General features: G+C 46.7%; 1 protein-coding gene across 1 annotated transcript; it reads right to left on the bottom strand.

The window, feature by feature from the left end:
* Positions 1-7,929: 7,929 nt before the first annotated feature.
* Positions 7,930-132,468, bottom strand: LOC122941832 (pancreatic lipase-related protein 2-like). The gene is made up of 14 exons (XM_044299291.1): positions 132,446-132,468; positions 131,866-131,923; positions 130,699-130,747; positions 109,555-109,706; positions 99,225-99,350; positions 81,676-81,810; positions 81,391-81,499; positions 60,927-61,025; positions 58,118-58,246; positions 57,256-57,374; positions 57,064-57,184; positions 27,495-27,606; positions 18,340-18,507; positions 7,930-8,051 (listed from the first exon to the last, which is right to left on the bottom strand). Exons 3-14 carry the CDS (start codon positions 130,745-130,747, stop codon positions 7,985-7,987), a joined length of 1,386 nt encoding a protein of 461 aa, XP_044155226.1. The 5' UTR covers positions 131,866-131,923; positions 132,446-132,468; the 3' UTR covers positions 7,930-7,984.
* Positions 132,469-243,793: the final 111,325 nt, after the last annotated feature.

Genomic DNA, 243,793 nt, shown 5'->3' with positions numbered 1-243,793 from the left:
TAAAACACTAAACAAGAATGGATTTCATGGGAGGATACCACAGAGGAAGCCACTGCTGACCAAAAAAAATACTGCTGCACGTTTACAGTTTGCACAAGAGCACCTGGATGTTCCACAGCAGTACTGGCAAAATATTCTGTGGACGGATGAAACCAAAGTGGAGTTGTTTGGAAGAAACACACAACACTATGTGTGGAGAAAAAGAGGCACAGCACACCAACCTCAAAACCTCATCCCAACTGTGAGGTATGGTGGTGGGGGCATCATGGTTTGGGGCTGCTTTGCTGCGTCAGGGCCTGGACGGATTGCTATCATCGAAGGAAAAATGAATTCCCAAGTTTATCAAGACATTTTGCAGGAGAACTTAAGGCCATCTGTCCACCAGCTGAAGCTCAACAGAAGATGGGTGCTGTAACAGGACAACGACCCAAAGCATAGAAGTAAATCAACAATAGAATGGCTTAAACAGAAGAAAATCCGCCTTCTGGAGTGGCCCAGTCAGAGTCCTGACCTCAACCCGATGGAGATGCTGTGGCAGGACCTCAAGAAAGCTATTGACACCAGACATCCCAAGAATATTGCTGAACTGAAACAGTTCTGTAAAGAGGAATGGTGAAGAATTACTCCTGACCGTTGTGCCCGTCTGATCTGCAACTACAGGGAACGTTTGGTTGAAGTTATTGCTGCCAAAGGAGGTTCAACCAGTTATTAAATCCAAGGGTTCACATACTTTTTCCACCTGCACTGTGAATGTTTACATGGTGTGTTCAATAAAAACATGGCAACATTTAACTCTTTGTGTGTCATTAGTTTAAGCCGACTGTGATTGTCTATTGCAAAATACTGTTAGAAAGGCTCCACCAGCAAACTACTGGAGCTCAGCCTTTCAGTTACCAACTGAAAGAAAACAGATAAATCGAATAATAGTATAGGCTGGCTCACAGTATTTTTGCATCAATTGCAGTATTTATTATTATAAAATACAACTACATATAGGTCAACATATCAGCACAAATACATACATGTGTATACTGTATAAATATATAAACAGTGCGGAGCTCACGCACTAACTTATACAAACTGGAGTACTCCTAAAATAAATGAGACCTTATGACTATACTGGACCTGCAAACTTTCAATTGGGACCACAGAAAATGTCCTTTGACTAAATACCCATGTGCCAAGTTGTTGGAACCAAATAGGTTCAAAAGTTATCCTTATGTTGGTAATCTCTATGTTTCGGTAGCTTTTGACGGTGATGGTAATACTGCCTTACGAATTGCAGCGTTCGCTCTTTCTCCACTCTGTGAGCGGGCTTCCGACACGTTCTCTCAGCGTCCCACGTGACCAGCTGGATGGCAAGTCGCTGGTTAGTGACGTAGGTGCTTGGAGCCGAAGGGTTGGCGGAAGTTAATGCAGCTAAGATGTAACTTGCTTGAGCCCGTCAGGTTACCGGAACTTGATGTAGCAGAGTTTACTCAATAGTTTGACTCTGTTCTATGGCATTGATATACAAGCGGACAGATAGATGATGGCATAAAATTTCTTTCAATGGTGGAAAAAGTCCTTTTGTTTAGCAGGATAAAAAACCGCACCAGTAGCCTTGGTCTAATACACACTAGACGCGTTTTGGAACGTTGTTCCTTCCTCAGTAGTTGGATGTAGAATGCTGAATGTGGACCTACTAATCATGAGTTTAAATACCCTTTCGGGTTTAACATAAAATATGGGTTGGATCCTGGATTGTGTAGCTTAATGAGCCACAGAATCCTGATCTTCACCCTGGCTGTTAGTACCACATAAACAATCAATATTATACCCCAGTTAATCTTGCACTGGAGTCTGTGATATCACACCATATAAATATACATTAAAAAACATTTTTTTAAAAATGACATTTATAAAAAATAACAAATTAAGATATGAAAATAAAAATACTAATACTAAAATAAATCACTAGCCCAAGAACTGTCGGGAGGATGTAGCACTAGGGGGGGATGGGAAGGAATGCAGGGGAAGTCAGTGCGCTATTAACTAGCCTAGCATCGACTTCCCATGTGAACCAACCCATCCTCCCTATAGGAAACCAAAAATTTCAATCTCCGAGTTGAGACCCGCAGGCATCAAAGATCCAAACTCGAAGATTTTCCTGGATTCCTGTCTGGACATTTTGGCCACAAAATCTCCTCCTCTCCAGTCTTCTTTTACCGATTGTATGGCCGAAAATTTCATTTGGCTAGGATCACCTGCATGATATAATTTAAAATGTTTAGATAACGGATGCGTTTCAGACTGTTTTTTGATATTATTAATATGCTCCGCAATTCTAGTCTTGAATACCCTTTTAGTGCGTCCAATGTACTGCTTTGGGCATGGGCATTGAATGATGTAGATGACAGCTTTACTATTACATGACAAAACGTCATTAATTTCCCATTTAAAATTATTAGATATTGATGTTACCATTTTTGTATTTCTGTCAAACTGTGTTTGTCTACAGTTTTGACAGCAGCCACATCTGAAAAATCCTTTCAGATTGGACCATGGGGTTGTCAATAATTTTGTTTGCTTTTTCCTTATTGTAGGGGCCACTTGGAGTCCCAAATTGGGAGCCCGAGTGTATACTATTGGAGGATGTATAGGGCGTATGGGACCCAACATCTTATCGTCCTTTAATAAATGCCAATGTTTTCGGACGATACTATTCACCATCTTATAATCTTTATTATATGGTAAGATTATTTTAGCTGTTATATCTCGTTCTTGGGTGATATTATATGTTTCCTTTGGTTTACTCAATACAAAGAGTGAGAGAATTGGACAGAACCTCCTTCTTTAAACCAAAGGAAACATATAATATCACCCAAGAACGAGATATAACAGCTAAAATAATCTTACCATATAATAAAGATTATAAGATGGTGAATAGTATCGTCCGAAAACATTGGCATTTATTAAAGGACGATAAGATGTTGGGTCCCATACTCCCTATACATCCTCCAATAGTATACACTCGGGCTCCCAATTTGGGACTCCAAGTGGCCCCTACAATAAGGAAAAAGCAAACAAAATTATTGACAACCCCATGGTCCAATCTGAAAGGATTTTTCAGATGTGGCTGCTGTCAAAACTGTAGACAAACACAGTTTGACAGAAATACAAAAATGGTAACATCAATATCTAATAATTTTAAATGGGAAATTAATGACATTTTGTCATGTAATAGTAAAGCTGTCATCTACATCATTCAATGCCCATGCCCAAAGCAGTACATTGGACGCACTAAAAGGGTATTCAAGACTAGAATTGCAGAGCATATTAATAATATCAAAAAACAGTCTGAAACGCATCCGTTATCTAAACATTTTAAATTATATCATGCAGGTGATCCTAGCCAAATGAAATTTTCGGCCATACAATCGGTAAAAGAAGACTGGAGAGGAGGAGATTTTGTGGCCAAAATGTCCAGACAGGAATCCAGGAAAATCTTCGAGTTTGGATCTTTGATGCCTGCGGGTCTCAACTCGGAGATTGAAATTTTTGGTTTCCTATAGGGAGGATGGGTTGGTTCACATGAGAAGTCGATGCTAGGCTAGTTAATAGCGCACTGACTTCCCCTGCGTTCCTTCCCATCCCCCCCTAGTGCTACATCCTCCTGACAGTTTCTGAGCTAGTGATTTATTTAGTATTGTATTCATTTTATTTATTTATTTATTTTTATATCTTAATTTGTTATTTTTTATAAAATGTCATTTTTAAGAAAATGCTTTTTAATGTATATTTATATGGTGTGATATCACAGACTCCAGTGCAAGATATACTGGGGTATAATATTGATTGTTTATGTGATACTAATAGCCAGGGTGAAGATCAAGATTCTGTGGCTCATTAAGCTACACAATCCAGGATCCAACCCATATTTTATGTCAAACCCGAAAGGGTATTTAAACTCATGACTAGTAGGTCCACATTCAGCATTCTACATCTAACTACTGAGGAAGGAACAACGTTCCGAAACGCGTCTAGTGTGTATTAGACCAAGGCTACTGGTGCGGTTTTGTATCCTGCTAAACAAAAGGACTTTCTCCATCATTGAAAGAAATTTCATGCCATCCGCTTGTATATCAATGCCATAGAACAGAGTTAAACTATTGAGTAAACTCTGCTACATCAAGTTCCGGTAACCTGACGGGCTCAAGCAAGTTACATCTTAGCTGCACTGACTTCCGCCAACCCTCCGGCTCCAAGCACCTACGTCACTAACCAGCGACTTGCCATCCAGCTGGTCACGTGGGACGCTGAGAGAACGTGTCGGAAGCCCGCTCACAGAGTGGAGAAAGAGCGAACGCTGCAATTCTCAAGGCAGCATTATCATCACCGTCAAAAGGTACCGAAACATAGAGATTACCAACATAACTTTTGAACCTATTTGGTTCTAACAACTTGGCATTGGGCATTCAGTCAAAGGACATTTTCTGTGGTCCCAATTGAAAGTTCGCAGGTCCAGTATAGTCTTAAGGTCTCATTTATTTTAGGAGTACTCCAGTTTGTATAAGTTAGTGCGTGAGCTCCGCACTGTTTATATATTTATACAGTATACACATGTATGTATTTGTGCTGATATGTTGACCTATATGTAGTTGTATTTTATAATAATAAATATTGCAATTGATGCAAAAATACTGTGAGCCAGCCTATACTATTATTCGATTTATGTGATTGTCTATTGTTGTGACTTAGATGAAGATCAGATCACATTCTATGACCAATTTGTGCAGAAATACATATCATTCCTAAGGGTTCACATACTTTTTCTTGCAACTGTATACTGAGTTGGTCTTCAATAAAGTCGGTTCCTGTTTTACCTTCAACATAGAGCCTCATCTCATGTGTGTGGGGGGGGGGACAGCTTTATTTACTCTGGGGATTGCTATCGGTATTATACTCCCCTGGGATTACAACACGGTTCTACCCACTGGAAGCTGGAGCATGGTCTTGGGCCCAGGGTGGGTGGAAGACGGAGAGATCCCAACCAAGCTGCGGCAGTTCGTGGGTCAGCAGTGCTTACGGTGTCAAGTGGAGTGCTTGGACTCCTCGGGAAGCTAGGAGCATCGATTAACGGAGGTACCCAGTCGGGTGCCAGATTTCCGTTACTACGTTTATGACTGTATTCCATTTTGAACATCTGGCTAGTCTTTCAAGTATGTCATCTTGACACTTGGCAGCAGTGCTCAATGTTTGTACAACTTTTACTTCTGGATCACCCATAGACAATTCTGTGTAACCTTTACTGGGCGTGATTTCCTTTTCCCAAAGGAACTCTGGACCTGTGAACCAGTTAGAATTTTTGAATTCTGTTACATTCAGGCCTCTTGAAGTATGATCTGCTGGGTTATACTTTGTGTCAATGTGATGCCAACATTCTGGATTTGTTATTTCCTGAATTTTCTGAACTCTATTGGCGACAAAGATATAAAATCTTCGGGCTTTGTTGTTTATGTATCCTAGGACAACTTGTGAGTGTGTTCAAAAATATTCTTAATCTATTATTAACTCCAATTCTTCTCTCAGAAACTTGCTTACTGATGCTGAAACAACAGCTGCTGTCAGTTCAAGTCTTGGTATTGTCTGAATACTGGTAAGAGCAACTCTGGCCTTCCCTATAACCAGGGCACAGTGTATCTTTTCTTCTCCTATCACTCTGATGTAGGAGCACTGATTAGTACGTCTCCTGAAAATACAGTAGGTTCCGGAACGGGAAGTCTAGCTAGGATTGTTCACTGTGGTCTTGCTGGGACAATGGTTGTAACACTCTCCTGAGCATTCTTGTGGCATCTAGGAATAGAATTATCCTGTTCTATTTTCTTACTTAGTTCTGAATCAGCTTCCATTTTAGCTATCCGTTGGTGCTGCGCCTCGATGGCAGCTTCCATCTCAATTTCTGCTCTCTTGACAGCAAGTTGTTCAGCTAATTCCTTTCTTTTTGCTGAAGTACTTGAGGACTCTGATGTGTGAGTGGCACTTCTGCTAGCAAAGGAAGTCACACTTGAGATTGTGGTTCCACCTAAAGACCTAGCATAGTCTCTTATATAAAGCTCATTTATTCTACTTCTTGCTTTAACTTCATCATAGTTTTATGCAGATGATAGTTCTCTCATGAGCTTTACCAAATCTTTAGTCACCGCAGTACATGTGTCCATGTTCCTTACAATGTCCTGGGAAGGTGCTGTAAATGACTGCAGGTTGACATATGCTGCCATAAGCTCTGATTCAGATTCTTTTACCGTCTCTACCATATCACTTAAGTTCCTTTTTATACTTTCTTGTTTTAGCTTTCCACGAATGCCTCTAATGTATAATTTCCACTTATCATACATACAGGCGAACTTTTTCTCCTTTAATGCTGCTTCTTGCTCCAGATTTTCCAGCATCTTTGTGGTCAGTTTTCTGGCACATGATGAACGTCTTAGTTCATTTGTTTGGGCTACATTTGCTTGAGGCAAGACTAATGCTGCTTTAGACTCTTCCAACTCAGACAGGCTCCCTTGCTCTTCCCCCTCTACCCTATCTATCTTTGTATCCTCTAACAGTGGCATGGTAATACTAGGCTCAGACATTCTACTTTAAATGCTATAACAATCAATAAGAATATTAAAGGACCTTTCACTTTAAAAGCAATACTGACAGATGCAGAAAAACACACACATGATTGTTCCTGTTCTTCAGGGTAATGACAGGTATGGAGAGGCAGAGTTAGCTCTGCTTGCAGTGGGTAAATTGCTCAAGTGTTTTCCGGCTACCATCGGAGGATGCCGTGCTGTGCGACACAGGGATTTTTGATAACCTGTTACAGTAAAACATTTGTTTTACAAAAGCTGGTGTCAGAGTTGCTTTTCTCATTTGTGACTTCGCTGTATCCTGGGGAGCCCATCCTGGTACACGGCTTACACAACCACCAGGATCCATGACATCGGCTTCAAGCTGCCGCAGAGCCTGGACCTGTTCTTGGAGAAATTTTATTCTACCAAACATCATGAAATCTGGAGAAATCTGCAGGTTCTCCAGTTGTCCAAACCTTTGACCACAGAGAATTCTCCTCCAGTCCAAGGTGGTGGAACTAGCAGATGTATTGTACTGGCGGAGAAGACAATGTTTGGTCCTCGATTCACCTTATAAGATTTATGATGAAGAAGGAATCTGGAATGGAGGCTACAAAGTAAGAGTCCAGTGGATGCAGAACCATGGAGTCACCAGACACCTGGCTCTGATGCAGCCTTGGTGGAGCCACAGCCAAAAAGTGTAAGTGACCACGCAGAAATAATCAGCAAGTGACACCTGTCAGCGTGGAGACATCTGGAGCAGCTGGTGAGGTCTCCTCTGAGCAGGAAGGTTCTAGTACTAATATAGAAACTGTAGAAACCATCATTATGGAGACATCCAGTGAGGTCCTGGAGAGAACCCTTCGAAACATCAAGGTTCCAGTCCCACCACAGAAACCATGGAGTCGGCCACTGAGGAGGGATTTCAAGTGGTGAAAAGAAGAAAGCTTAGTGACTTGTGAACAGTCTGAAAACCAAGGTGAGACGTAGGGCAATTTATTAGTGATTGCCCGAGGAGAACTGTGATGTTTACATGTCACAGGAGACCAGACTGCAGAACATGGAGGTCTCCTCACCAGAGACTGGGCACAGGGGGCATCATTCTGGTCTTTTAGGCTGGATACGAGGGGGTGGGGGGTTCTATTTAAGAAACACAGGGATTGTATGAGGCGTTATTAACGTATCGCACTGTAATCATCTCCGGAAATACTTTTTCAATAAAAGATTGACAACCTCTCTGACACAATACACAGGCTGGTTGTCAGCAGCAGTAGATAGTTTTGGTATATACAGTATACAAGTTTCTACCAATGATGACATGAGACGGATGGCTTCTTATTCTGCACCTTTATTGGTGATGTTCACTTCTGTGACATGTGGGTAACTTATGGACACGGGGTCAGGGTCTGGGCAACGCCATCTTCTGTTGTCCCTCCACCACAGAACTGGTACCTGAAAGGACACATACATGAGATCAGTGTCACACATTATACACAGAAAAATCATTATTAATTTGAAAGCGCCATGAATTCTATGTACATCAAGAGGGGGTTCCACATACATACCTACAGTAAACAAGAAACTATTAACAGATGGGTACATAGGGGTAGAGGACCCTGCCCGCAAGAGCTTACAATCTATAAGGGAAGGGGAGACCACAGTAGGTGAGGGTATAGGCTGCTCAAGTGGCAGTTTGGTGGCAGCATGCTCATTGCAGATGGTAGGCTTTCCTAAAGAGGTGGGTTTTCAGGTTACTCTTGAAGGTTTGGATGTTGGGGGGCGTCTAATGTCTTGGGGTAGCCAGTTCCAGAGTAGGGGAGAGGCACGTGAGAAATCTTGTAGTCGATTGTGGGAAGAACAGATGAGAGGAGAACAGAGGTGGAGATCCTGTGAGGATCGGGGATTACGGGTGAGGATGTATCGGGGGAGCAGGTCAGAGATATGAGGATGGGACAGGTTGTGGACGGCCTTATATGTAGTTATCAATATTTTAAACTGAATTCGCTGGGCGATGGGGAGCCAGTAAAGGGACCGGCAGAGGGGTAGGCAGAGGAGTAACGAGAGCTGAAGTGGATTAACCAGGCAGTGGAGTTGAGGATAGATTGGAGGTGAGTGAGAGTGCTGGATGGGAGGCCACACAGGAGGATGTTGCAGTAGTCCAGGCGGGAGATGACGAGGGCATGCACTAGCGTTTTAGTTTTAGGTGAATAAGGCGCAAATATGAGAGATATGACAATAGCATTATACAATATCACGGCACTGACCCTGCATGGCGCCTTACTGTGGTCCTTTTCACTTATCACCTTCCACATTAAAGGGGTAGCCAGGGGCATGGCTGCATGGCAGCGGTACTGCCGTCAGGGGGTGACTGGCTGGGGGCTATGCTTATGTCTGCACTCACTAGTAATGGGACCCAGCATCGTACTTCATGCCGGGCCCCTGTCAAAGAGCTCATCACAGCAGCGTCACATTCGCTCGGCCCGGCATCTTCTTACCTATCAGGCCTCAGCACCGCCCTCTAATCACTAATTAAGCAGGTGGGCGGAGTCTTACTAACATTGGACAGGCTCCGCCCACTCACTTCATTAGTAAATACTCCTAGTAGGGCAGTGCTGGGGTCTTATAGATACTGGACCGACCGGATGTGATGAGCGCTCTGACGGGGCCAGGCATGAATCTCACTGACAGTTGCCGTGAGCGCAGACGGGGTGACATTACTGTGGGCAGTGGGTGACATTACTGTGGGCACTAGGAGACATTACTGTGGCCAATATAGAGACATTACTGTGGGCACTATAGAGACATTACTGTGGGCACTATAGAGACATTACTGTGGGCACTATAGGGACATTACTATGGAACTATAGAGACATTACTGTGGGCACTAGGAGACATTACTGTGGCCACTATAAGGACATTACTTTGGGCACTAGAGGGACATTACTGTGGGCACTATAGAGACATTACTGTGGGCACTATAGAGACATTACTGTGGGCACTATAGGGACATTACTATGGAACTATAGAGACATTACTGTGGGCACTAGGAGACATTACTGTGGCCACTATAAGGACATTACTTTGGGCACTAGAGGGACATTACTGTGGGCACTATAGAGACATTACTGTGGGCACTATAGAGACATTACTGTGGGCACTATAGGGACATTACTGTGGGCAGTGGGGATTACTACTGGGGGCACTATAGGGACATTACTGTGGGCACTATAGGGACATTACTGCGGGCACTATAGCGACATTAATGTGGGCAGTGGGGATATTACTGTGGGCAGTGGTAGGACAATACTGGGGGCAGTGGGGATTATTACTGGGGGCACTATAGGGATATTACTGTGGGCACTATAGGGACATTACTGCGGCCAGTGGTAGGACAATACTGGGGGCAGTGGGGATTATTACTGGGGGCACTATAGGGATATTACTGGGGGCAGTGGTAGGACATTGTGGGGACATTATTATTACCAGAGACACAATAGGGGGCATTATTATTACTGGGGGCAGAATAGGAGGTATGATTACTGGGGACAATGTGGGGCATCATTATTATTGGAGGTCCAATATTACCCAGGCACCATAGGGGTTATTTTTCTCACCAGGGTTACTAAGGGTGCATTTTTAATACTGGGGTACTATGGGGTCATTATTATTACCGGGGGCATTATAGGGGCCTTATTATTACTAGGGGAATTATGGGGGGCATTACTAGAGGCACTGTCAGGGGCATTATTAATACTGGTAGGACAGCTGTGACATTGTTGCTGCTGGGGTAGGAGGAAACAAATCGAGCTTCCAATCCAAGTTTCGAAGTCGATTTGCTCCAAATCTTCGCTTTACTGCTGTGCTTAGACCGGTCTCCGCGCAGCATTAAAATGTAGGTGCTTCAGTACGAGAAAGTCGTTAAGCTCAAAGTCGCGCGAGACTTCAGTAAATAACATCAGGCTTTGATTTTACAACTTTAAAAACATTTTAAAACAGGAATCCACAGAGTAAAGCAATGAACAGGCGGCACTCACCACTGTAGATCCTTTAAAGCAGGCATGCTCAACCTGCGGCCCTCCAGCTGTTGTAAAACTACAACTCCCACCATGCACTGCTGTAGGCTGTTCAGGCATGCTGGGAGTTGTAGTTTTGCAACAGCTGGAGGATCGCAGGTTGAGCATGCCTGCTTTAAAAGTACTCCTTCATTTGTGTTTTAAAACAGGAATCCGAAGTCGGCCTCAGTACTGGCCGCTACCTCGGCACCAAAGTCGACTTCTGATTCCTGTTTTGAAATGTTTTTTAAAGTTGCAGAAGTTTTTGGAACAAATCGAGTTTGGATTTTGGATCCGAAGCTCGAGTCGCTCACCCCTAGCTAGGGGCACTATAGAGGACACTATAAAGGGGTTAACCGAGACAAAAAAATGCCCCCATATTCCCGAGCCCCTCACACTGATTCTAATTACCTGGCTCCCCGCTCCCTGCACCGCTGCTGCTGCTTCTCCCCGTGAAAACATCCAGTGTCAGGGAGGAGCAGCCAATGGCAGGAGGTGATGGGGACAAGCCTCCCTAGCATCATGGGTGACACTAGGGAGGCTCGTCCCTGTCACTGCCTGCCATTGGCATGTTTTCATCCGCGCACGGGCAGCAGCAGCGTCGGTGCAGGGACCGGGAGTGGCGCAGGGAGCGGGAGCCGGGTAAGTAGATTCAGTGTGAGGGGCCCTCAGATAACCACTAAGTACTAGGACACTAAAGAGGGCATTATAAGGGGCCTTCTCACTACATGGGCACTATAGGCGGCATTATTAATACAGTGATGTCTTATTACTGCTGGGGGATTTGGGAGGCGGGTGGATACTTTACGAATATGGTACATCTGCATTGAGGCTTGGGCCACAGATCTTTTGATGCCCTAACAATGCCCCTTGGGGTTGTCTAACTTCTGCAAATGTCATTTATCATGTAGAGAAAGTTAATGCCCGGCACTTCCTAATGTAATGTGATTCTCCATGTCGCCTCCTTTGCTGCCTGGATACATTTTTCCATCACATTAGACACTTATACATTTCCATGGTTATGACCACCCTGTAATCCAGGTGTCTGATACTGAGGGTGCACCCATTGGCCGGTGCCTTTCCCTATAGTGTGCAAGCACGACCACCACTGCTGGATTGTAGGGTGGTCGTAACCATGAAAACAAGCCGTGTATAATGTGATGGAACAATGAATCCAGCCAGCAAAGGAAGCAATATGGAGAAACATAGATTGCAAAATTCATATAGTTCAAAGATTATTCTGAGTTCATATAGAAAAAAAGGCAGTAAGTTCAAAAGGTTGTCTCTGAGTTCATATAAATCGATTCTTGTAAATAGTAAAAAACAGTTCCTATCAGTAGTGGATCGATCCCCAAAGGTTGTTCTTATATTGATCACTGCTATTAAAGCAATCAGAATGATATTGCAGCTAGATCTCTCATATATCTGCTCCTCAATAGAGCGCTGGGTCTTCACCTGGGAAGGAAATAGCACAGGGGTGCATTACCGCTCTGCCGTGTTTCTCCGGCTGTCCAGGTAGTAGGCGGCGTTCTCTCTTTGTCCAGGTAGTAGGCGGCGTTCTCTCTTTGTCCAGGTAGTAGGCGGCGTTCTCTCTTTGTCCAGGTAGTAGGCAGCGTCCTCTCTTTGTCCAGGTAGTAGGCGGCGTTCTCTCTTTGTCCAGGTAGTAGGCGGAGTTCTCTCTTTGTCCAGGTAGTAGGCGGCGTTCTCTCTTTGTCCAGGTAGTAGGCGGCGTTCTCTCTTTGTCCAGGTAGTTGGCGGCGTTCTCTCTTTGTCCAGGTAGTAGGCGGCGTTCTCTCTTTGTCCAGGTAGTAGGCGGCGTTCTCTCTTTGTCCAGGTAGTAGGCGGCGTTCTCTCTTTGTCCAGGTAGTAGGCGGCGTTCTCTCTTTGTCCAGGTAGTAGGCGGCATTCTCTCTTTGTCCAGGTAGTTGGCAGCGTTCTCTCTTTGTCCAGGTATTTGGTGGCGTTCTCTCTTTGTCCAGGTAGTAGGCGGCGTCCTCTCTTTGTCCAGGTAGTAGGCGGCGTTCTCTCTTGTCCAGGTAGTAGGCGGCGTTCTCTCTTTGTCCAGGTAGTTGGCGGCGTTCTCTCTTTGTCCAGGTAGTTGGCGGCGTTCTCTCTTTGTCCAGGTAGTAGGCGGCGTTCTCTCTTTGTCCAGGTAGTTGGCGGCGTTCTCTCTTTGTCCAGGTAGTTGGCGGCGTTCTCTCTTTGTCCAGGTAGTAGGCGGCGTTCTCTCTTTGTCCAGGTAGTAGGCAGTGTTCTCTCTGTGCAGGTAGTAGGCGGCGTCCTCTCTTTGTCCAGGTAGTTGGCGACGTCCTTGCTCTGCACATGGGTTTGTGGCGGTCTTGCTGTCGTGCGCTTTTCTCCTCCGGTGACGTCACTTCCGGGTAGTGAGAAATATTTTGGCGGTCGGCGTCCCACATGTTCCAATGAGCGGGATTATTCGAGATGAGCGGGATTATTTGAAATGGCGGGTCTTCTTAGTGTTCACCGCAAAATGTTCCATATACTGGCCAGTATAAATATGGGACTTATGGCTGCTCTCTCCCCATACGCGTTTTAGAGCTTTCAGCTTCTTCTTCAGTGGGTATCGCGCTCATCTCGCGCTCATCTCAAATAATCCCGCTCAGTGGAACGTGTGGGACGCTGACCGCCGAAGTATTTCTCACTACCCGGAAGTGACGTCACCGAAGGAGAAAAGTGCACGACGGCAAGACCGCCACAAATCCACGTGCAGACCGAGGACGCCGCCAACTACCTGGACAAAGAGAGAACGTCGACTACTACTTGGACAAAGAGAGAACGCCGCCAACTACCTGGACAAAGAGAGGACGCCGCCTACTACCTGGACAAAGAGAGAACGCCGCCTACTACCTGGACAAAGAGAGAACGCCGCCTACTACCTGGACAAAGAGAGAACGTCGACTACTACTTGGACAAAGAGAGAACGCCGCCAACTACCTGGACAAAGAGAGGACGCCGCCTACTACCTGGACAAAGAGAGAACGCCGCCTACTACCTGGACAAAGAGAGGACGCCGCCTACTACCTGGACAAACAGAGAACGCCGCCTACTACCTGGACAAACAGAGAACGCCGCCTACTACCTGGACAGCCGGAGAAACACGGCAGAGCGGTAATGTACCCCTGTGCTATTTCCTTCCCAGGTGAAGACCCAGCGCTCTATTGAGGAGCAGATATATGAAAGATCTAGCTGCAATATCATTCTGATTGCTTTAATAGCAGTGATCAATATAAAAACATCCTTTGGGGATCGATCCACTACTGATAGGAACTGTTTTTTACTATTTACAAGAATCAATTTATATGAACTCAGAGACAACCTTTTGAACTTACTGCCTTTTTTTCTATATGAACTCAGAATAATCTTTGAACTATATGAATTTTGCGATCTATGATCTTTAGGCAATTTTTATGAATATATTTTTTATGAATATTTTTTATGAACATTTTCTAGGAACAATTTTTGGGATTTTTATGGACTTTATCTGGATTTTATATGAATTATAAGAATCCCTAATCACATATGGACACTGAGAATAAAGAGAAAAAAGAGAAAATTATGGACTGGCACTCTGTATGTGTGGATAAAAACAATCCTAAATGTAATATAAAGTGATCACGTACAATTTAATTAAAACAATAAACAATAAAATTCACAGTAAAATTCAATATATGCAAATGTCACCTAGGGGTATATAAATGAATGAATAGATAAATTGCAAGATATAACTAAGAGTCGGTGGTATGAAACAAAGCAAACAAATAATATAATGATTCTTTGAAGAGATATTGTAGTCTGTTCCCTACTCCACAGACCTCTGTGGGAAGAAAGGAGGAAAGTCCTGTCTGACTGCAGATAGATCAATGTCCAAATTGTAGGAGCAGTTTTATATTGTTTTGAACCCTGTGTAGGGTCTTACCTTCTCCTTGGTCGAGGCAAAATGTGTGAAAATACAGCCTTCCGGACCTGGAGGTTGAAGGAAAATGTTCTTTTAGAACAACCGCTGCTGCGTTGATTATCTCTGGCTTGTTCGTACGGACGCCAGCATGTCACGTAGTCACGTCTCAAGCCGTAGTATGTAATTCACCGCTGAAGGTATCGCGGGACTTGATGCCGAGATTTCGGATGGAGAAAACTATGACAGGGTTCGGAGCGCTCCAATCTTTCAGGAATAATGGCCGAAAAGATATGGTTCAAATTTTCTGCAGATGTTTGTAAAAAGGCCTCTTTGTTGTCCAAAAGGGAGTAGTACGCTGTTTCACGCCAGACGCGTTTCGGGGACCTCTTACCCCTTCCTCAGTGGCAGCTACTCTCCCATCTTGGACTGGCTATTTATAGACCGCCCAGGTCTGTCCAAATTAGTGGTATGGAGTCAGTAATCCAGGATTCGGCTGTGTTTCTGTAAGTGCAGTTTTTTATGCGTTTTTTTCCACTGCATCTGATCCTGCGTTTTTTTATTTTCTATATGCGTTTTTTTGGGATATTGTATCTTGCAGTAAATGGTCACCACCCAGAAGAGATGATTATTATATCATGGAAACAATAATGTTACACCGCGCGCTATGGTAGAAGTGGTGCCAAACAAGTTAAACAAAGCGCACTCCTCCTTATCACGTACTTTTACACTATAGGCAGTAAATCTGTGCGTTTGTCCTACCTTTACTCAGATGTATCTGCCGCGATGTGGTGTTCCGTGATGGTCCACGTGTCTGTTCTGTGTTTGAAGCAGGGCAGGAGACGTGGATCCAGGAAGGATGGCTGTGGCGTCGGCTTTTTGTTATTAAGGTATTGGGCAGTAATTCGCCCCGGCCGGTAGCAAAATATGCCCGTTACCTGTTTTGGATTAAAGCTCACGTCTGAGCTGGTGACGTCACCGTTGGTATGAAAAATTGTTTTGGGTTGAAGTAACTTCTGTAATTTTTTTAGGGGGTTTGGTTATCTTACAACCTTGGCATTTGCCACATCTAAAGGACTCAAAATTGCCCCTTCTATCAAATACAAATCCAATAAAATTTCCCCTCATATAAATAATTGGATTAACCTAAAAGGGTTCTTTAGATGTGGCAAATGCCAAGGTTGTAAGATAACCAAACCCCCTAAAAAAATTACAGAAGTTACTTCAACCCAAAACAATTTTTCAATGACTATAAGAAGCTTCCTCAATTGCAATACCTCAAGTGTGATCTATTTGATTCAATGTCCCTGCAATAAGCAGTATATTGGGAGAACAAAACGATCCCTTAAAGTTAGAATAGGTGAACATCTGCGAAACATCAAGAACGGCTATATGAAACATGCGTTATCAAAACATTTTAAAGAATTCCATGACAAAAACCCGAAAGGCATGTCCTTCATGGCACTACAAAAAATCGACCAACATTGGCGTGGAGGCAAACATATTGAAAAAATGTCTAGAGCTGAATCAAGACTGATCTTCGATTTCGGCAGCCTCATTCCAATGGGTTTGAATGCCGAACTAGAGATCTTTGGCTTTCTGTAGATCTTGAGCTGCATGTCTGACACCCGATGGAGAGTCTCATGTCAAGGCTGTCTATCAGCACTGAGACCCCCCCTCTGGGCCAGACATGTACCTCCTTACCATCATCATCACAGATCAAATCCCTGAATATTAAATCAAATTGATAACTATTCCTCTATTGACATATTTTTGTGCTCCATATTGATTTTATATTTCAGATTTTATTATCCACTGATGTCTAAGCATTTTATCATTATTTCTTAACATTTTAAATGTTCTTAGAGTTATTTATTCATTTTTACTTAAATGCAACATGATATAATAATCATCTCTTCTGGGTGGTGACCATTTACTGCAAGATACAATATCCCAAAAAAACGCATATAGAAAATAAAAAAACGCAGGATCAGATGCAGTGGAAAAAAACGCATAAAAAACTGCACTTACAGAAACACAGCCGAATCCTGGATTACTGACTCCATACCACTAATTTGGACAGACCTGGGCGGTCTATAAATAGCCAGTCCAAGATGGGAGAGTAGCTGCCACTGAGGAAGGGGTAAGAGGTCCCCGAAACGCGTCTGGCGTGAAACAGCGTACTACTCCCTTTTGGACAACAAAGAGGCCTTTTTACAAACATCTGCAGAAAATTTGAACCATATCTTTTCGGCCATTATTCCTGAAAGATTGGAGCGCTCCGAACCCTGTCATAGTTTTCTCCATCCGAAATCTCGGCATCAAGTCCCGCGATACCTTCAGCGGTGAATTACATACTACGGCTTGAGACGTGACTACGTGACATGCTGGCGTCCGTACGAACAAGCCAGAGATAATCAACGCAGCAGCGGTTGTTCTAAAAGAACATTTTCCTTCAACCTCCAGGTCCGGAAGGCTGTATTTTCACACATTTTGCCTCGACCAAGGAGAAGGTAAGACCCTACACAGGGTTCAAAACAATATAAAACTGCTCCTACAATTTGGACATTGATCTATCTGCAGTCAGACAGGACTTTCCTCCTTTCTTCCCACAGAGGTCTGTGGAGTAGGGAACAGACTACAATATCTCTTCAAAGAATCATTATATTATTTGTTTGCTTTGTTTCATACCACCGACTCTTAGTTATATCTTGCGATTTATCTATTCATTCATTTATATACCCCTAGGTGACATTTGCATATATTGAATTTTACTGTGAATTTTATTGTTTATTGTTTTAATTAAATTGTACGTGATCACTTTATATTACATTTAGGATTGTTTTTATCCACACATACAGAGTGCCAGTCCATAATTTTCTCTTTATTCTCAACCTTTATCTGTATGGGTGATACAGCTTCTTTGGACTAGAGCACCTGATCCGTATCACACAGAAGCGAGCTATTCCTATCACTTAACATATGGACACTGATTAATATATTTTGTCACATATTGATCACATGTTCTCTCTCTCTCTCTCTCTCTCTCTCTCTCTATATATATAGACATCAAATCCTGAATATCAGAAACATCTTTTTATATGAACTAGCACCTTGTCACCTATTAATTATCTACCTATTTATTATCCAGTCACCTATTATTACTTCTTGAAGAGTACATATACCACAAGTCCTATTAAAACCATATAGTTAATCCAGACTAATATATGTCAATTACCAACTGACAAACTACTAATTGACTTTTTTTGAGGAACATCCTATCCTTATTATCTAATAAACTTATCCACATATCCCATCTGTTGCGAGTGCCGTCCATTTATTTCATTTTTTATCCTACTAGCTTGAAGCTTTAGGGTTAGCTTCCTCGGAGTGAGCACAGCTATAATTCTGCTACAAGAAGTGAGCCACCTAAACTACATATATGGAGAAACACAATACATTAGTAAGTGCCTTGTATTCATTTCCTCTACATGATAAATGCCATTTGCTGAGGTCAGACAACCCCTTTAAGACTTGGTACTCATTTATTTGACCTTTGGGTTCATTCCCTGCACCTCTACAGAGAGGATCACATCACAGACCATAAAACTAAAACATGCAGCCATCCTAGGCCCTTCTCTCCAGGAGCCCCCAGCAGATGCATTGTCTGCCACCGAGGGGTCGGGATGTGGTAGAACGGCTGACGCATTACAGAGAGAAAAACATGGAAGATTCCTCAAATGAATAGCAGACCCTGAACCAGCAGAATACTTACTGAGATCCATTGTTCCCATAGATCACACTGACAAGATTGGCCCACAACGTTGGATTCAGGAATAAGGAGGGTAAAGACTTCTGCCAGGCGAATGTGACCCGGGAAATAGGCGGAGGAAACTTGATGTCAATAAATGCGGAGTACTCACTGCCACCTACTATAAGACCGCTGAGAATACAAACATATAGATACTGAGGACTACACCCGGTATACAGGACAGGAGAAGTGGTACTGTGCAGTGTATATATATACAGGACAGGAGAAGTGGTACTGTGCAGTGTATATATATACAGGACAGGAGAAGTGGTACTGTGCAGTGTATATATATACAGGACAGGAGAAGTGGTACTGTGCAGTGTATATATACAGAATAAGAGCAGATACTGAGGATTACACCCGGTATACAGGACAGGAGAAGTGGTACTGTGCAGTGTATATATATACAGAATAAGAGCAGATACTGAGGATTACACCCGGTATACAGGACAGGAGAAGTGGTACTGTGCAGGGTATATATATACAGAATAAGAGCAGATACTGAGGATTACACCCAGTACACAGGACAGGAGAAGTGGTACTGTGCAGTGTATATATACAGAATAAGAGCAGATACTGAGGATTACACCCGGTATACAGGAGAGGAGAAGTGGTACTGTGCAGTGTGTATATATACAGAATAAGAGCAGATACTGAGGATTACACCCGGTATACAGGACAGGAGAAGTGGTACTGTGCAGTGTATATATATACAGAGTAAGAGCAGATACTGAGGATTACACCCAGTATACAGGACAGGAGAAGTGGTACTGTGCAGTGTATATATACAGAATAAGAGCAGATACTGAGGATTACACCCAGTATACAGGACAGGAGAAGTGGTACTGTGCAGTGTGTATATATACAGAATAAGAGCAGATACTGAGGATTACACCCGGTATACAGGAGAGGAGAAGTGGTACTGTGCAGTGTATATATACAGAATAAGAGCAGATACTGAGGAACTCTTTTTAATTTTATACAAAAATACAAAAAATTTGCCATAAAATTTCCAAACAATATATAAAACAAGTATATACACTTACCCTCCTGGCCCAGCTCCATGCATACTATCTCATTCATACCTACTAAAAAGAGAAAATGAAACCTAGCCTAACGTAAACATCCGATCCGGCTGAACCCTGACTATATACAAATTTATACAAATTGTTTCTAACAGAAAAAAAGACAACTTGTCACAATAAATAATCATACTAAAAATATAAAAAAAAAAAAAAAAAAAAAAAATTTAAATATATATATATATATTTTTTTGTATATATATATATATTTTTTTTTCTTTGGGTATACACACACATATGAGAAAAACAAAAACAAACCTATACTAACCCTACCAATCTATCTATCCCATCACCTTCACCCAGGGCCAACCTCCGCCTCTTGTCCCTCCATGAGGCCAGCCCTTCCTCCACCACCCACACCCAGCCCCTCGCCTCATGTCCTCCTATGTCCGCATAGTCCAGGGTTGAATGCAGGCCTCCCCACACGAAAATAAATAAATAAATATGAACCCCCCCATCCCACCCAACCTAACTACACCCCACTTACCCTATCATACAATATATACATCTTATAACAACCATATCTATCTATACAAACCAATATTAAAATCCACCCGAAGGCCCAAGTTCAGTCATTTGCAAACCTTTCTTCAAAAACTCATCTTAAATACAAAACAAAAACCTAATGTGAAAGCCTCAGCCCAACACCAAGAAAAGTGCTACTGAGGCTAAGGCACATCAAAGGTGAAGCCTCTCCAGAGGTAAGAGACCCCATCCGTACCCACCTTCTCGCCATCAAGAGAGCGAACCTTCGCCAGGTCACCTAGAATGTTCCTACACACCTCTTCCACAGGGAGGACTTTCTGCTGGGTTGAAACTAAACACCGTGTGTTACATGTGAAGTACCTGACCACTATGCTAACTACAAAAGCTGTGCATGGGTCCCTTCTTCCCAAACCTTTGAATGCTCCATAAGCCCATTCCGCATAGGAGAGGTTGGCTAGCCTAGGCCAGACAATGGATGCGCCCACCCGTTTGTATACCTCTGTATTAAAGGGACACTGAAGCAGGAAGTGCTCCATACTTTCCAGTATGTCGCCACACTCCTCCCGGGGACAACCCCTTTCATCAGAGTTCCTATACCTCAAGTTGCCCCTTACATACAGCTTCCCGTGAAAGCAACGCCAAGCCAAGTCCCAAAACTTCAAGGGGATCCTTGCCGAATTTAACAACTGTAAACCCCTGTCTAGATCCCGGCTTGGGCAATCCTTAAGGACCAGGGGCTTTCGGAAGTGGGTCAACAAGACCCTCTCGTCAAGGGATCTCCTTGACTGGGTCTTGATTTCCCTCACTCCCAAACCCCACCGGCGGATCACCTTCAGAATCGGGGTGACATAAGCCGGAAGATATCCGTGAGGTGTACGCAAATCCTTCACTTGCCCTCCTGTCTCCCACTCCTGGAAGAAAGGCCGAAACCAACCCCTGCAAGAGACTACCCACGGAGGAGCCCTCTCTTTCCAGAGGTTTGCCAGGTTGATCTTAACAAAGGTGTTCACAAGGAACACCACTGGGTTGACCATACCCAACCCCCCTAATCTCCTCGTACGGTATGTCACCTCTCTCTTGACTAGGTTCAGCCTATTCCCCCATAACAGTTGAAAGAACAGACTGTAAACCCGAGTCCAGAGAGGTTCTGGCAAGACACATACACTGGCCAAATAGATAAGCAAAGGGAGAAGGTAAGTCTTGATCAGGTTCACCCTTTCCCTGAGGGTCAAAGACCAACCCTTCCACTGGTCAACCTTCTGAGCGGCGATCGTGCAGCCTGCTGTCCCAATTTTGGGTGGGATAATCCCCATGGCCGAATTGAACGCCTAGGACTTTGGCTGACGACTGGGGCTCTGGGAGGGTGTCCGGGAGACCGAAAGATGGATCACCCCCTCCCAGCCAGAGACTCTCACACTTATCCCGGTTAATCACGGACCCGGAAACTTCCGAGTAGCGTTCTACCTCCGACATCACGTATTCCGCCTCCCCTCCCGAGGACACGAAAACAGTGACATCATCGGCATACGCCACCACCCTTAGAGTGGCTTCTGGCTCCTCCAGACTCATCCTGACTCCCACTAACGGTCCTCGATCAATCCTCCTAATAAAAGGATCAATCGCAAACACATATAAGAGCGGGCTCAATGGACAACCCTGGCGGACTCCAGACCCGACCTCAAAAGGGCTGCCAGACCAACCGTTCACCAGAGGGAAACTCTCTGCCCCTTCATACAAGATCTTTAACCAATCGACAAACCCCCCGGCAGGCCATATTTCAGAAGGACTGCCCAGAGGTACTCGTGGTCAACCCGATCAAAAGCCTTTGCCTGATCTAAAGCCAGCATGTACCCCTTCCAGTTACCCGCCCTACTCTGCTCCACTGTCTCTCGGACACCGAGCACAGCACTAAACGTGCTTCGGCCTGGAACTGAGCAATGTTGGGTCTCCGAAAGGAGCCGGGGCGCAAACTGCACCAACCGTTTAAACAGTATCTTGGCCAGGATCTTTCTGTCCGTATTTAGAAGCGCTATGGGACGCCAATTCTCAATACGGCTCGGATCTTTACCCTTTGATATAAGGATCAGAGCTGACCTCCTCATTGACTTCGGCAGAGCACCCGAGGAAAGGCATACCTTAGTCAAGAGGGGAACCAAGGAGTCCTTAAAGGTCTTATAAAACTCGGATGTTAAGCCATCCGGGCCTGGCGACTTCTTTAGGGCAAGCCCTTCGATCGCCAGGCTGACTTCCTCTTCTCTGATTTCTTCTATCAAAACGCCAAGAGAGAGGTCTACTCTTGACAGCCAGGAAAGCCGAAATCCTGTCCCGATTCAGATCCTTCTTCCTCAAGAGGCACGAGTAGAAGGACTTGACGATTTCCAAGATCCATGATCTGGACCTATCCAGAGATCCCGTACCATCGACCAGTCCCGTCACCAACTTACTTTTCACTGACATCTTACAGTTTCTGTAAGGGTCGGGCGAGCGGTACTTCCCGAAATCCCTCTCAAAAACCAAAGATGTGTGCCTATCGTACTGGCACCTCTTAAGCAAAGATTTCACCCTGGAGATATCCTCTCGGCTACCTCCAGTCGAGACCAGTTGTTCGAGTTTCCTCCTCAGACCCTGATACAAGCGGTACCTGTCCAGGGACCTGAGGCTCGAGAGCTGGCGGAAGAATTTTGCCACCCGATCTTTGAATATCTCCCACCACTCAGACTTAGTGTCACAAAGATCCAGCAACTCTACCTGACTCTGAAGGAAGTCCTTAAAGGATTGTCTCACCTCTGCTTCCTCCAGGAGGGCCGAATTTAGCTTCCAATAGCCTCTTCCCATTTGGGGGGATTCTGCAACATTCAAAGAGAACATAATCATACAGTGATCAGAGAATTCCACCTCTACCACCTCTAAAGGTGAAAAAGTAGTCTCCTCCTTTAAATAAAACCTGTCTATTCTAGACCTAATCTGACTACCTCTATAATAAGTGAAACCACCGTGGCCTGGGGTGTGCCTAATGTGGACATCCACCAGGCGAGCCTCGCTAGCTATGCTATTCAGGGATACACTATCATAAGCCAGCCGGTTTCTGGCACCTCCCCGGTCTTGGGACCTTGTGACTGTATTAAAGTCCCCGCCAAAGACCACCTGCCGACTCGTAAAAAGGAAAGGTTTGATCCTCATAAAGAGACGCTTCCGATCCCACCTGGTTTGGGGACCATAGATGTTTATCAGGCGAAGCTCTTGACCCTTCATGAGGACATCTAAAATCAAACACCTCCCCATTTCTAACTCAATCACTCGTCGGCTTTCTACTGGTGCGGTAAAAAGAACCGCCACTCCGCTATACGGCTCAGCCGCAAGAGACCAATATGATGGACCACGCCTCCACTCCTTTTTTGCTTTATACACAGCCGCCAAATCTGGCAGCCTGGTCTCTTGCAAAAATAAAATGTCAGCTTCAACCCGGCTGAGAAAATCAAAGGCTGCAAACCTAGCCGCATCCGATTTAATACTGGCGACATTAATGGTCGCCAGCGTCAACGGAGTGAGTGCCGCCATATAGAGTGATTAAGTTAGACGGCCTTCTTCCTTCCCTTCCCCTTCTTGTTCTTTTTCTTACCCCTCTTGGGGCTGCCCCCTAAGGTGGCACGATCTCTTTTGAGAGAGACAGTGGTGTCCATCTCATTAGTCACCACCGCCTCCCCCTTCGCACCACCCTTGTCATTCCCATTACCAGCGTCTGGACCCGCCCCACCTCCCGAGGACCTTGCATCCTCACCGGAGGGAGGCGCGGGCCCTTTCAGAGGCTCCTTCTCTTGCCCCTCCGGCTCCCCACCTTCAACCTCCTCCCCGGAAGAAGAGATCTCATCCAAGGTGAGGTACCGGTTGGAAAGATCCAGGGGAAGAGAGTCAGGATTAGAGAGGTCCAGGGGGGAGCTGGCTTTGCCTTCCACAGGCACTCTAGCCGGGCTAGATCTTTTTTTGGTCAGACGTTTCCTTCTTGTTCTTTTAGACTCTGTCTCACTCTCCTCTGTTGCACTCTCGTAGCAAGAGGACAGAGTCACCTCGGAACGGTCTAGTCTCGTGAGTTCCTCATTCACCTCGATATCCCCCAGGGTCTCAGCTCTAGGAGAGGCATTCTCTTGGGAGGGCACAGGCATCACCCCAGGACGGGGTTCCACCTGCCCCCTCTCCATTTGACGCCTCTCCCTCCGTCTCTGCTGGGACGGGCTTTCTTTTCTCTTCATCGACCCCACTGCCCTGTCGCCTTCGCCAGCACTCGCCTCGGCAGTTGGGGCCTCCCGGCTCGCCTCTGCGCGTGCACGAGCCACGTTGGCGACAGAGCGAGGGCAACGACTGAACGGGTGCCCTAGCTCACCACACAGGTTGCATCTAATCTGCCCACAAGATGCAGCTAGATGGCCTTCACCCCCGCACAACGCGCACCTCTGCACTTGGCAGCTGGCGCTGAAGTGCGAAGGGCTGCCGCACTTGTAACACAGCTTAGGCTGCCCCCTGTAGAACACCATGATCCTATCCCGACCAAGGAAAGCAGATGACGGTATGTGGGAAACCGACCCCCCTGAATATTTCAACTTAATCTGAAACGTCCAGGCACCCGACCAGATGCCAAACTCATCCAGGTTCTTGCTAGGAAGACCCTGGACGTCCCCGTACCTGCTCAACCAGGTCAAGATGTCAACACAAGAAAGTGACTCATTACGGGTCAGAACGGTCACTTTCTTGACCTCATTCTGGCGGGTTATCGCTTGCACAAAAAAACCCTGCCAGTCCGGCTGGTCTTTTGCCAGTTCATACCCAGACCAGAAAAGTTCAAGACCCTCTGGCCGGGCAAAACTGACATCAAACTCCCGGGTGCCATACGGATGTATCAGGGCAAAGATGTCACATGCCCTGATGCCCATCTGAAAGAGAAGCTCCGCCACCCTCTTCCTGGTAGGGCAAGCTTCATTGCCTCTCCATTTCAGACAGACAACATTCCGTCTGGCTGACCCAGGGCCGGTTGTGGGTGAGGACCAGGTGGTCTCGCCCCTGCCTTGCTCTCGGAAGGCACGCAGGCCATGCCTGTCTATTCAGAAGGATAGATCCACCTGCTGCCCCCCTACTGTAATGGAATTCTCCCCTCTCCTAAGAGCCTCTAGAAGTTGCCGCTGCAAGTTACCGTCACCAGACATTGGTAATGGGGAGGACAATGGGGGCCGCCCCTCCCCCCCTGCGCCGGCGACCACACCAGCATAACTTCTGCCAGGCGTGTACAGTGGCCGGCCGACCTCCAACATTCACCCCTCCATCAGGGCCCGGGGCAACACCACTAACATAAACCGTATTCACACAAGTGACCACTTCTTCAGTGGCCACTACCGCACTCTCCCCTCCACCCACACACACTGCTGGGCCAGAGGGGACAGAGGTCAGTTTATTCGTTTTGTCCAGCATTTCCTTGCTGGACACATTTTTAAAAGTCTTTCCTGATTTTTCGGGCCGGCGGGCTGTAGAACCACTGGTCCCAGCCACGCCGGCCTTATCCACTTGACGGACAGTGCAGGAGGGAGGGGCGGTGCGCACCACACTCGCATCAGGACCGCCCCCTTCCTCTCTGCCTACAGACACACTGCTTTGAGCCCCTTTGTGGATTTCCAAAGCTCCACCCCTGACCACTCCCACTGCGCCCCCACTCCCCGCCGCCACGACAATACCAGCGGAAGGGACCGAAGCGGATCAGACCGGGACAGAGGAGACTGTAACCCCAGCAAGGACCTGGGCACACAACTTGGGAGGGGCGGAGGCAGCCACCTCGCACCCTCCCCCTGCAACTCCGGATCGGGACGCCGCTGCACTCGCGGCCGCACCCCCTCCACCCACAACCACCCCCACCACCCCTGCCCCCCCGTCCCCCGCCGCCATGCCAAAACCGGCAGGGGGGACTGCAGTGCGCACGGCAGCGGCGAAGCAGACCGGGGCAGAGGACGCAGACCCCAGGACAGGGATCCCGGCAACGACCTCTGCAAGGGGGGCAGTGGCAGCCACATCGCCCGACGCTCCTCCACCCGGCACTTGTCCAGTGCCCCAGCAGAGGTGGGCGGAGCCACCCGACCACCAACCATGCCCCCCTCGCCACTCGCCCCGGGAGCCTTCCTGTCTGGCCCCTGCTGCTTCTCCTCACCGCCCCTGTTACCGCAAACAGGGACGGCGTCCTGCGCCATCTTTGCCACGTCTGTCTCCCCACTCCTACGCACCGGTCCCACAGCAGAGATCGGGCCAGGGAGGATGGTGGGGTTCGTGCCCTGAGCTGGCTTTTCAGCTGGCCCAGGGCACGCAGGGTGGGTCACATAGACATACCTCACCTCTGGTTTTAATGTCTTTGCCTTTCTCTTCTTTCCTATTGGCTCATCTTCCGGTAATTCATTTCCAAAGCAAATGTCCTCACGAATTTTGGGGGACTCCAGGTGGCGTATCTCGGCCATAAGCTGCCCCCCAACTCCGCTGTTCTCACTGTACCCGCCTTCTTCATCAGAACTAGTGGGGGGCAGGCACACCTGCTCTGCGGTGATGCCAGTTTCCGCAGGTTGCCCCCCCATGTCCGACTCTTCCTCCTCACCAGAGGAGTCATCTTCTTGCTGTTTCTGGTTTCCAGCCAATTCATTGAACCTTTGATCGTTCATGAGCTTTTCCTTAAAGGGGCCACTGTTTTCCAGAATGGCCCCCATTCTTTCCTGCAGCTCTTTAACAATTTCTTTCAAGCTTTTTATTTTTCTTGATATTTCCGGCCAGTTTTTTCTGGCTGCTTTGTCCACCTTCCCCCTCTCAAGCCTTAGTTGCTCCCTCACCTTCTTGAGGGTCCTATTCGCCTCCTCGAACTCCCGGAGGTAGGCCGTGATCCGGGAGCTGTAAACGGCGATTAGTTCCCGGGGCTTCATGTTGCCCCAGTCAGCCTCAACCGGAACCAGCCCATCCCCAGGAACACTCCGCGTACCTCTTGGAGGGCTACTGTCCGCCCTCCTGGAACCGCCGGCGATGGACACGGCTTCACCTCCGGGGGCTGCAGGGGCCGCTGCACCACGACTCCTGCTGGATCTTCTGACCCCCGGGGTTGAAGATGGAACTGAGGCCGGTAGCTCACCTCCCCTACCTCCCGCCGGCCTACCCCGGGAAGCAGGATCCTGGGTCTTGAGTCGCTTTATAGCCCAGAACCCTACCACCTCCCTGGGGAGAGAGAGGCAGGGCCTGGGCTGGGATAGCTGGAAAAATCCCTGGAAGTCTGTCAGCAATCAGCAGGAGCTCCTCCAGACACAACCACACCCGACCACTGGCTCCTGCACACTGAGGATTACACCCGGTATACAGGACAGGAGAAGTAGTACTGTGCAGTGTGTATATATATATACAGAATAAGAGCAGATACTGAGGATTACACCCAGTATACAGGACAGGAGAAGTGGTACTGTGCAGTGTATATATATACAGAATAATAGCAGATCACCCAGTATACAGGACAGGAGAAGTGGTACTGTGCAGTAGCCATATAAATACCTGTGTATTTCCTGTGTATCTGAGCCGTCAGTTGAGTTATACAGAGTGATTTTTATCGATCCGTAGAAAGATTCATTGCCGATGGTTTTCGCGGTCACTTTGTATCTCCAGCCTGCAGACAAAGAGCAGAGATAAAATGTGATGATACTGATACTTTGGCAGTATAGATATACAGTACAGAGTACAGACCAAAAGTTTGGACACAGCTTCTCATTCAAAGAGTTTTCTTTATTTCTGTGACTATGAAAATTTTAGATTCACAATGAAGGCATCAAAACTATGAATTAACACATGTGGAATTTGCTTTGATTACTGCTTTGCACACTCTTGGCATTCTCTTGATGAGCTTCAAGAGGTAGTCACCTGAAATGGTCTTCCAACAGTCTTGAAGGAGTTCCCAGAGATGCTTAGCACTTGTTGGCTCTTTTGCCTTCACTCTGCGGTCCAGCTCACCCCAAACCATCTCGATTGGGTTCAGGTCCGGTGACTGTGGAGGCCAGGTCATCTGGCGCAGCACCCCATCACTCTCCTTCATGGTCAAATAGCCCTTACACAGCCTGGAGGTGTGTTTGGGGTCATTGTCCTGTTGAAAAATAAATGATGGTCCAACTAAAGCGCAAACCGGATGGAATAGCATGCCGCTGCAAGATGCTGTGGTAGCCATGCTGGTTCAGTATGCCTTCAATTTTGAATAAATCCCCAACAGTGTCACCAGCAAAGCACCCCCAGCACCATCACACCTCCTCCTCCATGCTTCACGGTGGGAACCAGGCATGTAGAGTCCATCCGTTCACCTTTTCTGCGTCGCACAAAGACACGGTGGTTGGAACCAAAGATCTCAAATTTGGACTCATCAGACCAAAGCACAGATTTCCACTGGTCTAATGTCCATTCCTTGTGTTCTTTAGCCCAAACAAGTCTCTTCTGCTTGTTGCCTGTCCTTAGCAGTGGTTTCCTAGCAGATCTTCTACCATGAAGGCCTGATTCACACAGTCTCCTCTTAGCAGTTGTTCTAGAGATGTGTCTGCTGCTAGAACTCTGGGTGGCATTGACCTGGTCTCTAATCTGAGCTGCTGTTAACCTGCGATTTCTGAGGCTGGTGACTCGGATGAACTTCTCCTCCACAGCAGAGGTGACTCTTGGTCTTCCTTTCCTGGGGCGGTATGCATGTCAGCCAGTTTCTTTGTAGCGCTTGATGGTTTTTGTGACTGCAGTTGGAGACACTTTCAAAGTTTTCCCAATTTTTCGGACTGACTGACCTTCATTTCTTAAAGTAATGATGGCCACTCATTTTTCTTTACTTAGCTGCTTTTTTCTTGCCATAATACAAATTCTAACAGTCTATTCAGTAGGACTATCAGCTGTGTATCCACCTGACTTCTCCACAACGCAACTGATGGTCCCAACCCCATTTATAAGGCAAGAAATCCCACTTATTACACCTGACAGGGCACACCTGTGAAGTGAAGACCATTTCAGGTGACTACCTCTTGAAGCTCATCAAGAGAATGCCAAGAGTGTGCAAAGCAGTAATCAAAGCAAAAGGTGGCTACTTTGAAGAACCTAGAATATGACATATTTTCAGTTGTTTCACACTTTTTTGTTATGTATATAATTCCACATGTGATAATTCATAGTTTTGATGCCTTCAGTGTGAATCTACAATTGTCATAGTCATGAAAATAAAGAAAACTCTTTGAATGAGATGGTGTGTCCAAACTTTTGGTCTGTACTGTATATATACACACACATGTAATAACTGCATTGGATGTGAAGGGTCTACAGCTGTGATCAGCCTAAGCTTTTGTTTTATAAGTACATTCCAGATTTACTGTGAATTCTGAGAAATGAGTAGTGTAGAAAGGAGAAGGAAATATATGAAGGAGAGCACATTTATGGGAGAATCAAGCTTAATGTAAACCTGGGGGGAAATATTTATGTAATGGCCACGTATTACGACTGTTACCTAGAATTATAAACCAGACCTTTAATCCAGGCCTAGAATGAGGAGCACAGAGTAATGTAGAAGGCAGAGAACAGATCTAAAGAGAGGAGTACAGATTGATTTGAAAGGTAGAGGATAGTTCTAGAGGGATGAGGACAGAGTAATGTAGAAGGCAGAGGACAGGTCTAGAGGGAAGAGGACAAAGTAATATAGAAGGCAGAGGACAGGTCTAAAGGGAGGAGGACAGAGAAATATAGAAGGCAGAGGACAGGTCTAAAGGGAGGAGGACAGAGTAATATAGAAGTGACTACTGTATTTAGCTTGAGCTTACAGAAGGAGTGAATGGAATATATAGAGGATATCATTTCTATAGGAAAAGCAAACTTCATGTAAAGCTAGGGGAACATATTTATGAGAGATGGCCACATATCACGATTGTTGCTTAGAATTGGAAGTGAGACCCTTAACACACGTCTAGAAGAAGGAAAACAAATTAATTTAGAAGGAAGAGGACAAATCTAGAAGGAGGAGGGCAGAGTAATGTAAAAGGAGGACAAGCCTAGAAGGAGGAGGACTAAGTAATGAAGAAGGTGGAGGACAGGTCGAGAAGGAAGAGGACAGCGTAACGTAGATGGCAGAGGAGAGGTCTAGAAGGAAGAGGACTCAGTAATGTACAGGGCATAGAAGAGGTCTAGAAGAAGGAGGACAGAGTAATGTAGAAGGCAGAGGACACATCTAGAGAGCACAGAGTAAATTAGATGGCAGATTAAAGGTTTAGGGGGAGGAGTACAGAGTAATGTGAAACACAGAGGTAGAGAACAGGTCTAGAAAAATGAGCCTGGAATAATGTAGGGGGCAGAAGTCAGGTCTAGAAGGTAGAGGATAAAAAATGTAGAAGGCAGAGTACAGGTCTAGAATGAGGAGCACAGAGAAATGTAGAAAGTCAAAGTACAGATATTAAAAGAGGTGCACAAAGTAATGTAGAAGAAGCAGTCTAGAAGTAGGACAGAGTAATGTAGAAGGCATGGGACAGGTCTAGAAGAAGCAGCATAGAGTAATGTAAAAGGCACAGAACAGGTTAAGAAGGAGGGGGAAAGAGTAATGTTGAAGGCAGAGGGCAGGACAAGAAGGAGGAGCAGGAGCACTGAGTAATAAAGAAAATAGGACAGGTCAAGAAGGAGGAGCACAGAGTAAGGTAGAAGGCAGAGGGCCAGTCTAGAAGGAAGAGGACAGAGTAATGTAGAAGACAGAAGACAGGACTAGAAGGAAGAGCACAGAACAATGTAGAAGGCAGAGGACAGGAGCAGAAGTAGGTGGTTAGAGTGAAATAGAAGCCAGAGGACAGGTCAAGAATGAGGGGAGCAGAGTAATGTAGAAGACAAAGGACAGGTGTAGAAGGAGGAGAATAGAATAATAGCAGAGGACTGGTCAAGAAGGAGTAGTAAAGAGTAATGTAGTAGGCAGAGGACAGGTTTATAAAGAGGAGGACAAAGTATTGTAGAAGGCAGAGAACAGGTGTAGAAGGAGGAGTACAGAGACATGTAGAAAGCAGAGAACAGGTGTATAAGTAGAAACACGGAATAATGTAGGAGGCAGAGATCATATCTAGAAGGTAGAGGACCGACTAACATAGACAGCTAAGGACAGGACTAGAAGGAGAAGAATAGAGTAACGGAGAAGGCAAGTCTAGAATAAGGAGCACAGAGTCATGTAGAAGGGCAGAACACACATATATAATGGGGAAGACAAAGTAATGTGGGAGGCAGAGTACAGATCCAGAAGGAGGGCCACAGAGAAATGAAGACGATAGAGGACAGATCAAGAAGGAGAGGCACAGAGTAATAAAGAAAATAGAGGACAGGTCAAGAATGAGAGGAACAGAGTAATGTAGAAGACAATGGACATTTGTAGAAGGAGGAGGATAGAATAATGTAGAAGGCAGATGCCTGGTCAATTAAAAAGAGGACAGAGTAAAGTACCAAGGCAGAGGGCAGCACAAGAAGGAGTAGTAGAGTAATGTAGAAGATAGAGGACAAGTCTAGAAGGAGGAGGGCAAAGTATTGTAGAAGGCAGAGGAGAGGTCAAGAAGGTGTTGTAAAGAGAAATGTAGAAGGTAGATGACAGGTCTAGAAGGTGGAAGTGTCACGACTATGCTTGGTCGTGACTCTTTGTGTCGCATGCAGTTGTCAGCGGTCTGCTCTTTGTTGTCTACCGCAGGTGAGGGCAGTTAGTTTGTTGCCTCACATGTGGTTGCCGCTGGCAACATGATGTTGTTGGCAGTATAGCAGCCTGAGCTGGTTGCTAGGCGGCTCGCTGTCAAGGCATGCGGTTGCATCTGCAACGTGTGTTTGTATGTGTTCACTTTCCATGTTTGGTTTGCACGGGATTTAGTTGTGTGTGCATTTCCCCTTTAAGTGACACATACCTTGTCTTGTGTTGGAAGGGTTAACTCCTTTCCTAGTATGTGTGTGTGGGTGCTTGGGCTATTTAGCTCCTGCTGGATGCCTGTAGCTGAGGGGTACTCCAGCCATGCTTTATGCTGGAGTCATCCTCTTGGTCTCATATGCCATCTATCCAGTGAGGGCCACCCTTGTGGTCATAAAAATATATGTTATGATGCTAAGAAGATGTTTTTATGCTCTCTATTTTTTTTGTTGCAGCTATGGTTGTCCTGGATACCCGTGTGATTTGTGTGTGTGCTGTGTCCTTAATGTTTGTGTGGACATCAGTACTTGTGCACGGGTTCCAGTCAGTGTGTCTGTGGCAGGTAGGTGGGGTACTGGTTTAACTCACCTGCCATATCCATATGCTGTATATGTTTCCCCTCTCCTTGCTCCTTGGCCAGTGAGACTCCTGTTCGTCCGTGTTTAGGAGGAACAGGTCGTCTTACCCTGCTCCTAGTCCAGGGATTTCCTGAGGGCTAGTAGGGACCCTAGGTTCCGGAGTATGAGACCTCCTACCATCTGGGTTGGCTCATACGGTTAGGAGTCAGGGTCAGAATTAGGGACGCGCTAGGAGGTGACCTGCTCCCTGATCCTGTCGTCCTGGCCTAGCAGCTACCCTTATCCTATTGACATCGCACGGTTGAGGGTTTCCCCCATTCTCGACCGTGACAGGAGCAGAGAGCAATATAAAAGGCAGAAGACAATTGTAGAAGATGCAGGACAGAGTAAAGTAAATGGCAGAAGACATTTATAGAAGGAGAAGTATAGAGTAATGTAGAAGGTAGAGGACCGGTCTAGAAGGAAGAGCATGGAATAATGTAGGAGGCAGAGGTCAGGTCTAGAAAGTAGAGGACAGAGGGTTAGGGAAGAGGACAGGACTAGAAGAATGATACAGTAATATCTGATAAGTTTTGGCTAAGAAACCACATACCAAAAAGAGGGGGACAACAAGAGAAAAAAAAAATACAGAAAGAGAGCCGGGAGGAGGATCTGGATTATCAGAACATGTTGGAGAGCTGACTTCCCCTAGACTCTGCACATCACTTGACCCCTGGGTAATGTATATTTTTGTTATATGTATTATTGATATAAATAATTGGCTTGATAGTTAGCCAACCCCCGCTTATAGCGGACGTATAGTGTTAGTACTACATTAATGTTGGCGGCATTCAGTGAAAATGCATATCACTGAATACAAGATCTGATATTAATAACAAGAGAGCTTCTCTGTTGGGAATCTTTATATTCCTTAGTTTGATATAAAGCCGATGATTTATACATTTTATTGCCATACTACTTATACAATCCGAGATTGGTCATCGTTTTGGGCAGAGCAAGGGCTTGAATCTGTCATTTTCTTGATTGAGTTTCTGTGCATAATCAATTGATTTTATATCTCTCGTAATTTTAAGCAGAATTGCATAATATTCTTGTGTTGGTTGAGTAGTGTTTTGTTGGCACTATCTAGTGTCGAATTCTGGGTACTGCATCTCATTGCATATTATTGAAATTTACATAGATTAATTTTTGATTGTATTCTAAATTATTGTATAATAAATCATTTCTATTTTTCCATAGACGCTTGTACCCTGTTCTTACTGATTGTACAAAATAATTAGGTTCTCGATCAAACTCTTTTTGAGGTGTTTATATATATCCACCTCGCGGATCAATATCATTTGAATAATTCTTCTTTTGATCCATTAGTTTTTTTCTTATATATAAAGCATTTTCTTTATATCCCCGACAGGATTGTACATGGTAGAAGAGAGGTCGAGAAGGAGGAGGACAGTGTAAAGTACAGTGCGGAGGACAGGTCTAGAAGGAGGAGGACAGATTAATGTAGAAGGCAGAATACTGGACTATAAGGAAGAGCACAGAATAATGTAGAAGGCAGAGGACAGGAGTAAAAGGAGGTGGTCAGAGTAATGTATGTAGAAGCCAGAAGACAGGTCAAGAATGAGGGCAACATAGTAATGTAGAAAACAAAGGACAGGTGTAGAAGGAGGAGGACAGAATAATGTAGAAGGCAGAGGACAGGTTTAGAAGAAAGAGCAGAGGGTAATATAGATGGCAGAGGAAAGGTCTAGAAGATAGAGCACAGTGTGATGTAGAAGGCAGAGGACAGGTCAAGCAAGAGTAGTACAGAGTAATGTAGAAGGCAGACGTTAGGTCTAGAAGGAGGAGGACAGAGTAATGTAGAAGACACAGGTCAGTTCTAGAAGAACACAGGTCAGTTCTAGAATGTGAAGGACAGGTCTAGGAGTATAGAGCAATGTAGCGAAACTGGAAAAGTCCATTCAGCTAACCCCTCCGGGTGTCCAGATCAAAGGGTCTTCCAAGATATCCAGCAAACACAAGGGGAGAATCCAGCACAAGAAAAGAATCCAAGCTTTATTCATTCAGTTTAAATGCAGTTCAGTACAACAGTCTTTATAATGCATATGCAGTTCCACAAGTCTCAGAATGCTAAGATCGCATTGGTTGATGCGCTTCTGGCCCGAGCTGGGCCCTTACTCATAACCTGGTTGCAGTACTTTGCATACATTATGGGTATTGTTGTACTGAACTGCTTTTCAACTGAATGAATAAAGCTTGGATTTTTATCTTATGGTGCTGGATTTTCCCCTCACGTTTGTTGGACACAGAATAATTTAGAAGACAAAGGACGGATCTAGAAGGCGCAGGACAGGTCTAGAAGGAGTAGCACAGAGTAATGTAGAAGGCATAAGACAGGTCTAGAAGAAGCAGAGAGTAATGTAGAAGGGTAAGGACAGGTCAGGAAGAAGGAGCACAGAGCAATGTTGAAGACAGAGGACAGATGCAAAATGAGGAGCACAGAAAAATGAAGAAAATAGAAGACAGATCAATAAGGAGGGGCACAGAATACTGTAGGAGGCAGAGGACAGGTCTAGATGGAGGAACACCAAGTAATGAAGAAGATAGAGGGCAGGCCTAGACGGAGGAGGAAACATTAATGTAGAAAAAAGGACAGCAGTAGAAGCCAGAGGACAGCTAAAGAAAGAGGGGAACAGAATAATGTTGAAGACAGAGGACAGGTCTAGAAGGAGGAGGACAAAGTAATTTACATGGCAGAAGAGAGGTCTAGAAGGAAGAGGGCAGGGTAAAGTAGAGTGCGGAGGACAGGTCAAGAAGAAGGAGCACACAGTAATGTAGAAGGCAGAGGACAGCTAAAGAATTAGGAGAACAGAATAATGTTGAAGACAGAGGACAGGTCTAGAAAGAGGAGGACAGTGTAATGTAGAAGGCAGAGGACAGGTCAAGAAGAAGGGGTACACAGTAATGTAGGAGGCAGAGGACAGGTCAAGAAGGAGGAGTACAGGTCCAGGAGGAGGAGGACAGAGTAATGTAGAAGGCAGAGGAAAGTATAAGAAGGAGGAGCACACAGTAATGTAGAAGGCAGAGGACAGGTCAAGAAGTAGGAGCACACAGTAATGTAGAAGGCAGAGGACAGGTCAAGAAGGAGGGGGACAGAGAAATGTAGAAGGCAGAGGACAGGTCAAGAAGGAGGAGGACAGAGTAATGTAGAAGGCAGAGGACAGGTCAAGAAGGAGGAGGACAGAGTAATGTAGAAGGCAGAGGATAGGACTACAGAAGCTAGATTGTCGCTGATCTAAAAGTTGAGAGGATAGTTCCAGATGTTGTTTCTAGGAGTAGCAAGATGTGAAGGTGGGTTAGGGCAGGGATGGTTATTAGGGATAAGCGAAACGATTTCGGATGAAACATCCGAAGTTGATTCACATAAAATTTAGTTAGAATATTGTACGGAGCGAGTGCTCCGTACAGTATTAGAATATATTGGCTCCAGTGAGCCGAAGTTATTAGTTCAGGTAATGACTTCGAAAATTAATTTCTATTGTAAAAATCCTTTTACAGAACACTTTTACAGTTCTAGAGATGAGCAAATTTTTGCTTATGAAATTCGTTCACACTTCATTTGGTGGTAAAAGGTGAATTGCGTTATGGATTCTGTTACCACAGACCATAATGCAATTCCATGACGGAATGCATAACGGAATGCCTTTAGATGCATTCCAATATCCATTCCATCATCATAGAAGTTCTATGGGCTGCAAAATGGATCCATCCTGTTTCCGTTATGCATTCCGTCATAGAATTGCGTTATTGTCCGTGGTAATGGAATCCATAATGCAATTCACCTTTTACCACCAAACGAAGTGTGAACGAATTTCAAAATATGAAATTCGCTCATCTCTATTCAGTTTCAAGGTACCACTTTGGTTCCAAGGTTTTTTACAGTAGAAATTAATTTTTGAAGTTATTACCTGAAGTCTCCAGACAAGGGAAGGAAGCCACTTAAAGGGGAAGTGCACACACAAGCATACCAAACCACATGTTACCACCGGCAAGAGCATGCGTGGCAACCATGTCCCGGCAATCACCCTGAAGGCCGAGACACTGCCACCGAATGCTCTCACAGCAACACGTTGCCGCGGGCAACCGCAAGTGTGACAACAGTGTCACAGCGCAAACCAAAGGCCGTGACAGTGTGAGTAGGACATGAACATCTGAGTATAAGGAAAGAGGTCAGCATAGGAGGCCAGGAGAGAGGATAGACTGGATGGAGAGATACCGAGTTCATTGCTGGGTGTGAGGGAGGAGGTCAGTGGGGGTGGCAAGGGGAGAGGATAGATGGGATGTAGAGATACAGAGCTCATTGTTGGGTGTGAGGGAGGAGGTCAGTGGGGGCGGCCAGGGTAGAGGATAGACGGGATGGAGAGATACAGAATTTGTTGGTGGGTGTGAGGGAGGAGGTCAGTGGGGGCGGCAAGGGGAGAGGATAGACGGGATGGAGAGATACAGAGCTCATTGTTGGGTGCGAGGGAGGAGGTCAGTGGGGGTGGCCAGGGGAGAGGATAGACGGGATGGAGAGATACAGAGCTCATTGCTGGGTGCGAGGGAGGAGGTCGGCAGAGGTGGTTAGGAGAGAGGATAGGCGGGATTGAGAGATACAGAGCTCATTGCTGGGTGTGAGGGAGGAGGTCAGCAGAGGTGTCCAGGGGAGAGAATAGTCGGGATAGAGACATACAGGGAGTGCAGAATTATTAGGCAAATGAGTATTTTGACCACATCATCCTCTTTATGCATGTTGTCTTACTCCAAGCTGTATAGGCTCGAAAGCCTACTACCAATTAAGCATATTAGGTGATGTGCATCTCTGTAATGAGAAGGGGTGTGGTCTAATGACATCAACACCCTATATCAGGTGTGCATAATTATTAGGCAACTTCCTTTCCTTTGGCAAAATGGGTCAAAAGAAGGACTTGACAGGCTCAGAAAAGTCAAAAATAGTGAGATATCTTGCAGAGGGATGCAGCACTCTTAAAATTGCAAAGCTTCTGAAGCGTGATCATCGAACAATCAAGCGTTTCATTCAAAATAGTCAACAGGGTCGCAAGAAGCGTGTGGAAAAACCAAGGCGCAAAATAACTGCCCATGAACTGAGAAAAGTCAAGCGTGCAGCTGCCAAGATGCCACTTGCCACCAGTTTGGCCATATTTCAGAGCTGCAACATCACTGGAGTGCACAAAAGCACAAGGTGTGCAATACTCAGAGACATGGCCAAGGTAAGAAAGGCTGAAAGACGACCACCACTGAACAAGACACACAAGCTGAAACGTCAAGACTGGGCCAAGAAATATCTCAAGACTGATTTTTCTAAGGTTTTATGGACTGATGAAATGAGAGTGAGTCTTGATGGGCCAGATGGATGGGCCCGTGGCTGGATTGGTAAAGGGCAGAGAGCTCCAGTCCGACTCAGACGCCAGCAAGGTGGAGGTGGAGTACTGGTTTGGGCTGGTATCATCAAAGATGAGCTTGTGGGGCCTTTTCGGGTTGAGGATGGAGTCAAGCTCAACTCCCAGTCCTACTGCCAGTTTCTGGAAGACACCTTCTTCAAGCAGTGGTACAGGAAGAAGTCTGCATCCTTCAAGAAAAACATGATTTTCATGCAGGACAATGCTCCATCACACGCGTCCAAGTACTCCACAACGTGGCTGGCAAGAAAGGGTATAAAAGAAGAAAATCTAATGACATGGCCTCCTTGTTCACCTGATCTGAACCCCATTGAGAACCTGTGGTCCATCATCAAATGTGAGATTTACAAGGAGGGAAAACAGTCCACCTCTCTGAACAGTGTCTGGGAGGCTGTGGTTGCTGCTGCACGCAATGTTGATGGTGAACAGATCAAAACACTGACAGAATCCATGGATGGCAGGCTTTTCAGTGTCCTTGCAAAGAAAGGTGGCTATATTAGTCACTGATTTGCTTTTGTTTTGTTTTTGAATGTCAGAAATGTATATTTGTGAATGTTGAGATGTTAAATTGGTTTCACTGGTAAAAATAAATAATTGAAATGGGTATATATTTGTTTTTTGTTAAGTTGCCTAATAATTATGCACAGTAATAGTCACCTGCACACACAGATATCCCCCTAAAATAGCTAAAACTAAAAACAAACTAAAAACTACTTCCAAAAATATTCAGCTTTGATATTAATGAGTTTTTTGGGTTCATTGAGAACATGGTTGTTGTTCAATAATAAAATTAATCCTCAAAAATACAACTTGCCTAATAATTCTGCACTCCCTGTATGGAGCTCATTGCTGGGTGTGAGGGAAGAGGACAGCAGATGCAGCCAGGAGAGAGGAAAGACAGGATGGAGAGATACGGAGCTTATTGCTGGATGGAGAGAGCTTAGGTGGCCAGGAGAGAGGATAGATGGGATTGAGAGATACAGAGCTCATTGTTGGGAGTGATGAAAGAGGTCAGTGGAGGCAGTCAGGAGAGAGGATAGAATGTATGGAGAGATACAGAGCTCATTGCTGGGTGTGAGGAAGGAGGTCAGCAAAGGCGGCCAGGGGAGAGGATAGACAGGATGGAGAGATACGGAGCTTATTGCTGGATGGAGAGAGGAAGTCAGCAGAGGCGACCAGGAGAGAGGATAGACAGGATGGAGAGATACAAAGCTCATTGTTGGGTGGAGGTGTCAGGCAGAATGTTGTGGGTAGAGATGAGTGAATCGAAGTTGATGAAATGGAATTCGATCCGAATTTCAGGAAAAATTCTATTAGCACTGAATCCGAATTTCCTCATGCTTCGTGGTAATGAATCACATTTTTTCCTAAAATGGCTGCTGTACGTGTGAGGACATGGAGCAAGGAACTCTGGGAAGGCGGGATCACCCATAATGCCATGCATGCAGCCGAACAGCAGCCAGCCCAGTGATGTCACAGCCCTATAAATATCCTCAGCCATCTTGGATTCTGCTATTCACCAGCGCACTTAGTGCAGGGAGAGACGTCAGCAGGCGCTAGGGACAGTGCGAGGAAAGACTTCATTGTGCTAAAAAAATGATTTACAAGTTCAGGGAAAGATTATTCAAGGTGTAGGGAAAGAATCATTCCACAGCATTCCTGTAGAACAGGGTTCAGTCGGGGAGATTACAGCCTGGGTAACAGGAACAATCCTATTACACCTTGCTGCACTGACTGCGCATCCAAACTGCCATTATACAGCTTTGTAATTCCAGCAAACCGCTCTTGTTATCTGGGTGCAAGTGCCGTGTGATACGGCCATTAACAGGGGTTATTACAAGGGAATATTTCTACGTCTTATTTGCCCTTGTGCGGTGCAGTTATATGTTCTAAAGCATTTTTGGGCGTGTATTAGTGGAAAAAAGGGGCTTATTAGCCATTGTGCGGTGAAGTGCAAAAATTACAGCCCTTTTTTGTTGTGTATTAGTGGCAAAAGTAAAATATATTTGCCGTTCAGCTATGCAGTTATATGTTCTAAAGCCTTTTGTGGTGTGCATATGTGGAAATAAATAAGGGCCTATTTGCCGTTCAGCGGTGCAGTTGTGGGTTTGTGTGTATTCGTGGCAACAATTTCCTTTTTATTTATTTATCTGATCTAACAGTATGTCAGACAGAGAAGTGCCCGGCCCTGCACAGGGGAGAGGCAGAGGCCTAAATGTTTCTGGTGCAGCCAGAAATCGTAGCAGAGTAACGGGCCGTGGCAGCAGGAGTCGCAGCGAGAGGCCTGAGCTCCTGGTGTCATCTAGCGGTCGTGTCTTGAACAGCAACCCAGCGGTTGACTCGGTCATCTGTGTTTTGGATCCACTCCTATTTTTCTTGGCATTAGCAATACTGATGGATAACTGACCAAATGCTGACCGAGAAGGCGGATGCTCCACAGACAGGATCTGGTTTTTGGAGGTTATTGTTCTGACGGATCAGAGGAAGGGCAAAATAATCAGTGACGTCACCACAACCTTACTGCTGACCCCCTCTCCGCTCCGTCGGGGGCTCTACTTGTATAAGTGTTTACTAGAACAGGTTCTGTAGACATCTATGTGGAATCAGCTGACGACGGTGTAAAAGGAGTGCGCTTCTTCTTGGCGCTAACATCGACCTGTGAGGCTGAGTTCACGCTTGAGTTATTTGGTCAGTTTTGGCCCCGTGACTGCCCTAATAAGTGAAGTGTGCAGTGATTCTAAGAGCGACGCCTGTCATCTGCATGTCATACTGACTCACAGTGTTATGTCACTACCACAGCAGACTCCCTATGTGTGTTACTGCAAGGTACAGTGTTCTACACCGCTATACAGGCACAGTGTTCTACACCGCTATACAGGCACAGTGTTCTACACCGCTATACAGGCACAGTGCTCTACACCGCTATACAGGCACAGTATTCTACACCGCTATACAGGCACAGTGTTCTACACCGCTATACAGGCACAGTGTTCTACACCGCTATACAGGCACAGTGTTCTACACCGCTATACAGGCACAGTGTTCTACACCGCTATACAGGCACAGTGCTCTACACCGCTATACAGGCACAGTGTTCTACACCGCTATAGAGGCACAGTGTTCTACACCCCTATACAGGCACAGTGTTCTACACCACTATACAGGCACAGTGTTCTACACCACTATACAGGCACAGTGTTCTACACCGCTATACAGGCACAGTGTTCTACACCACTATATAGGCACAGTATTCTACACCACTATACAGGCACAGTGTTCTACACCGCTATACAGGCACAGTGTTCTACACCGCTATACAGGCACAGTGTTCTACACCGCTATACAGGCACAGTGTTCTACACCGCTATACAGGCACAGTGTTCTACACCGCTATACAGGCACAGTTACCGCTATACAGGCACAGTGTTCTACACCCTATACAGGCACAGTGTTCTACACCGCTATACAGGCACAGTGTTCTACACCGCTATACAGGCACAGTGTTCTACACGCTATACAGGCACAGTGTTCTACACCGCTATACAGGCACAGTGTTCTACACCCTATACAGGCAACAGTGTTCTACCCGACTATACAGGCACAGTGTTCTACACCGCTATACAGGCACAGTGTTCTACACCCTATACAGGCACAGTGTTCTACACCGCTATACCAGGCACAGTGTTCTACACCGCTATACAGGCACAGTGTTCTACACCGCTATACAGGCACAGTGTTCTACACCGCTATACAGGCACAGTGTTCTACACCGCTATACAGGCACAGTGTTCTACACCGCTATACAGGCACAGTGTTCTACACCGCTATACAGGCACAGTGTTCTACACCGCTATACAGGCACAGTGTTCTACACCAGCTATACAGGCACAGTGTTCTAACACCGCTATACAGGCACAGTGTTCTACACCGCTATACAGGCACAGTGTTCTACACCGCTATACGGCACATGTCTACACCGCTATACAGGCACAGTGTTCTACACCGCTATACAGGCACAGTGTTCTACACCGCTATACAGGCACAGTGTTCTACACCGCTATACAGGCACCAGTGTCTACATACCGCTATACAGGCACAGGATGCTACACCGCTATACAGGCACAGTGTTTCTACACGAACGCCTATACAGGCACAGTGTTCTAAACCGCTATAACAGGCACATGTTCTACACCGCTATACAGGCACATGTTGTTCGACAACCCCCTATACAGGGCACAGGCCTCTACACCGCTATACAAGGGCACAGTGTTCTACCCCGCTATAGCAGGCACAGTGTATCTACACCGCTATCCAGGCACAGTGCTGTACACCGCTATACAGGCACAGTGCTCTACACACCCTATTACAGGCACACAGGGTTCTACCCGCTATACAGGCACAGTGCTCTACACCGCTATACAGGCACAGTGTGCTACACCGCTATACCAGGCACAGTGTTCTACACCGCTATAACAGGCACAGTATTCTACACCGCTATCCAGGGCACAGTGTTTCTACACCGCTATACCGTCACAGTGTTCTACCCCCGCTATACAGGCACAGTGGTTCTACACCGCTATACAGGCACAGTGTTCTACACCGCTATACAGGCACAGTGTTCTACACCGCTATACAGGCACAGTGTTCTACACCGCTATACAGGCACAGTGTTCTACACACGCTATACAGGCACAGTGTTCTACACCGCTATAACAGGCACAGTGTTTCTACACCGCTATACAGGCACAGTGTTCTACACCGCTATACAGCACCAGTGTTCTACAACCGCTTACAGGCCACAGTGTTCTACACCGCTATACAGGCACAGTGTTCTACACCGCTATACAGGCACAGTGTTCTACACCGCCTATACAGGCACAGTGTTCTACACCAGCTATACAGGCACAGTGCTCTACACCGCTATACAGGCACAGTGCTTCTACACCGCTATACAGGCACAGTGTTCTACACCGCTATACAGGCACAGTGTTCTACACCGCTATACAGGCACAGTGTTCTACACCGCTATACAGGCACAGTGTTCTACACCGCTATACAGGCACAGTGTCTACACCGCTATACAGGCACAGTGTTCTACACCGCTATACAGGCACAGTGTTCTACACCGCTATACAGGCACAGTTCTCACCGCATACCAGGCACAGTGTCTACACCGCTATACAGGCACAGTGTTCTACACCGCTATAAGGCACAGTGTTCTACACCGCTATACAGGCACAGTGTTCTACACCGCTATACAGGCCAGTGTTCTACACCGCTATACAGGCACAGTGTTCTACACCGCTATACAGGCACAGTGTTCTACACCGCTATACAGGCGACAGTGTTCTACACCGCTATACAGGCACAGTGTCTACACCGACTATACAGGAACAAGTTCTACACCAGCTATACAGGCACAGTGTTCTCACCACCTATACAGCACAGTGTTCTACACCACTATACAGGCACAGTGTCTACACCGACTATACAGGCACAGTGCTCTACACCGCCTATACAGGCACAGTGTCTACACCACTATACAGGCACAGTGATTCTACACCGCTATACAGGCACAGTGCTCTACACCGACTATACAGGCACAGTGTTCTACACCCTATACAGGCACAGTGTTCTACCCACGCTATACAGGACAGTGGTCTACACCGCTATACAAGGCACAGTGTTCTACACCGCTATACAGGCACAGTGTTCTACACCGCTATACAGGCACAGTGTTCTACACCACCTCTACAGGCACAGTGTTCTACACCACTATACAGGCACAGTGCTCTACACCGCTATACAGACACAGTTTTCTACACGCTATACAGGCACAGTGCTCTACACCGCTATACAGGCACAGTGTTCTACACCACTATACAGGCACAGTGCTCTACACCGCTATACAGGCACAGTGCTCTACACCGCTATACAGGCACAGTGCTCTACACCACTATACAGGCACAGTGCTCTACACCGCTATATAGGCACAGTGCTCTACACCGCTATACAGGCACAGTGTTCTACACCACTATACAGGCACAGTGTTCTACACCACTATACAGGCACAGTGCTCTACACCGCTATACAGACACAGTGTTCTACACCGCTATACAGGCACAGTGCTCTACACCGCTATACAGGCACAGTGCTCTACACCGCTATACAGGCACAGTGTTCTACACCGCTATACAGGCTCAGTGTTCTACACCGCTATACAGGCACAGTGTTCTACACCACTATACAGGCTCTCTGCAGCCAGGAAATAGGCATTTTTTAACGCGATTCGCCGTGAATAAATTCGGGTCGAACCAAATTTTTTACAAAAATTTGAGGACCCGGCCGAATTGAATTTTTGAAAAATTCGCTCATCTCTAGTTGTAGGTTTGGCTCTCACTTCTGGTATATTTCTGTTCCACATGCAGCGTCCCACTAGTGAACGTGGGCACTGCAAAAGCTCATTATGTCATGTGTTGTATCATGCTATATTTTACTCTTATGTGGAATCCCAGTTACCAGGCTGTCAGGTGCACTACATACATTCCACCACTAGATGGGGTAGCACCACAGTATAAATAGTGCAGTTCAGGCCTAGTTAGGAGTGTTCAGAGTGTGGGGGAAGAAGGAGATGGAGTGAGGAGCAAAGGGGAAGGAGAGGACCCCCTCCTCTCAGCTCTCTCTTGGCCTCCACGGCCCAGAGGAGCCAAATGTATTTTGAAGAACTGACAAAGCGCTTAATGGAACACCCCGCCGACAGTCATCCCCGGTTGGAGAGGTGAGTGGGAGTCGTATTAGCCTTTGACAAGGAGAGAGGCTTTGGGTTCCTGCAAGATCAAGGCACAGGCAGAGACTACTATGTGAACCGCCGGTCTGTAAAAAGGAGTTACCTACCTGGCCGGCTGCACAACCTGCATGTGGGAGAGTCAGTGGAGTTTACCCCCGCCGAGGGCCTGCGAGGCCCATACACCACTGCGGTGTCCAGACCATGACGAGAATCTGAAGACTGGGAAGATTCGGATGATGATGCCGAGATGGGCAGCGAACCAAATACCCTGCCATGGCCTGTCCGGTCCACGTACCAGCATCAGGCCTCTTTTATTGGGCCAAACATCTTGAAGTTTTTGAAAGAGGGGCTGGACCTTATCCGTCACCTGACCTTAGCAAAAGGGCTAAAGAAGTAGCCGCATCTGAAGAGCGGGAAAAGCTTTGGGCCTAACTAAAGAGTCAACGTCAGATGGCAGCACGGCAAGAGAAACTTGACCTCTGTGAGCAGGAGCCTGAAAATCAAGTTGATACCCCAGAGTCGGCCTGCCACCCACCTGCACATGTTCCAGAAATGCTGTGCTATGCTCCATCGAGGATCCGTACCCAGGAGGATATCTTAGCTGATGCAATGGAGCCTACGGGAGTTCGGATACAGATCTTGTCTCCTGACGGAAGAGTCCTTTGGCCCCTACCTGTGGATGATCCAGAGGAGGAGGAGGATACCTATCTGTGAGTAGGCCTGTAGGCCATTCTACAATGACTGTGCCACTAGGGGTCCTTCTTTGTTACCCAGCATGGACTGTTGTCAGTTTTCTAAGACACAGTGACAGTTTTTCCAAGTCATTGCTCAGCCTGCTGTCCCTTTAAGGAACTTTCTAGAATCTCTTCTGGCCTGTGTTTTTCTTCTGTTCCAGTTGCGCCTGGTTTGCACAAAATGTTTCCCTTCTTATTCCCTCTTCAGGTTGATGAGGGTTATGCAACAGGACTACAACAATGTTAAAGTCACGTACCCAGAAAGACATTCTTTTGTGCTTGTTTTTATGCAATTCCTATGTTTACAATTCAACAGACTTTTCGCACTTCCCTTATTATGCTGCACTAAAAAAAAAAATTATTCTAAAGACTTGGTTGAACTTTGCCATGGACTTTATATTATGTTTGTGAGGTCAACGCCCATTTGTGTCACCGGCAAGTTCAGAAGAAATGCCGCCCCACATCCCATTTTGCGTTGCGATTCACATAATTTATGATGTTTTCATATTGTGTATTTCTATAAGGTGTATTTTCATACTGTTTGTTATTTATATCTGTCTGCCCTGCCTGCATGCTTTCCTTTATATTTTTCAGGAGATTTCATCAGGTCCTAAATGTGTTGAGGCCGACACATATTAAACAAGGGTGTATGCAGCGACCCACTAGCGTGCGTGGGCACAGCAAAAGCTCGTTATGTCATATGTTATATCATGCTGTATTTTATGTAGAATCCCTGTTACCAGGCTGTCAGGTGCACTACATACATTCCAACACTAGATGGGGTAGCACCACAGTATAAATAGTGCAGTTCAGGCCTAGTTAGGAGTGTTCAGAGTGTGGGAGTTGAAGAAGGAGATGGAGTGAGGAGCAAGGGGGAAGGAGAGGACCCCCTCCTCTCAGCTCTCTCTTGGGCTCCATGGCCCAGAGAAGCCAATTTATATCTCAGTGTCGGGCCAGGAAAATTGGAAGAGGTGAAGTCTGTATTCTACCGTCTACTCTTCCAGAGTATCAAGTGGATTTTGCTAAGTTTATTGTGGAAAAGACAAAGGAAGGACAAAGCCATTATTCTGGGCTCTAGGCGCCTTTGTATCTAGGTGAAGGATTTATTAGCTTCCGGCAGCCTCACCATTATTTCAAGGACAGATAAGGATTCTGTTGTATCACTTGTGTGTAGAAAGAAAAGACTGGAACTACCTCAACTGAGACAGAACCAGGCAAAGAGCTGAACATCAGTGAGTACACAACCACCTATGATAGCCCGTGCATAAGAGACTGTTTTATTACTGGATGTAAACTGTTATCAAGACCCTTCTTACAGTAAACTTCTCTGTTGGATTCAAACCTGCCTTATTCTTCTATCTCCATACTACCACTGCTCACATCATTTTGTACCATCAAGGTGCTGGCGTCACGACATTACCTAAATCAGGGGCCCAGCCGCACAAGCACTCAGAAACCCAATCACCATCAAGGGCACCTCGATCACCACTTGGCCGGTGTCCCCTGTTATAGAGTGCGCCCCGGAGAATCCAGTGCTGCTCTCCCCTTCACATATATATTACATATATATATACCCTGCACATGTAGAGGCACTTATATTGTATTTACATTTAGTACAAGACTACTGATTGTCTACTCTTGACTAGAGTTGAGCGGACACCTGGATATTCGGGTTCGAGAAGTTCGGCCGAACTTCCCGGAAATGTTCGGGTTCGGGATCCGAACCCGATCCGAGGTTCGTCCCGAACCCGAACCCCATTAAAGTCAACGGGGACCCGAACTTTTCGGCACTAAAAAGGCTGTAAAATAGCCCAGGAAAGAGCTAGAAGGCTGCAACATGTAGGTAAATCCCCTGCAAACAAATGTGGATAGGGAAATGAATAAAAATAAAAATAAAATAAATAAAAATTAACCAATATCAATTGGAGAGAGGTCCCATAGCAGAGAATCAGGCCTCACGCCAGCCACCACTGCAACAGTCCATTGGCATATATTTAGGCCCAGGCACCCAGGCAGAGGAGAGAGGTCCCGTAACAGAGGATCTGGCTTCATGTCAGCAGAGAATCAGTCTGCATGTCATAGCAGAGAATGAGGCTTCACGTCAGCCACCACTGTAACAGTCCATTGTCAGATATTTAGGCCCCGGCACCCAGGCAGAGGAGAGAGGTCCCGTAACAGACAATCTGGCTTCATGTCAGCAGAGAATCAGTCTGCATGTCATAGCAGAGAATGAGGCTTCACGTCACCCAACATTGGAACAGTCCATTGGCATATATTTAGGCCCAGCACCCAGACAGAGGAGAGAGGTCCCGTTACAGAGGATCTGGCTTCATGTCAGCAGAGAATCAGTCTGCATGTCATAGCAGAGAATGAGGCTTCACGTCAGCCACCACTGTAACAGTCCATTGTCAGATATTTAGGCCCCGGCACCCAGGCAGAGGAGAGAGGTCCCGTAACAGACAATCTGGCTTCATGTCAGCAGAGAATCAGTCTGCATGTCATAGCAGAGAATGAGGCTTCACGTCACCCAACATTGGAACAGTCCATTGGCATATATTTAGGCCCAGCACCCAGACAGAGGAGAGAGGTCCCGTTACAGAGGATCTGGCTTCATGTCAGCAGAGAATCAGTCTGCATGTCATAGCAGAGAATGAGGCTTCACGTCAGCCACCACTGTAACAGTCCATTGGCATATATTTAGGCCCCGGCACCCAGGCAGAGGAGAGAGGTCCCGTTACAGAGGATCTGGCTTCATGTCAGCAGAGAATTAGTCTGCATGTCATAGCAGAGAATGAGGCTTCACGTCAGCCACCACTGCAACAGTCCATTGGCACATATTTAGGCCCAGCACACAGGCAGAGGAGAGAGGTCCCGTAACAGACAATCTGGCTTCATGTCAGCAGAGAATCAGTCTGCATGTCATAGCAGAGAATCAGGCTTCACGTCACCCAACATTGGAACAGTCCATTGGCATATATTTAGGCCCCGGCACCCAGGCAGAGGAGAGGTTCATTCAACTTTGGGTAGCCTCGCAATATAATGGTAAAATGAAAATAAAAATAGGATTGAATGAGGAAGTGCCCTGGAGTCCAATAATATATGGTTAAGGGGAGGTAGTTAATGTCTAATCTGGACAAGGGACGGACAGGTCCTGTGGGATCCATGCCTGGTTCATTTTTATGAACGTCAGCTTGTCCACATTGGCTGTAGACAGGCGGCTGCGTTTGTCTGTAATGACGCCCCCTGCCGTGCTGAATACACGTTCAGACAAAACGCTGGCCGCCGGGCAGGCCAGCACCTCCAAGGCATAAAAGGCTAGCTCTGGCCACGTGGACAATTTAGAGACCCAGAAGTTGAATGGGGCCGAACCATCAGTCAGTACGTGGAGGGGTGTGCACACGTACTGTTCCACCATGTTAGTGAAATGTTGCCTCCTGCTAACACGTTGCGTATCAGGTGGTGGTGCAGTTAGCTGTGGCGTGTTGACAACATTTTTCCACATCTCTGCCATGCTAACCCTGCCCTCAAAGGAGCTGGCCGTGACACAGCTGCCTTGGCGACCTCTTGCTCCTCCTCTGCCTTGGCCTTGGGCTTCCACTTGTTCCCCTGTGACATTTGGGAATGCTCTCAGTAGCGCATCTACCAACGTGCGCTTGTACTCGCGCATCTTCCTATCACGCTGCAGTGCAGGAAGTAAGGTGGGCACATTGTCTTTGTAGCGTGGATCCAGCAGGGTGGCAACCCAGTAGTCCACACACGTTAAAATGTGGGCAACTCTGCTGTCATTGCGCAGGCACTGCAGCATGTAGTCGCTCATGTGTGCCAGGCTGCCCAGGGGTAAGGACAAGCTGTCCTCTGTGGGAGGCGTATCGTCATCGTCCTGCCTTTCCCCCCAGCCACGCACCAGTGATGGGCCCGAGCTGCGTTGGGTGCCACCCCGCTGTGACCATGCTTCATCCTCATCCTCCTCCACCTCCTCCTCATCCTCATCCTCCTCGTCCTCCAGTAGTGGGCCCTGGCTGGCCACATTTGTACCTGGCCTCTGCTGTTGAAATAAACCTCCCTCTGAGTCACTTCGAAGAGACTGGCCTAAAAGTGCTAAAAATGACCCCTCTTCCTCCTCCTCCTCCTCCTCCTCCTGGGCCACCTCCTCTTCCATCATCGCCCTAAGTGTTTTCTCAAGGAGACATAGAAGTGGTATTGTAACGCTGATAACGGCGTCATCGCCACTGGCCATGTTGGTGGAGTACTCGAAACAGCGCAACAGGGCACACAGGTCCAGCATGGAGGCCCAGTCATTGGTGGTGAAGTGGTGCTGTTCCGTAGTGCGACTGACCCGTGCGTGCTGCAGCTGAAACTCCACTATGGCCTGCTGCTGCTCGCACAGTCTGTCCAGCTTGTGCAAGGTGGAGTTTCACCTGGTGGGCACGTCGCATATGAGGCGGTGAGCGGGAAGGCCGAAGTTACGCTGTAGCGCAGACAGGCGAGCAGCGGCAGGATGTGAACGCCGGAAGCGCGAACAGACGGCCCGCACTTTATGCAGCAGCTCTGACATGTCGGGGTAGTTGTGAATGAACTTCTGCACCACCAAATTCAGCACATGCGCCAAGCAAGGGATGTGCGTCAAACCGGCTAGTCCCAGAGCTGCAACGAGATTTCGCCCATTATCACACACCACCAGGCTGGGCTTGAGGCTCACCGGCAGCAACCACTCGTCAGTCTGTTGTTCTATACCACGCCACAACTCCTGTGCGGTGTGGGGCCTGTCCCCCAAACATATGAGTTTCAGAATGGCCTGCTGACGTTTACCCCGGGCTGTGCTGAAGTTGGTGGTGAAGGTGTGTGGCTGACTGGATGAGCAGGTGGAAGAAGAGGAGGAGGAAGCCGAGAAGGAGGAGGTGGCAACAGGAGGCAAAGAATGTTGCCCTGCGATCCTTGGCGGCGGAAGGACGTGCGCCAAACAGCTCTCCGCCTGGGGCCCAGCTGCCACTACATTTACCCAGTGTGCAGTTAGGGAGATATAGCGTCCCTGGCCGTGCTTACTGGTCCACGTATCTGTGGTTAGGTGGACCTTGCTACAGATGGCGTTGCGCAGTGCACACTTGATTTTATCGGATACTTGGTTGTGCAGGGAAGGCACGGCTCTCTTGGAGAAGTAGTGGCGGCTGGGAACAACATACTGTGGGACAGCAAGCGACATGAGCTGTTTGAAGCTGTCTGTGTCCACCAGCCTTAATGACAGCATTTCATAGGCCAGTAGTTTAGAAATGCTGGCATTCAGGGCCAGGGATCGAGGGTGGCTAGGTGGGAATTTACGCTTTCTATCAAATGTTTGTGAGATGGAGAGCTGAACGCTGGCGTGTGACATGGTTGAGACGCTTGGTGACGGAGGTGGTGGTGGTGTTGGTGGTACATGTCCGCGTGCCTTACTAGATGTTTTCCTCATTGTTACCGTTCACCACAACAACAAAAATATTATTTGGCCCAATGTATTGAATTCAAATTCAGGCCTTTTTTTACAGACACCTAACACTATCTGGCATCTATTTAGGTACCGTATTACACTAATACAGGCACAGCAGTAACCACAGATTTAGGCTACTTTCACACTTGCGTTAGGAGCGGATCCGTCTGGTGTCTGCACAGACGGATCCGCTCCTATAATGCAAACGCTTGCATCCGTTCAGAACGGATCCGTTTGCATAACTGTTTATTTCAGATCTGATTTTTCACTTCGGAAAACTCAGATCCGACAGTATATTCTAAACACAGAAGCGTTCCCATGGTGATGGGGACGCTTCATGTTAGAATATACTGAGAACTGTGTACACGACTGCCCCCTGCTGCCTGGCAGATGCTGCCAGGCAGCAGGGGGCAGACCCCCCCCCCCTCCTGTATTTAACTTATTGGTGGCCAGTGCGGCCCCCCCTCCCTCCCCAGTATTAAATATGACCAGTGCGGCCTCCCCCTCCCTCCCTCCCCAGTATTAAATATGACCAGTGCGGCCCCCTCCCTCTATATTTATTGGTGGCCGGGCCAGTGCGGATTCCAAGTATTGTGAGCAGTGCGGCCTCCCCTCTCCCCCCCTAATTAAAATCACCCCCCCCCATCATTGGTGGCAGCGGAGAGTACCGATCGGAGTCCCAGTTTAAATCGCTGGGGCTCCGATCGGTTACCATGGCAACCAAGACGCTATTGCAGTCTTGGCTGCCATGGTTACTTAGCAATAAATACAAGCATTATACTTACCTGAAGAGCTGCGATGTCTGTGACCGGCCGGGAGCTCCTCCTACTGGTAAGTGACAGGTCTGTGCGGCGCATTGCCTATAGCACAGACCTGTCACTTACCAGTAGGAGGAGCGCCCGGCCGGTCAGACATCGCAGCTCTTCAGGTAAGTATAATGCTTGTATTTATTGCTAAGTAACCATGGCAGCCAAGACTGCAATAGCGTCTTGGTTGCCATGGTAACCGATCGGAGCCCCAGCGATTTAAACTGGGACTCCGATCGGTACTCTCCGCTGCCACCAATGATTTTAATTAGGGGGGGAGAGGGGAGGCCGCACTGCTCACAATACAATACTTGGAATCCGCACTGGCCCGGCCACCAATAAATATAGAGGGAGGGGGCCGCACTGGTAATATTTAATACTGGGGAGGGAGGGAGGGGGAGGCCGCACTGGTCATATTTAATACTGGGGAGGGAGGGAGGGGGAGGCCGCCGCACTGGTAATATTTAATACTGGGGAGGGAGGGGGAGGCCGCACTGGTCATATTTAATACTGGGGAGGGAGGGAGGGGGAGGCCGCCGCACTGGTAATATTTAATACTGGGGAGGGAGGGGGGCCCGCACTGGCCACCAATAAGTTAATTACAGGAGGAGGGGGGGGTCTGTACACAGTTCTCAGTATATTCTAACATGAAGCGTCCCCATCACCATGGGAACGCCTCTTTGTTAGAATATACTGTCGGATCTGAGGTTTACGATGTAACTCAAATCCGATGGTATATTCTAACATAGAGGCGTTCCCATGGTGATGGGGACGCTTCAAGTTAAAATATACCATCGGATCGGAGAAAACTCCGATCTGATGGGGACTCCTGACTTTGCATTGAAAGTCAATGAGGGACGGATCCGTTTGAAATTGCACCATATTGTGTCAACGTCAAACGGATCCGTCCCCATTGACTTGCATTGTAAGTCTGGACGGATCCGTTTGGCTCCGCACGGCCAGGCGGACACGAAAACGCTGCAAGCAGCGTTCAGGTGTCCGCCTGCTGAGCGGAGCGGAGGCCAAACGGTGCCAAACTGATGCATTCTGAGCGGATCCGCATCCACTCAGAATGCATTAGGGCAGTACGGATCCGTTCGGGGCCGCTTGTGAGAGCCTTCAAACGGAACTCACAAGCGGAGCCCCGAACGCAAGTGTGAAAGTAGCCTAAGCTGGATATAAATTGTAGGCTTAGTATTTAGGCGCTGGGTGACAGGTATAGGTTTACGGACAGAATTAGACTTGGAAATGCACAGTAGCGTGTGTGTGAAGTTATTGTGGATGACACTATCCGCACCTTCAATCTAATATACACTTTTATGGATCGATTTAAACTTGGCCTGATATAGCAGAAACCACTAATTTAGGGAATTGCTAAGTTGGGAATTGTATTTCAATCCAGAACAAAAACTGTGCTTTGGCAGACACTAAATAACTTTCCCAGCCACAACAGTACAGCAGTAACAACAGATTTAGCTGACTATAAATTTGAGGCCTAGTATTTAGGCGCTGGGTGACCGGTATGGATTTACTGACAGAATTAGACTTGGAAATACACAGTAGCGGGTGTGTGTGAAGTTATTCTGAATGACCCAATGTGCACCTTGAATATTATATACCCTTTTAGGGATAGATTTAAAATAGCTCTGATACAGCAGAAACCACTAAATTAGGAAATTGCTAAATTGGGAATTGTATTTCAACCCAGAACAAAAACTGTGCTTTGACGGACGCTAAATAACTTGACCAGCCACAACAGTACAGCGGTAACGACAGATTTAGCTGGATATAGATTTGATGCCTAGTATTTAGGCGCTGGGTGACCGGTATACGTTTACTGACAGAATTAGACTGGGATATAGCCAAAAAACAACCACACCATTGAGGGTTAAATGCACTTGGTCGCAGCTTGTGCTGGCGCACCACAAGACACAAAATGGCCGCCGATCACCCCAGAAAAAAGTGACATAAAAACGCTCTGGGCAGCCTAAAAACAGTGAGCAGTTGAATAGCAGCAGCTCAATCATCCACAGCTGCAGATCGATCTCTGAATGAAGTCTTTTGGAGGAGTTAATCTGCCTAATCTCGCCCTACTGTCGCAGCCGCAACCTCTCCCTACGCTAATCAGAGCAGAGTGACGGGCGGCGCTATGTGACTCCAGCTTAAATAGAGGCGGGGTCACATGGTGCTCTGGCCAATCACAGCCATGCCAATAGTAGGCATGGCTGTGACGGCCTCTTGGGGCAAGTAGTATGACGCTTGTTGATTGGCTGCTATGCAGCCTTTCAAAAAGCGCCAAGAAAGCGACGAACACCGAACCCGGACTTTTAAGAAAATGTCCGGGTTCGGGTCCGTGTCACGGACACCCCAAAATTCGGTACGAACCCGAACTATACAGTTCGGGTTCGCTCATCCCTACTCTTGACATGTGCATGTTTTGTTTTTTTATGTTATTAAAATGTAACTTTTATTATTTGCTTTTTAATAAATAGTAAACATTTGATGATATCTAACCTACTACTTTAAAACTATCTACAGAGACCCTTTGTGTGCTGCTAAACTTGCTGCCTTGTACCTGTCTGCTTTCACACATACACTTAGTCTACTATGATTCTGGTGACGGAGCAATTGCTTTCAATGCTCCTAATAGCCACTCAGTGTCTGTCTACTTTGACACATTTCCGTAATTGTGTTTTTTCTATAGCTGTTATTTTAGTAGCGGTTCATTTGCTACACTTGCTGCCTTATAACTATCTGCTTTCGCACAGACACTGCTGTAATTCTGGTGGCGGCGCAATTGCTTACTATGCTACCTAATGGCTACTCAGTGTCTGCCTACTTTCGCACATTTAGTTGGTCTACTGTAGCCTAAAAACCTAAACGCTGCCCCCCGACATGTTTCGCCATCTACATGCTGCCGGTCCAGGGTGTCTGCTAAACTGTGAGTGCCCGATGAACTGTATGTACATACCGGCCCACCGTGACCCTCGCGTGTTCTCCCCTGCGGACCGGCACGTTGCACACACTATATTTACCTATTCACACAAGAATCACTAATGACTGTTACCAGGTGAGGAGAATGTGGGGTCAGGACAGAGCAGAGGGATGCACTGTATAAATATTGGGGGAGTTATCAGGGGGTAATATTTGCAGTCTGATTCGTGGGACTTTGCACCAAATTGCTCAAATGTCACACGAGGTTTGTTAAATCTGCTGCATCTTTACACCTGACACTTCTGTCCTGAAATGTTGCTCCACTTTTCCTCCTCCTCTTATGTACTGGAGTGAAATCAGTTACATATCTGAGCACGCCGACAACTGGAGTGAAGTAACAATGTCAAAAGTCACAGAATTATACACAAGGGACACAAAAAGACCATATTTTGCAACTCTTTAAGGCCATAATTCTGGAGAGCAGGGTCTGATACACCCCCCCCCCCCCCATTGCCTTCTATACACAGCAGGGCGACAAAGACGAACCAAAAAGATAGGAAGGTGTGAATGAGGATCAAATCAAAGTACATCTTCACACTGGTACTACTTCTCATCATCCTCATACTAGTACTACTTCTCATCCTCATACTAGTACTACTTCTCATCCTCTTACTAGTACTACGTCTCATCCTCTTACTAGTACTACTTCTCATCCTCTTACTAGTACTACTTCTCATCCTCTTACTAGTAATACTTCTCATCCTCTTACTAGTACTACTTCTCATCATCCTTATACTAGTACTACTTCTCATCCTCATACTAGTACTACTTCTCATCCTCTTACTAGTACTACGTCTCATCCTCTTACTAGTAATACTTCTCATCCCCATACTAGTACTACTTCTCATCATCCTCATACTAGTACTACTTCTCATCCTCATACTAGTACTACTTCTCATCCTCGTACTAGTACTACTTCTCATCCTCTTACTAGTACTACGTCTCATCCTCTTACTAGTACTACTTCTCATCCTCTTACTAGTACTACGTCTCATCCTCTTACTAGTACTACTTCTCATCCTCTTACTAGTACTACTTCTCATCCTCTTACTAGTAATATTTCTCATCCCCATACTAGTAATACTTCTCATCCTCATACTAGTAATACTTCTCATCCCCATACTAGTACTACTTCTCATCTTCTTACTAGTACTACTTCTCATCCTCGTACTAGTACTACTTCTCATCATCCTCATACTAGTAATACTTCTCATCCTATTACTAGTAATACTTCTCATCCCCATACTAGTAATACTTCTCATCCTCATACTAGTAATACTTCTCATTCCCATACTAGTACTAATTCTCATTCTCTTACTAGTACTACTTCTCATCCTCTTACTAGTAATACTTCTCATCCTCGTACTAGTACTACTTCTCATCATCCTCATACTAGTAGTACTTCTCATCCTTATACTAGTAATACTTCTCATCCCCATACTAGTACTACTTCTCATCCCCATACTAGTACTACTTCTCATCCCCATACTAGTACTACTTCTCATCCCCATACTAGTACTACTTCTCATCCCCATACTAGTAATACTTCTCATCCTCATACTAGTAATACTTCTCATCCCGATACCAGTACTACTTCTCATCCCCATACTAGTACTACTTCTTATCCCCATACTAGTAATACTTCTCATCCTCATACTAGTAATACTTCTCATCCTCGTACTAGTACTACTTCTCATCCTCTTACTAGTAATACTTCTCATCCCCATACTAGTACTACTTCTCATCATCCTCATACTAGTACTACTTCTCATCCTCATACTAGTACTACTTCTCATCCTCTTACTAGTACTACGTCTCATCCTCTTACTAGTACTACTTCTCATCCTCTTACTAGTACTATGTCTCATCCTCTTACTAGTACTACTTCTCATCCTCTTACTAGTACTACTTCTCATCCTCATACTAGTAATACTTCTCATCCCCATACTAGTAATACTTCTCATACTAGTACTACTTCTCATCCCCATACTAGTACTACTTCTCATCCTCTTACTAGTACTACTTCTCATCCTCGTACTAGTACTACTTCTCATCATCCTCATACTAGTACTACTTCTTATCCTATTACTAGCAATACTTCTCATCCCCATACTAGTAATACTTCTCATCCTCATACCAGTAATACTTCTCATTCCCATACTAGTACTACTTCTCATTCTCTTACTAGTACTACTTCTCATCCTCTTACTAGTAATACTTCTCATCCTCGTACTAGTACTAATTCTCATAATCCTCATACTAGTACTACTTCTCATCCTCATACTAGTAATACTTCTCATCCCCATACTAGTACTACTTCTCATCCCCATACTAGTAATACTTCTCATCCTCATACTAGTAATGCTTCTCATCCCCATACTAGTACTACTTCTTATCCTCTTACTAGTACTACTATTCATCCTCTTACTAGTACTACGTCTCATCCTCATACTAGTACTACTTCTCATCATCCTCATACTAGTACTACTCCATCATTTATATACAGTAGTATAACTTCAACTGCTATAAATATCATCCTTGTAATGTGACAAGTGACAATAACTCCCATCATCCCCGGGCTGCTGGTTCAGACATACGTTGGTAGTCGAATCGGGGTCCGGTGTTGAGGTAGTAGCCACGGCAGTTTGAGGCGTTTCCGGGGTCTGTGTTGTAGCCCATTATGGAGCAGCTGCCAGTGGAGCAGGGGAAGCCATCGCCCTGTGGGGAAGGGGCAGTTAGGTCTGCTGTATGATGGGGGGGGGACTGGTCAGGGGTAGGTTGGGACTTACCTCTAGGAATGCACTGTAGCTGGAGGCGCAGTAGCCCATGAAGCCGTCGGGAGCATGGAACGATGATATGAATTTGTAATAACTGCTAACGTGATTACATAAAGCGACGTCCCGGACAGCTGGCAGGATAAAGAAACTGGTTACAGCAAGACAGTGGGAGTAGTAGTAGCAGACAGGAGGAGTAGTCACCAGAACTTCTATTAAAAATGGAAGGTTCTACAACTTTCTAATTGGCTTGCTATGATTCCCAGCACCAGTTTTTGGTGCAAAAAAGTTGCATTGCCCAATTTTGAGACCTTTTCAGCTAAATATAGGAACATGCATTGTTTTTATGCCGCCCTCGACAATGGGGAGTGCTATGGGTGGGACGGGGGAGGGACCATCAGCCCCAGCAAATTCATAAACATTTCCGGCAGTTTCCTGGCGTATTTGACAACTGATATCTTCTCCAGTCAGGGGCCACAAAAGATTTAAATGTACAATGTATCCAGTCTAGACAATGCTCTGTGAGCTTAACGGCCTGTACTGATACATTGTAACGAACTGTCCACTGACAGCAAGACTATTAGATTGTATATAAAGAGTGGGGCTCTGTGAAGAGCAATCAGAGAGTATGGGACCCATCTACTGTTTCTCTACAAGGGCCCCTGTCTACCCCGACATCACCAATGGTATAACCTGAAGTTTCTGCAAAAAATATCTTACTCTGAGCCTCAGTTATCATAGAGGCCTAATCATATAAGGAGGACCTTTAGGACCTGTTAGACCCCAGGTCACAGAAGCAGCTGCATCCTCTGCCCTGTGGGTTGTGGATACCTGTGACCTCCATACACATCTAATCTCTGTCACATTGGGCAGTTACCTCCTTCAAGACTTGTAGCTTTATCCAGGTCCATGATCTGACTCCCGTCACATCCCGTTTGTCTTTCTCCTCCATTTGGGAAGAAATCTCGGTGACCAATCAATTTCTTCATCCCGAGCCCGAGCGGAGCTATAGTACCAAAGACATGGGACATTTACATAGTAGCAGCAACATAACTCTACCTGGACTAATGGACGGAGAAGGATTTGTTTCAGCAGGTCACAGGAGTGAGAATGATCTGGAGCTGCAGGAATATGACCTGGAAGATATGAACTAAAGGGAGTGAGCTGAAGAATATGATCTGGTGGATGTCACCTGAAGAATATGACCTGGTGGATGTCACCTGAAGAATATGACCTGGTGGATGTCACCTGAAGAATATGACCTGGTGGATGTCACCTGAAGAATATGGCCTGGAGGATGTCACCTGAAGAATAAGGCCTGGTGGATGTCACCTGAAGAATATGACCTGGTGGATGTCACCTGAAGAATATGGCCTGGTGGATGTCACCTGAAGAATATGGCCTGGAGGATGTCACCTGAAGAATATGACCTGGTGGATGTCACCTGAAGAATATGGCCTGGTGGATGTCACCTGAAGAATATGACCTGGTGGATGTCACCTGAAGAATATGGCCTGGTGGATGTCACCTGAAGAATATGGCCTGGAGGATGTCACCTGAAGAATATAACCTGGTGGATGTCACCTGAAGAATATGACCTGGTGGATATCACCTGAAGAATATGGCCTGCTGGATGTCACCTGAAGAATATGGCCGGGAGGATGTCACCTAAAGAATATGGCCTGGAGGATGTCACCTGAAGAATATGGCCTGGTGGATGTCACCTGAAGAATATGACCTGGTGGATGTCACCTGAAGAATATGGCCTGGAGGATGTCACCTGAAGAATATGGCCTGGAGGATGTCACATGAAGAATATGGCCTGGTGGATGTCACCTGAAGAATATGACCTGAGGGATGTCACCTGAAGAATATGGCCTGGAGGATGTCACCTGAAGAATATGACCTGGTGGATGTCACCTGAAGAATATGGCCTGGAGGATGTCACCTGAAGAATATGACCTGGTGGACGTCACCTGAAGAATATGACCTGGTGGATGTCACCTGAAGAATATGGCCTGGTGGATGTCACCTGAAGAATATGACCTGGTGGATGTCACCTGAAGAATATGACCTGGAGGATGTCACCTGAATAATATGACCTGGTGGATGTCACCTGAAGAATATGGCCTGGAGGATGTCACCTGAAGAATATGACCTGGTGGATGTCACCTGAAGAATATGGCCTGGAGGATGTCACCTGAAGAATATGACCTGGTGGATGTCACCTGAAGAATATGGCCTGGAGGATGTCACCTGAAGAATATGGCCTGGAGGATGTCACCTGAAGAATATGGCCTGGTGGATGTCACCTGAAGAATATGGCCTGGAGGATGTCACATGAAGAATATGGCCTGGTGGATGTCACCTGAAGAATATGGCCTGGTGGATATCACCTGAAGAATATGGCCTGGTGGATGTCACCTGAAGAATATGGCCTGGGGGATGTCACCTGAAGAATATGGCCTGGTGGATGTCACCTGAAGAATATGGCCTGGTGGATGTCACCTGAAGAATATGGCCTGGAGGATGTCACCTGAAGAATATGGCCTGGAGGATGTCACCTGAAGAATATGGCCTGGTGAATGTCACCTAAAGAATATGGCCTGGAGGATGTCACCTGAAGAATATGACCTGGTGGATGTCACCTGAAGAATATGGCCTGGTGGATGTCACCTGAAGAATATGGCCTGGAGGATGTCACCTGAAGAATATGGCCTGGTGGATGTCACCTGAAGAATATGGCCTGGTGAATGTCACCTAAAGAATATGGCCTGGAGGATGTCACCTGAAGAATATGGCCTGGTGGATGTCACCTGAAGAATATGGCCTGACAGCACACAATTAGGGGGCTCTCCGCCCATGATACCTGGCAGTGCACAATTAGGGGGCTCTCCGCCCCTGTCACCTGACAGCACATAAGTAGGGGGCTCTCCGCCCCTGTCACATGACAGCACATAAGTAGGGGGCTCTCCGCCCCTGTCACCTGACAGCACATAAGTAGGGGGCTCTCCGCCCCTGTCACATGACAGCACATAAGTAGGGGGCTCTCCGCCCATGTCACCTGGCAGCACATAAGTAGGGGGCTCTCCGCCCATGATACCTGGCAGTGCACAATTAGGGGGCTCTCCGCCCCTGTCACCTGACAGCACATAAGTAGGGGGCTCTCCGCCCCTGTCACATGACAGCACATAAGTAGGGGGCTCTCCGCCCATGTCACCTGGCAGCACATAAGTAGGGGTCTCTCAGCCCATGATACCTGGCAGTGCACAATTAGGGGGCTCTCCGCCCATGATACATGGCAGTGCACAATTAGGGGGCTCTCCGCCTCTGTCACCTGACAGCACATAAGCAGGGGGCTCTCCGCCCCTGTCACCTGACAGCACATAAGTAGGGGGCTCTCCGCCTGTGTCTCAGATGGAAAAAGCCTTAAATGCTGCAGGCACAGAGTAAGAACATGACTGAACGGCACATTGCAGTCTGACTGTATCACAGTAATAATCATTTTTATATCTATTATATTTAAAGGGAAGACATGGGAATTGGGAATTGCTGGGAATTGTAGTGCACGCTGCCTTTTTTCTGTTGGGCTGGCGCCCTCTTCAGAGCAGAGCATTAGGAAACCACTGGCCGGATTCGGGGTCCTGGGAGCAGCGCTGGCGTCGCGGATATTTACCGAGCCTCACCTGCGTCTGTGTGAATGGCTATAACAGTATCGGCATCAGTCCGATCAATAGAAACTTCAGCAGATTCATCCTCGAAGCCGGGTCGGGCCGCATCCAGAACTGGGCAGAAAACATCAATTTCATTATAAAATTCATTTATAAGGAAAAAATATAGAACTAGAAGGAAATACATGGGGTGAGATTTATCAAAACGGGTGTAAAGAACTGGCTCATTCACCCACAGCAACCAATCAGATTCTTCCTTTCATTTTCCAAAGTAGCTGTCTAAAATAAGAGGAGGAATCTGATTGGTTGCTATGGGAACCTAAGCCAGTTCTACTTTCCACCAGTTTGCTAAATGACCTTGAGAAATGCTGACACTGTGTGTGAGAGAAGCGCGTGCTGTGTCCGGGAGGCTGGGGCAGCATCCATGGCAGTTAAAATTTTGATGCACCGAACATTCCGCCATTCTTTTATATGGGGGATTTTTTTAAACACAATAAAAAAAAAAAAAGAGACAACTCTGATCAAGCTTGTGTGTATGTGTGAGGGTGTGTGAGGGTGCGTGTGTATGTGTGTGTGAGGGTGTGTGTGTATGTATGTGTGAGGGTGTATGTGGGTGCGTGAGTGTGTGTATGTGTGTGTATGTATGTGTGAGGGTGTGTGTGGGTGCGTGTGTCTGTATGTGTGAGGGTGTGTGAGGGTGTGTGTGGGTGTGTAAGTGTGCGTGTGTATGTATGTGTGAGGGTGATTGTGGGTGCGTGAGTGTGTGTGTATGTATGTGGGTGCGTGTGTCTGTATGTGTGAAGGTGTGTGTGGGTGTGTAAGTGTGCGTGTGTATGTATGTGTGAGGGTGCATGTGTATGTATGTGTGAGGGTGTGTGTGGGTTCGTGAGTGTGTATGTGTGTGTATGTGTGAGGGTATGTGTGTCTGTATGTGTGAGGGTGTGTGTGGGTGTGTAAGTGTGCATGTGTATGTATGTGCGAGGGTGTGTGTGTATGTATTTGTGAGGGTGTGTGTGTATGTATGTGTGAGGGTGTGTGTGGGTTCGTGAGTGTGTATGTGAGGCTGTGTGTGTGTATGTATGTGTGAGTGTGGGTAAGTGTGTGTGTGTATGTATGTGTATGTATGTGTGTGTGGGTTCGTGAGTGTGTATGTGTGTGTATGTATGTGTGAGGGTGTGTGTGGGTGCGTGTGTCTGTATGTGTGAGGGTGTGTGTGGGTGTGTAAGTGTGCATGTGTATGTATGTGTGAGGGTGTGTGTGTATGTATGTGTGAGGGTGTGTGTGTATGTATGTGTGAGGGTGTGTGTGGGTTCGTTAGTGTGTATGTGAGGCTGTGTGTGTGTATGTATGTGTGAGTGTGGGTAAGTGTGTGTGTATGTATGTGTGAGGGTGCATGTGTATGTATGTGTGAGGGTGTGTGTGGGTTCGTGAGTGTGTATGTGAGGCTGTGTGTGTGTATGTGTGAGGGTTTGTGCGTGTGTGTAAGTGTGCGTGTGTAAGTGTGAGGGTGTGTGTGGGTTTGTGAGTGTGTATGTGAGGCTGTGTGTGTGTATGTATGTGTGAGTGTGGGTAAGTGTGTGTGAGTGTGGGTAAGTGTGTGTGTGTATGTATGTGTGAGGGTGCATGTGTATGTATGTGTGAGGGTGTGTGTGGGTTCGTGAGTGTGTATGTGAGGCTGTGTGTGTATGTGTGAGGGTGTGTGCGTGTGTGTAAGTGTGCGTGTGTATGTGTGAGGGTGCATATGTGTGTGTGTGAGGGTGAGTGTGTGTCACGAGGGTGTCAAGAGCCACGTCTGACTCTGTTATACCCGGGGTCAGGAAGTCGCAGCGGGTGGCTGCGCGCTCTATGTCTAAAGATCACGGTGTTTCTTAGTGTTTGTTTTCTGTGTTTGCCTTGCAATCCTTTTTGTCTCACTCAGGGATCCGTAGCTCCTTCTCCTCAGCTGTTTCTTGTCTGCCACTCCCAACCTCCTTATATTCTCCTCTCACACTTCTCTAGTTGCCAGTTATAGAGCTTCCTGCCTGGACATCTATACTGACCCACTGGAGCTGTGAATCCTGGTTGTTGTTCCAGAGTGCTTCCCTCCGGATCCCTGTTGGGCTTTTTGTTGTCTCCTGTTGTTGCCCACCTGGGATTATATGTTGAGTCTGTATTGTCTGTCCTCCCCTTGGTGTTTTCCTTTAGTGCTAGTGGTGCGGACTAGTGTTCCCACCGCCCTGTTCACTATCTAGGGCTCATCTTAGGGAAAGCCAGGGTTTTAGGCACGTGATCGGCGTACGGGTGAGGAACCCGTCTAGGGACGACAGGGCAGCCAGGTGCCAGACGCAAGGTGAGTCAGGGGTCACCACCTTCCCTCTCACTTGGGCAGGGCCTCCCTCTTTTCCTCCCTCCGTGTCACGTATGTGACAGTTACGCCGATCGTGATATTATAACTGGCCCTTATTTTTCTTTGAGAAAAAAAATATATAAATAAATAAATATATATATATAATTTTTTTTTTCTCTACTTAGAATCCAATATGGATCCTATTGCTGCTTTGGCAAAACAGCTTCAAGGCCTGTCTTTGGAGGTGGCAGGATTGAAGGCGTCTGTCCTCCAACAGCAGCAGCAAATGCAGCAGACCGTAAGCCCAGCGGTTGCTATGGGTAACCAGGTTGTTACAGAACCCAAGGTTGTTCTTCCTGACAGATTCTCTGGGGGAAGGGACAAATTTGTGTTGTTCCGTGAGGCCTGCAAATTATATTTTAAGCTGCGCCCTTTCTCCTCAGGTAATGAAGAACAGCGGGTGGGGATTGTTATTTCCCTGCTTCAGGGGGACCCGCAATCCTGGGCGTTCTCGTTACCTCCTGGTTCCCAGGCTCTCCGGTCAGTGGAGGGATTTTTTGGGGCTTTGGGTCTTATATATGATGACCCTGACCGTGTCGCCCTGGCTGAGTCGAAGTTACGGAGACTCCTACAGGGAGATCGGCCAGCAGAGGAATATTGCTCAGAGTTCCGTAGGTGGGCTACGGATACTCAGTGGAACGACCCGGCTCTCAGGAGTCAGTTCTGCTCTGGGTTATCTGAAAGGGTTAAGGATGCGCTGGCGCTGTATGAGACCCCCCTTTCCCTTGATGCTGTTATGTCCCTCTCTATCAGGATAGATAGACGTCTTAGGGAGAGATCGAAAATTCCTGAGCAATCGGTAACCTCTCCCAAGCAGCAGTTAGTCTGTACTGACTTGGATGAGCCTATGCAGCTAGGAGGAACTTCTCGTCAGGTCCGTCCTCCTGAGGTTCGCCGTAGGTGGGGGGCTTGTTTTTTCTGTGGGGGGAAGGGTCATTTCATTAATGTCTGTCCCTCCTTTCCCAAAAACAAAAGACCGTCGGAAAACTACTAACCCCAGGCTGTGCGGAGGATGTCAGCCGGGGGGTATACGTTTCCTCCATACGAACATCTCAATTTGTGTTGCCAGCGGTTATTGTTCTTGGTGTTAAGACGGAGTCTATTTCTTTTTTTCTAGACAGTGGTGCCGGGGTAAATTTGATAGATGCCCATTTTGCCCGCACTATGGGTTTGTCTCTCTGTACGCTGCAGAGACCCATTCCCATATTCGCTATTGACTCTGCTCCTCTGTCTCAGAGAAACCTCACTCACGTTGTCCATAACTTACATCTTCAGGTAGGGGACCACCATAAGGAGCGTCTTTCATGTTACGTTCTGGAGGGCCTTCCCTCTCCTGTGGTATTGGGTCTTCCCTGGTTGGTAGCGCACAATCCAGTGGTGGATTGGCAGGCCAGGGAGATATTGGAGTGGAGTGAGCATTGCAGAGAGAATTGCTTAAATAACAATTGCTTAATCGCCTCCATAGCTTCCCTACCTACTTTTATTTCGGACTTTGAGGACGTTTTTTCTGAAAAGGGTTGTCAGAAGCTACCACCTCATCGTCCTTATGATTGCCCGGTTAACCTGATTCCCGGTGCAAAATTACCCAAGTCCAGGTTGTATAATCTTTCGGGTCCCGAGAGACAAGCCATGAAAGATTATATCTCCGAGAGTCTGGCTAAGGGACACATCAGACCCTCTTCTTCACCCGTGGCTGCAGGGTTTTTCTTTGTTAAAAAGAAAGATGGGGGCCTGCGTCCTTGCCTAGATTTCCGTGAGCTAAACCGGATAACCATCCGAGACCCATACCCTCTTCCTCTCATTCCTGACCTGTTTAATCAGATTGCGGGTGCTAGGTGGTTCTCCAAACTTGATCTTAGGGGGGCCTACAATCTGATTCGTATCAAGGAAGGGGATGAGTGGAAGACAGCTTTTAACACCCCTGAGGGGCATTACGAAAATTTAGTCATGCCTTTCGGTCTGACCAATGCCCCTGCTGTCTTCCAACATTTCGTTAATGATATTTTTAGTCATCTCATCGGCAGGTTTGTAGTCATATACCTAGATGATATCTTAATTTATTCGGCTGATCTGAAAACACATGAAGTACATGTCAAGGATTAAGGGTGTTGGAACCGCGCTGCTCGAGGCTATGTAGTCCGTTTTGCCAGTGGATATAGCAGGGCACCCGCGTCTCTCCTCTTCACCTACAGTGGATCCAATCCTTCACAGACCGCCTCCTCTACAGGGTCAAGAAGATTACGCAAGATAGTGAAGTACCCTCTATTCCGTTGGTTTAAAAGGTTTTATTGTACTCACAAGAGTTTGCAGAAAATAGGCATAAAACACAAAAGAACCATCACGTTCCTGCCCGACCCGGGTTTCGCTCGCTGGCTTCCTCAGGGGCGACAACTGCGCATGTCTGCAGTCAGGCCCTTTAAATAGTCTGGCCTCTCATATTACAAGTGCCGAAATCGGCCCAAATCACATTCACATTTTCATGTCTACTATTGCAAGTCAAACAAACTCAATAAATAATAAAAGCATCCTATATCTTCAAATTACAACATTTTTAAAAAACACTCTTTTCTTTTTCGGGTTGCCGTTTATACAAAGGGTCATTTGTCTTATTGCAAACCTACATCTTGCATATCACCTAAAGAAAGCTCTTTTTTCATTCCGGATTATATAGTCAAATATTCTAGTCTCCTAGGGTCACTCAAAATTCCCTTTAACTGTTACGTGCACATTTACCATTATATTTCCTCATTATACTTGCCACTACATGTAGTCCCAACCTCCTATGTCCACGTCATTCAGGTGTTCTCAACCCTCCTCCCTCACGTCACCTAGCCTCGTCATCCATCAGATGGCCACGCCTCCTGACGTACCTCAAAGGTCCTCAAGAAGGATGGAAGAGAACTCCCCAAATGACATCATAGGAAATGATCGTTCATATTATGCAGGGTTTTAAATCAAATTCAATATTCAGGCCCCCAGGCTGCAGGGTCCCCAGCTGGTAGATCCATTCTACTTCTTTCCTATTGATCTGTGCCAGCGAGTCCCCCCCTCGCCAGTGCGGCTTGACGACTTCCACTCCGGCAAACTTCAAGCCCCGCGGATCTTTCCCATGCATAAGTTTGAAGTGAGCCGACACACTGTGAGTCATCAATCCCTTCTTGATATTCCGTATATGTTCCTGAATCCTTATTTTTAATTTTCTTACTGTCCTGCCAACGTACTGGAGCTCACAAGGACACTCCAGCACGTATATGATCCCCTCATTTTCGCACGAACAGTTCCCTTTTATGCGGAACTCTTCACCATTTTTTCTGGATATCATACAGTTGATGTTTTTTAGACGTCCTTTGCTATCCCGGTTTCTGCATCCAGTGCAGAAGCCGCACCATGTGAATCTTCCTCCATCCTTCCTCGGTTTTACAATTACTGGGGGGATAGCGCTATGAACAAGCTTTGTTTTAATGTTCGCCGCTTTCCTAAAAATAAAGGAGGGATTGTCGGGAATGACCTTACCTAGCACTGGGTCGTTCTTTAGGACGCGCCAGTTCTTTTTCACCGCTTTTTTAATCTTATCGGCCATCGAACAGTACTTTGTCATAAAAGAGAATCTATAATCTTTTTCGTTCTTTTTCCTTTTTGTGTCCTCCCTATCTTGCTTGCATTCATTTTCTATCTTTTTTTCCTCCTCTACCGTTTTAATACATGTATCCAGAACGACTTCATCGTAACCCCTTTCTAGAAACCTATCTTTTAGCACCTTGCACTGTGTCCTATAGTCTTCTACTACTGTGCAATTACGGGCCATCCTTTTAAACTGCCCCTTCGGTATGTTTTTGAGCCATGGCCCGTAATGGCAGCTTTTCATATCGATGTATGAGTTCACATCAGTTTCTTTGAAGTACGAGCTAGTTTTGAATCGCCCCTCCTCTATCTGTATGCACAAATCCAGAAAGTTAACAGATGTATTGCTGACCTCCCCCACAAACCGCAGGTTCCAGTTGTTCATATTTAGTCCCTGGATAAAGATCTCAAATCCCTCTCTCTCTCCTTCCCACACCAGGAGACAGTCATCTATATACCTTCTCCAGAGGGTAAGCTTACCCCCTTGGATATCTGCTTCTAGTGTGGGAAGGATAGTCTTCTCCTCCCATGCCCCCATGAAAATATTGGCGAAACTGGGGGCGAATTTCGCCCCCATCGCCGTACCAATGCACTGAACATAGTGGGAGTCCCTAAACCAGAAGTAATTATAATCTAAACAGTACTCGAGACATTTCAAGATAAAATTCCCCTGCACATCTCCTATTTTAGGGTCATTCCTAATCCTACTTTCCACCGCTTCTATACCTAACCCCTTTGGGATAACGGTATACAGGGATGCCACATCAATTGTGGCCATCCATGTATTTGTAGTGGGGGGAGCTAGATTCTTGATGAGATGTATCACTGCCCCTGTGTCCTTTAAGTGCGATGGATTTTCCATCACATATCCCTGCAGGAAAAAATCGATATATTCTGTAATTCTACAGGTTAGGGAATTGAGACCAGAAATTATTGGCCTCCCTGGGGGGTCGATCATGCTCTTGTGCACTTTTGGTAGATGGTATATCACCGGCACTATTGGAAAGGGAACGGTAAGATACTCATATTCTTGTTTATTTAGTACTCCTTTCCTGAAACCCTCTTTTAGTATTCCATCAAGAATCTGCTTATATTCAGAGGTGGGGTTCTTCTTTAACTTCTTATATGTGGTTTCATCTGAAACCAACCTCGCCATTTCCAATTCGTAGTTCTCCTTATTCATTACAACCACCCCCCCCCCCTTTGTCAGCCGGCTTAATGATAATGTCCGGGTTCCGCTCCAGTTCTTTCAGGGCTTTCCTTTCATTATAATTAAGATTATGTGTCACCTTACTAGTGTCTATATTTTCCAACTCTTTCAATAGGCCTGTCTTGAATGCCTCCACGCACTCGTTATTCTGGTTTTTGGGAAAGAATTTGGATTTTTCTTTCAATTGTGTGTGAACAAAACCCTTTTCTTCCTCCACATATTTATTCTGCGGTGCTGGATTATTTATCCAATATTTGGCCATATTGATTTTCCTAATGTACTTATGAATATCCAGGAATGTCTCGAATTTATTAACTTTCTGGCTTGGTGCATATTTCAGACCTTTCCCAAGGACACTTATTTCCCCTTCTGTTAAAACGTGGCTGCTCAAATTAAAGATCCCTCTCATATTTCCTTGCTCTTTTTGGTTTTTGGGCTTATTCTTCCCTTTTCCCCTTCTTCCTCTACAAGACTTCTTTTTAATGGTGTTCTCACTCCCTGCTCCCTTATTTCCCCCTCCCTCTGCACTCCCTTTATACTCTGGTGGGGAAAATTCTGTTCACCTTGCTGTTTTGACCTTGCTCTATCTCCGTCTTGATTTTCTTTAGTCTGATTCTCTCCACGGCCATTCCCCTCATAATACGTCCCTCTTCCATATTGACTCGTACCGTAATCATCCTGTGGTCTCCAATTTTTCTTTCCCTTGTATCCTCCCCCTTGATAGGGTGGTCTATATGGTTGTCTGTATTGATATCCTTTATATCCGTTATTGTGACCATAATTTCTACTCTGTTGGCCCGTATGGTAGTGCTGGCAAGTATAATTTTGAGGATAGGTATGCTCATTTCCTCTACCACCATTTGGCTCATATCCATTTTCATTATCTCTATTAGGCTGATATGCATATTCATAATTCCTATTATAATACCCATGTTTGTATTGCGGTATATACCCATTCGTTTGGTAATTTGGAGTGTAATTATTCCTATTATTAAAAACCTTTTGTTTTCCACCCCCACTTTCTGTTCTCCTAAAACCTTCAGTGTGGTATCCCGATTTAGGATTACCACCACTGGGCTCATCCACCTGCTCCACATCCGACATAGTCTCCTCTATCTTTTTTTGTTTATTTTTCCATTTATACACTATATCATTTTTATAATCGTTATTAATTTTGGTATACTTTTTCTGCTTTTTGTTCCTTATTTCTTTTTCGGATAACAATTGCTTAATCGCCTCCATAGCTTCCCTACCTACTTTTATTTCGGACTTTGAGGACGTTTTTTCTGAAAAGGGTTGTCAGAAGCTACCACCTCATCGTCCTTATGATTGCCCGGTTAACCTGATTCCCGGTGCAAAATTACCCAAGTCCAGGTTGTATAATCTTTCGGGTCCCGAGAGACAAGCCATGAAAGATTATATCTCCGAGAGTCTGGCTAAGGGACACATCAGACCCTCTTCTTCACCCGTGGCTGCAGGGTTTTTCTTTGTTAAAAAGAAAGATGGGGGCCTGCGTCCTAGATTTCCGTGAGCTAAACCGGATAACCATCCGAGACCCATACCCTCTTCCTCTCATTCCTGACCTTTTTAATCAGATTGCGGGTGCTAGGTGGTTCTCCAAACTTGATCTTAGGGGGGCCTACAATCTGATTCGTATCAAGGAAGGGGATGAGTGGAAGACAGCTTTTAACACCCCTGAGGGGCATTACGAAAATTTAGTCATGCCTTTCGGTCTGACCAATGCCCCTGCTGTCTTCCAACATTTCGTTAATGATATTTTTAGTCATCTCATCGGCAGGTTTGTAGTCATATACCTAGATGATATCTTAATTTATTCGGCTGATCTGAAAACACATGAAGTACATGTCAGGCAAGTACTGCAGGTCCTACGGACGAATAAATTATATGCGAAAATTGAAAAATGTGTCTTCGCCGTTCAGGAAATACAATTCCTGGGATATCTATTATCTGCTTCAGGTTTCCGTATGGATCCTGGGAAGGTCCAGGCAATTTTAGATTGGGATCTTCCTGAGAACCTTAAAGCACTACAACGGTTCTTGGGCTTCGCGAATTTCTATAGGAAATTCATTAAAGATTATTCACTTATTGTAAAACCGCTTACTGATATGACTAGGAAGGGGACTGATTTTTCTAAATGGTCTGACGCTGCTAAAATTGCATTTTCCTCTCTAAAAGAGAGATTTACCTCGGCACCTGTACTAATTCAACCTGATGTCTCCCAGCCTTTTATTGTTGAAGTTGATGCGTCGGAGGTGGGAGTGGGGGCTGTATTGTCTCAGGGTCCGTCTCCTGGCAAATGGCGTCCTTGCGCTTTCTTTTCCAAAAAGTTATCTACAGCAGAAAAGAACTATGATATTGGAAATAGGGAACTGTTGGCGATTAAACTGGCGTTTGAAGAGTGGCGTCACTTCTTAGAGGGAGCAATCCACCCCGTCACGGTAATTACGGATCACAAAAACCTTCTGTACCTAGAATCGGCTAAGCGTCTCACCCCTAGACAAGCTAGGTGGTCGCTATTCTTTACCAGATTTAACTTTGTAATCACCTATCGTCCTGGGGCAAAAAATACCAAGGCAGACGCATTGTCTCGTAGTTTCCCTGGAGGGGGTAATGTTAGTGATCCGGTACCTATTCTACAAAGAGGAGTGGTTGTCTCTGCTGTACACTCTGTTCTGGAGGGGAAGGTGTTAGAGGCCCAGGGGGACGCCCCGGCCTCTTGCCCCTCAGAGAAATTGTTTGTACCGTTAAACTTGCGTCTTGAGTTATTGAAGGAACATCATAATTCGGCACTTGCTGGGCACCCGGGTAGTAAAGCAACCTTGGAGCTATTGTCTCGTCGTTTTTGGTGGCCAAGGTTGCGTCAGGATGTAATAGATTTCGTGTCTACTTGTTCTACTTGTGCACGCGCGAAAGTCTCTCATACACGTCCAGCAGGGTCTTTATTGCCACTTTTCATCCCCAATAGACCATGGACACATCTATCAATGGATTTCATCACTGACTTACCTTTGTCTGCGGGTAAAACAGTTATCTTGGTAGTAGTAGACAGGTTTAGCAAAATGGTACACTTTATTGCGCTACCCGCACTTCCTAATGCTAAGACTCTTGCTCAGGTGTTTATCAGTGAAATCGTGAAGCTTCACGGGGTCCCTTCCGATGTGGTTTCGGATCGTGGAACCCAGTTTATTTCTAAGTTTTAGAAAGCTTTTGTACCCGTTTAGGGGTACACTTATCCTTTTCCTCAGCTTTCCATCCTCAGTCGAATGGACAGACTGAGCGTACCAACCAAAACCTAGAAACATATTTAAGGTGTTTTGCGTCTGAAAACCAAGAGGTGTGGTCATCATATTTACCGTTAGCCGAGTTTGCCATAAATAATCGCCGTCAGGAATCCACTGGCAAGTCACCATTTCTTGGTGCATACGGTTTTCATCCCCAATTTTGTACTTTCAAAGAGGGGGGGTCTTCTGGGGTTCCCGAAGAGGATCGGTTTTCTTCATCTCTTTCATCGGTATGGCAGAAGGTGCAAGCTAACTTGAAAAATATGAGTGGTAAATACAAATGCATGGCCGATAAGAAACGGTCGCCAGGTCCGGACCTAGGAGTGAATGACTATGTGTGGTTGTCTACTAGGAATATTAAGTTGAAGGTTCCCTCTTGGAAACTGGGTCCTAGGTTCATTGGTCCTTATAAAATTGTAGCCGTCATTAACCCTGTGGCTTTTCGCCTGGAGCTACCTCAGACTTTTAAGATCCATAACGTCTTCCATAAGTCGTTGCTCAAGAAGTATGTTCCACCTCTAGAACCATCACCGCTGCCACCTCCTCCTGTTGTTGTGGATGGTAATCTGGAGTTTCAAATATCCAGAATTGTTGATTCTCGTCGGGTCCACCGCTCTCTTCAGTATCTGGTGCATTGGAGAGGTTACGGTCCCGAGGAAAGAATGTGGGTTCCAGCGTCAGAGGTAAACGCCAACAGGTTGATTCAGGCTTTCCATGTCTCTCATCCGGAGAGACCTGGTCCTGAGTGTCCGGAGGCCCCTCGTGAAAGGGGGGGTACTGTCACGAGGGTGTCAAGAGCCACGTCTGACTCCGTTATACCCGGGGTCAGGAAGTCGCAGCGGGTGGCTGCGCGCTCTATGTCTAAAGATCACGGTGTTTCTTAGTGTTTGTTTTCTGTGTTTGCGTTGCTATCCTTTTTGTCTCACTCAGGGATCCGTAGCTTCTCCTCCTCAGCTGTTTCTTGTCTGCCACTCCCAAACTCCTTATATTCTCCTCTCACACTTCTCTTGTTGCCAGTTATAGAGCTTCCTGCCTGGACATCTATGCTGACCCACTGGAGCTGAGAATCTGGTTGTTGTTCCAGAGTGCTACCCTCCGGATCCCTGTTGGGCTTTTGTTGTCTCCTGTTGTTGCCCACCTGGGATTATATGTTTAGTTTGTATTGTCTGTCCTCCCCTTGGTGTTTTCCTTTAGAGCTAGTGGTGCGGACTAGTGTTCCCACCGCCCTGTTCACTATCTAGGGCTCATCCTAGGGAAAGCCAGGGTTTTAGGCACGTGATCGGCGTACGGGTGAGGAACCCGTCTAGGGACGACAGGGCAGCCAGGCGCCAGCCGCAAGGTGAGTCAGGGGTCACCACCTTCCCTCTCACTAGGGCAGGGCCTCCCTCTTTTCCTCCCTCCGTGTCACGTATGTGACAGTTACGCCGATCGTGATAGTGTGTGTTCGTGAGTGTGAGTGTATGTATGAGGGTGCGTGAGTGTGCCTGTGTATGTATGTGTGAGGCTGTGTGTGTGTGTATGTATGTGTGAGTGTGGGTAAGTGTGTGTGTGTATGTGTGAGGGTGTGTGTGGGTTCGTGAGTGTGTATGTGAGGCTGTGTGTGTGTATGTGTGAGGGTGTGTGCGTGTGTGTAAGTGTGCGTATGTGTGAGGGTGCATGTGTATGTATGTGTATGTATGTGTGAGGGTGTGTGTGTGGGTTCGTGAGTGTGTATGTGAGGCTGTGTGTGTGTATGTAGGAGGGTTTGTGCGTGTGTGTAAGTGTGCGTGTGTATGTATGTGTGAGGGTGCATATGTGTGTGTGTGAGGGTGTGTGTGGGTTCGTGAGTGTGTATGTGTGTGTATGTATGTGTGAGGTTGTGTACGTGTGTGTAAGTGTGCGTGTGTGAGGGTGCATATGTGTGTGTCCTGGCTGCCACGGTAACCAATCGGAGCCCCGCGATTACACTGCTGGGGCTCAGATTGGAACTGCTACTGCCACCAATGAGCAGGAGGGGAGGGGACCCTGTGGCCACTGCGCTACCAATGATTATACTTTATAATGCTGGGGTTTGGGGGGGTGCGGTGCACTGCGCCACCAATGAATATACAGTTGCAAGAAAAAGTATGTGAACCCTTTGGAATGATGTGGATTTCTGCCCAAATTGGTCATAAAATGTGATCTGAACTTCATCTAAGTCACAACAATAGACAATCCCAGTCTGCTTAACCTAATAACACACAAAGAATAAAATGTTACCATGTTTTTATTGGACACACCATGTAAACATTCACAGTGCAGGTGGAAAAAGTATGTGAACCCCTAGACTAATGACATCTCCAAGAGCTAATTGGAGTGCGGTGTCGGCCAACTGGAGTCCAATCAATGAGATGAGATTGGAGGTGTTGGTTACAGCTCCCTGCCCTATAAAAACCACACACCAGTTCTGGGTTTGCTTTTCACAAGAAGCATTGCCTGATGTGAATGATGCCTCGCACAAAAGAGCTCTCAGAAGACCTACGATTAAGAATTGTTGACTTGGGTTATAAAAGTGTCTCCAAAAGCCTTGCTGTTCATCAGTCCACGGTAAGACAAATTGTCTATAAATGGAGAAGGTTCAGCACTGCTGCTACTCTCCCTAGGAGCGGCCGTCCTGTAAAGATGACTGCAAGAGCACAGCGCAGACTGCTCAATGAGGGGAAGAAGAATCCTAGAGTGTCAGCTAAAGACTTACAAAAGTTTCTGGCATATGCTAACATCCCTGTTAGCAAATCTACGATACGTAAAACACTAAACAAGAATGGATTTCATGGGAGGACACCACAGAGGAAGCCACTGCTGTCCAAAAAATACATTGCTGCACGTTTACAGTTTGCACAAGAGCACCTGGCTGTTCCACAGCAGTACTGTCACGGAAGGTGTACAGAAAACTAGAAGACACAAAATGAAGATCCGACTGACTGGATTCAAAACTAAGGAACCAAAGGGAAAGCCCTGCAACAGACCTGGCTCTCTACCTAACTGCTCAGCCTATGCAAAAATCTCAATAGTAGATGATCGCATATCCTCGTTCCTCGACTGTATAACATCTGAACACCCTATAATAGTGAGGGGACACGACCACCGGCTCCCTACACTTGATACGGAGGGAGTCAGGGTCACCTGGGATCCAGCAAACAGGAAAACACAAATGAATGAACAAAACTTATCTGTAGAAGACTCAGTAGTAGCATCCAGCATGCACACACTCCAGGAAGTTGTATAAACTGCAAAGTGATGCAGTATGGGAAGGGATTTAAAGGGATGCAATCAGTGCAACTACATGACAGCTGAGAGAGGCTAACGAGATGAGAAAACGAAAGCAAAACAAAAGGAACCTCAAGCAGGAGGTTCTGAATAACATCTGACAGAGCTTCTCAGATGTCTGGTGGTGACAAGTACTGGCAAAATATTCTGGGGACAGATGAAACCAAAGTTGAGTTGTTTGGAAGAAACACACAGCACTATGTGTGGAGAAAAAGAGGCACAGCACACCAACCTCAAAACCTCATTCCAACTGTGAAGTATGGTGGTGGGGGCATCATGGTTTGGGGCTGCTTTGCTGTCTCAGGGCCTGGACGGATTGCTATCATCGAAGGAAAAATGAATTCCCAAGTTTATCAAGACATTTTGCAGGAGAACTTAAGGCCATCTGTCCACCAGCTGAAGCTCAACAGAAGATGGGTGTTGCAAGAGGACAACGACCCAAAGCATAGAAGTAAATCAACAACAGAATGGCTTAAACAGAAGTGTCAAGTCCCCACAGTCGGTGATGGTCTGGGTTGCCATGTCAGCTGCTGGTGTTGGTCCACTGTGTTTTATCAAGGGCAGGGTCAATGCAGCCGCTATCAGGAGATTGTGGAGCACTTCATGCTTCTATCTGCTGAAAAGCTTTATGAAGATGAAGATTTCATTTTTCAGCACGACCTGGCACCTGCTCACAGCGCCAAAACCACTGGTAACTGGTTTACTGACCATGGTATTACTGGGCTCAATTGGCCTGCCAACTCTCCTGACTGGAACCCCATAGAGAATGTGCGGGATATTGGGAAGAGAAAGTTGAGAGACGCAAGACCCAACACTCTGGATGAGCTTAAGGTCGCTATCGAAGCATCCTCGGCCTCCATAACACCTCAGCAGTGCCACAGGCTGATTGCCTCCATGCCACGCCGCATTGCAGCCTCCTGGGCCTCCATAACACCTCAGCAGTGCCACAGGCTGATTGCCTCCATGCCACGCCACATTGAAGCCTCCTGGGCCTCCATAACACCTCAGCAGTGCCACAGGCTGATGGCCTCCATGCCACGCCGCATTGCAGCCTCCTGGGCCTCCATAACACCTCAGCAGTGCCACAGGCTGATTGCCTCCATGCCACGCCACATTGAAGCCTCCTGGGCCTCCATAACACCTCAGCAGTGCCACAGGCTGATTGCCTCCATGCCACGCTGCATTGAAGCATCCTGGGCCTCCATAACACCTCAGCAGTGCCACAGGCTGATTGCCTCCATGCCACGCCGCATTGAAGCATCCTGGGCCTCCATAACACCTCAGCAGTGCCACAGGCTGATTGCCTCCATGCCACGCCGCAGTGAAGCCTCCTGGGCCTCCATAACACCTCAGCAGTGCCACAGGCTGATTGCCTCCATGCCATGCCGCAGTGAAGCCTCCTGGGCCTCCATAACACCTCAGCAGTGCCACAGGCTGATGGCCTCCATGCCACGCCGCATTGCAGCCTCCTGGGCCTCCATAACACCTCAGCAGTGCCACAGGCTGATTGCCTCCATGCCACGCCACATTGAAGCCTCCTGGGCCTCCATAACACCTCAGCAGTGCCACAGGCTGATTGCCTCCATGCCACGCCGCATTGAAGCATCCTGGGCCTCCATAACACCTCAGCAGTGCCACAGGCTGATTGCCTCCATGCCACGCCACATTGAAGCCTCCTGAGCCTCCATAACACCTCAGCAGTGCCACAGGCTGATTGCCTCCATGCCACGCCGCATTGAAGCCTCCTGGGCCTCCATAACACCTCAGCAGTGCCACAGGCTGATTGCCTCCATGCCACGCCGCATTGAAGCCTCCTGGGCCTCCATAACACCTCAGCAGTGCCACAGGCTGATTGCCTCCATGCCACGCCGCATTGCAGCCTCCTGGGCCTCCATAACACCTCAGCAGTGCCACAGGCTGATTGCCTCCATGCCACGCTGCATTGAAGCATCCTGGGCCTCCATAACACCTCAGCAGTGCCACAGGCTGATTGCCTCCATGCCACGCCGCATTGAAGCATCCTGGGCCTCCATAACACCTCAGCAGTGCCACAGGCTGATTGCCTCCATGCCACGCCACATTGAAGCCTCCTGGGCCTCCATAACACCTCAGCAGTGCCACAGGCTGATTGCCTCCATGCCACGCCGCATTGAAGCCTCCTGGGCCTCCATAACACCTCAGCAGTGCCACAGGCTGATTGCCTCCATGCCACGCCACATTGAAGCCTCCTGGGCCTCCATAACACCTCAGCAGTGCCACAGGCTGATTACCTCCATGCCACGCCGCATTGAAGCAGTCATTTCTGCAAAAGGATTCCCGACCAAGTATTGAGTGCAGAACTGAACATAGTTATTTGAAGGTTGACTTTTTTTGTATTAAAAACACTTTTCTTTTATTGGTCGGATGAAATATGCTAATTTTTTTAGATAGGAAATTTGGGTTTTCATGAGCTGTAGCCAAAATCATCAATATTAAAACAATAAAAGGCTTGAACTACTTCAGTTGTGTGTAATGAATCTAAAATATATGAAAGTCTAATGTTTATCAGCACATTACAGAAAATAATGAACTTTATCACAATATGCTAATTTTTTTTAGAAGGACCTGTATATAGGAGGCAGTATTATAGTAGTTATATTCTTGTACATAGGAGCAGTATTATAGTAGTTATATTCTTGTACATAGGAGCAGTATTATAGTAGTTATATTCTTTGTCAATTATCTTTTTATTGAAAAGAAGCAGACAGCATGTATAAAAGTGACCCGCATTGAGGGCAAAAATTCACATGCACATCAAAGTATAGCAACAAGGGGGATAGGCACATCCCACAGATAGGCACATACGTTCTATACAATACCGACATTATACTAAGACATCTGTTCTTGCTTGTCCTATCCGACACGCGCCCATTGCATTAACATACATGTATATGAATGTCACTTAGTCTGCAGGGACATTTTATTTTTTAGGTGAACAGCAAGGCAACTGGCCTTACTAAACAAACCAATCATAAACTGGATCTCTAGGCACATCTTGAAAAAAATATGGTAATACTGTCTTGGTGGGCAAGACATAGCGACACACGGTATCAGGGTCAAAGACCTTTATTGAGCTGTCGCAGTAGATGTTAGACGGTAGCGCAACCAAGGATCCCACAATTTGGCATGTTGATCATGTGTTCTAGCCTCCCAACTAGCCAACTCTTCGAGACGTTGGATGTGGTCTACCTTATTTACCCATTGCATAAAAGTAGGCGGATCGGTACTAAGCCACTTCTGGGGGATTATTAGCCTCGCGGCCTGGATTAGCTGTGTGGCCAAGCTGCGTTTTGAGGGGGAAAGGTCTTTAGTGGGGAGCCACAGTAGGACCAACTCGGGAGACAAAGGCATCACCTTGTGTATAATCAAATTAATGGTTTTGGATACTGTATCCCAGAAAGGCTGAATCTTAGGACATGACCAGAAAATATGTGAGAGCGTACCCTCCCCAGTCTTACATCTCCAGCAGCGGTCACTAGGGCTAAGACCTCTAAGGAAAAGCTGCTTAGGAGTCATGTACCACTGGGTAAGCACCTTAAAGGAATGTTCTTGAATCTTGACACACCTGGAAAAGCCATGCGAATGTGCGTATAGGCGAAGAACGTCTGTCTCCGAGAAGGTCCTACCTAACTCTGTTTCCCAGGTTCTCAAGAATGAAGGGACATCAGTAGAATTGGGTACATTCAAACCTAAATAAAATAGAGAGATCACTCTTTTATGCGGAGAGCTGGAGGTCAAAATTTTTTCAAACCATGTCAGTTCTCGTTCATGAGCCATGGTCCCCAGCAGGGTCTTACCAACCGACTTAATGTCAGCCAGTCCCAAAAAATTGCAGGACCGCACAGCCAGACGCAGGGGGTGTTCAGCAGCCAATGTACCTAAGGCATCCTCCAAGAGCGTCTTAACAGTGAAACTCCTAAGGGCATTCCACGCTGATAGTAGTTATATTCTTGTACATAGGAGCAGTATTATAGTAGTTATAGTCTTGTACATAGGAGGCAGTATTATAGTAGTTATATTCTTGTACATAGGAGGCAGTATTATGGTAGTTATATTCTTGTACATAGGAGCAGTATTATAGCAGTTATATTCTTGTACATAGGAGGCAGTATTATAGTAGTTATATTCTTGTACATAGGAGGCAGTATTATAGTAGTTATATTCTTGTACATAGGAGCAGTATTATAGTAGAAATATTCTTGTACATAGGAGGCAGTATTATAGTAGTTATATTCTTGTACATAGGAGGCAGTATTATAGTAGTTATATTCTTGTACATAGGAGGCAGTATTATAGTAGTTATATTCTTGTACATAGGAGCAGTATTATAGTAGTTATATTCTTGTACATAGGAGCAGTATTATAGTAGTTATAGTCTTGTACATAGGAGGCAGTATTATAGTAGTTATATTCTTGTACATAGGAGCAGTATTATAGTAGTTATATTCTTGTACATAGGAGGCAGTATTATAGTAGTTATATTCTTGTACATAGGAGCAGTATTATAGTAGTTATAGTCTTGTACATAGGAGCAGTATTATAGTAGTTATATTCTTGTACATAGGAACAGTATTATAGTAGTTATATTCTTGTACATAGGAGCAGTATTATAGTAGTTATATTATTGTACATAGGAAGCAGTATTATGGTAGTTACATTCCTGTACATAGGAGCAGTATTATAGTAGTTATATTCTTGTACATAGGAGCAGTATTATAGTAATTATATTCTTGTACATAGGAGCAGTATTATAGTAGTTATATTCTTGTACATAGGAGCAGTATTATAGTAGTTATATTCTTGTACATAGGAGGCAGTATTATAGTAGTTATATTCTTGTACATAGGAGCAGTATTATAGTAGTTATAGTCTTGTACATAGGAGCAGTATTATAGTAGTTATATTCTTGTACATAGGAACAGTATTATAGTAGTTATATTCTTGTACATAGGAGCAGTATTATAGTAGTTATATTATTGTACATAGGAAGCAGTATTATGGTAGTTACATTCCTGTACATAGGAGCAGTATTATAGTAGTTATATTCTTGTACATAGGAGCAGTATTATAGTAATTATATTCTTGTACATAGGAGCAGTATTATAGTAGTTATATTCTTGTACATAGGAGCAGTATTATAGTAGTTATATTCTTGTACATAGGAGTAGTATTATAGTAGTTATATTCTTGTACATAGGGAGCAGTATTATAGTAGTTATATTCTTGTACATAGGAGCAGTATTATAGTAGTTATATTCTTGTACATAGGAGGCAGTATTATAGCAGTTATATTCCTGTACATAGGAGGCAGTATTATAGTAGTTATATTCTTGTACATAGGAGCAGTATTATAGTAGTTATATTCCTGTACATAGGAGCAGTATTATAGTAGTTATATTCCTGTACATAGGAGGCAGTATTATAGTAGTTATTTTCTTGTACACAGGAGCAGTATTATAGTAGTTATATTCTTGTACATAGGAACATTATTATAGTAGTTATATTCCTGTACATAGGAGCAGTATTATAGTAGTTATATTCTTGTACATAGGAGCAGTATTATAGTAGTTATATTCTTGTACATAGGAGCAGCATTATAGTAGTTATATTCTTGTACATAGGAGGCAGTATTATAGTAGTTATATTCCTGTACATAGGAGGCAGTAATATAGTAGTTATATTCTTGTACATAGGAGCAGTATTATAGTAGTTATATTCTTGTATATAGGAGGCAGTATTATAGTAGTTATATTCTTGTACATAGGAGGCAGTATTATAGTAGTTATACTCTTGTACATAGGAGCAGTATTATAGTAGTTATATTCTTGTACATAGGAGGCAGTATTATAGTAGTTATATTCTTGTATATAGGAGGCAGTATTATAGTAGTTATATTCTTGTACATAGGAGGCAGTAATATAGTAGTTATATTCTTGTACATAGGAGCAGTATTATAGTAGTTATATTCTTGTATATAGGAGCAATATTATAGTAGTTATATTCTTGTACATAGGAGCAGTATTATAGTAGTTATATTCTTGTACATAGAAGCAGTATTATAGTAGTTATATTCTTGTACATAGGAGCAGTATTATAGTAGTTATATTCTTGTATATAGGAGGCAGTATTATAGTAGTTATATTCTTGTACATAGGAGCAGTATTATAGCAGTTATATTCTTGTACATAGGAGGCAGTATTATAGTAGTTATATTCTTGTACATAGGAGGCAGTATTATAGTAGTTATATTCTTGTACATAGGAGGCGGTATTATAGCAGTTATATTCCTGTACATAGGAGCAGTATTATAGCAGTTATATTCTTGTACATAGGAGGCAGTAATATAGTACTTATATTCTTGTACATAGGAGCAGTATTATAGTAGTTATATTCCTGTACATATGAGCAGTATTATTGCAGTAATATATTTTTATAGGGTGTTTATACTGAGTGCAAGATGACTTCAATGTTCTTAGCATCTTTTACTAAGTAGGTCTCTCTAGTGGTCACTGAGCACCTTTCATATGCTACACATAACAATTAGAATCTCTCTTATGGATGCACACAGAGGCTCTAACAGCTTGAGTTTATTGCTCCATACTATATACCATATGTGGAATTGAGATCAGGAATTACCTATTATTAAAGGGATTCCTTGTAGCCTTTTTCCTGCTTCACCAACTGCATGGGCTCCTAGACTGTGGCCAATCAGACGTATCATGGAAAGTGAGGAATTGCAGATATTCTAAATACAAAATAATGTGATTGTGTTAATTTTAGGACATTGTGTCTCATACATGATCCCTAATAATAGAGGCGGGGGGGGGGGGGGCTGGATTTTGCTCAGCAGCAGGTGTCTGATATGGGCATGGATGTACAGGGTATCTCGTGTGACACCCTCTGACCTCAGAATTTACTCACCATAATTGTCCTGATAAAATATGTCATTTCTCCCCCAACAATCTGGACGTTGTTTATTGCCTGGAAATAGATGGCGCTGGATCCTCCACTCCAATCCACACAGAAGCAGTGGACATCTTCCGTTTCAAGAATTTTCTGAAAGTAAGTTTTAGTGGATTCACACATTGAAAGGAAACATTTGGCAAAATAACGTGCTCCATTCTCATACACCGTGCACCATATATATAACGTGCGCTATTTTCATAACACGTGCACCAATCTCATATAACGTGCAGTAAATTAAAAAATACGCCATCATATTGGTGTGGTTCAACATCAGCTCTCCTTCAATGGCCACTTTTCTTAGTCCTTGCATTGGATTAGACCAATATACCCCAACCTGTGGCTCTCCAGCTGCTGCAAAACTACCACTCTTATCAAGTCCTGACAACCTGTTTGTGATGAGGATTTTAGTTTTGTATCAGCTTGAGGATAACGGCGTTAGACACCTCTCTGTGCAGTATGGTTTGTTGATGACCCCATAAGGTGTGCTGCCAAGTGCACAAGTACCTACACCACATAGACCCACAGAACAGCAGCAGACCAGTATGCTTTCCGTCCTGGGATGCGGAGCAAGACGGATCCGTCATGACCCCCAATGCAAGTCAATGGGTTCTGATCCGTTAAACTCGGACACAATCTGACACAATAGAAAACGGATCCGTTCTCCATTGACTTTCAATAGAGTTAATGACAGATCCGTCTTGGCAATGGTAAAGATAATACAACCGGATCCGTTTATAACGGATGCAGATGGTTGTATTATCAGTAACGGAATCCAGCAAAAACGCTAGTGTGAAAGTAGCCTTACTGGAGGAATTCAGGTACAAAACAATACAGGGGAGGCACAGGGCCGGCTTCTCCAGTCTCCTCCCTGAGACGAGGCATAGGGCCGGCTTCTCCAGTCTCCTCCCTGAGACGAGGCATAGGGCCGGCTTCTCCAGTCTCCTCCCTGGCAGAAGAAGGGTTTGATGCCGAGGAAAGGCCTGAGCTAGCTGTCCCTTTGTCTTAAAAGGCTGGACCCTGGACAAATCCTAGCTCAGTAGTCCGGGTTGCTCCTTGGTCACAGGGCTGGCAACCAATGGTCTGTGGCTCAGTGTCCCCATCTCATAGTCTTCTTCTGGTCACTCATGCAGACAGGCATGAGTCTTCCCCTCCAAGCACTGGTCCCTAACTGCAGAACACTAGGTGCTCTGACTGCTCTCCTTATATACCATCTCTAGCTAGGCTGAAACCTTCTAGTGGGAGGGGTGGAGTGGAGAAGCTCAGCACAAACAGATACAATGTAACACTTTCCGTCTCTCATAGACTTACATTACAGCTTCAGTGATGCTCAATGGCAAAGACACAGCAGTTTTTCCAGACAAAAACAAGTTTCCAGATATAACAACAGAGCTAAAACCAGACAGTCACAAGGTCAGTCCGTCTGCTTTTGGTGGTAAACAAGTCTGGCTTTTCCCCTCCAAAACATGCTCTTCTTTAGACTCTATGGCAGCTGTGGAAAATTAACAGCTTCTCGTTCAAAGTCCTAACAGTCTCTCAGTATTCATTAACCCTTTCCACAGAGCCTTGCAAATATAGTGATAATGAACTGGACATATATCACAACATGTAAAATGCAGTTACGCAGTATTAAACTTTGTACGTTAACCCTTTCAAATTAAATAAAGTAAGAAGTTTTAATTTTGCATAGGGGAAACAGGGGAAAATGTCCACAAATGACCACACTTCACAGTACCCCTGCCCAAGGGCACTACAGATCCACTGCCAGACACTGCAGAAATAACATATTATGTAGTGCCTGGGTAGCAGAATGACACAATGCCACCATGTAATACACAGCCTTACATATAGTGACCAAACATACATTGAAAGCTGAAATTTACAGTATTGTCTTACTAGGGATGAGCGATCCCGGACCGCCTTGTTGGGGTTTGTATGAACATTACAGTGACTGGGCACCAAAACCCAAACACAGATATTGGCATGTAAGTCCATGTTCGTTGCTCAGAGTTTAAATAAAACTTGTTGAAAGGCTGCAGAGAAGCCAATCAACAAGCGTTTAAGCTGTGGGCACTTGGAAGCCATCACAGTCATGCCTAGTACTGGCATGGCTGTGATTGACCGGCGCATCATGTGGCCCTGCATGCATAAGTGCCGGATCACGTGGCGCTGCCAATCTGCTCTGACTAGTGTAGGGACAGAGGAGCTGTAGAGACGTGTACAGAAAAGTGCACCATGGGGTAGTACATTCCAGATTAATGTACTGGTGGATAGAACATAAAATGGAGGCTCACCTTAGGTAGTTGTGCTACGCATAGGCACAACACTATTGTAGACTTATTAGGGACAGTTGTCCAGTCGCCGGGTATGCAGCCATAGTGTCCAATTCTTCAGGAGGACAAGCCCAGTCTCTCCAAAGTCAGTGTAATAGCAATATGGTAGGACCGCACTTTAGGCGCAAGACCACCGGTCAGGACGGATGTAGATGTGATAAATATTTCTTCTTTAATGAAAATTGTTCATCAGATAAAACAAATAAAATAGCGCAATTCGGGGGGTACTTAGGTCCCCTTCTTCTTAGCCTGATGATACATCTGTCCTGGACGGTGATCTTGCGCCTAAAGTGCGGTCCTACCATATTGCTATTAGTGTAAGGACAGGACGCTGCAACTCTGTAGGTGACCTGTAGGCATTTATGTGGGTGCAATACAGCTGTTTTGCACAAGTGACACAGAAATACCTTACTTAATTGGGCTGTTAATTCTGTGGTTGACCTAAAGTCACTATTGGGGTTCAAAACTCAGAATTTTTATCCGTCTTACTGTTATGAGACAATTAGTCAGTCGCCATTTTTGGGGGTACAAAACACCTCATTTGCACCCATGACACAGAAATACAATTGTTTGTCAGACAATTTGGTGGGTGACCGTAAAAGATAGAGGGGAGCATCAAATTGGGGATGTGGTCGTGGTGCTGCTGGTGTTGGAGCTCTTGCTGCAGGCACTGGACGTTGTTGATCTGTGCCAGCTACGCGCCCAAAGGAAACACCTTTCTCTTGTGCACGCAGGCGGCAGGAGGTTCTGCATCATTTTGTAAGAACGAATGGAGAGGCCAAAACAAGTAGAGGTGGTAGCAGATTGGATAGATGACAGTGCCTCCAGTTACTTCACATTGTCTTCCACCCGATCCCCTGCTGAAAGTGCAGCAGAGTTGGCACCGGCGGCCCATGGCCATCTGTCTTCCACCTCAACCCTTGCTGAGCCCTAAGTCAAGCAGCAGTCACTTATGCTTTTTGATGATGCTGCTGACGGGTAGGGATGAGCGAACCCGAACTGTATAGTTCGGGTTCGTACCGAATTTTGGGGTGTCCGTGACACGAACCCGAACATTTTCGTAAAAGTCCGGGTTCGGGTTCGGTGTTCGTCGTTTTCTTGGTGCTTTTTGAAAGGCTGCAAAGCAGCCAATCAACAAGCGTCATACTACTTGCCCCAAGAGGCCGTCACAGCCATGCCTACTATTGGCATGGCTGTGATTGGCCAGAGCACCATGTGACCCAGCCTCCATTTAAGCTGGAGTCACGTAGCGCCGCCCGTCACTCTGCTGTGATCAGTGTAGGGAGAGGTTGCAGCTGCGACAGTAGGGCGAGATTAGGCAGATTAACTGCTCCAAAAGACTCCATCCAGTGATCGATCTGCAGCTGTGGATGATTGAACTGCTGCTATTCAACTGCTCACTGTTTTTAGGCTGCCCAGAGCGTTTTTCAGTCACTTATTTCTGGGGTGATCGGCGGCCATTTTGTGTCTTGTGGTGCGCCAGCACAAGCTGCCACCAAGTGCATTTAACCCTCAATGGTGTGGTTGTTTTTTGGCTAAATCCTACATCAGGGGCTTGGCTGTGCTTGCTATTTTATTGAGGGGTGAAATAAAATTGCCAAAATAGCAGTACCCTAAATCTGGTGTTTCAGCTGAGGCCAGCCAATTGTAATACTGTCTGCTGTCTGGCAAAGGATAGATTTTTGTTCTGGGTTGAAATACAATTCCCAAATTAGCAATTCCCTAAATCAGTGGTTTCTGCTGTATCAGGCCTACTTTAAATCTATCCATAAAAGGGTATATTAGATTGAAGGTGCTGATAGGGTCATCCTCAATAACGTATACCTGTCACCCAGCGCCTAAATACTAGGCCTACAATTTATATCTAGCTAAATCTGTGGTTACTGCTGTGCCAGTATTAGTGTAATACGGGACCTAAATAGATGCCAGATAGTGTTAGGTGTCTGTAAAAAAAGGCCTGAATTTGAATTCAATACATTGGGCCAAATAATATTTTTGTTGTTGTGGTGAACGATAACAATGAGGAAAACATCTAGTAAGGGACGCGGACATGGACATGGTCGTGGTGGTGTTAGTGGACCCTCTGGTGCTGGGAGAGGACGTGGCCGTTCTGCCACAGCCACACGTCCTAGTGTACCAACTACCTCAGGTCCCAGTAGCCGCCAGAATTTACTGAATTTACAGCGATATTGCACTGACGCACAACCACTTTTGTTTCCTGATGATGAGGACATGGGAATACCACCTCAGCATGTCTCTGATGATGACGAAACACAGGTGCCAACTGCTGCGTCTTTCTGCAGTGTGCAGACTGAACAGGTCAGGGATCAAGACTGGGTGGAAGACGATGCAGGGGACGATGAGGTCCTAGACCCCACATGGAATGAAGGTCGTGCCACTGACTTTCACAGTTCGGAGGAAGAGGCAGTGGTGAGACCGAGCCAACAGCGTAGCAAAAGAGGGAGCAGTGGGCAAAAGCAGAACACCCGCCGCCAAGAGACTCCGCCTGCTACTGCCCGCCGCCATCTGGGACCGAGCACCCCAAAGGCAGCTTCAAGGAGTTCCCTGGCATGGCACTTCTTCAAACAATGTGCTGACGACAAGACCCGAGTGGTTTGCACGCTGTGCCATCAGAGCCTGAAGCGAGGCATTAACGTTCTGAACCTTAGCACAACCTGGGACTAGCCGGTTTGACGCACATCCCTTGCTTGGCGCATGTGCTGAATTTGGTTGTGCAGAAGTTCATTCACAACTACCCCGACATGTCAGAGCTGCTGCATAAAGTGCATGATATTGGTTGCAGTCTGTAATACACTTACAGCCAATGCATCGCAATACAACAAAAATAAAGTAAATTTTTTTTAAGTTTCAAGTAAAAAAATGCATCTTTTTCCCAAAATAAAGTAAAACATTTTAGAAAAAATAGAGAAAAAAAGAAAAGTAGAAATATTAGGTATCGCCGCGTCCACATCAACCGGCTCTATAAAAATATCAGATGACCTAACCTCTCAGGCGAACACCGTCAAAAAAATAAAATAAAAACTGTGCTAAAAAAAAAAATTTTGTCACCTTACATCGCTAAAAAACACCAAACACCAAAATAGTACCAATATAACCGTCACATCATCCCACAAAAAATAAGCACCTACCTAAGGCAATTGCCCCCCAAAAATTAAAAATACTATAGCTCTCAGGCTATGGAGACACTAAAACATGATTTTTTTTTCCAAAAATGCTTTTATTGTGGTAAATATAAAACAACAAAAAAAAGTAGACATATTAGGCATTGCCGCGTTGGTAACAACCTGCTCTATAAAAATACTGCATTACCCCTCGGGTAAACACTGCAACAACAAAAAAACGGTGTCAAAAAAGCAATTTTTTGTCACCCTACATCACACAAAGTGTAATAGCAAAAGTCATATGCACCTGAAAATAGTGCCAATAAAACCGTCATCTCATCTTGCAAGAATTTGAAAAAAACTGAAAAAACTATGGCTCTCAGACACTTGAGACACTAAAACATCATTTTTTTTGTTTAAAAAAAGATATCATTGTGTAAAACTTACATAAATAAAAAAAGTATACATATTAGATATTGCCACGTCCGTAACGACCTGCTCTATGAAAATATCACATGACCTAACCCCTCAGGTGAACACCGTAAAAAAATAAAATAAAATAAAAACTGTGTCAAAAAGCCATTTTTTGATACATTACATCACAAAATGTGTAATACCAAACAATCAAAAAGTCAAACACATCCCAAAATAGTGCCAATCAAACCATCATCTCATCACGCAAAAATGATATCCTATCCTCTCCAAAACAAAGATAACGAAGTATTCTCCATCTTCGTTTTAGCTACCTATTCGTCAACTTCGCTAATTCTAGAAATCAAATAGGAAGGTTGACTATAGAGACAGCTGTGTTTAATTCGCTATGCGATTATATTACTTAGCTTTTTTTTTTATAAATAGAATCATTATAATAATCAAGTATTAAACTATAAATTTTTAAAAAAAAAAGCAAAGTAATATAATCGCATAGCGAATTAAACTTAGCTGTCTCTATAGTCAACTTTCCTATATGATTGCTAGAATTAGCGAAGTTGACGAATAGGTAGCTAAAACGAAGATGGAGAATACTTTGTTATCTTCGTTTTGAGGAATATGACGAATACATTCGTCATCTTCGTCATCTTTGCTAATTCTAGATATCAAACCAATAGGAAAGTAGCCTTAAGTTAAAATCGCAATATGAGATTATTTAAATCGCATATTAATCGCGATAACTAGAATATTGACGAATATTCGATTTCGACGAATATGAAACGAATATTCTATTGAATTTCGTCGAAATTGAATATGGCACCTGCCGCTCATCAAAAAAAAAATACCACATAACTTAACCCCTCGGGAAAACACCGTAAAAAAAAAAAAAAAAAAGTGTCAAAAAAGCTAGGTAGGATATCATTTTTGTCATCTCATCCTGCAAAAATGATATCCTACCTAAGACAATCGCCCAAAAACTGAAAAAACTATGGCTCTCAGACTATGGAGACACTAAAACATGCTTTTATTGAGGTAAATGAAAAAAAAATTGGACATATTAGGTACCGCCGCGTTGGTAACCACCTGCTCTATAAAAACACCACATAACCTAACCCCTCGGGTAAACTCTGTAAAAAAAATAATATAAAAACGGTGTCAAAAAAGCCATTTTTGGTCACTTTACATGATAAAAAGTGTAATAGCAAGCGATCAAAAATTCATATGGACCCTAAAATAGTGCCAATAAAACCATCATCTCATCCCGCAAAAATGATACCCTACCTAAGACAATCACCCAAAAACTGAAAAAAACTATGGCTCTCAGACTATTTAGACACTAAAAGATAATTTATTTGTTTCAAAAAAGATATCATTGTGTAAAACTTACATAAATAAAAAAAGTATACATATTAGGTATTGCCACGTCCATAACGACCTGCTCTATGAAAATATCACATGACCTAACCCCTCAGGTGAACAGCGTAAAAAAAAAACTGTGTCAAAAAGCCATTTTTTGTTACCTTACATCACAAAATGTGTAATACCAAACAATCATAAAGTCATACACACCCTAAAATTGTGCCAATCAAACCATCATCTCATCACGCAAAAATTATACCCTATCTAAGACAAACACCCAAGAAATAAATAGTGCTCTCAGAATATGGAGACACTGAAACATGATTTTCTTTTATTCAAAAATGCTTTTATTGTGGTAAATGTAAAAAAAAAAAGGAGACATATTAGGTATTGCCACGTCCGTAACAACCTGCTCTATAAAAATATCACATGACCTAACTCCTCAGGTGAACAACATTGAAAAAAAATATAAACGGTGTAAAAAAAAGCCATTTTTTGTCACCTTACATCACAAAAAGTGTAATAGCAAGCGATCAAAAAGTAATATGCTCCTCAAAATAGTGCCAATCAAACCGTCACCTACCTAAGATAATCGTCCAAAAATAAAAAAACTATGGCTCTCAGACTATGGAGACACTAAAAAAAGTATACATATTAGGTATTGACGCGTCCGTAGCAACCTGCTGTATAAAAATACCACATGATCTATGTAACCTGTCAGATGAACATTGTAAATAACAAAAAATAAATACGGTGCCAAAATAGCTATTTTTTGGTGTCTTGCCTCACAAAAAGTATAATATAGAGCAACCAAAAATCATATGTACCCTAAAACAGTACCAACAAAACTTCCACCTTATCCGGTAGATTCCAAAATTGGGTAATTATTTTGAAGTTTCTACTCTAGGGGCACATCAAGGGGTCTTCAAATGTGACATGGCAGCTTAAAATTATCCCAGTGAAATCTGCCTTCCAGAAACCATATGGCGTTCCTTTCCTTCTGCTCCCTGCCGTGTGCCCGTACAGCAGTTTACGACCACATATGGGGTGTTTCTGTAAACTACAGAATCAGGGCAATAAATATTACGTTTTGTTTTGCTTTTAAAAAATTGATTTCTATTATGTAAGCCTTACAAAGTGATTTCAGACTTGAACTGATCCTCAAAAAGTGGGTTTTGGAAATTTTCTAAAAAATTTCAAGATTTGCTTCTAAACTTCTAAGCCTTCTAACATTCCCAAAAAATAAAATGGCATTCACAAAATGATCCAAACATGAAGTAGACATATGGAGAATGTAAAGTAGTAACTATTTTTGGAGTTATCACTATCTATTATAAAAGTATTGAAATTGAAATTAGAAAATTTGCTAATTTTTCAAAATTTTTGGTAAATTTGGTAATTGTTTTATAAATAAAAATGAAATTTTTGACTTAATTTTACCACTGTCATGAAGTACAATATGTGACGAGAAAACAGTCTCAGAATGGCCTGGATAAGTAAAAGCGTTTTAAAGTTATTATCACATAAAGTGAAGCATGTCAGATTTACTAAAAATGGCCTGGGCAGAAAGGTGAAAATTAGCTTGGTCCTGAAAGGGTTAAATGCCTGGTTTTAGCTATGTTGCTATGTCTGGAAACTTGTTTTTGTCTTGAAAATCTGCTCTGTTATTGCAATTACGTATAATTGAAGCTGTAATGTAAGTCAATGAGAGACGGAAAGTGTTACATTGTATCTGTGTGTGCTGAGCTTCTCCACTTCACCCCTCCCACTAAAATGTTCCAGACTAGCTAGAAAATGTATATAAGGAGAGCAGTCAAAGCCCCTAGTGTGCTGCAGTTAGGGACCAGTGCTTAGAGGGGAGACTCATGCCAGCCTGCATGAGTGACCAGAAGAAGACGCTGAGATGGGGACACTGAGCCACAGACCATGGGTCACTAGCCCTGTGACCAAGGTGCCACCCAGACTACTGAGCTACAGACCGTGGAACCTTGACCAAGATGCCAGCCTCCTGAGAGAGAGAGAGGGACAGCTAGCTCAGGCCTTTCCTCAGCATCAAACCCTTCTTCTGCCAGGGAGAAGACTGGAGAAGCCAGCCCAATGTCCCACCTGTATTGTTTTGTACCTGAATTCCTCCAGTAAAGAAGCACCCTGGTTTAATGCAGATCCTGACTCTCTGGACTTATTTCCCATTGGGGTGCACCACGCCTTACGATCCCTTCTGGAGAGAAGCAACATGTGGTGACACCTCAATGGTGTCCAGGGTAACCAGTGTAGCGTTGGGGCCACCCTAAACCCGTTATCTCCCTAACTGCCCACTGGGTAAATGTAGTGGTAGCTGGGCCTGAGGCGGAAAGCATTTGGCATAAGTCCTACCGCCACCGAGGATTGCTGGACGTTTCTCGGTGTCTCCTGTTGCCTCCTACTCTGCTTCCTGTGTCCGTCTTGGGTGGTGTGGGGGAGTTGTTATTGGGCTTGCGGGACTTGGTTAAAGGGTTGGTGGGCGCAGGGTCAGTGACAGAGTCCTCCTCAGCCTCCTCCACCTACACTGCCACGTCTACAGCCTCCTCAACTTCCTACTCCACCAGGGCCTTCCATATAGGCAAGGGGGGCAATTGCCCCTGGGCCCCCGAGTCCTTAGGGGACCCCAAGCCCACCACCCGACACCGGTGCAGGCCCGGAACTAACGGCCGGTCACAGGGAGATGAACACTTCCATTATGGAAGCGCTCATCTCCATAGTCATCTGTATCGCTGTCCTCAGGACAGCGATACAATTGGCTGTGCTGTGGGGCAGGAAGAGGCGTTTCCTTTCCCTGTTCCTCTAATAGGCTGCCTGCACAAGGCCCGCAGCCTATCAGAGGCCGGTTCAGAGGAGACGTCACTGGATGGAAGAGGTATGGGGCGCTGTATTTCTGTAGTGAGGGGGGGGTGTTAAAGTCAGCAAGTGTCGTGTGGGGGGGGGGGGCCTTATTGTTTTTTACCCCAGGGCCCCATTTAACCTACAACCAGCCCTGTACTCCACGCGGACCTCCGCCTTCCTTGTTCAAGATTGTTATGTACAGGGACTCTTTCTAGCCACAGTAGTGATGGAAAAGTTGTTTCAAGGGGACTAACACTAGTGTTGAGCGTGAATATTCGAATTGCAAATTTTTTTCTCGAATATCGCGATTTCGAGATTTCACGAATATTTAGAATATAGTGCTATATATTTGCAAAATCGAATATTCTTATTTTTTTTAATGCTCCAGTCAGTGCCCGTTGCCGCTTCTGCCGACTTCCGTGCTCATGGAGCGTCCCCATCACCATGGGAACGTCTCCATATACTAGAATGTACTGTCGGATTTGAGAATTACGTTGAAATCGCAATTCGATTAATTCAAGTTATAATAATCGAATTGCGATTTCAACTTAAGCACTGCTATATTCCATATTCGTTAATTCTAGCCTAATATGGAATATAGCAGTGCTAAGTTGAAATCGCCATTTGATTATTTCGAGTTATATTAATCGCATTGCGATTTCAACTTGGACCTGGTTTACTATGGTTGGCTTCAATGGCTTGGTAGAATTTGCGAATATGACGAATGTATTCGTCATATTCCACAAAACGAAGATAACGAATGTATTCGTCTATTCCACAAAACGAAGATATTCTCCATCTTCGTTTTAGCTACCTATTCATCAACTTCGCTAATTCTAGCAATCATATAGGAAAGTTTACTATAGAGACAGGTAAGTTTAATTCGCTATGAGATTATATTACTTTGCTTTTTTTTTTTTATAAATAGAATAATTATAATACCTGATAATTATTATAATTATTCTATTTATAAAAAAAAGCAAAGTAATATAATCTCATAGCGAATTAAACTTACCTGTCTCTATAGTAAACTTTCCTATATGGTTGCTAGAATTCGCGAAGTTGATGAATAGGTAGCTAAAACGAAGATGGAGAATATCTTCGTTTTGTGGAATAGACGAATACATTCGTTATCTTCGTTTTGTGGAATATGACGAATACATTCGTCATATTCGCAAATTCTACCAAGCCATTGAAGCCAACCATAGTAAACCAGGTCCAAGTTGAAATCGCAATGCGATTAATATAACTCGAAATAATCAAATGGCGATTTCAACTTAGCACTGCTATATTCCATATTAGGCTAGAATTAACGAATATGGAATATAGCAGTGCTTAAGTTGAAATCGCAATTCGATTATTATAACTTGAATTAATCGAATTGCGATTTCAACTTGGACCTGGTTTAGTTGAGACCCAGCAGCAGCATCAAGTTGAAATCACAATGCGAGTAATATAACTCGAAGTAATCGCATAGCGATTTCAACTTAGTACTGCTATATTCCATATTCGCTAATTCTAGCCTAATATGGAATATAGCAGTGCTAAGTTGAAATCGCAATTCGATTATTATAACTTGAATTAATCAAATTGTGATTTCAACTTTTTACGTATATTCTTAATATTGCTTTAACTTCGTCTTTTAGAATATTCGTAATATTCTAAAAGACGAAGTTATAGCAATATCACGAATATTCTAAAAGACGAAGTTAGAGCAATATTACGAATAGTCTAAAAGACGAAGTTAGAGCAATATTACGAATAGTCTAAAAGACGAAGTTAGAGCAATATTACGAAATTTCGTAAAATACACATAGATTGTAATTTAGCTAATATACTGCTATAGTCATTTTTTTATAGTGTACATCTTTAACAAAACTTAAGTTCAGAAGAGGCAAAAAAAAAATTGAGAAAAAAATAAATTATTATAGCACTATATTAGCTAAATTACAATCTATATGTGTATTTTACGAAATTTCGTAATATTGCTCTAACTTCGTCTTTTAGAATATTCGTAATATTCTAAAAAAAGAAGTTAGAGCAATATTACGAAATTTCGTAAAATACACATATTAGCCTAGCCATAGTCAATTAGTCATAGGGACGTTGCCTTATACTATTAAAAGAAAAATCGCAATACGCGATTAATTAAATCGCACATTATTCGCGATAATTGGAAAAATTACGAATATTCGATTTCGACTAATATATCACGAATATTCAATCGAATATTCGCAAAATCGAATATGGCACCTCCCGCTCATCACTAACTAACACCTGGACTGTGGCATGCCGGAGGGGGATCCATGGCAAAACTCCCATGGAATATTACATAGTTGACGCAGAGTTGGATTTTAATTCATAAAGGGCATAAATCACCTAACAATCCAAAAAAATTTTGAACAACGTGGTTTAAAACATCCAGTGTGTGTATACGATCAGGTATGATGTTGTATCGATCAGGTAGTGTAAGGGTTACGCCCGCTTCACAGACATTGACAGACCAAACTCCCCTTTTAATGCACCGCAAACAACCGCAAACAGTCCATTTGCCCAACCGCAAACTTCCCATTTGCACAAGGTTGGATACCAAGCTAGCCATGTCCCGTTGATGGCATTGAAGGTTTCTTCCTCCACCCAGCCACGTACAACACCAAGGGTCCCCGAAAGGTGAATTGAATTGATTTTTCGAAAGGGGAGATGGTTAAAAAAACGCTGGCTCCCTACCCTTTGTTTGAATCCACGCCACGGTCACTGCGTCTGCGCCGTGCAATTTACTGTCACACCCGATATGAGTGGTATTTTTCTGTAGTACTATTCTCATCAGTTTAATCCCTGTGACGTCCCCTATCCGGGGACGTGTGTCGAATTGATTAATCATCGTCGAATTAACGACATCCCGAAATAATTTAGTTCTGAGCTCTGTACTTGCTTTGTATTGGAATTGATGGGGATTTTTTAAATTGTCTGCATTATTTCTAATAATAAAGTCTCCTAATAGTTTTTTTTATGTATTAAAAACCCATACAACTTAAAAAAAAAAAAGAAAAATAATGTTTTTTCTATGAAAAATTATCCAGCCGATCGCTTTTAGTCTGATCATAATGAAGCAACGGCCTTATCTGGGGTGTGGCAACATTGCCAACACACTCATAGAGGAGATGATCGCTTCATTGTGATACGCAAGCCCCTTCACCACAACAAGGTGCCGATCACGAAGGGGAATTGACACATGTATGTGCCTTTTTTTTGTTTTGTTTTTGCAGCCACAGTGCAGCACTAGAGGCCTGAAAAATTAGGTATTCTTGCAGCCGCTGCCAAGCGTCCTGTCCTTGCCGCCGAGGTCGTGGTAGGAGGAGGATTACTTTCCCCTCTTCCCCTGTTAGATTCCCGTTGTGCTGTGACATCCCCCTTATAAGCTGTGTAAAGCATATTTTTTAGTTTGGTTTTGAACTGCTGCATCCTTTCCGACTTCCGGTAATTCGGTAACATTTCCGCCACTTTCTGCTTATACCGGGGGTCTAGTAGCGTGGCCACCCAGTACAGGTCGTTCTCCTTCATCCTTTTTATACGAGGGTCCCTCAACAGACATGACAGCATGAAAGACCCCATTTTCACCAGGTTGGATGCCAAGCTACTCATTTCCCGTTCCTCCTCCTCACTGATGTCATTGACGGTCTGTTCTTCCCCCCAGCCACGTACAACACCACGGGTCCCAGATAGGTGACAACAATGAGCACCCTGGGATGCCTGCTGTGGTTGGTCTTCCTCCTCCTTAAAGCCACATTCCTCCTCTGACTCCTCTTCCTCATACTCCTCTTGCAGCGTTGCCGCAGGTCCGGCAAGCGAGGATGACAAGGCTGTTTCTGGTGGTGATGGTGACCACAACTCTTCCTCTTCATGCTCATCTACAGCCTGATCCAGCACTCTTCGCAGGGCACGCTCCAAGAAGAAAACAAATGGGATGAGGTCGCTGATAGTGCCTTTGGTGTGACTGACTAGGTTTGTCACCTCCTCAAAAGGACGCATGAACCTACAGGCATTGCGCATTAGCGTCCAGTAACGTGGCAAAAAAATTCCCAGCTCCGCAGAGGCTGTCCTAGCACCCCGGTCATACAAATACTCGTTGACGGCTTTTTCTTGATGGAGCAGGCGGTCGAACATTAGGAGTGTTGAATTCCAACGTGTCGGGCTGTCGCAAATCAAGCGCCTCACTGGCATGTTGTTTCGGTGCTGAATGTCTGAAAAGTGCGCCATGGCAGTGTAGGAACGCCTGAAATGGCCACACACCTTCTTGGCCTGCTTGAGGACGTCCTGTAAGCCTGGGTACTTAGACACAAAGCGTTGTACGATGAGATTCAACACATGTGCCATGCGCGGCACATGTGACAACTTGCCCAAATTCAATGCCGCCAACAAATTGCTTCCATTGTCACACACCACTTTGCCGATCTCCAGTTGGTGCGGGGTCAGACACTGATCCACCTGTGCGTTCAGGGCGGACAGGAGTGCTGGTCCGGTGTGGCTCTCTGCTTTCAGGCAAGTCAACCCCAAGACAGCGTGACACTGTCATATCCAGGATGTGGAATAGCCCCTGGGGAGCTGGGGGGATTCAGTTGATGTGCAGCCAGACGCCGCTGCAGAAGAGGACTCAGCCGAGGAGGTTATGGAAGAGGATGGAGTAGGAGGAGTAGAGGAGGTGGCAGTAGGCCTGCCTGCAAGTCGTGGCGGTGTCACCAACTTTGCTGCAGAGCCACGCATTCCATGCTTGGCAGCCGTCAGCAGGTTGACCCAATGCGCAGTGTAGGTGATATACCTGCCCTGACCGTGCTTTGCAGACCAGGTATCAGTGGTCAGATGTACCCTTGCCCCAACACAGTATGCCAGAGATGCCATGACTTCCTTTTCAATTACTGAGTAGAGGTTTGGGATTGCCTTATTTGAAAAAAAAATTTGTCCGGGTACCTTCTACTGTGGTGAAGGCCTCATACTCCACCAGCTGGTATGGTAAAAGCTGGCGGGCTAAGAGTTCCGTCAAGCCAGCTGTCAGACGCCGGGCAAGGTGGTGACTCTGTGACATTGGCTTCTTACGCTCAAACATTTCCTTTACAGACACCTGACTGTGGGCAGATGAGATGGAACTGCTGAAGGTGAGAGGCGGAGTGGCGGGTGATTGAGAGGGGGCAAGGAGGACAGCAGTGGTTGACGTGGCTGAAGATGCTGGACCAGGAGGAGGATGGTGGCTTTGAGTTTGTGTGCTGCTTCTACTCATGTGTTGATCCCATAGGCGTTTGTGATGTGAGATCATGTGCCTTCGCAAAGCAGTTGTACCGAGGGGGGTGTTGGATTTCCCACAACTCAGTTTCTTTTGGCGCAGGTTACAAATGGCATCGCTGTTGTCAGAGGCAGACACACAAAAATAATACCACACTGCTGAGCTTTGCAATGACGGCATTCTGGTGGTGGCACAGCATGCGTTGATTGGCGTGCTGTCTGGCTGACCCCGGGTGCCGATACATGCTGTCTGACTGTGCCACTAGCTCCTTGCGACGACCTCCCCCTGCTTCCAACTTGTCTCCTCTTTCTCTCTGTCTCCCCATCTGAACTTTCCCCCTGTTCTTCTTCTCTTCGAGCAGGCACCCACGTGGCATCCACGGACACATCGTCATCATCAACCGCTTCACTTGTATCTGACACCTCAGCAAAGGAAGCAGCAGCGGGTACAACATCATCATCATCACACTGTACGTCCATGTGTGTAATGCTGCCTGACTGAGACATATCCCTGTTATCCACATCCTCTGGCAATAATGGTTGCGCATCACTAATTTCATCCAACTGATGTGTAAATAACTCCTCTGAGGGATCAAGTGAAGCGGCTGTGGTGGCAGTGGTGGTGGTGGTGGCGGCGGGCGGGAGAGTGGTGACCAAAGCTGAGCTGGAGGAGGATGGTGCATCAAGGTTCTTAGCGGAAGCTGTTGAAGATTGGGTGTCCTGTGTAAGCCAGTCAACTATTTTCTCAGAATTTTTTGGGTTCAGGGTACGTGGCCTCTGAACACTGGGCATTATTCCAGGGCCAGTGGAAATCAGAGCACCACGGCCACGACGGCCCCTGCGGGGTGGCCTGCCTCTGCCTGACATTTTTTTTTTAGATAAGTGGTTTATGCGTGCAAGGTACTGTGCCACCCTATATAAGTTGTGGGCAGTGGGCACAGTACAGTCTGTGTGGGCCTGACGCACACGGCTTGCAATTTGCAAAAGTGAAAATATCACAGAAATTTTTTTAATAGAATTTTTTTTATCTGCAAGGTATTTGAGTGAGTGACACCCTGTAACGGTATGAGTGGAGGCCTAGCCACTAGCCAGTGGCCACAATACAGTCTGTGTGGGCCTGACACACACGGGCTTGCTGATGTGATTAGATCACAGAAAAATATTAAATAGATTTATTTTTTTTATCTGCAAGGTATTTTCTGTCACCCCCTGTATGGATGGTGCACACAGTGCTGTCTGTGACTGAGCCTGCAGCCTCTCACACACCGGCAGCCAGGCAACTGCAATATATATATATAAAAAAAAAAAAAGCAGACTGATGTACCAGCCCTGAGAAGGGCTTTTTGGGATGCTGTCAGGACGCTGTCCTTACAGCAGATGAGTCTGTGGACACAGAACACTGGCCTAGCTAACGCTTTCCCTATTAGATCAGCAGCAGCAGCCGCACTGTCCCTCCTCTCTCTGTGACTGCAGCTTCCGAATGAATCTAAAATAGCTGCTGTCCGGGAGGTGGGAGGGTCTGGGAGGGAGGGTCTGCTGCTGATTGGCTGGAATGTGTCTGCTGACTGTGAGGTACAGGGTCAAAGTTTACTCAATGATGATGTATAGGGGGCGGACCGAACATCGCATATGTTCGCCTGCAGCGGCGTACGTGAAAAAGCAATGTTCGCCGGGAACTATTCGCCGGCAAACTATTCGGAACATCACTAACCTTCAGTACTCCAGCTGTTGTGAAACTACAATTCCCAGCATGCTCCATTCATTTTTATGAGAGTTCTTAGAAGAGCAGAGCCAGTATGCATGCTGGGATTTGTAGTTTTACAACGGCTGCAGTGCTGGAGGTTGTCCACCCCTGTTCTAGTCAGTACACACCATGCAGAGAAGGAAGGTGATAATGTATTGATACATTTCCATAAGGAATAACAGAGGAAGGCCACAGTGCAATAACCCTTTCCGTCACTGCTTGTCTAATAATCGCCAGAATGTCTACAATAGTCTGTGACTGAGAGTGGGTCCGCGGGGATCACAGATGTTGGGGCTTCTCTGAACTGAAGATGTCTACCTCAGTCCTGGGACACTTTAGGTACTGATAGTCGACAGGTCAGGACCACATCTACTACATGTTTACCTGGCACAGGTCCACCAGCCAGGGGTCGCTTCCCTTCTCCGTGTATCCGTGGACAATGAACACAGACTTTCTTCTGCACTCAAAATTGGATTCATTAAACGTGGAGTGATTTCTGGCACTGACAACCTGGAAGAAAGGAGCAGAGACAACCACAAAGTCCTTAACAGTGACCAGTGTAGTACAGGAACTAATGACCCCTGTACTACAGGAACTAATGACCCCTGTACTATAGGAACTAATGACCCCTGTACTATAGGAACTAATGACCCCTGTACTATAGGGACTAATGACCCCTGTACTACAGGAACTAATGAGCCCTGTACTATAGGAACTAATGACCCCTGTACTACAGGAACTAATGACCCCTGTACTATAGGGACTAATGACCCCTGTACTACAGGAACTAATGAGCCCTGTACTATAGGAACTAATGACCCCTGTACTACAGGAACTAATGACCCCTGTACTACAGGAACTAATGACCCCTGTACTATAGGAACTAATGACCCCTGTACTACAGGAACTAATGACCCCTGTACTATAGGAACTAATGACCCCTGTACTACAGGAACTAATGACCCCTGTACTATAGGAACTAATGACCCCTGTACTACAGGAACTAATGACCCCTGTACTATAGGAACTAATGACCCCTGTACTACAGGAACTAATGACCCCTGTACTACAGGAACTAATGACCCCTGTACTATAGGAACTAATGACCCCTGTACTACAGGAACTAATGACCCCTGTACTATAGGAACTAATGACCCCTGTACTACAGGAACTAATGACCCCTGTACTATAGGAACTAATGACCCCTGTACTACAGGAACTAATGACCCCTGTACTATAGGAACTAATGACCCCTGTACTATAGGAACTAATGACCCCTGTACTATAGGGACTAATGACCCCTGTACTACAGGAACTAATGAGCCCTGTACTATAGGAACTAATGACCCCTGTACTACAGGAACTAATGACCCCTGTACTATAGGGACTAATGACCCCTGTACTACAGGAACTAATGAGCCCTGTACTATAGGAACTAATGAACCCCTGTACTACAGGAACTAATGACCCCTGTACTACAGGAACTAATGACCCCTGTACTATAGGAACTAATGACCCCTGTACTACAGGAACTAATGACCCCTGTACTATAGGAACTAATGACCCCTGTACTACAGGAACTAATGACCCCTGTACTATAGGAACTAATGACCCCTGTACTACAGGAACTAATGACCCCTGTACTACAGGAACTAATGACCCTTGTACTACAGGAACTAATGACCCCTGTACTACAGGAACTAATGACCCCTGTACTACAGGAACTAATGACCCCTGTACTACAGGAACTAATGACCCCTGTACTACAGGAACTAATGACCCCTGTACTACAGGAACTAATGACCCCTGTACTACAGGAACTAATGACCCCTGTACTACAGGAACTAATGACCCCTGTACTATAGGTTTAATGATCTCTGTACTATAGGAACTAATGACCCCTGTACTATAGGAACTAATGACCCCTGTACTATAGGAACTAATGACCCCTGTACTATAGGAACTAATGACCCCTGTACTACATGAAACTAATGACCCCTGCACTACAGGAACTAATGACCCCTGTACTACAGGAACTAATGACCCCTGTAATACAGGAACTAATGACCCCTGTACTACAGGAACTAATGACCCCCCTGTACTACAGGAACTAATGACCCCTGTACTATAGGAACTAATGACCCCTGTACTACAGGAACTAATGACCCCTGTACTACAGGAACTAATGACCCCTGTACTACAGGAACTAATGACCCCTGTACTACAGGAACTAATGACCCCTGTACTACAGGAACTAATGACCCCTGTACTACAGGAACTAATGACCCCTGTACTACAGGAACTAATGATCCCTGTACTATAGGTTTAATGACCCCTGTACTATAGGTTTAATGACCCCTGTACTATAGGAACTAATAACCCTTGTACTATAGGAAATAATGACCCCTGTACTACAGGAACTAATAACCCCTGTACTATAGGAACTAATAACCCTTGTACTACAGGAACTAATGACCCCTGTACTACAGGAACTAATGACCCCTGTACTACAGGAACTATTGACCCCTGTACTACAGGAACTAATGATCCCTGTACTATAGGTTTAATGACCCCTGTACTATAGGTTTAATGACCCCTGTACTATAGGAACTAATAACCCCTGTACTACAGGAACTAATGACCCCTGTACTACAGGAACTAATGACCCCTGTACTATAGGAATTAATGACCCCTGTACTATAGGAATTAATGACCCCTGTACTATAGGGACTAATGACCCCTGTACTACAGGAACTAATGACCCCTGTACTACAGGAACTAATGATCCCTGTACTATAGGAATTAATGACCCCTGTACTATAGGGACTAATGGCCACTGTACTATAGGAACTAATAACCCCTGTACTATAGGGACTAATGACCCCTGTACTACAGGAACTAATGACCCCTGTACTATAGGGACTAATGACCCCTGTACTATAGGAATTAATGACCCCTGTACTATAGGGACTAATGACCCCTGTACTACAGGAACTAATGACCCCTGTACTATAGGAATTAATGACCCCTGTACTATAGGGACTAATGGCCACTGTACTATAGGTTTAATGACCCCTGTACTATAGGAACTAATAACCCCTGTACTACAGGAACTAATGACCCCTGTTCTATAGGAATTAATGACCCCTGTACTATAGGGACTAATGATCCCTGTACTATAGGGACTAATGACCCCTGTACTACAGGAACTAATGACCCCTGTACTATAGGAATTAATGACCCCTGTACTATAGGGACTAATGATCCCTGTACTATAGGGACTAATGACCCCTGTACTACAGGAACTAATGACCCCTGTACTACAGGAATTAATGACCCCTGTACTATAGGGACTAATGACCCCTGTACTACAGGAACTAATGACCCCTGTACTATAGGAATTAATGACCCCTGTACTACAGGAACTAATGACCCCTGTACTATAGGAATTAATGACCCCTGTGCAATAGGGACTAATGACCCCTGTGCAATAGGGACTAATGACTTGTGGACTATAAGGACCAAAGACCTGAGTACTATAGCGACTAATGACCCATGTACTATAGGTGCAATGTGCTGCCCGCAGGGCCGATTGTGTCCCAGGTTTTTAAGACCGCCGAGTGGTGTGGTGCAGCCTTAACAGTCTCTGTGGGTGTCATGGTGCTCCTACCTGGATACTGTTGCTCCCCAGGGTTAGGCTCCAAAGCAATAAAGGAGAGAATAACGGTGAAGGTAGAGAACAAGTTGAGTCCAGACTTTATAACGTTCAACAGCTTTACTTGAATAATTTTGCATTCAGACAAAAGTCAGGCTTGTTATTGGTTCCAGCAGGTTTTGGCATAAAAGGCCAGGCAAACATGAGTATTCTGCTTTATCTCTCTCTGCTGTGCTAAACTCAGCTTTAGTCTGGCAGCTGGAGTTTAGGACTGTTCTAATACCTCTGGAGTGGGGTGACTTTGGTTGTTGACCCCCTCGCAATGCTCCATCCGTAAATCGATAAGGAGTCATGGTGCTCTATAAGCTGCTTCCCTCTGCAGGGACTACTGCTGCAGGAGGGGGGCTTCCCCTCACTGCTACATCTTGGCATAACTGCCTCAGACGCCACTGACTAAACACTTCTTCCTCCCTTGGTAGTAAATAGGACTAGCCCACTTCAGCCCAAAAGGGGGAGAATGGAATGGTAAGTTCCATTCTATCTAAAGATCTCTCTTATATATACTGGCACCTGCTGGTGGACCAGGCACACTACATGAACATAACAGTTACATAACAAAACTATGACTGCACAATGTAAGAGGACCTGGAATAATTACACAGGTGACATTAATGTTAGCCTATCAGAGACAGTAGCAGGGTGTAGAAATGGTAATACCACTCAGTGGCATTACATAGGGACTAATGACCCCTGGACTGTAGGGGGCTAATGAACTCTGTACTGTAAGGGCTAATGATCTCTATATAGCACCCGATGACACGTTTTTGGCTCAGTCTAAGGCTCCATTCACACGTCCGCAATTTAGTTCCGCATTTTGCGGAACGGAATTGCAGACCCATTCATTTCTATGGGGCAGCGCACTTCCGGGTCCACACTTCCGTTCCACAAAAAAATAGAACATGTCCTATTCTTGTCCGCAATTGCAGACAAGAACAGGCATATTCTATTAGTAAAACAAATGGTATTTAGTGTGAAAGACTAGACAAAAGCAGTGGTGCCCTTAATGGAGTAGGTTCAATCTCCTTAATGACAAAGTAAACAATAGATGCGGGAACCGCGCTATGTATTGGTGGTTTATGACAGTCGTTAGAACAAAATCCCGTAAAAGTGGGGAACTGAATTCACATCCAGCTTTCGGAAGTAACAGTCACAGGTACGTTATTCACATACAGAAAAGCTGCTATACACCTCCAGCCGGTCATCAGATCCCACCTTGAGCCACCGACCACTGATTCCAACACCGGGTCAAAATGCCTTCACAAAAAGGATAAAAAGATCCCGCAGCCCCTGAAGAAGCTAATTGCGAAACCCGGGTCGGGCATTCTTATGTGCATGTGAATAACTTTGAATTTGTGAGTACAATAAAACCTTTGTTACCTTTGAACATTGAGGGTACTGCACCATCTTTTTATCCTTTTTGTGAAGGCATTTTGACCTGATGTTGGAATCAGCGGTCGGTGGCTCAAGGCGGGATCTGATGACCGGCTGGAGGTGTATAGCAGCTTTCCTTTATGTGATATTCCAAGGAGCTATTTTCAGCGCCATTCCTTCATTTGGGCCTCACGACAAGCCCGCTTGAAGAGAGACATGAGATCTTGTGCCCTGATTCCCAAACTCTTGAGCATCCACAGTCACAAGAAGATGACGGTGGGGAACGGCAGTTAGTGTTTCACGAGGTGGCTAATGATGATGATGAGACACAGTTGCCAATAATTCAATGGCAATTAGTGTCTCAAGCGGTTAATGATGAGGATGCGACACAGTTGTCAATTACTGAGGTTGTTGTTCGGTCAACAAGTCAGAAGGATGAGCAGAGTGAGGAAGTGGAAGAGGATGTGGTGGACGATGAAGTCACTGACCCAACCTGGGAAGATGGCAAGCCGAGCGAGGTCAGCAGTACAGAGGGGGAGGGATCCGCAGCACCGCAACAGGCTGGAAGAGGCAGTGGGGTGGCGAAAGAGAGAAGGCGGGCCACACCAAACAGGCCCGCAACTGTTCCCCAGAGCACACTCTTGCAGAAATCTCCCTTGCCAAGGGTTAGGTGTTCCGCAGTCTAGCGCTTTTTTGAGAAAAGTGCGGAATTGTAATTTGCAACCTGTGCCATACAAAAATGAGCAGGGACATGAACACTAGCAACCTCACCACCACCAGCATGATCCGCCACATGGCATCAAAGCACCATAATAGGTGGGCCGAATGCCTGGGTCCACAATCAGCATCTGCGGGTCACACCACTGCCTCCTCTTCCCCTGTGTTATGTGCTGGCTAATCGCTGTCAAAGGCGCAGGCCCGGATGCCTCCAGCCCTGCACCTGGACCTTCGCAAGCACCATCAGCTAGCACATCCAGTTCTGTGTCCCAGAGCAGCACACAAATGTCCTTACCCCAGGCAATTGAACGCAAGCGCAAATACCCAGCCACCCACCCACAGGCCATGGCACTAAATGCACAACTTTCCAAATTACTGGCCCTGGAAATGTTGCCATTTAGGCTTGCGGACACTGAGGTTTTCTACAGCATGATGTCGGAGGCCGTCCCTCGTTACACAGTCCCCAGCCCCTACAATTTCTAACAGTGTGCCTGCCTTACACCAACATGTGTCCTGTAACATCACCCGTGCCCTGACCAACGCAGTTACTGGGAATGTCCACTTAACCACTGACACATGGACAAGTGCTTTTGCCCAAGGACGCTACATTTCCCTGACGGCACACTGCGTGAATGTTGTGGAGGCCGGAAGTGAGTCGTACCCTATGATTCCTGTTATATAGGGACTAATCATCCCTGTACTATAGGGACTAATGACACCTGTATTATAGGGACTAATGATCCCTGTACTATAGAGACAAATGATCCCTGTACTATAGGGACTAATGATCCCTGTACTATAGGGACTAATGATCCCTGTACTATAGAGACTAATGATCCCTGTACTATAGGGACTAATGATCCCTGTACTATAGGGACTAATGATCCCTGTACTATAGAGACTAATGATCCCTGTACTATAGGGACTAATGATCCCTGTACTATAGGGACTAATGACCCCTGTACTATAGGGACTAATGATCCCTGTACTATAGGGACTAATGATCCCTGTTCTATAGGGACTAATGACCCCTGTACTATGAGGACTAATGACCCCTGGACTATGGGACTAATGACCCCTGGAGTATAGGGATTAATGACTCCTGTACTATAGGGACTATGGGGACTAATGATCCCTGTACTATAGGGACTAATGATCCCTGTACTATAGGGACTAATGATCCCTGTACTATAGGGACTAATGATCCCTGTATTATAGGGACTAATGATCCCTGTACTATAGAGACTAATGATCCCTGTACTATAGGGACTAATGATCCCTGTACTATAGGGACTAATGATCCCTGTACTATAGAGACTAATGATCCCTGTACTATAGGGACTAATGATCCCTGTACTATAGGGACTAATGATCCCTGTACTATAGGGACTAATGATCCCTGTACTATAGGGACTAATGACCCCTGTACTATAGGGACTAATGATCCCTGTACTATAGGGACTAATGATTCCTGTTCTATAGGGACTAATGACCCCTGTACTATGAGGACTAATGACCCCTGGACTATGGGACTAATGACCCCTGGAGTATAGGGATTAATGACTCCTGTACTATAGGGACTATGGGGACTAATGATCCCTGTACTATAGGGACTAATGATCCCTGTACTATAGGGACTAATGATCCCTGTACTATAGGGACTAATGACCCCTGTACTATAGGGACTAATGATCCCTGTACTATAGGGACTAATGATCCCTGTTCTATAGGGACTAATGACCCCTGTACTATGAGGACTAATGACCCCTGGACTATGGGACTAATGACCCCTGGAGTATAGGGATTAATGACTCCTGTACTATAGGGACTAATGACTCGTGTACTATAGGGACTAATGACACCTGTACTATAGGGACTAATGATCCCTGTATTATAGGGACTAATGATCCCTGTACTGTAGGGACAAATTACCTCTATACTATAGGGACTAATGATCCCTGTACTATAGGGACTAATGATCCCTGTACTATAGGGACTAATGTTCCCTTTACTATAGGGTCTAATGACTCCTGTACTATAGGGACTAATAATCCCTGTACTATAGGGACTAATGACCCCTGTACTATAGGGACTAATGACCCCTGTACTATAGGGACTAATGATCCCTGTACTATATGAACTAATGACCCCTGTACTATAGGGACTAATGATCCCTGTACTATAGAGACTAATGATCCCTGTACTATAGGGACTAATGATCCCTGTACTATGGGGACTAATGATCCCTGTACTAAAGGGACTAATGATCCCTGTACTATAGGGACTGATGATCCCTGTACTATAGGGACTAATGATTCCTGTATTATAGGAACTAATGATCCCTGTACTATAGAGACTAATGATCCCTGTACTATAGGGACTAATGATCCCTGTACTATAGGGACTAATGATCCCTGTACTATAGGGACTAATGATCCCTGTACTATAGGGACTAATGATCCCTGTACTATGGGGACTAATGATCCCTGTACTATGGGGACTAATGATCCCTGTACTATAGGGACTAATGATCCCTGTACTATAGGGACTAATGACCCCTGTACTATAGGGACTAACGATCCCTGTACTATAGGGACTAATGACCCCTGTACTATAGGGACTAATGATCCCTGTTCTATAGGGACTAATGACCCCTGTATTATAGGGACTAATGATCCCTGTACTGTAGGGACAAATTACCTCTGTACTATAGGGACTAATGATCCCTGTACTATAGGGACTAATGATCCCTGTACTATAGGGACTAATGATCCCTGTACTATAGGGACTAATGATTCCTGTACTATAGGGACTAATGATCCCTGTACTATAGGGACTAATGTTCCCTGTACTATAGGGTCTAATGACTCCTGTACTATAGGGACTAATAATCCCTGTACTATAGGGACTAATGACCCCTGTACTATAGGGACTAATGACCCCTGTACTATAGGGACTAATGACCCCTGTACTATAGGGACTAATGATCCCTGTACTATAGAGACTAATGATCCCTGTACTATAGGGACTAATGATCCCTGTACTATAGGGACTAATGATCCCTGTACTATAGGGACTAATGATCCCTGTATTATAGGGACTAATGATCCCTGTACTATAGAGACTAATGATCCCTGTACTATAGGGACTAATGATCCCTGTACTATAGGGACTAATGATCCCTGTACTATAGAGACTAATGATCCCTGTACTATAGGGACTAATGATCCCTGTACTATGGGGACTAACGATCCCTGTACTATAGGGACTAATGATCCCTGTACTATAGGGACTAATGATCCCTGTACTATAGGGACTAATTACCCCTGTACTATAGGGACTAATGATCCCTGTACTATAGGGACTAATGACCCCTGTACTATAGGGACTAATGATCCCTGTTCTATAGGGACTAATGACCCCTGTACTATGAGGACTAATGACCCCTGGACTATGGGACTATGACCCCTGTACTATAGGGTCTAATTATCCCTGTACTATAGGGATTAATGACTCCTGTACTATAGGGACTAATGATCCCTGTACTATAGGGACTAATGACCCCTGGAGTATAAGGACTAATGACCCCTGTACTATAGGGACTAATGACCCCTGGAGTATAAGGACTAATGACCCCTGTACTATAGGGACTAATGACCCCTGTACTATAGGGACTAATGACCCCTGTACTATAGGGACTAATGATCCCTGTACTATAGGGACTAATGACCCCTGTACTATAGGGACTAATGATCCCTGTACTATAGGGACTAATGACCCCTGGAGTATAAGGACTAATGACCCCTGTACTATAGGGACTAATGACCCCTGGAGTATAAGGACTAATGACCCCTGTACTATAGGGACTAATGACCCCTGTACTATAGGGACTAATGATCCCTGTACTATAGGGACTAATGATCCCTGTACTATAGGGACTAATGATCCCTGTACTATAGGGACTAATGACCCCTGGAGTATAAGGACTAATGACCCCTGTACTATAGGGACTAATGACCCCTGTACTATAGGGACTAATGATCCCTGTACTATAGGGACTAATGACCCCTGTACTATAGGGACTAATGATCCCTGTACTATAGGGACTAATGATTCCTGTTCTATAGGGACTAATGACCCCTGTACTATGAGGACTAATGACCCCTGGACTATGGGACTAATGACCCCTGGAGTATAGGGATTAATGACTCCTGTACTATAGGGACTAATGACTCCTGTACTATAGGGACTAATGACCCCTGTACTATAGGGACTAATGATCCCTGTACTATAGGGACTAATGATTCCTGTTCTATAGGGACTAATGACCCCTGTACTATGAGGACTAATGACCCCTGGACTATGGGACTAATGACCCCTGGAGTATAGGGATTAATGACTCCTGTACTATAGGGACTATGGGGACTAATGATCCCTGTACTATAGGGACTAATGACCCCTGTACTATAGGGACTAATGATGCCTGTACTATAGGGACTAATGATCCCTGTACTATAGGGACTAATGACCCCTGTACTATAGGGACTAATGATACCTGTACTATATGGACTAATGACCCCTGGAGTATAAGAACTAATGACCCCTGTACTATAGGGACTAATGACCCCTGGAGTATAAGGACTAATGACCCCTGTACTATAGGAACTAATGACCCCTGGACTATATGGAGATGAGTTGAGTTTGTGTTGGATGAGGAGGAAGATGGAATGTGGATGGGTGAAGGATGATGAGGTGATGAGAAGGATGATGGGAGGATGAGTAGGAGGGTAAGGTCAGGATAATGAGAGAATGAACTAGAGAGGATGATGGGGGTAGGAATGCAACCTTCACAGCTAGACTTTCATGGTGTTCACTACGGCACAGAGTATTTCAGGAGTGGGTTGTGCTCACCTGATATTTCTGGGGGTTTTTCACTGTGAACATGAAGAACTGAGTGTTGATCTCTTCTGGAGTTTGTGGAAAGATGGAGATCGGCCTGGTCAGTGACCAGTACGGAGGATCGTTAGAGGCGCATCCAATGTCATCACGGCAAACCGTCTTCCCTTCACCGGAAAGAAAAGAGGCGCGTTATATATCCTGTGAGGTCACTGTTCACACAGCGCAGGAATCTAACCACTGCCGCTCATCCTCCAGTTACACCCAGCAGAGACCATTACCCTTAGGCTGGGTTCACACCTGAGCGTTTTACAGCGCGTACGATCGCGCTGTAAAACGCCCGACGCTCAAAAAAGGACATGAGCGACTTTGGGGCGTTTTGACTCGCGTTTGTGGCCATAGGACACTGTAGTCAATCACACAAACGCGCGTAAAACGCGTGTTTACTATTACCAAAAACGTGCATAAAAATGCGCGACAAAAACGCGCGTAAAACGAGCGTTTGCGCAACTCTCAGGTGTGAACCCAGCCTTAGGGCTCATGCACACGACTGTTGTTGTTTTGCAGTCAACAAAAAATGGATACAGGCCGTGTGCGCTTCGCCTATCCTTGTCCGTAATGTGAACAATAATAGGACATGTTCTATTTTTTGGGCGGAACAGCCATGCGGATATACGGACACGGAATGCACTCGGGTCATTACCGTTTATTTTTTTGCGGCCTTATTGAAGTGAATGGTTACGCTAATGGGCTGCAAAAGAAACGGAACGGACACAGAAAATAAATACGTTCATGTGCCTGAGCCCCTATGTGGTTTGCAGTCCAGCAGTACTTAAAGGGGCTCACCCAAGACTAATGTAAAAAATGAGAATCAGACGTCACACAGAACACGACAAGAGCCGGCCCCGTGCCCAGTGTTGGACTGGGCTGTCTAGGGCCACCAGTAAAATATGGACACATCCAAGTATTACCTGCTGACACAGCGGCTGACACTACAAGATGACTGACTGTGCGGTCCCTGGGAGAGGAGGACACTGGCGGTCCTGCCTCTGTACTACAAGTCATCGCAGCCACGTCAACCAGTCTATAGTCATAAACTGGGCAGTTTCTTAACCCCTTCAGGACATTTTTCACCTTCCAGGCAGAGCCTATTTTGTCAGATCTGACCTGTGTCCCTTTATGTGGACATAACTCGGGAACGCCTTTACTTATCCGAGCCGTTCTGAGATTGGTTTCTCTGGACACAATGTACTTTATGTTAAAGCTAAATTTTGTTGATATGTTTTACCTTTATTTATAAAAAAGAATCCAAGATTTATGGAGAATTAGCTATTTTCTAAATTTGAGCCTGTCTCATTTTAAGGCGGATAGAAACACCTCAGAAAATACTTATCAGTTTAGAAACTACTCTCCTCACGTTATTCAAAACCGATTTTACAAACGTGGAGGCCAAATTTCTAAATGTCACTTTCTTTGCAGCTTTTACATTTGAATCCATTTTTTCCTGTCAGGCAGAGAGGGTTAACAGCCAAACACACTTCAATATGTATGACCCTGATTCTACAGTTTTCAGAAACACCCCATGTGTGGTCAGTAGAGATGAGCGAATCAAAGCTGACAAAGTGGAATTCGATCCGAATTTCAGGAAAAATTTGATTCGCACCAAAGCCGAATTTCCTCACGCTTCGTGGTAACGAATCGCATTTTTTCTAAAATGGCTTCTGCATGTGTTAGGACATGGAACAAAGAACTCTGGGAAGGCGGGATCACCCATGATGCCATGCATGCAGCCAATCAGCAGCCAGCCAGCCCTGTGATGTCACAGCCCTATAAATAGCGGCAGCCTTCTTGGAGTCTTCCATTTTCCAGCGCACTTAGTGCAGGGAGAGACGTCAGCAGGCGCTAGGGACAGTGCGAGGAAAGACTTCATTGTGCTGAAAAAACAATTTACAAGTTCAGAGAAAGATTATTCAAGGTGCAGGGAAAGGACAGGGAGGAATCATCCACAGAATTTCTGTAGAACAGGGTTCAGTCGGGGAGGTTACAGCCTGGGGAATAGGACCAATCCTATTACACCTTGCTGCACTGACTGCGCATCCACATTGCCATTATACAGCTCTGTAATTCCAGCAAACCGTTCTTATTAGGGTGCAAGTTCTGTGTGATACCGGCATTAACAGGGTTATTACAGGAGATATTTCTAAGTCTTATTTGCCCTTGTGCGGTGCAGTTGTTCTAAAGTATTTTTTGGCGTGTATTAGATGGAAAAAAGGGCTTATTAGCCGTTGTGTGGTGAAGTTTGAAAATTACAGCCCTTTTGTGGCGTGTATTAGTGGCAAAAGTAAAGCATATTTGCTGTTCAGCGGTGCAGTTATCTGTTTTAAAGCCATTTTTGCCATGTATTAGTGGCAAAATCAAAATGTATTTGCCGTTCAGCGGTGCAGTTACTGTATATTATTTAAAGCCTTTTGTGGCGTGTATTACCGTAAAAAGAAAAAATATATTTGCCATTCAGCGGTAGTATTTTAAAGCCATTTTTGCAGTGTATTAGTGGCAATCCAAAAATATTTTTGCCGTTCTGTGGTGCAGCTAAATGTTTGAAAGCCCTTTTTTGCGTGTATTAGTGGCACCAAAAAAGTATTTGCCGTTGTGTTAATTTTTTTTTTTTATCTAACAGTATGTCAGACAGAGAAGTGCCAGGCCCTGCACAGGGGAGTGGCAGAGGCCTAAATGTTTCTGGCGCAGGCACAGGTCACAGCAGAGTAAGGGGCCGTGGCAGCAGGAGTCGCAGCGAGAGGCCTGAGCTCCTGGTGTCATCTAGCGGTCGTGTCTTGCCCAACAACCCAGCGGTTCTTGATTGGTTAACTCGGTCATCCACTTCATCCCAAGTGACATCAGACACCCCCTAGCCAAGAGTCGGTGGGTTCATCTGACACAACGATTAGTCGGCATGGCCCGGGAGCAGGCCCTTTGCCCCCACCTGTCTTGAACCTTCCCCTGTCATTCTCAGTTCCCTCACTGCGAGAAGTATTATACTGTATGCCGTAGGCTTGGCTCCACTTTTCAGCGAGGAGGAGCTACTAGAGGACAGTCGGCAGCTACTGGCCAGCCAAGATCTGGAGGAGACATCCGCCGCTTCCTCTGGTAGGCTGGAAAGTAGTGATGAGGAGAGTGGCGGGGGAGCTGGTGTTGTGAGCGGTCAGGCTACTGACCTAGAGACGGTTGAGGAGGAGATCAGTGACGTGCAGACAGTACTCGTGATGATGATGTAGCTGATCACACCTAGGAGCCGGGTGAATAAGGGGCTTTATCATCGAGATAAGAGGGGGGCAGCCCGTGAGGCATAGCTGGAGCCAGCAAGTCGCTAGCGTGGCCGGGAGTCAGCAGGGTGTCAGCAGTGGGAGGTCGGGAGCCAAATGTGCCTGACGTAGACTACCTGCTTCGCAGGAGCCTACCTGCCCGAAAAGTAGCTGTGCCTGGATTCACGGAAGCAGCGGAGATAGAAGTCAGTCAGTGCATAGTGTTGGGGGTAAAATAACCTACTCAGCGTTGTGGCAGTTTCTTGTTAAGCCTCTGTAGGAGGTAAACATGGCCATATGTAGAATCTGTGGGCAGAAGGTGATGCGTGGCCAGAGTGCCAATGTTGGCACCATGGCCCTGCGTCAACATATGCAGCGTCACCATAAAGTGGCCTGGGAGAACCGTGGCTCCGATGTGGTGGTCCAGCCTGCTGCAACACCCACTGGCATGCACCCGGTTTCAGGCAGTCAAGGCTCGACCACCTCAGCCGAAGGGAGCTGTCTGTCCTTCCCATCATCTAATGGTCCTGATGCTCCTGCACCTCCTCCTCCTCGTCAGTCATTCCATCAGCAATCGATCACTGAAGCGATTGCCAAGAGACAGCAATATGCGTGCACTCATCCAACGGCGCAGAAGCTGAACATGCTCCTGTCCAAATTGCTGGTGCTGCAGTCCCTCCCTTTCAAAGTGGTGGACTCTGCACCTTTCAGAGAACTGATGGCTTGTGCCGAGCCAAGGTGGAAAGTCCCAAGCCATCATTTCTTTGCCAAAAGGCAGTATCAGCCCTGCAGCACACACATGTAGAACATAAGGTTGGCCAGTCCTTGAGCTTGTCGGTGTCTGCCAAAGTGCACGGCAGCGCCGACGCGTGGAGCTGTAACTATGGTCAGGAACAATACATGTCCTTTACAGCCCACTGGGTGAATGTGGTTCCTGCACAGCCACACCAGCAACTTGGCCAGGTGATGCCATTTCCGCCTCCACATTCTCATGCCATTGGTCTTGCGACAATGTCTGCCTCTGCCTCCTCATCCTCCACCGTGACTTCAGACTCCACCGCAGGGACAATACACAGTGCCCCTCCAGCATACCAAATGTGCAGGGCATGGCGTTGTCACGCTGTTCTGCACCTCGTTTACCTGGGCGAACGGAGTCACACAGGGGAGGAACTGCTCCGCGTCCTTCATCAAGAAATCAAATCCTGTCTTCTTTCGCGACAACTCACAATCGGAACCATGGTGACCAACAATGGGAAGAACATGGTGTCGGCGCTGCATCAAGGCGGGCTGATCCATGCGCCCTGCATGGCACATGTGTTCAATCTGGTTGTCAAGCGGTTCCTGAAGTTTTCCACCCATCTGCAAGACATCCTAAAAATGTGTGACCATGAAACTTTGCATGCACTTCAGCCACTCGTACACCGCAAAGCACACCCTCCTTGAGCTGCAGCGGCAGAACGGCATCCCCCAACATAGGCTGATATGCGACGTTTCCACCTGTTGGAATTCCACCCTCTATATGTTGGACCGACTATACGAACAGACAAAGGCTATAAAGTATTTCTTGATGATCCAAGCGGACAGGAGTAATCCCCTGTGTAACTTCGATGTCAGCCAGTGGCAGCTCATGCGTGACACCAGCCGTTTGCTCAGGCCCTTGGAGGAGACCACATTATTTGTCAGTCGTTAGGACTACCGGATGTATGTCATTTTACTGCTTCATGTCCTGGAACAGATGCTGGTAACAATTGCTGGACAGGGGACTGGAGACGTGGCGCCTAGATCTCACGGCCACATGAGCCCTGTGGGGGCTGAACTGGAGGAGGAGGAGGACATTGGAGCACAAGCAATGTGTAGCGAAATAGGTGGTTTTTCAACACAGGTGACAGAAGAGGAGGAGCAGGAGCAGCCAGAGGAGCTACAGGGCGATGAGGAAGACGAGGCAGAGGACCCAGATCCACCGTGGCAGTATGCATTGGAGATGGAGGCAGGGAGTCCCTCCGAGTCACTTGCACACATGGCTCGATGCCTGCTCACTTGCTTGCGTAGTGACAGCTGAATTGTCACAAGTTGGCAGAGGGATGACTTCTGGCTCTCCAACTCGCTACCAGTCCAAAATGGCAGACTTTTTTACACCTGCTGAGAGGGAGGACAAACTGAACTACTACAGAGATATCCTATGAAGTCAGTTTGCCGCTGCCTATCTGCGCCATCGTCCATCCTCTCGCAGGTCTGACAGGGGGGGGGCTCTGCGCTCACGTTCCTCTGCCATGGCTGCTGTGGCAGAGTGGGGGGGGGGGGGTAGGAGCAGTACCAGCTCCATCAGCAGCAACTTGAGTCTAGAGTCACTGATAAGCAGCTTTCTTCACCCGCCTAGTGAAGAAACTACTCACCGGCAGCAGCTAGACCTGGAGCAGGACCTGAACCAGCAGGTGGTGACATACTTGGACAGCACCTTGCCACCCCACATTGAAGATCCGCTGGACTACTGGGCAGCCAAACTGGATTTGTGGCCGCAACTGGCAGAGTTTACCCTGGAAAAGCTGTCCTGCCCGGCCAGTAGTGTGGCATCAGAGCGGGTGTTTAGTGGAGAGGGGACCCAAGAAGAACTCGCCTGTCCACCCAAAATGTGGAGAGACTGACCTTTGTCAAGATAAATCAGGCGTGGATCAGCCAGGATTTCCACCCACCAATGCCCGATGCATCAGATTAGATCATCCATGGTGCCACACCAACATTTTGACAAATGAGCGGTTTCTTCTGGCTACCTGCCTCAGCTACTATTCTGATGCTGTCACCCTCCTGATGCTACACATCTGATACCAAGTGCTCTTTCTTTCACCAACCATCTTCAGTGGGTACTGGTATTACCAGCCACCTCCACAGTATGTCAACCTGCCACTCTGTGGCCTTCTGATGCTGCCGCCACCTCCAGACTCTGTCATAGTGCCACTCTGTGGTCTCCTCATGCTGCTGTCATCTCCACACTCTGTGATTGTGCCACTCTGCGGCCTACTGATGCTGCCGCCACCTCCAGACTCTGTCATTGTGCCACTCTGTGGTCTCCTCATGCTGCTGCCACCTCCACACTATGTCACCTTGCCACTCTGTGGCCTCCTGATGCTGCCACCACCTCCAGACTCTGTCATTGTGCCACTCTGTTGCCTCCTAATGCTGCCGCCACCTGCAGACTCTGTCATTGGGCCACTCTGTGACCTCCTGATGCAGCTGCCACCTCCAGACTCTGTCATTATGCTCCTCTGTGGTCTCCTCATGCTGCTGCCACCTCCACACTCCTTCATTGTGCTACTCTGCGGCCTCCTGATGCTGCCGCCACCTCCAGACTCTGTCATTGTGCCACTCTGTGGTCTCCTCATGCTGCTGCCACCTCCACACTATGTCACCTTGCCACTTTGTGGCCTCCTGATGCTGCCGCCACCTCCACATTCTGTCATTGTGCCAGTCTGTGGCCTCCTCATGCTGCTTCCACCTCACCACTATGTCATAGGGCCACTCTGTGGACTTATCATGCTGTTCCCACCCTCCCCACTTTATGACTGGCCCACTATTTTACCTTTCGGCCTGGCTGACATCATCATTTATTTGACAATTTTTCTGATCTGTCAGAAGGAAGGAAAAATGAGACACACAACGAATCCTGTCTGTGTAGCAGCTGTAAGGCCTGTATGGTCCTATCAGAATTGGGTTATGATTTGGTAGACAAAAGCAGGAGTGGGTACAAAACACAGAAGACATGCAAATATTCCATTCACATGTCATCTCTGTTTTGGATCCACTCCTGTTTTTTTGGGCATTAGCAACACTGATGGATTACTGACCAAATGCTGAACGAGTGAAGGCGGATGCTCCACAGACAGGATCCGGTTTTTGGGGTTATTGTTCTGGCGGATCAGAGGAAGGACAAAATAATCAGTGATGTCACCACAACCTTACTGCTGACCCCCTCTCCACTCTGTCGGGGGCTCTACTTGTATAAGCGTTTACTAGAACAGGTTCTGTAGACATCTATGTGGAATCAGCTGACGATGGTGTAAAAGGAGTGCGCTTCTCCTTGACGCTAACATCGACCTGTAAGGCTAAGTTCACACTTGAGTTATTTGGCCCCGTGACTGCCCAAATAAGTGAGGTGTGTAGTGATTCTAAGAGCGACGCTTGTCATCTGCATGTCATATGGACTCACAGTATTATTTCACTACCACAGCAGACTCCCTATGTGTGTTATTGCAAGGCACAGTGTTCTACACCGCTATAAAAGTACAGTACACCGCTATAGAGGCACAGTGTTCTACACCGCTATACAGGCACAGTGCTCTACACCGCTATACAGGCACAGTGCTCTACACCACTATACAGACACAGTGTACTACACCACTATACAGACACAGTGTACTACACCACTATACAGACACAGTGTTCTACACCGCTATACAGACACAGTGTACTACACCACTATACAGGCACAATGCTCTACACCGCTATACAGGCACAGTGTCCTACACCGCTATACAGGCACAGTGTTCTACACCGCTATACAGGCACAGTGTTCTACACCGCTATAAAAGTACAGTACACCGCTATAGAGGCACAGTGTTCTACACCGCTATACAGGCACAGTGCTCTACACCGCTATACAGGCACAGTGCTCTACACCACTATACAGACACAGTGTACTACACCACTATACAGACACAGTGTACTACACCACTATACAGACACAGTGTTCTACACCGCTATACAGACACAGTGTACTACACCACTATACAGGCACAGTGCTCTACACCGCTATACAGGCACAGTGTCCTACACCGCTATACAGACACAGTGCTCTACACCACTATACAGACACAGTGTTCTACACCACTATACAGGCACAGTGTTCTACATCACTATACAGGCACAGTGTTCTACACCACTATACAGGCACAGTGTTCTACACCACTATACAGGCACAGTGTTCTACACCACTATACAGGCACAGTGTTCTACACCACTATACAGGCACAGTGTTCTACACCGCTATACAGGCACAGTGTTCTACACCACTATACAGGCACAGTATTCTACACCACTATACAGGCACAGTGTTTTACACCACTATACAGGCACAGTGTTCTACACCGCTATACAGGCACAGTGTTCTACACCACTATACAGGCACAGTGTTCTACACCACTATACAGACACAGTGTTCTACACCCCTATACAGGCACAGTGTTCTACACCGCTATACAGACACAGTGTTCTACACCGCTATACAGGCACAGTGTTCTACACCGCTATACAGGCACGGTGTTCTACACCACTATACAGGCACAGTGTTCTACACCACTATACAGGCACAGTGTTCTACACCACTATACAGGCGCAGTGTTCTACACCGCTATACAGGCACAGTGTTCTACACCTCTATACAGGCACAGTGTTCTATTCTACACCACTATACAGGCACGGTGTTCTACACCACTATACAGGCACAGTGTTCTACACCACTATACAGGCACAGTGTTCTACACAACTATACAGGCATAGTGTTCTACACCGCTTTACAGGCACAGTGTTCTACACCGCTTTACAGGCACAGTGTTCTACACCGCTATACAGGCACAGTGTTCTACACCACTATACAGGCACAGTGTTCTACACCTCTATACAGGCACAGTGTTCTACACCCCTATACAGGCACAGTGTTCTACACCGCTATACAGGCACAGTGCTCTACACCGCTATACAGGCACAGTGTTCTACACCGCTCTGCAGGCACAGTGTTCTACACCGCTCTACAGGCACAGTGTTCTACACCGCTCTACAGGCACAGTGTTCTATACCGCTATACAGGCACAGTGTTCTACACCACTATACAGGCACAGTGTTCTACACCGCTATACAGGCACAGTGCTCTACACCGCTATACAGGCATAGTGTTCTACACCGCTATAGAGGCACAGTGTTCTACACCGCTATACAGGCACAGTGCTCTACACCGCTATACAGGCACAGTGCTCTACACCACTATACAGACACAGTGTACTACACCACTATACAGACACAGTGTACTACACCACTATACAGACACAGTGTTCTACACCGCTATACAGACACAGTGTACTACACCACTATACAGGCACAGTGCTCTACACCGCTATACAGGCACAGTGTCCTACACCGCTATACAGACACAGTGCTCTACACCACTATACAGACACAGTGTTCTACACCACTATACAGGCACAGTGTTCTACATCACTATACAGGCACAGTGTTCTACACCACTATACAGGCACAGTGTTCTACACCACTATACAGGCACAGTGTTCTATACCACTATACAGGCACAGTGTTCTACACCGCTATACAGGCACAGTGTTCTACACCACTATACAGGCACAGTATTCTACACCACTATACAGGCACAGTGTTCTACACCACTATACAGGCACAGTGTTCTACACCGCTATACAGGCACAGTGTTCTACACCACTATACAGGCACAGTGTTCTACACCACTATACAGACACAGTGTTCTACACCCCTATACAGGCACAGTGTTCTACACCGCTATACAGACACAGTGTTCTACACCGCTATACAGGCACAGTGTTCTACACCGCTATACAGGCACGGTGTTCTACAATACTATACAGGCACAGTGTTCTACACCACTATACAGGCACAGTGTTCTACACCACTATACAGGCGCAGTGTTCTACACCGCTATACAGGCACAGTGTTCTACACCTCTATACAGGCACAGTGTTCTATTCTACACCACTATACAGGCACGGTGTTCTACACCACTATACAGGCACAGTGTTCTACACCACTATACAGGCACAGTGTTCTACACAACTATACAGGCATAGTGTTCTACACCGCTTTACAGGCACAGTGTTCTACACCGCTTTACAGGCACAGTGTTCTACACCGCTATACAGGCACAGTGTTCTACACCACTATACAGGCACAGTGTTCTACACCACTATACAGGCACAGTGTTCTACACCCCTATACAGGCACAGTGTTCTACACCACTATACAGGCACAGTGTTCTACACCGCTATACAGGCACAGTGTTCTACACCGCTATACAGGCACAGTGTTCTACACCACTATACAGGCACAGTGTTCTACACCACTATACAGGCACAGTGTTCTACACCCCTATACAGGCACAGTGTTCTACACCACTATACAGGCACAGTGTTCTACACCACTGTACAGGCACAGTGTTCTACACCACTATACAGGCACAGTGTTCTACACCGCTGTACAGGCACAGTGTTCTACACCACTGTACAGGCACAGTGTTCTACACCACTATACAGGCACAGTGCTCTACACCGCTATACAGGCCTAGTGCTCTACACCGCTATACAGGCACAGTGCTCTACACCGCTATACAGGCACAGTGTTCTACACCGCTCTGCAGGCACAGTGTTCTACACCGCTCTACAGGCACAGTGTTCTATACCGCTATACAGGCACAGTGTTCTACACCACTATACAGGCACAGTGTTCTACACCGCTATACAGGCACAGTGCTCTACACCGCTATACAGGCACAGTGTTCTACACCGCTATACAGGCACAGTGTTCTACACCGCTATACAGGCACAGTGCTCTACACTGCTATACAGGCTCTCTGCAGCCAGGAAATAGCCATTTTTTTACGAATATATTCGGATGGAACCAAATTTTTTCAAAACAATTCGGACAACCGGCTAATTGAATTTTTGAAAAATTCGCTCATCTCTAGTGGTCAGAAATCGCTGTATGGGCACACGGCAGGGCACAGAAGGGAAGGAGAGCAATATGGTTTTTGTAGGGCAGATTTTGCTGGAATGGTTGTTGGGTGCCATCCTGCATTTGAAGGCATACTAAGGTACCCCAAGGCCGGATTAACATAGGGCTGAACATGCAGCTCAAGGCCCCTGAGTGAAAATAGGCCCAGCAGTGCTGCCAGCACATCAGGCAGCAGCCCGCAATTGCCCCCCTTCCCGGCAGAGCTGGCGGTGCGGCTGGCCCGGCTCTGGACCCTGTTGTCCCTCTTAAAAACTTGCGTGCGGTGCGGGTCTGATAGGCTGCAGGCACTAGGCCAGAAGCCTATCAGAGGCCGGCGCAGGCGGCGCGATGACTTCATCGCGCCGCCTGAGCCGTACAGCACGGGACACAGGCCGGAAGAGGCCTTCATCACATCGCTGAGGTAAGTATGCGTTTTTTGTTTTTTTTTAGCTGTATAAATACTTTTACTGGCACATGATTGAGGCTGTTAGAACTGTCTATTCTGCACAAGGTACAGACAAGTCCTGAGGGATCCAGGCCTGGTACATTTTAATAAATGTCAGCTTGTCCACGTTGGCTGTGGACAGGCGGCTGCGTCTGTCTGTAATGACGCCTCCTGCCGAGCTGAATACACATTCAGAGAGTACACTGGCTGCAGGGCAGGCCAGCACCTCCAAGGCATACAGGGCAAGCTCAGGCCATGTGGACAGTTTGGAGACCCAGAAGTTGAATGGGGCCGAACCATCAGTCAGTCCGTGTAGGCATGTGCACACATACTGCTCCACCATATTGGTGAAATGCTGCCTCCTGCTAACACGCTCCATATCAGCAGTTGGGGCCGGTTGTAGCGGCGAGGTGACAAAGCTTTTCCACATGTCGGCCATGCTAACCCTGCTGGCCGTGACACAGCTGCCTTGGCGACCTCTTCCTCCTTCCCTGCCTTCGCCTTGTGCTTCCACTTGTCCCCGGCGTCAGTCGGGAATGCTCTCAGGAGCGCGTTTACCAGCGTGCGCCTGTAGTCGCGCATTTTCCGTTCACGCTCCAGTGAGGGAATTAAAAACGGCACATTGTCTTTGTAGCATGGATCCAGCAGGGTGGCAACCCAGTAGTCCGCACACGTTAAAATGTGGGCAACTCTGCTGTCGTTGCGCAGGCACTGCAGCATGTAGTCGCTCATGTGTGCCAGGCTGCCCAGGGGTAAGGACAAGCTGTCCTCTGTGGGAGGCGCATCGTCTGCGTCCTCCGTATCCCCCAGCCACGCACCAGTGATGGGCCCGAGCTGCGTTGGATGCCTGTGAACATGCTTCATCCTCATCCTCCTCCTCCTCCTCCTCATCCTCCTCCTCCTCATCCTCCAGTAGTGGGCCCTGGCTGGGCACATTTGTACCTGGCCTCTGCTGTTGCAAAAATCCTCCCTCTGAGTCACTTCTAAAAGACTGACCTGAAAGTGTTAGAGATGACCCCTCTTCCTCCTCCTCCTCCTCCTCCTCCTCCTGGGCCACCTCCTCTTCCATCATCGCCCTAAGTGTTTTCTCAAGGAGACATAGAAGTGGTATTGTAACGCTGATAACGGCGTCATCGCCACTGGCCATGTTGGTGGAGTACTCGAAACAGCGCAACAGGGCACACAGGTCTCGCATGGAGGCCCAGTCATTGGTGGTGAAGTGGTGCTGTTCTGTAGTGCGACTGACCCGTGCGTGCTGCAGCTGAAACTCCACTATGGCCTGCTGCTGCTCGCACAGTCTGTCCAGCATGTGCAAGGTGGAGTTCCACCTGGTGGGCACGTCGCATATGAGGCGGTGAGCGGGAAGGCCGAAGTTACGCTGTAGCGCAGACAGGCGAGCAGCAGCAGGATGTGAACGCCGGAAGCGCAAACAGACGGCCCGCACTTTATGCAGCAGCTCTGACATGTCGGGGTAGTTGTGAATGAACTTCTGCACCACCAAATTCAGCACATGCGCCAGGCCAGGGATGTGCGTCAAACCGGCTAGTCCCAGAGCTGCAACGAGATTTCGCCCATTATCGCACACCACCAGGCCGGGCTTGAGGCTCACCGGCAGCAACCACTCGTCGGTCTGTTGCTGTATACCCCGCCACAACTCCTGTGCGGTGTGGGGCCTGTCCCCAAACGCATCCGTTTCAGAATGGCCTGCTGACGTTTACCACTGGCTGTGCTGAAGTTGGTGGTGAAGGTGTGTCGCTGACCGGATGAGGAGGTGGTAGAAGAGGAGGAGGAAGCCGAGTAGGAAGAGGTGGCAACAGGAGGCAAAGAATGTTGCCCTGCGATCCTTGGCGGCGGAAGGACGTGCGCCAAACAGCTCTCCGCCTGGGGCCCAGCCGCCACTACATTTACCCAGTGTGCAGTTAGGGAGATATAGCGTCCCTGGCCGTGCTTACTGGTCCACGTATCTGTGGTTAGGTGGACCTTGCCACAGATGGCGTTGCGCAGTGCACACTTGATTTTATCGGATACTTGGTTGTGCAGGGAAGGCACGGCTCTCTTGGAGAAGTAGTGGCGGCTGGGAACAACATACTGTGGGACAGCAAGCGACATGAGCTGTTTGAAGCTGTCTGTGTCCACCAGCCTAAATGACAGCATTTCATAGGCCAGTAGTTTAGAAATGCTGGCATTCAGGGCCAGGGATAAAGACAGACAGGATTCTGAGGAAAAGTGCAACCTGATCTGTAAGTGTTTAACCCTCTGAGTATCTTGAAAGAACATTGTACCTGCCATTTGTATAAGCGTGCTAGTGACTGCCGCTCACATATGGAACTTTACCAAAAGACTGTAAATAGTTATTTGTTTCCAGTAAAAGGAAGTGTTTTGGTTCACCACAACATCGTGTTCCTCAATTATTCCTACCATCAATCGGTGTGCCACCTTTACAGGCACTGGCGTCACGAATTTAAAGGGATCTTGCCACCGGCACATTAAAAACACCTGCAACATCCAGGGCACCTCATCTACCATCAGGCCTGGTCCCTATACACAGAGAGCGCCCCAGAGGCCCCCTGTGCCAGCCTCTCCATCACTGCTGTATGTCTGCCCAGGGTATACAAAAGACTGTGAGTACTACAACCACCCTCGGTTAGTAACTACCCCTGTGACCTTACTATTCGCCTCACCCTGAAGGGCGGCGTACTGCAATTGTGTGAAGAAGTGCCATGCCAGGGAACTCCTTGAAGCTGCCTTTGGGGTGCTCGGTCCCAGATGGCGGCGGTCAGTAGCAGGCGGAGTCTCTTGGCGGCGGGTGTTCTGCTTTTGCCCACTGCTCCCTCTTTTGCTACGCTGTTGGCTCGGTCTCACCACTGCCTCTTCCTCCGAACTGTGAAAGTCAGTGGCACGACCTTCATTCCATGTGGGGTCTAGGACCTCATCGTCCCCTGCATCGTCTTCCACCCAGTCTTGATCCCTGACCTCTTGTTCAGTCTGCACACTGCAGAAAGACGCAGCAGTTGGCACCTGTGTTTCGTCATCATCAGAGACATGCTGAGGTGGTATTCCCATGTCCTCATCATCAGGAAACATAAGTGGTTGTGCGTCAGTGCATTCTATGTCTTCCACCGCTGGGGAAGGGCTAGGTGGATGCCCTTGGGAAACCCTGCCAGCGGAGTCTTCAAACAGCATAAGAGACTGCTGCATAACTTGAGGCTGAGACAGTTTCCCTGGTATGCATGGGGGTGATGTGACAGACTGATGGGGTTGGTTTTCAGGCGCCATCTGTGCGCTTTCTGCAGAAGACTGGGTGGGAGATAATGTGAACGTGCTGGATCCACTGTCGGCCACCCAATTGACTAATGCCTGTACCTGCTCAGGCCTTACCATCCTTAGAACGGCATTGGGCCCCACCAAATATCGCTGTAAATTCTGGCGGCTACTGGGACCTGAGGTAGTTGGTACACTAGGACGTGTGGCTGTGGCAGAACGGCCACGTCCTCTTCCTGCACCAGAGGGTCCACCAACACCACCACCACGACCATGTCCCTTATTAGATGTTTGCCTCATAGTTTGCGTTCACCAAGCAAAGTAAAAAGTGGTTAAGGCTGTTAAAAATAATTAACTGCCAATAAAAACCCTGATGTAGGGGATTGCACTCAAATTTCTTTTTTTAAACTCTATATGACAGCGGTATTTGTGGCTTAAATTTCACAGTAACTTATGCACCTCTAATCCCAGATGTGCAGTATATCAGAGGGGTTTTTCACCCCAGTAACCAAAAAGCCGTATTTCTGGCCTAAATGTGACACTCACTTATGTACGTCTAATCCCAGATGTGCACTATATGAAGAAAAAGGTTTTTTTTAACCCCAGTAAGCAAAAAGCTGTATTTCTGGACTTGCAGACATGCAGATAGCCTGTGCTGGTGCACTATTGTTGCATACAATGGCTGCCGATTATGTATTGGCTGCCGATTTTCAGCAGTAGTTGGCTCAGGGCAGGCTTAAAAAAATTGATTTTCTGTAAATCGCTGAGTACATAAACCAGTTCTTGATAAGATTTCTCCCTGATCTCTCCCTCACAGCAGCAGCTGCAACCTCTCCCTACACTGATCAGAGCAGAGTGACGGGCGGCGCTACGTGACTCCAGCTTAAATAGAGGCGGGGTCACATGGTGCTCTGGCCAATCACAGCCATGCCAATAGTAGGCATGGCTGTGACGGCCTCTTGGGGCAAGTAGTATGACGCTTGTTGATTGGCTGCTGTGCAGCCTTTCAAAAAGCGCCAAGAAAGCGACAAACCCGAACTTTTACGTAAATGTTTGGGTTCGGGTCCGGGTGCCGAAAAACCTAAAGTTCGGGTTCGCTCAACTCTACTCCTGAACATGGCAATACCCCATATGTGGTCATAAATTTCTTTTAGGGCACACGGCATAGATCAGAATGGAAGGAGCGCATGTTGCCATTGATCAGCTTCTGGAGACCAGTGCAGCCATTTCCTGACAACCATATATTTTCTCTCAATGGAGCTTTATCATTGGTTCTATTTTAGGTTACATACAACTTTATGACCTCTTTTTATTTAGCTTTTTTTTTTTTTTGCATTTTGCCACTTTTACGCAAAGCATTTTTTAAAATTATCCTGTTTGAGTCTCCATTTTCTGAGAACCATATATTTAAAAAAAATTCTGCCGATTATCTTGTGTGGGGGCTTATTTTTTGCGGGGTGGGTTGACATTTTCATTGGTAACATTGTCGGTACTTTTTGACCACTTGCTATTGCACAAGGTGAAAAAAATGTTTTGGAGGTTATTAAGCCTTTTTTGAACACCTATTTAGATTTTTAAACAAATTCTGAAGTTTTCTCCCTATTTTCTGACCTACACTTATTTTACGCCTGTTTTAATCTCAAAAATTGCCTAATTTCTACTTCAGTCCAGGGTTGGTGGACTTGTCTTTGTCGGAGTTGCGCTATTTTTTTGCCTAAGACGTTGCCCTTCGTGGATACATGCGCCTATTTTCAGCTTGTGCCACATTTTCATGCACATACTAATTAGATCAACCTACCTGTCGTACTGATAAACTACCACCAGATGTCAGACTAAGAGCAATACGCCGAGTCTAATTCATCAGCGGCGCTGTGGTTTGGTACCATATTTTGTGGATGCGCAGTCTTAATGGAGACTCAGTAGTGACCGCAATTTTTGATGGGGCCCCACATCTTGTGTTTTAATCTAATTTTATTTTTTATTGAGACAAGATTGGATCAGGATCATAAGATTAACCCTTAGAGGACCTTTATGATTTTCGATTTTTGTGTTTTCATTTTTCACTCCTCGCCTTCGCAGTGACATAACTTTTTTATTTTTCCGTAGCCTTATGAGGACTTATTTTTTGCGGGACAAGTTGTACTTTCTAATGGCACTATTTAATATTGCATATGATGCAGTGGGGATCTGAAAAAAAATTAGAAAAAGGGTGGAATTGGAAAAAAAATAACTATTCTGCTACAGTTTAGTTTTTTTAGGGCATTCCCTATGCAAAGTAATCTGTACTTTTTAGGCCCCTTTCACACTTGCATTGTCCGGATCCGGCATAGAGTTCCGTCGTCGGGGCTCTATGCCGGAAGAATCCTGATCAGGATTATCCTAATGCATCCTGAATGGAGTGTAATCCGTTCAGGATGCATCAGGATGTCTTCAGTTCCGGACCGGAACGTTTTTTGGCCGGAGAAAATACTGCAGCATGCTGCGCTTTTTGCTCCGGCCAAAAATCCTGAACACTTGCCGCAAGGCCGGATCCGGAATGAATGCCCATTGAAAGGCATTGATCCAGATCCGGCCTTAAGCTAAACGTCGTTTCGGCGCATTGCCGGATCCGACGTTTAGCTTTTTCTGAATGGTTACCATGGCTGCCAGGACGCTAAAGTCCTGGCAGCCATGGTAAAGTGTAGCGGGGAGCGAGGGAGCAGCTTACTTACCGCCCGCGCGGCTCCCGGGGCGCTCCAGAGTGACGTCAGGGCGCCCCACGCGCATGGATCACGTGATCACATGGACCGTCATCCATGCGCATGGGGCGCTCTGACGTCATTCTGGAGCGCCCCGGGAGCCGCGCGGACTGTAAGTATACCGCTCCCCCGCTCCCCGCTCCTACTATGGCAACCAGGACTTTAATAGCGTCCTGGGTGTCATAGTAACACTGAACGCATTTTGAAGACGGATCCGTCTTCAAATGCTTTCCGTATACTTGCGTTTTTCCGGATCCAGCGTGTAATTCCGGCAAGTGGAGTACACGCCGGATCCGGACAACGCAAGTGTGAAAGGGCCCTTAGTGATACCATTTTGAAATGTGTGCATTATTTTGATCACTTTTTAATAATTTTTTGGGGGGAGGTGAAGTAACAATTTATTTTTTCATTGCATATCGTATGGGGTAAGTATTGTTAGATTTTAATTGTACGGCTGTTTTCACATGCAGCGATGTCCATCGTCTGTACTTTTTTAATGTACTTGTATTTTTATTTAGGGGAAAGGGGGTTGATTTCGACTTTTTGTTAAGGTTATAAAAATATAAAAAAAAGTTTAAAAGAATTATCTTTTTTTTTATCATATCATTAGATTGCCCATTGTTTATGTGATGGCTAAAAACCCATTATAGCCCACTCCATTTACAAACTACAAACCCAGTGCTGCCACCTGCTGGCCTGTATGGGTATATACCAGTAATATCTTCCGAAGCCTACGTGAGGCTTCCAACTATTACTGTACCATAACAGGTTCCCCGGTCTCAGCCGGGGAACACTGTTACAGGTGTCAGAGCTCGGGGCTCCCGCTTTCAGACGGCTCTGATGCCCTGCTTACATTTGACTTTGGCACCTGAGGGGTTAAATGTATGTGATCAGACATTGGGCAGATCGCATGCATCCACAGAAACAGCAGAAACCCAGTGGCTATGGGGCCCGCTGCTGGCAGGCGCCATCTTTGACCCCTTCCCGACCAGCGCCGTAATAGTACGGTGCAGCGGGACGTGACTTGCCACCCAGTGCCGTACTATTAAGGCGGGCTGATCGGGTGGGTGTAGGAGCTGCGCCCGCCCGATAAGCTGCAGGGGTCCGGCAGTCACTGATAGCCGGACCCCTGCTATATGCGCCGGCATCGGTGAAAACACTGATGCCGGCGCATTAACCCTTGATGTGCCGGGTCAGCGCTGACCGTGGCATGTGGGATGTGTGTATGAGGGAGAGGGCTTCCATTGGGTCCCCGCGCTGCTGTGACGGGGAGGCGATGGCAGGGAAGGCAGCCCGATGCCATCTGTGACAGCTTGTGAGATCCAGTCCCCTGTATTACACTGGTAATACACTTACAGCCAATGCATCACATTACAGAAGTAGAGTCATGCATTGTAAAGGGGATCAGACCCCCAAAAGTTGAAGTACCAGAATGGGACAAAAAAGAAAGTGTAAAAAAAAAAGTTAAAAAAATAAAGTTTTACAAAAAAATTTAAAGTTTCAAGAAAAAAAAAGAAAGCGTCCTTTTCCCAAAATAAAGTAATTAAAAATTTTTTTTAAAAGGGAAAAAAAGAAAACTATGCATATTAGGTATCACCGCATCAGTATCGACCGGCTCTATAAAAAAATAACATGTCCTAACCCCTCAGGTGAACACCACCAAAAAAAGTTAATAAAAACTGTGCTAAAAAAAATCTTTTTTTGGTCACATTACATCACTAAAAGTGCAACATCAAGCGATCAAAAAGCCCCTACTTAAGACAAAAAACATGATTTGTTTTGTTTCAAAACTGCTTTTATTGTGTTAAATGTAGAAAAATAAAAAAAGCAGACATATTAGGTATTGCTGCATCCGTAACAACCTGCTCTATAAAAATACCACATGATCTAACCCCTCAGGTGAACAAGGTAAAAAAAAATGTGTCAAAAATTCATTTTTTGTCACCTTACATAACAAAAAGTGTAGTAGCAAGCGATTAAAAAGTCATACGCACCCCAAAATCATACCAATAGGATATCAAATCGTAATTTCATCCCGCAAAATGTTAGACCCTACCTAAGACAATCTCCTGAAAATATGGAGACACTAAAAAATTATTTTTTTCAAAAATGTTTTATTATGTAAAACTGAAACAATCAAAAAAGGTAGTCATATTTGGTATTGTAGCGTCCGTAACAACCTGCTCTATAAAAATACCATGTGATTTAACAGATGAACACTGTAAATAACAAAAAATAAAAACAGAGCCAAAACAGCCATTTTCTGTTACTTTTCCTCACAAAAAGTGTAATATAGAGCAACCAAAAATCATATGTACCCTAAAATACTACTAACTAAACTGCCACCTTATCCCATAGTTTCCAAAATGGGATCATTTTTTGGAAGTTTCTACTCTAGGGGCGCATCAGGGGGTCTTCAAATGTGACATGGCAGCTTAAAATTATCCCAGTGAAATCTGCTTCCCAAAAACAGTGGCGTTCTTTTCCTTCTGCGCCCTGCCCTGTGCCCGTACAGCAGTTTACGAGCACATATGGGGTGTTTCTGTAAACTACAGAATCAGGGTAATAAATATTGAGTTTTGTTTGGCTGTTAACCCTTGCTTTGTTAGCGGAAAAAAATGAATTAAAATGGAAATTCTGCCAAAACTGTGAAATTTCATCTCAATTTTCCATTAATTCTTGTGGAACACCTAAAGGGTTAACGACATTTGTAAAATCAGTTTTGAATACCGTGAGAGTTGTAATTTCTAGAATGGGGTCATTTATGGGTGGTTTCTATTATGTAAGCCTCACAAAGTGACTTCAGACCTGAACTGGTCCTTAAAAAGTGTGTTTTGGAAATTTTGTGAAAAATTTCAAGATTTGCTTCTAAACTTCTAAGCCTTGTAACATCCCCAAAAAATACAATGGCATTCACAAAATGATCCAAACATAAAGTAGACATATGGGGAATGTAAAGTAATAACTATTTTTGGAGTTATTACTATCTATTACAAAAGTTGAGAAATTTAAATTTGGAAATTTGGAAATTTTTTACCACTGTCATGAAGTACAATAACATTCTCAGAATGGCCTGGATACGTAAAAGCGTTAAGTTATCAGCACATACAGTGACACGTGTCAGATTTGCTAAAAATGGCCTGGGCAGGAAGGTGAAAACTGGCCCGGGGTTGAAAGGGTTAATTGCCCAGCAGCTGCCCAATGGAACATACACTGCGGCTTATAACAAGCGCACACAGTATTCCATGGTGCCGATAATATTGGGACAGTTATTGAGTAGGGAAGTGCAGTACTGGATTAGTATTAATTTCAGGAGAGAAAGTTGTCTGAAAGGTTTAGCTCATCTGAGATTATCTACACTGACACGTTATAACAAACCCTCTGCTGTGTGAGCAGAACTACGTGAGGATGGATTTCAACCTTTGAGCGTAAACAAGGACATTTAATTTGCTGACAGCCAGCAGAGATCTTGTAAATGATGAGAAACAAAATGTATATTAGAAAGGAGCTGAACTTTTCACTACTCTTCAGTTTGTGGCTCTGAGGGAATGATGAGAGTTGTAGTTTTATAGCTGGAGGTTGAAGACTGCTGCCCTCAGGTCCCTAGATTTCTTACCTTGTACGAAGACGACCACGAAGAAGAGCCTCAGAAATGGCGGAAACATCTGGGGGGAAAAAAGCATCAATGGTCACACCCTGAGGATCTGTGGTGGTTCATGACGGTCTATTGTGAGGGTCTATTGGAGTTTCAGGATCCATGAGGTTTATGAGGGTCTCTGATGGTTTAGAATGTCCTCTGGGGATTTATGCTAGTCTATTGGGGGTTTTTGTGGGTCTATGGGGTTTATGAGAGTCTGTGTTGGGTCTGTGGGGGAATATGAGAGTCTACATGGTTCTAGGATGATTTATGGGGACCTATGATGATCTATGGGATTTATGAAGGTTTGCATGATTCTAGGAGGGTCCATGGGAATGTATGTGATCTATGGGGGTTTTGAGGGTATGTATGCATCTAGTAGGGAGCTTATGAATGCCTGTGGGAGTTTATAGGAGGTCTATGGGGATTCATGAGTCTTTGGGGGTCTTCTATAGGAGATTTCATGGTAATGAGATTTTTCATCTAACATTGTCAAAACACAGACCTCAGTTTATTACTGATTTAATTTATGTACTTATGTAGAGCTGACATTTTCTGTAGCGCTTTACAGACATTAGCATCAAGCTTTCCTCCATGTAGATGTTGTCCTTGGTTGGATTTAAACCTAGGACCCCAGCGCTACAAAGCACCAGTGCTAACCACTGAGCCACCGTGGTGCCCACATGTGCTGTAGCTTGTACAGCTTCCTCATCAACCAGAACCTTCAAAGAGCAGAACCCCATTATCTTTCAAGACCTTCATAGACCACAGCCCTCCATCTCTGAGGACCCCTGTAGATCACAGACTCCATGTTTCAGGACCCCCAAAAATGAGAGCCCGTATCTCCCAGAACCCTTCATTAGATCACAGGCTCCTTCATCCTGATGCTCCCCCCCCCCCCCACCCTTAGATCACAGCCCCTCATCTCCCAGGACTTCCATAAATCACTGCATCTATCTTCCTGACCCCCGCAGATCACAGCCCCTAATCTCCAAGACTCCCATAGATCACAACTCCTTTTCCCAGGACACCCATAGATCACTGCTCCCATCTCCCAGAACTTCCATATTTCACTTCTTCCATCTTCCAGATCCCCCCCCCCCCCAGATCACTGCTCCCATCGTGGAGTGACCTGCCCATATCTACCTTCCTCCAGATCCTTCCAGATATTTCACAGAGAAATGTGCGGCGGCGAAAAATCAACCTGGAGAAAGAGCGGAAAGAAAAAAGTAAAGAATCAAATCTATCTATCTCCTATCTATCTATTATCTATCTATCTATCTCCTATCTATCTATCTCTCTATCTATTATCTATCTATCTATCTCTCTATCGTATATCTTCTATCTATCTATCTATCTATCTATCTATCTCTCTATCGTATATCTTCTATCTATCTATCTATCTATCTCCTATCTATCTATCTATCTATCTCCTATCTATCTATCTATCTATCTCTTCCATCTATCTCTCTATCTATCTCTCTATCGTATATCTTCTATCTATCTATCTCCTATCTATCTATCTATCTATCTATCTATCTATCTATCTATCTATCTATCTATCTATCTATCTTTTCTATCTATCTATCTATCTATCTATCTATCTATCTATCTATCTATCTCATATCTCTGTATCTATCTATCTATCTATCTATCTATCTATAGTATGCAGTGTATATCACCTTGACTTGATGATGCTTCAGATACTGCAGAGAGCCGCACTCACCTGACTCGGTACCAGCTGCAGAGACTGAGCAGTCGGTGACTGTAGGAGATGAGTTTGCCCCAGGATATATACGAATTTCCCCACGTGTCATGCCACGTACTAATCCGCCTGGTAATTAAAGGGTGTATTTAATGTTCCACAGAGAACAGGGAAGCAGTGGCATCTCTATATGTACAGAACATCCAACAGACATCAAAGCACTAATCTAAAGCGCTGCCAACTTCCTTCTGGAATGTTCTTCCCTTTGGCAAAAATCACAGACAAATCTTAAAACTGAAGAATAAAACAACAAATAAGAAATGTTTCCCGGGTAAAGTCAGTTTATGATATGATGGAGATGATAAATGATAGAGATCTGTATTCAGAGTAAAAGAAACTTTAGACAAAAATAATAATTTATAGACGGTTCTGTGCGCAAAATACTAATATAATGTAGTCAAAAAGAGATGTGTGTCTATAGATCACATACTGATAGGATGAAGCTGATAAGTGATGTGTGTATTAGGGGTGGGTGATATGGCCTAAAATCTATATTGCGATATAATTTTAGGCATGTGCGATATGTGATATATTTTGAGGGGGGGGGGGTGTTTAAATTATTTTTATTTTTTTACTTTTTATTAGCCTCCTTAGGGGCTAGAACCCTTGTCCTATTCACCCTAATAGAGCTCTATCAGGGTGAATAGGACCTCACACTCTCCCTGTGCCCTGTGCACACAGCAGCAGGGAGCTTACCATGGCAGCCAGGGCTTCAGGAGCGTCCTGGCTGCCATGGTAACCGATCGGAGCCCCGCGATTACACTGCTGGGGCTCCGATCAGAAGCTGCCACCCTGGGGCCACTGCCACCAATGATTTAATCGTATGGGGGGGGAGGGGCCCAATTGATATATTATTCTTAGAAGAGGGGGAGTAGAAGGGAGGGGCTGTGGCCACTGCGCCACCAATGAATATAGTTAATATGCCAGAATACAAACACAGCCTGCATATGCCGCCCATATCCTATACCTGGCCTCTATTACTGCGCGCCATGATCCACCACAATTAACCCCTCAGGACCTTCTACTCCTCCTCTTTGAAGTATTATATTAATTGCGGCCCCCCACACACGATTAAATCATTGGTGGCCGTGGCCCCAGGGTGGCAGCTTCTGATCGGAGCCCCAGCAGTGTAATCGCGGGGCTCCGATCGGTTACCATGGCAGCCAGGACACTGCAGCCAGGACGTTTGTATTCAGTCCCTCCCCTCCTCCTCCTCTCTGTTCTCATTGGTGGCGCAGTGGCCACAGTCATTCCCCTCCTCCTCTTAGTCTGCTCTCATTGGTGGTCAGCGGCAGTCACACACAGTGGGGAGGGACTCCCTCCTTCTCCACTGTGCCGGCTCAGGAGAACATGGTGACTGCTGAGAGCATCGCATGCCATGTTCTACTGCGATCTGCGATATGGCGATATAAACGAAATCTCTATCATTGACCAGATTTATATAGTTTATATCGCATATCGTCTATATCGCCCACACCTAGTGTGTATACACTGAGCAAAAATATAAACGCAACACTTTCGGTTTTGCTCCCATTTTGCTTGAGCTGAACTCAAAGACCTGAAACATTTTCTACAGACACAGAAGACCCATTACTCTCAGATATTGTCCACAAATCTAGATCTGTGTCAGTGAGCGCTTCTCCTTTGCCGAGATAATCCATCCCACCTCACAGGTGTGTCATATAAAGGCGCTGATTAGACAGCATGAATATTGCACAGGTGTGCTTTAGACTGCCACAATAAAAGCCACTCAGAAATGTGCAGTTTGATCACACAGCACAATGCCACAGATGTCGCACCGTTTGAGGGAGCGTGCAATTGGCGTGCTGACTGCAGGAATGTCTACCAGAGCTGTTGGCCATGCAATGCATGTTTCAGATAATTTGGCAGTGCATCCAACCGGCCTCACAACCGCAGACCACGTGTAACCACACCAGCCTAGGACCTCCACATCCAGCATGTTCACCTCCATGATCGTCTGAGACCAGCCACCCGGACAGCGGCAGCAACAATCGGTTTGCATAACCAAAGAATTTCTGCACAAACTGTCAGAAACCGTCTCAGGGAAGCTCATCTGCTCGTCGTCCTCATCGGGGTCTGGACCGGACTGCAGTTCGTCATGATAACTGACTTGAGTGGTTCACGGATGAGTCCCGGTTTTCACTGTTCAGGGCAGATGGCAGACAGCCGATCCAGAGCACCCCAAACATGCTGAATGGGTGACATGTCCGGTGAGTATGCTGCAGGCAAGAACTGGGATGTTTTCAGCTTCCAGGAATTGTGTCCAGATCCTTGCAATATGGGGCCGTGCATTATCCTGCTGCACCATGAGGCGATGGTCGTGGATGAACGGCACAACAATGGGCCTCAGGAGCTCGTCACGGGATCTCTGTGCGTTCAGAATGCCATCAATAAAATGCACCTGTGTTCATTGTCTATAACATACGCCTGCCCATTCCGTAACCCCACCGCCACCATGGGCCACTCCATCCACAACGTTGACGTCAGCAAACCGCTCACCCACACAACGCCACACACGCCGTCTGCCATCTGCCCTGAACAGTGAAAACCGCGACTCATCCGTGAACAGAACGCCTCTTCAACCTGTCAGACGCCATCGGATGTGAGCATTTGCCCACTCAAGTCGGTTATGACGACGAACTGCAGTCAGGTCCAGACCCCGATGAGGACGACGAGCAGATGAGCTTCCCTGAGACGGTCTCTGACAGCTTGTGCAGAAATTCTTTGGTTATGCAAACCGATTGTTGCTGCCGCTGTCCAGGTGGCTGGTCTCAGACGATGATGGAGGTGGACATGCTGGATGTGGAGGTCCTGGGCTGGTGTGGCTACACATGGTCTGCGGTTGTGAGGCTGGTTGGATGTACTGCCAAATTCTCTGAAACGCCTTTGGAGACGGCTTATGGTAGAGAAATGAACATTCATTGCACGGGCAACAGCTCTGGTAGACATTCCTGCAGTCAGCACGCGAACTGCACGCTCCCTCAAACATTGCGACATCTGTGACATTGTGCTGTGTGATCAAACTGCACATTTCAGAGTGGCCTTTTATTGTGGGCAGTGTAAAGCACACCTGTGCAATATTCATGCTGTCTAATCAGCACCTTGATATGCCACACCTGTGAGGGGGGATGGATTATCTCAGCAAAGGAGAAGTGCTCACTGACACAGGTTTATGAACAATATTTGAGAATAATGGGCTTTTTGTGTCTGTAGAAAATGTTTCAGATCTTTGAGTTCAGCTCATGCAAAATGGGAGCAAAAACAAAAGTGTTGCGTTTATATTTTTGCTCAGTGTATGTCAGATACTGATAGGATGAAGCTGATAAGTGATGTGTCTATAGGTCAGATACTGATAGGATGAAGCTGATAAGTGATGTGTCTTTAGGTCAGATACTGATAGGATGAAGCTGATAAGTGATGTGTCTATAGGTCAGATACTGATAGGATGAAGCTGATGAGTGATGTGTCTATAGGTCAGACACTGATAGGATGAAGCTGATAAGTGATGTGTCTATAGGTCAGATACTGATAGGATGAAGCTGATAAGTGACGTGTCTATAGGTCAGATACTGATAGGATGAAGCTGATCAGTGATGTGTCTATAGGTCAGACACTGATAGGATGAAGCTGATGAGTGATGTGTCTATAGGTCAGGTAGTGATAGGATGAAGCTGATAAGTGATGTGTCTTTAGGTCAGATACTGATAGGATGAAGCTGATAAGTGATGTGTCTATAGGTCAGATACTGATAGGAAGAAGCTGATGAGTGATGTGTCTATAGGTCAGATACTGATAGGATGAAGCTGATAATTGATGTATCTATAGGTCAGATACTGATAGGATGAAGCTGATGAGTGATGTGTCTATAGGTCAGATACTGATAGGATGAAGCTGATAAGTGATGTGTCTATAGGTCAGATACTGATAGGATGAAGCTGATAAGTGATGTGTCTATAGGTCAGATACTGATAGGATGAAGCTGATGAGTGATGTGTCTATAGGTCAGATACTGATAGGATGAAGCTGATAAGTGATGTGTCTATAGGTCAGATACTGATAGGATGAAGCTGATAAGTGATGTGTCTATAGGTCAGATACTGATAGGATGAAGCTGATAATTGATGTATCTATAGGTCAGATACTGATAGGATGAAGCTGATGAGTGATGTGTCTATAGGTCAGATACTGATAGGATGAAGCTGATGAGTGATATGTCTATAGGTCAGATACTGATAGGATGAAGCTGATAAGTGATGTGTCTATAGGTCAGATACTGATAGGATGAAACTGATGAGTGATGTGTCTATAGGTCAGATACTGATAGGATGAAGCTGATAAGTGATGTGTCTATAGGTCAGGTACTGATAGGATGAAGCTGATAAGTGATGTGTCTATAGGTCAGATACTGATAGGATGAAGCTGATAAGTGATGTGTCTATAGGTCAGATACTGATAGGATGAAGCTGATAAGTGATGTGTCTATAGGTCAGATACTGATAGGATGAAGATGATAAGTGATGTGTCTATAGGTCAGGTACTGATAGGATGAAGCTGATAAGTGATGTGTCTATAGGTGAGATACTGATAGGATGAAGCTGATAAGTGATGTGTCTATAGGTCAGATACTGATAGGATGAAGCTGATGAGTGATGTGTCTATAGGTCAGATACTGATAGGATGAAGCTGATGAGTGATGTGTCTATAGGTGAGATACTGATAGGATGAAGCTGATGAGTGATGTGTCTATAGGTCAGATACTGATAGGATGAAGCTGATAAGTGATGTGTCTATAGGTGAGACACTGATAGGATGAAGCTGATGAGTGATGTGTCTATAGGTCAGATACTGATAGGATGAAGCTGATGAGTGACGTGTCTATAGGTCAGTCCCCCGCAGCTGCAAGTAAAAATCGTCATCAAACAGAAAATAATTTTAAGTCAAAATAAATTCCAATAAAGTTATCAGGAAGGAAATAATCTGGTTATTAAACCTCGCATTGCGCTTTAGTGGTTCACATACACATTCAAATCCCTCCTTTTGCGGTATATTAGTATATGTGCAGAGGTACCTAACATCGCTGCGGTTTATTCCATTAATTCTATCCCAAAAATTCATTTGTGTCTCTCAGAATCCAGATAGAGTGCTAGAGGCTGCGGCAGCGAGTCCGTACAGGACACTATTGGACGTCCAGGAGGAGAATCCAGATAGATCACTAGAGGCTGCGGCAGCGAGTCAGTACAGGACACTATTGGACGTCCAGGAGGAGAATCCAGATAGATCACTAGAGGCTGCGGCAGCGAGTCCGTACAGGACACTATTGGAAGTCCAGGAGGAGAATCCAGATAGATCACTAGAAGCTGCGGCAGCGGGTCCGTACAAGACATTATTGGACGTCCAGGAGGAGAATCCAGATAGATCACTAGAGGCTGCGGCATCGGGTCCGTGCAGGACACTATTGGCCATCCAGGAAGAGAATCCAGATAGATCACTAGAGGCTGCGGCAGCGAGTCCGTACAGTACGATATTGGACGTCCAGGAGGAGAATCCAGATACATCACTAGAGGCTGCGGCAGCGAGTCCGTGTAGGACACTATTGGCCATCCAGGAAGAGAATCTTAATAGACCACTGGAGGCTGCGGCAGCGAGTCCGTACAGGACACTATTGGACGTCCAGGAGGAGAATCCAGATAGATCACTAGAGACTGCAGCAGCGAGTCCGTACAGTATGATATTGGACGTCCAGGAGGAGAATCCAGATAGATCACTAGAGGCTGCGGCAGCGAGTCCGTACAGGACACTATTGGACGTCCAGGAGGAGAATCCAGATAGATTGCTAGAGGCTGCGGCAGCGAGTCCGTACAGTATGATATTGGACGTCCAGGAGGAGAATCCAGATAGATCACTAGAGGCTGCAGCAGCGAGTCCGTACAGGACACTATTGGACGTCCAGGAAGAGAATCTAAATAGATCACTAGAGGCTGCGGCAGCGAGTCAGTACAGTACACTATTGGAAGTCCAGGAGGAGAATCCAGATAGATCACTGGAGGCTGCGGCAGCGAGTCCGTACAGGACACTATTGGACGTCCAGGAGGAGAATCCAGATAGATTGCTAGAGGCTGCGGCAGCGAGTCCGTACAGTATGATATTGGACGTCCAGGAGGAGAATCCAGATAGATCACTAGAGGCTGCAGCAGCGAGTCCGTACAGGACACTATTGGACGTCCAGGAGGAGAATCCAGATAGATCACTAGAGGCTGCGGCAGCGGGTCCGTACAGTACGATATTGGACGTCCAGGAGGAGAATCCAGATAGATCACTAGAGGCTGCGGCAGCGAGTCCGTACAGGACACTATTGGACGTCCAGGAGGAGAATCCAGATAGATCACTAGAGGCTGCGGCAGCGAGTCCGTACAGGACACTATTGGACGTCCAGGAAGAGAATCCAGATAGATCACTAGAGGCTGCGGCAGCGAGTCCGTACAGGACACTATTGGACGTCCAGGAAGAGAATCCAGATAGATCACTAGAGGCTGCAGCAGCGAGTCCGTACAGGACACTATTGGACGTCCAGGAAGAGAATCCAGATAGATCACTAGAGGCTGCAGCAGCGAGTCCGTACAGGACACTATTGGACGTCCAGGAAGAGAATCCAGATAGATCACTAGAGGCTGCAGCAGCGAGTCCGTACAGGACACTATTGGACGTCCAGGAGGGGAATCCAGATAGATCACTAGAGGCTGCAGCAGCGAGTCCGTACAGGACACTATTGGACGTCCAGGAGGGGAATCCAGATAGATCACTAGAGGCTGCAGCAGCGAGTCCGTACAGGACACTATTGGACGTCCAGGAGGGGAATCCAGATAGATCACTAGAGGCTGCAGCAGCGAGTCCGTACAGGACACTATTGGACGTCCAGGAGGAGAGTCCAGATAGACCACTAGAGGCTGCGGCAGCGAGTCCGTACAGGACACTATTGGACATCCAGGAGGAGAATCCAGATAGATCACTAGAGGCTGCGGCAGCGAGTCAGTACAGGACATGCAGCAACCGGGCCGCAGGGGCAAATGTGAGCGTAGTGCTAATGTAGGGTGAGCCGATGGGGGTAGTAGTTGATTACTCACTGTTCTGTAGCTCCCTGGGCCGAATGCAGTGATGGAGAAGACAGCACTAAATCTTCGGGGGCACTCTCTATTGCAGGGAACACCAGCAAGATGAGTTAGTTGAGGGGCCCTTGATGGTATAGGTGTTTAGGGTGCTTTGGAGGCTCGGACCCCGTTTGTTTGTGACTCCAGCACCGTTAGGTGCAAAGGTTGGTGGTGGAAAAGATGAGTCGTCGTTTGTAGTAAAATAGTTGAACTTTTACTTAGGTCAGTTGTCTCCAGGTCGTCAGTACAGTTCATGTATATGGCATAACAGTAGGACTCAGATATTGGTTCAGCTGTAATCCTTGTAATAGACTTGGTAATTGCAATTTGAGGAGTTTTTCTTCTCTCTATATCTGTCTATACTGTGTCCATTCTCTAGCACTCAGATACTGGATATAATAACTCTTACTGGTCAGTAGCAATCCACAGGGCGGCTCCTAATGGCAGGCATCAGTCCTCTGCTCCATTGTTTGGAAAGGATGATCACGGAATAGCTACGGTGCACTATGTCCATAGAGGCATGTGGTAAAGGATAATTCTGCACATTAACCATCCGGCTGTGTCCAGGTACTTTTAGGGTCCTCCTGGTCACTGTTGCTTGTGAAGTCCATTGGCTAATTTAGCTCTAACCTCCACTAGACTTTCTCTATATCAGACATAGACTCGCTGGTCTGTGCTGTGCCGCTGTAATGTTGTTCTCATACTCAGTGCTCCCTTAGCTTGGCCAGAGCCAGAGGGGCTAAAATGGCAGCTATATTGTGGATCAAGCCTGTTCTGCTCCTCTCAACAACCCTCAACTCTGATCTTCTCAACTCCACTATTCACTTCCTTCCTATTAGCATACCCCAGACTATATATGTAAGTGATAGCAGCACCACCTAGGGGGGAATAGATGTAAAGACCTCTACCGGCCTGGTAATAGGAATTACAGCTTGATACCTTAATACATTAAATATGACAGTTCAAAAGTTTAAAGTGCCCAGATACAACACATAGTGGGACACTGCATCCCCCCTTGGTTTAAGGCAAGCCGTCCTCGGCGTGTATCTTGCTAGAAGCTGTGGATCTCTATGCCGTCACCTATAAGATATAAAACACGCGCCACAAACACAAATATACCAATTTTCACTGCTGCAAGGTACTATTATGGCACTTAGATAACCACATGTGAGCAAAGAGTTATTCATAACTAGTGATGAGCGGGAGGTGCCATATTCGATTTCAAAATTAGCGAATATTCGCTAGATTATTTGTCTCATGTTCGTCAAATTTCAAATATTCGTCATTATTCTAGTTATCGCGATTAATATGCGATTTAAATAATCGCGTATTGCGATTTGAACTTAAGGCAATTTTCCTATTGGTTTGATATCTAGACTTAGCGAAGATGACGAATATGACGAATGTATTCGTCATATTCCTCAAAACAAAGATAACAAAATATTCTTCATCTTCGTTTTAGCTCCATATTCGTCAACTTCGCTAATTCTAGCAATCAAATAGGAACGTTGACTATAGAGACAGCTGTGTTTAATTCGCTATGCGATTATATTACTTTGCTTTTTTTTAATAAATAGAATAATTATAATAATTATCAAGTATTATAATTATTCTGTCTCTATAGTCAACTTTCCTATTTGATTGCTAGATTTAGCGAAGTTGACGAATATGGTGCTAAAACGAAGATGGAGAATATTTCGTTATCTTCGTTTTGAGGAATATGACGAATACATTCGTCAAATTCGTCATCTTTGCTAATTCTACCAAGCCAACCATAGTAAACCAGGTCTAAGTTGAAATCGCAATGCGATTACTTAAAGTTATATTTATCACGTTGCGATTTCAACTTAATTCTCACATCCGACAGTACATTCTAGTATGGAATGGTGGTGGGGACGCTTCATTAGAATTATTAGGAACACCTGTTCTATGTCTCATTAATGCGATTATCTAGTCAACCAATCACATGGCAGTGGCTTCGATGCATGTCGGGTTGTGGTCCTGGTCAAGACAATCTCCTGGACTCCAAACTGAATGTCAGAATGGGAAAGAAAGGTGATTTAAGCAATTTTGAGCGTGGCATGGTTGTTGGTGCCAGACGGGCCGGTCTGAGTATTTCACACTCTGCTCAGTTACTGGGATTTTCACGCACAACCATTTCTAGGGTTTACAAAGAATGGTGTGAAAAGGGAAAAACCTCCAGTATGCGGCCGTCCTGTGGGCGAAAATGCCTTGTTGATGCCGGAGGTCAGAGGAGAATGGGCGACTGATTTAAGCTGATAGAAGAGCAACGTTGACTGAAATAACCACTCGTTACAACCGAGGTATGCAGCAAAGCATTTGTGAGGCCAAACACGCACAACCTTGAGGCGGATGGGCTACAACAGCAGAAGACCCCACCGGGTACCACTCATCTCCACTACAAATAGGAAAAAGAGGCTACAATTTGCACGAGCTCACCAAAATTGGACTGTTGAAGACTGGAAAAATGTTGCCTGGTCTGATGAGTCTCGATTTCTGTTGAGACATTCAAATGGTAGAGTCCGAATTTGGCGTAAACAGAATGAGAACATGTATCCATCATGCCTTGTTACCACTGTGGAGGCTGGCGGTGGTGGTGTAATGGTGTGGGGGGTGTTTTCTGGGCACACTTTAGGCCCGTAGTGCCAATTGGCCATCGTTTAAATGCCACGGGCTACCTGAGCATTGTTTCTGACCATGTCCATCCCTTCATGACCACCATGTACCCATCCTCTGATGGCTACTTCCAGCAGGATAATGCACCATCTCACAAAGCTCCAATCATTTCAAATTGGTTTCTTGAACATGACAATAAGTTCACTGGACTAAAATGGCCCCACAGTCACCAGATCTCCACCCAATAGAGCATCTTTGGGATGTGGTGGAACGGGGGCTTCGTGCCCTGGATGTGCATCCCTCAAATCTCCATCAACTGCAAGATGCTATCCTATCAATATGGGCCAACATTTTTAAAGATGCTATCAGCGCCTTGTGGAATCAATGCCACGTAGAATGAAGGCAGTTCTGAAGGCAAAAGGGGGTCCAACACCGTATTAGTATGGGGTTCCTAATAATTCTTTAGGCGAATGTGTATATATATATATATATATATATATATATATATACAGGGAGTGCAGAATTATTAGGCAAGTTGTATTTTTGAGGATTAATTTTATTATTGAACAACAACCATGTTCTCAATGAACCCAAAAAACTCATTAATATCAAAGCTGAATATTTTTGGAAGTAGTTTTTAGTTTGTTTTTAGTTTTAGCTATTTTAGGGGGATATCTGTGTGTGCAGGTGACTATTACTGTGCATAATTATTAGGCAACTTAACAAAAAACAAATATATACCCATTTCAATTATTTATTTTTACCAGTGAAACCAATATAACATCTCAACATTCACAAATATACACTTCTGATATTCAAAAACAAAACAAAAACAAATCAGTGACCAATATAGCCACCTTTCTTTGCAAGGACACTCAAAAGCCGCCATCCATGGATTCTGTCAGTGTTTTGATCTGTTCACCATCAACATTGCGTGCAGCAGCAACCACAGCCTCCCAGACACTGTTCAGAGAGGTGGACTGTTTTCCCTCCTTGTAAATCTCACATTTGATGATGGACCACAGGTTCTCAATGGGGTTCAGATCAGCTGAACAAGGAGGCCATGTCATTAGATTTTCTTCTTTTATACCCTTTCTTGCCAGCCACGCTGTGGAGTACTTGGACGCGTGTGATGGAGCATTGTCCTGCATGAAAATCATGTTTTTCTTACCTTGCAGACTTCTTCCTGTACCACTGCTTGAAGAAGGTGTCTTCCAGAAACTGGCAGTAGGACTGGGAGTTGAGCTTGACTCCATCCTCAACCCAAAAAGGCCCCACAAGCTCATCTTTGATGATACCAGCCCAAACCAGTACTCCACCTCCACCTTGCTGGCGTCTGAGTCGGACTGGAGCTCTCTGCCCTTTACCAATCCAGCCATCTGGCCCATCAAGACTCACTCTCATTTCATCAGTCCATAAAACCTTAGAAAAATCAGTCTTGAGATATTTCTTGGCCCAGTCTTGACGTTTCAGCTTGTGTGTCTTGTTCAGTGGTGGTCGTCTTTCAGCCTTTCTTACCTTGGCCATGTCTCTGAGTATTGCACACCTTGTGCTTTTGGGCACTCCAGTGATGTTGCAGCTCTGAAATATGGCCAAACTGGTGGCAAGTGGCATCTTGGCAGCTGCACGCTTGACTTTTCTCAGTTTATGGGCAGTTATTTTGCGCCTTGGTTTTTCCACACACTTCTTGCGACCCTGTTGACTATTTTGAATGAAACGCTTGATTGTTCGATGATCACGCTTCAGAAGCTTTGCAATTTTAAGAGTGTTGCATCCCTCTGCAAGATATCTCACTATTTTTGACTTTTCTGAGCCTGTCAAGTCCTTCTTTTGACCCATTTTGCCAAAGGAAAGGAAGTTGCCTAATAATTATGAACACCTGATATAGGGTGTTGATGTCATTAGACCACACCCCTTCTCATTACAGAGATGCACATCACCTAATATGCTTAATTGGTAGTAGGCTTTCGAGCCTATACAGCTTGGAGTAAGACAACATGCAGAAAGAGGATGATGTGGTCAAAATACTCATTTGCCTAATAATTCTGCACGTAGTGTATATTTATTTTATTTTTCCCACATGGCGCAAGGGTGACATTGAGTGTCGCATCTTATGTGCTTGCTGGTGACAAAAATGGCCGTTGATCTTAGAATAGGGGCAAAGTCCATGACAAAGTCCATCCCATATTTGGGGTATAAATATTTGTAATCCAAAGGGTTAAAGTGCAAAGTCCTTGGTTTGGAAAAAGGATGTGCGTTGATTAGGATAAGACACAGAAGAAAGTCCCTCTGGGCACATGAGTTTAAACGTTGCTGTAAACTTAAATAAAGGTGTGTTACATACAAAGTCTCTCCATTAAGCAAGTAGGGCTTATTCTCATAAGGCACAAAGGATTGGTATCCCATAAGCATCCTGTTCGTGACGCCAATTTATGCAGCGACTGGGCGCAGGGGCAAATGTGAGTGTAGTGCTAATGTAGAGTGAGCCGATGGGGGTGGTAGTTGATTACTCACTGTTCTGTAGCTCCCTGGGCCGGCATGCAGTGATGGGGAAGACAGCACTAAATCCTCCGGGGCTCTCTCTATTACAGGGAACACCAGCCAGATGGAAGTTGAAGTGCCCTTGATGGTATAGGTGTTTAGGGTGCTTTGAAGGCTCGGACCCCGGTTGATTGTGACGCCAGCCAGGTTGGTAGTGGAAAAGATGAGGAGTCGGTTGTAGTTGAACTTTTACTTAAATCACTTGTCTCCAGGTAGTCAGTACAGTTCATGTATATGGCATAAGAGTAGGACTCAGATATTGGTTCAGCTGTAATCCTTGTAACAGGCTTGGTAATTGCAATTTGTGGAGTTTTCCCTCCTTCTATATCTGGCTATACTATGTCCACACTCTAGCCCTCAGGTACTGGATATAATAACTTACTGGTCAGTAGCAATCCACAGGGTGGCTCCTAATGACAGGCATTAGTCCTCTGCTCCATTCTTTGGAAAGAATGCTCACTGAAGAATTACGGTGCACTATGTCCATAGAGACAAGTGGTAAAGGATAATTTTGCGCATTAATCACCCGGCTGTGTCCAGGTACTTCTAGGGTCCTCCCGGTCACTGGTGCTTGTTTAGCTCCAACCTTCACTAGACTTTATATCCAGACTCCCTGGTCTGTGCTGCTGGAATACTGTTCTCTATACTCCCCTAAACCTACAAAAAAACAGAGTCTATAAATGGCCAAGCGTACATAAAAATAACAATAATCTTTATTTAATAAATTACATTAAAAAGATAAAACCACAACCACTATAGTGTGGTACTACTGAGGGACACAATACCAATATATCAAGTATGTAAACTGTGAGGGGTCAATGTAAACACCATAGTATATTCAGATAACAGACACATCTGTATTTCATAAATATAAAGTGCATAGTGCAAATGCATTGTAGCAAAAACTGTGCAGGAATCTGATAAAGTCTCAATATACCTCCCACATTAGACAAGCATGATCAGAAAGCGTGCCCATATATATTACTGTCACCTCAGAAGGACCACACACCCCGACGTGTGTTTCGGCAGAACACCTTCTTCTGGGGGTGCGGCTCTTCCTGAGGGTGAGCAGTATTTATACTACAACCCACCAATCAGTGCAAAGTAATCAAGAAGTTCAAAATGTATACCGGTGTGTGTATTTCCAATAGCGCCAAAAATGTCATGGACAATCGTCTCCTGCAAGAGCGCGCATGGAAACGGAAATATACAGCAACCACGTGATGGCCAGTCACATGGGCGCACGCAACCTCCGGTCACTGGAGGACATACAGGAAGCTACAGACTAAGTCATGAGGCCGGAGGTGCGCGGCAGGCACATGATGGCAAGTCACGTGACCCCCGGCGCACCCCGGTGGTGCTCATGCTATATTGTATAAAATTATAAATTGATTCCATTATGAGGCTAAATAATAAGTGAAAGAATAAAAAATGAAGTGAAATAAGTGAAGCGCTGATTTAAATACCAGATCAGATATAAAGGTTGAAAAAAGAGGGAGGTAATACTGTGTAGTACAGTGATAGAAAAGAATAGCACGGTGAAGTACCGTATTTTTCGCCGTATAAGACGCACCGGCCTATAAGACGCACCTAGGTTTTTGAGGAGGAAAATAAGAAAAAAAATATTTTTAACCAAAAGGTGTGCTTTTGGTGGGTTTTGAACTAATTGTGGTCTGTGGATGGCACTGTTATGGAGGGTCTGTGGAGGACACTGTTATGGGGGATCTGTGGATGGCACTGTTATGGGGATCTGTGGATGACACTGTTATGGGGGATCTGTGGGTGACGCACTGTTATGGGGGATCTGTGGGTGACACTTATGGGGGATCTGTGGGTGACACTTATGGGGGATCTGTGGATGATGCACTGTTATGGAGGGTCTGTGGAGGACACTGTTATGGGGGATCTGTGGATGACACTGTTATGGGGGATCTGTGGGTGACGCACTGTTATGGGGGATCTGTGGGTGACACTTATGGGGGATCTGTGGGTGACACTTATGGGGGATCTGTGGGTGACACTTATGGGGGATCTGTGGGTGCCTCTTATTGGGGTCTCTGTGTATGACAGTTATGGGGGGATCTGTGGATGACACATATATAGCATCTTATGCTATGTGTCATCCACAGATCCCCTCCATAAGTGTCCCTGTAGTGAATGACCCTCAATACACGGGCTGGGGGCCGGCATCTGGCTTTATAATGACAGCGGGGCCCGTGCAGTGACTATTCTACTACACGGGCCCCGCTCACTGTATAATCGTATGTCTAATAGTAAATAGTTATGTGCATAATCGCATAATGAGCGGAGTACTTACAACTACAAGCGCTCGCCGAGAGGAGGGAGGAGGCAGGAGGCAGGCCGGGAGGACAGGCGCTGGCAGCGTGAGTCATACGTCATGCGCCCACGCCGCCTGCTTCATTCATAAAGTGGGTCGCGCAGGCGCGTGACGTATGACTCACACTGCCAGCGCCCATCCTCCCGGCCTGCCTCCTCCCTCCTCTCGGCGAGCGCTTGTAGTTGTAAGTACTCCGCTCATTATGCGATTATGCACATAACTATTTACTATTAGACATACGATTATACAGTGAGTGGGGCCCGTGTAGTAGAATAGTCACTGCACGGGCCCCGCTGTCATTATAAAAGCAGACGCCGGCCCCCAGCCCCTCCTCCCTCACAGCTGATACACCCGCCGCGCGGCATCGCGGCGGGTGTATCATTGAAAATCGCTAAATAATTTGCGCAAAAAAATTAGCGCGGAAATTCGCACGAAAATTCGCAAATCGCAAAATAAGCTGCATTCGCCGTATAAGACGCACTACTATTTTCCCCCCACTTTTGGGGGGAAAAAAGTGCGTCTTATACGGCGAAAAATATGGTAACTTAATGAATGAAAAGTGGTGTATGTGTAAATAAATACAAAATTTCCACAGCCAAGGGGCTAAAATGGCAGCTACATGGTGGACTAGGCCTGTTCTGCTCCTCTCAACAACCCTCAACTCCACTACTCACTTCCTTCCTATTAGCATACCCCAGACTATATATGTAAGTGATAGCAGCACCACCTAGGGGTGAATAGATGTAAAGACCTCTACCAGCCTGGTAATAGGCATTACAGCTTGATACCATAATACATTAAATATGACAGTTCGAAAGTTTAAAGTGCCCACATATAACACATAGTCGGACACTGCAGACACTATTGGACGTCCAGGAGAAGAATCCAGATAGATCACTAGAGGCTGCGGCAGCGAGTCCTTACAGGACACTATTGACGTCCAGGAGGGGAATCCAGATAGATCACTAGAGGCTGCGGCAGCGAGTCCGTACAGGACACTATTGACGTCCAGGAGGGGAATCCAGATAGATCACTAGAGGCTGCGGCAGCGAGTCCGTACAGGACACTATTGACGTCCAGGAGGAGAATCCAGATAGATCACTAGAGGCTGCAGCAGCGAGTCAGTACAGGACACTATTGACGTCCAGGAGGGGAATCCAGATAGATCACTAGAGGCTGCGGCAGCGAGTCCGTACAGGACACTATTGACGTCCAGGAGGAGAGTCCAGATAGATCACTAGAGGCTGCGGCAGCGAGTCCGTACAGGACACTATTGACGTCCAGGAGGGGAATCCAGATAGATCACTAGAGGCTGCGGCAGCGAGTCCGTACAGGACACTATTGACGTCCAGGAGGGGAATCCAGATAGATCGCTAGAGGCTGCGGCAGCGAGTCCGTACAGGACACTATTGACGTCCAGGAGGAGAGTCCAGATAGATCGCTAGAGGCTGCGGCAGCGAGTCCGTACAGGACACTATTGACGTCCAGGAGGGGAATCCAGATAGATCGCTAGAGGCTGCAGCAGCGGGTCCGTACAGGACACTATTGACGTCCAGGAGGAGAGTCCAGATAGATCACTAGAGGCTGCGGCAGCGAGTCCGTACAGGACGATATTGGACGTCCAGGAGGAGAGTCCAGATACATCACTAGAGGCTGCAGCAGCGAGTCAGTACAGGACACTATTGACGTCCAGGAGGAGAATCCAGATAGATCGCTAGAGGCTACGGCAGCGAGTCAGTACAGGACACTATTGACGTCCAGGAGGAGAATCCAGATAGATCGCTAGAGGCTGCAGCAGCGAGTCAGTACAGGACACTATTGACGTCCAGGAGGGGAATCCAGATAGATCACTAGAGGCTGCGGCAGCGAGTCCGTACAGGACACTATTGACGTCCAGGAGGAGAGTCCAGATAGATCACTAGAGGCTGCGGCAGCGAGTCCGTACAGGACACTATTGACGTCCAGGAGGGGAATCCAGATAGATCACTAGAGGCTGCGGCAGCGAGTCCGTACAGGACACTATTGACGTCCAGGAGGAGAGTCCAGATAGATCGCTAGAGGCTGCGGCAGCGAGTCCGTACAGGACACTATTGACGTCCAGGAGGGGAATCCAGATAGATCGCTAGAGGCTGCAGCAGCGAGTCCGTACAGGACACTATTGACGTCCAGGAGGAGAGTCCAGATAGATCACTAGAGGCTGCGGCAGCGAGTCCGTACAGGACGATATTGGACGTCCAGGAGGAGAGTCCAGATACATCACTAGAGGCTGCAGCAGCGAGTCAGTACAGGACACTATTGACGTCCAGGAGGAGAATCCAGATAGATCGCTAGAGGCTACGGCAGCGAGTCAGTACAGGACACTATTGACGTCCAGGAGGAGAATCCAGATAGATCGCTAGAGGCTACGGCAGCGGGTCAGTGCAGGACACTATTGACGTCCAGGAGGAGAGTCCAGATAGATTGCTAGAGGCTGCGGCAGCGGGTTAGTACAGGACACTATTGACGTCCAGGAGGAGAATCCAGATAGATCACTAGAGGCTGCGGCAGCGAGTCCGTACAGGACACTATTGACGTCCAGGAGGAGAATCCAGATAGATCACTAGAAGCTGCGGCAGCGGGTCCGTACAGGACACTATTGACATCTAGGAGGAGAGTCCAGACAGATCGCTATAGGCTGCGGCAGCGAGTCCGTACAGGACACTATTGACGTCCAGGAGGAGAATCCAGATAGATCGCTAGAGGCTGCGGCAGCGAGTCCGTACAGGACACTATTGACGTCCAGGAGGAGAATCCAGATAGATCACTAGAGGCTGCGGCAGCGAGTCCGTACAGGACACTATTGACGTCCAGGAGGAGAGTCCAGATAGATCGCTAGAGGCTACGGCAGCGGGTCAGTGCAGGACACTATTGACGTCCAGGAGGAGAGTCCAGATAGATCACTAGAGGCTGTGGCAGCGAGTCCGTACAGGACACTATTGACGTCCAGGAGGAGAATCCAGATAGATCACTAGAGGCTGCGGCAGCGAGTCCGTACAGTACGATATTGGACGTCCAGGAGGAGAATCCAGATAGATCACTAGAGGCTGCAGCAGCGAGTCCGTACAGGACACTATTGGACGTCCAGGAGGAGAGTCCAGATAGATCACTAGAGGCTGTGGCAGCGAGTCAGTACAGGACACTATTGACATCCAGGAGGAGAGTCCAGATACATCACTAGAGGCTGTGGCAGCGAGTCAGTACAGGACACTATTGACGTCCAGGAGGAGAGTCCAGATAGATCACTAGAGGCTGCGGCAGCGAGTCAGTACAGGACACTATTGACGTCCAGGAGGAGAGTCCAGATAGATCGCTAGAGGCTGTGGCAGCGAGTCAGTACAGGACACTATTGACATCCAGGAGGAGAGTCCAGATACATCACTAGAGGCTGTGGCAGCGAGTCAGTACAGGACACTATTGACATCCAGGAGGAGAGTCCAGATAGATCACTAGAGGCTGCGGCAGCGAGTCAGTACAGGACACTATTGACATCCAGGAGGAGAGTCCAGATACATCACTAGAGGCTGTGGCAGCGAGTCAGTACAGGACACTATTGACGTCCAGGAGGAGAGTCCAGATAGATCACTAGAGGCTGTGGCAGCGGGTCCGTACAGGACACTATTGACGTCCAGGAGGAGACTCCAGATAGATCGCTAGAGGCTGCGGCAGCGAGTCCGTACAGGACTCTATTGACGTCCAGGAGGAGAGTCCAGATAGATCGCTAGAGGCTGCGGCAGCGAGTCCGTACAGGACACTATTGACGTCCAGGAGGAGAGTCCAGATAGATCGCTAGAGGCTGCGGCAGCGAGTCAGTACAGGACACTATTGGAAGTCCAGGAGGAGAATCCAAATTCTTGTGAACCTTTGGCAGCAGATAAAGGATCCGAATCTTGGGGTACAAACTACTCAGGGCTTTTACAGTCTTGGGATTATTAATGCCGTTGTCCTTACTGTCTTCCAAAAAGACATCAATCTCCTTTTTAAATACATTGGTTGGATCCCACAGGAGTTTCCTATAGACATTGTTATCTGCCAACTGTCTAAAGGCTTCTGCAATGTACAGGATACGAGCCTTACGCCCTCCAGGGATACTGACACTTTAGAACAGTTTGGTCTGCACTTTTTCTACTCCTTCCAGGTTAGGCCCATACTACGCCCTTTTAATAGAGAAGGTATATCATAACATAGCCCTTTTGTCCCGCGATGATTCAAGGGGCCTCGTTTTTCTTAGGTGCAGACCTTTAGATTTATTCACCTTTTCTTTTTTTGTACATAATTTTTTCTCACCAGCTTAGGTGTCAGTGTTTTGCCTCTAGGTACACACCTGTGCAATGCCAGCGTAGGGACTCAAGCCTAGGGTGAGGTTTCGGATGTGGCCACTCCTTGCGGGGCAAGGACCTTGTGTTAGGAGGTCACTAGGGTCTATCAGGTCGAGTAGGCCATTACAGGGATAGTCCAGTTCCTTGAGGCTTCACTAACAATTACCACGTCCGACCTTGGACCCGTTCCTCTTTTTTGATAAATTAATCTGGCCTAACATCTGTAGCTGGGTGAACAGAACGGACCCTGCATCAAACCGGTAAGACCTTTCCATTTTTGACAAGGTACTTCACTTGACAGGGTATGGATACATGAAACACTGTCATCTGTTTCCCACTGTGCACTCTATGTCGTCATACAGGCGCATACACATGTGTTAGTCTGTGTCTCCGTTTCCATCTCATTGGTGTCCAGCTAGACCTAGCACCCACTCAAGGGGGCTTCGTTTTGGGCCCTCTAGGGTGTGCTCTAGCACATATATGTAGACCATGCGATCTAGCTGCCAGTATATGTTTGTAAGGGGCCTTTCTCTTAGTGAGATATTACACGATATTATTAAAGGTTATGTTTTAGCATGTTACTGCCCCTTTATATTTCTTTGAGTTTCCTATAGACGTTGGTATCTGCCAACTGTCTAAAGGCTTCTGCAATTTACATAGACTTATTCATCACAACAATAGCCGGGGGGCTTATCTGCTTTTTTATAAGATATTTTCATTTTTCTTAGGGTCTCTACTGCCAAACGTTCACATTTAGATTCTCCTTTCTAGGTGGTACCTTATCCCATAGACTTTTTACGTTATTCAATACAGACTCCTGAAATGTACCAGATGTGTGTTTTGTATTTTTTATCTGGGTCAAAGCGGCTTTTAATCCATAGAGAATCAGGAATAGCTCGATTAGTTCTTTCTGGGGTGTGTCCAAACCCTGCCTGTGCTGTACTGTTTGCTCCTGAACTTATGCCTTGTGTGTTCTGCCAAGTGTGTGTGGGCTCCAGAAGTCATCGCCAAGTCTCTATGTGCTTTTATCTGTTGTGTTCCAGTTCTTTCAGCCTCTGCAATGTGTGTACTCGCCCCTGACGTTATTACTGGCTTCCTATGGTTTGTCTGAGTTCCAGAAATCATCACAAAGTCTGCACGTGTTCCAGAGTCTGTCTCTGTATGTCTGGTTCCCCGAGGCTCTCTCTTGTCTACTTGTAAGTTTTTGGACCCTGTGTTCCACCCAGTAGGTCAGCTGCCTTCTATTCTAGAATCCTACTTTGTGGAGTTATTAGGCACAGTGATTCCACACTATCTGATCCATAATTCACACGTTGCAAACTCACAATGCAATTATTCTGCCCCCCCCCCCCACACCAACACTATAAAGATGCAAAGAAAGCAATTGAATCACTAAAACAGGAGGGTAACGAGGAAGCATTGAAAAACTACGAAGAAAATATTAGAAAAAAAAGAGAAATAAAAGCAGCCAAACTGGAGACCAAGAGATTCATTGCCAACAAGAGTAAAACTAACCCTTCAATTATATAAATGGTAAAAAGTATAAATCTGAAGTTGCAGCAATGAGGAGAAAGCAAAGATATTAAAGGTGTTGTCCTATGAAAAATATTCTGCATCTTTCAAACCAGCACCTGGATTTGAATACTTTTATAATTGCATGTAATGGAAAAATTTGCATAGCCACTGAGTTATTGAATAAAATTTCTTTGTATAGAGCCACCTGCTGTTCGCTTTTTCTTTATTTCTTTGACCTGCTCACTGAGAAGGCCGCACATGCTCAGTTTCATCCTTCAACTGGCTCCTGAGCTGTGATAGGGAGCGCTGAGACACGCCCCCTGAGCTGTGATAGGGAGCGCTGAGATACGCCCCCTGAGCTGTGATAGGGAGCGCTGAGACACACCCCCTGAGCTGTGATAGGGAGCGCTGAGACACACCCTCTTAGCTGTAGCTGACAAGACACGCCCCTTGAGATTTTAGCTTGATATGAATCTAGTGGAGCAATGAATGGGGAGATCTCTGAGGTCCAGGGCTGGTTCTAGCTTTGTTAGCAAGAGGTTGTCATGTACTATATGATTAACACGCTTAGTAGGCCCAATTTCAATAAGCACTTTGCACTTGAGGAACACTCAATATTAAATACTAATACTAAATAAATTAGTGCAATGGATTTCCTTAACCACCTCAGCCCCCCTAGCTGAAACACCCTTAATGACCAGACCACTTTTTACACTTCTGCACTACACTACTTTCACCGTTTATTGCTTGGTAATGCAACTTACCACCCAAATTAATTTTACCTCCTTTTCTTCTCACTAATAGAGCTTTCATTTGGTGGTATTTCATTGCTGCTGACATTTTTACTTTTTTTGTTATTAATCGAAATATAACGATTTTTTTGCAAAAAAATGACATTTTTCACTTTCAGTTGTAAAATTTTGCAAAAAAAAAAGACATCCATATATAAATTTTTTGCTAAATTTATTGTTCTACATGTCTTTGCTGAAAAAAAAATGTTTGGGCAAAAAAAAATGGTTTGGGTAAAAGTTATAGCGTTTACAAACTATGGTACAAAAATGTGAATTTCCGCTTTTTGAAGCAGCTCTGACTTTCTGAGCACCTGTCATGTTTCCTGAGGTTCTACAATGCCCAGACAGTAGAAAAACCCCACAAATGACACCACTTCGGAAAGTAGACACCCTAAGGTATTCGCTGATGGGCATAGTGAGTTCATAGAACTTTTTATTTTTTGTCACAAGTTAGCGGAAAATGATGATTTATTTTCTTTCTTTTTTTTTTTTCTTACAAAGTCTCATATTCCACTAACTTGTGACAAAAAATAAAAACTTCCATGAACTCACTATGCCCATCACAAAATACCTTGGGGTGTCTTCTTTCCAAAATGGGGTCACTTGTGGGGTAGTTATACTGCCCTGGCATTTTCGGGGCCCATATGAGTGAGAAGTAGTTTGCAATCAAAATCTGTAAAAAATGACCAGTGAAATCCGAAAGGTGCACTTTGGAATGTGGGTCCCTTTGCCCACCTAGGCTGCAAAAAAGTGTCACACATCTGGTATCGCCGTACTCAGGAGAAGTTGGGGAATGTGTTTTGGGGTGTCATTTTACATATACACATGCTGGGTGAGACAAATATCTTGGCAAAAGACAACTTTTCAATTTTTTTTATACAAAGTTGGCATTTGACCAAGATATTTGTCTCACCCAGCATGGGTATATGTAAAATGACACCCCAAAACACATTCCCCAACTTCTCCTGAGTACGGCGATACCACATGTGTGACACTTTTTTGCAGCCAAGGTGGGCAAAGGGGCACACATTCCAAAGAGCACCTTTCGGATTTCACAGGCCATTTTTTACACATTTTGATTGCAAACCACTTCTCACACATATGGGCCCCTAAAATGCCAGGGCAGTATAACTACCCCACAAGTGACCCCATTTTGGAAAGAAGACCCCCCAAGGTATTCCGTGAGGGGCATGGCGAGTTCCTAGAATTTTTTTTTTTGTCACAAGTTAGCAGAAAATGATTTTTTAAAAAAATTTTTTCCTTACAAAGTCTTATATTCCATTCCCTTACATCCTAACCAGTGGCACAGATGGGGTATTCTGCCCCTGTGGACTGGTTAGGACAGGTGGAAGTTTTAATGAAATTACAAAACTAAACCTATACACGCCCTCCCTGCCCCCAATAAAGAGGGGCGTAGCCCTCATGCTATTGTGTTTTTTTCTGTCCTGCGGACAGGACGGGACGGGTGGTGCACTCCTCCATCCTTGCGGTGGAGAGAGTAACTTTTCCTCTTTTTTGATATTTTGTTCCCCTTTGGGAACTGGACTGCTCCTCCTATGCGGTCGGGTGATGTACCTCTGGCCTTATCTGGTTTTCTCTCCTGTGTATAGAGCCCTGTCACTTTGGGCTTACCTCATTGCAGGGAGGCTGGAGCGGCTGGAGCAGCAGTAGCGGCGTCCGCATGTTCGGCTGGGCGCCGCCATCTTGCGGAAGTGACGTCAGGTGACGTCACTTCTGGGTTTCTCCGGCCGAGCGCAGTAGCTCGGCCGGGAGGTGTATTTTGTTTATCCAAGGCCGTGGGGGGCCTTTAGATATTGCTGGGTCCCTCTCTGGGATCCATAGTTAATGTTTTTTATAATCCACTACGTAGTTCTAAACTTTAGAGATTCACCCCGCCCCTTTTGTGGGCGGGGCTCTCTTTTTGGCGCCTTCCACCCTATTTAAACCTGGTGAAGCTCCAGGTTCAGTCTCCTCGAGCGCAGATAGCCTGTTAACCTTGAGTGTGGTTTGGTGCTATAGTGTTTTTTTGCGAACCTCTGTGTGCTGAAAATTTATTTTGCTAACGATAAGAGCTTGCTAGGATCTTCCGGGTAAAGATCCTGAAGCTTGCGGTTAAGCTCTGTTTTTTTTCTTGAATTTTGCTTAAATTCATGTCTCTTCTATTTTTTCAGCCATGTCTTCTACCGGGGACGGTGAGCGAGAGCCCAGCAGGAAGTCCGCGGGCAAGAGGCGTCACCTGCAGTGCCATGACTGCGAGATCGTGCTGGAGGACTCCTATGATTTCTCCCGGTGCCCACCCTGTAGGGCCAAGTTCCTCCCCAGCTGGAGCCATTGGTCCACGACGTAGTCGATTGGGTGAAGGGGTACATGGAGTCAAATATGAGCCAGGTGAACGCCTCCATACAGGAGCTGAAGAATACCCTGGTGTCCAAACGCCATTGTCCCTCCTCCCCCCACCGGGCGATGGAGGTCTCGGGGGGTCAGGAGACGAGAGAAGGTTCAGCCTCTTCCTCCTCGGATGAGGAGGACGGATTTTCATATCTTTTTCCGCTGAGAAGGCCCAGCGGCTACTAAAATCCGTCCGGTCGGGGGACCAGGACGTTGATCCGGGGGAAGCCTCATCCTCTGCCTCTAGGGGGCCTAGGGCCTTCAAAGCAGATGATTCTCTCCTGTCTATGATGAAAACAGAGTGGAGAAAGCCAGAGAAAGGTCCAGTGTTGACCAAGAGATTTAAAGCTGTGTTTCCGGTCAAAGAGGATCAGGTATCTTCCTGGGGGCCTGTCCCTAAGGTGGACAAGGCGATCGCTAAGTTATCTAGAAGGACCCTGATCCCTTCAGACGACGGGTCAAGCTTGCAGGACCCAATGGACCGGAAGGCGGACTGCGCCCTTAGGCGCGTTTATTCCTCAGCCTCCGCCTCAGTCGCGATTTCATCGTCCGAAGTGGCGAATTTTCTGAGAGCTAGATTTACCCAGATTCAGTCTGACCTGGACCATGGGGTCTCTAGGGACGACATTCTGGCCTCATGTAAGACGGCCAGCCTTGCCATTGACTTCTTGTGTGACGCAGCTCCACAACAATTGAAGCTGGCGCCCAAGTCTATGGCCCTTTCAACCGCGGGCAGGCGTCCGCTTTGGTTGAAACCTTAGAAGGCCGATACGACCTCAAAACTTAATCTTTGTGCCATGGCATATGAACCCGGCAAACTCTTTGGTGCAGAGCTTGACCAGATAATGGAGGGGCTGTCGGACAAGAAGGGCAAGTCCCTTCCCCAGCAGTCTTTTCGTGGTCGGGGCAAGGGGTATGGTTCCAGAGCGGAACCTCAACCCAGAGCCCAGAGGAATTGGGGTTCCCGTAGAGGAGGGAAATCCTCTCGGGGTTCTAGACCCCCCAAGAAGTCCTCGGCGCTCTGATTGCGGGCCTCCTTGAGGCTCTTGGTATTTAGCCGGTCTGACTGGATATCCCGGGCTCCCTTCTCCCCACATTCCCGTAGGCGGTCGCCTACAGCACTTTCTACCTTGTTGGCAGGATCACATCCAGGACAGTTGGGTCCTGCGTGTAATTTCTCAAGGCTACCTTGTAGACTACTCCCCAGTTTTCCTGGTACCCAAGAATACCGGAGGTTGGAGGATGATTATAGATTTGAGGTTCTTCAATCGTTTCATAAAACAAAAGAAGTTCCGTATGGAAACTATCCAGTCGGTGACCAATCTTCTTATGCCGGGAGATTTCTTGGCAACCCTAGACCTCAAGGATGCTTATCTTCATATTCCCATCCATCCTGGGTCCAGAAGATTCTTAAGGATTGCGGTAAACATCGGGGGGTCCTAAAACATTTTCAGTTTGTGGCCCTCCCGTTTGGGATTTCTTCAGCCCCACACACTTTCACCAAGGTGGTGGTCTCTGTGGTGGCCGTGCTAAGACTTCAGGGCCTAAGTATAGTTCCATACCTGGACGACTGGCTCCTCAGAGCTCCCTCCCAAGCGATCCTGTCCCAACACATCCAACAGGCTGTTACATTCCTACATCAGTTAGGATGGATAATCAATTGGGACAAATCCCAACTTCAACCACCCACCTCGGTAAGGTTCCTGGGGTTCATGGTGGATTCTGTCAGGATGACGATTCATCTCACTCCCGAAAGAAGGCAATCCGTTCAACAGACAGCCCGTTCTCTCTCTGTTCCAAAACAGGTGACGATTTGAACGTGGATGAGGATGTTGGGACTAATGTCCTCAACCGCAGAGGCGGTACCTTGGGCTTTATGGCATCTACGTCCGCTCCAGTCGGAAGTATTAGCCAAGTGGAATCACAGTCCAGTGGGACTCAATTCCGTGCTCTCCCTGCCGTCCTCTCTAAGGTGGTGGTCCCACCTCACGGACGGCAAGTCCCTGATCCAGCCCTCTTGGATGATACTTACTTCAGACGCATCCCTAGTAGACTGGGGTGCGCATCTTCAGGACAAGACAGTCCAGGGAACTTGGACACCTCAGGAGAGGTTATTGTCATTGAATCTTCTGGAGATCAGAGCAATCAGGCTAGCTCTTCTTCATTTTGCTCCCGTTATTCGAGGGAAGGCAGTGAAGGTACAGTCAGACAGCATGACTGCTGTGCTGTACATCAACAAGCAGGGAGGCACGAGGTCACAAAGTCTCCTGAGAGAGATAGGGGTGATTTTGGATTGGGCAGAATTGAACCTCACCCACTTATCAGCCGTTCACATTCGCGGAGTTCACAATGTGATTGCGGATCGCCTGAGCCGAGGTCTTCCAACCGGAGAATGGTCACTTCATCCAGAGGTCTTCAAGGAGATAACGCTCAGGTGGGGCATGCCAGAGATCGATCTCATGGCAACGAGGTTCAACACCAAGGTGGAGAGGTATTGCTCCCTTTACAGGGAGGACAACCCGGTGGCAATAGATGCACTGTCAATACCATGGAGGTTCAGGCTGGCCTACATCTTCCCTCCAATTTCCTTGATACCAAGGGTCTTGATGAAAATCAGGCAGGACCAAGCATCAGTTATCGCCATTATCCCATACTGGCCGAAAAGAGCTTGGTTTACCCAACTCTTACAGATGAGTCGGGGTCAATTTCTGAGGCTTCCCCCAGAGAGAGTACTGGTGTCGGGGGGCACCCAGGTCTCCTCAAATCTTCAAATGTTCAACCTGACGGCCTGGAGGTTGATCAGTCCCTTCCAAGGATAGAAGGGCTATCGGGGTCTGTCTTGAGAACCCTGGAGCACTCCAGATCAGAAGCTACCAATAAGGCCTACTCCAGAATCTGGAAGATTTTTTCATCCTGGTGTTCTAGGCATCAGCAAACATCCGCTGAAGCTTCCATCCCGATGATCCTACAATTTCTACAGGACGGTCTGGACAAGGGGCTATCACCCGCTACCCTTAAAGTGCAGATTTCAGCAATCTCTGCTTGTCTCAACAGAGCTGTTTCTCAAGACCCCCTTATCAAGAGATTCCTGAAGGGACCCTCAAGATTAAAGCCTACAGTAATCAGACCTATCCCTGTTTGGGATTTATCGGTCGTGCTCAGGGGGTTATCATCTCCCCCCTTTGAGTCCCTAGAGGAGGCGGGATTCAAGTTCCTGACCTGGAAGATCACCTTCTTGTTGGCTGTTACCTCTGCAAAGCGAGTTGGGGAACTCCAGGCTTTTTCTGCCTTTGAGCCTTATACGAAGTTCCTGCAGGATCGGGTACTTCTCAAATTTTTACCTACCTTCATCCCAAAGGTTCCTTCCTTTGACAATATTAACCAGGTGATCTCCCTACCAACATTGGCTCCATCCCCCTCCTCTAAAGAAAGAGGGCTCCATACCCTCGACATTGCGAGATGTCTTAGCATTTACCTGGAACGCTCCAAGGTATTTAGGAAGGATGAAAACCTCCTTATCCTTTTTTTCCGGTACCCATAAGGGGAGGAAAGCCTCTAAGCCCTCCATCAGTCGCTGGATTAAAGAGGCAATTCGGGAGTCTCATATGTCTCAGGGCTCGGAGACCCCTGAATTTGTAAGGGGCCACTCTATTCGAGCAGTGGCCACTTCTTTTGCAGAGAGAAGCTCGATCCCATTGGACGGGATCTGTAAGTCAGCTTCTTGGAGTTCTCACTCCACTTTTATCTCACACTATAGAGTGGATACTAGAATACATAGTTATTCCTCATTTGGCCGGACAGTGTTATCTTCCGACAGGCATGAGGACCCTCCCATGGGGGTTTCTACTTGCTAAATCCCCATCTGTGCCACTGGTTAGGACGTAAGGGAATCGTAATTTCTAACGATAATTTGTTTTCCCTTAGTCCTAACAGTGGCACACAAATTTCCCCCCCTTGTTTATTGTTTTTTTTTGTCTACTTGTTATTACACAATAGCATGAGGGCTACTCCCCTCTTTATTGGGGGCAGGGAGGGCGTGTATAGGTTTAGTTTTGTAATTTCATTAAAACTTCCACCTGTCCTAACCAGTCCACAGGGGCAGAATACCCCATCTGTGCCACTGTTAGGACTAAGGGAAAACAAATTATTGTTAGAAATTAACGACTAACTTGCGACAAAAAATAAAAAATTCTAGGAACTCGCCATGCCCCTCACGGAATACCTTGGGGTGTCTTCTTTCCAAAATAGGGTCACTTGTGGGGTAGTTATACTGCCCTGGCATTTTAGGGGCCCATATGCGTGAGAAGTAGTTTGCAATCAAAATCTGTAAAAAATGACCGGTGAAATCCGAAAGGTGCTCTTTGGAATGTGTGCCCCTTTGCCCACCTAGGCTGCAATAAAGTGTCACACATCTGGTATCGCCGTACTCAGGAGAAGTTGGGGAATGTGTTTTGGGGTGTCATTTTACATATACCCATGCTGGGTGAGAGAAATATCTTGGCTAAAGACAACTTTTTCCAATTTTTTATACAAAGTTGGCATTTGACCAAGATATTTATCTCACCCAGCATGGGTATATGTAAAATGACACCCCAAAACACATTCCCCAACTTCTCCTGAGTACGGCGATACCACATGTGTGACACTTTTTTGCAGCCTAGATGCGCAAAGGTGCCCAAATTCCTTTTAGGAGGGCATTTTTAGACATTTGGATCCCAGACTTCTTCTCACGCTTTAGGGCCCCTAAAAAGCCAGGGCAGTATAAATACCCCACATGTGACCCCACTTTGGAAAGAAGACACCCCAAAGTATTCAATGAGGGGCCTGGCGAGTTCATAGAAATATTTTTTTTTTGGCGGAAATATATTTTTTTTGTTTTTTTTCTCACAAAGTCTCACTTTCCGCTAACTTGGGACAAAAATTTCAATTTTTCATGGACTCAATATGCCCCTCAGCGAATACCTTGGGGTGTCTTCTTTCCAAAATGGGGTCATTTTTGGGGTGTTTGTACTGCCCTGGCATTTGAGGGTCTCCGCAATCATTACATGTATGGCCAGCATTAGGAGTTTCTGCTATTCTCCTTATATTGAGCATACAGGTAATGAGATTTTTTTTTTCCGTTCAGCCTCTGGGCTGAAAGAAAAAAATGAACGGCACAGATTTCTTCATTCGCATCGATCAATGTGGATGAAAAAATCTCTGCCAAAAAAAGGGGAAAGGCATCTGCCAGGACATAGGAGCTCCGCCCAACATCCATACCCACTTAGCTCGTATGCCCTGGCAAACCAGATTTCTCCATTCACATCAATCGATGTGGACGAATAAATCATTGCCGGGATTTTTTTATTTTTTTTATATACAAAGTGTTTGCCAAAGCATAGGAAACGCCGCCTCCTCCTCAGCTCATATGCCTCGACAAACGTATCTGTTACTGCAGAGGAGAAATCTCGTCTTGCAGCGCCGCATACACCGACCTGTGTGTAATCTGACAGCAGCGCAATGGTTCTGTCAGAATGCACATCAGTGCTGCAGCTAGTCGATCGGTTGGTCCACCTGGAAGGTAAAAAAAGAAAAAAAAACAGGCCGCAACGCAATAATTTTTATTAACTTTTGAACAGAACATATAAACTTTAACTTTTTGAACTGAACATTAACTTTTTTGCATACTGGTGATTTTTTTTTTACCTTTATAGGACAAACCTCTCCTTCCCCATGGGTCAATGTGCAAAGCGCAAATCGCCCAAAGATGTGGCGAAGTGCGTTATGCACTTTGTCCCAGGTGAAAGGAGAGGTTTGCAGCAGCTGTGTGTGAATGGGCCCTAATAGCCCTGTGTGCCTGTCCTGGTGAGATGATCCCTATGCTAGGTGTACCTGTGTGTGGTACTTCCGGAAACACTCCCCTAAGCATAGGGCAGGGTGGTCAGGACAGTCAGGACAGAAATAGCGGGTGTCACGCCTTATTCCACTCCTGCTACAGACACGACATCTTTTTCGGGGTGATGGTTGGGTTGAGGTACCGGCAACGACATTGGGGAAATGTCGCTCGTGTAGACGGCTAACTACACTGGTGGATGGGGCCACGGAACCTCCTGGGTACAGGAGGTTCTCGATGATCTCTTCCTGAAATTTGAGGAAGGATCGTGTTCTCCCAGCCTTACTGTAGAGAACAAAACTATTATACAGAGCCAATTGAATCAAATATACAGACACCTTCTTATACCAGCGTCTGGTTCTGCAGGACACTAAATACGGAGACAACATCTGGTCATTGAAGTCCACCCCTCCCATGTGAAGGTTATAGTCGTGGACTGAGAGGGGCTTTTCAATGACACGGGTTGCTCGCTCAATTTGGATTGTCGTGTCTGCGTGAATGGAGGAGAGCATGTAAACGTCACGCTTGTCTCTCCATTTCACCGCGAGAAGTTCTTGGTTACACAAGGCAGCCCTCTCCCCCCTTGCAAGACGGGTGGTAACGAGCCGTTGGGGGAAGCCCACAGCAGCCAATCTGTTCTAGAAACAAATGCCTGAAGAGGGCCACACTTGTGTAGAAATTGTCCACATAAAGATGGTACCCCTTGCCGAATAAGGGTGACACCAAGTCCCAAACTGTCTTCCCACTGCTCCCCAGGTAGTCAGGGCAACCGACCGGCTCCAGGGTCTGATCTTTTCCCTCATAGACCCGAAATTTGTGGGTATAGCCTGTGGCCCTTTCACAGAGCTTATACAATTTGACCCCATACCGGGCGCGCTTGCTTGGGATGTATTGTTTGAAGCCAAGGCGCCCGGTAAAATGTATCAGGGACTCGTCTATGCAGATGTTTTGCTCTGGGGTATACAAATCTGCAAATTTCTGGTTGAAATGGTCTATGAGGGGCCGAATTTTGTGGAGCCGGTCAAAAGCTGGGTGGCCTCTGGGACGGGAGGTGGTGTTGTCGCTAAAGTGCAGGAAACGCAGGATGGTCTCAAATCGTGCCCTGGACATGGCAGCAGAGAACATGGGCATGTGATGAATTGGGTTCGTGGACCAATATGACCGCAATTCATGATTTTTAGTTAGACCCATGTTGAGGAGAAGGCCCAGAAAAATTTTAATTTCGGAAACTTGGACTGGTTTCCACCGGCTGGGCATAATAGCCTCCCGGGTTGGCGGTTATAAATTGTGTGGCATACCGGTTTGTTTCTGCCACAACTAAGTCTAAGAGCTCCGCAGTCAAGACCAGCTCAAAAAATCCCAGGGCCGAACCGATCTGTGCTGTCTCAACCCGAACTCCAGACTGGGCGGTGAAAGGGGGAACTACAGGTGCGGCTGAAGTTGGGGACTGCCAATCAGGGTTTGCCAGCACCTCAGGGATTCTAGGGGGTCTACGGGCCTGTCTGTGCGGTGGCTGCGACGGGGTAACTACTGCACGTGCCACCGTACCAGCTTCAACTGCCCTTCTGGTGCTCGCCACTTCACCATGTTGTACGTCAGTGCTGGTACTAGGTCCAGGATGGGCTGCGCTGCTGGTGTATGCCTCACCACGTAATCCGACAGCGCCAGCCCCACTCTGCTTCTCTTGAAGCGGATCCTGCGCAACCTGTGGTCTAGCGACACGGGGCCGGGTACGCCTGGTGCTATCAGGGACCTCAGCCTCCTCGTCCGAACTTTGGGTCAAAGAGCCACTGCTTTCTACAGGTTCGTATTCTGACCCGCTGGATTCATCAGATGAGGGTTCCCATTCCTCATCCGACTGGGTCAGAAGCCTGTAGGCCTCTTCAGAAGAATACCCCTTGTTTGACATTTGGGCAACTAAATTTAGGGGTATTCCCTGAGACTACCCAAGAAAAAAAGCAAGCCTGTCTTACAAAGGGGAGGCTAGCGAAGTACCGGAGGCCGCTGCGGTTGATAAAAAATATCAAAACTGATTTTTTTATCGCCGCAGCGCGTGTAAAGTGATTGTGCAGTGATCAAAAAAAAAAATATATTTTGTCACTGCGGCGGGGCGGGCGTGGGCGAACGCACGTGTGGGCGACCGATCAGGCCTGATCGGGCAAACACTGCGTTTTGGGTGGAGGGCGAACTAAGGTGACACTAATACTATTATAGATCAGTTTTGATCACTGAAAGATACTATAAAAGTACAAATGCTGATTAGCGATACGCTAATCAGCGAATCAGTGACTGCGGTGCGGTGGGCTGGGCGCTAACCGATCCCTAAACTACCTAACCAAGGGGACTAAACTATCCTAAAACGGTCAATACCAGTGAAAGAAAAAAGTGACAGTTTGCACTGATCACTTTTTTCCTTTCACTAGTGATTGACAGGGGCGATCAAAGGGGTGATCAAAGGGTTAATTGGGGTGCAGGGGGGTGATCTGGGGCTAAAGTGTACTGTTGGTGCTACTCACTGTGATGTGTGCTCCTCTGCTGAGACCAACTGACGAAAAGGACCAGCAGAGGAGCAGGGAAGCCATATAACACATCATATTTACTAATATGATGTGTTATATGGCTTCTGATTCGACATTTTAAAAATTGCCAGCCTGCCAGCCACGATCATTGGTTGGCAGGCTGGTGACGAAATGGTGCTTGTAATTTTGCCGGCCCGCGATGTGCATGCGCGGGCCGGCTCAGTCCGAAATCTCGCGTCTCGCGAGATGACGCACGGATGCGTCAAGGAGGAATAAATCAACCGCCTCCCGGACGCATCCGTGAGTTACATGGTCGGGAGGCGGTTAAACCATAAAAATACTCTTTATTTGAACACGATTAATGTATTTTGATATTAGTAGGGAATACACTAAATATTTGTTCACCACTATGACACACTCCCCCCCACTATCACATACAATAAAGTGACTGGTGCCATATGCCAGAGTTAAACTGATAAAGTTGCCTATTCATAGAATGGTGACCTGTTAAGGATAGCAGAGACAAGAATACAAATTAATTAAGGGCGACCAACGCCTATGCTACTATGTTACTTCTCACCTATTCAGTGACTCTCAACCATGCAAACTTTACAGTACGTATTAAAATGTAGCGAAATCATACCTAAGTGTGATGGGTCTCGCGCTTCACGGTCTCGCTTCCTCAGGAGGAGTGGTTTAACTAAGGGTGAGGGATCGAATTAAAGGACGGAGTAGCCAATAGTTAGCTATATATTTCATCACAGTCATATTAGCAGTGCATGGCCTATCATCACCTGCCACGTCATATCTGCTTCCGCCCTTCCCCGAGTCCGACGCTGGAGAGGGCAATCACCACGGATAACATGGCCAGCGCCGGAACTCAATGGAGAAGGATGGAAGCTGACGGGCCGCAGAGGAGTATTACAGATAGTCCACTGATGACTGCCAGAAGATCCAGGAATTTGAAGGATCTGCTGGTGCACAGCCATTATGTACCGGATTTCAAGGAGGTGGACAGATTGGAAAAATAGGTTCCTTCCCATGTGGATCCTGCAAGGCGTGTTCAAATATGGAAAGATCAACAAATTTCAGAGACTCTGAAAAAAAGAAAACGTTCCAAATGAAGGAGTACATCTCTTCTTCTTCCACAGGGGTGATATATTAGGCATCTTGCTCCTGTGAAAAAATATACATCGGCCCCACCACCAGAGAATTGAGAAAAAGAGCCAGGGACCATGTGAGAGATATTGGAAAGGCGCGAGAAGAGGAGGATTTGAACAACTCAAAAACAATTCCCAAACACTTCAAGTTATTTCATAGAAGTAATTAAAATCTTCTGAGGTTTAAAGGCATCGACAGAATTCATTTGGGAACGAGAGGAGATAAAAAAGGGAAAAAGTTGGCCCAGTTAGAAAACAGGTGGATCTTCAGGTTAGGTACCTTGGCAACTAAAGGGTTAAAATAAAATTTGGGATTTAGTTCCTTCCTGTGATCAGTGGTATCTTTTAACAGGGTATACTGGGTGTTCTATTATTGTCAAATGTGGTCTTTTATTTGAAATAGTAACTAATATTGTCTTTTATTTCTCTATAGATATTAAGGTATATCGGAGAGAAGACTGTTGGAGAATATGAAAGCAATTATTTCCACTTTAAGCGAGGATTTCATTAAAGGGAAAACGAGAATGAAAGCAAGGAGGGGGGAAGGAAAGGAGTAGCAAAGAAAAACATTCAAGCTTATTACATATATAATATAATATATACCGTATATATATTTTTTTGGGGGGGGGGTTTGGCGCACTTTGGTGGTAAATTTAGGTTATTTTGTTCACTTACATCGGCTGCTCCATATAGTTTTTATCAGAACTTGACTGTGTTGGTTCATTACAGATTGAGGATATTAATATTTTTAATCATATTTATTGTATAGCACTATTAGCACTTCTTTCACTTTGCAACTTTTTTGTCCAATTCAGGGCCTTAATTGCACTGACATTGTTGTGGTATCAATTATTATTGTATTTTGTATTTTAATAATGTATATCGCATTTTAATATGTTGGCAATGATGGTATTAATTCACAGTACACAGGTAGATTAAATAGGTCTTAATTGTATAGCAATTTACAGTCATTATATAAGATAAGTCTCTCCCCTTATACTAAATGCACTTTATTCAGTTAACACGCAGTACTTTAATATCCACAGTCTGGAGCTCATGGCTGTCACACGGCCCATCACTAGAGAGAGCTCACTACATATAGATTATACAGCCACCACTAGAGGGAGCTCACTACCTACAGATTATACAGCCACCACTAGAGGGAGCTCACTACATACAGATTATACAGTCACCACTAGAGGGAGCTCACTACATACAGATTATACAGTCACCACTAGAGGGATCTCACTACATACAGATCATACAGTCACCACTAGAGGGAGCTCACTGCATACAGATTATACAGCCACCACTAGAGGGAGCTCACTACATACAGATTATACAGCCACCACTAGAGGGAGCGCACTACATACAGATTATACAGCCACCACTAGAGGGAGCTCACTACATACAGATTATACAGTCACCACTAGAGGGAGCTCACTACATACACATTATACAGTCACCACTAGAGGGAGCGCACTACATACAGATTATACAGCCACCACTAGAGGGAGCTCACTACATACAGATTATACAGTCACCACTAGAGGGAGCTCAATACATACACATTATACAGTCACCACTAGAGGGAGCTCACTACATACAGATTATACAACCACCACTAGAGGGAGTGCACTACATACAGATTATACAGCCACCACTAGAGGGAGCTCACTACATACAGATTATACAGTCACCACTAGAGGGAGCTCACTACATACACATTATACAGTCACCACTAGAGGGAGTGCACTACATACAGATTATACAGCCACCACTAGAGGGAGCTCACTACATACAGATTATACAGCCACCACTAGAGGGAGCTCACTACATACAGATTATACAGTCAACAATAGAGGGAGCTCACTACATACAGATTATACAGCCACCACTAGAGGGAGCTCACTACATACAGATCATACAGCCACCACTAGAGGGAGCTCACTACATACAGATTATACAGCCACCACTAGAGGGAGCTCACTACATACAGATTTTATTACAAGACCCGGAGGCTCGTATTGCTATTCTCCTTCTTTACTCTGACCAATAGCAGCAAAGAAAACATAAAAATATTGAAACATGTGATCAGCCCCTCCCCATAGTCCCCCTATAACAGGCCACGTCGCCTGCAAAACCTCCTCTTTCTTTGCTGCTGACCGCAGAGATAAGTACCTGTGATATATGTCTGATTGACTGTTCTATTTTATATTGTGCTTTTTCCCGATTGTTGGCAGTTTTTCTGTTGCCTTTTACAGAGGTTATTGGGTTAATCACCACCCCCTTTTCCTTATGCCTTTATTTCCTTAGGCACAGCTCTGGGGACCCCCCCTTTTTTCTGGGGAACCTCTATTCTAGGTGTGCTAATGCTATAGTTGATGGTATAGTGGTCTACCCTATAGGTAGACATCCCTGGTTCAAGTCCCAGGAGAGACATATTTCTCGTTTGTGTCTTTTCCTGCTTTTATTTTAGGGGTATTTTGCGGCTTGCTGGCTGTGCTTCAGTCCGCTCAACCCCCTCTCTTTTCCCCCTCCCTGGGGTTCGTTCCCGCCGCGGCTCACCTTTCATCTTGCCGCCGGCTGTCTCTCCTGCTGCCGCTTCGCGCCGCCCGAGATCTCGCGAGATCTCGGGCACTTCCGCTTCCGGTTTTCTCTCACTGCGGCGCTCCGGAGCGGCGGCCTCTGCCTGATAGGATCGTTTGCTTTGCAGGTTTCTTTGTCTCTCTGTGCATCGGTTCTTACTCCCTGGCTGGGGAAATCACCTCTTGCCAGTGGAGTCGATAGTGGATTAATAAGAGAGTAGTGGTTATTAACCCTTACCTTCCTACACTATTATTAGAGGCAGGCTGCAGCCAAACAGCATTATGCCCAATACCGAGTACAGTGGGCAGGGCCCAGTGGAGGATGACATTCCCCAAGTGGAATTAACCCCTTCTGGGGATGATTGCCAAACAGTGTTGGCTCCTACAGGTAGTTCCCTGGCTTTTCAATCAAACCTGTCTGATGCCATTGCAGCGGCTATGGGATCAATGACTTCGGTCATTTCCCAGACTATCGCTCAGGCCCTCGCTGCCCTTCCAGCTGCCTCTCCTACCCCGCAGCCCGCTATGGTTCCTAAACCAGCCGGGCCAGGGCCCGCCTCCAGAAAAATAAATAATAAGGGTGATGATGTTTCCACCAATGTTGGCGCGCCTGGTCCGCGCAAGAGAGCCTGTACGCGTCAGGCAGAACGTACGCGCAGTTGGAAAAGTGCTAGAGCACTACAGGATTGGGAATCCGACTCTGAGATTGGATCCGAGGAGGAGGCTTTAGATGACGCCTTTGAGGAGGCAGAGGAGGACCCATCAGGGGTCATGGATGATAACCCCCTACCCGGGTGTAGCTCCCTTCTATCTGCTGCAGAAGGTATGCCTGCACCTTTGACGGATCCCTCTGGGGAACCATTGTTCGACCCAGATTCGCTCCACCACCCCCGCTCGGCTGAGTGGTTACCGTTGGAGCACGTTTCCAAATATTTGGAGGCTAGAGTGCGATGTCCTCTTTCCAAAGAGGTTCCCAATAAGCTTAGGGCGGAATGCCCCAGACCTGTCATCCCTAACAGGGTATGCGAGACTCCGGCGGTCGATCCCAAAATGACGCAGTTCCTCTCCAAATCCGGTTGGAACCCGCGTAGGGGTCTGGAGTCGGCGCTACGGTCCTGCCAGGATAAACTCCTGGACATATTTGGCCCGCTAGCTAAACTATTTGACCTGGCGGAGGTCGCTAAAGCCGAGAACAAACAGGTTGATCTGCTAGAGTTGCGCGAATGGGTACAAAGGGCCATTTGCATAGCGGGGAACGTGAATACGTCCTTAGCTATAGAGAGGCGAAAGGCCACCCTCTTCAAAATTGAGCCAAAATTGGCTAACCTAGCTCTTACGAAGGCTGGAAAGGAGGCCCAGGGCCTTTTATTTGGAGAACCTTTCATTAAGGACCTAGGGAGGTTTGTGGGGGCTTTCACGGCCCTAGACAAGGCCCAAACCTCTATGAAGAGGGTTTTTCACGGTAGGGTCTCTACCAGGGCCGGCAGCTTCAGGGGCCGCCTGTCCGGCCGTGCCCAGTTTCAGTCCCGTGGTTCGGGCCGAGGCTCCTTCTCCCAGAGGTCTTCTTTCCAGGAGCACAGACGAGAACAGTCTTCGTTCTTCCCTTCACGAGGAAGCTCCTGGCGGCCAAGAGGATATCGAGGAAATCCGTCTTCTAGACGTCCCTACGGTGAGTCTACCAACTCATTTCAATTCTTTAAAGGCTTCTGTAGGGGGCAGACTACGTCTTTTTTCTCCAGCTTGGTCCCGCATCACCTCAGACCGATGGGTCCTGTCCACGGTCAGGGGTTTCCATATCGAGCTGATGTCCTCCCCACTATCCATCCCACCTCCGCACCCGGCAATACTCTCAGCGGAAAACCGCATACTCGTCGACTCAGAACTGTCGGACCTTGTCCGCAAAGGAGCCATAGAACCGGCTCCAATGTCCCCTGGCCTGATTATCAGCAATATTTTTCTAGTGGCAAAAAAGGGGGGCCAACTTCGGCCTGTTATCAATTTACGCGCCCTCAACGCGTTTGTCAGATACCGCCATTTCAAAATGGAGGGCATCCATCTCCTTCGGGACCTCCTACAGATGGGAGATTGGATGGTCAAGCTGGACTTGAAGGACGCTTATCTTACTGTCCCAGTAGAGGACGCGTCCAGGAACCTTCTATGTTTCTCTTGGCAGGACAGGATTTGGCAGTTCACGTGCCTCCCATTCGGCCTATCTTCGGCTCCCTGGTGTTTCACCAAGCTGATGCGTCCGGCTATGGCGTGGCTACGCAGTCATGGAGTTCGTCTCATCATATATCTGGACGATATTCTGGTCATGGCCCAGAATCGGTCAGTGTTGCTGGATCATCTTCACTGGACCATGGATCTTCTGTCGGATCTAGGTTTCCTCCTCAATCAGGAGAAATCTTGCCTCACCCCGTCTCACGAGATGGAGCTCTTGGGGTTTCTGGTGGATGCCACGGCAGGGACGCTCAGCCTACCCCCGGCCAAGGTTCGGTCCATACGGAAGGAGTTGAGCAAAGCCAGGTCGTCTTCCCAGATCCCTTTACGCCAACTAGCCAGGATCATAGGTCTGCTGGCCTCATCTATCCAGGCGGTTTTCCCAGCCCCGCTCCACTACCGGGCTCTGCAGCGCCTGAAGATCTCCCACCTATGGGCGGGAGCTTCCTATGCGGATTGGATCTCGCTGGACGAGGAGACCAAGGAGGAGCTATCCTGGTGGATCCACAATCTGCAAGCTTGGAACGGCAAGGCGATTTTCGGCCATCGTCCGGATTTGGTGGTGGATTCGGATGCCAGCCTGTCGGGCTGGGGAGCTCACTGCGAGGGGATCACGACTGGAGGTGGTTGGTCAGAGGCCGAGGCAGGATTCCATATCAACGCGCTGGAACTGTTGGCTGGATCTTTTGCGATCAAGAGCTTCACGAGAGACACGGCCAGATCCTGCATACAACTGCGCATGGACAATGTGTCAGCGGTGAGGTATATCAACGGCATGGGCGGAACCCACTCCACCATCTTGTCTCGTTTGGCGAAGGATTTCTGGGACTACTGTCTAGACAAGGAGTTGATTGTTTTGGCGGAATATCTCCCTGGCGTCCAGAACATTCATGCAGATTGGAGTTCTCGGTATCTTTCCGATTCCAGCGACTGGCAGTTAGATCCAACGGTGTTCCGTTCCTTAATGTCAGTTTGGGGTCCTTTCTGCATCGACCTGTTTGCTTCCCGTCTCAACTCGCAACTACAACGTTTTTACAGTTGGCGCCCGGACCCGGAAGCCGAAGCGGTGGACGCGTTTCTGCAGGATTGGTCCAGAGATCTGCTTTACGCGTTTCCTCCATTCCAGCTGATCCCCAGGACCCTGATTCATGTGAGGCGGTATTCGGCGGATCTGGTACTGCTGGTCCCATTTTGGAACTCCCAGTCTTGGTTTCCCCACCTTCTGGAGATGTTGATAGAGATCCCGTACCTGCTCCCGACATCTCAGACTCTCCTCCGAGGACCGAATCGCCAGCTACATCCTCTTCTCCTAGACGGGTCCCTGCGCCTGCTGGCATGTCGGATTTCAGGGGTCCCTGGGAGGTCCCAGGGGTTTCGGGAACAGCTAGAGTCCTTTTGGAAAATGCATGGGCCCCAGGCACCAGAAGATCTTACAGATCAGCCTGGGGATCTTGGGCTCGCTGGTGCGTGGCTAGGGACTTGGATCCCGTATCGGCACCTGTGACGGAGATCTTACATTTCCTATCTTCTTTGTTTGACCAGGGCAAGGCTTACCGCACAATCAGCCTGTTCAGATCGGCTATTTCTGCCTCTCACCAAGGGTTTGATGGTACCCCTGCGGGACAACATCATTTAGTAAGTCGTCTCCTGCGCGGTTCTCGGATGTCTCGTCCTCCTAGGCCTAGATTTTCTGCCACTTGGGATGTGTCTTGTGTCCTTTCCTTTTTATCTTCTTGGCCTCAGAATGCGGACCTTTCCCTTCGGCAACTGTCGGCGAAGCTCGTCACTCTCTTTTGTCTGATTTCCTGCAAGCGGGTTTGGACTTTGATGCACGCTCGTACACCCCGGAGGGGGTCTCTTTTGACATCTCGAGGAGGACTAAGACCCACATACGCTCGGTCGCTTATCCTGCTTTCCCGGCTTCACCTTCACTTTGTCCAGTGGCGTGCCTCAAGGAATATGAAGCTCGCACTTCTCTTCATCGGTCACGTGAGTTCCCGCAGCTTTTCCTTTCGACCATTCGTCCCTTTGCCCCAGTGACCACTCCCACGCTGGCTAGGTGGATGAAGTGGATCATGGAACTTGCGGGAGTAGACACTTCTGTATTTTCGGCGCATTCCGCTAGGGGGGCATCTGCTACCTCTTTGGCGGTTTCTGGCGCCAGACTGGAGGACATTTTGAAGCTGGCGGACTGGTCCAGAGTCTCCACGTTCAGGGAATTTTACTTCCGTCCAGGTCCTCACGTTTTCTCGTCAATTATTGAGAATTTATCTTAACTTTGAACTTGCAATACGAGCCTCCGGGTCTTGTAATAAAATCAGGTGATTTTCCTATTTCATGACGTAAAGTCATGATTTTATTAAAGACACGGAGGCGAGTATTGCCCACCCTATGTTTTCCCTCCCTATGTGAGTTTTAAAAAATTGGAATGATTTTGATTGTGTGTCATTGCATATTGCTTTAACTCTATGAGTTTTTTCCTGAGTAGGTTTGTCGCAACCATTTGTTTGTAAATACAATGCACCAATTAGCTTCTATCATGGCTCTGTTTTTCGCCTTCTTTCAGGTTGAGAGCGGCCTATTCAGTGGTATCCTTTGGTCTACGTCCTGGTTCGGAGGGTCGGCAGTTTGGTTCCAGCCGATCATGTGATGTGGACAGCTTCAGGAGATTCTTCAGCGTTGTTCCTGTTGTTCCAGTTCGCTTCCGGATGGATGGCGCCTGGTTCCCAGGCTGTTCCGGTTCCTGGTTGGCGGTTCAGTTGGATGTTTCGTGTTTGGATGAAAGAGGAGGTTTTGCAGGCGACGTGGCCTGTTATAGGGGGACTATGGGGAGGGGCTGATCACATGTTTCAATATTTTTATGTTTTCTTTGCTGCTATTGGGTAAAGTAAGGAGAATAGCAATACTCGCCTCCGTGTCTTTAATAAAATTGATTGATTTTCCTAAAATATGACGTAAAGTCATGATTTTATGAAAGACACGGAGGCGAGTATTGCTTTAACCCTTTCTTTACTACAAACAATAGCAGCAAAGAATTTAACAACAAAATCCACCAATGGGCAAACAGCCCTCCCCCTTAGTCACAGTATAAAGGGAGCACCCCTGAAGTACTTCCTCCTCTTTCTTTGTCTTCACAACTCCTTTAACGAAACAAGCTGGAACAACCGGAACCAGGAGAACTCTAACGGAAAGTCCAACACGACCGGAACCACCGACTCGAAGGAAAGGCGGCCAACAGAAACCGCAGAAGATCCTCTCCACAGTCCACCGAAGCCGATGAGATCAACCTTAAAAAGAAACAAACAGATAACTTCCAGCAACGCAAAAGCGGAAATCCTACGCCCGCCAGGCAACATCAGAGAAGGCAAGAAACAGCAATAAGTTAACCATATTCATCAATAGTCATAAATAGCAAAAGTACAAGATACATATACATAATACAATAACCCCACCACACAACCCCAGGGAGGGAAAAAATTGGGCGGGGCAATACTCGCCTCCGTGTCTTTCATAAAATCATGACTTTACGTCATATTTTAGGAAAATCAATCAATTTTATTTCAAGACACGGAGGCTCATATTGCTAGTTTAAAGTCGATTTACAATAGAGGAGAAAACATGTGGATCCGGCCGAAAGTAAAATTCCCTAAACGTGGAGACACGCGACCAGTCTGCCAACTTCATGACGTCCTCCAGGCACGCACGAGACAGAGTCAAGGAAGTCGCAGAAGCGCAGCGAACAGAATGCGCCGTGAAAATGGAAGTGTCGATACCAGCGAGAGACAACACCCACTTCACCCAACGCGACAGAGTCACAGCGGCAACCGGAGCAAAAGGCCTACGAAAGGAAATAAACAACTGCGAAGCAGAGGAGGATCTCAAGGACCGAGTCCTGGACTCGTACTCCCTCAGACATGCGACGGGACAGAGCGCCACTGAGGAAGGAAAAGAGGGATAAGATACTGACGTGATATTAGTTTTAGTATGCCGGGAAATATTGAAAGTTACACCCTCAGGAGTAAAGGACCGGGCGTCATGATCTAACGCCCGGACGTCAGAGACCCTCTTACAAGAGATCAGGCAAAAGAGGGTAACCAGTTTGGCCGATAACTGGCGAAGGGACAATTCTTCATTGGCATGCCAAGCTGACAGGAAAGACAAAACGGATGAAACGTCCCAAGAGCTAGAAAACCGCGGTCTGGGAGGTCGTGCAAAGCGAGAGCCTTTAAGCAACCGGCAAACCAGAGGATGACGTCCAGCAGAACCACCATCAAAACCCCTATGCCCGGAAGAAATGGCAGATCGAAAGACATTTATTGTACGGTAGGCTTTACCGTCTTCGTAAAGAGAACTGATAAACTTAACCACATTGCCTACAGCGGCAGTAGTGGGATCCAGGTTCCGAAGGCCGCACCAACCAGCCCAAGATCGCCAAGCCGACCTATAGGCTCTTCTAGTCCCCGGGGCCCACTCGCTCTCCAATAGGAAAATAGCCGTCTCCGAAAGTCCCTCGGTCTGCCAGGACAACCCGACACCCTGCAGGCCAGAAGGCGTAGGGACCCCTCCAGCACCAGCGGATGAGGATGGTTCAGTGGATCCAGAAGTAGCGATGTCCGGAGAGGAAGCAAACGGGGAATCTCCACCAGAAGTTCCAACAGTTGAGGAAACCACGACTGAGCGCTCCAAAAAGGAAGTATCAGCACCAGCTCCGAAACCTGCAGGCGTATCTTGGCCAAAACCCGAGGAATCATCGAGAACGGCGGGAAGGCATACATCACATCCTCCGACCAATGTTGGAGAAAGGCATCCACCGCCTCTGCGGCCGGGTCCGGCCTCCAACTGAAGCACCTGGGAAGGTGGGCGTTCCAGCGAGAAGTGAATAGGTCGATCGAGAACGGGCCCCAACGAGATTCGATGGAAGCAAATATCTCCACGTCCAACCTCCAGTCGCTGGCGTCCGAGATGTAGCGAGAGTTCCAATCGGCCAGCGTGTTGTGCAATCCAGGTAGGTATTCCGCCACCACCGATACGCCCTTGGCCAGGCAATAATCCCAGAAATCCTTGGCCAGGTGTGTCAACATCCTCGACCGGGTACCCCCCATGGAATTGATGTAACGGACGGCCGAGACATTGTCCATCCGAAGGCGAATACAAGCCTGGGCCCTCCCACTGGTGAAGCTGCGGATAGCAAAGGAACCCGCTAGAAGTTCCAGAGCATTGATGTGTAAGTGGGACTCTACCGAGGACCAAGGCCCCCCCGTGGAAACACCCTCGCAATGGGCGCCCCAACCGTGGAGGCTGGCGTCCGACTCTATCACTATATCTGGACGTGGGCCGAACAGAGCCCTGCCATTCCAGGCAGAGAGGTTGGCAATCCACCACTCCAACTCGTCTCTCGTCTCCGGATCCAGGGAGATAAGGTCCGCATAAGACGCACCGGCATGCAGGTGTGCAATTTTGAGACGCTGAAGGGCCCGATAATGCAGGGGAGCCGGAAAGATAGCCTGAATGGAAGATGACAAGAGGCCTATCACTCTGGCTAAATGACGCAGGGAAATCTGTGGCAGGGACAAAGTGCGACGCAACTCCTTGCGGAACGAACGCACCTTCATAGGAGGGAGACTGAGCGTCAAGGACAAGGAGTCCAACTGGAACCGAGAAACTCCATGGATTGAGAGGGGACCAGACAAGACTTCTCGCGGTTGATTATGAAGCCCAGAGCGGAAAGAAGATGAATGGACAACTGCAGGTGGGACAACAGAGAGGCACGGTTCTTTGCCAAAATCAGAATGTCGTCCAGATAGATTATGAGCCTCACCCCCGGATAGCGGAGCCAAGCCACCACCGGCCGCATCAGTTTGGTGAAGCACCAGGGGGCGGACGAGAGACCGAAGGGAAGGCACGAGAAGCGCCAAACCGTCCCCTGCCAATGGAAGCGCAGAAGATCCCTGGAAGGAGGTGCTATCGGGACCGTCAAGTATGCGTCCTTGAGGTCTAACTTGGCCAGCCAATCCCCGGGCAGTAGCATGTCCCTGAGGAGATGAATGCCCTCCATCTTGAAATGCCTGTATCTGACGAATGCATTGAGAGCCTTGAGATTGATGACGGGACGGAACTGGCCTCCCTTCTTCTCCACCAGGAAAATACTGCTGACCACCCCTTCTTGATCGAGAGGGGCAGGCTCTATAGCTCCCTTGAGAAACAAGGCTCGTAATTCCACATCTATGAGGTTCTGAGATTCCTGCGAACGGAACGTGGGCGGAAGCGGGGATGAAAACACCGGAGGGGCGACTAGTTCTATGTGAAAACCCCGAACCGTGGACAACACCCAGGGGTCGTTGGTAATGAATGCCCAAGCATGAATAAAATGTCGGAGTCTGCCCCCTACACAGCTTTCCGAAAAAGGGAGAAGAGGAGGTAGACTTACCAAATGGGCGTCTGAGGTTTGGGTTTCCTCTGTAAGGTCTTCCCCGTCCGGAAGCACCACGGGAAGGGAAGAAGGACGGTTGGTGTCGCTGATCATGGGTAGGCGAGCGGTAAGACGAAAAGGAGCCTCGACCCGAACCTCGGGTCTGGAAAGAGGAACGGTCGGACAGGCGGCCCCTGGTACTGCCGGCTCTAGAGGAAACCCTACCACTGAAGACCTTACGCATCGACATTTGGGCTTTATCCAATGCGGTAAAGGTCCCTACAAACTTCCCCAGTTCTTTAATGAAGGGATCCCCGAAGAGGAAACCCTGGGCATCCTTACCGGATTCTGACAGAGCCATATTAGTTAGCTTAGGCTCGATTTTTAACAAAATGGCTTTGCGCCGCTCAATACTCAGGGAAGTGTTTGCATTACCTGCCATGCAAATGGCTCTTTGGGTCCAACCACGGTGCTCCTCCGGGTCGACCATTTGGCCTTCAGCCTTGGCGGATTCTGCCAAATCAAAAATCTTTGTCAGGTGCCCCAAAATATCCAGTAACTTGTCCTGACAAGCTTTTAGGGCCGAGTCAAGTGCAGCATACGGGTAGGCTACCCGACACTGCTAGATTTGAGTGTGTAGTTCCCTTTAAGCCAGTCAGGCCGGTTACCGGCAATCCTTATAACAGCCAGCAGAGGGAGCCCCCAGTTCAGTATAAATAGGCTAGGGCCTAGCTCAGGAAGGGAGAAGTTTCCAGACTCAGTGCAGAGAGGATTCCCTCCTGAGTCCATGCATAGAAGTCAGAAGGGCATAGCTAAACAGCCTGAAGACACAGAATACCACAGAGGCCGATCAGATAAAGCAAGAGGTACTCAAGACAACAGAGGAGGTACTATATAAAGACAGCTTCAAGGGTACGCCAGCTATAGGGCATTAGACCTTGGAGAGAAAGTCACATGTAGCAGGACCAGTCAGGAATAGTGTGCAAACCGCCTGTACTGCATCTCCTGTAATCAACACTCTGTATAATGCCTTGCTAAGACCGGCCATTCTGTACTCCCAAGAACCAGCTGTATCCACTGATATTCAGTAAAAGTTTCAGTTTTTGTTGGCTATCCTATGCTTGCTTCATTCTTCTACAATACCATACACGGCGTGTCACCGTTTAATTGACACTGGCGTCACGAACTCTTTAACTACCTGCCTGTTCCAGCATTCGCCCCCATTTGAAGACGACAGTGGATCCCAGGTTAGTGGTCAATCTGCACTACAAAGCCCAGCATACACTACTGACCCCCTGGGACACTGCATCGCTCTTTTTGGCGTCACGAACAGGATCCGCATACTTCTACAGTGCAGAGAAGTGTGAACTGTGTGCTTTAACTATTCCACCACCGTATTACAAAGACTGTACCCTTTATTTCCAAGCCGGTGGATTGAAATTGTGCCTGGGAGGAATCAGAGACGCTGTACTGTGTTGCGCTACCCCCAGAGAGAAAATCGTACTTGTGGACTGTGATTTATTGGACTTTGCAACACCCTGCTTGCTGTCAGGGAATCGTGATCAAGATGGCCACCGGCCGCCTGGAGTAAAGTTTCCCGCGCTGCTGAGGACCTCCATGGGCGGATCCCTTCAAAGACACAGAGAATCCCGCCCTCTTCATCATCGCACCGCCGCGGCCCTGCTTTTCCTGCGTCAGCAACGTCACCGCGTACACAGGACGTCCGGAGTCTCACGAGATTTGGCCTGTGCGAACCCGGCGATACCGGTAAGAACTTGTATCCGGAGGGAAGGGGATTGTTCCGGCCCCTTTAGTCACCAGCAGCCACCTCGTAATAAGTTAACATGTCAGATCCGGGAGTTGCCGAGCGGCCGGACCCGGGAGAGCTTGCGGCTCCTAATCATCCTATAGCCCCCAGCATGATGCCCTTTACCATGCCTTACTATTTTGGGGCCCCATGCTTTCCCCGCTATAATGGAGAGGCTCATACCCTAAGGGACTTTAAGGAAAAGTTGCTGGCCTTATTCAAACTATACCCCATAAATGCCGATCAGCAAATGGAAATCTTGCTAGCGCAACTGGAGGGGGCTGCCCGCAGAGAGGTATTATCCTGGCCTGCTGCGGAACGGAGTACTCTAGAGCAGATATTCACCCGCCTCAGGGCCACTTTTGAAACGAGGACTGCCTCAGAGATAAAGATACACTTCTTTGGCAAGAAACAGAGGCCCGGTGAGTCCCTCCGTGACTATGCCCTATCACTTCAGGAGGCTTTGGGGGCTGTAATTCAGATAGATCCCAAGGAAGCTGATAACCAGGATCAGACCCTGAGGGAACAATTTATTACCGGAGTGTCTAGTGAGCAAATAAGGACCCAATTAAAGATGCTGTCCGCCCAACACCCTAACAGTACCTTTCTGGACTTTAAAGAACTGGCTATAAAAATTCTGGGGTCAGCAGTATCTACAGAGTTGAACACCCCACCTGAGTTATCAGCCTGCAGGTCAAAACCGTTTATCATTAACCGAGCTGAGGCCGGTCAAGCTGTTCAGGCTACAGCTACCGATACTATCGCCATGCTGACAGAGCAAGTAAATCACCTCACTAAAAGCCTAGAGAGAGTGTGCAGAAAAATGGAGGAATGGGAAAAACCTATGATGTCAGAAGAGGAGTTCCTGTCACCCTCTAAGCCGTTCCCACCTCCATACCAAGAGACTCACCCCAGGGATCCTGGGAGGCGCAATAGGGGTCGCCAGCGGCCCGTGTGTACATACTGCAAAAAGATGGGACACACAGAATCCACTTGCTGGCAGTTAAACGGGCAACCCCTGAGGCTGAGGACCACCCCTCAGGAGGTAGAACACTAGGTCCAAAAGATCCAAATTGGATGCCACGGTATGTAGGATCCCATCCTAAAATCAATGTGGAGATTAACGGGGTCCCCTTTGAAGCCCTATTAGATACTGGGTCTCAGGTCACTACTATTCAGCTGCCCGCCTTTGAAAGATTCTGGGACACCAACCAATTGACCCAGCCGCCTGAATCCTGGGTAGAGATTATCGCCAGCAATGGCAAACCAGTAAAGATTCATGGATACTGGGAACCCACCCTGCAGGTGGGAGAAGTAACCTTGCCTCAACAGGGGGTGATAGTAGTACAGGCTGGCGACAGAGGAGGACATCCTGTCATTCTAGGCACCAATGTCTTCAAAAACTGTTATGCAGAAATACTTGCCGTATTACACCAGACTCTGCCCACCGCTTCCTCTGCATCCAAGAGGGTGATTCAAAAGACTATCACTGTGTTAAGTGCCCAGCAGAGGTTTGCTAACGGGAAAGGAGAAATTTGTACTGCCAGGATTCGTGATAATAGGCCTGTGACTTTGCCTCCTAATTCCCAAACTCTCTTATGGTGTCGTGCTGTCCTGGGAGTCCAAGGCCAAGATTATCCAGCCCTGGTGGAACCAATCCAGATGGAGAACTACCCTTACGTGAGAGCTGCCAAGTGCCTGGTGAACGTCTCCCAAGGTAAAGTACCTGTCCGTCTGATTAACCTGAGTGATCATCCTGTTGCGCTTACTAAGCATGACCCTGTTGCCCAGCTTTCTCAGGTGTTCTTCCAAGACATCATCCGTCTTCCAGTGACAGAAAAGCCGCCAGCTGTAGTCAGCGGATGTCCGCCGGTGCCCCAGTCACAAGTGCCCTGGTGGGAAGAGCTCCATGTCGGGGACGAGACTACCCCCCAACGTCAACAAGAGGGGATACTACAGCTTGTCAAAGAGCACCACCAGGCCTTCAGTAAACATGCTACTGATTATGGAGAGGTTAGTGCCATACAACACACCATACCTACTGGCTCTCATCCTCCTATCAAGGAGAGATACAGACCCTTACCGCCTACTTCCTATCAGACTGTAAAGGAAATGATCCAAGAGATGAAAGACTCTAATGTAATCCGGGACAGTCGTAGCCCGTGGGCAGCACCCCTGGTCCTTGTAAAGAAGAAGGATGGTGGTATCCGTTTCTGCGTGGACTATAGAAAAATTAATCAAATAACCCACAAAGACGCGTACCCACTGCCCCGCATTGAGGAGTCACTAACTGCTCTGGGCTCCGCTGCCTATTTCTCCACATTGGACTTGACCAGTGGCTTACTGGCAAGTACCCATGGCCCCGGCAGATAGGGAAAAGACTGCTTTCACCACTCCCATGGGCCTGTTCGAATTCAATTGTATGCCGTTCGGGTTATGTAATGCCCCAGGAACTTTCCTGAGACTAATGGAACGGTGCTTGGGTCACAAAAACTTCGAAACAGTGCTGCTGTATCTAGATGACGTCATTGTGTACTCAAAAACATATGAAGACCATCTGAAACACTTAGCAGAGGTATTTGAAATCCTTATCAAATATGGCCTGAAGGTAAAGCCATCCAAGTGCCACTTGCTCAAACCTGCGGTAAAATACCTGGGGCATGTGGTAAGCGGAGAGGGCGTACAACCTGACCCTGATAAGTTAGCGGCTGTCCGTAACTGGCCGGTCCCCACTACCGTCAAAGAGGTGAGGGGTTTCCTTGGTTTTGCCGGCTACTATAGACGTTTTATCCCCCATTTTGCTCAAATAGCCGATCCTATCCAGGAACTCTTGAGGGGGCAGCCCAAGAAAAGTCCTAGAACTCCAGTGCTCATTGAGTGGAATGAAGAGAGAGAGATAGCGTTCCAGTTGTTAAAAAAGAAACTGACCGAGCCTCCTGTGTTAGGTTATCCAGACTACAGCAAGCCCTTCCATCTGTATACTGATGCTAGCAAGCGAGGCCTGGGGGCTGTGTTAGCCCAGATCCAAGAGGGAAAAGAAAGAGTGATAGCTTATGCAAGCCGCTCCTGAAAGGAGCTGAGAAAAATGACCAGAATTATAGTTCCTTCAAACTAGAGTTCCTGGCATTAGTGTGGGCAGTGACGGAGAAATTCAAAGATTATCTAGCCGCTACCCCCTTCATTGCATTCACTGATAATAACCCTCTGGCACATCTAAATACAGCTAAATTGGGGGCTTTGGAGCAAAGATGGGCCTCTCGCCTCGCCAACTATGATTTCTCTGTAAAATATCGTGCTGGACGTACTAATGACAATGCTGATGCTTTATCCAGACTTCCCACAGAGACAGCTCCTGATGATGTGCGAGATGCTTGGGAAGATGTAGAAATGCCGGCCTTCTACCATAAATTTGCTCAACAGGATCAGGCTCGGGCTACCAGTGACAGAGCTGCAGTTCCTTCACCCTCCAGTAGGCCTGAACTCAAAGAAGAAAGGTGGGTGAAACTACAGTCTGAAAGTAGAGTGCTGGGTGAATTGTTGGACTTCATCACCAGTGGCAGAACCCCTGAGAGGATTCGGCGTAAGAGTACAGATCCTGAGCTCATCAAACTGTGGAGACAGCGCCATCAGCTCTTCATACAAAAGGGCCTGTTGCTGCGGAGAAGCCTAGACCCAGTGTCCAACGAGAGGGTGCATCAGATTCTCATACCCCGACGAGATGCAGGTATGGTGTTGGAGATGTACCACAATCAATCCGGTCACTTTGGGGTCCAAAAGACTGAGGCAAATATCCGCCAGCGGTTTTACTGGGTGGGCATGCGAGAAGACATGGAGAAGTGGTGTCGAGAGTGTGTAGCCTGTACCTTGAAACGAGGTGAACACCATGATCAGAGGGCACCACTGAGACCCATTGTAAGTACTCGTCCTCTTGAACTTGTCGCCATCGACCATGTGAAGCTGGAACCTAGTCGCTCAGGGTATGTGTACGCTATGACTATTATTGACCATTTCACTAAGTTTGTTGTAGCGGTGCCTGTGAGAGACCAGACGGCCAAGACTACAGCCGAACTGTTCTGGAAACACTTCCTCCTGCCCTACGGTTGTCCAGAAAAGATCCTCACCGATCAAGGTCCTGCTTTTGAGTCCCATCTGTTCCATGAACTGTGCCGCCTGCACAACTGTAAGAAGATCCGGACGACGGCCTACCATCCGCAAGGTAATGGATTGTGTGAAAAAATGAATCAGACCTTGATAGAGATGCTGAGGACCGTGCCTCCTGAAACCAGGGGAGATTGGCCTAATCTGTTGCCACAGCTCATGTTCACGTACAATCATACCATACACTGTTCCACCGGGTATACCCCCTTCTATTTGATGTTTGGGCGCCAAGGGTTATTGCCTGCTGACCACTCCTTGGACGTACTCGTACCTGATTGCATCAACCCATTACCTAATACCGACTGGGTTGCTGAACACCAAAGGCGATTGAATACGGCCCAAGCTATTGTTCAGGAACGTATGGACTATGCTAGAGACCGGCAGCAGAGAGACTATGACCAAGCAGCCCATGCAGAACCCTTGACAATAGGGGCTGTGGTATGGTTAAAAAATAACCGCCGCACCAGTAAACTGGACAGTAAATGGGAACAAAGTCCCTATGTTGTCACTGCAATCCCAAATGTTGGAACTCACACTTATGAGATCACCCGGGAAGGCAGGGGATCCCAAATTGTACACCGAAACCGGTTAAAGCTCTGCCTGACACCAGAACCCAGTGCCGAGAGTTCTATCTCTGAACCCCCTGTGTCAGAGTCATCAATACGGCCCGAGGATCCTATGCAGGCTGTCCGTGATCTAAGGTATGACGCTGATCCCATGCATTGGCTTCTGACACCATGGTTGAACTTGTTGGTGCCCGCTCCGGCACCTACTGTACCTTCACTTCCAGAAGAGCCGGTTCAAGATGCCCCGGATCCAGCTCCCCCTCTAGTGGATCCTGTTGTTCCTGTTGTTCCAGTTGTTCCTGACCAAGGTCTCACGGATGGAGATCCTCCTGTTGCTCCTCTCTCTTCTACCTCGTTGCTAAGGGAAGAGGAGACCCCTGTGTTGAGAAGGTCCACCCGGATAACCAGGGGACGTCCGCCAGTCCATTTAGGAGACTTTGACTATGCTGGTGGTGTCTCCCCCCGAACAGTTGTTAATAGAAATAGCCTGCTTGACGTTTGTACGCAAGAATGGACTCCTCCACGTGAGCCCTTGCCTGTTCTATACCCACGGGGAAACCCTGTGTAGTTCCTTATTATACTTCAGTCAAGAAAAAAAAATAGACTAACCTGGTTCACCTTAAGTCCGCTGTGCCAGGTCAGCGGCCGTGTCTAAGAAGAAAGAAAGGACTGGGAAGCAGGACTTCAGTTTTTAGGCAGGAAGGTCATACAGTGAAATTGAATTGATGCATGTGGGCACAGAGTGTGCGGCTTCAACCCCTTAGGGTCACACTAGTTTAGAAGTGAATCACATCTCAGCAATATAGATTGTTATCCCGTCTATGACCTATTCCTGATAGTTTTAATTTGATCCCTAGACTTATATGTTCTTTTCAGTTGCAAAATAATAAAGATTAATTTTAATACTTTGCCGGGAGGCTGCAACAACGCGCTAAGGTCCTAGAGACCACCTGATTTTTCTTCTCTTCTTGTTCGATTCATTAGCGTGGCAACCTCCTGTGGGATCCATTTGTTTGTTAATTAAGGTAAGAAGAAAGAAGACGCCCCTTTTTCTTGCGTCATTTATTGCAAATGTTATATTTTTGTGTGAAATCGTTGTTTATTATATTTATAATGCCATGCTTAACTTATGCATCAGTTTATGTTGGTTCAGGCATGTGTGTGAGTACGAGGCCTTACTCACGTTAAAGTCTGGGGGTGTGCAGCATACGGGTAGGCTACCCGACACTGCTAGATTTGAGTGTGTAGTTCCCTTTAAGCCAGTCAGGCCGGTTACCGGCAATCCTTATAACAGCCAGCAGAGGGAGCCCCCAGTTCAGTATAAATAGGCTAGGGCCTAGCTCAGGAAGGGAGAAGTTTCCAGACTCAGTGCAGAGAGGATTCCCTCCTGAGTCCATGCATAGAAGTCAGAAGGGCATAGCTAAACAGCCTGAAGACACAGAATACCACAGAGGCCGATCAGATAAAGCAAGAGGTACTCAAGATAACAGAGGAGGTACTATATAAAGACAGCTTCAAGGGTACGCCAGATAAAGGGCATTAGACCTTGGAGAGAAAGTCACATGTAGCAGGACCAGTCAGGAATAGTGTGCAAACCGCCTGTACTGCATCTCCTGTAATCAACACTCTGTATAATGCCTTGCTAAGACCGGCCATTCTGTACTCCCAAGAACCAGCTGTATCCACTGATATTCAGTAAAAGTTTCAGTTTTTGTTGGCTATCCTATGCTTGCTTCATTCTTCTACAATACCATACACGGCGTGTCACCGTTTAATTGACACTGGCGTCACGAACTCTTTAACTACCTGCCTGTTCCAGCATTCGCCCCGATTTGAAGACGACAGTGGATCCCAGGTTAGTGGTCAATCTGCACTACAAAGCCCAGCATACACTACTGACCCCCTGGGACACTGCACAAGGCCTCTCTTAGGGCTAAATCCTGTTTTAGACAGGAACTGGACCATCTTCGGGTCCACGACCGGCGTCTCGCATACCTTATTAGGTACCACCGGGCGAGGGCATTCTGCCCGGAGTTTGTTCCGTGCCTCTTTGCTAATGGGCTTACGGATCATGGACTCCAGATAACTGGCAATATGCGGTGCTGGAAGCCATTCCGCGGACCTAGGGTGATGTAGGGAGTCCGGATCAAACAGTGCCGCCCCTGCTGGGTCCGTAAGGGACATAGACTGGCCCGGGTCCGCCGGGTCGACCTCTACCGGTCGCCGGGGTAACGATGAAAAGGAGACGGATGTCCCCTGAGCCGGTGACAAATCATCGTCATATTCCACTGAATCATTATAGGATTCAATCAAAGCCTCCTCCTCAGATTCCCCATTAGAATCTGAATCTAGCTGGGGATGGGACCGTGCAGATTTCCAATGCCGTGCTCTTTCTGCCTGGCGCGGACAGGCTCTTTTGCGCGGCCGAAGCGCGCTGTCATTGGATGGAACAAGGCCATCATTCACATCATTTCTGGAGGCAGTAGGGGCCGGTATAGGAATGGGGCCAGGGGCAACCATAGATGAAGTGTTGGCGACTATCACCTGGGATATGGATTGTGTCAATACTGAGGACATGGATCCCATGGCAGAGATAATGGCCTCAGAAATAGACCTCTGCAGGGTCAGGGCTTGAGAATCAGACGGTACAGGCGAAGTCCCCCCTGCAGATGGGATAATCCCCATATTATGTGGGGGACAGGGAGAGTCCCCAAGAGAGGGGGTCCCTAGGGCTGCAGGTGGAGCCCTGTGGGAAGACATGATCCTGCACAAATAGTAGGCAGCAATGACACCGAAGAAGCAAAGTATGGGAAGCTACCAGAAGCTAAGCTAACTAAACCTAACTGCTGTATGGGCAAGATAAGCGCTGTGCAGAGTTAGTCACCCTGCAGTAAAAGGAGCCGCCGTTCCGAACTGCCGCCGGAGAGACCGCACACCGAGTCTAGATACATCGATGCGGCTCACCAAGATGACGTCCGAAATCCCGCAGGGTAACGCGAGATCTCGGACGCAGCAGCAGGGATGGCGGGAACAAGCGGCAGAGGAAAGAGAGAAGATGGCGCCCGAGATCCCGCTAAAACTCGCGAGATCTCGGACGCAACGGACGGTGGAGAAAAGGTAAGGCGCCGCACAAACAAGGGGCAAACTACAAATATAAAACCCCCGATCCGACACCAGGAGGGAAAAGAAGGGGGGGGGGGAAGGAAAACAGCCAGGAGACCTGTATGGGAAGGTAAAAACAAAACAACAGAAAACAGTCCGATCCGCTAACACGGATCGCAATACCCAGGGGACAATAACCCTGTTATGAAGGAAAACAACAAAATAGATAAGAAACCCAATACCACCAACCCCTGCAAGCAGGAGGGTGGAATACTTAACTTGTGCTGCAGCAGCAAAGAAAGAGGAGGAAGGACTTCAGGGGTGCTCCCTTTATACTGTGACTAAGGGGGAGGGCTGTTTGCCCATTAGTGGATTTTGTTGTTGAATTCTTTGCTGCTATTGTTTGTAGTAAAGAAAGGGTTAAAGCAATACTCGCCTCCGTGTCTTGAAATAAAATCATGACTTTACGTCATGAAATAGGAAAATCACCTGATTATACAGTCACCACTAGAGTAAGCTCACTACATACAGATTATACAGCCTCCACTAGAGGGCGCTCACTACATACAGATTATACAGCCACCACTAGGGGGAGCTCACTACATACAGATTATTCAGCCTCCACTAGAGGGAGCGCACTACATACAGATTATACAGCCACCACTAGAGGGATCTTACTACATACAGATTATACAGCCACCACTAGAGGGAGCTCACTACATACAGATTATACAGCCACCACTAGAGGGAGCTCACTACATACAGATTATACAGTCACCACTAGAGGGAGCTCACTACATACAGATTATAATAAAGAAAATAAATATATCACCAGTCCGCAATAATGCTATGCAGCAGGTCCGAAAAAGTGATGTGGGTTCAATCACGTAAAAAACAGATACAGTATATGGCCCATCACTAGAGAGAGCTCACTACATATAGATTATACAGCCACCACTAGAGGGAGCTCACTACCTACAGATTATACAGCCACCACTAGAGGGAGCTCACTACATACAGATTATACAGCCACTACTAGAGGGCGCTCACTACATACAGATTATACAGCCACCACTAGGGGGAGCTCACTACATACAGATTATACAGCCACCACTAGAGGGAGCTCACTACATACAGATTATACAGCCACCACTAGAGGGATCTTACTACATACAGATTATACAGCCACCACTAGAGGGAGCTCACTACATACAGATTATACAGCCACCACTAGAGGGAGCTTACTACATACAGATTATACAGCCACCACTAGAGGGAGCTCACTACATACAGATTATACAGCCACCACTAGAGGGAGCTCACTACATACAGATTATACAGCCACCACTAGAGAGAGCTCACTACATACAGATTATACAGCCACGACTAAAGGGCGCTCACTACATACAAATTATACAACCACTACTAGAGGGAGCTCACTACATACAGATTATGCAGCCACCACTAGAGGGAGCTCACTTAATACAGATTATACAGCCACCAATAGAGGGAGCTCACTACATACAGATTATACAGCCACCACTAGAGGGAGCTCACTTCATACAGATTATACAGCCATCACTAGAGGGAGCTCACTGCATACAGATTATACAGCCACCACTAAAGGGAGCTCACTACATACAGATTATACAGCCACCACTAGAGGGAGCTCACTACATACAGATTATACAGCCACCACTAAAGGGAGCTCACTACATACAGATTATACAGCCACCAATAGAGGGAGCTCACTACATACAGATTATACAGCCACCACTAAAGGGAGCTCACTGCATACAGAATATACAGCCACCACTAGAGGGAGCTCACTACATACAGATCATACAGCCACCACTAGAGGGAGCTCACTACATACAGATTATACAGCCACCACTAGAGGGGGCTCACTACATACAGATTATACAGCCACCACTAGAGGGAGCTCACTACATACAGATTATACAGCCACCACTAGAGGGAGCTCACTATATACAGATTTTACAGTCACCACTAGAGAGAGCTCACTACATACAGATTATACAGCCACCACTAGAGGGAGCTCACTACATACAGATTATACAGCCACCACTAGAGGGGAAATCGTCCCGTGGAGGATTATTGTACGTAGTTTCGCAAGTGGTGCGTTCCTTCGGGCTGGAACGAACCAGCGCTTAATTGTCAATTTAGGGCAGGCTTGACTGAGAAGTTAAAGGATATGTTGGTTCGTTATCCCTGTCCTGACTCTTTAGAGGAGACCATGACGCTAGCCATCAGACTAGATAGATAGATCAGAAAGAGACAGCGGGAGCATTTGTTTTCTCCTCATACCCTTCTTCAACCTGAGACTTCTCCCCTTGAACCCAGGATGGAAGCCCACTTGGACGAGCCCATGTAACTCGGGATGGTGCGCAGAGAACTACGCCGTCGTCGCGGCTCTTGTTTTTATTGTGGGGATCCCGAACACTGGATCCATCAGTGTCCTAAAGCTCTGCCTTCTGGAAAGTCATCCAAGTCTGAGGGATTCAAGGGCAAGGTACTCCCGGAGGTGGTAAGAAGTAAACTATTGCTGCCTGTTTCTATTGCCTTTGGGGTCTTAAAAGGGTCAGGAAATGCCTTTGTAGATTCAGGGTCAGCTTTTAGTTTTATTGATTACAAATTCGTTGATAAGATGGGAATTCCTATACTAGAATTACTCACCCCGTTTCAGGTTGTCGCCATCGATTCTACCCCCCTGCTAGGGGGCACAGTAAAACTCCGTACTCCGGAGTTTACCCTGTCTGTGGGGGTCTGCCACTCTGAGAAATGTTCCTTCTTTGTTTTAGAGAATCTTCCAGTTCAGGTAGTCCTTCCTTGGTATGCCCTGGCTTCAGCAACACAATCCGGTCATTACCTGGAGTTCGGGCGAGTTAGAGAGATGGGGGCCTAACTGTAGTTCTTGCTTAGTTCAAGCCGGGGTCTCATCAGATATTCCTCATTTTATTTCTGATTATTCAGATGTTTTTTCCACCACTGAGACAGATACTCTCCCTCCCCATAGGTCTTATGACTGTGTTATCGACTTGGTACCAGAGTCCAAATTTCCTAAAGGACGGATTTATAATCTTTCCGGTCCTGAGCGCAGGGCCATGAAAGACTATATCCAGGAGAGTCTCAGGAAGGGACATAGGGGACGGATCCGTTTTCTCTGCCACAATCTGACACGATAAAAAATGGATCCGTCCTCCATTGACTTTCAATGGTGTTCAAGACGGATCCGTCTTGGCAATGATAAACCGGATCCGTTCATAACGGATGCAGACGGTTGTATTATCAGTAGGGATGAGCGAACCCGAACTGTATATAAATTTTGGGGTGTCCGTGACACGGACCCGAACCCGGACAGTTTCGTAAAAGTCCGGGTTCGGGTTTGGTGTTCGTCGCTTTCTTGGCGCTTTTTGAAAGGCTGCAAAGCAGCCAATCAACAAGCGTCATACTACTTGCCCCAAGAGGCCGTCACAGCCATGCCTACTATTGGCATGGCTGTGATTGGCCAGAGCACCATGTGACCCAGCCTCTATTTAAGCTGGAGTCACATAGCGCCGCCCGTCACTCTGCTCTGATTAGCGTAGGGAGAGGTTGCGGCTGCGACGTTAGGGCGAGATTAGGCAGATTAACTCCTCCTGTGGATCATTGAACTGCTGCTATTCAACTGCTCACTGTTTTTAGGCTGCCCAGAGCGTTTTTCAGTCACTTTTTTCTGGGGTGATCGGCGGCCATTTTGTGTCTTGTGGTCACAAGCTGTCAACAAGTGCATTTAACCCTCAATAGTGTGGTTATTTTTTGGCTAAATCCTACATCAGGGGCTTGGCTGTGCTTGCTATTTTATTGAGGGGTGAAATACAATTGCCAAAATAGCATTACCCTAAATCTGGTGTTTCAGCTGTGGCCAGCCAATTGTAATACTGTCTGCTGTCTGGCAAAGGATATATTTTTGTTCAGGGTTGAAATACAATTCCCAAATTAGCAATTTCCTAAATTAGTGGTTTCTGCTGTATCAGGCCTACTTTAAATCTATTCATTAAAAGGGTATATAAGATTCAAGATGCACATAGGGTCATTCTGAATAACTTCACACACACGCTACTGTGCATATCCCAGTCTAATTCTGTCCGTAAACGTATACCTGTCACCCAGCGCCTAAATAATAGGCCTCAAATTTATATCCAGCTAAATCTGTGGTTACTGCTGTGCCTGTATTAGTGTAATACGGTACCTAAATAGATGCCAGATTGTGTTAGGTGTCTGTAAAAAAAGGCCTGAATTTGAATTCAATACATTGGGCCAAATAATATTTTTGTTGTTGTGATGAACGATAACAATGAGGAAAACATCTAGTAAGGGACGCGGACGTGGACATGGTCGTGGTGGTGTTAGTGGACCCTCTGGTGCTGGGAGAGGACGTGGCGGTTCTGCCACAGCCACACGTCCTAGTGAACCAACTACCTCAGGTCCCAGTAGCCGCCAGAATTTACAGCGATATATGGTGGGGCCCAATGCCGTTCTAAGGATGGTAAGGCCTGAGCAGGTACAGGCATTAGTCAATTGGGTGGCCGACAGTGGATCCAGCACGTTCACATTATCTCCCACCCAGTCTTCTGCAGAAAGTGCACAGATGGCGCCTGAAAACCAAGCCCATCAGTCTGTCACATCACCCCCATGCATACCAGGGAAACTGTCTCAGCCTCAAGTCATGCAGCAGTCTCTTATGCTGTTTGAAGACTCCGCTGGCAGGGTTTCCCAAGGGCATCCACCCAGCCCTTCCCCAGCGGTGGAAGACATAGACTGCACTGACGCACAACCACTTATGTTTCCTGATGATGAGGACATGGGAATACCACCTCAGCACGTCTCTGATGATGACGAAACACAGGTGCCAACTGCTGCGTCTTTCTGCAGTGTGCAGACTGAACAGGAGGTCAGGGATCAAGACTGGGTGGAAGACGATGCAGGGGACGATGAGGTCCTAGACCCCACATGGAATAAAGGTCGTGCCACTGACTTTCACAGTTCGTAGGAAGAGGCAGTGGTGAGACCGAGCCAACAGCGTAGCAAAAGAGGGAGCAGTGGGCAAAAGCAGAACACCCGCCGCCAAGAGACTCCGCCTGCTACTGACCGCCGCCATCTGGGACCGAGCACCCCAAAGGCAGCTTCAAGGAGTTCCCTGGCATGGCACTTCTTCAAACAATGTGCTGACGACAAGACCCGAGTGGTTTGCACGCTGTGCCATCAGAGCCTGAAGCGAGGCATTAACGTTCTGAACCTTAGCACAACCTGCATGACCAGGCACCTGCATGCAAAGCATGAACTGCAGTGGAGTAAACACCTTAAAACCAAGGAAGTCACTCAGGCTCCCCCTGCTACCTCTTCTGCTGCTGCCGCCTCGGCCTCTTCTGCTGCTGCCGCCTCGGCCTCTTCTGCTGCTGCCGCCTCGGCCTCTTCTGCTGCTGCCGCCTCAGCCTCTTCCTCCGCCTCTGGAGGAACGTTGGCACCTGCCGCCCAGCAAACAGGGGATGTACGACCAACACCACCACCACCTCCGTCACCAAGCGTCTCAACCATGTCACACGGCAGCGTTGAGCTATCCATCTCACAAACATTTGAGAGAAAGCGTTTCCCACCTAGCGTTTCCCACCGTTTCCCACCTAGCCACCCTCGATCCCTGGCCCTCAACGCCAGCATTTCTAAACTACTGGCCTATGAAATGCTGTCATTAAGGCTGGTGGACACAGACAGCTTCAAACAGCTCATGTCGCTTGCTGTCCCACAGTATGTTGTTCCCAGCCGCCACTACTTCTCCAAGAGAGCCGTGCCTTCCCTGCACAACCAAGTATCCGATAAAATCAAGTGTGCACTGCGCAACGCCATCTGTGGCAAGGTCCACCTAACCACAGATACGTGGACCAGTAAGCATGGCCAGGGACGCTATATCTCCCTAACTGCACACTGGGTAAATGTAGTGGCAGCTGGGCCCCAGGCGGAGAGCTGTTTGGCGCACGTGCTTCCGCCGCCAAGGATCGCAGGGCAACATTCTTTGCCTCCTGTTGCCACCTCCTCCTACTCAGCTTCCTCCTCCTCTTCTTCCACCTGCTCATCCAGTCAGCCACACACCTTCACCACCAACTTCAGCACAGCCCGGGGTAAACGTCAGCAGGCCATTCTGAAACTCATATGTTTGGGGGACAGGCCCCACACCGCACAGGAGTTGTGGCGGGGTATAGAACAACAGACCGACGAGTGGTTGCTGCCGGTGAGCCTCAAGCCCGGCCTGGTGGTGTGCGATAATGGACGAAATCTCGTTGCAGCTCTGGGACTAGCTGGTTTGACGCACATCCCTTGCCTGGCGCATGTGCTGAATTTGGTGGTGCAGAAGTTCATTCACAACTACCCCGACATGTCAGAGCTGCTGCATAAAGTGCGGGCCGTCTGTTCGCGCTTCCGGCGTTCACATCCTGCCGCTGTTCGCCTGTCTGCGCTACAGCGTAACTTCGGCCTTCCCGCTCACCGCCTCATATGCGACGTGCCCACCAGGTGGAACTCCACCTTGCACATGCTGGACAGACTGTGCGAGCAGCAGCAGGCCATAGTGGAGTTTCAGCTGCAGCACGCACGGGTCAGTCGCACTACGGAACAGCACCACTTCACCACCAATGACTGGGCCTCCATGCGAGACCTGTGCGCCCTGTTGCGCTGTTTCGTGTACTCCACCAACATGGCCAGTGGCGATGACGCCCTTATCAGCGTTACAATACCACTTCTATGTCTCCTTGAGAAAACACTTAGGGCGATGATGGAAGAGGAGGTGGCCCAGGAGGAGCAGGAGGAGGAGGAAGAGGGGTCATTTTTAGCACTTCCATTCCAGTCTCTTCGAAGGACGATGACGATACGCCTCCCACAGAGGACAGCTTGTCCTTACCTCTGGGCAGCCTGGCACACATGAGCGACTACATGCTGCAGTGCCTGCGCAACGACAGCAGAGTTGCCAACATTTTAACCTGTGCGGACTACTGGGTTGCCACCCTGCTGGATCCACGGTACAAAGACAATGTGCCCACCTTACTTCCTGCACAGGAGCGTGATAGGAAGATGCGCGAGTACAATTGCACGTTGGTAGACGCGCTACTGAGAGCATTCCCAAATGTCACAGGGGAACAAGTGGAAGCCCAAGTCCAAGGTAGAGGAGGAGCAAGAGGTCGCCAAGGCAGCTGTGTCACGGCCATCTCCTCTGAGAGCAGGGTTAGCATGGCAGAGATGTGGAAAAATTTTGTCAACACGCCACAGCTAACTGCACCACCACCTGATACGCAACGTGTTAGCAGGAGGCAACATTTCAGTAACATGGTGGAACAGTACGTGTGCACACCCCTCCACGTTCTGACTGATGGTTCGGCCCCATTCAACTTCTGGGTCTCTAAATTGTCCACGTGGCCAGAGCTAGCCTTTTATGCCTTGGAGGTGCTGGCCTGTCCGGCGGCCAGCGTTTTGTCAGCACGGCAGGGGGCGTCATTACAGACAAACGCAGCCGCCTGTCTACAGCCAATGTGGACAAGCTGACGTTCATAAAAATGAACCAGGTATGGATCCCACAGGACCTGTCCACCCCTTGTGCAGATTAGACATTAACTACCTCCCCTTAACCATATATTATTGGACTCCAGGGCACTTCCTCATTCAATCCTATTTTTATTTTCATTTTACCATTATATTGCGGGGCAACCCAAAGTTGAATGAACCTCTCCTCTGCCTGGGTGCCTGGGCCTAAATATCTGACAATGGATTGTTCCAGTGGTGGGTGACGTGAAGCCTGATTCTCTGCTATGACATGAAGACTGATTTTCTGCTGACATGAAGCCAGATTCTCTGTTACGGGACCTCTCTCCTCTGCCTGGGTGCCGGGGCCTAAATATATGACAATGGACTGTTACAGTGGTGGGTGACGTGAAGCCTGATTCTCTGCTATGACATGAAGACTGATTCTCTGCTGACATGAAGCCAGATTCTCTGTTACGGGACCTCTCTCCTCTGCCTGGATGCCGGGGCCTAAATATCTGACAATGGACTGTTCCAGTGTTGGGTGACGTGAAGCCTGATTCTATGCTATGACATGAAGACTGATTCTCTGCTGACATGAAGCCAGATTCTCTGTTACGGGACCTCTCTCCTCTGCCTGGGTGCCGGGGCCTAAACATCTGACAATGGACTGTTCCAGTGTTGGGTGACGTGAAGCATGATTCTCTGCTATGACATGAAGACTGATTCTCTGCTGACATGAAGCCATATTCTCTGTTACGGGACCTCTCTCCTCTGCCTGGGTGCCTGGGCCTAAATTTATGACAATGGACTGTTCCAGTGGTGGGTGACGTGAAGCACGATTCTATGCTATGACATGAAGACTGATTCTCTGCTGACATGAAGCCATATTCTCTGTTACGGGACCTCTCTCCTCTGCCTGGGTGCCTGGGCCTAAATTTATGACAATGGACTGTTCCAGTGGTGGGTGACGTGAAGCACGATTCTATGCTATGACATGAAGACTGATTCTCTGGTGACATGAAGCCAGATTCTCTGTTATGGGACCTCTCTCCTCTGCCTGGGTGCCTGGGCCTAAATATCTGACAATGGACTGTTCCAGTGGTGGGTGACGTGAAGCATGATTCTCTGCTATGACATGAAGACTGATTCTCTGCTGACATGAAGCCAGATTCTCTGTTATGGGACCTCTCTCCTCTGCCTGTGTGCCGGGGCCTAAATATATGACAATGGACTGTTACAGTGGTGGGTGACGTGAAGCCAGATTCTCTGCTATGGGACCTCTCTCCAATTGATATTGGTTAATTTTTATTTATTTTATTTTTATTTTTATTCATTTCCGTATCCACATTTGTTTGCAGGGGATTTTCCTACATGTTGCTGCCTTTTGCAGCCCTCTAGCCCTTTCCTGGGCTGTTTTACAGCCTTTTTAGTGCCGAAAAGTTCGGGTCCACATTGACTTCAATGGGGTTCGGGTTCGGGACGAAGTTCGTATCGGGTTCGGATCCCGAACCCGAACATTTCCGGGAAGTTCAGCCGAGCTTCTCGAACCCGAACATCCAGGTGTTCGCTCAACTCTAATTATCAGTAACGGAAGCGTTTTTCCTGAACCCTGCCGGATCCAGCAAAGACACTAGTGTGAAAGCAGCCTAAACGGTCCTTCATCCCTCTATTATTTTATATTATCCTTTCAATTTTTATCATGTTATTCAGAGTTTTCTTCCATTCATTCACAGAAGGCTGGTCTTTTTCCGTTCATTTTCTCAAGATAAACAATTTTGCCTGAAACAGAAGCTTACAGAGTACTTGTTTCACAACCTTCCCCCAGTATACAGGCCACAGGGTCACCATATATTTGTACTCCTAAAGCTTTGTCAGTAACAGCTGTTATTTCAGACCAATATCTAAACAACTTGGGACATCTCCATATTAAATGAACCAGACCTGCCTGTTCTTCACCGCATCTTGGACACTCATAGAGAAGGTGAACGATGTAACCTATGATTAAGAAAGAACTGAGAAACCCGTGTGAGGCCCTTAATGACACCAGAGGCCTATTACTTAATACATCTTTCCACATCTGACAAACCATCAACCTCTTTTTTCCATTTTTCTTTAGCTAATATTTAAATTTTTGTTTGTATTTGCCTCATTGCCTTCCAAGGAAGTGATCAATATTCTCAGAATGGGCTTTTTTATATTTCTCTAGATCAGCTGATGAATTAATTGCATCCCTAATTTGTAAATACTTAAAAAATTATTTTTTGGGAGCCCAAACTCCTTTATCAAAGTTTCAGTCTTTCAATATATTCCCCTCAAAAATGTGACTCAGCAAACATATTCCTCTATTTTCCCAATTTACATACTGCTTAATTTTCAAAATTTCACTCAAATTAGTATTATTCCATATTGGAGTGTATTCTAAATAACATTTTATCCCCATTATTTTTTAATTCCTCTCCAAATGTGGTCCATTAAATTAAGTGAGAAGCAAATGCGTTTGCCGTATTTGTGGGAGGGGAAGCTGGTTACCTTATATAAACTCCCCTCCCCCTGACAGCGTTCTCGGCGGCGAATGCTTAGAGTAGTGTTTCCTCAGCTGACAGGCACTTCCGGTTGCACGAGCAGGCTGGGTCCGCGTTCATTACAGGAAGCAAGCGGCAAGACGGTGGTAGGATCGGGGCCAGGGTATGGGGGGGGGGATGATGTTGGACGGCTACCGGCATGTGTTGGTTGGGGGCGAGAGGGCGCGCAGGCAAGCCCGATCCTACTGGGGTCTGTCGTCGGAACCAGCGCTGTGGTGAGGGGGCGTGTCAGGGGCTGGGGCATCGTACCCTCAACCTCTTATCGAGGCGTGCAGTCTATTAGTTAATACGAGTTCAGGTGTATTAGTAGTGGCGTGTCATGGAGGCTTCCACAACTGTGGGTTGCCATCTATGAGACACAAACACGCTTTTAGGTACAAACATTTTTTGTACGGCATAATCAATGTAAAGGGTGCCTTACGTGGTGGTCAGTCTCTGCTGTTTTATGTCATGTTCCTTCCAGTGTCATAGCAACCAAGTTGGGAATACAGATCCAGTAATTATTTGTGAAGTATCTAAAATTGGATGGCGATGACACATAAGTTTGTATTTGTGAATATTAACCAGGGCACGCTGCAATTCCTGCCTGTTAAATTATATTGGTTAAACAGGGTCTTTCTTGAGAGTCTTTGGAGGTTAGTGGGGAGAATTAGGTTCCGGAGCTGATGCTGTAGTATAATAAAAAAGGGAAAAAAAAAAAAAGGGGGGGGGAGTGATTTAGAGTATTTCAAGGAGGGCATATTAGGCAGGGGAGGGGAAATATATGTGAAAAGAAAAAGGAAAAAAAAAAAAAAAAAGGGGGAAGAGAGAGAGAGGGGGAACGGGGTATAGGTACACAGGGGGGTTGTCCATTTGTTCAGGTAGGTTCGTGGTTACGCTGTAAGCATAAGTCTATAACATGATGCATTTTTAGGTGCAAGATTGGCGGTTGGGAGAGTATACGGTTGTCACTCCGGGGCTAGAAGCTGTATAGCAGGTAAAAAAAAAAAAGGGGGGGGGGGGTACAGTCAAAAGGGGGTCAGTGGGTATATTAAATAGAGTTATACATCTTTATTTCAGCATACGGGCACATACAGCATAAAGATCTGAGCATCCGTGTAGTTCTACTTCAAGCAAAAGTCTGTCACGTCTACAGACTCAATGTAAGTCCTGTCACGTCTTCAGGCAAACTCACGTGCTGCCACGTCTGCAGCTAATTAAGACCTGTCACGTCTTCAGGCAATGGGTTCAGTCTGATACGTTTTCAGACTCATAAGTCCTGACACGACTTCAGGCACTACGCATGGGGACCTCACACATCACACGGTGGTGTCATTTAAGTTAAGGGTGTTACTGGTACTGTCACGCGTGCGGTTCATGGGTTAAGCATAGAATGGGGTTCAGAGCACCAGCTGCAGTATAACTATTTAGTCCTGTCATAGGGGAGTGGTCTGCTTTATACAGGGTCTTTTCCATGGTTTCACCTATCAGGTTGGCGGTGGGCTAATGGTGACGGTTCATTTAGTGAGGCTACAAGTTCAAGGATATAAAATTTGTTTTGTGTTTCTTTTCTTTACCGTTCCAGTGCAAGATGTCTAATACTTCAGAAATTGGGGACACTCCTAGTTGTCATGGCAGTATTGATCAGCAGTCCGAGAGTGGAGGACCTTCCTACAGGGCATGGACCGTGCCCAAATTGATGGCAGAACTAACAAGAAGAGGGGTTCCGTTTTCCACCTCAGCCAGGAACGCTGAACTGTATAGACTTTTACAATCTGAGTCTGCAGGGCCAAGTCAGGAAGTGGTCTCTATGAACACAATTCAGACATCCCTGACACAATTGCATACCTTGATCAATTCAATGGCGACGTCATTGTCCGACGTGCAAGTTAGATTGGAGTCTGTTGAGAATAAGGTCATCTCAGGTTCTTCGGCAGGGGCCAGTTGCCCGGCCACGCAGGGAATACAACAGGAACCGCGAGCAGCTCCTATTAGTCTTCCTGATGTAACACCCTCGCATTTCATCCCAAGCAATATTCGGCAGGACATTCTAGAGGGTAAGGATGTAAACTTGGCTACACTCCTTATTGCCACTCATGAAACGCCGGATAACAAAACGATTGCTTGCGGGGAAGTGTCAGTGATTTTGAAATCAAAAGATGTTAGGCTCAATAGGAAGCTTTCCGTTTCTGAATTTGTATTAGCCTTCAGTTTATGGCGAGATGTTGTTTGTTCAGTCAGTCCACAGAGAAGGGAGGAACTGGACTTGTATCTATATAAGGTTGTGGAACTTGGGTATAAGTATGGAGGTACAGCGTTTTATGAGTACCACAGATCTTTCTCGGCTAAAGCAGCAGCTGCGCTATCCCAATTTAATCAAAAGATTGACTGGTCTAAAATGGATACTGAACTATTCTGCCGACACTTTGCAGGCTTGAAAGCACCGGCTTGTTCGTTATGCAACTCTTATTCCCATACGACTGCTTGGTGCACCAGTAGCAATGGGTTGGTAGAATTCCAGCAGGTGAAGAATTTTCAGTTCCCCTCCACCAGTAGAATGGCTTCGGGTTCGGATAAATTAGGTCGACCGATCAAGTTCCTGGGCAGATCACAACTGTGTAATAACTTTAATTTTGCAAATTGTAATTATAGTCAATGCAGGTTGCTACACTTGTGCTCTATTTGCTTCAGGGCTCACCCAAAGGCGGCCTGTCCACAGAGAGATGTCAAGACCACATGACTAGGAGTGGTGAATATAGATCTGTTCAGGCTGTTGCTGGCGGATCACCCACAGGCAGGTTGGGTTCAATTCGTCCTGGAGGGCTTAGCGAACGGGTTTCATACGGGTTTCATGGCACTTCCACAGGTCTCTTATGAGTGTAGCAATCTACGGTCCGCAGATAGGAATCCATCAGTTGTGTCAGGTTTAATCCAGCAGGAACTTGATAAAGGTTATCTGATTGGGCCACTGAGTCAGTCACCATTTGATTGCTGGCGCATCAATCCGGTGGGGGTTGTGACCGGTAGATTCAATCCTAATAAAAAAAGGCTGATTTATGATTTGTCAGCGCCTCATTCATCACCCATTCCCAGTCTAAATGCGTTAATACCATCAGAAGAATTTACCATGAAATATTCCTCAATAGACAAAGCTATTCAGGTAATATTATCCTTAGGCCATAATACGTGGCTGTCAAAAGCAGACATTACTGATGCCTTCAAGTTACTCCCCCTACAACCACAGCTTTGGCGGTGGCATGGCATTAAGTGGCAAGACTCTTATTATTTTTCCAATAGACTCACGTTTGGCTCAAAATCTAGCCCCTGGTTGTTTGACCAATTTGCGAAGGCCTTACACTGGGTGTTGACAGACAAATTCCGGGTCAATCATGTCATACACTACCTGGACGATTTCTTGCTAATTGAGCCATCATGGCAGGTTCCGCAGGATTTACAGGTTCTACAGTCAGTCTTCAAGGATCTCAACGTCCCCGTTGCAGCCAGTAAAGTGGAAGGGCCTAGCACTAGAATTACCTTTTTAGGTATACAATTGGATACACAGAAAATGGAGGCTAGTTTGCCAGCGGATAAACTAGTCAGAATCAAGGAGACGGTATCGAACGTCTCTCGGGCAACAGCTATTTCCAAAACAGAGTTACAGTCTCTCCTGGGGACTCTGAATTTTGCTATTCGGATAATCCCACAGGGGAGATCCTTTATATCTAGATAGTTGAGATTACTCTCTTTGGCACCGGAGCAGGACAGTCTGATTCGTTTAGACCAGCAGGCCAGGGCAGACTTAAGTATGTGGGACAAATTCCTGTCTCAGTGGAATGGGGTCTCATTGTTTTTCCCAGCAGCATCCAATCAATCGCCAGTGGTATACTCTGATGCGGCTGCCACTGTAGGGTTTGCGGCTATCTGGGGTCCTCACTGGTTGGCAGATGGTTGGCCTCCAGAGATTGCTAGTTCCTCTGCCAGCATGCGGTCTTCTCCTCTTTTGGAGATCTATCCTATAGTGGCAGCAGCACAGGTCTGGGGAGCGCAATGGACCAATAAAACGGTCTTGTTGTTGACAGATAGCGCAGTAGTGGTGGAGATTCTAGCGAAAGGTAGATCGGCTGCGTTAGAAATCATGTCTTTTGTGCGGAAACTGGTATGGTTATCCTTACTACATCAGTTTAATTTTGTTTGCTCGCATATTAGTGGTCGTGAGAATATGGCAGCCGATGCGTTGTCCCGCTTTAATTTCCCTCTTTTCTTCCAGGTTTCCCCAGAAGCAGATCCAGTTCCGTCAGTTACACCACAATACGCAGAACTGAGGATGGATTAGGGCACCATCTTGAAACAGCACGTAGGCTTATGCGCCAATCGTTATCCAAAAATACGGTTAAACTCTACAACACAGCATGGGCATGGTTCACGAAGTTCAGTGAATCGTACCCGGCGGAGGGTATGGGGCATATCTCCTATATAATGGCATTCATCGGGTTTTGCCACTCTCAGCTGAAATTGGCTTTCAGTACAATCAAAATATATCTGGCAGGGATTCAGCATTTTTTCCATTTACTCCGCCCTGAGGAACCGTCTCTCTTTTCAGCGCACCCTATTAGGGCAGTTCTGAGAGGTATCCAGAAAGAAGCAGTCAAAACTCAGGTCACCCGGCAACCTCTATCAGGCCTGACATTCAAGTTACTGTCTGATTCTCTAGATAAAAGACCCTTCGGGTATAATATCAGTCTTGCCATCAAAACCGCATTATACGTGGGCTTCTTTGGGTTCCTTAGGCCGGGGGAATTTACGCGTAGTGCGACCTCCTCCACGTATTTAAGGAAGAAGCACTTCAGTCGGGACGGTGATACTTATGTACTGAAGTTACCTCACTCCAAAACAGCTTTACCAGGGGAAATAATAGAAATTAGATATTTCCCTACGAACAATCAGTGGTGTCCTGTTAAGACCATTCAGGAATGGTTGACGTTTATCTCAGACAGTCCAGAGGATGCAGCATTGTTCACAATAGCCCGCAAACCCCTCAGTTTATCGGTGTTCATCAAATATATACGCATGTCGCTAGTCAATACCGGCATTAACCCTCGGTCTATTACTGGTCACTCTTTTAGAATGGGAGCAGCTTCCGCTGCGTCTAGCAATGGGGTACCGGTTCATGTTATTAAAAGGCTAGGTAGATGGAAGTCTTCATGTTATGGTCGTTATATTCCAAATATGCATAGCGAGCTGTCCATGGCTTTTCACAAACTGTTAATGTAACTCAATAAATCTACTGTGTATCGATTAGTTTGGTTCCTCTTTTTGGCCCTCTTTAGGTTTCTCTTCCTACAGCAGTTACGGCACAATTCTACTGCTTTAGAGATAGATAGGTATGGTCATCATGTTCTCGATACGTTTCTGATAGCTGAGCCGAGCACAAATTAAATTAAATTAAATATTTGATTATCAGTGCTTATGTTTCCCAAAATACCCGATTCTAGAACCTCCACCAATTTACCCTGTTTAGCCTTATCCACCATTTTCATAAAATTCCATCTCAATATTGGGATTACTTCCTGTTCTTTCATATTCCCAAATTGTGCAACCAAAAAATATAAGTATCAGTTCGGAAGCGACAAACCCCCCTCTTTAACAGGTAATTGAAATATTTCTTTTTTTTATCCTAGGTGTCCCCCCTTCCAAATAAACTTCCTAATTTCCTTATTAATCATCCTAAAAACATTTTTCGAGAACCATACTGGGGTATTTTGTAATACAAACAGGACCTTGGGAAGAAATACCATCTTTACCAGATTAATTTGACCCATCTTTAATAATGGTAATCTTTTCCAAATGTGGCTTTTCTTTCTCAGTTCCCTTAAAAGATGGGACACATTTAATTTTACATACTCCTCCAATTTTGTTTTTATGTTTTTTCCGAAATATTTAAAACTACCACCTCTATCCACTATGTGTACATCTAAACTTGTATTCAAACCATTCTCACCTAATAACATCAAATGTGATTTTTCCCAATTTATTTTCAATCCTGAAAAATATCCAAACTTATTAATTATACCCATTACTTTACTTTTTTAACTTTTTTTAAGTTTTTTATTTTCCTTTTTTAAATACAAAGTGGAAAACAATGCACATTATAATAGAAAATACAACTAATGCAAGATAGCCATTAAGGGGAATAGTAAACTACCCTATGAGCGAAAGCAAAATCCTGCATAAATTATGAATATCTGTCACGGAAGGTGTACAGAAAACTAGAAGACACAAAATGAAGATCCGACTGACTGGATCCAAAACTAAGGAACAAAACGGAGAGCCCTGCAACAGACCTGGCTCTCTCCCTAACTGCTTAGCCTATGCAAAAATCTCAATGGTAGATGATCGCATATCCTCGTACCTCGACTGTATAACACCTGAACACCCTATAATAGTGAGGGGACACGACCACCGGCTCCCTACACTTGATACGGAGGGAGTCAGGGTCACCTGGGATCCAGCAAACAGGAAAACACAAATGAATGAACAAAACTTATCTGTAGAAGACTCAGTAGTAGCATCAGCATGCACACACTCCAGGAAGTTGTATAAACCGCAAAGTGATGGAGTATGGGAAGGGATTTAAAGGGATGCAATTAGTGCAACTACATGACAGCTGAGAGAGGCTAACGAGATGAGAAAATGAAAGCAAAACAAAAGTATCCTCAAGGAGGAGGTTCTGAAGGACGTCTGTCAGAGCTTCTCAGATGTCTGGTGGTGACAGTACCCCTCCTTCTACGAGTGGACTCGGACACTCAGAGCCCACCTTCTCAGGATGGGACCTATGGAAAGCCCTGATGAGACGAGTGGCCTTAATGTCCATCACTGGGACCCACATCCTCTGCTCAGGACCATAACCCTCCCAATGAACGAGGTACTGGAGAGAACCGCGGACAACACGAGAATCCACAATCCTAGAGACCTGAAATTCAAGATTACCATCAACCACAATCGGAGGAGGAGGCAAAGACTAGGGTACAATGGGTTGGACATAAGGTTTTAATAAGGACTTATGAAAAACATTATGGATCTTCCAAGTCTGAGGAAGATCAAAGACGGTAGGCAACAGGATTGATGACGGACAAGATTTTGTAAGGCCCAATAAACTTAGGACCCAACTTCCAGGAGGGAACCTTCAATTTGATATTCTTAGTAGACAACCACACCAGATCACCAACATTCAGGTCCGGACCAGGCACACGTCTCTTATCCGCCACACGCTTATATCTCTCACTCATGCTCTTTAGATTATCCTGAATCTTTTGCCAAATAGATGACAAAGACAAGGAGAATTTGTCCTCATCAGGTAAACCAGAAGACCCCTCTCCAGAGAATGTCCCAAACTGCGGATGAAACCCATATGCACCAAAAAATGGTGACTTATCAGAGGACTCCTGATGACGGTTATTTAAAGCAAACTCAGCAAGGGACAAAAAAGAACACCAATTCTCCTGATTCTCCGCCACAAAACAGCGCAGATCTGTCTCCAGATTCTGATTGACGCGCTCTGTCTGACCATTTGACTGCGGGTGAAAAGCAGAAGAGAATGACAACCGAACCCCCAAGCGAGAACAGAAAGCCTTCCAGAATCTGGAAACAAACTGCGTGCCCCTATCAGACACTATGTCTGAAGGAATACCATGCAATTTGACAATGTGATCAATAAATGCCTGCGCCAGCATCTTAGCATTGGGCAAGCCAGGAAAAGGAATGAAATGCACCATTTTGCTAAAACGGTCCACCACCACCAGAATCACAGTCTTCCCCGAGGAACGAGGCAGGTCCGTAATGAAGTCCATGGACAGATGTGTCCAAGGACGGGAAGGAATGGGTAACGGAAGGAGAGGACCTGATGGCCGTGAATGAGGGACTTTGGCACGAGCGCAGGTCTCGCAGGCTGCCACAAAACACTCAACCGACTTACGAAGCGCCGGCCACCAGAATCTCCGAGCGATGAGATCCACTGTGGCTCTTGCCCCCGGGTGCCCAGCAAGGACAGTATCGTGGTGTTCCTTAAAAATCTTGTGTCTTAAAGCGAGAGGCACAAACAACCTCCCAGGAGGACAAAGATCAGGAGCCTCTGACTGGGCTACCTGAACCTCTGCCTCCAATTTAGGATAAAGAGCAGAGACCACCACACCTTCAGCCAAAATGGGACCCGGGTCTTCAAAATTCCCACCTCCAGGAAAACAACGTGACAGGGCATCCGCCTTCACATTCTTAACCCCAGGGCGGAATGTGACAACAAAATTAAACCTTGAAAGAACAAAGACCATCTGGCCTGTCTCGGGTTCAGACGCTTGGCTGACTGCAAGTAGGCCAGATTCTTATGGTCAGTAAACACGGTAATAGGGTGTCTGGCTCCCTCTAGCCAATGGCGCCATTCCTCAAAAGCCAACTTGATGGCCAACAACTCTCTATCTCCCACATCGTAATTTCTCTCTGCGGAGGAGAGTTTCTTCGAGAAAGAGGCACACGGTCGCCATCAGGCAGGAGAGGGACCCTGAGACAAGACCACACCCACACCCACCTCAGAAGCATCAACTTCAACTATGAAGGGTAGAGAAATATCAGGTTGTATTAAGATGGGAGCGGAAGCAAAACTATCCTTGATATTAGAAAAGGCCTTACGCGCCTCTACCGACCAGGAGGAAAAATCTACCCCCTTTCTAGTCATATCAGTGAGTGGTTTAACAACAGAGGAATAATTCAAAATAAACTTCCTGTAATAATTGGCAAAACCCAAAAAATGCATCAGCGCCTTCTGATTCTCAGGAAGCTCCCACTCAAGCACAGCGCGGACCTTCTCGGGGTCCATGCGAAAACCAGAAGTGGAGAGAAGAAACCCCAGAAATTGAATTTCTGGAACCGCAAACACACATTTTTCCAGTTTAGCGTACAATTTATTCTCCTGCAGGATGAGCAAGACCTGACGTAAGTGTTCCTTATGAGTTTTGAAATCAGGAGAAAAAATCTAAATGTCATCTAGATACACTAATACAAATTTCCCCATTAAATGATAAAGAATGCTGTTCACAAAATGCTGAAAGACGGCTGGGGCATTCATCAAACCAAAAGGCATAACCAAATTCTCAAAATGGCCCTCAGGGGTATTGAAGGCCGTCTTCCATTCGTCTCCTTCTCTGACCCTGACCAGGTTGTATGCCCCTCTTAGATCCAACTTGGAAAAAACTTTAGCCCCAACAATCTGGTTAAACAGGTCCGGGATCAGAGGAAGCGGATAAGGGTCACAAATTGTGATACTGTTCAGCTCCCTGAAATCCAGACAAGGTCTTAACCACTTCAACCCCGCTAGCTGAAACCCCCTTAATGACCAGGCCACTTTTTACACTTCTGCACTACACTACTTTCACCGTTTATTGCTCGGTCATGCAACTTACCACCCAAATGAATTTTACCTCCTTTTCTTCTCACTAATAGAGCTTTCATTTGGTTGTATTTCATTGCTGCTGACATTTTTACTTTTTTTGTTATTAATCTAAATTTAACGATTTTTTTGCAAACAAATGAAATTTTTCACTTTCAGTTGTAAAATTTTGCAAAAAAAACGACATCCATATATAAATTTTTCGCTAAATTTATTGTTCTACATGTCTTTGATAAAAAAAAAATGTTTGGGTCAAAAAAAAATTTGGTTTGGGTAAAAGTTATAGCGTTTACAAGCTATGGTACAAAAATGTGAATTTCCGCTTTTTGAAGCAGCTCTGACTTTCTGAGCACCTTTCATGTTTCCTGAGGTTCTACAATGCCCAGACAGTACAAACACCCCACAAATGACCCCATTTCGGAAAGTAGACACCCTAAGGTATTCACTGATGGGCATAGTGAGTTCATAGAACTTATTTTTTGTCACAAGTTAGCGGAAAATGATGATTTGTTTTTTCTTTTTTTTTTCTTACAAAGTCTCATATTCCACTAACTTGTGACAAAAAATAAAAACTTCCATGAACTCACTATGCCCATCACGAAATATCTTGGGGTGTCTTCTTTCCAAAATGGGGTCACTTGTGGGGTAGTTATACTGCCCTGGCATTTTAGGGGCCCAAATGCGTGAGAAGTAGTTTGAAATCAAAATCTGTAAAAAATGACCGGTGAAATCCGAAAGGTGATCTTTGGAATGTGTGCCCCTTTGCCCACCTAGGCTGCAAAAAAGTGTCACACATCTGGTATCGCCGTACTCAGGAGAAGTTGGGGAATGTGTTTTCGGGTGTCATTTTACATATACCGATGCTGGGTGAGAGAAATATCTTGGCAAAAGACAACTTTTCCCATTTTTTTATACAAAGTTGGCATTTGACCAAAATATTTATCTCACCCAGCATGGGTATATGTAAAATGACACCCCAAAACACATTGCCCAACTTCTCCTGAGTACGGTGATACCAGATGTGTCACACTTTTTTGCAGCCTAGGTGGGCAAAGGGGCACATATTCCAAAGTGCACCTTTCGGATTTCACCGGTCATTTTTTACACATTTTGATTGCAAAGTTCTTCTCACACATTTGGGCCCCTAAATTGCCAGGGCAGTATAACTACCCCACAAGTGACCCCATTTTGGAAAGAAGACACCCCAAGGTATTCCGTGAGGGGCATGGCGAGTTCCTAGAATTTTTTATTTTTTGTCGCAAGTTAGTGGAATATGAGACTTTGTAAGAAAAAAATAAAAATAAAAAATCATAATCATTTTCCGCTAACTTGTGACAAAAAATAAAAAGTTCTATGAACTCACTATGCCCATCAGCGAATACCTTAGGGTGTCTACTTTCCGAAATGGGGTCATTTGTGGGGTGTTTCTACTGTCTGGGCATTGTAGAACCTCAGGAAACATGACAGGTGCTCAGAAAGTCAGAGCTGCTTCAAAAAGCGGAAATTCACATTTTTGTACCATAGTTTGTAAACGCTATAACTTTTACCCAAACCATTTTTTTTTGCCCAAACATTTTTTTTATCAAAAACATGTAGAACTATAAATTTAGCAAAAAAATTATATATGGATGTCGTTTTTTTTGCAAAATTTTACAGCTGAAAGTGAAAAATGTCATTTTTTTGCAAAATAATCGTTACATTTCGATTAATAACAAAAAAAGTAAAAATGTCAGCAGCAATAAAATACCACCCAATGAAAGCTCTATTAGTGAGAAGAAAGGGAGGTAAAATTCATTTGGGTGGTAAGTTGCATGACCGAGCAATAAACGGTGAAAGTAGTGTAGTGCAGAAGTGTAAAAAGTGCTCTGGTCATGAAAGGGGTTTCAGCTAGCGGGGCTGAAGTGGTTAAGGAGGTTTCATTGGGTAGGATTAAGGGTCCTTTTGATGTGTTACCATTCCCTAATTTGCGAGTCTCTCCGCTGGGCGTTGTCCCTAAGAAAGAACCGGGTAAGTTCAGGTTGATTCATCATCTATCTCACCCGAAGGGTTCGTCAGTTAATGATGCCATTAGTCCGGAGGATGCCTCGGTGTCTTATGTCTCCTTTGACCGTGCGGTCGCGTTGGTCAGGGAGGCGGGCAAAGGGGCCCTCCTGGCTAAGTCGGATATTGAATCAGCTTTCCGTCTGCTTCCTGTTCACCCTGATTGTTTTCATTTACTAGGTTGCTGTGTAGACGGTAAGTTTTACTATGACACCTGTCTCCCTATGGGTTGTTCCATTTCATGTCGTTATTTTGAGTTGTTTGGTTCCTTTCTGGAATGGGTCATCCGTTATGAGTCGGGCTCTACGTCAGTTTTGCACTATTTGGATGACTTTCTTTTTGTTTCTCCAGGGTCTGGTGATGGTTGCTTGTTATTGCTGAATCTGTTTTTGGAGAGGATGGCGCAGTTTGGGGTTCCGATTTCCATGGAGAAAACAGAAGGCCCGGTCACGTGTTTGTCGTTTCTGGGTATTGAGATTGACACAGTTGATATGGTTTTTCGGTTGCCAGGTGATAAGCTTCAGAAGCTTTTAGATTTAATTGATGGGTTTTTGGCAGTTAAGAAGGTTACTCTCCTGCAGATGCAGTCTCTTTTGGGCCTCTTGTGCTTTGCTTGTAGGGTGATGCCCATGGGCCATGTTTTTGCCCGCCGTTTATCTTTAGCCACCAGGGGTGTTCAGTCCCCCCGTCATCGCATCCGGATCACTGCGTCACTGAAGGAGGACTTGCGGGTCTGGAAGGCTTTTCTACAATCTTTCAATGGTCATACCTGTTACATGTCTGTGGTTACCCCTAACTCTGAACTGTCTCTGTTTTCGGATGCTTCCGGGTCATGTGGTTTTGGTACGATTTCGGGGGTGGAATGGTGTGCCGGCGAGTGGCCTGACGCCTGGCGATCGGCTGGTTTGTGCAAGAACCTTACGTTATTGGAGTTGTTCCCGATTGTGGTGTCGGTGGAGTTGTGGAGGGACCGGCTAGCCAATAAGCATGTTTCTTTTTGGACGGACAATTTGAGTGTGGTTTATGCTGTCAATACCTTGTCTTCCTCTTCTCTCCCGGTTCTGGCGTTGCTCCGGCATCTCGTACTTCGGTGCCTCGAATGTAATATCTATTTTAGGGCTCGTCATGTTCCAGGTGTTGATAGTAAAATTGCTGATGCTCTTTCCCGTTTTCGTTGGCAGGATTTCAGGTCTTTTCTTCCGGGAGCGGATTTGGAGGGCAGGGAATGCCCGTCGTACCTGTGGGACCTGGTGGACAGGAGCTGATGTCGCTGGTTCGATCATCTGTTTCCCCGGCGACTTGGCAGGCGCATGGTAAGGCGTGGGCTGAGTGGTGGGAAATGGTGAATGACAGGGACGTGGTTTCCCGGGATGACCTACGATTGGATGTCACAATTGATTGGTTATTGCGCTTGCGGGCTACGCGAGTTTCTGCAGCGGTTGCGCAACGACGCCTGGCTGGTGTCGCCTTTCATTTCAAATTGCGCGGATGGGTAGATGTGACTAAGCAGTTCATTATCCGTCAGGCCATGAAGGGTTGGAGAAAGGAGTTCGTCTCTCGGGAGAGCCGAAGACCGATCTCGTTTAACTTGCTGGGTAGGCTTCTGTCCAGGCTTCCTGAAGTTTGCACGTCACCTTTTGAGGTAGCGTTGTTTTCGTGTAGTTTTAGCGTAGCCTTCTTTGTGGCCCTGAGGTTGGGATAATTGGTTGCCCCTTCTGGTGGCAAGCCAGGGGGTCTTTCTTGTCAGGACGTGGTGTTAGGTAATGATTCTTTGAGGATTCGGGTCTGACGGTCTAAGACGGACCAGTTTGGCAGGGGTGCCTGGATTCCGCTATATCCGGTGTCTGGTATTTCTTGCCCTGTTAGGTTAGTGGGTAGCTATAGTTTAGTTCGCCCGGAGTGCTGTAATTTCTTTGCGCATGCGGACGGTTCTCCCTTGACCAAATTCCAGTTTACCCGGGTTTTTTTTATTTTTTTTATTAACAATTTTTATTGTTTTTATATTTTCATAGTTATAATAATAACAGAGAGCATTGATTAGTATACAATATCGAAAGTTGTACATATGTGGTATTGACGTTCCAAAATGCAAAAAAATACATTGTGCTTTTGCACACACGAAGAAAGGCCTGGGAGGCCGCATAAGAGCAGATGTCAAGTAAGGATAAACAATAACATTAAGTTAACCAAACTTTGTGACAGGATGGTAAGGTAATAGTGTTGACAATAGTATTGACAATAACATTATTGAGGGTTATATCGACACGGTGCAGGAATGAGAGCCATTAGTAAGAAGACAAGGTATTGAGGCATTGTAACGCGACATTGGAATGAGACAGTGGTTTACCCGGGTTTTGAGGTCTTGTTTGGAGTTAGTTGGGGTGAATCCCAGGGAGTTCGGTACTCATTCATTCCGTATTGGGGCGGCTATGGAAGCGGCCAGGGCAGGTTTACCCGAATCGGAGGTTATGAGAATTGGCAGGTGGAAGTCAGCCTGCTTTGCAAGGTATATTAGACCGGACCTTCTGTTATAAAAAAAAAAAAAGATATGGGAAGAGTGTTGTTATAATTTATTTATGTACATTTTACTTGTATGAGATGGTCAATATGATGGTTATTTGCAGGTCTCTTGGTTTTGTATGGCGTTTGCTTGGCGCTAACTCTTTTTTCTTGCAGGTCCTGGGCATCCGGCCGTGTGGATCGTGGGCCATTCGTATGTTTTCTGGGCGGCTCAGAGAGCTGATTGCCGACCTGGGGGGAGGTCCCTCGGCTTCCGTGAGGTGGACGTAGCCTGGAGAGGAATCCGGGGTTTGCGATGGGCTCAGCTCCTGTCTCAAGTTGTCGAAATCGGTTCGCAGGCCAGTGGCCCGGTTATTTTAGTTTTACATGCTGGGGGAACGATATGGGTTCTGTGCCCCTGGTGGAATTGTTGACCCTCATCAGGTCCGATTTGGAGCGTTTTCCTTCATTTTTTCGTGAGGTGGTTCTGGTCTGGTCTGAGGTTGTTCCTCGGGTGGTACGGCAGGGTGGGGAGGCGGTCGAGAGGTGTAGGAGAACGATTAATGCCCGTATTTCCCGTTTCGTCAGGTCCCGGGGTGGTGTGGTTGTCAGACACCGGCAGCTTGAGGGCGATAACCGTTCATTGATGAGGCCCGATGGGTACACCTGAATGATATAGGTTTAGATATCTTCCTTTCAGGTATCCAGGATGGGGTGGAGCAGGCCATGTTTTTGTTGGGTGGTGGTCGGAGCCCCGTTTGAGGGCGGTGCTCCTCCTTGGCGGCTAGATATTGCAGCGTAAAGGTGTTAGAGGAAAAATGGGCGGATCCGCCCGCTGGGATACCAGCGGCTGGCGGAGAGCGCGGTTCAAGGTTATAGTTTTGCCGTTTGAATAAAGCTGTGGCCGATTACCACCCAACAAAATAAAAGGTTAAAAGTTGAACGGTGTCAGTGTCGTTATTGAAGGGGTTAGTTGGGGTTGGTATGCGGGGCTAGAGGAAGGTTTGGAGTTCCCTTTCCCATTCCTTATGATGCCAACAGTCCCAGCCTTACTGTAGAGAACAAAACTATTATACAGAGCCAATTGAATTAAATATACAGACACCTTCTTATACCAGCGTCTGGTTCTGCGGGACACTAAATACAGAGCCAACATCTGGTCATTGAAGTCCACCCCTCCCATGTGAAGGTTATAGTCGTGGACTGAGAGGGGCTTTTCAATGACACGGGTTGCTCGCTCAATTTGGATTGTCGTGTCTGCGTGAATGGAGGAGAGCATGTAAACGTCACGCTTGTCTCTCCATTTCACCGCGAGCAGTTCTTCGTTACACAGTGCGGCCCTCTGCCCCCTTGCAAGACGGGTGGTAACGAGCCGTTGGGGGAAGCCCGCGCGACTAGTTCGCGCGGTGCCACAGGCGCCAATCCGTTCTAGAAACAAATGCCTAAAGAGGGCCACACTTGTGTAAAAATTGTCCACATAAAGATGGTACCCTTTGCCGAATAAGGGTGACACCAAGTCCCAGACTGTCTTTCCACTGCTCCCCAGGTAGTCAGGGCAACCGACCGGCTCCAGGGTCTGATCTTTTCCCTCATAGATCCGAAATTTGTGGGTATAGCCTGTGGCCCTTTCACAGAGCTTATACAATTTGACCCCAGACCAGGCACGCTTGCTTGGGATGTATTGTTTGAAGCCAAGGCGCCCGGTAAAATGTATCAGGGACTCGTCTACGCAGATGTTTTGCTCAGGGGTATACAAATCTGCAAATTTCAGGTTGAAATGGTCTATGAGGGGCCGAATTTTGTGGAGCCGGTCAAAAGCAGGGTGGCCTCTGGGACGGGAGGTGCTGTTATCACTAAAGTGCAGGAAACGCAGGATGGTCTCAAATCGTGTCCTGGACATAGCAGCAGAGAACATGGGCATGTGATGAATTGGGTTCGTGGACCAATAGAAAAGTTTTAATTTCGGAAACTTGGACTGGTTTCCACCGGAAAGACTGGGCATAAGAGCTTCCCGGGTTGGCGGATATAAATTGTGTGGCATACCGATTTGTTTCGGCCACGACTAAGTCCAAGAGCTCCGCAGTCAAGAACAGCTCAAAAAATCCCAGGGCCGAACCGATCTGAGCTGTCTCAACCCGAACTCCAGACTGGGCAGTGAAAGGGAAAACTTCAGGTGCGGCTGAAGTTGGGGACTGCCAATCAGGGTTTGCCAGCACCTCAGGGATTCTAGGGGCTCTACGGGCACGTCTTTGCGGTGGCTGCGACGGGGTCACTAATGCTCGTGCCACAGTACCAGCTTCAACTGCCCTTCTGGTGCTCGCCACTTCACCAGGTTGTACGGCAGTGCTGGTACTAGGTCCAGGAAGGGCTGCGCTGCTGGTGTATGCCTCACCACGTAATCCGACAGCACCAGCCCCACTCTGCTGCTCTTGAAGCGGATCCTGCGCAACCTGCGGTCTAGCGACACGGGGCCGGGTACGCCTGGTGCTATCAGGGACCTCAGCCTCCTCGTCCGAACTTTGGGTCAAAGAGCCACTGCTTTCTACAGGTTCGTATTCTGACCCGCTAGATTCATCAGATGAGGGTTCCCATTCCTCATCCGACTGGGTCAGAAGCCTGTAGGCCTCTTCAGAAGAATACCCCTTGTTTGACATTTGGGCAACTAAATTTAGGGGTATTCCCTGAGACTACCCAAGAAAAAAAGCAAGCCTGTCTTACAAAGGGGAGGCTAGCGAAGTACCGGAGGCCGCTGCGGTTGATAAAAAATATCAAAACTGATTTTTTTATCGCCGCAGTGCGTGTAAAGTGAATGTGCAGTGATCAAAAAAAAAAGAGGACTCCTGACGACTGTTATTTAAAGCAAACTCAGCAAGGGACAAAAAAGAACACCAATCCTCCTGATTCTCTGCCACAAAACAGCGCAGATATGTCTCCAGATTCTGATTAACGCGCTCTGTCTAACCATTCGACTGCAGGTGGAATGCAGAAGAGAATGACAACCGAACCCCCAAGCGAGAACAGAAAGCCTTCCAGAATCTGGAAACAAACTGTGTGCCCCTATCAGAGACTATGTCTGAAGGAATACCATGCAATTTGACAATGTGATCAATAAATGCCTGCACCAGCGTCTTAGCATTGGGCAAGCCAGGAAAAGGAATGAAATGCACCATTTTGCTAAAATGGTCCACCACCACCAGAATCACAGTCTTCCCCGAGGAATGAGGCAGGTCCGTAATGAAGTCCATGGACAGATGTGTCCAAGGACGGGAAGGAATGGGTAATGGAAGGAGAGGACCTGATGGCCGTGAATGAGGGACTTTGGCACGAGCGCAGGTCTCGCAGGCTGCCACAAAACCCTCAACCGACTTACGAAGCGCCGGCCACCAGAATCTCCGAGCGATGAGATCGACTGTGGCCCAGCAAGGACAGTATCGTGGTGCTCCTTAAAAATCTTGTGTCTTAAAGCGAGAGGCACAAACAACCTCCCAGGAGGACAAAGATCAGGAGCCTCTGACTGGGCTACCTGAACCTCTGCCTCCAATTCAGGATAAAGAGCAGAGACCACCACACCTTCAGCCAAAATGGGACCCGGGTCTTCAAAATTCCCACCTCCCGGAAAACAACGTGACAGGGCATCCGCCTTCACATTCTTAACCCCAGGGCGGAACGTAACAACAAAATTAAACCTTGAAAAGAACAAAGACCATCTGGCCTGTCTCGGGTTCAGACGCTTGGCTGACTCCAAGTAGGCCAGATTCTTATGGTCAGTAAACACGGTAATAGGGTGTCTGGCTCCCTCTAGCCAATGGTGCCATTCCTCAAAAGCTAACTTGATGGCCAACAATTCCCTATCACCCACATCATAATTTCTCTCTGCGGAGGAGAGTTTCTTCGAGAAAAAGGCACACGGTCGCCATTTGGCAGGAGAGGGACCCTGAGACAAGACCGCACCCACACCCACCTCAGAAGCATCAATCTCAACTATGAAGGGTAGAGAAATATCAGGTTGTACCAAGATGGGAGCGGAAGCAAAACTCGCCTTGATATTAGAAAAGGCCTTACGCGCCTCTACCGACCAGGAGGAAAAATCTACCCCATTTCTAGTCATATCAGTGAGTGGTTTAACAACAGAGGAAAAATTCTAAATAAACTTCCTGTAATAATTGGCAAAACCCCAAAAACGCATCAGCGCCTTCTGATTCTCAGGAAGCTCCCACTCAAGCACAGTGCGGACCTTCTTAGGGTCCATGCGAAAACCAGAAGCGGAGAGAAGAAACCCCAGAAATTGAATTTCTGGAACCGCAAACACACATTTATCCAGTTTAGCGTACAATTTATTCTCCCGCAGGATGAGCAAGACCTGACGTAAGTGTTTCTTATGAGTTTTGAAATCAGGAGAAAAAATCTAAATGTCATCTAGATACACTAATACAAATTTCCCCATTAAATGATAAAAAATGCTGTTCACAAAATGCTGAAAGACGGCTGGAGCATTCATCAAACCAAAAGGCATAACCAAATTCTCAAAATGGCCCTCAGAGGTATTGAAGGCCGTCTTCCATTCGTCTCCTTCTCTGACCCTGACCAGGTTGTATGCCCCTCTTAGATCCAACTTTGAAAAAACTTTAGCCCCAACAATCTGGTTAAACAGGTCCGCGATCAGAGGAAGCGGATAAGGGTCACGAATTGTGATACTGTTCAGCTCCCTGAAATCCAGACATGGTCTTAAAGAACCATCTTTTTTCTTAACAAAGAAAAAAACCAGCGGCAACAGGTGACTTCGAGGGTCGTTAATAGGGCAATCGTACTCCCGGTGCGGGGGCAATTCCTGAACACCACTCTCAGAAAACACATCCGAAAATTCAGAGAGAAAAGATGGTACAGTCTTAGTAGAAACCTCAGAAACAGATGTCGTGAGGCAATTCTCTCTGCAAAAGTCACTCCAACCATTTATTTGACTTGCTTGCCAATCAATGGTGGGGTTATGTTTAGTGAGCCAGGGTAGCCCCAACACTAGAGGAGTAGGCAACCCGCTTAGGACGAAACATGACACATCCTCAACATGAGTATCACTCACAATCAAACGGATATTGTGAACTATGCCCTTTAACGATTTCTGAGAAAGTGGAACGGAATCAATAGCAAAAACAGGAATATCCTTTCCCAAAGTGCATACGTGGAAACCATGAATTATAGAAATTTGACTATCAATGAGATTGACAGCTGCTCCACTATCTACAAAAATCTCACAAAAAATGTTCTTGCTCTCTAGCGCCACCCTGGCAGCTAGGACAAAACGGGAACTACAAGCAAACGGAAAACCTTCAATTTCCGCATCAACCTTGCCAATAGTAACAGATGGAACGTTTTTAGAGGATTTTTTTCTTTTTGTTTCTTTATTACTCTCAAAAAACTGCCTGAATCTCCTAGAGGGACAAACATTTGCCAAATGATTTATACCTCCACAACAGAAACAAACCTTCCTATGAGAGCTGAATCCTCTATTGTCAGAGGCAAGCAAACCCAGCTGCATGGGCCCCTGCTCAGAAGGGATTGAGAGCGACTGAGACCCCTGTGCACTGAATGAGACCGCCGCACTGTCCTTGAACTGAGTATGACAGGAAGGAGTGATCTCTCCTCTCTCTCTAAGACGCCGGTCAATACGAAGGGCCCGAGACATGGCAGAGTCCAAGGAGGTAGGTCTCTCATGAAAGGCAAATGCATCTTTCAATCCCTCTGAAAGACCATGGCAAAATTGAATTCGGAGCGCAGCATCATTCCAACCAGTATCAACTGCCCATCTCCGAAATTCTGAGCAGTATATCTCTGCGGATTGTTTACCCTGACATAAAAGACGTAGTCTAGACTCAGCCAGAGCAATACGATCCGGATCATCATATATCTGACCCAGGGCTAAAAAAAATTCATCCACTGAACGGAGGGGCCATGCCCCCACCGGCAGCGAAAAGGCCCAAGACTGAGCGTTATCCCTGAGCAGCGAGATGATGATTCCCACCCTCCGGTCCTCATCACCAGAGGAATTGGGAAGTAGGCGAAAATGGAGTTTGCAAGCCTCTCTAAAACAAACAAAATTCTCACTACCCCTGGAGCAAATTCCATGAACGCAAGCAGAAACGGTCACCTCAAACTGAGAGACAGTTTTCCGGAGATCTTCTACCTCCAGTGAAATACCCTGCATGCGGTCAATCAAGGTTGAAACCGGATTCATGCTTAAGACGGTTTTGGCGGTTTATAATGTCACGGAAGGTGTACATAAAACTAGAAGACACAAAATGAAGATCCGACTGACTGGATCCAAAACTAAGGAACCAAAGGGATAGCCCTGCAACAGACCTGGCTCTCTCCCTAACTGCTCAGCCTATGCAAAAATCTCAATGGTAGATGATCGCATATCCTCGTACCTCGACTGTATATCACCTGAACACCCTATAATAGTGAGGGGACATGACCACCGGCTCCCTACACTTGATACGGAGGGAGTCAGGGTCACCTGGGATCCAGAAAACAGGAAAATACAAATGAATGAACAAAACTTATCTGTAGAAGACTCAGTAGTAGCATCCAGCATGCATACACTCCAGGAAGTAATATAAACCGCAAAGTGATGCAGTATGGGAAGGGATTTAAAGGGATGCAATCAGTGCAACTACATGACAGCTGAGAGAGGCTAACGAGATAAGAAAAGGAAAGCAAAACAAAAGTATCCTCAAGGAGGAGGTTCTGAAGGACGTCTGTCAGAGCTTCTCAGATGTCTGGTGGTGACAGTATCCCATCATAATGATCACTGTTAAATCTGTTAATGATTTGATAGTGATAATTTTTGTAAATATATTTGATTAACAAATTCCCACCGTTTAGGATAAAATTCATCCCCACTTACCTCATTGTTGTCATTCGGTCTCCCCTAGTTACGGCCACCGCTCTTCTCCAGAATCCCGGTGGCCGCGCTGGCGCAGAAGACTCATTCTTTTCTCCCGGCCGGGCCACTCGCTGTCCTGAACGTGCACGCCGCCGCGCAGGTGCGATGGTGACTTCTTCATGGCCAGAATAGTACAGAGCCGCGAACGCGCACTCTGACTCTGTACTACACTGCCCTGGAATAAGTCACCATGGCGCATGCACGGCGGCGTGTGCATTCAGTCCAGCGCGCAGCCCGGCCGGGAGAAGACTTCAATCAAGACGAAGCCCGCCCCCAGCTAGAATCCAGGAAGTGAAGGGCGTGCTGGCTGCAGGTAAGTATGAAATGGCGAAGTGGAATAACCCCTTTAAAGGACAGGGACGTCACCGTGCTGCTGATGGTGCACGCAGAGGCCGTGGCCCTGGGCGCGTTGAAACTGTGTCTGCTGCCAGAGCACAAGAAAAACAATCATCCATGATACCTAGCTTCATGTCCCAGTTTGCAGGGCCGAGCAGGACACCACTCTCAAAGTCAGACCAGTGCGACCAGGTGGTCGGTTGGATTGCAGCAGATAATGCTTCCATACAATCCTCACCCTGATCGTCCTTCCTCCCACCATTTACAGTCTGGCCAAACAACTGATCCCACACTCGCATATTCCGAGGACCTCTTTTCATCGCCATTACTTGATTTGGCCCTCTCGCCAAGCATGCTTGATAAGGGACATGAGATCTTGTGCTCCGATTCCCAACCTCTTGAGCATCCACAGTCACAAGAAGATGACAGTGGGGAACAGCAATTACTGTTTAATGAGGTGGATGATGATGAGACACAGTTGCCAATGACTCAACCGCAATTACTGTCTTAAGAGGTTGAGGAAGAGGATGACACACAGTTATCAATCACTGAGGTTGTGGTTAGGTCAACAAATCAGGAGGATGATCAGAGCGAGGAAGTGGAAGAGGAGGTGCTAGACGATGAGGTCACTGATCCAACCTGGGAAGGTGGCAACAAGCTAAACGAGAAGAGCAGTACAGAGGGGGGAGGGATCTGCAGCACTGCAACAGGTTGTAGGAGGCAGTGGGGTGGCAAAAGGTAGAAGGCGGGCACCACGAAAAGGCCCCTTAGATGTTCCACGGAGAACCCCCTTGCGTAAATCTCCCTTGCCAAGGGGTAGGTGTTTGGTAGTATGGCGCTTTTTTGAGGAAAGTGCGGACGACAAAAGAATAGTAGCTTGCAAACTCTGCCGTACCAAAATGAGCTGGGGCGTGAACACTAGCAACCTCACCACCACTAGCATGATTTGCCACATGGCATCAAAGTACCCTAATAGGTGAGCTGAATGCCTGGGTCCACAGTCTGTGTCTGTGGGTCACACCACTGCCTCCTCTTCCCCTGTGTTACGTGCTGGCCAATCCCCTGTCCAAGACGCAGGCCCTGATGCCTCTCGCCCTGCACTTGGACTTTTGCAAGCACCATCAGCGACCACATCCACTTCCCTGTCCCAGCGCAGCATCCAAATGTTATTACACCAGGCATTTTTACGCAAGCGCAAATACCCAGCCACCCACCGACAGGCCATAGCACTAAATGCACAGCTTTCCAAATTACTGGCCCTGAAAATGTTGCCATTTAGGCTTGTGGACACTAAGGCCTTCTGTAGCCTCATGTCGGCGGCTGTCCCTGGTTACTCACTCCCCAGCCGCCACTATTTTTAACGGTGTGCTGTGCCTGCCTTACACCGACATGTGTCCAGACATGTGTCCCGAAACGTGCTGTGACCAACGCAGTTACTGGGAAGGTCCACTTAACCACTGACACATGGACAAGTGCTTTCGGCCAGGGACGCTACATTTCCCTGACGGCACACTGGGTGAACGTTGTGGAGGCCGGGAGCGAGTCGTACCCTGGGATGGCACAGCTGCTACCGACACCAAGGATTGCGGGCCCTAATTCCATCAGGGTTTCCGCCACCACCTACGTTAGTGGCTCCAACCCCCACTTCTCCTCCTCCGCCTCCTCCTCCACTTCCACCTCCGAATTATCCTCCTACAGCACCAGTCAGCCATTAGTCGGTAGCTGGAAGCAGTGTAGCACTGCAGTGGGGAAGCGGCAACAGGCCACGCTTAAGCGGATCTGCTTAGGTGACAAACAGCACACCGCCGCAGAGCTGTGGCAAGGGATAACAGACCAGACTGAGCTGTAGCTCTCGCCACTTAACCTAGAACCAGGCATGGTTGTGTCAGATAATGGCCGTAATTTGGTGGCGGGCAACCTGGGCAACCTTAAAGACACATCCCATGCCTAGCCCACGTATTCAACCTTGCAGTTCAGCGGTTTCTAAAAACATACCCCAATTTGCGTGAGCTACTAGTGAAGGTGCGCTGCCTGTGTGCACATTTCCGCAAGTCACCGACAGCCTCAGCCGGTCTGTCAACGCTGCAGCAGAGTTTGAAATTGCCATCTCACCGACTGTTGTGCGACACGAGCACGAGCTGGAACTGTATGTTCCACATGTTGGCCAGGCTTTGTGAGCAGCAGAGGGCAGCAGTGGAATACCAGCTGCAACATGGATGTTGCCTTTCCATTCAGCTTCCGCTCTTCACAAGCGAGGAGTGGGCATTGATGTCTGACCTCTGTGAGGTTTTAAGAAACTTTGAGGATTCAACACAGATGGTGAGCAGCGATAACGCTATTATCAGCGTAACCATCCCACTTCTGTGTCTACTCAAACGCTCGCTGCTCACAGTTAAGGCCGACGCTTTGCATGTGGAAGAGGTGGAAATGGGGGAAGTACCCATGGAAGTTTAATTTCAGCTGTTCTGCATGGGTGGGCAGAAGAGAAGGAAGAGGATGGGGAGATTGAGAGTCATCCTCCTGATGATGATAGCGAAGTCTTGGCTGTTGGGACTCTGGCACACATGGCTGACTTCCTGTTAGGCTGCCTTTCCTGCGACTCCCGCGTTATACGTATTTTAAACAACATGGAATACTGGTTGTTCACCCTTATCGACCCCCGGTACAAAGAGAACTTCTCATCTCTCATTCCTGTGGTGGAGTGGACGAGCAAAATGGTGCAATACCAGAAGGTCCTTTGGGAAAAATTGCGCCAAAATTTTCCATCCAACAACGCTGGCGGCAGAGTCCGTAGTTCCTTGGGCAACCGAGGAGGGGAGACAAGGGGAACACACAGCAGTTCCAACAAAGGCAGGGCAACACTCTCCAAGGCCTGGGACAGTTTTATGACCCCCCGCCAGCACCCTCACCATGATGCGCGGCCTAGTGCCACAAGGAGAGAAACATTTTGGAAGATGGTGAAGGAGTACATAGCAAACCGTGTCAGCGTCCTCAGTGATCCCTCAGTGCCTTACAACTACTTGGTGTCCAAGCTGGACACGTGGCACGAACTGGCGCTCTACGCCTTGGAGGTGCTGGCCCGCCCTGCCGCCAGCGTTTTGTCTGAGCGGGTATTTAGTGCTGCTGGGGGCATAATAACAGATAAGTGTATCCGCCTGTCAACTGAAAATGCTGACAGGTTGACTCAGATAAAAATGAACAAGGCCTGGATTGCCCCTGACTTCTCTACTGCACCAGAGAAAAGCGGCTGAACATAAAGGCACTTTACATGTGTTGTTTATAATGTACTGAATACACTGTATTCCCATGTACCCCTTCCACCACAAACAAGGGTATATGATTCAATCTTCATTTTTTCCTCCTCCTCTTCTGTCATATCAACATGCATTGCTTATTCATTACATATAATACCCTTGCATATAAGGCCCTCGAATATAATTTTTACAGGGTCAGCTCACCTGCAGGCCCACAAATCAAATCTTTTACAGGGTCAGCTCACCTGCAGGCCCACAAATCAAATCTTTTACAGGGTCAGATCACCTGCAGACCCGCAACTTAATGTGAATAAGGCCCTCCTTTATGTGATATACAGGTTGTATCGGAGTGCCTCGTCCTTGTAATTTTTGGCAGCACTTGCACTTTATATACAAGTAAATATACAGGAAATAATTTTTTCAATAAATTTTTCCTATAAAATCTATTTTTTACTTTGTTTTCGTGCGTAAAACCTTAATTAGATTGTGGGCATGGTGATCAGTTTAAGACCTTTTAAGCAGCAGCAGCAGCAGCGTGGTGATAAAAATGAGTGCCAAGGTGACATACTGTGGAGATGGCAGCAGGAGGAGGCCACATAGTGGCACAATGACTGAGTCTGGATAAAAGACTGAGGCCACAGATTGTTGAGAAAGATGCAGATGGAAAGAATATGTGGAGCTGTATCACGGTCACCTGCAGATTAATGCAGAACAGGGGCTTAGCTATAGGAGAAGCAGGGGAAGTTGTAGCTTTGGGGCCCTGACCCAGAAGGGGCCCATCCAGGAGGAGGACTAAAGGATTTGGTCAGGGCCCCCTCAACAGTATTGCACAATGAAATTATATACAGTGACAGTATAGACAGTGTATAAAATGGATGGAACAGCTGCCGACCCTGGTCTGAGAGATCGATCTTTACTAGTCACAGGAATGGGGGGCGGCATGAAAGGAAGGGGTCGCTAAAAAATTACTGTGGGACGGAGCCCCATTCAAAAATTTGCTGTAGGGCCCAGTGAATTCTAGCTATGCCACTGATGCAGCCCACAAAAGCAAGTTGGGTTTATCAATTCCAAAACCTTAATTAGATTGTGGGCCTGGTGATCAGTTTAAGGCCTTTTAAGCAGCAGCAGCAGCAGCATGGTGATAAAAATGAATGGAAAGGTGACATACTATGGAGATGGCAGCAGGAGGAGGCCACATAGCGGCACAATGACTGAGTCTGGATAAAAGACTAAGGCCACAGATTGTTGAGAAAGATGCAGATGGAAAGAATCTGAGGAGCTGTATGACGATCACCTGCAGATTAATGCAGCCATCAAATTCAAGTTGGGTTTATCGATTCCACCTCAGCTCACCAGCAAGCCCGCACCCAAAATCTTTTACAGGGTCAGCTCACCTGCAGGCCCGCACCCAAAATCTTTTACAGGGTCAGCTCACCTGCAGGCCCGCACCCAAAATCTTTTACAGGGTCAGCTCACCTGCAGGCCTGCACCCAAAATCTTTTACAGGGTCAGCTCACCTGCAGGCCCGCACCCAAAATCTTTTACAGGGTCAGCTCACCTGCAGGCCTGCACCCAAAATCTTTTACAGGGTCAGCTCACCTGCAGGACCGCACCTAAAATCTTTTACAGGGTCAGCTCACCTGCAGGCCCGCAACTCATGCTGCCTTGCTTTGAAGTAGAAAGAGAAGAAAAAGACCCCAGAAGTCCCCCGACATGTATAACAGGGGCAATGCCCATAAAATAAACCAATAAAGGGGGACACCTGAGAAAGGATGACTCGGTACAAGCTCCGAGCATAACGGCAGAAAGCAGAAGAAAAGAGCTGAGAGTACCATTGGTTAGAAAAATATACGTTTTTAATAAATTCATGATAAAAATACACATAATAGATGCCAAGAATAGGGTAAGGGAGCAGAGGAAAAGAAAACGAGCGCCATCCTGGATGGACACACTGGTCACAACATGTAATAATCTATCAATGAGGTTGCTGCAGATATGGGAAAAACAACTACTAATGTGTGGTACAATGACCAACCCATAGGTGCAGACCAAATAAGTAAATAATGGTAAAGGGTGAGTGGAGATCAAAGAAAGGGTCGGACCGCCATGGCTATAGTGCATAATGACTGGTACAGAGAACATAGATCATGCTAAATGTAGACAGTGTACCAATGGATCTGCGATAATGAACCGGGCAAAATAGCTCAACACTGGCAGCACATAGCCATGGCTGGACAACTGTGATCAAACACTCACCAAGATGGGACCAGGTGTGAACAGAAAAACCAGGATGGCGCTACCCCAACGCGCGTTTCGGCGTGCCTTCGTCAGGGGGTCACCCCCTGACGAAGGCACGCCGAAACGCGCGTTGGGGTAGCGCCATCCTGGTTTTTCTGTTCACACCTGGTCCCATCTTGGTGAGTGTTTGATCACAGTTGTCCAGCCATGGCTATGTGCTGCCAGTGTTGAGCTATTTTGCCCGGTTCATTATCGCAGATCCATTGGTACACTGTCTACATTTAGCATGATCTATGTTCTCTGTACCAGTCATTATGCACTATAGCCATGGCGGTCCGACCCTTTCTTTGATCTCCACTCACCCTTTACCATTATTTACTTATTTGGTCTGCACCTATGGGTTGGTCATTGTACCACACATTAGTAGTTGTTTTTCCCATATCTGCAGCAACCTCATTGATAGATTATTACATGTTGTGACCAGTGTGTCCATCCAGGATGGCGCTCGTTTTCTTTTCCTCTGCTCCCTTACCCTATTCTTGGCATCTATTATGTGTATTTTTATCATGAATTTATTAAAAACGTATATTTTTCTAACCAATGGTACTCTCTTGCTTTGAAGTAGTAGCCATAGCCGTTTATCAGGCTCCCTCTCCAAAATCGAACAATGATTTCCCATTACCGCTGGTCACCATGTTAGGCTCATAAAAGAACATTGAAAGTTGATAGGGAAGATATTCAAATGGATCGTGGACGTCACGGTGACGTGCGATCAGGCAGAAGTTATCTAGAGTCAACAAAGCGCCAGCAGGGCCTCTCCTGTATAAAGTTTCCTCATTAGTGTTGAGCGAGCATGCTATGCTCGGCACACCAAAATACTGCCGTGACATTCCCTGTAGTTTTTTATTACTCATTCCAATAACAGGGCATCTTAAGAGTCCTGTATTGTTATTTATCGTCACTACCTCCCCGAGTCAGGAGTGTGAGATTTGTGCGCCACCCGCTTGCCTTCCTTGGATGTGGTAGCCGTTTTTTCAGGCTCCCTCTCCGGAATCAAACACTGATTCCCCGTTACCTGTAGTTTATAATGGTTTTGAGCTGACAATAACATCGAAAGTTGGTAGGCCAGACATCAGAATGGATCGTCGCCGTCACGGGAACATGCCATCGGCCTCAGGTTAACTAGAATCACCAAAGCAGCAGCAGGCCCTCGCCCATAATGTTTTACAGGTTCACCAGCAAGCCCTCGCCCCTAATGTTTTTGAGGGTCACCAGCAGCCATCAATCATCATTTTTCTAGGCTGTGTATGATGCCCTCCTGTATGTGTAATAAAGGGTGTATTGGAGTGCCGGTTCCTTGTAATTTTTGACAGGAGAGGAGCGCATAGTTCCCTGCCCCGCCGCCGATCACCGCCATAGGCTTCAGGCCTAGTAGGCCTGAGGCCTATTCAGTAGTGAAATCCCGGCGCAGACGCGTGCAATGACGTCATTGTGCGCCTGTGCCGGGACTCAGCTGCACAGTGCCAGAACTCTATGAGCAAGCGCAGGTAAGTATTTAGATTATTTTTATTTATTTTTTTATTTGTTTGTATTTTATGTGCCAACTTTGGGGGACATGAGGGGGTGCACACAGGAGGAAATGTGGGGGGAAAAAATAGTGGGATACTGTGTGGGGGCAAATTATTATGGGAGGGATTAGTATGTGGAGGGCAAATTACTATATGGGGCAGTGTGGGGGAAATTACTGTGTGGGGCAAATTACTATATGCGACAGTGTGGGGGAAATTACTGTCTGGGGCAAATTACTGTGTGGGGCAAATTACTATATGGGGCAGTGTGGGGAAAATTACTGTGTGGGGAAAATTACTATATGGTGCCAGTGTAGGGGAAATTACTATATGGGGGCAGTGTGGGGGAAATTACTATATGGGGCAGTGTGGGGCAAATTACTATATGGGGCAGTGTAGGGGAAATTTCTATATGGGGGCAGTGTGGGGGAAACTACTGTGTGGGGCAGTGTGGAGGAAATTACTATATGGGGCAGTGTAGAGGAAATTACTATATGGGGCAGCGTGGGGCAAATTACTATAGGGGGCAGTGTGGGGAAATTACTATATGGGGCAGTGTGGGGGAAATTACTATATGGGGCAGTGTGGGGCAAATTACTATATGGTGGCAGTGTGGAGGAAATTACTATATGGGGCAGTGTGGGGCAAATTACTATATGGTGGCAGTGTGGGGGAAATTACTATATGGGGCAGCGTGGGGCAAATTACTATATGGGGCAGTGTGGGGGAAATTACTATATGGGGCAGTGTGGGGGAAATTACTATATGGGGCAGTGTGGGGGAAATTACTATATGGTGGCAGTGTGGGGGAAATTACTATATGGGGCAGTGTGGGGGAAATTACTATATGGTTGCAGTGTAGGGGAAATTACTATATGAGGGAAGCATGGGGGATGTTGCTCTTGGGGGGCACTGTAGGGGCAATTCTATTATTTCTGGGGACACTATACAGGGATTATTACCTGGAGCACAATATAGGGTGTTATTATTACTGGGGGCACTCTAGGGGACATTACAGTGAGTGCAGAATTATTAGGCAAATGAGTATTTTGACCACATCATCCTCTTTATGCATGTTGTCTTACTCCAAGCTGTATAGGCTCGAAAGCCTACTACCAATTAAGCATATTAGGTGATGTGCATCTCTGTAATGAGAAGGGGTGTGGTCTAATGACATCAACACCCTATATCAGGTGTGCATAATTATTAGGCAACTTCCTTTCCTTTGGCAAAATGGGTCAAAAGAAGGACTTGACAGGCTCAGAAAAGTCACAAATAGTGAGATATCTTGCAGAGGGATGCAGCACTCTTAAAATTGCAAAGCTTCTAAAGCGCGATCATCGAACAATCAAGCGTTTCATTCAAAATAGTCAACAGGGTCGCAAGAAGCGTGTGGAAAAACCAAGGCGCAAAATAACTGCCCATGAACTGAGAAAAGTCAAGCGTGCAGCTGCCAAGATGCCACTTGCCACCAGTTTGGCCATATTTCAGAGCTGCAACATCACTGGAGTGCCCAAAAGCACAAGGTGTGCAATACTCAGAGACATGGCCAAGGTAAGAAAGGCTGAAAGACGACCACCACTGAACAAGACACACAAGCTGAAACGTCAAGACTGGGCCAAGAAATATCTCAAGACTGATTTTTCTAAGGTTTTATGGACTGATGAAATGAGAGTGAGTCTTGATGGGCCAGATGGATGGGCCCGTGGCTGGATTGGTAAAGGGCAGAGAGCTCCAGTCCGACTCAGACGCCAGCAAGGTGGAGGTGGAGTACTGGTTTGGGCTGGTATCATCAAAGAGGAGCTTGTGGGGCCTTTTTGGGTTGAGGATGGAGTCAAGCTCAACTCCCAGTCCTACTGCCAGTTTCTGGAAGACACCTTCTTCAAGCAGTGGTACAGGAAGAAGTCTGCATCCTTCAAGAAAAACATGATTTTCATGCAGGACAATGCTCCATCACACGCGTCCAAGTACTCCACAGCGTGGCTGGCAAGAAAGGGTATAAAAGAAGATAATCTAATGACATGGCCTCCTTGTTCACCTGATCTGAACCCCATTGAGAACCTGTGGTCCATCATCAAATGTGAGATTTACAAGGAGGGAAAACAGTCCACCTCTCTGAACAGTGTCTGGGAGGCTGTGGTTGCTGCTGCACGCAATGTTGATGGTGAACAGATCAGAACACTGACAGAATCCATGGATGGCGGCTTCTGAGTGTCCTTGCAAAGAAAGGTGGCTATATTGGTCACTGATTTGTTTTTGTTTTGTTTTTGAATGTCAGAAATGTATATTTGTGAATGTTGAGATGTTATATTGGTTTCACTGGTAAAAATAAATAATTGAAATGGGTATATATTTGTTTTTTGTTAAGTTGCCTAATAATTATGCACAGTAATAGTCACCTGCACACACAGATATCCCCCTAAAATAGCTAAAACTAAAAACAAACTAAAAACTACTTCCAAAAATATTCAGCTTTGATATTAATGAGTTTTTTGGGTTCATTGAGAACATGGTTGTTGTTCAATAATAAAATTAATCCTCAAAAATACAACTTGCCTAATAATTCTGCACTCCCTGTATAGCTGCTGTAGACACTATAAGGACATTTGGGGTAATTTATCAAACTGGTGTAAAGTAGAACTGGCTTAGTTGCCCATAGCAGCCAATCAGATTCCACCTTTCATATTTGGCAGCTCTTTTGGAAATCCAGTTCTACTTTACACCAGTTTGATAAATGACTCCAATTATGTCTATTAGGGTCTCTATTTTTTCGACAGTATAGTACCTGGGGCATTGGGGGGCACAACGGGCACAGTATTGGGGGTGGCAGCAGGAAGACACTGTGGGGACACCAGGATGGGGAGGTTGATGGAAAAATCTAACGTGTCTGTGTTACAAACTGTAGAGACGAGATGTGGCTGAAAGAATTTGCCATGGTGGTCTGGGTCAAACGGAGGAGAAGAGAAAAAAGAAGGTCTACAAGACAGGAGATGTCCCTGGATGTAAGAGGTATGTGGTCAAGTATTGGGATGGGGGGCAGAGAAAGGACCCGCCCCGGGTGCCATACAACCTAGGCACGCCACTGTACATGCGCACTGGTTGAACACTGGTTGAATGCTGTATGCTGTGTGGATTGTGATTTCCAGCACTGAGCGGATTGGTCACATACACCGTTCACTACACACACACAACACTCTAGGTGCCAAATCTTTAACTGTGTGGATCTCATTTTATATTAACCAACTGCCCTTAAAATCCGAAATGATGTAATCTTGATAATACCGCTGAGATTGCAGCGCAGCTTTAAACAAGTTATCGTCCGATTCAGTAGTCTGCACACGTGGCTGAATGATCAGAAATCTTTCAACTAAAGTGTTTATGTTACCAAATCTGCTTGGTAACTGGGACGTGATTACATCTAAGTAGCATAAGAAATTCCAGTTCTAAATCACTTCTCTGGGTTTTGCAGTCTTTCATCCCAACTTGGCTCATCACTATGCTCCAGTAATGCCCGTGCGCTGATTTGGGTGCCACCGTTCTGTGAACGCAAATCCTCCTCCTGATCCTCCAGAACTGTGCCCTGGCTGACAGTTGGGTACCTGAGCCACCTGTGGATGACTGGTCTGATAACTTCCTCTTCCTCCTGTGCCACATCCTCATCCATCAGTGCCTGAAGCGTTTTTTCAAGGAGACATAAAAGTGAGATAGTAAGGATGATGACAGCATCACCATCGCTGGCCATGTGGGTGGCGTACTCAAAGCAGCGCAACACTGCGCACAAGTCCCGCATGGAGGCCCACTCATTGGTAGTGAAAAGTTGCTGTTCTGCAGAGCGACTCACCCATGCGTGCTGCAACTGAAACTCCACTCCATATGAGGCGGTGAGCGGGAAGGCCGAAGCTACGCTGTAGCTCAGACAGGCGAGCAGCAGCAGGGTGAGAACGGCAAAAGTGCGCACAGACGGACCACACTTTCTGCAGCAGCTCTGACATATGAGGGTAATTCTTGAGGAACCTCTGAACCACCAAATTCAGCACATGCGCCAGGCAAGGGATGTGCGTCAAACCGGCTAGTCCCAGAGCTGCTACGAGATTTCGCCCATTATCGCACACCACCAGGCTGGACATCAACCTGTTGTTCCATGTCCTCCCACAGCTCCTGCGCGGTGTGGGGTATTTCACCCAAACATATGAGTTTCAGAACAGCCTGCTGTCGTTTCCCCCTGAAGTTGGTGTTGCAAGTGTTACGCTGACCGGATGAAGAGGAGGTAGAGGACGAACCGGAGGAGGAAGTGGAGTAGGAAGAGGAGGCAACAGGAGGCACAGAGAAACGTCCAGCATTCCTCGGTGGCAGTAGGACATGCGCCAAAAGGCTGTCCGCCTTTAGGCCCAGCCGCCACTATATTTACCCAGTGGGCAGTTAGGGAGGTATAACGTCCCTGCCTGTACTTACTGATCCACGTGCCAGTGGTTATGTGGACCTTGCCACTGATGCCACAGTTGTGCAGCACGCACCACATTTTTATCACCACTTGTTTGTGCAGCTTAGGGATGGCCCACCTGGAAAGGTACTGGTGGCTGGGAACCACGTACCATGACATTTTTAAAACTGTCAATCACCATCAGACAGAATGGCAGAATTTCAAAAGGACAGCAGTTTTGAAATGGTGGGTAGGGGGGTACTTCTGCCTTTTCTCCAGTGTCTGTGGGATGGACACCTGAACGCTTCCATGGGACATTGTGGAGATGCTTGGTGACGGTGGTGGTGTTGCTGGCAGATCCTCTGTTTGCGGGGTGGCAGGTGGCCCTGTCGCTCTAGAGGGGGAGGAAGAGGCCGAGACTGCTGCAGAAGTAACAGCAGGAGGAGCCTCTGAACTCTCATGGGTGTTGAGGTGTCTACTCCACTGCAGTTCGTGCTTTGCACTTAGGTGCCTGGTCATGCAGGTTGTGCTCAGGTTGAGAACCTTTATGCCTCGCTTCAGGCTCTGATGGCACAGCGTGCAAACCACTCGTGTCTTGTCGTCAGCACATTGTCTGAAGAACTGCCACGCCAGGGAACTCCTTGGAGCTGGCTTTGGTGTGCTCGGTCCCTTGGTGCTGTGGGCAGTAGCAGGCGTACTGGCTGGGGGACGGCCGCTCCGCTTTTGCACCCTGCTCCCTCTTTTCCTGTGTGGCTGGTGCTGCATGAACCCCACCTCTTCCTCCGAACTGCACACGTCACTGGCATGACCTGGATGCCATGTGAGGTCTGGAAACTCATCATCCTCCATATTATCTTCCACACACTCCTCACCCCTGCCCTCCTGGCCAGTCTACACACTGCAGAAAGCCCTGCACTGTCCCACTATGAGCTATATGTGGGCACTTTAAACATTTGCTGCTAACTGTCATATTTAACCCCTTAAGGACACGGCCCTATTTCACCTTAAGGACCAGGCCATTTTTTGCAAATCTGACCAGTGTAACTTTAAAACGCTTTGACTTACCCAGGCCGTTCTGAGATTGTTTTTTCGTCACATATTGTACTTCATGACACTGCTAAAATTGGGTCAAAAAAGTCTATATTTAAAATTAGCAAATTTCAAAGTTTAAGTTTCTCTACTTCTGTAATATATAGTAATACCCCTAAAAATTGTGATGACTTTACATTCCCCATATGTCTACTTCATGTTTGTAGCATTTTGGGAATGATATTTTATTTTTTGGGGATGTTACAAGGCTTAGAAGTTTAGAAGCAAATTTTTACATTTTTCAGAAATCTTCAAAATCCCACTTTTTATGGACCAGTTCAGGTTTGAAGTCATATTGTGAGGCTTAGATAATAGAAACCTCCCAAAAATGTTTTTTCAAACTTTATTAACCCTTTAGGTCTTCCACAAGAGTTAATGGCAGATGGAGAAACAATTTTGAAATTTCTATTTTTTGGAAAATTTTCCAATATAATCAATTTTTTTCCAGGAGTAAAACAAGGGTTAACTGCCAAACAAAACTCAATATGGGTTGCCCTGATTCTGTAGTTTGCAGAAACACCCCATATGTGGTCGTAAACTACTATTTGGCTAAACGGCAGGACATAGAAGGAGGGGAACGCCATATGGTTTTTGGAAGGCAGATTTTGCTGGACTGGTTTATTTCCACCATGTACCCTTTCAAGCCCCCTGATGCACCCCTAGAGTAGAAACTCCATAAAAGTGACCCCATCAAGGAAACTACGGGATAAGGTGGTTGTTGTTTTGGGACTATTTTTCGGGTAAATTTGATTTTTGGTTGCTCTATATTACTCTTTTTTGAGGCAATGTACCCAAAAAATGTAATTCTAAAATTGTTTCTACATTCGCTATTTAGTTTTGTGGAACACCTAAAGGGTTAACATAGTTTGTAAAGTAACTTTTGAATACCTTGAGGGGTGTAGTTTCTTAGATGGGGTCACTTTTTTGGAGTTTCTAGTCTAGGCTACATCAGGGGGGCTACTAATGGGACATGGTGTAAAAAAAAAAACTGTCCATCAAAATCTGCCTTCCAGAAACCGTATGGAGTTCCCTTCGTTCTATGCCCTGCCGTGCGGCTATACAGCCATTTACGACCACATATGGGGTGTTTATGCAAACTACAGAATCGGGGCAATAAATATTTAGTTTTGTTTGGCTGTTAACCCTTGCTTTATTACCGGCAAAATGGATTCAAATGGAAATTTTGCCCAAAATTGGGTGTTTTGGCACCGTTTTTATGTTATATTTTTAACACCGTTCATCCGAGGCGTTTGGTCAAAAGTTATTTTTATAGCGACGACTTTTACGCACGCGACGATGCCCAATATGTATGGCTCTCAGACTTTGGAGACACTAAGCAGGCATCCTAAAACTGCGGCCCACCAGATGTTGTAAAACTACAATTCCCACCATGCCCTGCTGATGGCTGTAGGTTGTCTGGGCATGCTGGGAGTTATAGTTTTACAACATCTGGAGGGCCGCAGTTTGAGGATGCCTGCACTAAAACTAATATGTTTGGGGTAAAGAAAAATTGTTTCCGTGTCTCCAAAGTCTAAGAGCCATAGTGTTTTATGTTCTCTAGTGGACTGTTGGGGATTATAAAAATGTAGTACTCCATGGAAGTGTGATACTCCCTGAAGCAATCGATAACGCAGAGGCCCGGATGATCGGGGCACGTGTCGCACTGAGTAGTCGTGTCCTTCCGTATCCCCCTCCTGCGACACACTCTGCACCTTTTTTGGGGTTTGTCCCTTCTTTCCAGTATGGGGGACCACACCTGGAAAGTGTTGGCCAGGGACGATCCGGGCGCCTCTAGTTCCCGAGGTACTCCGGCCTGCTCTTTCCCGGTCCGAAAAGATCAGGTCCTTGAGGACTGCCTCATAGAACTGGAGGAATGTCCCTGTGCTGCCAGCGCTTCGGGATAGTACAAAAGAGTTGTACATGGCAACCTGCACCAAGTAGACCGCAACTTTTTTGTACCATGCCTGGGTTTTGCGCATGGCGTTATATGGCGTGAGGACTTGATCAGAGAGATCCACTCCTCCCATATACCGATTGTAGTCGACGATACAATCGGGCTTGAGGACCGTTGCCGCGGTACCTCGCACAGAGACTGGGGTGGTGCGGTTACCGTGGATTGTGGACAGCATAAGGACATCCCTCTTGTCCTTATACCTGACTAGCAACAGGTTTCCACTGGTAAGTGCATGGGTCTCACCCCTGGGGATAGGTACCTGGAGGGGGTAGGCAGGGAGGCCGCGTTGATTTTTCCGCACGGTCCCACAAGCGAACGTGGATCTGGCGGCGAGGGACCTGAACAAGGGAATGCTGGTATAAAAGTTATCCACGTACAAGTGGTAACCATTATCCAGCAGTGGGTGCATAAGGTCCCACACGAGTTTCCCGGTAACACCCAGAGTGGGGGGACATTCTGGGGGTTGAATACAGGAATCTCGCCCCTCGTACACACGAAATTTGTAAGTGTACCCTGAGGTACAGGGGGGGGAGGGTCTGGTGTCTGATAGATGGATAGATGGAATAAAAGTACTTTTTCTTTTTTTTCCTAACTTACTTTTCCCTTCTTTCCCTGCCTAAAGGTGCCTCTCCCTCACTGACCCTAACCTACCTGGGTGGCGATGGGTGCAGGAGGGTGATGGATGCCGATTAGGGGGACACAGGAGCTGGTGCTGGACGATGCTGCACGGTCAGGGTGCTGGACAGGAAGAGGAGGGGAGAGAGGAGCGTAGGAAGTTTGAATCTCGCGCCTCTCTCCCCTGCACCAATCAGCACCCTGGACAGCAGTGTTCAGCACCAGGGCCAGCACCGCCTCCTCAAATCTTCGGACTGCGATTGGTGGTGTATAATTACGCCACCGATCGCAGTCTTTTTCCGGTTCATCGGGTCACAGGACACCCGAATGGACCGGAAACGCAGAAAACCGCAGGTCTGAATTGACCTGCGGTTTTCTGCGATCGCCGATACAGGGGGGGGTCAAATTACCCCCCCCCGCGTTGTTACGGGATGCCGGCTGAATGATTTCAGCCAGCATCCCGTTCCGATTAACCCCCGCGGAGCCGGAATCCCGATTTTAAGTCAGGACGTACCGGTACGTCCTGTGTCCTTAAGGACTCGGGAAATAGGGCGTACCGGTACGTCCTGTGTCCTTAAGGGGTTAATGTATTTAAAGGGGTATTCCCATCTTAGACAATGGGGGCATATTGCTAGGATATGCCCCCATTGTCTGATAGGTGCGGGTACCACAGCTGGGACTCGCACCTATATCGAGAACGGAGCTGGGAGCGCTGTGGCTGGAGGACCCCAGATTTCACGGGATCCGCCCACCAAGCACTTATCCCCACCTCTCCCATAGAAGTGAATGGGAGCGTGCCGCGCATGCGCGGCCCATGCTCCTATTAATTTCTATGGGGCAGACTGAATGGAGGGTGGCTGCGCATGCGCAGTGTGCGCTCCTTTACTTTCGGGGCTTCATTCTCGATATAGGTGCGGGTCCCAGCTGTGGGAACTGCACCTATAAGACAATAGGGGCATATCCTAGCGATGAGAAAACCCCTTTAATGTATTGTATTTCCTAATATCAGGCTGGTGTTGTCATTACCTCTATTCACCACTAGGTGGTGCTGGAACCACATACTATATATAGCTTAGGGTTTGCTAACAGAGAGGAAGTGAATTCAGTGTAGAAAGAGAGGAGAGAGGAGAAGGAAGTGTATGGAGGAGCAGAGCAGGCTCAGTCCGAAATGTAGATGCCTTTCTTTCCTATGGGCCCTGTAAGAAGGAACAAGGAGCCGTCTTTGACGGAAGATACGTGTCACCGAGGTTCCTGGCCTCGGTGAGGTAAGAACCGGGTTTTTTCCTGAAGTGTCAGGTCTGTAGTGCAATCTGACACTTCAACTGTTAGAATGGCTGTAAAGCCAATCCGGGCCGGTTCTTATTGGGAGCAGCCAAAGAGCAGGGTGGGTGGCTGTTCCCCACGGTTCCAGGCCGGGTTTTGGCTGGAATATAAAAAACCCAGCCAGCATGTTCAGGTGTTGGATTATCCTCCATGACAGAGGAGCTGAGGAGTCTGTGGTTTGAGACACTGAGGGATCTGCTTGTGTGAGCCATAGGCTGGGGAAACAGGCCACTAAAGGCTGCTGCGGACTCTGGGTGAAAATCATCTGCTGACCAGGTGACGTCTTTTTGCACTGTGAACTTTGTGTGGTGTGAACAGGCACCAAGACTGAACACTTTCTTTTGGCTTGTTTTCTGGCTATGTGTGAATAAACACTGAACTTTGATTTAAACCTTGTTTTTTGCCTCTGTACTGCGTCCGCTTACCCTGCCTACCAAAGCGAATCCCCACATTTGGTGTCGGATGCGGGCAAACGCAGTGAGGCAGGCCTGAAGGCCGAAAAGTTTTTTGTTTATCCGGGCACAAGTGCATGTCTTACATTAAGCCGGCAAGGTTACGACCCGTATCCCCTGACAAAATGGAGGCGGTCGTGAAGGCCCTCGTGGAGGCTAACTTGCAGCAGCGGGAGGCTAACAAGCAGCAACAAGAAACGAACCAGCTGCTATTGCAACATGTGATGGCGTTGCAGGCGTCAGGAGCGTCCCACAATGTCCACGATGCCCGGAAAGCTGTCCGCGCGGCGATTCCGAAGATGAGCCCCTCGGATGACGTCGAGACCTATCTGGCGGTCTTCGAAAAAGTGGCCGTGAGGGAAAAGTTACCCCGAGACCAGTGGGCTGAGTTCGTTGCTCCGTTCCTGGCGTCCGGTCCCCAGCAAGTATTGTTTGATCTCCCCGATGATCAGGCGGCCGACTACCCGACAGTAAAAGGTGAGATCCTGGCGAGACTCGGGGTGAATGTATTGGTCCGGGCCCAGAGGGTGCATCGGTGGGAATTTAACCCGGCTGAACCCGCTAGACCACAATATTATGATCTGCTGCACCGTTTGCAAAAATGGCTGCAGCCGGACATGTTGACTCCCACTGCTATGTTGGATCGGCTGTTGGCGGATGTGTTTTGGAGGGCTTTGCCGTACCCTCTCCAGCACTGGATCGGCCAGGTGTCTCCGAATAATGCCCTGGAGATGGTCGACCTGGTGGAGCGCTATGAGGCCACCAGAAATCTACAGGGGGGTTCTTTTGGGAGGGGGCCAGTCAAACCCCGGAAAACTCCGCCCCAGACCCGGCGGCCGGTGCCAGCTAGACCCGCCCGGGATGTACCCCCTGCCGACCTAAACCCGGTGGTCTGCTGGCGTTGTCAGGAGCCTGGACACATAAGGGCGGACTGTCCCCATCGGGGGGAACCCATGGACACCAACTATGGCTTCCGCCACTCATTATATGCCAGGATGTTGTGTGCCACAGGAACTTCAGAGACTATGGACAATAGCCACCTATGCCAGGTGGAAGTGGGGGGCACTCTGGCGGTGGCTCTGCTGGATTCAGGGAGCCTGGTGTCCCTGGTAAGAGCTGCCCTGGTGCGGCCGGCTGAGTATACTGGCCGAAAAGTCGGTGTTGTTTGCATACATGGGGACTTAAAGGAGTATCCCACCGCCCGGGTCTCTCTGTCAATGGTGGCCGGCAGGTGGATGCATGAGGTGGCCGTCGCCACAAAGCTACCATATGAATTGATCATTGGGAGAGACTTCCCCGGGTTCCCGGCACTCTGGCCGGATACGAAAGGTACCCGGGAGACAGATGTACCCCTAGCAGAGTGGCCTGACTCAGGGGGGAGGCCAGAACCTTGGGAACCGGAGTCAGAAGGACCAGCTGTAGGGGTGACCGCCACTTCGGTGGAAGAGGGGGAGACAACCCCGTTAAGTGTGATGGTGGGAGACGTAGAGGATTTGCCGCCGGGTCCTGAGCTGGCAGACCTCAATGTCTCTAGGGATAATTTCGGTACAGCACAACACCAGGATCCGACTCTATCTCGAGCCTGGGAAAATGTGGTAGTAGTTAAGGGTGAGCCGCAACAACCGGGGGCCGAATCTATGTTCCCCCGTTTTGTGGTTCAACAGGAGATGCTGTACCGGGTAAATAAACTACGGGGTGAACATATTGAACAGCTGGTGGTGCCCCAGGCATATCGCAAGCTCGTGTTGAAATTAGCCCACCAACATGTTCTTGGGGGACACCTGGGCCAGCAGAAAACGCAGGACCGGATTTTACAGCGGTTTTACTGGCCCAGTGTGTTCAGAGAGGTAGAAGAGTTTTGCAAGTCTTGCCCAACCTGCCAGATAACCAGCCCCCAGCCACATTTCCGTAGTCCTCTGGTCCCTCTCCTGATTATTGAGGTTCCCTTCGAGCGGATCGCTATGGATCTTATAGGCCCAGTACCGAAGTCAGCTAGAGGGCACCAGCACATCCTGGTCATCCTCGACTACGCCACGCGGTACCCGGAGGCGGTGCCATTGCGTCATACGTCAGCCAAACTCATAGCTAAGGAGTTAATGGAAATGTTTTCTAGAGTGGGTCTGCCTAAGGAGGTTCTAACTGACCAAGGGACCCCATTTATGTCCAAGGTCATGAGGGAACTCTGTAAGTTGCTCCAAATAAAACAGTTACGGACATCCGTGTATCATCCGCAAACGGATGGCCTGGTAGAGAGGTTTAACCAGACGTTAAAAAATATGCTGAAAAGAGTGGTGTCTAAGGATGGGAGGGACTGGGACCTTCTTCTGCCCTATCTCATGTTCGCAGTGCGAGAAGTGCCCCAGGCCTCTACTGGGTTCTCGCCCTTCGAACTACTATACGGCAGACACCCTCGTGGTTTATTAGACGTTGCCAAAGAGGCGTGGGAACAACAAACCACACCGCACAAAAGTGTAGTTGAGTATGTCACCCAGATGCAGGGACGGATGGAAACAGTGTTACCTCTGGTTAGGGAGCATATGGAGGCAGCGCAGCGAGCCCAGAGTAGGGTCTATAATCGGCAGGCTCGGGTCCGAAACTTTAACCCGGGTGATCGGGTGTTGGTTCTGGTACCAACGGTAGATAGTAAGTTCCTAGCTAGGTGGCAGGGGCCCTACGAGGTACTAGAAAAAATTGGACCAGTAGATTACAAAGTACACCAGCCAGGGAGGCGAAAGCCGCAGCAGGTGTACCATGTGAATCTGCTCAAGCCGTGGAAGGGAAGGGAAACCTGTACGGAAGACAGCCCACGACCAGGGTTCCTAGGGGAAGCGGTTTTGGCCCCTCAGTCTGAAGCAGGGGAAGCGGCTGTCACAGTGAAAATTGCTGACAGCCTCTCCTCTAAACAGGCTCAGGAAGCCAGGGAGTTCATTAGTCGGAATACGGATGTGTTCTCAGACCTCCCTGGACGCACGTCCGTAATCCGGCATGACATTGTCACTGAGCCTCAGGCGAAAGTCCGGTTAAAACCTTACCGGCTACCCGAGGCTAGGCGACAAGCCATCACGGAGGAAGTGCAGCTAATGCTCCAGCTGGGTGTCATCGAGGAGTCAAAAAGTGAGTGGGCCAGTCCGATAGTATTAATACCCAAGCCAGACGGGACATTGCGGTTTTGTAATGACTTCCGCAAACTTAATGAGGTGTCCAAGTTTGACGCGTATCCCATGCCCCGAGTGGATGAGCTTATTGAAAAGTTGGGCCAAGCCCGGTATTTTTCTGTGTTGGACCTCACCAAAGGGTACTGGCAGGTACCCTTGACGGAGGCTGCCAAAGAAAAAACGGCTTTCGTCACGCCAGAGGGGCTGTATCAGTACAAGGTATTACTCTTTGGTCTACATGGCGCTCCTGCCACGTTTCAAAGGTTAATGGATATTGTACTCCGTCCACATCGTCGATACGCTTCAGCGTACCTGGACGATATCGTTGTCCATAGTAACAACTGGGAAAGTCACTTACCTAAAGTCCAGGCTGTAGTGGACTCCCTTAGGAAGGCTGGCTTAACCGCTAACCCAAAAAAGTGCTCGATAGGGTTAGAAGAGACCAAGTACCTGGGGTATGTCATTGGGCGCGGAGTGATCAAACCTCAGGTGAACAAAATTGAGGCAATTAGGAATTGGCCCCGACCTGTCTCTACTCGGCAAGTAAAATCGTTCCTGGGTATGGTGGGGTACTATATGAGGTTTGTCCCCAATTTTGCTACAGTCGCCGCACCATTGACAGGCCTTTTGAAGGGACGCAAGTCAGTGACGGTCCACTGGAATGAGCAGGCGGAAAAGGCTTTCTCCGCTTTGAAGTCGGCCCTGTGTGGGTCCCCGGTTTTGGTGGCGCCCGACTTCAAAAGGGAGTTTATAGTGCAGACTGATGCCTCTGAGGTAGGTCTCGGTGCTGTACTATCTCAAGATATTGACGGGGAGGAGCATCCCGTTGTCTTCCTCAGCCGGAAGCTCACCCCAGCCGAGACAAGGTACAGTATAGTGGAGAGAGAGTGCCTGGCCATCAAGTGGGCACTCGAGTCTCTCCGCTACTACCTTTTGGGGAGAAGGTTCCGTCTGGTGACCGACCACTCCCCTTTGAAATGGATGAGCCAGGCCAAAGAGAGGAATGCTCGGGTCACCAGGTGGTTCTTATCTTTGCAAAATTTTAAGTTTTCCGTGGAACACAGGGCAGGCAGGTTACAAGGAAACGCGGATGCCCTATCCCGCGTACACTGTCTGGCAAGTGTTCACCCCCTCAGGGTTGAACAAAGGGGGGAGGTATGTAAGAAGGAACAAGGAGCCGTCTTTGACGGAAGATACGTGTCACCGAGGTTCCTGGCCTCGGTGAGGTAAGAACCGAGTTTTTTCCTGAAGTGTCAGGTCTGTAGTGCAATCTGACACTTCAACTGTTAGAATGGCTGTAAAGCCAATCCGGGCCGGTTCTTATTGGGAGCAGCCAAAGAGCAGGGTGGGTGGCTGTTCCCCACGGTTCCAGGCCGGGTTTTGGCTGGAATATAAAAGAACCCAGCCAGCATGTTCAGGTGGTGAATTATCCTCCATGACAGAGGAGCTGAGGAGTCTGTGGTTTGAGACACTGAGGGATCTGTTTGTGTGAGCCATAGGCTGGGGAAACAGGCCACTAAAGACTGCTGCGGACTCTGGGTGAAAATCATCTGCTGACCAGGTGACGTCTTTTTGCACTGTGAACTTTGTGTGGTGTGAACAGGCACTTTCTTTTGGCTTGTTTTCTGGCTATGTGTGAATAAACACTGAACTTTGATTTAAACCTTGTTTTTTGCCTCTGTACTGCGTCCGCTTACCCTGCCTACCAAAGCGAATCCCCACAGCCCTGATCAAGCCTGGAGAGGACAAAGTATTTACAGCAGCCCAGCATAGACAAGTAAGTCTATGAACGAATATAAAGCAAGTTTAGTGAAGATTAGAGCTGAGTCTAGCCAAGGAACTTCACAAGCAACAGTGACCAGGAGGAACTTAAAGGTACCTGGACACAACTGGATGATTAGTGCGCAAAATTATCCCTTTTCACTAAACGCCTTCTGGGAAATAGTGAACCTGAATATTTCAGGAGAGCATCCTGCAAGAAATAATGTAGCAGAGAGTTTGCCTGCCACGAGAGAGAACGCCCTTATTAGATTGCTCAATATAAAGTAAGGAAACCATTCAGTAACTGAGTGCTAGAGATTGGACTTAGTGCAAAACTACCTAAGCAAGAATTGTCATTCTGCCTGTTAAATTTCCAGATGTAAACTGGAAAACCAAAATAGCTAGCACTGCCAGGAGTACAGATATTCTAAATTCCCTACTGGGATTATCTCTACAGCAAGTAGTGAAGGAGCCAACCCGGAAGGAGGCAATTTTAGATTTAGTATTCACAAATGGGAATTTGGTATCTGATATTACTGTAGGGGAAAGCTTGGGATCTAGTGATCACCAGTCAGTGTGATTTACTATAAGTACAGTGACTGAGTCACACCACACAAAAACAAAAGTTTTAGATTTTAGAAAAACTGACTTTTCTAAAATTAGATTAGTGGTATACGAGTCCCTATCAGACTGGAACAGTTTCATTGGAGTCCAGGAGAAATGGGACTACTTAAAAGTGACACTATTGAAGGCAACAGAAAATTGCATTAGGCTTGTCAGTAAAAGCAAAAAAAGGAAGAGACCACTGTGGTACTCAGCAGAAGTGGCCAAAATCATTAAAAACAAAAAGATAGCATTTAGGAATTATAAAAAAAAAAAAACGAGGATGACAGGCAAATTTATAAGATTAGGCAGAGAGAGGCCAAACAAGTTATAAGAGCTTCTAAAGCACAGGCAGAAGAGAAATGAGCTCAGTCAGGGAAAAAAGGCGATAAGGCATTCTTCAGATACATAAATGAAAAAAGGAAATAAGGAATTACCAAATTAAAAACAAAAGAAAGAAGGTATATGGAAGAAGATACAGAACTAGCTGACTGCCTCAATGAATACTTCTGTTCAGTTTTTACAAATTAAAATGAAGGAGAAGGACCTCAGTTAGGAAAGAAGACTAATGAATCTTTTGACGCATGTGTCTTTACAGAGGAAGGGGTTCTAAGTCAACTGTCTAAAATTAATACAAATAAGTCACAGGGGCCTGATGGGATACACCCAAAGCTATTAAAAGAGCTCAGCGGTGAACTAGCAAAACCATTAACAGATTTATTTAACCAATCACTGGCAACAGGAGTTGTCCCAGAAGATTGGAAATAGCAAATGTTGTGCTCATTCACAAGAAAGGTAGTAGGGAGGAATCGGGCAACTATAGGCCAGTAAGCCTGACATCAATAGTGGGGAAATTAATGGAAACCATACTTAACCGACCATGTAACGCACGGATGCGTCCGGGAGGCGGTTGATTTATTCCTCCTGGACGCATCCGTGCGTCATCTCGCGAGAGGCGAGATTTCCTGTGAACGCGCGCACACAGGCGCGCGCGTTCACAGGAATGGAAGGTAAGCGAGTGGATCTCCAGCCTGCCAGCAGCGATCGTTCGCTGGCAGGCTGGAGATGAGATTTTTTTTAACCCCTAACAGGTATATTAGACGCTGTTTTGATAACAGCGTCTAATATACCTGCTACCTGGTCCTCTGGTGGTCCCTTTTGCTTGGATCAACCACCAGAGGACACAGGTAGCTCAGTAAAGTAGCACCAAGCACCACTACACTACACTACACCCCCCCTGTCACTTATTAACCCCTTATTAACCCCTGATCACCCCTGATCACACCATATAGACTCCCTGATCACCCCCCTGTCATTGATCACCCCCCTGTCATTGATCACCCCCCTGTAAGGCTCCATTCAGACGTCCGTATGATTTTTACGGATCCACGGATACATGGATCGGATCCGCAAAACACATACGGACGTCTGAATGGAACCTTACAGGGGGGTGATCAATGACAGGGGGATGATCACCCATATAGACTCCCTGATCACCCCCCTGTCATTGATCACCCCCCTGTAAGGCTCCATTCAGACGTCTGTATGATTTTTATGGATCCACGAATACATGGATCGGATCCGCAAAACACATACGGACGTCTGAATGGAGCCTTACAGGGGGGTGATCAATGACAGGGGGGTGATCACTCCATATATACTCCCTGATCATCCCCTGTCATTGATCACCCCCCTGTCATTGATCACCCCCCCCTGTAAGGCTCTGTGGCGAAACCAACCTCGCCACGGTGTTTTGGAGGGGGCTGTTTGCCAGCCTCCTGCCCTGGGATTATGGTCCCTTAAGTTATTGGGTCTTAAGGCACTTGGGACTGAGCCCTCTGTCCCTGGATTGCATCATTTGCCTTACTTGCTTGGATGAAGCACATGGTGAGAACAATAGATAGCGGCCATTTTAACTCACAGACACTGTTCTGACTTTTCAACACGGTGCTATCTTGCCTGTATTTGGTGCACAGAGACATCATTCAGTAGTTTGAAACTACCAAACAGGGGACATATTTATTAGTGACTATTTTCTGTATAACTTGTATATTTTCGGTGTAACTGGCATAAAACTGTATCTTCCAAACTACTCAACGGATGTGGGTGAATTTTGGATATGTGGTTCACCCAGATCCCCCAGTTCCGAGGATATATTGGTTATTGCATGTTTTGGGGTTCTTGTGATATGTTTTATAAAACTGTATTTCTCTGCCTTGATAATTATATTCGCCCTTGTGTTCAATAATCATCACCAGCAGAGGGGAGGATTTTGTGTGGGTGTGTTTCTATTGTCCCATTGTGTGTTTAAATGGTGATGTCTGTCCTGTTGTCTCCACATTTGTATTGGCGATCTCCCTTTGTCCTGAGAGATAATTGGATTGCCCTCGGTTGTCTCCGGGACAGAGAGGAGGAAACCATGATGCATTGTGGGGATGTGTTGTATCTGTCCTGTATTTGCAAACAACTGTAATAAAAATCAGGCTGGGTGTGCCCGCACGTCAGTCCACTGCTTGACCCTCAACACGGAGCCTCGTCTCGTTATTGGGGGGATTCCCTGTATGCTGTTAGAAACTGATTGCCACGAGTGTAAGCTGATTGTATGCTTTTCCTGTTCGTCTGCTAGCAGCTATTCGCGAGGTTCCAGTTTGGAGTGCTATTTTGTATCCAGTTCGGGAGTTTGGTGTTCTGCAGTAGCTGTGCCTGTCTCTCAGAAAGGGGCATATCGCCTAAACGGATTTTAACCCCTTGTCTGCTGAAACGGTCCGTTACAGGCTCCATTCAGAAATTTTTGGGGCCCAAGTTAGCGGAAATTGTTTTTTTTTTTTTTTTTTCTTACAAAGTCTCATATTCCACAAACTTGTGTCAAAAAATAAAATCTTACATGAACTCACCATACCCCTCACGGAATCCAAATGCGTAAAAATTTTTAGACATTTATGTTCCAGACTTCTTCTCACGCTTTAGGGCCCCTAAAATGCGAGGGCAGTATAAATACCCCACATGTGACCCCATTTCGGAAAGAAGACACCCCAAGGTATTCGCTGAGGGGCATATTGAGTCCATGAAAGATTGAAATTTTTGTCCCAAGTTAGAGGAAAGGGAGACTTTGTGAGAAAATACTAAAAAAATCAATTTCCGCTAACTTGTGCCAAAAAAAAAAAAATTCTATGAACTCGCCATGCCCCTCATTGAATACCTTGGGGTGTCTTCTTTCCAAAATGGGGTCACATGTGGGGTATTTATACTGCCCTGGCATTTTAGGGGCCCAAAAGCGTGAGAAGAAGTCTGGGATCCAAATGTCTAAAAATGCCCTCCTAAATGGAATTTGGTCCGCTTTGCGCATCGAGGCTGCAAAAAAGTG

Source organism: Bufo gargarizans, chromosome 6 (assembly GCF_014858855.1).
Source record: "Bufo gargarizans isolate SCDJY-AF-19 chromosome 6, ASM1485885v1, whole genome shotgun sequence".
NCBI classification, from domain to species: Eukaryota; Metazoa; Chordata; class Amphibia; order Anura; family Bufonidae; genus Bufo; species Bufo gargarizans.
This window is presented reverse-complemented; position numbering and strand designations above follow the sequence as displayed.

Coding starts and splice junctions, on each gene's coding strand:
- LOC122941832 (XM_044299291.1), bottom strand. CDS start 130,747: ATGTTTCCGCCATTTCTGAGGCTCTTCTTCGTGGTCGTCTTCGTACAA. Junction 99,351..109,554: donor AAAACCCCCAGAAATATCAG/GTGAGCACAACC, acceptor CCTTTCTTCCAG/GTTGTCAGTGCCAGAAATCA. Junction 57,185..57,255: donor GCTACAGTGCATTCCTAGAG/GTAAGTCCCAAC, acceptor CCTTCCCCACAG/GGCGATGGCTTCCCCTGCTC.